Source organism: Sphaeramia orbicularis, chromosome 17 (assembly GCF_902148855.1).
Source record: "Sphaeramia orbicularis chromosome 17, fSphaOr1.1, whole genome shotgun sequence".
NCBI lineage: Eukaryota > Metazoa > Chordata > Actinopteri > Kurtiformes > Apogonidae > Sphaeramia > Sphaeramia orbicularis.
In genome coordinates this window covers 57169001-57385330 of record NC_043973.1, presented here as the reverse complement: position 1 = coordinate 57385330, position 216330 = coordinate 57169001, and the positions used below count along the sequence as shown (strand labels likewise).

Genomic DNA, 216330 nt, shown 5'->3' with positions numbered 1-216330 from the left:
AAAAAATGAAAAAAACTGAACAAAAATCAACAAAGCAAAAATGAAAAAATGAACAAAACCGAAATATGCAAATGTCGTAACTAGTTATAGACAGAACTAATTAAGAAGGAATTCAAACAGGTTGTACAAATCCACCAGATTTTTGTCCAAATGAATCTACAAATAATTTTGCAGCAGCAGCTGGAGGGTTCAAATTCAAACTGTCTGAACTATTAGAGTACAAAGACACAAGCATAAACTCCTCCAGTCCACCAGGGTTGTTTTCCAGAATGAGTCCAGTCGGTAGATGGAGGTAAAGGACACATTTGGGTTCAACACTCACCAACAGACAGACAAACTGCTGCTGCAGGGAACTCACATTCCCACAATGCACTTCACCACAACATTTCTGAAAAGGCCTGAGTGTCGTTTGGGTTTGTTCTGTAAACGAGTGATTCAGGTGCATAAGCACAGACAGACTAATGGATTAGAGATAATGAGGAAATGACTGGGGTTGGACACATTTGAACCAACATCTGGGATCAAAGTCAGATGATGAGTTAAGGTCTCATGTTGTTTTTGTTTTTTTTTTCATCTGAGTAATTACATTATGGGATAAAAGGGTGATGTAACATTATCGATAATGAACATGTACCGAGTAAAATATTACTGAAAATGGATTAGTAATGACTTACACTACTGTATTACAGCAAAAAGTAATCAGTTACTGTAATCCATTACTTTTGTAACATGTTACTCCCAAGACTGGTAATCATCATGTAAACAGTGTAATCTGATTATAATCAATCAGATCTTCATGCATGTAAACAGGTGACTTTGACTGATTTAGTTCAGTTACATCTGAACATGTGGAAAAATTATGAAATCACAGAAAACAGAAGAATGTAGACAAACGTGAGCGGAAGAAAAATATTACAAAGTTTGATTCGATTGTTACCAGACTCAAAACAAAACCAAATAAATAAAATAGAATACAATCATTTGAAAAATTACTGTTTTTACTCCTAGTTTTTTTTCTTTGGCTTTGTTAATCTTTTCTTTTCTGATTTTTTTTGTTTTGTTCATTTCTTCATTATTTTCTTACATTTTCTTTGGTTTTGTTAATTTTTTCATTAATTTCCTACATTTTTCTTTGGTTTTGTTCATTTTTTAAATTATTTGACTCAATGTGTATTTCATTTTCTTATTTTTTTCATTTTTTCCTCAGTGTTTCAATTCTTCTTTCTTTTAATTTATTTCTGTTACATGTCGCTGTACCTTATACAACTGGAAAATTAAAACAAGTAAGTCAGATTTGGGTTCTGTCTCGTCCGACTGCACACATTAGCCTCTGAAGCTGACTGATGCTGTGTTTTATTTCCCAGCAGCCCCGGCGGTGGCCCTCCCGCTGCGTCAGTCGTACTTACGCGTCCAGAGAATCGGCGGGGTTTCCGGACGCCGCGTATCTGCAGGAGCAGCCGTAATCGTCAAAGTCTCGTGGACAATGCCCTGTGGAGCAACGAAGCCTCAGCGCGAAATTCAGCAGCGCTGGGAAATTATCGAAGACCGAGTGGAGCCATGTGAAGCGGTGGCCAAGACAATCTGTAGGAAAGGAAAGGAAAGGAAAAGAAAGGGTTAGAGTGTTTTGTTGGAGCTCCATGTCCGGCGTCCTGCAGGAGGCAGCGCTCTGATTTAATCATAGATAATCCAGGCCGGGTCGCTCCTCTATCTGCGGTTCAGAGACACATGCAGGGCGGAAAATGATTTAGGCCACAGCGCTCCACATGTACATGTACCCACAGCGGCGACGAGGGCGGCGGGTGTCGGAGAACATCACAGCACGACAACCAGGCCACCTTAATGTCGTAAAATGTCACCGACGGCTTTAAAGGAGCAGGAGACGATCACATGTGGAACTGAACGCGACAAGAATAACTTGAGGACGGAAGGAAAACCAGTAGAAAATCACACTGAGCCAGTTTACAGCACCAGAAAACAGGAAAACTATGAGTAATTGGATCTGACTGGAGTAATCAGATCACTGGAGTAATCAGATCACTGTAGTAATCAGCAACAGCATAGCCTTTAATGCATTAGTATTAGTTACGCAAGATCAAAAAATTTTGTTTCAATAAAATCAATCAAGCACTTTTTCCGTGAGGATCTTGCACTGAAGAAAAACTACTGATACAATGAAATCAGCATAACTGATGCTGAACCCACATTCATATATTTAGATTTAGGTCATCATCTAACATCTGATTCATCTTCAAAGGTCAGTAAATCACAGACGACTCATCGATGAAAACGTGTAATAATGAAAACATGTGTCTGTGTTTCCAAACAGAACCCGACAGTTTCCTCAGTTTGAGTGATTCTCACCGATCATGTCGTTGGCGTCAGGGTCGGGACAGAAGAGATGGAGCTGGAACCGAGCGCTGAGGACAAAAAGTAAGGAATAATACAGATGGTAATGTGATCAATGGATAATTAACCTGTCAATCAAACAATCAAATGTCTTCACAGACGATCACAGACTTTATATGAGCAGTGACAGAGGAACCATGACCATATATGGACAAAGGACGAGCTAATGCTAAAAGCTAGTTTACTGACTCACTGCAAATGTGCATTGTTTGTACATTTTAAAACTACTAAGGGGGTTAAATGACACGTACTAAAAAACCCCACCATATCCATTATCAACATCATAATGAACCCCGCCAACATCTACTAACGGTGTCATTATAAACCCCGCCCACATCTACTAACAGTGTCATAATAAACCTCGCCCACATCCACTAAGAGCATTACAACAAAGCCTGCCCACATTCACTAACAGTGTCATAATAAACCTCGCCCACATTCAGTAACAGTGTCATAATAAACCTCGCCCACATCCACTGACAGTGTCATAATAAACCCCGCCCACATCCACTAACAGTGTCATAATAAATCCCACCCACATCCAAACAGTGTTAGGCTAAACCCCGCCCACATTCACTAACAGTGTCATAATAAACCCCACCCACATCCACTAACAGTGTTAGGCTAACCCCGCCCACATTCACTAACAGTCATAATAAACCCCGCCCACATTCACTAACAGTGTCATGATAAACCCCACCCACATTCACTAAGAGCATATAACAAACCCCACCCACATCCACTAACAGTGTCATAATAAACCCCGCCCACATCAACTAACTGTGTCAGAGTAAACCCTGCCCACATCCACTAACAGTGTCAGAGCAAACCCCGCCCACATTTACCAACAGTGTCAGAGTAAACCCCGCCCACATTCCCCAACAGCATTATAACAAACCCTGCCCGTATCCACCAGCAGCGTCAGAGTTAATCCCACCCACATCTACACACAGTGTCATAATAAACCTCGCCCACATCCACTAACAGCATCATAATACACCCCGCCCACTTATTAGTATGAGGTCTACTGTTGTCTTGTCTGGCTGATTTTTTTTTTTTTTGACATTATGCTACATTACATTATGAACTTTTAAGAGCAAGAATATTTTACACTTGTACAACTTTACCAAACATAATTGTACAGGTTGTAAATGTAAGTAATGTAATTATAGTAATAATAATAAACCTTTTATTAGCTCAGTTTATAACCTGGCCAGTCTGGTATTAAAGTAAATGCATTAGAATGTGTTTAATTCATTACTTGACATGTTTGTTCTTATTTATTCAGTTGTTTTCTTAGTATTAGATGTAATGTGGGTCTAGAACTAAAATAATGTGAAAATCTGCTGTTTTACACTAGATTAAATGTTATCAAGACAAATAAACTCATTCTGGTTCAGCTGTAAATCCCTCAAATCGACAACATCCATTTAATCTAAACCTGGACATGTTATCATTTAGATGTTATATTTGTTTCATATACTCACCATTAGGAACAGCTGATATCACGAAAACCAACGTCAGAATCATGACTTTTACCTACATAGAAAACAAAGAAAAGCTTTGGTTTCATAAAGAACAAACATCACTTCTAATGGAAGGGATGGAGACAAAAACAACAAACTAATTCAGATTTTAGTTCCAGTTTCATTAACATTTACATTCATGTGACAAACTCAACAAATACAACTTGGTTTAGGTTTTTTTGGTTGTAAATGTCCTATTTTTCCTACTTAAAAAAAAACCAAACAAAAAAAAACACTGCCTTCAGCTGTTGATTTACATCTTTTTCACTCCGTTGTCAAATGTTGGTTAAATTATTTTATAGATTTCAACTTCAGCTCCAATTGAATAATAAAACAAAAACTGCATAATTTTTCTCATTATAACTGGATGAAAGAGGCTTCCTTTGAGGTCATTTCTGATTGGTCATGGTTTGAATTTGCTCTCATCTGTCAATCAAATCACTGACTATAAAAATAATAAAATGTAAAGAGTTCAAGTATTTTGATCAAGTAAAAGATACATTCATTAAATTTTAACAAATAACGACCAATCCTTTATCTTTTACTTTCAATTTTTATTCTTTCATCATTTTTAATATTTTTTCTTTAATTTTGTCTGTTTTCTTCAGTCTTTCATCTTTCGTTTATTTTTTCAATCTTTACTTTTAATCTGCATTTTCTTGTTAATGTGTTTTTTTCTGCTTTTAAACTAGTTTCTGTTTGATCTTTGGGTATTTTCTATTTTTCATATTTTTATTTGAATCTGCATCATCTTTTTGTTTCAAATTTCTTTTCTTTTAATTTTATCTTTTTATTGTTTATTCTTTCCGTCTTTAAACCTTTGTTTTTCATGTTTATTCTTTTCATTTTTAATCTGTTTTCCTTTGAAATCTCTTGGTTCACTGTTTTATCCTTTAGTCTTTTCTGCTTTACTCTGTATCATTTTAATTATTGTCCTTGTTCTTTTTCATCTATATCATCTGTTTCTTTTCTTTTGTTTTTCCATCTTTATTCTTTTTCTTAATCTTTCTTTTTCATTTCTATTCTGTTCATTTCAATCTTTATTTTGTTTGAGCCTTCTCTCTTTTTTAACCTGTGTTTTTTTAAACTGGTTTTTATTTGAATCTCGTCGTCTTTCTTTTAATCTTTAATTTCTGTTTCTTTCATTTCAAGGACAAAAACAGTTTTTCCTTATTTTTCATCTTTGTTTTTTCTTTTTCATCAGTTTTGTTTCACCTTTTGTTTTTAATCTTGTCTTTTCCACTCTTAATCTGTACTGGTTTATTATTGCTTTTCTTTTTAGCCTGTATCATCTTTGTTTTCTTTTCATCTCTATTTTTCTTTCCATCATGATCTTATAATCTCTCTATTTCTGTCACTGATGTAACAGTTAAATGTACAAATTTACTGCCTTTGCTTCAAAATTTTGATCTAAAACAACCTGATTTGTTTACCATTTGTCATTTCTGCTTGTTTCAACCCTGTTAAATCTTTCCTGATGCTCCACTTCCTGCTAAACTGATCGTTTGGTCTGTTAGAAAACGGGGTTCTTACCTTACTGGTGGCTTCTTTGCGGTTGCAGACGTGATTTCCTCATTGAGTAAAACTTTGTGCGAACCATGTGTCACTGAACTGAACTGATGGGTTTTAACAGCATCGACAAACAGCCAATAAATGGACCCCTTGGTCTCTTTAATGCTTTTGTAATTGTGTTTTTCATTCAGTCCTCCTTATCAGTTCTACCTGAGCAAGGGAGTAGTGTTAGGGTGGGGGGGTCTTATGGCCTATCAGGTGACACTTGAGCGGGAGCTTATCGTGGTTCGGTTCCTGTGCAGGTATTGGACGGGGGGTCCTGACAGTGTGGTCTTTGTCCGACAGAGGGCTGGATCTGTGACCTGGGGCTTGACCCGGTCTTATCTGATCCTCCTCGGGGTTCAGATCAGTGACTACCGGTGTCGGGGGGGGGGGGGGGGGGTGATAGAGGGGCTTTGTATGGGACAGGTGCATCTGGTGGGGTGCACGATTTATGACTTATAACAGGTTCAGGACACAAGGGGGGGAATTAAAGTGATTTTATTGAACTAAAGACAGATAAGACATTTTAGTCACTATCAGATAACGATAATCAATGTGATGACTCACATAAATATACTTAATTGGTGTTATCTGTACACATTATAAGCTCTCTGCGTGTATTAGGGATGGGAATCGAGAACTGGTTCTTTTTGAGAACTGGATCCCAGTAGCTCGATTCCTTGGAATCGTTTGCCTGCCTGCTTTAGGGGTGTAAGAAAATATCGGTTCTGCAATATATCACGAAATTTCATTTCACAATACTGTATCAATATTAAGAAGTACTGTATCGATATTTTTAGGTATTTATTGAAATGCAGATATTGTGGAGGTTCATTTTTGTTTTTTGTTTATATTTATTTATTATTATTTCACACTTTTATTCAATGTTAGTTCCTTTGTTGGGATTGAACTAAAATACTGTTCTGATGTTAGTTCTGAACTAATAGAATATAAATATTCGAACAGGATCTTAAACTGTAATGTCTGTAAAACAGAATTTCAGTTTGAATACAGGATATAACATTAGATCCTGTTGGGATCAAAGAAAAATGTTTAGTATTTGTGCAGATTTCTGCTGTAATTCAATTCTTCAAGGAAATAATCATTTAAAAAAAGAAACAAACAAAAAAATTGCCTTTTTAACAGTATCATGGTATATCATGATATATGGTATCGTCATCCTAGTATTGTGATTTTTATCATATCGCCAGATTCTTGCCAATACACACCCCTAGCCTGCTTAACGATTCTGCTCATTGATTCCACCTTCGTTGTGCATGCACAATGATGTCACGCGTATGCTGCATTGTTTTGGTCAGAACGTAGCCAACATGGCATTGAGGCAGAAGCGGTCCAAACAGACAACACCAGGTCCACTGGAACACTGTCAAAGTTTCCATTTCTTCTAAAGGGTGGAATCCCTCCAATCTGCTCAAACATTTGTCCACAGCATGTGATTCATTTGATTCGATACTTAGCGGCTCTTGTGAATCTAGCAGCAGAGTGAACACCAGGCCGTCGTTCGGGCCCAGTTCTGGTTCCGGTGCAGGGAACAAACATCGTACCCCCTCAAATACAAGTTTCCGAAGGTAGGGGAAAGGAAATGAGGTGCACAACAACGGGGGACGAGCAGAGTCGAACCGGTTCCACATAGTAAAAATGAGGCGATAGAGGAATTAGTAAAGAGTCTGTAGCTTCACTTTCACTTTCACTGCACGCACGCACCCCCACCCCCACCCCCACCCCCCGAACCAGGCCTGGCGTCATCTGTTATTATTTGTACATACTGTATATGTTATATTTTCAGTGCAAATGGAAATATAAAAGACAGTTAATGCAAACACACCTGTTTGTACTCTTTCATTCCCTCACCAAGTGAGAATTGATAAGAGAATCGATAAGGAATCAGATCGATAAGCAAAACCGATAATGGAAATGGAATTGTTAAATTCTTCTCGATTCCCATCCCTAGTTACGGTAAAGGAGCGTACAGACTCTGCTGTTACAGACTTTCATGGATTCAGGAATGAGTTTTACAGTAACACAACGTCAGACTGAACTGGATTCATGTGGACAGGGTTTGAGGGTTTGCTGTCGCTTCCCCAAGAAAATTATGTTTCTGAATTCAAAACTATGAAATAATAAACCATCTCTCAATTATCTGAAGCAACTTGATTATATACAAATTTGTGATAATCTCCTCAAAGAAATAATGAATTTATCATTATTTCCGCATCGTTTTCATCACTTAAGCGCAGCATTTTCAGCATCATATATTCTTACACATTCAATGAAGAACAAGTATAGCAAGTTTTTTTGTCCATGATACCTTGGTCCAATTGTTCAGTAATGGGTTTCAAAAATTAAGGTCATATTATATGTGTTCAAACTACTTTTTTAACTGCGACCTTCTGAGTTCAATATTTATGTTCTAAACCCAACCAAGTAATAATGACATGACATTTATTTCTTTATAAAGTAAGGTTAAAATAGAAAATCTAGGATAAAAGATTGATTTTTTTTCTCTGTGGTTATGGGACAGCTGGGAAATTCACTACATTTTTTAAAATTTATTGAAACCAATAAAAAAAAGGCTAAATCAAGACTTGAGAATGAACAGTTTTAGTGGATTTGGTGAAAAATAATTAACAGTCCAGGAGTTTCTACACAGTCCCAGATTGCTCAGAGCCTCCGTTCTTTCTAAAAACTATTATCACGATGTAGATTATTTAGCTTCATACAGCGATAAATATTAAAATTAAAAGTGTGGAGTCCTTTGATTGCTTTCGGTCGCTGTGTGTAATCCAGATATTCAGACGTTGCTCAGCTGCAGTTTGTGCATCAGTCGGTGAAATCCTGCAACGATGAAGAGCTCTTTGTATCTGTGATGTCTCTGTGCTTCCTGTCTGGTCACAGTTTATCGCACATCTTTGACAGGCATCTCTGTTTGAGATCTGCAGAGGAGGAGGGGGGGTTGGGGGGAGTAGGAAAAGGTAAATGACACCTGAGAAATTCTCAGCACGGGGGTACGTTTAATCCTGCAATTACTCCGAGTAAGGCGGGTCACTTGGGTCAGATTCAGTGTTTGGGAGGCGGCTCTGCTCTGGAATGAGTCCTGAGGTCTAAAAAGTCCAATCACCATGTTGGTCTTTTACTTCCACTCTTTGAATCTAGTTTACTATACAATAATGCAAATAATGTATAAAGCCAAATTAAAGGTACTCCCTGTCTGTGTACAAAGGTTCTTCTCAACACATGAGTCTAAATATGATTTGCGAGATGTTTGTAAATTTGTTGAACAAAAAGCTAGAAAAGAGACTAAAAGCAGATATAAGGATCTGTTGTTGGAGTTAAACTATGGAATGACGCCAGCATGGATTTAAGAACGTGGAGCTCATTTTTGATATTTTAAAAAATGGTACATAGGACAATTTTTGAAGGATATGATTAAGATCTAATAAGTAATAAGTAAATAATTTATTTTCGACTCTACATTAAATTACCATTAATTTGGATGGTTAAGTTTTCTTTTTTTCTGGTTTAGTTTCACTTTTTTATGTTTGTGCTTGTTTGTTTGGTTGTATGCATTGTTTTTTTTTCTTTTTCCTATATTGAATGCTGGGTAACTGAATTTGTTCTGTAGGACAGGCATTAATAGAAGCACTCTGCTTCTGCCTGGGCCTTTTCAGTCACTAACCTGTTGGTAATGTTTGGAGTGTTGACATTGGTTGGATTATGTGATGACTGAATAAAGAATTTCATCATCACCATCATAGTTCATCCATGTCCTCATAACATCCACAAACACCCCCCGCAATAGCATCATCCTAAATGAACTCCAGTGTCCAGACTGATTTTACTGGGGAAATCAGCTATCAGGTTTTCTGCAGGTGTCGGCAAATCTAATTTAATGCTTTTTAATGCCCTTTTTAATGGCACTTTAAACAAATTTAATGCCCATGACCGACTGCAGATACAGTTTTATATATGGTTTTATGTCTGTTTACCATCCACAGGCTTTGACCAGGTTCTCAATAGTTCCTCCTCCAACCACTTCCGCCGAAACTTGCATTTTCCCATTTTTCCGACATTTGCTAATATTCCCTCCGCTCTTTCGCCACAGCATGAGCACACTCACAGCACATTGCATTCCAAGCATCTGGTGTTGGGACTTTGTATACTGGACATAAACAACAGCCAATTACAGGGTTCCACCTGTCAATCATCACCCTATACTTCCGATCAAAATTATTACATGTTTATAGAATCGAAATAAATCATGAATAACGGTGTTTTTTTTGTCCATCAAGTGTATTTAATTTTTAATGTGTCTAGACCAGGGGTGTCAAACTCATTGTAGTTCAGTTCCACATTCAGCTAAATTTGATCTGAAATGAGCCGAACCAGTAAAATAATAACATAATAATAATGTCAACTCCAAACTTTCCTCTATGTTTTAGAGCGAAAAAAGTAAAATTACATTATGAAAATGTTTACATCTACAAACTAACCTTTCAAACAATGTGAATGACATTAACAAACTAAGAAAAAGTGTAATTTATGCTTTAGTTTATCATTTCCACATGTATATTTATAACTTCCAGATCACAGTGGATTTACAGATACACAAAATATTTAGTAGCAGGTGGAATATTATTAAAATTGCATTCTCTTAAGATACTTCAGGTTGTTCATATTTGTTCAAGTTATTCAGATATTTTGCAGAATTATACTTTGTTTTAGTCTAAATACATGAAAACATTTACATTTACAAAGAGAAAAATTTGGAGTTGTGAGTATTTATAGGTTATTATGAGATTGAATTGGTCTGAATGTGGAACCTGAACTAAAAGGATTGTTAATATGTTGAGTGTAATTTTTGCATTTCACAAATTCATCCCAGAGGCCGGACTGAACCCTTTGGCGCGCTGGATTTGGCCCCGGGCCACATGTTTGACACCTGTGCTCTAGACATTGAATTTAATGCTTTTTAATGCCATTTAAGGCTTTAATTTTCACCAAATCTATTTAATGACTTTTAAAGCTTTTTAATGGCCCGCAGAAACCCTGGCTATGTTCTCCAGAACCTCCAATGGCGCCACATTCACCAACAAATCCATTTCAAAGCCCCACCAAAGACATGAGCCAGAGCCACCACCCTCTGCGCCCACATCCTCCAATGCCAATGTCAACCTCAAAGACCGAGCACCGAATCCAGGGCTCGTCAACACATCCATGAACCGATGATCTAAGAATGGAAGTAGTTCAGCTAGCTGACCTTAAAGTGGAAATATGTCAGCGTGTACATATAGACCAAGGCTCACCAACACGGTGCCCACGGGCACCAGGTCGCCCGCAGGGCCCACGCGAGTCGCCCGCAGGCCTGCTCTAAAAATAGAACTAGTTCAGGGTTCTCCAACACGTTGCTCACGATCTACCGGTGGTTCGCCAAGGGTCACTAATATAAGAACACAAAGTTGATTCGTCATTTGGTAGAACAGGTCTAAATTTCCACCCAATCAAAATTACAAGTGTACCCCCTCCCGATGATGAAACGGTCAACTAGCTGTCAATCAAACGTTTAGCGCTGGTGGTTTGCTGCCTGTGCATTGGAAGAGGGGTGGAGCCCAGGATGAGCCAGATGCCAGGGCAGGTAGTTGGTTCAGCCCCGCAACATGTGCGGCCAGATATAGTCAGGGAGTTATTTTCCACCCACGATGAGCACGGACTTCTGTTTGACAAATGTGAAAGACAAGTGTGTGTGTGTGTGTTTGTGTGTGTGTCTGATCTGTGGCGCGTTCTGGAGTCAGTAAAAGATGCAACGTGGAGCGGAATTTCACCAAAGTTCACAGCAACTGTTCTGGAGATTCTCCAGTGGGAATCAGCCTCCGTGAAGAGAAGGAAAAAAGAGCTGAAAACTAAAGTCCAAAAACAACAGTCCATGTTCACTAAACTGACCAAGGCCAGAGCTTCCACAGAGGCATCAGTTAAAGTGGTTCACATCCTGGACAAGTGCAAACATATGTGCACTATCTGCGCATGCGCTCAGACAGCTGGAGTCGGACCTGAACAGGTGCCTCTGTGTTTGACCTCCAGTGTGATGACTGTAGAAGTGACGGGGATGGTGGATTTATGTGCACAAAGTTCTGGTTTTAATTAATATGTTTTGATAGCATATGTGAATTTAGAAAAGGTCAAATCCTTCAGAAAAACAGCAGCACATGCTGGTGAACTTTTATTGTGTGAGTGACAACGTTCCTTTACACAATTTCAAAGTATTAAAAATGCACATACAGGTGTGTATTATTTGTTTTTAGTAATTCTATAAACATATGCAGGATTGTTCCATTTCATAATTTTTGACATAGTATTAAAATATTTAGGAATACAGCATGCAAATGCTTATATTTGTTTTTTTCTACTTTGGTTTTCTTAATTAAAGTAAATAATAGTTTCATATTAACACTTTTTTAAGTATTGTAAATGTTAAAACAAAGATATACAAAATAAATAAAATAAATGAAGAGCACAATGTTACAAACGTATGACACAAAATATGTGTATGTATGAAAAATAGCTATGTAAATAAATTTTGCTAATTAGAATAGCCCTCCGGCAACTTCACTAGGTAAAGTAGCTCACAAGAAGAGAAAAGGTTGGTGACCCCTGATATAGACTAACATTCACAGCATTAACCCAAGAAACTGACTGATTAAAGGTCTACCTTTAACTCACCTTATTATCCCAAAAGGGAAATTCAGCCTCTGTATTTTACCCATAATACACACAGTACCTAGCATTAGCATTTAGTGCATTAGTACCAGTGAGCTGCCACCGAGGGCACTCGAGGACCAACTCCAGATCTTCATCAGCACCACGGTCCAAGTGAGCTATTTTTGATGGTAGGGAGAACCAGAAAATCTAGAGAGAACAGGGTAAAGCCAACAAAGACCCAAGTCCAGATGGGAATCGAACACAGAACCTTGTATCTTTGACGTGGAAGTGCCTAAAACAAAACAACATATCAGACGGAAAACGGCAACGAAATGCCCACATGTATGAAGCACTGTAGAAACAAATTTTTTCAACTGCTGGACTCTGAAAACAGTATCATATAACTGACATACTGCAATTCTACCTCTCCTATAAATATGTAAATAGTCCAGAGTTTTAGTACTTAGTATATGTTTGTATTACTCTTTGTTTGTTTAACCTTATGCTGCCCATCTTCTTGCCCTTTATCCTGTTGCTGCTTTGACCGGTGAATTTCTTCATTGTGGACATCAATAAGTTTCATCTCTCCATCCATCCATGATCCAGATCGATCTAGAACAGAGTTCAGACTAAAACTAAACCCAACATTAGGTTTTGGACTGAATTCATCTTACATGTACCAACTCCAAACACTACATAAAACTATTAATCATGATGACGAAGTGACAGGCTTAATGCAGAATAAACCCACACTTGCGAGGACATAATTAAAGGTCTTTAACGATTGTGAGGAATGTTAACCCGTGTGTCTCTTTCAAAGCCCGTTCAGCCACAGTGGGGGTGTGAGATTTCTGAATGATATCTCCTTCCTTTTGCTTTCACTCGCGGTGAATGAAAACCCTAATAATTGGGTCTAAAATACACATTCGGGTCTAATTAGTGCAGAGTGGAGGATTGGGGTGCCACAGGGCGCTCTGTGAGGCCCGTCGCTGGATTCAGAAGCTGTGAGGAAGGTGTTCTCTTCTGCGACCTCTTCAGCCCCATTATCCAGACGATTCATGCAGCTCCTGCAGAGCGTCTGCTCTAATGAGATCCGATACGACTCTGCGAACACCGACATACCGGCGTCCGCGGTCGACTCAAGGATGAAGACCACTCCCCAATTATCTCTGATCACATCCTGCGCCGGACCAGACTCTTTCAGAACATCGCTTCTGTGTTCAGCTGGACTGAGCTGTTGATTTTTGACCAATATTTGGAAGTCAACGAGGAATATCTCTCTTTAAAAGGCTGTTTGTGTTTAAAAGTATCCATAAAAGATGCTTCATAGTCATTTGGTGTCATTTGGTCTGGATTAGCAGTATTCTAATTCAACCTCTACGGACATCACAAAGTAACTATGATCATATCCTAATGTTTTAAGGGTATCTGCAGGTTTGATGAAGCTGAATTTATGACTTTCTGAGATGTTTTTCCTTGGCGTCTTTGGTCAAATTTAAGACATTACATATACTTTATAGAAACTGTTAGAGGAAGCAAAATTTTACCAGCAAGTTGAAAAAAACAGTAGTGTCTCTGAGTTCTAAGTCTTAATGTAAACCGTTACTATTTTAAAACAAACAACATTCAGTCAAATCCATTTGGACACCATATGGTCAACCACAGTCCAGTAGAAAGTCCTGGTCCAACATTCTGTTTGTTGGTTTAGTAACATTCTAATGTGCACACATATGTATTGTTTATCTGTATTTGGATCCAATCTGATTGATTGTGAAGGATGAACAGCAGATTAAAACTAGTTTAATGGATTAATCAAACAGCTTTAATAAACCACAGTGGTCGTTTTAGTGTGACCCTCTTGTTTGACCTTAACATGTCTTATAACCCTTTTGCTCAGAAAATATGAGGTTTATGGATTAACCTGTTAGGGTCATGGCTTGTTCACAGTCAATGTTAAGAAAGGAAGGGTTGGGAAAATTTGTGAAAACTTTATAAATACCAGACTCCTGTGACATTATCCTCACAATCAGCAGCCATGAGTTCTCTAAGCAGTGCCTAGCACTGAAGATGAAAACGACTGATGCCCACTAAGAAGGAGAGGGTCATAAGAAGATAGCAAAGCATTGTCGGTACCAATTTCCTCAGATTCAAAATGGCATTTAACAGGACAGGTGGAGGTCAAGATAAGGTCTGGAAGACTAAGGAACATTTCAGGGTGAACTTCCTCGTTAGACTGCTATCTACAATTTACATAAACACGTGTAACAACTCTGAAGGAAACCATAAAACACTGGTCTCCAAATGCCAACTTGTAATCAGATGGACTCAGATGCTGATACTCTGTTTACCCTGTATGCCAAAGAAACCCTCCCTCTTTGAGACGACCCCATCTCTCTCTGTTTCTGCGAACAAACGACGACAAAAGCAAGTCAGAACCCCCACTGGACTGCAAAAGACCTCCGAAAGACCTGGCAGACTGGAGTTGTGGTACACTGTTCAATTGTTGGCCCTTGGGAAGAGTCATCAGAAGAACCTCCTCTGTGGTCCTCAATGAACTTTTGTTTTAACAACAAAGGTTTCAGTGAAAAAACAACAGCTTCTATAAAACCAATTAGGTCATATTTCATGTGACCTTCCTTTTACACATAACATGTCTTAATCCTTTTGTTCATTTTCTGATGTTTGATTCCAGGTCTCATTCAAACACATGCCAGATGTTTCTAATAGTTTTTGCTGCTTATTGTCATGGGGTCAGGAGTCACACTACATACTGACTTAACCTGTTACAACCCATTTAGTTCAGTTTTTTGTGTGTCTTTTCAGGCTGTGGACATATTTCCTATATTTTCTTACTGTATCTGGAGAAAGAGATAAGAAATAAATATGCATGTCCATTTCAACGCTACAAAAACAACTAATCTGAAGGACGCCCAAGAACTTTTGCACAAGTATCTGCATATGCACAGCCTTAAAAGCACAAAAAAACCTGAACTAACTGTGTTGTAAGGTTAAAGTCACTATTTAGGTTGATCTCTGACCTCATGAAAAGAAGCAGCACAAAAAATTAGAAACATTTGGACATGTGTTGATTGCACCGGGATATTCTGTTCATTGTTGTTCAATTTACTTGATTCTTTTTTGTTCTTTTTTCATTTTGGTGATTTTGTTCATTTTAACTTATTTTGCTTATTTTATTCCCTTTAGTTGGTTATTTAGTTGATTTGTTTTTTGTCTGTTAATTTTTGCTTCATGTTGATTATTTTCTTCAATTTGTGGCTCATTTATATTATTTTTTCAGTTTGTTACTGATACCAAAACATCAGTAAATTAATTAAGGTCTGATACCTGGTCAAAGGTAACTGAGAGCTTAAGTCTCCCAGGGTTCCCATTCTTTTGCTGCAACTTTCAACTTTTCACTCTAATTTGTAGAAAACAAAAGAAACAGTTCCACAACTCCTACAAATAAAGTCGTCTAGTGTTTCAGTGGATGGAAACCACTCACGTCTTAAAGGGGCTTTTATGGTTTGACGTGAACTTCCTGTGATGTGTGTAAGTTTCTACAAAGGACAGTTTTTCTGTTCAGCTGAACGTTCACTACACACACTCTGTCGTAACAAACACAGGAGCTCCACTCTGTCCTTACATGACCGTGACTCCTCCCTTGTAGATCTGACAGTTTACAGGTGGGCAGAGCCAACAGGAGGTGGATCCAGACAGCAGACAGGAACACCGCACAGGTTTGAACAGATCAGAGCTCAAACTGCTTTCACTCAAAGTGAAACTTATCAGTCGTTGAGACACGAAGCAGAAATGGAGCAGAAAGGAGTTCAGCTGGATCAGGAAACATTTCCTGCTCGATCTGTTTGGATCTACTGAAGGATCCAGTGACTATTCCCTGTGGACACAGTTACTGTATGAGCTGTATTCAACCCACTGGGATGAAGAGAACGGGGAAGAACCATCCACAGCTGCCTTCAGTGCAGACAGACCTTCACACCAGGCCTGTCCTGAGTCAAAAACACCATGTTGGCAGTTTTAGTGGAACAGCTGAAGAAGACCGGACTTGAACCTGCTGCAGCTGATCACTGCTACGCTGGAGCTGAAGATTGGTCTGTGATGTGTGCACTGGGAGGAAACTGAAAGCTGTCAAGTCCTGTCTGGTGTGTTTGGTCTCCTACTGCCACAAAACACCTTCAGCCTCATTATGAATCTGCTGCCTTTAAGAAACACAAGCTGGTGGATCCGTCGGAGAAGCTCCAGGAGAACGTCTGCTCTCTTTCATGATGAGGTGATGAAGATGTTCTGCCGCACTGATCGTCAGTGTATCTGTTATCTGTGCTCTGTGGATGAACATAAAGGCCACGACACAGTCTCAGCTGCAGCAGAGAGGACTGAGAGCAGAAGGAGCTGGAGGTGAGTCGACGGAAAATCCAGCAGAGAATCAAAGACAACAGAAAGATGTGAAGGTGCTTCAAAAGGAGGTGGAGGACATCAGTCTATGTGCTGATGAAGCAGTGGAGAAGACCACAAGATCCCTGACTGAGCTGATCCAACTGATGGAGGAAAGAAGGAGTGATGTGGAGCGGCAGATCAGATCCAAGAAGGAAACTGAAGTGAGTCGAGTCAAAGAGCTGGAGTCGAAGCTGGAGCAGGAGATCATTGAGCTGAGGAGGAAGACGCTGAGATGGACAAACTGTCACCACACACATGACCACAACCAGTTTTTACTCCAGTATCCATCAGTGTCCCAACTCAGAGAAGATCCAGACTCATCCCACATCCACATCCGTCCGGAGTTACTTGAAGATGTTGACGACAGCTGTGTCAGAGCTCCGAGATAAACTACAGCTCAGTCTGACAGAGGAACGGACCAACATCTCACTGAGCATCACTCAAACACAGGTTCTACTAGAACCAGAAACACAGACCAGAGCAGGACTCTTAAAATATTCACATGAATCACACTGGATCCAAAACACAGTGTATGAACTTCTGTCACTGTCTAAGAAGAAAAAAACAGTAACAGTCTGAGTCAAACACAGAACTATTGTGATCATCCGACAGATCAGTTGGTGGTCAGGTCCTGAGCAGAGAGAGTCTGACTGGTCGATGTTACTGGGAGGTGGAGTGGAGTGGGAGGGGTCATTTATGTCGCCATCGCATATAAGGATATTAAGAGAAAAGGATCCTTTGAATGTAGATTTGGAAACAATGACAAATCTTGGGCTTTATGGTGTGGCAGTGATTCCTTTTGTATTTTATCATAATGGTCTCCAGTCTCCTGTCCCAGGTCCAGTTTCCCTCCAGAATTGGAGTGTACCTGGTCACACAGCAGGTATTCTGTCCTTCTACAGCGTCTCTAAAACCATAATTCTGATCCACAGAGTCCAGACCACATTCACTGAACCTCTGTACGCTGGAGTTGGGTTTGCGCTTCTTTTTCGGGGAGTTGGAGACACCGCCCTCTTTCCTAAACTCCATTAAACTCATCGTTGACTTTGATCCAGTCGATCAGATCAATCTTTTGTATCTGTCCCTAAACCACACGACACCAAAAACACATCAACTTTTTATCTTCCTGAACTCACAATCCTGATTTGGTCCCATTCAGACTTTTTTGTGAGGATTCTAATAGTCCCTACCATGTGACTGTCAACCAGTCAATAGTCTGTTTGTAAAAGCATCTTCAATGTCCACAGAGCTGTCATTACTGAGGAGCACACAACAAGACTTTCATGGTGTCTGTGCTTTGGAGGAAGTCAAAGAAAGTGGAGCTGTTTTTCTACTACGGAGGAGTTGAGTTCAAATCTACTGTTCATATCTTGTTTCCTACAGAAGAAGCGTGGACTGACCAGGCTCAGTCATGTGACTGAATGGGTTTCAGATAATAGTGGAACCTGATTGGTTCAGTTCCAAATACATGGACTTGGATTTGGGAGACAACAACAGAAGTGGAGATAATGAACCAACTCAGACTGAGGCTCATTTCATTAATCTGTAACATTTCTGTGTAAAAGCGACCGGAAATGGCATCTGATTTGCTGGGACGCTGCTTTCAGACCCATTTATCGAACCTTTACTTACTTCTGGAGAAGGACAGTCTCCTGACCCGCCGACACACCTCCAACGTGTGCTTTTCATACCAGACGTGGCTGTCGTCGCAATATCTGTAGGATAGAAAATTACTCTTTTAGCTTCTAAGTCATGAGTTATAATGATCTCGTTAAATGGATTATTTTCAGTACGTTTAATATTTTTTTCTGTTATTTGATTCATTATGTAGGCTGGCCGAGTTTAAATCTTTGATAGGTTGATAACTACATTTTTGGGTGCTTCATCTACATCATCTATTTGTTGATTTCATGTCGCCCATTGGTTTCATCTGTGAAAATGTGCTGTATTTAACTGGTTTGTTGTTTTTTTTTTGCTTCAGTTTAAATGAAACTAAAGCTGTCAGAGTGTCGTGAAAAATAGCAGGGTAGGGAGGTTAAGACGTTGAAAAAACTGGAAAAACTTAAGTTAAGGATCTGAAGTACTTAAATTACATTCCATCACTGGTAGATTTTAACTTCATCATTTGTACATTTCAGTGTAAATCTTCAACTGTTTAAGAGTTGGGGAGTGTTTTTTCCTGCTCAGGTTTTACTAAAAGCCCTTCCTTCCCTCAAAGTCAAACCCCGTCAGTCTATTTTACATCCAGCGTGTTCTCTGTAAACTCTTGGATTTAAGGCGTGTTCTAACCTGCAGAAATCTGTGACAGGCTGAACACCACCTGAAGAAATTATAAAACTAACTGGTAAAACTAGTAAAAAGATGATAAAAACTAAACTAAACGAGGTAGATAAAATGACCTAAGAGATCATAAAACCAGACCAAAAGATGCTAAACCCAACGAAAGGATGGTTTAAACTAAAGTACAGTAAAACCAAACTAACAGATGGTTTGAACAGACAAAAAGTTGTTACAGCAAGTATAAAAGAGAGTAAAACTAAACTTAAAGGTGAATTAAATAAACTGAAATAGTTTCCATCTGTTTTATGGTTTCATCAAGTTTTCATCTTCAAACTCAAACATTTATTTAACAGTGGATAAAATAACACTGTCACAATGTTGACGTACTACATCAGCTGTTAGCTCTGTTAGCTTAGTTCTGTTAGCTAAACTCTGTTTTAGACTCAAACAGCCACAGTAAAACCACTAATCCTCTGTTTTCTGTTCAGTTGTGTTGTCAATAACTGAACTAAAGATCTGTTTGAATCCAGCAAACAAGGTCAGAACTGTCATAGTTTAGCAGTGAACCACGGATCAACAAACGGAAACTTAGCAACAAACAAGAACATACCATAATAAACTGTATACCTTCACCAGCCCCAGAATTCAACTCTATTCTGTCCATTTCCAGTTGAGTCCAGTGGTGGAGACAACTACTGACTTTGTGTATCGGCCATAAACAATAGCCAATTAAAGGGTTTGGCCTGTCAATCATCACACTATACTTCTGCTCAAATGTATCAAATGTTTACATAATCAAAATAAATCATGAATAACAATGTTTTTTTTCATGAAGTATATTTAATTTTTTAATGTCTCTGGACATCAAATTTAATGCTTTTTAATGACATTTGAGGCCTTAATTTTTGCAGAATCTAATGACTTTTAATGCTGTTTAATGACCTGCACAAACCCTGTGAATAAGTCAAACTGTGTGTGATTTGTGATTTGTCTGTTCAGTCATTGCTGCAGTGTTACCAAAAAAAAATAGAGGGACATTGTTTAAAATGGTCGTATTTCCTAAATGGTTAATATTTTGGTTAAATCCATTAAATTAACACTGAAACTCTTCAATCACATCTGGACTGTTTCTTTTCAGATCCACTGTGGTGGTGAATAGTGGAGGAACTGCGGAATATTTGTCACCGTCCGAATACTGACAAGCGTAATTCCACTCAACTCATGTTTTTATTGTCCCCTGTGAGTGGGAAACCTTTGCATCAGGAGGCAACAATCAAACTCCTAACACTGGTAGAACAACAATGACAAAATGATCCACTATAAAAGATTTCAGTGGAGTCACGTTATCTAGCATTCAAGTACAGTGTACAAAGAACAGCCAAAGGGTAACCGAAGGGTTGGCGGTTCGAATCCCGCTCTGTCCCAGTCAGTCCGTTGTGTCCTTGGGCAAGACACTTCACCCTCCTTGCCTCCAGTGCCACCCACACTGGTGTATGAATGTTTGGTGGTGGTCAGAGGGGCCGTAGGCGCAAAATGGCAGCCATGCTTCTGTCAGTCTGCCCCAGGGCAGCTGTGGATACAGATGTAGTTTACCACCACCAGAGGGAGAATGTGAGAGCGAATGAATAATGGGTCAATAATGTAAAGCGCTTTGGGTGTCTAGAAAGGCGCTGTATAAATCCAATCCATTATTATTATTATTATTATCATCAACAGATAATAGTAGATAAAACACCACTAAACTGCTTTAGTGTCTTCTGTCTACTGTTGTTCTTTGCACTTTGAACTTGAATGTAAAACTAATTAGATGTAAAACTACATGTCACCATATTTTGTGCTGACAGAATAGACCTTGTTCTTTCCATAGACATCTGAGCATGCTCAGTTCACCCCCACCGCCAGTGGAATGGGGGGTAAAACACAGAGCAGTGAGACTGACTCACTATAAAATAGACAGTTTGGCCTCTTTTTTACACGTTTTCCTTGCTCTTTGTTTTTACTGAGTTTTGACCGTGGAACTGCTTTATGGAGTTAAAAAGGTGTCGAAAAGCAGCCTGACTGATTTAGAGAAAAAGAGACCAAACTAAAACTACAGGAGCCAAATTCAAATACTGGTTGCTTATTTGATTCTCTTTTTTTCTTTTTTTTTCTTCATTTTACTCCTTTTTTGCATGGTTTTTCATGTTATTTATTATTTTGTAAATATTTTATTTGGTTTTGTTCATTTAACTGCTTACTTTGTTCATGTTACTTATTATTTTGTTGGTTTATTTATAATTTTTGTTCATTTCATTGATCACTTTGGCTGTTTTTGTTCATTTTATTCTTTTTTTTTTTTTTTTTTTTTAAATCAAGGTCAATGAATTTACCATATTTGGTTAGTTCAGTTCTGATGCCAATACAGATGCTGGGACCTTGCGTATCGCTTGATACCGATCTGATATCATTGCTGATTTAGAGCAGAGGTTCCAGGGGACGCAAGCACATCATTGGGGGGTCATGAGTGACATTCGTGTGTGCTGTTGTACATCCCAACAGTGTAAATTCAATCGGCGGCCCCCACCCACCCACCCCCCGACTCCGGTCATAAATTTGTTTTTGGGGGGCAGCAGGTAGTCAAGCTTTATCTACAGAGCTATAAACCACCACGTCCTCCACATACAAGTCCGTCGTGTTCTTTTACATTCAGTATGCATGATCTAGCCCACGTTGCAAAATTTAAGAGGAAGGATCGGTCGCTTTACAGATCCCTTTTCCAGCTAAATTGTTGATGTCGGGCTGATATCAGATCGGTGCAACTTTCCCACTAACGTCTACTCCGGTTTTCTGGGAGTGTAGTTCCCTTCCTCGTACACAGACGTTTACGTTCATTTTCCGTGTCATTTCCAGGCGTACTCACCTCTTCATGCGAGTCTTGACGCTGAAGGGTCTGCACCGACACTGGGAGAAGAACTTGCAGAGCTCGAGGACGCACGGCTGCAGCTTATGGGCGCTGACAGTCGTCGTGACGCCAGAGACCTCCGCCATCTCTGACCGCCTCCAAGGACAACCTCTCAACGGACGGAGAGAGACGGCACATCAGTCACAAACCACAAAAAAATAACCACTCCACAGTGACATTCACAGACAATACTGTCATCACAGCCACGTCCGGCGTATCATATAGAGCACAGGTGTCAAACATGTGGCCCGGGGGCCAAAACCGGCCCACCAAAGGTTTCCATCTGGATGAATTTACAAAGTGCAGAAGATAATAACAGTCAAGGGCGTTGAACTCCAAAATAACAGCATAATAACCTGGAAATAATGACTCCAATGTTCTTCTTGGTTTAATGTGAAAAAAATAATATGACATCATGCTATAAATAATGTCAACTCCAGTTTTTTTCTCTTTGGTTTACCACAAAGAGCATTAAATTCTGATTTCCTTTAATAATAAAGCGACAATAACCTGAACAAATATGAATAACCCAAAATGTCTAAAGAAAAATAAGTGCAATTTTAACAATATTCTGCCTGTTTGTGTCTTGGTAGATCTGATCTGTAATGCACATGTGTAAATCATTAGTTGAGGCATAATATTGATCAAATTTTTCTTATTATTACTTCCTCTTATTTTTCTTCAGACATATCATTTTTTTCAGGTTGTTCACATCTTTTTGATAGTTTGTAAAATGTAAATGTTTTCATAATTTAATGTTATTTTTTGCATACAAAAAATTTGGAATTGTCATTACTTATAGGCTATTATGATATTATTTTACTGGTCCGGTCCACTGGAAATCAAATTGGGCTGATTGTGGAACCTGAAAGAAAATGAGTTTGAGAGCCCTGATATAGAGTTTATGCAACTGTTTCACATAGAGGTGTGCGATATGACCATATTAGACTGAAGAATTTGAACATATTGACGATCTGGCAAAGCAGAGAGATGGTGTAATGGTCTATAATCTGATGTATTCAGAGCCATAGAGGACACGACCGCTCTGGATGGAGTTGTATGAGACGCGCAGACGCATCCCGTCAGTTCACGTCCACGTCATGTGGATTTCACAAACGCTGTGTAGGGGGAGTCATGGCTGACTAGCCTGTCCATCCATCCGGTTTTCTCAGTGTATTGGATATAGAGAAAAAAGTCTGGAATTGGGCCAACCGCTGTGATATACTCTATGCTCGATCTATTCTATACAAACAAATCACAAGTCTGGGGGGTGGGTGTTTCACAATGTGTCATACACACCAACTTCTTTTTGTTGAGAGTCAAAGTCAGTTCCAGTCTTGTAAATCTCTTTACCACTGTTGTCAGTCGTTTACTTGATTCAAAAATAAGGGTTGAATTCCAGATTATGCCCTGTATTCTCAAGTTTCTCGGACAAAAGCGACAGTAATCATTCACCGAAGTTTCTACTCGATCACCACCACTGCACGCCATGATGGAAACGTGCTGAGGTTTGCTGACGTTAGGAATCTGCTCGTCACATAATTACATCAAATCCATCTTATCTGTCATCGTTTTACTCGGTGTCTGTTGGTCCCGCCTTCATTTCTGGATTCAAGCCCCGTGATTCCAGACGGATGGCTGGACAGGCTAGTGGCTGATGGCCGAATGGGCGAGTTGCTTCCGAAAAAGAACTCCACTTCCATCGTATGGAATTGGTTTGGCTTTACCCCAAACGACAAAGCACAAACAACGGTTTGTTTGTGCTTTGTGCAACAGTTTTTTTGGGGTTTTTTTTTTTTCAGTATTTGTCTCTGTATTTGTTCCTCGATCACCATTTAGTATTAACTTCATATCTGTTTACCCGTTTGATGTATGTTTGTCCCTTGGTTGTTTATTGTAAAGCATCTTTGAGTACTTAGAAAAGCGCTATAAAAAAAAAAACGATTTATTATTACTATTATTTACCATACCAACTTTATTTATAAAGCACTTTAAGAACTTTACAGCTGGCCAAAGTGCCGTACACCAAACATAAAACAAGGAATTAAATAAGTAAATAAAACTAGTGAAAACACAGGGTGTTAAGTGGGCTAAGAACACACAATACAAACATAAAAACAAAGACAAGTTCAAATCTGTTAAAAACAGCATTAACAAAAAAAACAGTAACAGTAATTTACTAATTTACTATCCACCTGTTCTGTAAATTGGAAATGGGCATTTCCTCAGTAACATTTTTTTCTGTATTTTTTTTTTTTTAACTTTTCATCTTTATTGAACGGTACCTCGAAAACCAAGAGCAGTTTAGTTTTTGTGTTGCAAGAGTGCACCTAATCCGAGTGTTTTTTACATTTTACTACGTTCATGTTCTTGGCACATGTTGACACTATTTACATTAAAAATGTTCTACAAGGTTCTTTGGGTTAAATTGTCTGTTTTATTTTTTCTTTTAGGGCTATGCTTTTTTTGTTTGGTTGCACTATTCTGAAACTTTCAAATTAGTCTCAAAAATCAATGTAAAGAATCGTGATAAAATCGAGATCGTGATTTTATACATTTAAAAAATTGTGATATGATATTTTTGCCATATTGCCCACCTCTAGTTTCACATAAAATCAGATACATGTTCTGAAGTGAATCTTCACATTTACAGTCCTGCTGATATTTGTTTACACTCTCATTCGTAGCCTCTTGAGCCCAGTTGCCCCCGGTACTGAGGGCGCTCACAGTTGCCATGGTGATGCAACGTGATGCTTGTTGCTCCACACATGCTGTACATCCACGCAACCAGAGGAACATCAGCTATAACAAATTGTCATACAACAGAAAACGATCCAAGCAAATGTAAACCAGTCTAACAGTCTGAGGCCAGTGTATGTCAGGAAGAATTAAAAAAAAAAAAAAACAAAAAAAAAAAAAAAACAGACCAAGGAGACAAACTGCAGTGCTAAGCTAACAGCGCTAAGCTAACACTAAGCACATCCAACAGCACAAGGATTATTTCTACTGAAAATCTCACTGGACGACACAGATAAAAGTCACAACATGAAGAGATATTTTATTCATGTTTTGCTCATTTTATCGATAATTTTATTCATTTTCTTGATGGTTTAGTTCATTTTTTTTCCTTTCTTTTTCTTTGTCATATTAATTTTGTTATACATTTCCCATTGTAAGTTTAATTAATTTTTTTTTTATCAGTGTTCTTGATTAGTCTGTCCATTTTAATTTTTTTTCTTGGTGATGTTCATTTTGTTAATTTTCTTTATTATTTTGCTAATTTTGTCAGTGGATTTTATTCATTTATTTTCTTCATTATCATTTATTATTTTCATCTTCTTGTTTATTTTCCATGCTCTAAGCTCAGGGTCCTGCACTGCGCAAAAACTACTAATGCAATGAAATCAGCGTTAATTAAAGAAATATAAAACAATGCCACATCCTTCCACCATGTATTTGATGGAAAATACCTCATATGTTTAAAATGCTGTGTTCAAACAACAGCATTTCAAGGGTTAAAATGCTGAAAATGACTGAACATTTGGTAGTTTTGAGCAGAGCTGAAGTGGATTAAGAGATTTATGCAGGAAAAAAGCAGAAATAAATACTGATATGATGATTTTACAGCAAATCGCTAAGCAAATCAATTTAAAAACTGACATAAATGGCCTGAGGGGGTCACTAAGGGTTAAATACCAGAGACTGATATAAAACTGTTTTAAATATAAGTTGCAAGACATGTAGAAAAAATCCAGTTCTGATACAGATTGAGCAGTGACACAAATATCATGAGAAAATATCTCCGTATTATGTTCTAATTATGACCAATAATCTTGATTACAGATGAATAATGATGTAAAGTAAAAATAGGACCAATGGTCCTGTAGCTCACTGGCCAAATTAAAAGCTTTGGGAAATGTATCCAGATGCCATTTATTATCACCCAGTTCTGTGTATTTATTATATTACAGAAGTAGCCTTTGTTTTGGTCATATTCCAATCAGATCTGTAAAAAAAATTCAAATTCCAACTTGATATCATCGATACTTACTGATTCAATCCACTTCCTATCTCTTACAATGGGAACATTTGTCAAAGTCGCACCAAATTCAGAATCAGATCCAGATCGAAATAATTTCAATACCTTGTGTTGACATCATCATACAGAAGCTGTATACCAAGTTTGAAGTCAATCAGAACTGGAGTTTCAGAGAAGAAAACGATTGAAATTTTTTCCCCATAACAGCCCATGTTAAATTTTCCGTAAGTTACCGGATCCAGAAGAAGATCCTGATCAGCATGTGGCCATTATGTTTTGGTCATCTCCCCATCAGGGCTGGACTGTAGAAATTTACACTGGATATCGTTTATATTTACTGAGTTATTGCATCGATCCACTTCCTATCTCTTATAATGGGGAAATTTTTCAAAGTCGCACCACATCCAGAATCAGATCCGGATCCAGATAATTTCACTAACTTTTGTTGACATCATCATAAATAAGCTGTATACCAAGTTTGAAGTCAATCGGAATTGTAGTTTCGGAGAAGAAGGCGATTGAAATTTTTTTAACGGACGATGGACGCCAGACGACACCAACGGATGCTGCATGATGACAATAGCTTACGGCCTGTCAGCCGGTAAGCTAAAAACACAGATAAATGTAACGATTTCTGACATGTGTGGGATGTACTAATGTGTTGGGCTTTTTTATTTTAGGACATATTTACTTTCTTTGCACCTTGAAGACTTCCCCCTCACTGTTCAATGTACAATGACAATAAAGATTTTTTCTAAATAATTAAAGTCAGAGTGGAAGCTGAACTGTAACTATGTAAAATATTTAATGAGGAAAAGGAGGTTTCACATACAAAGGTGGAAAACCAAAAAAAAAAAACAAAAACTAAATAATCAACAATTACTGTTAAAATAAACATTCTGCATAACCTACAGGGACATTATTGTTAGATTTTTGTATCATCTACTTTTTGAACGTTGACTTTATTATTTTTGACTGTATTTTTTGCTTTTTCTGTTTCTTTTTTTGAACTCCTCGCCTGATTCTTTCACATACAATAATGTTTTTAACCCAGTGAAGCGTAAACTCCTGGTGTTTTTACTTCTGCAATAAAGGGGTTTTTGACTGGAAGAGAAAAGTGGACAAACCAGGACTTTTCAAGGGCTTCCAGAACAGCTTAAAGAGATAGTTTTTGTTTTGGGAAAGGAAGAGGCTGGAGGATTAACGGATTAGTTTAAAGAACTGTAATAAATAATCTGGTCTTTTTGGGGTGAACTCTGGATCACAGGTTTGTTGTGACGTGAAACTGAAGATTTAGATTCTGTTTTTTTAGCTTATCGGCCGATAGGCTGTAAGCTATTGTCGTCATGCGGCCTCCGGCGGCGGCGTCTGTTACAAAAATTTCAATCGCCTTCTTCTCCAAAACTACAATTCCGATTGACTTCAAACTTGGTATACAGCTTCTTTATGATGATGTCAACAAAATTAGTGAAATTATTTGGATCCAGCTCTGATTCTGGATTTGCCGCAACTTTGAAAAATTTCCCCATTATAAGAGATAGGAAGTGCCAGTAAGCTACAGAGCCATTGGTCCTATTTTTTACTTTTTAAATCGAGGTCTTTTTATTTTCAATTTTCACATGTATCACAAAGAGCATACAACTTGCACATGAAACTTCCTTATCCAGTTCCTATCCAACTACCCCCCACTCCAAGTACTGGACCTTCACTAAATTTATATAACATACATTCAGTTACATATAAAAATATTTAAACACCCCTCAAATATATATGTGCAGACACATACATGTAAGCAAGGTTCCTACAGGTTTCTACAAGTTCAATTTAAGGCTTTTAAAGACCTTTATAAGACCATTAGAACAGAATTTAATGCCCATTTCACAGCCTGTTTCACAATCATACTGGCAAAAATTTGGGACTCCTTCAGTTTAGGAAAATGTGCTTATTTGCGCAAACACTTGGAGTCATTTCTCACCGGGGGCTGCAAAGTTAGCGATAATTGGTTCATAATTTCAATATAAATTATCGGGTTGGAACGGGTGGAACTGAGTGGACTAACGTTACTTTCCTCCCAGTCTGGACACAATTAAACACAATGCAGCAAACAAGCTTATGGAAACATAAATTTAAGACCTACCATATTAAATTTAATACCTTTTAAAGACTTTTTTAAGGTATTAAATGCAGACATCTATATTCAAGACTTGTACGACTTTTTAAGACCCTGCAGGAACCCTGCATACAAGTACACTTATATACACACATGCATATCTGTGAGTTCACCTACACGTAAGTAAATGAATAAGGGGGAAGAAAGTGAAAACTAAATAAACAAATGGTTCCTGGTAAAACAAACCCCGTCCCTTAAATGTATTGTATCTTATTTTGGCACTGATCCAGCTAATGTCACTGCATGCTGATGTCAGCATAGACAGACAGCATTTGGGGTGTAAGAAAATATCGGTTCTGGAATATATCGCGATATTTCCTTTCACAATTCTGTACCAATATTAAAATGTATTGTGCCGATATTTTAAAGTATTTATTGAAATGCAGATATTGTAGAGGTTCATTTTTGCTTTTTAGGTTTTCTTTATTGTTTATATTTTATTTAATATTATTTAACACTTTTTATATAATAATGTTTGTTCTTTTGTTGGGATTGAACTAAAATAATGTTCTGATGTTAGTTCTGAACTAACAGAATATGAACATTTGAACAGGTTCTTAAACTGAAATGTCTGTAAAACAGAATTTAAGTTTGAAGCACAGGAAAATTTTGTGATATAGCATTAAATCCTGTTATGATCAAATTAACATTTGTTTAGTATTTGTGCATATTTCTGTTGTAATTCAATTCTTCAAGTAAATACTCATTTTAAAAATCGAAACAAACAAAAAATTGCCTTTTTAACAGCATCATGATATATTGTGACACATTGTATCGCGATCCTAGTATTGTGATTTGTATTGTATCGCCAGATTCTTGCCAATACACACCCCTAGACAGCGTAGACAAATTTCGCCCATTATAAGTGAATGGGGAAGAAAAAAAGATTTTAAAAATTCATCGAAAATTTTAACTTTGACCCACTTTTCAAAAAAAAAATATAACCACATCTATTCTGGGTCACTGGCAGTCTATAAACCCAATTTGGTATGAATTCAACCAATAGTTTTGCTGCTGAAGTATTAACAAACAAACAAAGAAACAAACCAAATCAAAAATAATAACCCTTGCCTCCCCTTGGGGGGGCGGGGCAATAAAAAAATTAACAAATAAATGAATGACTGAATGAAAGACAAAATAGGTAAGATTCAGGTTTTAACATCATATTACACATCATAACTTGTGTCCGAATTCTTGAGTTGTGGATAAAATGTGTTTTGCGAGGCCACAGTGACCATTCGTGCCATGTCGAACCCGTGTCCAGATGTTTCGGAGATGTCGCTTTCAGCAGAATTGAACCTGCAACCTGTAACCCTGATGCCTCTAGTCACTGTGGCCACCAGATGATAAAGCCCAGACAGGACGAGCAATCCCGACACAAACCTCAGCACAGAAGAGTCATGAGCTGCTGAGTGCAGGAGAACCTGTCGTATGTTCCCTAACGTTGCGTCTAAAACCCTGGGTTCTGTCTCAGACCTTGCCGTTCATGTACGAGCGTCCACACGTGATGCACAGACGACACCCGTTACTGCGCTAATGACATGGTGACAGATTGAACAGGATGCTCAGCCTTCTGCTTGTTGCTAGGCAGAACCCAGCAGGGAGGGGGCAGCTGGTCCTACAGTAGTGACTCACTGCCATCTAGTGACTCTACTGGGAAGTGCAGGAAGAATTACAGTCACTTTTCTCATTTCTTTTTTGTGTTATTTTCTCTTTATTTAATTCTATTATTATTATGATATAATGCTATTGTTGGTTTTCTGTTTTATTGCCCTGGCTGTGTATAGTGCAAAGTGTTAGCTGTTAGCTGTGAGGGTATTTTTAGGACTCCAAAGGACTTTTGTTTTGTTTGGTTTTGTCTTTAGTTTTTTGTCTATTGTATGTTTATTTTTGGGGGGTTTTCTGTCTATTGTCTTCTAACATATATATGTATGTGTGTGTGTGTGTGTGTGTGTGTGTGTGTGTGTGTGTGTGTATACACGTATATGTATATTTTTATATTTTGTCTATAGTCTTTTCGTTTCTCACATGATTTTTGTCTATTGTCTTAGTTTTTGTCAATTGTCATCTATTAGTTTTTGGGTTTTTTGGTTTTCCATCATGGCTATTGTGTTTACTTTTGTTTTAGTTTTTGCTTGGGTTTTTTTTTTGTTTTTTTGTTTTTTTTTGGATGACTTTCTTAGTTTCTTGTTGTGATTTTGTAAGTTGAAAAAAAATGTTAGCTGTTAAATGATATGCATGTTATGCGCTTCTTATCAAAAACAAAAATTTATCAAACTTTTGATTATTAAATAATTTACAATTTTAAAAAATTATAAATAATTTAAGAGGAGGCGAAAATGTAACTGTGTTTAATATTTTCTCTCATTATAAGCTTTAAAATAATTACTTTAATTACTAATAAATCTTTGTGGAGTCATTAGGAATAAACCTTCATAAAAACAGAATTCCGCATCTCCTCATTTACCGGCTGTAGAACTTCTAATCAGGCTGAGGTTTACCTGGTCTCTCCTCCGTCGGCACAGCCTTGGTGGGAGTTGTCGTTCTGCTCGGAGGTGTTGTAGTCCTTGGGGCAGGTGGAGAGTCGTGGATGAGCTGTAGGAGTCGTGGGATGATGAGGAGCTGCAGGCAGTCGGCTCAGACTAACCGCTGGAGTGAGCGTTGTGCGTCTCGGTGTCGCTGTGGCTGGAGGGTTTGTACGAGCTGCGACAGACACAGCCGTGGAAGGTTTGTTGTAACGGCGTAACTGGCTGTGAAGTGGTCGTTGCTGCCTGCCGTCGTCCTGCGGTCTGAGCGCTGCATGCGGGCTCTCTGGGATGAAGGTCGTAGGTCGTGAAGTTGTTGGTCGTACAGTTGTCGTTCGTACAGTTGTCAGTTGTACAGTTGTGGGTCGTTCAGTTGTCTGTCGTACAGTTGTGGGTCGTTCAGTTGTTTGTCGTACAGTTGTGGGTCGTACACTTGTGGGTCGTACAGTTGTGGGTTGCAGAGTCGTCGGTCGTACAGTTGTGGGTTGCAGAGTTGTCGGTCGTACAGTTGTTTGTTGTACAGTTGTGGGTCGTACAGTTGTTTGTCGTTCAGTTGTTTGTCGTTCAGTTGTGGGCTGTACTGTTTGTCGTACAGTTGTTGTCGTTCAGTTGTTGGTTGTACAGTTGTAGGTCGTTCAGTGGTAGGGTCGTACAGTTGTTGTTCGTACAGTTGTTGGTCGTTCAGTTGTTGGTCGTGCAGTGTGGGTCGTGCAGTTGTTTGTCGCGCAGTTGTTTGTCGCACAGTTGTTTGTCGCACAGTTGTGGGGCGTACAGTTGTGGGTCGTACAGTTGTTTGTCGTACAGTTGTGGGTTGTACAGTTGTGGGGTTGTACAGTTGTTTGTCGTACAGTTGTGGGTTGTACAGTCGTCGGTCGCCGTGTTGTTGTTGGTAACTGAGCTGCCGTTATCCTCGCCGCTGATGTTTCCACCATGGCTGGAGGTGAAACTGATCAAACATTTGGACAGAAATTAGGATTCATCGCAATCACAGCTTGAATTCAGTCACTAAAGTATTTCAACTCAAAGACATTTATTCACGTAAAAGCATAATACCACTGACGGCTTCTAGATGCGGCTGCTGGTCTCATTTACTTGGACCCTCTAATAAGTGTTCTGGCCCGTTAATCTGATCTCAGGTCAAGTAGAAGCATCAGCATCTGCTAAATCAGGTTTTGACTGACACATGCGGTTCAGCCTTTGAGAGTTTATGTTCATTTAATTAAACTACTTTTTCTAACAAATGGCTCAGCTGTAGTCGGGGTTAATGGGTTCCTCTATCAACGCTGTGAAACAACAACCGCATGTTACTTAGCTAGCATTTAGCATTAGCTCAACCACATCAACTCACACCCCTGCAGCTCCACCCCTTTCATCCAAATATGGTCACTTCCATGGTTTCTAAATACTCTGATAGCCTACACAAATTACTAACATTGTCTTTAAATACAGTCTTGCTTCAATAAAGAATAGACTTTCTGTTGACATCACTGGAAATTTAACATCTCTGAATTCAGGCAGATGCAAAACTTAATACAGAGCATCGTTCATCAAAGTATACATCAACCAATTGCACTTTTAATAATACACTTTATTTAAAGACACCTTTCTGGGCATAAAAATACATTGCAAAGGAAGAAATGTGAATAATAGAACAGAATAATTAAATATAATAAAAATGAAAAGTGATTGAATGGAATATGTTAAGTCGGTATAATGATGAACTGGGCTTTTTTACCGTTTGAAACTTTAAGTACTAATGAAAATAGTCATTTCCTGCTGTTTTCATCATAAGCATTATGTGAATGAAACAAAAGCGATTCAAAATTAGAAATATTTATAATAAATCAGCAGATATTGAAAATATTTCTCCAAAATACATTTACTTCGCAATTTCTCATTTAATTACGCCTGTGTTTTCTCATCCTCATCCTCAAAACTACGTAAAACTCACTGTGGATAGCAGGTAATAACCATCGATCTGCTTTAGATTCAACAGAAAACATCCTCACCGTGTGCAGTTGAATGCACTCGACCGGTCAACACAGAACTGGTCCAGACAGAGGGATGTGACTCCGGTTTGTGGGCAGCTGATGCCATTCTGAGGTTGGAAATAGGAGTTAAAGAGGACCCTAACTGTGTTGAAGACGACGACAGGGGGGTGAACTTACTTTTTCAAAGGGGCAGGGATACTCACCGAAAGGGAGTCTGAAGGTGGAGACATTACCGACTGGAAAAAGAAGAACATTATTAGTCTGAAGTTTATTTACATTAACAATATATGAATGTGCGTCTTAAACTGTGGCTGAAATAAAACCAGGGTTAGTCCAACTTCTTTATAAGACATCAGGAGGATGCAGGTGAATTAAGAAGGAACCATTTAGTGGTATTTTATTCAAATTTAAGCTCCATACAGGCTTATATTGGATCTGAGAGGCAGAATACTGTATGTATGAACATGTGTATCTGTTGTTTTATGGCACTATTTACAAATTTAAGAAATGAATCTCAGCATAAGGGCACCCAGCACTTTTACACCTTTATTAACTGATCATTTTGATGGTAAACAGGTTTACCGAATTACCTGAATGAAGATTTTGATTTATCGTGTTATTCAAAAGTAGAACTGTAGTATTATTTTATTTCATTAATTTTGTTTTATTGTATTTTTTATATGTTTATTTTACTTTATGTTATTATTATTTGATGTTTTTCAATCTTTGTAATTATTTTAATTTTTTAAATTTATTTTCCTTTTTTTTATTATTATTATCTTTATTTTATTATTTTTTCTCTCTCATTTCTACATATTCTATCCTCTAATTACAAGAGTGGTTCCTTCCTCCCACTTAGTGCCTGAGAACAATTTTGCTGTTGTCTCACTGGCTGCCACACCTGCAGTCCATGAGGACAAATTAGTGTCTTCCGCTTTCTTTGTAACACCCTGAAGGAGACTTATGCCGACACGCATTTGTGTGTTTTTATCTCCAACCCCAAAGAATTAATCTACAGGCCCTCATGAAATAAAGGCTTTCTATAATTTCTAATTTTTTCCAACCAAATGAGTGCCTGGATTTTTGTCTTTTTTTTCTAAGGTTTATTTTTATGCCCTGAGTGGAAAACTGTCAGAAACATAACAGTATAACTGAACCATAAAGGGAAAAATTAAAAAGCTGCACAAATTTGACCAAAATACATATTTTTATGTCATGAAATTGCTTTGAGTGACAGAAAAAAAACAAAACGGATGTGAATGAATCGCATTATCTGAAATGATAAGGGGACCTAAGCTAGGTTAGCTTAATGCTATATAGCCTGAGTCATACAGGAAAGTCACTCCTGTCAAAAAAAAAAAAAGTCAAATAAAGCTAGTGACAAGGCAGAAATTTGTTAATAATCTAAAAAATCTATACTCCAGGATAACAGCAGCACATGTGAGGGAAAATTATTGTTCAGAAAATTAAAAAAAAAAAAAAAAAAAAAAAAAAAAAAAAAAAAACGCCATCTCATTGTTAGCTAATTAAGCTAGCGGTGAAGGCTAACCATGAAATGTTACGCATTAAAGAAAATTCACCTCAGTTTGATGAAATATCTCGAATTAAAAGGTTCATGGATACGTTACCAGCCTGTATGTGAGGATAAGCTTCTTCTGTAGCGTCTGGGAAAAATATATTCCATTTGTTTGATTGAAAATGATGTTGAAGTCCGTTAAAATAGTGTCGCGTCAATGTATGCTGATACCGTCATGTGACCCCGTATCAGCATTCTGATTGGCTGTTGGGAGAACCTAGCTGTACAAGGCCTGTGTTTGGCAGAAGTTCCAGGTGCAGCAGAGGGGATGTAACTCATACTGAAAGACTGAAAAGACTTTAGAAACACTATGAAGATGATGTGTTTCAGGTCACAGCAGAGAATGGAAACTTTAAGTCACAGATTTACTTTAACTATCGTTTTTTGTCTTTTTGTTTGGTGTTTTTGAGTGAATTTAAGCTTCATCTCCACAGAAAAGACAGAATGGTGTTAGATGCTGTCAATAAAATTCAGAGGTTCATCAAAAAACTGGATTGTGTTGTTGTACATCTTATCAAAACAGAGAAAACTGAAGAAAAAGGGACTTTTTCTGCAAAATGTATTAGATTAAATGATTAAGTTAACAAAAAAACAAGTATCTGCAACTGTATTTTCTTCATTTTATTCTTAATTTGACATTTTTTTTTGTTTCTGATTATTTTGCTGCCAATTTTATATACTTTTTTCTTAAGTTTAGTTCTGTTTGTGGCTTAATTTGTTCTTGCTTATTATTTTTTCAGTTTCCATTCATTTTTCCATTCATTGTACTGATTTCTTTGCCAGTTTTGGTTCAGTTTCTTGGTTATTTCATTTTCTTTTTTGTTATTTTTGTTAATTTTGTTGCTTATTTGTTTTTGGTTTTTTTTTTACATTCTACATATTTCAATGATGTACAACATTATATTGTTCATTTTTTAAATAATTTTGTTCATTAATATTCATTTCATTTGTACCCCGCAACCCTAAGAGGAGGCAAGGGGTATTGTTTTTGGTTCTGTTTGTTTGTTTGTTTGTTTGTTTGTTTGTTTGTTTGTTTGTTTGCTTACACTTTAGCAGCAAAACTATTGGTTGAATTCAGACTAAATTGGGTTTGTAGATTGCCAATGACCCAGAATAGATGTGGTTATATTTTTGGGAAAATTAGTTCAAAGTTACATTTGAAGTTACAAACATTTGAATGTTTAAAATCTTTTTTCTCCTCCCATTTACTTATGATGGGTGAAATTTCACATGTCAACAAAAACAGCAATTTTGTTTCAATTTACTTCAAACTTGGCACATATATAGAGACAACTGATATGACATCATGATATGACATTTGGGGCAGCCATGGCTCAGATGGTAGAGCGGGTCGTCCAATAACCGAAGGGTTGGCGGTTCGAATCCTGCCCTGTCCATGTGCTGTTGTGTCCTTGGGCAAGACACTTCACCCTCCTTGCCTCCAGTGCTGCTACTCACACTGGTGTATGAATGTTCGGTGGTGGTTGGAGGGGCCGTAGGTGCAGATTGGCAGCCATGCTTCCATCAGTCTGCCCCAGGGCAGCTGTGGATACAAATGTAGTTTACCACCACCAGAGGGGGAATGTGAGAGCCAATGAATAATGGATCTTCTGTAAGTGCCTTGAGTATGCGTTCATAGAAAAGCGCTATATAAATCTAATCCATTATTATTATTACATCAGCACACGCATAGACATGATGACATCAGCTGGATCCATGACCAAATAAGATACACTTTGTGCGAGGGGCGGGGCTTGTTGTGCCTGGAACTACTTGTTTTGGTTTTTTTTTTTTTACACATGTTCAGACATAAAAGAATTAAATAAATCAGATTAACCTGTATACATGTGTGAAGACATCGGACTATTTGGGAGAAATCTAGGTGTTCTGCCTGTTTACATGATCACTGGAATAATCGGATAACAGCAGAAATTGGATAATGATCGGTGTAGTGTGCATGTAAACAGGCTCAATGTGCTGATTTTAGTGGATGGGTCAGAATTTTAAAAATCAAGCAAAAATGAACAACTTTTGAATTGAACTAAAACAAATTGTGTAAAATAATTTGACCTTTTAACCCTGTAAAGCCTGAACCATTAAATCATTGACAGAAAATTCCAGTTCTTTGAAACTGGAGCCTTTATTGGTCCTTCTGAACAAATATCAATTTCCTTGTATGAGTTTCAATTTTGTATCATATTTAATCCATTGGGTCTCAGTGCTCAAATATTATCATTTTTGAACAAACAAAAACATAATATAACACAAACATGTCTAATAAATTGTTAATTCCTTTTCTAAATGGCCTCAGTTCTTCCTCATTAATGACAGTCTTGTAGTGTCACTAAAGGCCTCTGGTGAATGAACTCCTCCCCCTGGTGGATTATCTGTGTATTGTGTAGATCTAATTGTTTACCTCAGGTTTCACAGGGAAAAAAAATATCACACTGATCATGTAGAGAGCTTCAAAACTCATGGATCAAATATGACACGTTCAGCCTTATAGGGTTGAAACATGCAGTGTAATGAGTGTGTCATACACTCACCTGGACACCAGAGGGTTACAGTCTGTGTGTTAGAATGCGTGTATTATTTATTGAAATGAAGGTGTTTGATATGTTTCTCTGGGTTCAGATACACATGATACCTCGGGTTAACCTTGGACCCAACATTAACATTTAAACAACACATAGAGCAACTGAAGAAGACAGTAAATTTTAATGTGCAAAATTTTAAAGAACTCAGACCTTTTTTGACCCTATATGCTGCTAAGATGTTTTTACACTATATGAGTTTCTCTCACATTGAATACTGTAGAACTTCCTGGTCAGTTACTGCTGGCACAACACTCAAACCCATAGAATCACTTTTTTAAAAAGCCATAAAAATATTTAACAAAAAAAAATTTAATTTCCACCACTGCATTGCTTTAGATAATTTTAAATTTCTTAATTTGACCAATTTTGTGAATTTTAAAAATGTGTGCCTGATACTTAAAGTCTTGCATGGGTTAGGGTTAGGGCAGATTTGACCAAATCCTGCTCTGTCAGTGGGAGGGGCCACCAGGGCCACAGCTCCAGGAGACTGTGAGGGGCCACGCAGGTGCACTACTGTTGGACAAACCACACTTTCAGTCAATGGAACTGAATATTGGAACAGTTTACCGCTCAACATGAGAGACTCACAATTATATGCCTCCTTCAAATCACAACTTAAACATTGGATGAAGGAAAACCAAACCTGTGACCATCAGTAGATTGTTCTCACTGTGGTGTTCTGTGTGTTTTTATGATGTTTGGCCTTTTTGTCAACTGTCTTTCCTGTTACCTGCCTAAGGACTACAGATGGAAATTAGCACTGTTGCTATAATCTGGCATATTTACAGCTGCAATTGTTGTAGATGTTCATTAATATGCACTGTCCCTAATAAATAAATCAATAAATAAATAAAAAAGATTTCCACTGGTGTTTTCACTGTGGACTCAGATCATCGTCTGTGTTTTATTCTTTGAGGCAGAATCTGTCATAATGCGTGTAATTTGTGCTCATTTTCAAATGCCTTTCATTCATTTGTTAGATTGGTTTTTGAACCCAGAGTCCAAATATTTTAATTAGTTCTATTTTCTGACCCAGATTCCGGGTCCTGCTGCGCCATCCCATCCTGTTAATTAGTGTAATTACTTGGGTCAGCGGGTCGAATCGACACCGGCGGTGTTTCCATGGTGATGAAGGTAAAGAGCCCAACCTGTGTGCGGTCCTTCCATGATGGTCTGGTTGAAGAGCGGCGTGATGGACTGGACGTCCCATAGCTCTGGCCCCGCCCCACCTGGACCAGGACACACCCACACACTCTTCATCCTCCTCATCAACAGCCAGGATGGTCACCATCATTGTCATCACCATCACCATCATCATTATCATCACCACCATCATTTTCATCATCACTACAATCATCATCATCATCATCTTCATCACTTACCCATCTTTCCTGCCATCACACAGATGTAAATACAGTTGGAGTTGTTCCTCTGAGTCACTGACATAAATACACAAACATTTACACTTAAGTCAATTTTTAAGACTCATTTTTACTTAAAACATGGTGCCTTAGGGTTAGGGTTAGAGTTAAAGTTAGGGTTAGGGCTAGGGCTAGGGCTAGGGTTAGGGTAAGGACTACGGCTAGGGCTAAGGTTAGGGTTAGGGCCTAGGGTTAGGGTTAGGGCCCAAGATTAGGGTTAGGGTTAGAGCCTATGGCCTAGGGTTAGGGTTAGGGTTGGGGGTTAGGACTAGGGTTAGGGTTAGGGTTAGAGCCTACAGCCTAGGGTTAGGGTCATGGTTTAGGTTAGGGCCCAGGGTTAGGGTTAGGGTTAGGGCCCAGTGTTAGGGTTAGGGCTAGGGTTAGGGCTAGGTTAGGGTTAGGGTTATGGTTAGAGTTAGAGTGAGGGTTAGAGTTAGGGTTAGGTTTAGGGTTAGAGTTAGGGTTAATGTTAGGGTTAGGGCTAGGGTTATGGTTAGAGTTAGGGTGAGGGTTAGAGTTAGGGTTAGGGTTAGGGTTAGAGTTAGGGTTAGAGTTAGAGATAGGGTTAGGGTTAGAGTTAGGGTGAGGGTTAGAGTTAGGGTTAGGGTTAGGGTTAGAGTTAGGGTTAGAGTTAGAGATAGGGTTAGGGTTAGAGTTAGGGTTAGGGCTAGGGTTAGGGTTAAGGCCCAGGGTTAGGGTTAGGGTTAGAGTTAGAGTTAGAGTTAGGATTAGGGTTAGAGTTAGAGTTAGGGTTAGGATTAGGGTTAGAGTTAGGGTTAGGGTTAGAGTTAGACTTAGGGTTAGTGTTAGGGTTAGGGTTAGAGTTAGAGTTAGGGTTAGAGTTAGGGTTAGTGTTAGGGTTAGAGTTAGGGTTAGGGTTAGAGTTAGGGTTAGGGTTAGGATTAGGGTTAGAGTTAGGGTTAGGGTTAGAGTTAGACTTAGACTTAGGGTTAGTGTTAGGGTTAGGGTTAGAGTTAGAGTTAGGGTTAGAGTTAGGGTTAGGGTTAGAGTTAGGGTTAGGGTTAGGGTTACGGTTAGGGTTAGAGTTAGGGTTAGAGTTAGGGTTAGAGTTAGGGTTAGGATTAGAGTTAGGGTTAGAGTTAGGGTTAGAGTTAGAGTTAGGGTTAGGGTTAGAGTTAGGTTAGAGTTAGGGTTAGGGTTAGAGTTAGGGTTAGTGTTAGGGTTAGAGTTAGGGTTAGAGGTAGGGTTAGGGTTAGTGTTAGGGTTAGCGTTAGGGTTAGAGTTAGGGTCCGGGTTAGGATTAGAGTTAGAGTTAGGTTAAGAGTTAGGGTTAGAGTTAGGGTTAGGGTTAGAGTTAGGGTTAGGGTTAAGGTTAAGGTTAGGGTCAGGGTTAGGATTAGAGTTAGAGTTAGGTTAAGAGTTAGGTTAAGAGTTAGGGTTAGAGTTAGGGTTAGGGTTAGGGTTAGAGTTAGGGTTAGAGGTAGGGTTAGGGTTACGGTTAGGGTTAGAGTTAGGGTTACGGTTAGGGTTAGAGTTAGGGTTAGGGTTAGAGTTAGGGTTACGGTTAGGGTTAGGGTTAGAGTTAGAGTTAGGGTTAGGGTTAGAGTTAGGGTTAGGGTTAGAGTTAGGGTTACGGTTAGGGTTAGAGTTAGAGTTAGGGTTAGGGTTAGGGTTAGGTTAGGGTTAGGGTTAGGGTTAGGGTTAGAGTTAGGGTTACGGTTAGGGTTAGAGTTAGGGTTAGGGTTAGAGTTAGGGTTAGAGGTAGGGTTAGGGTTACGGTTAGGGTTAGAGTTAGGGTTACGGTTAGGGTTAGAGTTAGGGTTACGGTTAGGGTTAGAGTTAGGGTTAGGGTTAGAGTTATCGGTGTCTAAAAACAAGATAAAAATACTAAATCTGAGGAAAAATTAATTAAAACCAGTGAAATATCTGTGCAGTAAATGTCACTGGACAACAGTTCTTGTATTCAGATTGTTAAATGTAAAAATAAACATGTCTGCGATTTATGCTTGAGTTAAAGTTATAGTGTAACGCTGAACACTTAAAATAAGAAATTAACTCTTAAAACAAGATAAATCATCCAACACTTGTGACTCTAAGTTGTTTTATCTCTTCATTTCTCTGTATTTTAGTTTTGTTGTTGCATCACTTTCATGTTAATGTTGTTTCCATCTTTTCTTTTCGCTTCATTGATGTTTTGTTGCATGTTTTCTCTCATTTTTATCCTTTTTTTTCTTATTGTCTCATATTAGTTTTATATCTTACACTTTCCATCTTGTGTTTCTTATTTTTTTCTTTTTTTTATCATTTGTGTCTGTTGTTTTGTTTTGTTTTTTGTCGTCCTGCTTGTGCATCTTGTTCAATATCATTCTTATCTTGTTGCATTTTTTACTCTTATTTCATTTGTCTTTAAGTCGTTTTTGTCGTATTTTGTTACTGATGTGTGTGTTTTTCTTGTTTCACTGTGTTTTTCGCTCATTTTTGTCTTTTGTTGCCTTTTTATTGCCTCGTTTGCTGATGTTTCCCTCTGTTCTTGCATCTTTTTGGTCTTTTCGCCCTTTCATTTTCATGTTACTGCATCTTCTGTGTCATTTTTTCATCTCATCCTCATCCTCCATCTTCATCTCTCTACGATAATTTAACTCTATTTTAATCTCGTATATTCTACTTGGATATTTGGCGACCGGATAAAAACAGCATTTGGAGGAAAAACAGTGTTGTGTAGTTGATGGAACTGGTATTTCATTGGTGTCGGTCGTGTATTTCCAGGTCATACCTGATAAAATGGAGGCCGATTTAAACAGCTCATGGAGGTAACTGGTGGAGTTTCCCATCACGTCCAACAGAACGGCTGTAAAGTCTGAAAAAGCACCGTTTATAAAACCTAAAACACAGGCGTTTATTGATCCTGTGTGATTTTTTTGTACCTGTTAAATCATTGGTTTCGTTGGTGACGCAGTAGCAGAATCTTCTCCTGAACAAACTGGTTTCAACGCCTCGAATACTGGAAACTGGACGACAGACACATTTAACATCGGATTACACATAAGAAGTATAAATACTGCATTACAATAATACTCTGCTACAGTAAAAGTACAAATACTACACTTAAAAATACTCTGATACTTTAAAAATAAAAGAGCTATCATTTCTTATCATTACAACAATAGAAATAATGAGCAAAAAAAAGGACGGAATACTGCACTAATAGGTTAAAATAAACGTAATAAAACTGTTAAAAAAAAATTTTAAATGAAAAAAAATATATTGTCCCGTAAAAATACTCTGAAATTATAAAAATATGAGATCTATCTTATTATATTGTTATTATAAAATCAAATAAAAAGGCATAAATATACTGAATACTGCACTAAAGTTAAAATAAAAGTAATAAAACAATAAAAAAAAAAAAAAATTCTCCTTAACTGTAAAACAAAAAAGAACACATATCCTTAAAAATACTCCAATACTGCTAAAATACAAGGTCTATTCTTTATTATGGTTAAAAATTCCTATATAAAGGTATAAACATACTGAATACTGCACTAATATGTAAAAATAAAAGTAATAAAATGATAAAACAATATTCCTGAAATGCAAAAAAAAAAAAAAAAAATTACTCTGCCTCAACAATACTCTGATCCTGTAAAAATAGAAGATCAATGCAAGATTATGGAGAAAAAAAATAATGAGGCATGAAATGACTGAATCCTGCACTAGCATGTTAAAATAAAAATAATACAACAGTAAAAATGCTCTGTAAAGGGAAAAAAAAAAACTGTATTATAAAAATATGACATCTGTCCTATATTCTTCTTATAAAATCTAATTTGTAAAGATAAAAGTAATAAAACAATAAAAAATACTCTTTAAATAAAAAAAATACTCTGAAACTATAAAAATATGACATTTATCCTATATTCTTCTTATAAAATCAAATAAAGAGGCATAAAAATAATGAATACTGCACTAATATGGAAAGATAAAAGTAATAAAACAATAAAAATATTCCTAAAATGAAAATAAATACTACTACTACTACTACTACTACTACTACTACTACTACTACTACTACTAATAATAATAATAATAATAATAATAATAATAATATTGTACCTCAACAACACTGACACTGTAAAAATAAGAGATCTATCCTTAATTATGGAGGGGGAAAAAAAAAACTAATAATGAGGCATAAAATGACTGAATACTGCACTAATATGTAAAAATGTAAGTAATAAAGCAGTAAAATATAACATAGAATTAATACCATGTTTTAAAAATACAATTTATTAATTAATTTTGTCTTTAAAAATGTAAAACAAAAAAAATATTATCAGCAAAAGTCAAAACATATGATTTTATCCAGTTATAGATGATTTTACTTATGTTAAATATTTTAATCTGTAAGAAAAAAAAGGGTTAATCAGATTTTTCATGTAATTGTTAATATTTAGAGTAAAAAATCATGTCTATATGAATCAGAGACTTACATTTTGTGCATTTTTCTTTCATTTAATTCGTCCTCCCTTATTCCTTAAAAGTGTATATTTTGGAACAATCTGAGTTTTAGGTCTAAATGTTAAACTTCAAAGACAGAATTAGGTTAAACTGTGGGAAAATAAATGAATCACATCAAATTTGAGGTTATTTAATAAATTCTCACACTTTTTCAGACTCTTCAATGAGCTGAAAAAAGAAAAAAGAAAAAAAAAACATATTAAAAATATTCACTTAGTGTCAAATGTGAGGGAAAGAACAGCTGATAAATGGATGAGTTTAAACGAAGATGTACAATATAAACAGAAGAAAAATGAGTGTCCTTTAAATAGGACAGTAAATGGAGTGTGTGTGTGTGTGTGTGTGTGCGTGTGTGTGTGTGTTGTGTGATTGTGAATGCAGCCCTAGATGGAGCCAAAGGTCCAGTTAAGGAGAACACTAACTGTTATAGTAAAGGTCCAGTTAAAGGAGACACTTAACTGTATAGTAAAGGTCCAGTTAAAGGAGACACTTAACTGTTATAGTAAAGGTTCCAGTTAAAGGAGACAACTTAACTGTTTATAGTAAAGGTCCAGTTAAGGAGACACTTAACTGTTTATAGTAAAGGTCCAGTTAAAGGAGACACTTAACTGTTATAGTAAAGGTCCAGTTAAAGGCGACACTTAACTGTTATAGTAAAGGTCCTATAGTAAAGGTCCAGTTAAAGGAGACACTTAACCGTTATAGTAAAGGTCCAGTTAAAGGAGACACTTAACTGTTATAGTAAAGGTCCAGTTAAAGGACACACTTAACTGTTATAGTAAAGGTCCAGTTAAAGGACACACTTAACTGTTATAGTAAAGTCCAGTTAAAGGAGACACTTAACCGTTATAGTAAGGTCCAGTTAAAGGACACACTTAACCGTTATAGTAAAGGTCCAGTTAAAGGACACACTTAACTGTTATAGTAAAGGTCCAGTTAAAGGACACACTTAACCGTTATAGTAAAGGTCCAGTTAAAGGACACACTTAACCGTTATAGTAAAGGTCCAGTTAAAGGACACACTTAACTGTTATAGTAAAGGTCCAGTTAAAGGAGACACTTAACTGTTATAGTAAAGGTCCAGTTAAAGGACACACTTAACTGTTATAGTAAAGGTCCAGTTAAAGGACACACTTAACTGTTATAGTAAAGGTCCAGTTAAAGGACACACTTAACCGTTATAGTAAAGGTCCAGTTAAAGGAGACACTTAACCGTTATAGTAAAGGTCCAGTTAAAGGACACACTTAACTGTTATAGTAAAGGTCCAGTTAAAGGACACACTTAACCGTTATAGTAAAGGTCCAGTTAAAGGACACACTTAACCGTTATAGTAAAGGTCCAGTTAAAGGACACACTTAACTGTTATAGTAAAGGTCCAGTTAAAGGAGACACTTAACCGTTATAGTAAAGGTCCAGTTAAAGGACACACTTAACCGTTATAGTAAAGGTCCAGTTAAAGGAGACACTTAACCGTTATAGTAAAGGTCCAGTTAAAGGAGACACTTAACCGTTATAGTAAAGGTCCAGTTAAAGGAGACACTTAACCGTTATAGTAAAGGTCCAGTTAAAGGACACACTTAACTGTTATAGTAAAGGTCCAGTTAAAGGACACACTTAACTGTTATAGTAAAGGTCCAGTTAAAGGACACACTTAACTGTTATAGTAAAGGTCCAGTTAAAGGACACACTTAACCGTTATAGTAAAGGTCCAGTTAAAGGACACACTTAACTGTTATAGTAAAGGTCCAGTTAAAGGACACACTTAACTGTTATAGTAAAGGTCCAGTTAAAGGACACACTTAACCGTTATAGTAAAGGTCCAGTTAAAGGACACACTTAACTGTTATAGTAAAGGTCCAGTTAAAGGAGACACTTAACTGTTATAGACCAGCAGAGTGAGTTTATGAAGAGCCAAGGAGCTGTATGACGTCACACTGAGGAGGGAGAAGAGCTGACGAGAGCCTGGACAAACAAACAAACAAACAAACAAACAAACAAACAAACAAACAAACAAACAAACAAACAAACAAACAGACAGACAGACAGATATTAAACCAAAACAAACAAGCAAAAACAAACAAATATAACCCAAAACAAACACATTAACCCAAAACAAACACACAAACAAACAAATAGAAAAACAAACAAACAAACACACACACATTAACCCAAAACAAATGAACATTAAACCAAAACAAACAAACAATAAACCAAATCAAACAATAAACCAAAACAAACAAACCCAATAAACAAAGATACAAACAGAAACAAACAGAAAAACAAACACACATTAACCCAAAACAAACAAACAGAGACAGACAAACAAACACACATTAAACCAAAACAAACAAAAACAAACAAACAACCATTAACCCGAAACAAACAAACAAACAAACAAACAAACAAACAAACAAACACTAACCAAAAACAGACAAACAAACAAACACACACACACCACAAACACACACACATTAACCCAAAATAAAAAAAACCACATAAGCAATAACCCAAAACAAACAAACAAACAACACACACACTCACATTAACTCATGTTGTCGTTATTTTAATATTTTTTTTAATATAGTTTTGTTTTTTTTGTTTTTTCTTTTTCTTTCTTTCTTTCTTTCTTTCTTTCTTTCTTTCTTTCTTTCTTTCTTTTTTCTTTCTTTCTTTTTTTCCCCCTTAATTTTATGGATCACTTTATTGGTTTATGTTTTTTTATTGATTATTTTGTTATATTATATTTTATTTTAGTAATTTTTTCTGTTAATTTTTTAGAAATTATTTGTTAATTTTTTAAAATTCAATTTGTTCATTTTGTTGATGATTTTGTCAGTTTTTATTCATGTTGGGGTATTTTTTAGTCTTTTATTACTTGGTCAATGTAAAATAAAAGCCTAGTTTTTCATACAATTTATATTGCTTTTTTTTTTTTTTTTTTTTTTTTTAACAATTATGTTATTTATCATTTGTAATTTTTTAAAGCAATTTTTGTTAATTTTATTAATCACTTTGGCTGTTTTTGTTAATTTCATTGTTTATCTTCTATCTTAAATCTTTTATATTTCTTTTTTTTTAATTATTTGTTAATTTGTTTATTTTTTAAAAATCAATTTAGTCATTTTATTCATAATTTTAGCTGTTTTTATTCATGTTGTTGCATATTTAAATTTTTTATTTTTTAATTTAATTTTGGGACTTTTTTGCTTATTTATTTTCATTTTATTTATTATTTTGTAATTTTGTGGTAATTTTTTGTTAATTTTATTAATCACTTTGGCTGTTTTTATTAATGTTGTTGCTTATTTTATTCTTTTAAACTTCTATTCTTACTCTATTACTTGCCTCTTTTTTCACATTATTTATTGTTTTTTATTTAAATTTTTTAAATTATTATTATTTAGTGTGTCCATCTACTCGCATCGTTATCATATTCATTCACAGTTGCCTAACAATTTAGCAGAAAACTTGCGTTTCCTTTGGTGAACATTCACGATTTGATGTAACTTCTTCAACAATAAAACTAACTCTACAGAATAATTATGCACAGTTTATTTATTAAAACCAAACTCCAGTAAATTAAAGTTCACGTGTCGGTGAACGGAGCCTGTCGTCCCGTTAACGGTGACATTCTACCTCTGCAGCTTTAATCACATCAAACATTTACAGCCCCATCGACCCACACATGACGGATATTATGAGCTCGTACCTGATTGGCTTGAATTTATTAAGGTATTGACGAGGGGTGTGAGGTCGATGGCGGCCGGGTCGATGTGCTCCGCCGGGGATTCTGGGAAATAAAAGTAGAGGGTGGGGTTTAATCTCCGTGATGGAATGGGCAGCATCAGCAGAGTTCAGAAAATGACAAACTGAAGGCGGAGCCTCCAGTCCCACGGGCCTTCGAACACACGACGTCCACAGATCTGATCAGCGCCGTCCTCTGACGACGGGACGAGTCCTCACATTAAACCTTTAACCATGAAATCACTGACAGAAAACTCCAGTTCTTTGAAACTGGAGCCTTTATTGGTCCTTCTGAAGAAAAGAACATGTTGGAGTTTCAATTTTGTATCATATTTGATCCGTCAGGTCTCAGTGTTCAAATATTATTACTTTTTAACAAACAAAAACGTAATCTAACAAAAACATGTCTAACACATAGTTAATTCCTTTTCTAAATGGCCCCAGTTCTTCCTCATTAATGACAGTCTGGTAGTGTCACTAAAGGCCTCTGGTGGAGGAACTCCTCCCCCTGGTGGATTATCTGTGTATTACATGTATCTAATTGTATACATAAGTTTTTTTTTAAAAATATAAATCAACCTGAAAAACCCTTAGGGAGTCTTTATTTATGGCTTTGGAACATCCTAAATCACAATTAAAAAATGTTTTGAATCATGTCCAAAATGTCCATTTTTGGTGGTCTTACTATAGTCTTACTAAAAAATCATTTTTGGAACATGTTAATGACCATCAAAAAAAAAGGTTTAAATCAACCTGAAAACCCTTAGGGAGTCTTTATTTTGGGCTTTGGAATGTCCTAAATCACAATTAAAAAATGTTTTGAATCATGTCCAAAATGTCCATTTTTGGAAGTCTTACTATAGTCTTTCTAAAAAAACATTTAAAACATTTTTGGAACATGTTAATGACCATATATGTATGTATATATATATATATATATATATATATATATATATAATGTAGAACTTCAGAACTCATGTATCATATTTGATACATTTGCTGTTAAAGGGTTTCTTCGTCTAAAACAGGGGAATCCAACTCATGTTAGTTCAGGTTCCACATTCAGACCAATATGATCAAAACTGGATCAGAACCAGTCAAATAAGAACAGTGAAAATATTAAAATGACATCATGACGCTAGTCTCTTTTCCATTGACCTTCAAATTAATAATAATGGTTAATGGTTATTATTTTCAGATTTGCATTGTTAATTATGTGAATTGTGTTCATGCATATCATGTATGGTTCTGTTCTGTTTTGTGTTCTCCTTCTGTGTTGGACCCCATGAAGATTAACTTGTCTTTTTGGTGGCAGCTAATGAGGAACCTTTTAAACATTAAACATTAAATACATTTGTTTGACCTTTGAATACTTTAATCCTGTGTTCTGTGTTTTTTTTCCTCTTGTATATATTTTTTTATGTATAAACTGTGTAAACATGAACACAGATGACGATCGTTTACCTGTGGATTCGACGTCGTCTCTCCTGAACCTCTGTTCGCCCTCATGTCTGAATCCTGCACAAAAACCATATTTTAAACACGAACACCTCTGTTTTTTTGTACACATTCACTTTTCCTTCAGCCTCACAGATATGATCAGCTATCACGGGTCATTATTTACACGTTTCCTTCATTAATACATGTAGAGAATGTCCAGAAATCCCTCTGTTCACCATCAAACACAACAAAGAAAAACACTAAATATTCACATGTGAGAAGCTGTAACCTACGACGGCGTATTAGGCTACATCGGAAAAATAAAAACACTCTTTACTATGAGAATAAAGTCGTAACATTATGAAAATAAAGTCATAGTTTAAAAAAAAAACTCGTAATATATCAAAAATAATGTTGTATTTTTATTAGATTAAAGTTGTGATATTTTGAAAATAAATTTGCAATAATACGATAAAAAGTCATATTTTCTAAATTGTAAGCCTTAAGTCTTGTTGTTGACGTAGTTTCCGGTTCCAGCGCTAGCCCTTCAGTCAAACACTTCAGTCAGTTCCTCCTCCATAAAAGAGGCATTTTGTTCCAAATCTGTTCAGTTCTTACGACTAAACAAACCCAAACATGTGCGATCTGTCTTCAAAGTTCTTCGACTAATGCTAATAATGTTGATGGTGGGCGGGGCTAATAGGATCAGTATTTGGCCTTTGTGCGTAAACCCTAAATGACAGTAGAACCTCACAGAATGTTCCAGTTCTAGATTATGAGACCAGTGGGTATGACTGTATTCTGGAAAATTATTATATTTTTCCACCTCTTTTTAAATTACAACGTTATTCTTGGATTATTATGCTTTTATTCTCAAATATGAGAATAAAATTGATAACAAAAACAGTCATAATTTTACGAGAATAAAGTCGTAAAATATGAAGATTAAAGTCGTAATTTTATGAGAATAAAGGTGTAAAATTGTGACTCTTTTTCTGTTTGACTTTATTCTCATAAAATTCTGGGTTTTTTCCTTGATATTTTATGCCTTTATTCTCGGAAAATTATGACTCTTTGCATTTGACTTTATTCTTGTAAAATTACCTGTTTTATCTCAATATTTTACAATATTTTGTGAATCTTTTTGTATTCAACTTGATTCTCATAAATTTACAGGTTTTATTTAGATATTTATGCCTTTATTCTCATAAAATTATGACTCTTTTTGTATTTCACTTTATTCTCGTACAATTACAGGTTTCATCTAAATATTTTACGCCTTTATTCTCATAAAATTATGACTCTTTTTGTATTTCACTTTATTCTTGTAAAATTAGGTGTTTTATCTCGATATTTTACACCTTTTTTTTTTTTTTTAATTATGAGTCTTTTTGTATTTGACTTTATTCTCATAAAATTACGTGTTTTATCTCAATATTTTACGTCTTCATTCTCATAAAATGATGAATCTTTTTGTATTCGTCTTGATTCTTGTAAAGTTACAGATTTCATCTTAATATTTTACTATTTTACTCTCGTAAAATTATGAATCTTTTTGTATTCGACTTTATTCTCAAAATTACAGGTTTAATCTCCATATTTTACGCCTTTATTCTCGTAGTGACGTCAGTAAATGTATTCTCGGTGCATCCACATCGTCTCCAATAATTGCCTTTAGATGTTTGAATTCATCAAACAGCTGCTGCCGCTGCGTTCATGTCTGTTCGTTACGTTCATGGATCAGGTTGAGGCCAAAACACATCATTCATCTTCCTTTATGAGAAACATCTGGATGTAACAGGAGTCAAATGCAGATGTGTAGTCCTCAGATCTCACCTCTGCTGCAGAAAAGGACGAGGAAAACAGTGGAAGCAGAGACGACGAAGCACAAACGTCCCGATGTCCTTAAACCTGCCATCGTCCTGCCGAGGCCAAGAAGAAAAACACACTTTATGATGATTATTAGGAACTGAAACTGTTCTCATTTAACCCTTAAACATCCACCTTTAACCTAAACCATCTACTAATCCTATCAAATTGGTGTAAAATACAGTTCTTCATTTTTTCATGGTCATCAGTTTAAAAAAAATTTGACAAAAATGACAAAAATTATTAAATAATCAAGGAAGCCAAAAAATAATGCAACAAAAAAAGTGAGAACAATTAACATGAACAAAATTTATGTAAATAATCAAGGAAATTCAACAAAATAACAAACTGACCAAAAATGAACAAAATAATCAAGAAAATAAACAATAATGGAACAAAAAAAATGGAAACATTAACAAAAATGCACATGAAATAAAGTAAATACTGACAAATAAACAAAATAACCAAGAAAATAACAAAAAATTAACAAAGAAACCAACAAACTGACTAAAAATCAACTAAACCATCTGCTGATATTAACTGTTTAATACCTGTTGATCCACTAAACCTATCAATACATGTCAATAACTGAGGTCAAATACAGTTTGTCGTCTTTTCATGGTCATCAGATATGACCATATTTGGACGTTCAGCGGCTCCGTAGTTACCATGGAAACACCGTCATCTTCTACAACATTGATTCTCCAGTCCAACCCATAGAGTTGGATCAGTGACAATGGATGGACACCGGGTTTATGTTCAGTTAATGAATTAAATGTACAAAAATGAATACAATAAATATTCACAAATATTCACAAAAATAATAAACAAGCAAAAAAATAACATGAAATTAAAATTAAAAAAAGAAGGGAAAATTAACCAAATTCAAGCTAAAAAATTGACAAAAATGAACAACAAATCAACAAAATAATAAGTAACATGAACAAAATAAGACACAAATTGAACAAAATTGAAGAAAAACTAATGAAATAGATGAGAAAATAAACAAAAAAGCAACAAATTGAACAAAAATGACGGAAAAATAATGAAATTGCCAACAAAATTAAACAAAACAGCCAAAGTTATCAATAAAATGAACAAAATGAAAAATAAAAAATGACAAAATAATCATCAACAACAACAAAATAAGGCACAAAAAAAAAAAAAAAAAAAAAAAAAAAAAAAAAAAAAAAAATATATATATATATATATATATATATATATATATATATATATATATATATATATATATATATATATATATATAATGGGCAAGAAAAAAAACAAACAAACATTAATTATAAAATGAAGAAAATAAGGTTGTAGAGGTTTGTCTTTATGTTCAGATTATGATACATTTGACTGAAAAAGTCTGTTTTTCTTCAGTTTTCTGTGTTTTAATAATAATAACCTTTGAATTTAATGAACATCTACATGATCAGTGAATTAAATATAAGAAAATATCGGATTTATATTGAAAAATGTCAAATACAGAGTAATAATATTAGAATAAATGGAGATAAATTATTTAGGAAAAGATTAAATGTAGAGAAAAATTAATTTGAAAGTTTCTACAAAAATATTTCTGGGTCTTTAAAAGATTAAAAGCATTTTATTTCACACTGTTGCATAAAATGTGACTTAAATAAATAAATGCAAATGAATCGTGACACATCATATATTTCTATATTTATACATGTGTTAGTGGATTCAAGGATCATCTTTTCATTTCATGTTCATATTTAGTCATTTCTGTATGGAAGTAAATCTGTCTCAAAAGATTTTGAATTATAAAAACCCACTGAATTTCAAGCACTGAATTTTTTTGCACTGAAATTAAGAATCTGAAATTTTTATCTCTCAATTTAACTATGTTCCTAAATTTACAATAAAAAAATTTCAGGAGCAAAAAATTGAGTTATGTTAGGTTAGTCATGTGACGCAGATGCAGGAAGACGCAGATGTTTGATCTGAAGTTTTTGCTTCAGATTTTTTTGCATCTGATTTTTTAAAATTCTTAATTTATGAACACAGTTGAATTCAGAGACAAAAATATTCAGATACTTAATTTCAGTGCAAAAAAATATTCAATGCTAAAAATTCAATGGTTTTTATCATTTAAAAGCTGATGAGGCAGATTTACTTCTATATTTCTGCTCCTAAAATAATCCTTTCAGTGTCTTTGACTTCATTATTTAAATGTATTTTCGTCATAATCGTGTTCATTTTCCTTCTTTAATCTTAAACACAGTGGGTTCTCTTCAGTTCTTTATAAATCTGCTGGGTTTTTTTTGCATCATTTATCGTCTATAGTTGTTTTTTCTGCAGAATCACAGCCCAGCATTCATATTGATCGACTGATTGTTTAATTAATTGATTGTCTGGCTGGGTTAGTGATCCTTACATCGGTCCTGTTTACAGTCGGGTTGAAAACCTGCAGTATCGGGGGGGGGGGGGGGGGGGGTGGACCTACATTCAGACTAATTCTATTTTTACAACAGGTTTGCATCATTTTCCAAATTATTCCATGAAATAAATGTCATAGACTGGAGTCAGAGTCTACCCCCTCTAGCCCCCTTTAACGTCAGGACCTGAAGGAACCTGAACCTGAACCTGAACCTGAACCTGAACCTGAAGGATCTGCACACGGACTCACCTGGTCCTCCTGAAATCCTCCTGTAAAGCGGGTCCAGGTGATCCAGATCAGCATCGGCCGTGGATCACACAGCGACGCCGGGATAAGAATGAAACAACCAGGAGGACCCCCCCCCCCACCCACACACACACACACACACACACCACACACGCACACACACACACACACACACACACCTCTGAAAAGCTGCCAGCAGAGCTCTGAATAAAGCCCAGGTCCTGAGTCCTCACCAGTCCACTGTAAGAAATATCCACCTGGAGGCCCCGCCCACTCACACTACAGCTGGACACCTGTTTACAAACTAAGTGCACCTTAGATTAGGGTTAAAGGTTTAGTCTGAGTTTTTAAGGGTTTAGTCTGAGTTTTTAAAGGTTGAGTCTGGATTTAAGAGTTTAGTCTCTGCTTTTAAGGCTTATTCTGTGCTTTTAAGGGTTTAGTCTGCGCTTTTAAGGGTTTAGTCTGAGCTTTCAAGGGTTTAGTCTGGGCTTTTAAGAGTTTAGTCTTAGCTTTTAAGGGTTTAGTCTGTGCTTTTAAGGGTTTAGTTTGAGCTTTCAAGGGTTTAGTCTGTGCTTTTAAGGGTTTAGTCTGAGCTTTTAAAGGTTGAGTCTGGATTTAAGAGTTTAGTCTCTGCTTTTAAGGCTTATTCTGTGCTTTTAAGGGTTTAGTCTGTGCTTTTAAGGGTTTAGTCTGTGCCAGTAAGGGTTTAGTCTGTGCTTTTAAGGGTTTAGTCTGAGCTTTCAAGGGTTTAGTCTGGGCTTTTAAGGGTTTAGTCTGAGCTTTCAAGGGTTTAGTCTGGGCTTTTAAGGGTTTAGTCTGAGCTTTCAAGGGTTTAGTCTGGGCTTTTAAGAGTTTAGTCTTAGCTTTTAAGGGTTTTGTCTGCATTAAATCGTTTAGTCTCTGATTTTAAGGCTTATGCTGTCCTTTTAAGGGTTTAGACTGGTTTTAAGGGCTTAGTCTCTGCTTTTAAGGGTTTAGTTTCTGCTTTTAAGGGTTTAGTCTCCAGTTTTAAGCCTTCAGTCTCTGCTTTTAAGAGTTTAGTTTCTGCTTTTAAGGGTTTAGTCTCCAGTTTTAAGTCTTCAGTCTCTGCTTTTAAGGGTAAAGTCTTCAGTTTTAAGGCTTTAGTCTCTGCTTTTCAGACTTTAGTCTCTGCTTTTACGGGTTTAGTCTGGTTTTAGGGGCACAGTCTCTGCTTTTAAGGGTTTAGTTTCTGCTGTTAAGGGTTTAGTCTCTGCTTTTAAGGTTTTTTTTTGTCCATTTTTTACTGTTTAGTCTATACTTTTAAGGCTTTAGTCTCAACTTTTAAGGGTTCAGTCTGCTCTTTTAATTCTAATTCTCCCTTTTGCCTTTGACACCTGACTGAGCTCCGTTCTTGCGTTTGAATGTAGACTGGACACTTTTTGCAGCGTTGGAAGCGTCTGTAAAAGGCGCTGCAGCGACATTCGAGCCGTGGGGAAGATCAGTGAATAAGACGAGTGTTTAAAGACGCCGATGGGCAGAGGAGTTAACGGAGCTGGTCCAGGTCCCGGTTTGACCCGGGTCCAGGTCTGATACAGATGGGTCCAGGTCTGATCTGGGTCCAGGTTTAATCTGGGTCCAGGTCTGATCCGGGTCCAGGTCTGATCCAGATGGGTCCAGGCCCTCAGAGTCACAACAACACATTTGACGTCACACGTTGGCTTTGACTGGAAACTGAGTACACAGTAGATGACGTACTCAGACTGTTTAAAGTACTAATACACACTGAAAATACTCCTGTATGAGTAAAGGTACTGCATTCACAACCGACTAGTATGAACAAGTCCAAGTTTCATGAAGTAAATGTATGTGTCAGGTTTTTACTGTCTTATCTTCTATTTCTGATGCTTTTTAATGCTTCGTTCATGTGTGCGCCGCTCTTAAACACACAAACCTGTTTATTTCACTCAAACATGAACTTAATCCAAATCTAATTATTCAGTTTTTAATATAAGAACAGCCAATTTTGTCATTTGAGCAGCAAAATATGAGCACTGTGATGTGAGAAATCATGAAATAACGACAAATCCATTATCCACCCTGCTGCAGATTGATTCTTTTCTAATGAACTAATTGTGTTTTCTCTTATAATATTCCATTTCAGCTGAAAGTATAAAGAAAGAAAAAAAACAACAACAAAAAGCCAGAAATGATCCCAACAGCGTTAAATAAAACATGGCTTATTGTCGTCACTAAACAGCGACACTTTACACATTACAGTTGTCAGTTCAATACTTTATTAATAACTGGTGCAATTAAAAAGACAAAAAATAAAAAAATCAAGTAAGAATACATTTGCATATTATATCATCAAAACAAATCATATTTAAAATAATCAAATACAGAATAGAAATGGGATTTTTTTTTTTTTTTTTCAAACTGGAATGAGTAAAATGATGCACAGCTCCGAAGGCCACTAGTGTAAAGTTGTCCAAACTTCCCATAAAAAAAGAAAGAAAAAAACCCAAACCATCGTGTTCTGACCTGAAGAAGCTGCTGTCGGTTCATGAACACAAGGCTGCGAATAAAACCTGGACCCACAACGACTGCACGTACAAACAAACACCGACAAACACCAGATCTGTGCTGTTTTTTTTATTTTGTGCTCGTTGTCTCGTTGTCTTTGTACTTACAGACAGGAAGTGTTGAAAAGGTACGTTTATTTTACTGAAATGACAAACAGTTTTATATTACTAACATTTTTTTAATGAAGTAATAGAGTGACCGTGGATTATTAGCATTAGCATTTTGTGATAAACTGGGATTAACAGCATGTTGTCGAGTTAGCATCTGCATATCTTCATCATCTTCAGATATCGTCTTGTTAGTCTCATTGGTTTTTAAAAAATATATATATTTTAAGCAATCTAAAAAAAAGGACATACACTAATGTCTGACAAATTCAAACCAGTGAGTATTAGCATGTTAATATCAATAGGGTTTTGCTAAATAAACCTGTTAGCTAGCTACAATAGCTAGCAAGTATAGTACTTAGCGCAAATGTATTCTGTCTTTAGTAACGTGATTCGATAAAGCTATTGTTAGCGCAAAGATTTGTAGTTTTTAGTCATGGTTAGCTAATGCTGTAGTTAGCTAACATTAATGTTAGTTCAAAGAATAGGATAAAATTGACTTTATTATCATTGTGGTAGGAAAATAACATAATAATAAGATGAATAAAATAATAAAATATACTCTGTTTTCAGTCAGAATACGTTTGATTGAGCTAACCACAACATTTACTAACTAAAGCGTTAGCTAAAAGTATTTGGTCTAATTCTGTTAGCTAACATTAATGTTAGTTCAAAGAATAGAATAGAAAAGACTGATAAAAAAAGTAACAATAAAATGAATAAAATAATAAAATATAGACTGTTTTCAGTCAGAATACCTTTGATTAGCTAATGCTGCAGTTAGCTAATGTTGTGGTTAGCTCAAAGGTATTCGGTCTTTAGTAAAATTATGGTTAGCTAACACTGTGGTCATCTAATGTTGTGGGTAATTCAAACATACTCTGGCATTAATCAGAATAGCTTTGATTAGCTAATGTTGCAGTTAGCTAACATCATGGTTAGCTAACATTAAAATTAGTTCAAAGAATAGAATAGACTTCATTGTCCTTGTGGTGAGAAAACAACATAAGATATATTGTTTCAGTCAGAATACCTTTGATTAGCTAATGTTGTGGTTAGCTAATGTTGCCATTAGCTCAAATGTCAGTCGTCTTCTGAACTGCTTTCCCCTTACTAGGGTCTGGAGGTGGGTGGGTGGGGGGGTGCTGGAGCCAATCCCAGCTACCTATGTGCGAAGGCGGGGTTAGCTCAAAAGTAAGACTGCAGTTAGCTAACACTGTGATCAGCTACTGATGTGGCTAAAATTGTTTTTATCTGTAGCGTGAGTGATTAGTTTTGTTTGTTCTGCTGTTTTTAAGCAAAACTGGATGTCGTTTCTGCTAAATGTGACATTGTACGACTTTCTAGATAACATAATCATCCAGACCGATAATAGAATGAATAAATAATAAAGAAACAAACATTCTATTCACTTTGTCAATAACCTGGATCTGGATCAGTTTCATCTGTTCGTTTGGAGCCTAAAGCCTCAGAATAGTTCCATTAAAATACGGAAAATATGTGAATATAAGAAGCTATTGGGATACGATGTCCTAACAAACTACACGGTACTTTATCTTTGTCATTTTAATTAAATTAAGGAAAAGGATGAAGATTATAGAAGAAATCTGCATAATGGGAAAGTTGACTCACCATCGGAGATGACAAGAGGCACAGTTTGAAGAAAAATGAGGAAAATGGACTTTATTCAGAATCCGAAAACAAAACAACGGAAGAACTGAAAAAGTAAAGAATAGATGAGGAGACTATTATGGGATTCCCAAACACTGTCGTTAATAAATGTTGAAAATATCAATAAAAATGTAAGTATTTTTAAAAAAGTAAGTATGCCAAAAGTGGAATGTGTCAGATGTTGTAAATGCAGTCGTCGTTTACGCAGATTTTACCGACAGCTTTGTGGTTCGTTTCCGTAGCCACGGCAACAAAAGCATGACTTTATTAAAAAGAGAAAATATCACATTAAAAAAAATCTGTAAAACTGTAAAAGGCCAAGGCACAAATAATCTGTAGCGATCAAAATGTCCATGAAATGTGTTTTTATGCAGAATGTGTGGATCAGTGCATCACTCGGTTTGAAGTTACAGTGAATACGAAAAAAAAATAAAGACAGAAATCACAGCGAACACTAGCGCCCCCTTTGACTACACGATGCCATAAAGTGCTCGATGTACATACAGTCGACAAGGCATGAAACAAACAACACACAAACAAACACAGAAGAGGGCGGGAAAGTGTTGGAAAAGTTTGGTGAATGTTGCGATTATGGCTTTGTTTGATCCAGATTTGGGGCGAGGCTGGTTTTAACCAAAACAAACCAGGACTGACTCCAAACTTTAGGTTGACGCTAAATTCATTTAAATTGTGACTTTTTGCTGAAGGCTGCTCCTGTTTCAACACATTAGCTCTGTTTTGGGGCACCACTAACCCGCATTTCCACCATTTTGTATCTGAACCATCTTAACAACAAAATCTGTGGTTGTTTTTTACTTTTTCGTCCGATGGTTCGATGGATGTTTGGTACCAGTGTCGACCATCTGCCATCTGTTAACAATTATTAAAGAATCTTCTTCTCAAAACCGTCGGTCAGAATGACTTGATATTTCTTGTGGACCATCTTTGGGGTCAGGTCAACCAAGTTTGTTCAAAGAATTGAGAAATATTGATTTTTGAATTTTATATGAATGTTTAAATTTTTAAAAATCCCCATTGGTTTATAATGGGACACATTTCAAAGTGCTACAACTTCGAAACAGTTGAAAATATTGATATAATTACTATTGACAATAGATAGGAAGTCACGTATGGGCTTTCATTTGGTGCTATGACCTTTGACCTTGAGTGACCCTGAAAGGTCAAACCCAAGGTCATCTATGTCCAGATTTCTAGAAACCTCTTCTCAAAAACCATCAGCCACAATCAATTGAAATTCACAGCAGAGGTTCAATGGGGTAAGGTCCACCAGGTTTGATCAAAGAATTGAGAAATATTGATTTTTTTTAAGAAAAAAATTTAATTAGTTTTTGAAATGGTAAAAATCCCTGTTGGACTACAGGAGCCTTGGTCCTTTGTTTCTGGTTTAGGACAAATAGAAATGACTGGACTTTTTTTTTTTTTTTATCTCTACCATAGAATTAAATCCAATTCTACAAACTGTCACCTTAATGATAATCATTTCATTTTGCTCAACAGCGCCGGTTTTCCCTGCTTCAAACCAACGTTTGAGCTTTAGATTCCAATTATTTTCATCCAAATACTTTGGTTTCAGATCTGAGTTCAGTTTAAGAACCAGAACAAACCTGGTTCTGTCATTGGTGGAAATGCGGTTCTGGTGTTTTAGAGCTTATCGTCAGAAAAGAATCTCAGGATGAGGTTGATAAAAGGTGAAAATACAATAAGGACAAAGAAGAAGAAACCAGTAGAAACCTTAAATTAACCAATGACTCTAGCGAATGTCCTTTAAATTCACTAAAAATAAAGATGGAACAGGTTTAAAATCACACTTAATTAGTGTAAAGGTCAGAAAACGCATTCGTGATCTAGTTAAAACCAAATCCTTTTGAACGTTTCCCAAACTCACACCACTGCAACTAAAAAGTTCACATCATTCAACTCACCTCATTCTTTGTTAATTTGACGTTTACTTGATGAATCTTTTAGATGTTTAGTCGTTTTTAGCATCAGATGTGTTTTTGTCCCAAGAGCCAAGCATTTTGGAGCTTTTCAGAAAAATCACTTTGAACAAAGAACAAAATCAATGCCAACAAACATCCAAAGGCCAAAGTTGTGTTTCAGTTGTGCATTAAACAATATCTGCATGAGTCGGCCTTTTCCTAACACTTGTTTAGTGAAATTCTCACCTTTTTACTTCAGACGAGAGTTTTTGACATAATTTGAGTACTTCCCTTTAAACAACAACTTTGAAAATTAAAAGTCACGATAGAAAGTTGATAACGTGGAACAAGATGATGCCACAAACAGCACAAAGCCTTCACAGAGAAACCAAACATGAAAGTATCAGGTGTCGAACAGTGACAAAACCCACAAAAAAACAACACAACATGTCATTTAAGAGACACACCCCCACATGGATGGGAAATCAAAGGAATCCAAACCAGGTTGACACTGTTCAAAGTAATGCTAGCTCTTTGTTCGACATCTAATTTGTCTCAAAAATTGGCGTCTTTATCAGATGACTTGCTTTAAGTGAAATGAGATGATGGCTACTTACACATTGTGTTATTTTAATAAAAAGTAAGGTTAAAAACCACTCAATGATTTAAAAATAGATGTCAGAACAGACGTATGCATCCTTATTGTGCTAAGAATATTTGTTTCAGGTTTACATTTTCAGTGAATTTATCAGTTTTTTGCTGAAAAATATAATGTTATTATAGATAAAATTATAAATATTATTGTGTCTGCTAGCATCACTTTATTCCAGTGTAATTTTTGTGTCTTGGAAGACAATTTATTCTCTATAAATAGTAAGTTTTAACAGTAATTTGCTGCGTAAATATAAACATACCAATACTTTTATAATGTATTAGCAGTGATTTTTCTAAATTGATACATGCCTGCTAATTTAGAAGGAAGCAATACAGGTTTTAATCATTAAAAATGGAAGTAACTGTAGCTGTTAGTGACAGAAACAAGTGTACGGTCATTTCTGTCAATGTGACATGGCAACACGTGACATAAACGGACGCTTTAATGAAGCGAAAATCTTTAAAATGTGAGCAGTGAGATAAAAAAACAGGTGGAAAATAAGACGAGAAGTGCAACGTTACAACTTTTGCATTCCTGTGCAGCTGAAGTCTGAATGAGCTGAAACCATCACAAAGCTATAAAACAGTATTTGATATAAAAAGCTGAACTGGACGAGTTCCAGAAAAGACAAAAGATAAGATCAGAGTTCACATTCAGAAATCCAGCGAGTGACATGAAGTGACACTGAAACACTAAATACAGAATGAGTGGAGGCATTCTGCGCTTCAGAGGCACCATGAACCAATGACTGCAGGGATAGAGCATCAGGTACGTCCGCAAATGTCTGACAATGTGGATCTGCATTGCAACAGAAGTCACCATAATAATAATAATAATAATAATAATAATAATCAGGAGATAAATATTGAGTTGAATAGAATACATTAGATAATATGAAGAATAGATGTTTGGTTCATTTTGTGCGTTTCACAGGTTAGATGTTTCCACACCAGGCTTTAGTCCGAGCTGCAGAAAGCACAAATTGCTTCTATTAATTGTACTTTTGTGAAGTCTTGGGTTTTCATTGCGATCTTCAGTAAAGCATGTCCATGAGAGGCTAGCGAGCTAATGTTAACTTAAACATCACTATTATGGATTTAAAGCCACCAAGTTATTTCTGCTATTTGATAAATGTTCACATAGAGTTTGTTGGAAAACAATAAAGTCGTATTTGCATAATACCTAAACACCCTAATTAGCGCTAGCTGGGCTACTTACCTGGTTAACTGACAGACCATATAATTCAATACAAGTTATCTCATTTTAGCTATTAACAAGGCCGGTGTACATAGTTGAAATTTACATTAAACGCAACCAACTCAGACTGTTATGCTACAGCCCATCCAGTAATCTCTGCTATTTGATAAATGTTCACATAGTTTGTAGGTCAACAGTAATTCAAAATTCTTTCCAAAGGATTGTGAATTTCCTGCTAGTTCTAACAAAGTATTTGTCTAATCTAATTAGTGCTAGCTGAGCTAATTTGACAGCTCACTAACAGGCTATAAAATCCAATACGAGTAAGCTCATGTTAGCTGCTAACAAGGCCAGTGTACATTGTTTGAGTCTTGAAATTTAAATTGAACACCACCAACTCAGACTGTTAAGATACAGTCCATCCAGTAATTTCTGCTATTTGATAAATGTTCACATAGAATTGGTTGAAAAACAATAATGTTATCTTTGCATTATATCTAAACACCCTAATTAGCGCTAGCTGGGCTAATTATCTGGCAGTCCTTATAATTCAATACAAATTAGCTCACGTCACTGCTAAAATGAGCTAATGTGGGTAGATTTCACTAACACACTCAACGTTAGGAACTTAGCATCAGTGCATAATAGTTTTTTGACGTCACTGTACAAAATATTACAAAGCACTGATTTACCTCATACCACGGACTAGTAACAGTATTAATAGTCACATACAGACAATGTCAAATCATCTGTGACAAGAATTTAAAGTTTTGTTAGAACTTCCGAGTTTGTTGTGAAATCTAAGCCTGAATCTGCTGTGAAAGGCTGGTGTTCATGAAACTTCTGTTAAACACCACTAAGACTGTTACGCCAAAGTCCACCAGGTAAATTCAGTATTTGATAGTAACGATAACCTGGGGTAATGTAGAAACCCTCTAATTAGCATTAGCTGGGTAAGGCTAGCAGGAACCTCTGCAGAATCACTGCAGAGGTTAGCTAATGTGGCTAACATTAGCAAACATTCTGGGTGTTTTAACTGAACTTTAGTTTTAGTTATAAGACCATGTACAGATGTTTAATTGCATTAAATTAAAATAGTTTTTGCTTGTTTTATTTTCTTGTTTTGCAGCCCATTGCATGTGGACAGTGTTTCATTTGCTGCTCACAGTAAATGATATTAAGCCACAGATTGTAATGTCTGTGTTTTGGTTGTTTAGGAGGTTTAAAACACATAAAACCTTCATGCAATAAAAACCTAGAATCAGTTCCTGACTTTTTTTAGGTGCAGCTGTCCTGTCAGCAGCATGATGCCACAGTTTGGCTTCATTTTCACTCAGACCAAAAGTTCGGTCACTTTTTGTTCCGTGATATCGGCGTTAATGAATTATTTCTGCATCTTAATGAGAAAAATCATGCATATTATGTGTATTTACACCTGAGTGTATCAGACTATAAGGGGTGAAATTAGATTATTACATTATTTTAGATGATACACATTCAATTTAGGTTGTTTTTTATTTCTGTTTTTTAACTTCATACTGAGTAGTTTTTCTTCAGACTTTTTCACTTGGATGCCAGTTGAATTGTGTTTAGTCCAAACCAAACATATAACACACTACTCGCTTTTCCATTGACCCTCAAACTGCGCAAAATTCACCTAATGGAAATATGACAATTTTGCTAAAAGTCTCATTTTTCGATTAAAAGTTTTTGTGCTGGCAAGAGGTGGTTTTTTGGGTGTAGTGCAATTTGGAATATCACGCAAAACTGTAATGGAAAGACCTTTTTTCGCAACTAGAGCCAGGTGAATTAAAAAAACGGATGCTGCCGGACATTACAACAAGAGAAGAAGAAGAAGAAACGTGTGTTGTATGTGTGAACACTATGGAAGCGTATTGCATTTACATAAAAAAAAACAAATTTGGCTCTGTTTTTTTCAAATTAACGAGATACTGTTTTCTAAAAAAAAATAAAAATTCGGCTCTGTTTTTACGAGATAATTATCTCATTAATTCAGAAAAACAGCTGAATTTAAATTTTTTCAGAAAAAAGCATCTCGTTAATGTGGAAAAACAGCCAAATTTTTATTTTTTTGTGTGAATGTAATATGCTTCTGTAGGACACACCAGGAAACCCAATAATTTTTAATTTAGTAGGACATAGAGTGGTAATATATAATAATAATGAATATATCTGTAAATCAACACCATATTTACATTTGTCGACATGTTTATGGAATGACTTCTTGTGTCATCTCACGATAATAAATAAACAAATCATCGCATTTGTGATATAATGGAAAAACCGACATTACGCACTTCTGTTTTTTCGACATTTAGTAAATATGGGTAAAGTTTTGTGCAGATGTCTGATGGAAAAGCGACTACTGATGGTGTTGATGTGCTGCAGTCGGCTGAAGCCCGGTGTGGAAGCTCTTCTGTAAAACGTGTTCATCATGCTGAATAACTGTGTGTAGATATAGGAGCTCAGGGCGTACATTCAGTATCAGTGTCATCCTAAATCTAAAGTAGTAAATGCTGTTCAAGCTGTTGGGGGGTGTGGTGCGTTTACATGTGCAGAAACAGTTGGGTAAACCTCTGCAGCCAATCAGATGAATCCTAGACGTGTTTGTGTTCAGATGTGGACATTCCAGCGTGAAAATGGACTCGGAAATATAAAATATATTGAGTTTTCTTTCCATGTTTGAGGAAATGTGTACATGTGTATTTACAAGTCGGATTATTTTTTAACTAAACCCTAGAATTGGACCAGATTTCAGACACACTAGATGGGGTTGGATGTGCAGGTGATCAACCAGTGATCACGTTGATAGGTGGTGAATTCATTGCATGTAAATCAGAGACTGTAGATAAAAATTACAACAACGTCCTTAAGTGAAGCCAAAATATCTCTGTCGCCCCCTGGTGGATGGATGTGGTCAGAAGAAGACTTTAATAGAGGGTCTGCACATACGTCACTTCCCCCCCAGGCCACGCCCCTCTCAGTCAGACTGAGTGTCTTAAACCAACCTGCTCAACATGACGGAGTATAGCAGTAAACACAGCCAGAGAAAAGGAACATGTGAAATCTGAAATTAAATGAAGGACAGTTGGACTGGACATGGATCTGTACCAGCTACCAAAGAACAAGTGGTCCATGAACACTGACATGTGGACACAAATGGAGGATCCAGACCTGATCCAGGGGGGAGGGGATCAGCGCTATTTGGACCTGAAACTAATATACATGGTTTCATCAGGACTGACAACCAGGGTCCAAAACTAGGGCCCAGAACCAGCTGATCCAAAGGGTCCAAAACTAGGGCCCAGAACCAGCTGATCCAAAGGCTCCAAAACTAGGGCCCAGAACCAGCTGATCCAAAGGATCCAAAACTAGGGCCCAGAACCAGCTGATCCAAAGGGTCCAAAACTAGGGCCCAGAACCAGCTGATCCAAAGGATCCAAAACTAGGGCCCAGAACCAGCTGATCCAAAGTGCATTTCCAGTAGACCGTGGACTGACCCCAGTGAATATATGCAGGATCTACTGGGACTGAGCAGATTTACTGAGTCTAGTTCAGATCCAGTCCTTTATCCAACACAGATACTACTGCTGTGGACCAGCAGGGCACCACTGCATTCTGGGAAATTAGGAGATTTTTACCACCTGTTTTTAAATTAACACATTATTCTGGTAATATTATGGCTTTATTGTCGGAATATGATGACTTTAATCTCATAAACGAATGAAATTTTTGTTAAATTATGAGGTTTTTTTTATAACTACGACTTTATTCTCATAAAATTACAGGTTTTATATCGATATTTTATGACTTTATTCTCGTAGTGCCCAGTGTTTTTCTTTTCTCATGTGGCCCTAATACTCCATCGTAGCTTTATTCTCCAGTTCCCCTGTATTTGTAAAACTAGGTTAGCCTCAGTTTCAGTTAGTTTACTAATCATGTAGGAGCACAAGGTTCACAATCACAAAATGAAGACAAAAACCAGGAAAGATCTGATCATGAAACCAAGAGCTGCACTAAGAAGTAACGTTAGCCAAAACAATAGGTCATTTCAGGTCTGATTGGACCCAAAAATTCAGCATAAATGAATGTTAGCTGACACCAAACAGGATCCACAGATCTAGGTTTGGTTTCCTGGATTTGTGGATCCATCTCCTTCTCTTTTCTTTGTCTTTCGGTGTCTGTAAAACGATAGCTCCCACTGCTTTAAGAACCTGTTCATACAGTCAATCTCACAACAGCTCTGCCCCATTTTTTATAAAATATTGTTCTTCAGTTTAGACGGTATTGAAGCCAACGCTGTCACTCATCTCCCTCTTTCTGCCACTCAGTGGGCAGAACCGCTGTGACTTCTGCTAGCAGTGACGTCACGTGCAGACCCTCTATAAAGGAACTGTTTTATATTTCTGGTGAAACTTTCCTTGTTGAGTGGATAAATAACAAAAAAAACCCCAAAATGCAGGAACAGAAAGCAACGGACGTTATTAAAAGGTCGACCCAGTGGTGAATCCTTGATGAGGATTCTTTGCTTTATTTCTACTTTTCTACTAAAAACAGCCACATTCTGCCGTGTTTTGATACTCAGCCTGAGTAAAGACATGTGTTTGTCTGTAATGTAGGTCAGAAGCCACGCCCCCTTCTTCAAAACTAATTAACAGTTATCGTGTCTGGTTATTCAGTTCTGTTCTATCAGTCTGTTTTTAATGAGGCTTAGATGTAAACAGATAAAAGAGCATCGTGTTCCTGCTTTACTTCTCCAGTTGAACATTGAAACTCCGTTAACTGTGATATTTTAGCTTCACTTTTCCAGAGTCGCAGTTTTTGTTCTAATACAGTCTCTGGTTTTAATATTATAACGTTGGGGCTTTTATTTGCTCAGCTGATCAATTGATAAAAACTCATAAACAACTAAAAATTCAAGCGACCGGATGCTACTTTTTTTTATCGTTTTTATGTAGAATTCCAGTGGGTGTTGCATGTGTTCAGACCAAAAATAAAGCAAATTTTGGGCCCGACGCTGTTAAATATAAGGTGAGAAACAGCCAGTCAGCTGGAGGTTCTGCCGATGTCACAGAAATGAATATTAAACTTCGGAAGAAGAAAGAAGAATCAACACACCGCTCACGTGGGCGTGGTCAGATGAGATTGTAAAAGTTTGAGAATGGGACGGAGAAACCAAACGACTGCGTCAGATACTGTCAATCAAAGCTCAAAATGGAAGATGTCCAAACTACCAAACCCCACAGGTTAAAAAAAAACGATTCGTGCATCAGTAGCGGACCTTAAAGTGAAAGCGAAACCTATAGACGTTTTACTAATTCGTCTAAGCCTCCCACTGATGTGCAGCTAATTTTCCTTTTCCCTAACTTCAGAAACTTTAATTTGACGGGGCAGGATGTTTCTTCACCCCCACAGAACCAGGTCCGGATCGACCCGATCTCGTGACTAAATCCAATTTCATCTTCTAAAAAATGCCAGATCAGCAGCCGACACCAATCTGTAGCTTGGATCGGAACATCCCTACATGTGTCAACCCTTTTTTTCCTTTCTCTTTTCTTTTTAATATGGCTCTGTTCCTGTTCCTTGCCTTTAGTATTTTATTGTTCATTTTCACTGTTTGATGCTGGCACAAAATCCATAAAAAATGTTCTGGAAAACAAGTAATGGGTCAATAATTTAAAGACGGACCAGATCAGTTTATAGATCCACATAAACTGGATGAGACTAGAATGAGTCCTGGAGAAAAATGACTGGCTTAGTATTTTTTACAGAGAAATACAGTGTAAATCTGTGGGAGCCCGGATTTTATGCAGCAGCATCTCGTGGCCATCTGTGGTATTACACTTAACCTCTGAACCGTTACATTCTTGGTATAAAACAAATTTGCTTCATCATCGCTGTAGGGAAATTCAGTCTCTGCATTTTACCCATAATACACACAATATCTAGCATTAGCATTAGCACACAGCTAACGCACTATGTAAACACTATTCCACAGGTGTCAAACATGCGGCCCAGGGGCCAAATCCGGCTCGCCAAAGGGTCCAGTCCGGCCCCTGGGATGAATTTGTGAAATGCAAAAATTACACTGAAGATATTAACAATCCTTTTAGTTCAGGTTCCACATTCAGACCAATTCAATCTCATAATAACCTATAAATACTCACAACTCAATTTTTTCTCTTTGTAAATGTAAATACAACCTGAAATGTTTTAAGAGAAGTAGAATTTTAATAATATTACACCTTTTACTAAATATTTTGTGTATCTGTAGATCCACTGTGATCTGGAAGTTACTATGTACGTGTGGAAACGATAAACTAAAGCAGAATAATGTTAAAATTACAATTTTTTTTTGTTTGTTCATGTTATTCACATTGTTTGAAAGGATAGTTTATAGACGTAAACATTTTCATTATGTAATTGTACTTTTTTCACTGTAAAACACTGAGAAATGTTTGGAGTTGACATTATTAACATATTATTCTGTTATTATTTTACTGGTTCGGCCCACTGCAGATCAAATTTAGCTGAATGTGGAACTGAACTAAAATGAGTTTGACAGCCCTGGTCTATGCCATAATTTATAAAATTACTGATGTTGAGGAGTAGTTTCAACAACCAGCAAAATGTCTTCCAGGCACGAACAGATGAGATGGTAAAAGTTACAGAAAATGACACAGATCGTAAAGGAGAAGGATGGAGAAACCCAACTGTTGCACCAGATACTGTTAGACTTCCCTACGAACCGCAGTGGTGATTATTCTCAGGTTACAAAATACACCACAAATACACCTGAGGCAAAAGATGGCTTCAAGTTTGGTCTGAACACAACATTCGGCTCCATAATTTGTTATTTTCTGACTGATTGATAAAGTTGAGGGTTTTAAGTCCAAGCGGTTTTATATCCCTGAATTCATGTGCCAACAAAGCAGCTGAGATTTAGTGTTTCAAATTCTGAGTGTCTTTGTTCAAGTGGAAAGTTTGTGCATAAAGTGGTGACGTACGACTGGAGAGCACGAAACGACTGAGCGTTGGACAAAAAAATAAAACAGCGTAAAAAAAAAAAAAAAACAGTGTAAAAGTGAAGAAACACAGCTTCCTGCGTTACCAGAGTCCCACGACAAACACACAAACAAATACACACACACATACACACACACACACATACACACGGATCAGACAGACAGGAGACTTTTGGTTCCAGTTCGCCCCTCCCCCTCCTCTATGATGGTGCATCATCATGCAGACCATGCAAAAAACAATGAGAATGTATTCATATAAAAAAATACGTGTTAGAAAATGGCATAGCAGGTAAATGTATCCATTCGACCTCTTTTTCTGTTTCCTGAAATCCTGAACTTCGCAGTGTCTACACTAAAAATCGCATGCGTCACATGCAGTGCGTTGGCTTTGCAGCGATAAAGCTTTGGGTGTATATAGTATGTTGATTAATGTTCTGTACAGGGTTCTACTTTACAAACGCTCCGCTTTCCCGTCTTTTCTCCACGCCGTGGCTCTGACTGGACGGCGCCGGCCTCGCAGCATCAAGGCGGACTTCACACCCCCGTTCCCTCCACGTGGTTCGGTCCAGGGGCGTGGCTTTGACCCAGACTGACGTGGGTCTATAGAGGCATGGGTTGGCTTAAGGTCAGATCGCTTCAGGAGGAGGGTTGACAGACAAAGCCCCTCCCCCTCAGGGCGGCGTGCTCCACACGGCGTCGCCGAAGCCCTCCCCCGTGGTCGACAGCGGCAGAGGCCCCCCCCCGCTGGGCGTGAACGGGTCCGTGTCTGTGTCCGTCTCCCCCTCCGCCAGGTAGCTGGGTCTGGGTCGCGTCCAGCTGGCGTCTCCGGTCGCCGGCCCTGCCCCCGTTGTCAGCTCCACCCCTTCCTCCGCCTCCTTCTCTCCAGAGATACTGAAGCCGCTGGGCGAGCGCTCCAGCTCCTCGTGGTTCACCGACAGCATAGACAGCGGTGAGTCGCCCCCCCGCCCCCCCCCCTGTGGTCCTGCCCAGCCCCGCCGACAAGTCCTGCAAGGAGCTGATGGGCAACACGGTGGGCCGCTCCGTGTAGGTGGGAATGGCGGCGGGGGCGTGGCGTGGGTGTGACGGCGGCGGGGGCCGGTGGTCCGGAGGCCCGCTACCCCCCCCCTGCCGTTCACCTTGCTCACAGGCACCTGGTACGTCATGTGCGGGAACGCCTCGGCGTAGTTAAAGAAAAGCCGCCGGATCTCGCCGCCGCCCGTCGGGTCGCAGGTCTCTAAGGTCATGTGGGCGGCGCCGGCGGAGTCCACCTGCAGGTGCTCGGTGTGCTGGATGTGCATGTCCACCAGGAAGTCCAGCTTCTTCTCCATGTCCTCCACCTGAACAGAGACACGAGAAACCAGCTGAGGCATTTAGGACACTGTACAAACCGGGACGAATGCCGGGTCCGAAACGCCGGGTCCGTAACACTGCCAACGCCTACGCTGATGTTTCCGTATGGACTGGGAATGACTACTGAACAGAACCATGGCCACGCCCCCCTTCGGTTCTGAACCCTCATTCTGAAGCCATGAGTTTATGTTCTGGGCTGTCGCCGTGTTGGCTTTTTGACCAAAAGGGGGCGGAGCTGTGTGAATACGAGGGATCATGAGTGAACGAATGCTCAGGAAATCAAAGTCAGCCACACCTGTCAGTCAAAGGCCAACAGGACAGATGTCAAAGTTTTATTTTCTGTAAAATCTTAGTAATGGATCCATAATTTACAGATGGACCAGATCAGTTTTTAGATCCAAATAAAGCGGATGAGACCAGAATGAGTCCTGGAGAAAAAAGACTGGTTTAGTATTTTTACAGAGAATTTCCATGAAAATCTATGGGCCTTTATAGAGCAGACTCTAGTGGCCATCAGAGGTATTACACTTTACCTCTGGACCGTTAAACTCTTGGTTTATAACTAACTTTCTTTATTTTCCCTGTTGGGAAATTCAGTCTCCGCATTTTACCCATAATACACACGGTACCTAGCATTAGCATTAGCATTAGGCTCACACAGTGTGTAAACAGTATCCCATAATTTAAAGACTTACTGATGTAATGAAGTAGATTCAACAACATCACAAAGCCAATCCATGTTTGTAAAGATACTGATGTTCATTTAACAATCTTTAAATTGAGCCGAGGTTCTAAAACCTGTAGTCGGTCCGCGGTGGAGCAGATCTCATGGCTGCAAACTTTACCTGCATCCTCCAAAAGGCTTTGGTTTCCTCTCCTTAAAGGGGCTTCACAGGTCAGATAAAAGCTAAAGGGACGTTTACAGATGATGCTTTTCACTGAAAAATTCACTGGATACTGTAAATCCAGAGAGACATCGAACCAAGTTAAAAACAAAAACCAATAAAACCACATCTGTGAAAGTGTTTGACGAGAGCTAATGTTAGCATCTGTCACCTTTACAAAAGACAGAAGGAAAAGAGTAAAGCAATTCTGAAATACCAAACTATCCTGTTGTTGTTTTTTTTCTTCAAATGAAGTGGATCAAACACACTTTTGTGTTGGACACATCTGTCTGAACATTACACACAAAGTGTGTGGAAGTGAATCAGGGTATCTGTGGGTTTGATGAGGCCAAATTTATGACTTTTTAAAACATTTTTCTTTGGTCAAATTTTGGACCTTACATTCACATAAATAACAGACCTCATAGTTATTATACACCAATGCACAACATTACACAGAAGAATATACTAAAATACACAAAAAATACACTAAAGTGCACAGAAAATATACTACAATACACTAAAAATATGCTAAACTACACTAACAATATGATAGGATACACTAAAATACAGTAAAAATATAAAGATTTCTTTTTCTTTTTTTGTCAGACAGATAGAAAAAAGTTCATTCTTTTACCTTGACATGTTTCAGCTACAACCTGTAGCCTTCCTCACAAGGGTCACTTAATATTATTGTGGAGCATCATTGTCACACTAAAAATATACTAAAATACACTAAAAATATACTAAAATAAACTAAAAAAATGACAGAATACACTAAAATACACTAAAAAATATGCTAAAATACACAAAAAATATGATAGAATATACTAAAATACACAAAAAAATATACTAAAATACATTAAAAATATACAAAAATAAACTAAAAAAACAACAGAATACACTAAAATACACTAAAAAATATGCAAAAATACACAAAAAATATGCAAAAATACACTAAAAATATGATAGAATATACTAAAATACACTAAAAAATATGCTAAAATACACTAAAAATATGCTAGGATACAATAAAATGCACTATAAATATGCTAAAATACACAAAAAATATGCTAGGATACACTAAAATACACTAAAAAATATGCTAAAATAGACTAAAAATATGGTAAAATACATTAAAATATGCTAGAATACACTAAAATACACTAAAATATGCTAGGATACACCAAAATACACAATAAATAAATAAATAAATAAAAATACACCAAAATTATGCTAGGATACACTAAAATACACTAAAAATATGGCAAAATACACAAAAAAACCCACTATAAATATGTTAAAATACACTATAAATATGCTAAAATACACTAAAATAACTAAACCTATGCTAAATATGTAAACAGTGTTTACATTCAGGTTTGCTGAAGGTGACATTTCTGACTCTTTAAGACGTTTTTCTCTTTGGTCAGATTTCAGAGTTTCCGTCCACATTAGTAACAGTCTGACATGGTCTCATCGTTTTTTTTAGTAAACTGTGTGTTTCAGTGGTGCTGTTGGAGTCCTCACCTGTCTCTCCACCCTGACAAATCTACCCATCATGCTTTGGTCTTCAGCGTCGGGCATGGAGGCGGCTTTGGCCAGGTAGGACTCGTGCCTGGAACAGACGGTGGGTGGACACTCAGTGGACGTGGACTGAACACAGCAGGACTTAAACGTCAGAAAGCAGCCGTACGGTACCTGGGCGACTGATTGGGCGGGTAGCTAAAGGGAGTTTTCGTGGTTTTCTTGTTTTTGGGGGTGAGGGGGGGTCCGGGGGCCAGAATCATGTCGATCCTTGAGGGAAGACAAACAGGATTAGATAAGGTCTGTGGAAGAACGTGGGCTGTGGACTGAGGTGGACTCACCTGGTCTGCAGATATTTAATCCTACAGAGCATGTCCAGGTGTCCGGCAGAGTACTGCTCGATCACGTCTTTGACATCGTAAGGCCTCAGAGTTTCCTTAAACCGCTTCTTATTGAGGAGGAACTGCATGATCCTGAGGAGTTAAAGCAGGAAAAGGCCAATTTAGAGGACTGTTAACTCCATCTGTCCAAGAAGAAATGAATTATAACACGGAAATAAACAAATATGCTAAAATAAACAAAAGATATCCTAAAATACACTAAAAATATCCTAGAATACACTAAAATATGCTAGAATACACAAAAATTATCCTAGAATACACTACAAATATCCTAGAATACACTAAAATACACAAAAAAATCCTAGAATACACCACAAATATGATAGAATACACTAAAATACACAAAAAAAATCCTAGAATACACCACAAAAATCCTAGAATACACTCAAATATCCTAGAATAGACTAAAATACACAAAAATATCCTACAATACACAAAAAAAATGCTAGAATACACTAAAATACACAAAAATATCCTATAATACACTCAAATATCCTTGAATACACCACAAATATGATAGAATATACTAAAATACACAAAAAATATCCGAGATTACACTAAAATATACTAAAAATATGTTTTATTTAACACTTTAAATTGATGTTCTAGAGCCTGCCACTGGAGCTGATCTGTGATGGACCAGCTCCCATGGCTACAAGTATTAGCATTAGCATTAGCATGTTGCACATGTGAGCTGCCACTGAAGACACTGATGGGACCAACTCCAGATGTTCATTTGTACATTAACAGGAGAATTAACCTAAATATTCTTAGGTTTTAATTTTCATTTATTTTTTTATTTTTTCTTGTGGGTGCTCACATCCTTCTGGTTTTCGTTGTCAGACTGTGCGGTTGGTTTTATAATCCTGATAATCTGTCAGTCAGTTTGATAAATGATGAACCGAGTCTCCTTCAGACCGTAGATCATGTGACCTTTGACACATTCAGAATAAACCCATGTTGTTTTGTGTGACCCCTGCTGCCTCTGCCCCGCCCCCGCCACCCACCGAGCCCTTCTTTTTGTCCCACATGACCCTGGCTCTTCCCCACCGAAGCGTCCGCCTTTGGCACAGAGTCTTGGGTCCTGAAACCGGAACCCTGCAGGTCTCAGCGTCCCATTCAGAACCCATTCAAGGCCAAAATAATGCAGCTCTGTCACAGGCTCGTCACTCATCTCACAGGCGTCTCACGCTAGATTGAATTCCTGCGTTATGTCAGCTGATGGCCTATAGGTTTACACCGCACCGCGCCCGTTTACCGACCACTGCACACATCACCATCTGCACATCAGAACGGTACCAACACGACCCACTTCCCCATTAGGGATGGGAATTAGAAAGAATTAAATGATTCCAATTAGGGCTGTAAGAAAATATCAGTTCTGCAATATATCGTAATAAAATACATTTTATTTTTTTCTTTATATTTTCTTTCTTTATTTTTTTTCAACACTCTTTAATTAAATAATGTTCGTTCCTTTGTTGGTATTGCAGAAAAATACTGTTCTGATGTTAGTTGTGAACTAATAGAATCTGAACATTTGAACAGGATCTGAAACTGTAATGTCTGTAAAACAGAATTTCAGTTTGAACACAGGAACATTTTGTGATATAGCATTAGATCCTGTTGGGATCAAATAAAAACGTGTTTAGTATTTGTGAATATTTCTACAAACACATAAAAGATTTAATAACAGGCAGAATATTTGGAAAATTATACTTATTTCTCTGAAGACATTTCATGTTGTTCATATTTGTTCAGGTTATTTATATTTTTGGTGAAATTGTAAATGTAAACATTTTCATTTAGGCTAATTCTACTTTTTTTTTAACATTAAAAGACAAAAATTTGTCGTTCTCATTATTTATAGGTTATTTTGATAGTATTTTCCTGTTCTGACCCACTTCAGATCAAATTGGTCTAAATGTGGAACCTGAACTAAAATGATTTTAACACCATTGATTGTTAAAATCTTCAGTGTATGCTTTGCATTTCAGGGGCTGGATTTGTCAAAACTCTGAATAAACTTTATAGACATTGTCCCAAGGAAGATACAGACCTCTGCCACAAAAGATCAGTCCCCCCCCCCATCACCGCCAAAATTTTATCATTTGTTCCTTGTATCAGTATCGACATTTCCTGAAATTTTCATCAAAATCTGTCTGTAACTTTTTGAGTTATCTTGCTAATAGTCAAACAAACCCCGATGAAAACATTAAACATTACATAGGTAACTAATCCAGTCTGTAGTTTTATTAGTAGGATCAGCAAGAATCTGGTGATACGATACAAATCACAATACTAGGATCACTATATGATATAACATGATGCTGTTAAAAAGGCAATTTTTTGTTTGTTTCTTTTTTTTTCAAAGATTATTTCCTGGAGGAATTGAATTACAGCAGAAATATGTACAAATACTAAACACATTTTTATTTGATCCCAACAGGATCTAATGTTATATCACGAAATGTTTCTAATTCTCCTAGTTTCCAAAGGAACTACCATCTGCTTCTCAGACAGTAAAATGTGCTTTTAGGATGATTCAAAGAACCATTATTTAATAAAACAGTGTTAAATAATAAAAAAATAAAATATAAACAATAAAGAAAAAAAAAAAAAAGAACCTCCACAATATCTGCATTTGAATAAATACCTAAAAATATCGATACAGTACTTTTTAATGTCGATACAGGATTGTGAAATGAAATATTGTGATATATTGCAGAACCCATATGTTCTAACGGCCCTGTTTATTAGTAACTTCTTATGGCAGATGCCAGTGAAGATGCCTTCACAGCAGCTCATGGCCGTTGGTCTGATCAGATCAAAGCGTCAGTAGAAGGTTGGTGTCCAGACCTGACGGCCCTGATGACGAGCTTCAGGGTGGGGATCATCTCCTCCATGAGGATGTCTGGGGGGAAGCCCCGGTCCTCTAAGGCTGGATCTGCCAAGGCCCCGGCATCTGGAAAAAACACAAACAACACCTGAACCAACACAGCACTCTGAAAGGAACTACACTTTATTTATACGTTTCACAGATAAAATCACAAAGTGCTTTACGGTTTACAATAAAATATTAATAAAAGATGAAAATAAAATAAATAAAATGTAACACATGCACCAGGATAAACACTAAACAAAAAGACAATGAAACAATCTGTGTGGTAACACCTAAACATGTGTGGGCGTTGGACGCTTCACCTTCGGAGCTCTGGCGGAGGGTGTAGGCCTTCATGCGGAAGGCGGTGCGGAAACGTTCTCGGTTGCTGAAGCCGGCGGGTTTGGGCTCCTTCGAGGGGCTTTCTTCGATGGAGTCGGCCGTCAGCTTCTTCCCCGTCCCGACCGACGGCCTGGTGTTCGGGAGGCGGACACGCTCCAGTAAACTCAGCTTCTGACTGAAACAGAAACGAGACGGAAGAGTTAACGTCCAAATGGGTTCATACTGTGTGGTGACAGAAACCAGTATTTGAACCAAAAGTATTCAGTTTGTATTCAACAGTATTTAACCTGTTCACTGTAAGACCAGATAAGTTGAGTTTACTTTAAAAACCTGAGTAAACCGGTTGCCTTAAAAAAATTTCAGTAATGAGTAATGACAACTTGAGTGTATTAAACGGAAATGCTTGATTTGAATGGAATTGCTATTTTAAGTACAACACACTAAATGCCAAGTTAATTTAACTTAAAATGTGTTGCAGTGTCAGTATCTTCATATAATCATTAGACTTAATATCATCAGTTCATTGGACTCAGTTCCAAGTGGATTTAAATTTAAATCTTTTGCAATATAACCTGCTTTGTATAATTATTCAACTTAATATATTCTGGCATGAATGGAAGTTAAACAGGAAGTTAACTCAGTGTAATTAGTCAGTACAGGAAGTACTTTTAATTTGGCAAAACAAAGATTTCCATTGAACACAAATATTTATAGATGAACAGTGAATCCATAGTTCTTCCTCTGGCTGTGACTCATGGTGCAGCTCTACAAAAGTACAAAAACAAACACAAAAAGGCCAATAAACACTGACACACACACATTCAGTCCAAATGAACACTAACAGCACAACCCCGCTGAACCCCTGCACAGAAAAAGAACACATTTACAACAACAGGCCCAATACCCACAATGCAATGCACAGATAAAAAGGTCTGGTCAGGACTAAAACTGAGTGATTTAAATCCATTCAACTTAAACTTTTTCATACTTTCAACTATGTCTACAAATTAGTAGAATATACTGAACATTTTATAGTAATGGAATAAAACTGAAATTGTTCAAGTACATTGTAATTCAAGCATTTTAGTAAATACAAAGTCCAGGCTTACAGTGCATTCATTTGCATGGCAGGACTTATTCATAGTGTCATGTGTAGACTGTACCAGAGGAGCTGACCTTTTTTCTTGGGAGAACTGCTACAAAAAGACACATGCGCCAGTGGAAAGTTTTCAAAGTGTGGTGGACAAAAAGTACACGTGAGTGAAAATTTTGGACATTCTGAGAAATAATTTACCATACTTTCCAGACTATAAGCCACACCCACCCCGTCTCCAACGTTTCACCATCGATTCATTGACACCAAGCTTACGTGCAGCAGCTCTATTTCCTTCTTCGACAGCCGGATCGATCGTTAGCCCAGAAAACATAAATTAGCCACATCATTTTAGAGCCGCAGGTTCACAGCATGTGGAAAAAAGTAGCGGCTTATAGACTGGAAAGTACAGTACACATTCTAGGGAAAAGTTACATATTCATATGTGATAAGTTAATACTAGGAAAGAGTTGCATATGTATAAACACTGTCCAATCTAGATAGAGACCAGTAAAATTTGACCCTATCATGGACAAAGCCAAAAAGGCGGGCTCTAACGTGACTAGAATAATGTTCCTAATATGGTAAAAGGGGTGTGGTCTATAATTAAAACCCAACCGATTTTTGGGCAAATAAAAATGGTCTCCCAGAGTGAAAAAGTTAGTTGTTTCTGCAGATTTCAACTCAGTGTTTATTTAGTTTATAAATAAACACTTTATGCAGCTCCAAATCGGCTCGATCTGCGACTTTGACTTGACTCTTTGCATTTACTTGACGAAGTTCCACTACATAGATTAAGGAGTACAGAGACATAAATTTAACACTCCAGAGTACAGAGACATAAATTTAACACTCCAGAGTACAGAGACATAAATTTAACACTCCAGAGGACAGAGACATAAATTTAACACTCCAGAGTACAGAGACATAAATTTAACACTCCAGAGGACAGAGACATAAATTTAACACTCCAGAGGACAGAGACATAAATTTAACACTCCAGAGGACAGAGTGGAAGAGTGTCAAAGGGACCACAGATGTCTCCCACCTGCAGCAGTAAACTTTACGCAACAACTGTCTACTAGAAATTTACAGATTTCCTTTTATTCTTTGTCAGACAGATGGAAAAAGAGTTAATTCTTTTACCTTGACATGTTTCGGCTACAACCTGTAGCCTTCCCCAGAAGGGTCACTTAATGATACTGTGGCGTGTCATTGTCACGCCAATAATACGCTAAAATACACTAAAAATATACTAAAAATATGCTAAAATACAGTAAAAATATGCTAGGATACAGTAAAATATACTATAAATATGCTAAAATACACCAAAAATATGCTAAAATACAGTAAAAATATGCTAGGATACACCAGAATACACTATAAATATGCTAAAATACACTAAAAATATGCTAGGATACAGTAAAATATACTATAAATATGCTAAAATACACCAAAAATATGCTAAAATACAGTAAATAACAAATAAGAAAAGGAAATGTGTATGATTTAATGTCCTGACATGACCTCCAGCCGTTCCAGCGGTCTGCTCTGAAGGCCTGGACAGTCCACAGGCTGAAGCTGAAGCTGATTCTTTCTGAAGCTGTCGAAGGTAAAGGCTGACTGGACCTCCATCATATCACACTGCACCTCCTACACGTCACACCTCAGCTCTGCCAAAGCCTCCAAATTTAGTCCATGAGGAGGAAAAGTGGAGCTCCCACTCATTAAGGTGGAGCGTGACCCAAATGTTTCTACTTTAGTCGGTCCTCCTACGCAGCGGTCATCCAGCCCGAGTTAAAGCAGAGCAGAGACATGAAGATGAAAGAGGAGGATGTGCTGTTCGGTGGAATCATCTGTCACTGTATCTGTGGAACAAACGGGATCATTCTGGGCTTCTGATGGTTCATGGACCACCTGAATGAAAGAAGGGACGTCTGTAGACTGGTCAAACATCTGTCCTGGACTCGTAACGGAAGCAAAACAGTTCTGACACTAATGAAAACACACCGATCATCTTTTCATTAATATAATTCACTTTCTATTAATCAGATCCATTCAACTCCTTCACTTCAAAAGACATTTCAGTGACGGAGATGAAAGATAGTAGTCGCTTTTCCATTGGACATCTACACAAAACTTTACCCATATTTACTAAATGTCGAAAAAACAGAAGTGCGTGATGTCGGTTTTTCCATTAAATCACAAATGCAATGATTTGTTTGCTTATTTGTTTATTTATGTGACTAATAACATACTAACCAGTCAATAAGACTGGTTATTGTGTTATTGGCCTGGTAAAAAAATTCTTTGCAAATAATGAAAAATGAGCCAATAACGTAATAAGTTCTAACGTTACTGGCCAAAAGCTATTACGTTATCGGTTCAGGACTTTTATTAAATTGTTAAATTAAATTATTATTATTATTAAATTACATTTTAAAAACGGCAAATTTATTCCGTTATCGGCCGTTATTACATAATTGGCTTCTACAAGGATCTGAAACTGTAATGTCTGTGAAACAGAATTTCAGTTTGAACACAGGAACATTTTGTGATATAGCATTAAATCCTGTTGAGATCAAATAAAAATGTGTTTAGTATGTGTGCAGATTTCTGCTGTAATTTAATTCTACAAGGAAAGAATTTCTGCAGCAGCTCCTAAACTATGGATCGATCTGCCTCTCCATATCACGCAGACCTCCTCTGTCTGTTTTCAATTCCCTTCTTCAGCCCATCTTTTCTCCTTGGCTTTTGAAACCATGTGAGATGTTTGAATGTACTATATTTATTTTATTGTTTTTATTTGGTAGTGGTTTATTGTTCTTATTTATCTATTTCATTTATTTTGTTGTTTTTAATTGTATGGCTTTTTAATCTATCTTGTATTTTATTCTTTTATTTGGGTTTTATTTATTCTTCTGTATAGCACTTTTTTCTTTTTTGTACAGTTTCAGTGTCTTTTAATCTATTCTGTATTTTATGTTTCTATTTTGGTTTTAATTATTCTTCTGTACAACACTTTGGTCCACCGCAGTTGTTTTAAAGTGCTTTACAAATAAAGTTGGATTGGATAATTATTTTTTAAAAAAAGAAAGAAACAAAAAATTGCCTTTTTAACAGTATCATGATATATCGTGATATATCGTATCGTGATCCTAGTGTTGTGATTTGTATCGTATCACCAGATTCTTGCCGATACACAGCCCTACCTGGCACACTACATCTGTCCTGTTTAAGGTTAATGTATACTGTGCGTTGTCTCTGTCTAAATAAAGAAATAAATAAATGAAATGAAAATGAAAAACTGGTGTCTCCGGAGCCGTGACCAGTTCGCTCTCCTTCATTGTCCGACGGCTGACAGTATTTGGCAGCACAAAGACAGGAGCTCCCCGGGTAAAATAAGACTCCTGAGTGCCTTGAAGAGGCAGAGGGGGGGGTAACCGGAGCCGGCGGCGGCGGCCCCGACCGGGCCTGTGAAATGTGGAGCGTTCTCAGCGACTTTTCTCCCACACGGACACACAATATGAGCCTCTATGTTGGGAATAAGGACGGCAGATTACGGTGCTGAGAGGCTGCAGAAAAGGACGACACAAACGCTTTGGGACCGCTTCTGCGACGGATAAAGAGCGGAAAATTAGACGCGATTATCCCCAGGATCTGTGTAAACCAGGCAACAAAACAGGAAAAAATAATGCTCTTATCTCCTGTAACACACACACACACACACACACACGCACACTTCTACACAACTTGCTCTGACAATGTGACAAAGGATGAGTTCAATGTTTGGTTTTTGCTCTGTTCGTTTTCCGTCTGTTGTGTTTTCTTTGCATTAAACCACAGGTGTTAAACATGCGGCCCGGAGGCCAAATCCGGCCCACTAAAGGGTCCGATCCGGCCCACCAAAGGGTCCGATCCGGCCCACTAAAGGGTCAGATCCGGCCCACCAAAGGGTCTGATCCGGCCCACCAAAGGGTCCGATCCGGCCCACTAAAGGGTCCGATCCGGCCCACTAAAGGGTCTGATCGGGATGAGTTTTTGAAATGCAAAAATTACACTGAAGATATTAACGATCAATGGTGTCAAAATCATTTTAATTCAGGTTCCACATACACACACATACAGTCCAGTTAGATTTAAAGTGGGTCAGAACCAGTAAAATATTATCACAATAACCTAGTTTTTTGGTGTAAAGATGTAGAATTACATGAAAATATTTACATTACCAAACTATACTTTTACAAAAATGAAAAACCTGAACAAATATGAATAAACGGAAATGTCTTAAGAAAAGTAAATGCAGTTTGACCAATATTCTGCCTGTTACTAAATGTTTTGTGTGATTGTAACGCACATGTGTAAATGATAAACTGAGACAGAATTTTGTTAAAATTGCACTTGTTTTTCTTAAGATAATTCAAGTTGTTCATGTTATTCAGATTTTTAAGGAAACTTTGTAGATGTAAACCTGATCATAATAGAATTTGACTTTTTTCACTGTTATTATTTCACTGGTTCGGCCCACTGCAGATCATACTGGGCTGAATGTGGAACTGAACTAACAGGAGTTTGACAGCCCTGCATTAAACCATTACATTTCCTTTTCTTTGCATCAGTGCAGATTCAATTGTCCATACTTTTGGACCAAAAGCAAGAGTCTGATTCCTTTTTCTGAAAGTGGAACTAGTGTCTGTTCTGGTGGTTGTGTTTAGTGATGCCTTCAGGGGTCTTCATGAGCCCCTGAACGCACCGCTGCTTATCGGCCTGTGGCGGACACCGACGTTCTGTTGGACCGCTGGCCCCCGTCCACCTGTTCGCTCACAGCAACAAGATAATGTCACAGAGTGAAGTTCCCAGCCTTTGAAGCACCGCCGCCGCCGCCGGGCCTGGGTGTCCTGCCCCGCCTCCACCCTGCCCCGCCTCCACCCTCAGTTTGGGGTTCATTTTGTTCATATTACTTATTATTTTGTTGGTTTACTATTCATTTTTGTTCATTTTATTGATCACTTTGGGTGTTTTTGTTCATTTTGTTGCCTATTTTATTCTTTTTTACTTCGTTTTAGTTAACTTTTTTACTTATTTTTTCATGTTATGTATTATTTTGTAATTTAAAAAATATATGTATATTATTTTTTATTATGTAACACAAACCCAGTGTGTCCATCTACTGTCATTGATCCAACTCCATGGGTTTATTATTTTATATTCAATATGGGGTTTATTTTGTTCATGTTACATTAAATTAAATCACTATGGGTGTTTTTGTTCATTTTGTTGCTTATTTTATTGTTTTTACTTCATTTTAGTCAACTTTTGCTTATTTTTTCATGTTATTTATTATTTTGTAGATTTTTTTTATTATTTTTTGTTCATTTTATTTACTATTTAAAATAAAAACGAGCGTCTACACTCAAACTCCATGGGTTTTACTGGTGAAGATGGTGTTTCCACAGTAACTACAGAGCCTCTGAATGTCCAAATACGGTCATATCTGATGACCATGAAAAGATGAAGAACTGTATTTGACACCAATTATTGACATGGATTGATAGGATAAGTGGATCGGCAGGTATTAGACAGTTTAGATCAGTAGATGGTTTTGGTTTTTCGAGGGTTATTCCAGGTTTTTCTGCCTCTTCTTCTACATCAGAGCTCCTGTTGTTGTTGCTCACCAGCCTTTAGCGGCAGTAACTCGATCCCGCCTGTCGAACACGGCGAGGAGGCGTCGGAGCAGAACGCGGCGCTGTAATGAACCTCTGTCAGGACTGGGGGGGGCACCGACACACCTGACCCTGGTCCTGTTTCCTAAAGGCCATCTAATGATCATTTAATAATTTAAATAATTACAAATTCACCTTAAGGACTTTCTAAAGATGGAAAACAGGACTGAAGCTGATACAAACGTATATGTCTTTATTTAGAAATCTGTAAAATATGAATATGTAAAAAAAAAAACTACAGTCAAACTACAAAACCTTAAAACAACTAAGAAAATATTTCTGGACCTGTTATTTATTTATTTGATCTGCCGGTCGTGTTATTTTTATTATTTTTACATAAGTTTTTGTACGTGTCTTTATCAGTTCTAGTATATTTTTTATATATTATGTACTTCATTCATACCTTTGTACAACTCATGTTAATAAACTTGACCCTGAGTGTGTGTTATGTAGATAATATTAGTGCATTTAATGCCTTTGGTTCAGACAGAAAACTGGATGAAACTTATGTTGTATGTTTACAGAGTTTCTGTCCAATAACGTCAGCTACGAGTTTATATGTTATGAGCGTTTATTTATTTATTTATTAATGGAATGACCTTTGTAATGGACAGCATTTTTTAGTAAAATTGTGAAACTTTTGTCCACTACAGAGGACAAAAATGCATTGCCGGGTCTCAGGAGGATATATATATATATATATATATATATATATATATATATATATACACACACACACACACACACACACACACACATATATACAGTGGTGCTGCTACCAGTTATGAGCCCCATGAAAGCATTGTGGACCCTACAGAAATTGACTATCTTATCGATTTGTAGGACTGGGGAGGGGGTGGGGGGGTATGTACGTGGGGGGTGTGGTCCATGAATAACGTCACTTATGCTAGTGTGAAAACCAAACCAAACCTTAACATCCTTTCACTGTTCACACCTCTGGTCTACAGCAGATCTTACACAAAATTTGAACAACTTCTATATCCACTGCCCCCCCCCCACACACTGCTCGATGGGCCCCCCACAAACACTGCCCCCCCCAACTGCTCTATGCCCCTCCCACTCACACAAGCACTGGGCCCCATGAATCTGTCATGTTTACCCCCCTTATCGGCGCCCCAGTACATATACACACTACAGCGCTGACCCGTGTGGATCCTCAGGTTCTACATGTGGTGGTTTTTATGCTGTTGAGTATTTGTACATGTTGTACCACATTTGTCCAGCAGTCACCGCCAGAGTGTTCTGGACAGCAACGGGATTATAAGGGTATTGTATTAAAAATGACTAATATCTGACAAAATATTGGTCTGATCAACTTGCCGTATTCATTAGTCTGCTAATAAGTTCTTTTTCATAACTTGTGAAGTTATTCTGTGCCTGTTGTACTGACCCGGCCCATCTGAGGTCAGATTGGGCTGAATGTGGAACCTGAACCAACATGTGTTTGACCTCCATCCTTTACAGGTTTACTGTGTGGGTGAACGCAGCAGGACCTACCTGGCCATCACCTCCAGGTTCTCCTTCCTGCGGACGAACAGAGGAAAAGGACAAAGTTAACAAACCTCCAGACCGACCATGAACCTGCACATAGAACCGCAACACAATGGAACCACGTCTGGAAAAGACCCAGAACAAGACAAAAGCTCCAAACACAAACTGTTTCTGACGGAGATTCACAAAAATTTAATTTTACATCTCATTATGTCGAACTGGAGAAATGTTCGTCAGAAGTCTGGACCTTATATGTGCAAATGTCGGAGAAATGTTTGTCCTTTCACCGTACATGTGTTTTTCTTGCCTTTTTTTGCCACTTATGGGCAAGGAACCAAATATGATAACTTCATTGACCTTGATTTTTTACATTACAATAAACATTTAGAAAATTTTCACAAAAGTAAAAAAGTCTTGTTCTGTCCTCCAATAACACACTAAGGCTGACATTTTGAATTTCAGAGTATTTCTATGAGTGAACTATAAAGGGTTAATGTGGAATATGAATGAGCACACAAAAAAATCGCATTTCACCCAAAAACTCCGAATAGTGCATTCAGACCTGCTGTGTGAACGGAGCCTTAGTTTGATTTTCCTGCAGTAGAAATAACTTCATCCAGATGAAATAATAAATAAAGGTCTTCTCACACCAGGGGCTGGTTTAAATCCTCCTTCACCAACTGGAAAAAAGTCACATTTTTTAACTTGAGCGAATGAAAACACACTCAGCCAATCAGGACGCAGCTCGTTCTGGCGTGGCCGTGCTCTGATTGGCCCAGTTTGACCCAGGTTTTAAAGTGTGTTTCTGTCATCTGAAGCTTTCGTCACGTTGTCAAAGTGTGAGATTTATTTACAGACGAATGTTTCAGGTGTCAGATAAGGAGACGCAGCAGGTTTTCTGGTTCGGTTCACTCTGTATTTTTGACTTTTAGCGTTGTCGTGGAATCTGGGTTTGGATTCGGATTCTGTACATGAATGAAAATATTAAAGGGTTCCAGATTCAGTTGGGTTATTCATGACTTACACGTGGATTTATCTGGACCGTCCTCTCGGTGTGATACGACGTTAATGCTAAAAAAAGTCAGCTCGGTGAGTTTACCCCGTCCGTCGTCCAGGTTGCCATGGAAACCACAGGCCTCGGTCCGAGGTTAATGAGAAACATGCAAACTGAAGAAAACAGGTGGAAACGCAACGGAAAAAACCATGACGGATTTCAAGCAAAGAACAAACATAAAATAAGATGGTGTGGATGTGACAGAAGGTGGAGGTGTGGAGGTTTACGTTACTGACCGGAAACAGGGAAGAGAGATGATGGTTTCATAAAACCTCCACGTGGCAATAAGGTCTTCCCTGATTGGATTAGTGGAATAATATCGCCAGGCGGACTGTAAAGGAAGACAAAAGGACAAGATGAAGTCAGGAGAAGTGGACGTGGTGGTGATGGTGGAGGTGGTGTTAGTGGTGTTATTGGTGTTGGTGGTGATGGTGCAGGTGTTGTTGGTGGTGTAGGTAGTGTTGGTGGTGCAGTTGGTGGTGTAGATGGTGTTCCTGTGGGTGGTGTTGTTGGTGCTGGTGGTGTTGCTGAGGGTGGTGTTAGTGTTGTTGGTGATGTTTGAGCTGGTAATGGTGTTTTTGGTGCTGGTGGTGCAGTTGGTGGTGTAGGTGTTGTTGTTGGTGTTGTTGCTGATGGTGTAGGTGGTGTAGGTGGTGTTGGGGGTGCAGTTGTTGGTGTAGGTGTTGTTGTTGGTGTAGGTGGTGTGTGTGTTGTTGGTGGTGCAGGTATTGTTGGTGGTGTAGGTGGTGTTGGTGGTGTTATTGGTGTTGGTGATGGTGTAGGTGGTGTAGGTGGTGTAGGTGTTGTTGGTGGTGTAGGTAGTGTTGGTGGTGCAGGTCGTGTTGGTGGTGCAGCTGGTGGTGTAGGTGGTGGTGGTGGTGTTCCTGTGGGTGGTGTTGTTGGCGCTGGTGGTGTTGCTGAAGGTGGTGTTAGTGTTGTTGGTGATGTTTTTGCTGGTAATGGTGTTTTGGGGGGTTGTTGGTGCTGGTGGTGCAGTTGGTGGTGTTGGTAGTGTAGGTGCAGTTGCTGGTGTTGTTGCTGATGGTGTAGGTGGTGTAGGTGGTATAGGTGGTGTTGGTGGTGCAGTTGTTGGTGTAGGTGTTGTTGATGGTGTAGGTGGTGTATGTGTTGTTGGTGGTACAGGTGTTGTTTGTGGTGTAGGTGGTGTATGTGTTGTTGGTGGTACAGGTGTTGTTTGTGGTGTAGGTGGTGTATGTGTTGTTGGTGGTGCAGGTGTTGTTTGTGGTGTAGGTGGTGTATGTGTTGTTGGTGGTGCAGGTGTTGTTTGTGGTGTAGGTGGTGTATGTGTTGTTGGTGGTGCAGGTGTTGTTTGTGGTGTAGGTGGTGTATGTGTTGTTGGTGGTACAGGTGTTGTTGATGGTGTAGGTGGTGTATGTGTTGTTGGTGGTGCAGGTGTTGTTTGTGGTGTAGGTGGTGTATGTGTTGTTGGTGGTGCAGGTGTTGTTGGTGGTGTAGGTGGTGTATGTGTTGTTGGTGGTACAGGTGTTGTTGGTGGTGTAGGTGTTGGTGGTGTAGGTGGTGCAGGTGTTGTTGGTGGTGTATGTGTTGTTGGTGGTGTAGGTGGTGTTGGTGGTGTATGTGTTGTTGGTGGTGTAGGTGGTGTTGGTGGTGGTGTTCCTGTGGGTGGTGTTGTTGGTGCTAGTGGTGTTGCTGAAGGTGGTGTTAGTGTTGTTGGTGATGTTTATGATGGTAATGGTGTTTTTGGGGTTGTTGGTGCTGGTGGTGTTGGTAGTGTAGGTGGTGGTGCAGTTGGTGGTGTAGGTGGTGGTGTAGGTGGTGGTGCAGTTGGTGGTGTAGGTGGTGGTGCAGTTGGTGTAGGTGTTGTTGGTGGTGTAGGTGGTGCAGTTGGTGTAGGTGGTGTTGGTGGCTGTGTAGGTGGTGCAGGTGTTGTTGCTGGTGGTGTAGGTGGCTGTGGTCTGACCTGGATCAGTCCGGCGGCCGGATGGCGGCGCTTCTCAAAGTGCTTCTGTCTGTGCTGCTCCTGGACCTTCAGAGCCAGACCTGAACCCAGAATCCCCTGGAGATGGAAACACAGCGTCACTGACTGAAGGTGGAGGAGCTCCTGGTGGTGGTGGGGGGTGGAGGAGGGGGGTGGGGGGTAGGTGGGGTCTGTAAGGATTATTATGGGTGTGTGTGTGGGTTTTAATGAGGACCATCAGAACAGTTTCCATGGGTCTGACTCAGTGGTTCCGTTCTGTTCATATTATTATTTGAGAGGATCCGGCAGGTGTTTGTGTTTAAACTGTGTGTTGGTTTCGTCCAAACCAAAGCCAAACCCACTGCAGGCAACGCGAAGAACGACACGCCAATCAGGGCGAAGGTTCCGGCCAACAGTCTCCCCGCCCACGTCTTTGGGGTTTTGTCTCCGTATCCGATGGTGGTCAGGGTGATCTGGAAAACACGCACATGGACACACACGTTACCATGGTACCGGTGACTCTGAGGGGGTCGGACGTCTGAGGACGAACTGGTCCAGGTCTGGTCCAGGTCTGGTCCAGGTCCAGGTCCAGTTTCTACAGGTTCAACTGTCAGATATCTATAATCAGTCTAAATGGTGTTTCCAGTTTGTCTTTAATGGTTTTGTTCTGATTCTTTTCAGACTCTTATTCATTGAACCATCTGCTGCTGAGGTCGTATGTTGGGACCCGTCTATTACCTGGAATAAGACTAAGAGAGGAGGAGAAGGAGGAGGGTTATTCTCTGGAAGGAGAATCTCCTGTTTCTGAATTCTGGTATTTTCTGTCTTTCTTCACTTAATGTGGGCGTTGTCAATTCACTTTAAATGATTGCGACGTTGCCACAACAAGTTGAACACATTAACTGAGCGAGCGGAGGCTGCTCCACTGAGCATGTGCGAGCCCAGTGCTCATTAGCAGCGGCGAGTATGACGCTCAGACGTACTGTGGATGTACACGTATTTAAGACTAACTACTCGAGAGCCACGGTGAGCTGATACTGGTACTAATACTGGTACTGGTACTAATACTGGTACTGGTACTAATACTGGTACTGGTACTGGGATCGAAACTGGTACTGATACTGACATTAGTACTGATACTGTTAGTAATACTGATACTGATACTAGTACTGGTACTGATACTGGTACTGGTACCGGTACTGCCAGATTCTACTGTCCTGGGATCCTATGATGTTCTGTTTGTGTCCATGGGAACCTTTCATGAACAGTCACATGACCCTAGTTACAGACCGTCCCAGTCACATGACCTGAGCCCCAGCGTCCTCCAGCGCCTCCCCCCTCAGATCTGGACCCGGGTTCATTCAGGTGCTGGTTAAAGGGGCGTGGCCTTGGACGTACCAGCCCCCACCACAGGGCGTCGGCGTAGGTGTCGAAGTCCTGCGCTTTGGGCTGAGCCGTGGGGTTTTCATCGGCCGCCGCGTCCATGGAGACGTCGTCCTTCTCCACCAGGTAGACCAGGAAGGAGGCCAGGATCAGGGACAGGAAGCCGATGTACCAGGCCGTGATCAGCTCCTGGAAAAAACACACAGACCCGGACCGGGCGTCACACGGCGGCGGCCTTTGCTGCGGTCCCGGCCCGGTTCGCGCGGCTGAACACGGTCCGGTCCTACCTTACTGTGGGCGTAGATGGCCGAGCCCAGCAGCTTCCAGGTTCCGCCTCGTCGGTCCATACGCAGCATCCGCAGGATCTGCAGGAAGCGCAGGCTGCGCAGGGACGTGGCCAGAACATTCCCCTGGTTCCGGACCGCCACCACCGGCACCGAGGCGATCAGCACGAAGATGTCTGAGCCCAGAACAGACAGAACACACATGACCCTGACCCAGAACCAGACCCTGACCCAGACCCAGACCCTGACCCAGACCCAGGCCCAGACCCAGACCAGACCCTGACCCAGAACCAGACCCAGAACCAGACCCAGACCCTGACCCTGACCCAGACCCAGGCCCAGACCAGACCCTAGACCCAGGCCCAGACTCAGACCCAGACCCAGGCCCAGACCAGACCCAGACCCAGGCCCAGACCAGACCCAGGCTCAGACCCAGGCCCAGACCCAGACCCAGGCCCAGACCCAGGCCCAGACCCAGACCAGACCCTGACCCAGAACCAGACCCAGAACCAGACCAGACCAGACCCCAGACCCAGGCCCAGACCAGACCCAGGCCCAGACCAGAGCCAGGCGCAGACCAGGTCCCTAACCAGACCCAGACCCAGGCCCAGACCAGACCCAGACCCAGGCCCCAGACTCCAGACCCAGGCCCAGACCACAGACTCAGACCCAGGCCCAGGCCCAGACCAGACCCAGACCAGACCCAGACCCAGGCCCAGACCAGACCCAGACGCAGACCCGGCTTCGGACCCAGACCCAGGCCCAGCGGCCCAGGGGGCGTTTAATGGTCCAGACCTGAGTCAGTTCCTAAAGGAACATTATTCTATGGTTTAACTGTCCTGAAGTGGTTTATCACCATTTATTAAAAGAATAAACTCTGTATTTTGCATTTCTTCAATAAAAATCAGGTGTTGTCTGACCCCCCCCACCCCCCCCTTACCTAAAATCACAGGGTTTGCGTGCGAACTTCAGCCTCCCCCTCCATCCTTTGTAGCGACAGCAGCATCCGGCCGCCCAGATCCTCAGCGCAAACTCGGCTCCAAAGATGAAGATGGCGAAGGTTTCCTGAGGAACAAGAACAGAACAGCTGATGTTTGGGTTTGGAACTTCAGGTGGAACTTGGATTAAATCACATGGAAAAGTGCAGAAGAACGAGTGAAAAGACGGAAGAAAACCAGGGAAAAGGAAAACCTGAGGAGCAAAACAACAACATCCCTTTGACCAAAATATAAGAGTCACAAAACCAGTCCAGTTCAGATCTTCTTCATCAGTCTGTCATATTTATATGCACCTGCTTTTACATTTATACCGGGTTTGTGCAAGTAAATCTGAATTTAATCTAATTTAATGCTTTTTAACGACACGTTAAACACATTTGATGCCCATGTCCGACTGCAGATACACTTTTATATATAGTTTATATATACATTCACCGTCCACACCAGGGCTCTCAAACTCACGTTCTTTCAGGTTCCACATTCAGCCTCATTTGATCTCCAGTAGATCAGACCAGTAAAATAATGACAGAATAACCTATAAATAATGACAACTGCACATTTTTGTCTTTGTTTTAGTGCGCAGGTGTCAAACATGTGGCCTGGGGTCCAGTCCAGCCCCTGGGATGAATTTATGAAATGCAGAAATTACACTGAAGATATTAACAATCAAGGATGTTCAAATCATTTTAGGTCAATTCAATCTAAAGTGGGTCAGGGCAGTAAAATACTATCATAATAACCTATAAATAACGACAACTGCACATTTTTCTCGTTGCTGTAGTGTAAAAAAAGGTCAATTACACAAAAATGTTTACATTTTTACAGACTAGACTTTTACAAAAAATGTGAATGACCTGAAATTTGTAAAGAGAAGTCTGCAGAATTGTACCAATATTCTGCCTCTTATTAAATGTTGTGTGTATTTGTTGATCCACTGTGATCTGTAAGTTGTGATGCATATGTGTAAATGATAAACTGAGACATAATATTAAAATTGCACTTATTTTTCTTCAGAATTCCCATGTTCATATTTGTTCATGTTATGTTCAAGTACAGTTCATAGATGTAAACATTTTCATTACAGAATTTGACTTTTTTCACTCAAAAACAGAGAGAAAAACTTTGGAGTTGACATTATTTATCAGTTCTTATCCTATTATTCATATCATTGTACTGCTCTGGCCCACTTTAGATCATATTAGGCTGAATGTGGAACTGAACTGAAAGGAGTTTGACACCCCTGTTTTAGTGCAATAATAAATAAAAAATAATAAAATAAATAAATAAAATGGAATAAATAAAATAAAATGAAATGAACTAATGTGCGGTGTGCCGTTGGATGGAAGCGTTGCGGTACCAGTATAACCAGCCAGTGAGCGGACGTCTTCTCGTGTTCCTTGAACGTGGTCAAAATGGCCAAAATCAAACATCCCAGAACGATCAGAAACCTGCACAAACACAAGAAGAAGAAGAAGAGCCATGAGTGAAATGTGCTTTTACTGATGGAGCAGATAAAAAACAGATGAACAATAAGGAGGATGAAGGCCAGTTACAGGCTGTGACCAGTGGAGGGCGCTGCTCCTCTACCGTCAACATTTACACACATGGTCATTTACTCAAACTGATGTTGAGTGGAACTACAGTCCTGACCAAACCTGGAACTGTGTGTGCTTTTATAATCTGTTTGACATCAAAACTAAACTAAACTATTTATTGAAGTCTGTAACTGATATTAGTTTCATTATTATTAAATTATCTCTGGGATATTTTACTTTAATTTTACTTTATTTCAGCAATACTTTCATACATTTTTATTCTACTTTTATATTTAATTTATTTTTTTACAGTATATTTCTAATTTGTGCGTATTTTGATTGCGCACTATTTTATATATTTTTAAACATATGTCTGTATTTTACTGTGTTGTTATTAGTTATACAGTATGATGGCGTATTAGGGCCACGTCGGAAATAATAAAAACAGTCACTATGAGAATAAAGATGTAATATCTCGAGAATAAAGTCATAGTTTAAAAAAAACCCTCACAATTTAACAAAAATAATGTTGTAGTTTTATGAGATTAAAGTCCTAATATTTTGAAAATATATTCTCAATAATGCGATAAAAAGTCATACTTTTTAAATCTTCAGCCTTAATCCGTGTTGATGGCACTTTCCAGTTACAGCCAACGCAAGAAATGAAGCATCAACTTTCACTTCTGTTGGAGCCGATGACTAATGCTAATGTGTTGATGGTGGGCGGGGCTAATAGGCTCAGTAATAAATAAATAAATAAATAAATAATAATAATAAGAATGATAATAGTAACAACAACAACAACAACAATAATAATAATAATAATAATAATAATAATAATAATAATAATAATAATAATAATAGGTATCTCATTCTGTTCCATTATATTATTCTAATGTTGGTATTACTGCTGTACTGCACAGATAATGGGCTGAAGGTGATCAGAAGGACGTCCATATTTGGACACCAGAGGGTTAACATGAGTATAGACACATAAACAGGAAATGATCCATATTCTTAACAGTGGTCTGATGTTTGTCCTTGGTCTGTTGATCTGATCTAAACCGTCCTGTTTCTGCTTTTCATCCTTTTCCTCAGTCATTCCTGTCCTGTTGTCTTCCCTTCAGTCCCAGACCGGAGCAGGTTCTGATCATCCACCATCATGAATAATTTATGGTCCAACAGTTGGGGTTTGACATCATCCACCTGGAGGAAACCATAGTCCCTGTCGCCCTGGTAACCTCCCACTTCCTGTCCAGTTCAGCGGTGGCGTTTTGGGCTCAAAGTTATCCAGAGGACGAGATAATCCTGGAGCCGATCGATGTTAACGCGATATGATCCAACAGATACCGATCTACGGTGGAGGGACGTCGATGGACATGAGAAGAACCGAGCCAACTCTGAGCCATCTCTACAAATATGAACACCATGCAAACGCTACGTCTCAGATGGTAGAACATCAAACCCGTCAACGGTCCGTTAGGTTAAATAACGAACAAAAGGAGTAAAAATGACTAAAATAATCCACGAAAAGGACAAAATAATCAACAAAACCAATTAAGAAACAAAACAAATACTCCCCCATCCCCCCATCACCCCCAAAATTTAATCATTTGTTCCTTGTGCCAGTATCAACATTTCCTGAAAATTCCATGAAAATCCGTCCATAACTTTTTGAGTTATCTTGCTAACAAACAAACAAACACACACACTCCGATGAAAACATAACCTCTTCACTTGGCGAGGTAAAAATTGACAAAATTGAACTAAACTGTTGATGCGACTTTAGTCAAATCCCACCTTGTCTCCACAGCTGTACCTTCACTCCTGGTTCTTCTGATCGTTCAGTGTTTATCAGTTATGGTTGAACCTTCTAACAGGTTCTTTACTGCCCCCTAGTGGACTGGAGTCACTACACTCATGGGCTTTGGTCTCACTTCTTCTCTGGTGCTTCATGACACATGACATTAATCACTGACCCTTAAATTGCTCAAATATAACTTGTGCATAAAAATTTACCTACTGGAAAAAGGACAATTTCGCAAAAAGTCTCAATTTTCGACTAAAAGTTTTTGCGCTGGCAAGAAGTGGTTTTTCGGGCGTAGTTAAATTAGTGTATCACATAAAACTGTAATGGAAAAACTTTTTTCCGCAACTAGAGTCACATGAATATAAAAAAAAAACATGGATGGACCATTAGAAGGAAAGGAACATTTAGAATATTTAAAAAATTTCTGATAAATTTCAAAATTGAAACATCTCAAAACTGTGAACAAACTTTGTTGACATTGTCCCAAAGAAGAAACAGACAAAATATGAAATGAATCCGACAGTTTCAGAGAAGAAAATGTTTGAAGACATAATGATGAAGACGACGATGATGATGACGAAGATGATGAAGACGAAGATGACGAAGACAATGATGACGAAGACAAAGGCGAGGAAGATGACGGCAACGAAGACAGTAATGAAGACGATGACGATGGAGACGACTAAGACAAAGATGATGGAGACAACGGTGACGAAGATGACAACGACAAAGACGATGGAGATGACGACAACAAAGATGACAACGACAAAGACGGCGACGATGGAGACGACGAAGACGATGGCGACGAAGATGATGGAGATTACGAAGACGACTGCAATGAAGATGACGGCGACGAAGACGATGACGATGGAGACGGCGACGACAAAGACAATGACGATGGAGATGACAATGACGAAGACAACAATGAAGAAGACGATGATGAAGAAGACGATGATGATGATGACAAAGATGACAACTATGACGAAGACGATGAAGGAGGCAGTGACAAAGACGACAATGACAAAGACAATAAAGATGATGAAGACAATGAAGACGACAATGATGACGAAGATGACAAAGATGATGAAGGAGGCGATGACGAAGACAATGATGAAGACGTCAGTGACGGTGTCCTCACAGTAGTCGGTCGTTGCGATAAAAGCCTGTGTGTTGCGATCTTCTGGACGCTGCAGGTGGGTGTGTTTCCTTCTGTTCTCAAAGGTCAGGGGGTGGAGCTAATGCCTGAAGCCCACCTGGACGCTCCTCTCTCTCTACTTCAAACCCCACCACCACCACCACCACCACCACCACCACCAGTGCTGATCCCCCCCCCCCCCCCCCCAGGATTCCTAACAACCAATTTGCCGCTGAGATTCAATAACGGGAGTGCAGAGGGTGCAGTTCTGACCGTTAATTTGCTGTGCGATATGCAAACAGCGGTGGGAAAGGACGGCGTTAATGACTACAGTCACAAGGACGAGATGAGACGGAGCAGGAGTTCCACCGCCGGAGAGGAACCACGCTGAGAACGTCAAATAATGAGTCCACGGCAGAGTTTATAAAAGCAAGGAGAGGGAACGATCCGACAGACGCATACATCCACTTTCAAAGGGTGTGTACGGAGGACGAACACTGCCAAATGAACAAAACATGGCTCTGTTCAAAAAAGAGGACTTTATTCACTACTGGTTTTCTTTCGAAATATTATTAGAACAAAAAGAAAAACATCTATCTTGTACAAAAATGTTTGTTTTAGTTCAGATAGACAGCAATGAAAGTAGGCAAAGATAAGTCTAAACGACCCAAATGAAGAACAAACACAATGAAATGAATGGTAATAAACAGAACTAAGCAAGAATGGAACAAACTACGGGAACACAACACACAAGAAAAGTGTAAAAGGAAATTCAAGAAATCACTCAAGACGCATCTATTGACTATAAATGATTGATACTTGGGTTAACTGAATATATGTGCTGTATATACTGTAGCGCTGCTGACCTAAAGGAGCTGTCACGTCTGTATTTTGTCTGTTATTTAAACAAAACTTCACAACAAAATTTACAACAAAACAAAATTTAAAAACTGTTATTTAAACGGCCAAAACACGGTATCCAAAATCTCTCTGACAGGAAATTTTAGAGACAATTTGACAGATTAGTGTTGCTAAATGACCCACATTTTTACTTTTAAATTCATTTTTGCTTTAGTTGGACCATAAGGGATTATCCAAAACCAGGAGCTACTTTATATTGAAATAAATGTTGGAATGAAAATCAATTAAAGTCGTCTCTCTGATGGGACATTACTGTGTTTGGACCCAAATGTAGTTTGTGAAAAATTATTTTCACTTAAGAAGGGTTAAATAGAGAGAAGAATCCATCTGGCCATTGTCACAAAAGTAGCGCTGGGTCTTTGTGGGTTAATACTGACATCTGGGACTGAAGTTAGTGAATGGGTCCTTCCTGTTTTTAACTTTGTGTACCTGCTGCACTGAACTGCGAATGTCACGCTGCCACAAAGTGGTATCGGTGTAGTTGTATCAGAGTATTTTTACAAGTACAAGTACAAGTATCGGACCCGATACCCAATACTGGTATTGGTACTGGTGCATCCCTAATAAAACCCAATAAAATCAGGATGAAAACCATGGATTTTATTGTGAATATTTTAGTGTTAAATACAAATCTACCCACAGACAAACTGGATGTGTTACCCCTGCATTCAGACAGCGGTCAACCCCCCACCCCCCCATCAGGAATATGGACTAATTCTCCCTGAGGCGACCCCCCCACCCCCCCCCCCCACGCCCCCCCCCCCCCCCCCTTCACCCTTCAGCTGACAGCAGGTCACATTTTCCAGTGTTTCCACCAATCCCAGCAGGAAACTGTGTTTGCACTGATGCCCCCCCCCCCCCCCCCCCCCCCCCCCCCCCCCCGGAGGCTCAGTGGGTGGGGAGAGGACAGGAGGATTTCCAGCCTCTGATTTAGGAAAAGCTGATGCTGCAGAAACCATGTTTGACCTGATGTGGAGGAGGTGGAAAGACTTCAGCTCTGAAACACATTCACTGTTTCACATTTACAATCTGAATATTTAACGTTTTCTTCGTTTTTTCACTTTAAAACACAGATGGATGGTGGATTATGGGATGCCTCGGAGCTGAGCAGACGTGCCCGAACTGAGCGCTCTGATTTATCCTATAATTTAACATAAATTAAACCGTGGAGGGGGTAAATATAACGGAAAAAAATGGATGCTTGACTTTGAAACAAAGACCGAAAGAAAGATAAAAGATAAGAAAGATGAAAAAATGTCACTGATGATTGGTCTGGTATCAAAAAATAAAACTCAATATCATGGATGTGTGGAGTTTTTTCAGCTCAGAATGAATGTGAAGCTGTGTAGTCAACTTCTGTCTTTCATATTTGTGTTATTTTTTCGTTCACATACATTAAAATTAATAAAATGAATAATCATCTACAAAATCTGTTAAACCAGGGGTGTCAAACATGCGTCCCGGGGGCAAAATGTCCCCCCCCAAAGGTTCCAATCCGGCCCCTGGGATGAATTTACAAAGTGTAAAAATTCCACAGTCCAGACTGTGGAACTCATTTTAGTTCAGGTTCCACATACAGACCAATCTGATCTACAGTCAAATAATAACAGCAGAAGAACCCACAAAAACCTAAATATTTTCTTCTGGGTTTGATGTGAAAAAAATATTACATTATGCTGATAAATAATGACAACTTCAATTTTTTTTTTCTTTGTTTTAGTGCAAAAAATAACATTAAATTATTAAAATATTTAAATTTACAAACTATCCTGAAACAATAAAATGTGAATAACCTGAACAAACATGAACAACCTGAAATGTCTAAAGAAAATTCAGTCCAGTTTGAACTCTTTTCTTCCTGTTCCTCAGTGTTTAGTGTCTTTGTAGATCTGATCCAGAATACACATGGACTAATGAGAAGTTACGGTAGAATATTGTTAAAACTGAACTTATTTTTCTTCAGAAAATTCCGTTTTTTCAGGTTATTCACATCGTTTTTGTTTGGATAGTTTATAAAAGTAAGTATTTTCATAATTTAATGGGGTGTTTTTGCACTAAAACCACGACAAAAATTTGTAGTTGTCATTATTTATAGGTTATTCTGTTATTATTTTACTGGTCCGACCCACTGGAGATCAGATCAGGCTGAATGTGGAACCTGAAAGAACCTGAGTTTGAGAGCCCTGGTATAGACGTTAAATGTTCCAGTAAAATACAGAAGTTCAGTCAGATCATATTTCATCTAAAACAACAACTTTAATTAGAGCCTTTTCAGCTTCTAAAAACACTCACAAAATCTGAAAAAGTGACTAAAATGGAAGAAAAGTTCAGCCGGTATCAGACGTAAAAGTCATAAAAACTACAAATGCACTGGAAAAACTGAATAAACATAAAATAAAACTGTATCATCCAGATTGAATCCACTGGTGATATCATTAATCGAACTTTAAACACAAATGAAATCCAACTGCAGGTAAAATCTGCTTTATTTGGGTTTTTCCTTTAGTGTTGATGCTTTATTTTAAAGTTAATGTTTTTCGAGGTCATAGTTCATTCTTTTTTTTTCTTCTATAAATCCTCATAAAACCTGAAAAAGTGACTGAAACTAAAGATAAATTAATGCGACTAACACTAAAACACAACCTGTCATCCTGGCGTTTCCTGTATCGTCTGTTTCTTCTGCTGGTGTTTGATATAAACAGTCGTGTTCTGGTGTAAACACTCGTTTATTTACTCTGTGTTTAACACAACAGACGAGCTAATGAGTGGAACTAATCACATTCATTACATTCATTTAAACGTCTGTTAATTGACTGATAGAACTAGAAGCAGACCTCCGTATGTACGAGCGGCGTCTGAGCTTTAACGGCGGCTTTGGCGAGCGCCCGGCGTCCTTGGAACCAGCCAATGAGAGACGCCCCCCCACCCCCACCGCCTCATGGGATCACAGCGAGCGGCTGAAACAGATCAATGAAGCGGTGTTTGAATCCCTCCTTCTGAGTCTGTTCGATTATGGGAGTTCAGTGCAGAGGACGCCAGCCTCTGATTGGTCCATTTGATCAGCTGACGACCCAGGTTCACCCTGAAGCCGCCGCTTCAGTCGAAGGAAGGGTACACACTTAAGGATTTTCTAAACCCTTACAGACCCAAACGTCCACCTTTAACCCTTAAACACTCAAACGTCCACCTTTAACCCTTAAACACTCAAACGTCCACCTTTAACCCTTAAACACTCAAACGTCCACCTTTAACCCTTAAACACTCAAACGTCCACCTTTAACCCTTAAAGACCCAAACGTCCACCTTTAACCCTTAAAGATCCAAACGTCCACCTTTAACCCTTAAACACTCAAACGTCCACCTTTAACCCTTAAACACTCAAACGTCCACCTTTAACCCTTACAGACCCAAACGTCCACCTTTAACCCTTAAACACTCAAACGTCCACCTTTAACCCTTAAACACTCAAACGTCCACCTTTAACCCTTAAAGACCCAAACGTCCACCTTTAACCCTTAAAGACCCAAACGTCCACCTTTAACCCTTAAAGACCCAAACGTCCACCTTTAACCCTTAAAGATCCAAACGTCCACCTTTAACCCTTAAACACTCAAACGTCCACCTTTAACCCTTAAACACTCAAACGTCCACCTTTAACCCTTAAAGACCCAAACGTCCACCTTTAACCCTTAAAGACCCAAACGTCCACCTTTAACCCTTAAAGACCCAAAAGTCCACCTTTAACCCTTAAACACTCAAACGTCCACCTTTAACCCTTAAAGACCCAAACGTCCAAGTTGTTGTTGAGTGTGGGGGGGTACCTACATACAATAGGTAGCGCCCCCTTCATAACAGGGGGGTGATACACATTACCACCAAAGACCGGGAAGGGAGGGGGGTGTAGCTCAATAACTGGTGCAACGTACATTATTGTGGAGGACCAATAAGTTACTGAGGCAATGAGTGGGGGGGGGGGGGGCTCAGAGATTTTTCACTGATATAACATGCTGCTTGATATTGATACTTACACAGACTTATTTCAGTGCCCCCCCTCAGCTGTCTCATTCCAAACGCCCCCCAACGGTGGCCCGATGATACCGCCCCCACTGAGAAACACTGATCTAGAACCTAGAATGCACTGTAAAAAAACAGAATGCACTGTAAAAAAAAAAAGGAAAAAAAATAATGCGCTGTAAAAAAAAAAAGTACAAAAAATAGAATGCACTGTAAAAAAAAAGGAAAAAAAAAGAAGAATGCACTGTAAAAAAAAAAAAGGAAAAAAGAATGCACAGTAAAAAAAAAAAAAAAAAGGAAAAAAAAGGAAAAAAACGAATGCACTGTAAAAAAAAAAAAAAAAAAAAAAGAAAAAAAAAACCTGTTCTCATTATTGGGTTAAAATGTCTTAAATCTGCCAGTGGAGGAAGAAAATTAACCTTATCAAGTTAAAATTAAAATAATAAAATATATACAAAACTGAGACAAAAATGGGATTAAAACAGGGAAAAATTATATAAAAACGAAAAACAAAAAAACACTGTCCGATTTTCGTATTGTTTTCATCCCATTTTCGTCTCGTTTTGTGTCATTACCTCCACCAGGAGGTATTGTGATCGCTTTGCTTTGTGTGGGTGTGTGTTTGTTTGTTAGCAAGATAACTAAAAAAGTTATGGACGGATTTTCATGAAATTTTCAGGAAGTGTTGATACTGGCACAAGGAAGAAATGATTAAATTTTGGTGGTGATCGGGGGAGGGGGCACGGGGGGCCATTGATCTGCCTTGGCAGAGGTCTGCACTCTCCGAGCGCTTTACTTGTTTTGTGTCTTGTTTTCACTTTTTTCCTTTTTTTTTTAGTTAAATCATGTTGAAAATCTTGACATTTCTGTTTTTCTATGGTTTACTTCATTGATACAAACTGGATTGAATTAAGACAAAAGGAAAGACACGAAGGAATGAAGGACACGAGGAAGGAAAGGAGACGTCAGATGAAGTCCGACGGACCACAGTCCCACTCATCAGTCACCTCCGTCTGACGCCCGATCGCCCATCAATCACCCGCTGTCCGGTTCTGAAGTTATTAAGGCCACGAACCGACGCAGGATGAAAAATCACACTATTAAGCGTCCAGGAGGGAAAAGGCGTTTTAATGAGCGGCCGTTTGGGTTTGTTTACCGACCCCATGAAACCGGCATTATTGACCCCATTCCACAGCCATCAATCATCACCATCATCACCATCATCCTCCTCTTCCTCAGGGAGGGGGCATCACTACGACCACTAGGACAAATGAAAACACATGCCATCGGGTTCGTCCTCAAACATTAACAACGACGATAAATGAACAAATGGAAGCAAAAAAAAGAGGCTTCAGAAAAACTCAGACATATGAAGGATCGATTTGTGTTCGAATGTTGACGAATAAATGTCAAATATGAATAAAATGAATGAAATCACCTATTTTAGCCTAAAACAGGCGGTAACACCCCCTCGGTGGAGTCAAGGGGGTTCCACTTGTTTGTTTGTTTGTTTGTTTACACTTTAGCAGCAAATTTATTGGTTGAATTCAGACCAAACTGGCTTCATAGATTCCCACTGAGCCAGAACAGATGTGATTCTATTTGGGGAAAAGTAGGTCAAAGTTCACTTTTTTAATGATTTTTTTAAAAAAAATCTTCCCATTTACTTATAGTGGGCGAATACGTGCAAGGGGCGGGGTTTGTTGTGCTCAGCACCACTTCTTTCATTTTCTTGGTGATTTTGTTCTTTTTTGTTCATTTCATTGATTACTTTGTGAATATTTTTGCTGTTTTGTTGATAATGTTCGTTTGAAGGACATTTTGTTCATTTTCTTGATTATTTTGTTCATTTTTGTTAATTTTTTTTTTATAATTTTGTTCATTTTTGTTCAGTTTCTTAATAATTTTGTTCATTTTTGTTCATTTTCTTGATTATTTTTGTTCATTTTTGTTCATTTTCTTGATAATTTTAATTTTTATTCATTTTCTTGATAATTTTGTTCATTTTTGTTCATTTTCTTGATTATTTTGTTCATTTTTTAGACTAATTTTGTTCATTTTTTGATTATTTTGTTCATTTTTGGTCATTTTCTTGATAATTTTGTTCACTTTCTTGATAATTTTGTTCATTTTTGTTCACTGTCTACACTAATTTGCTCCTTGTCTTTTGTTTCTGTTTTTCCTCGATTATTTCCTTTATTTCCCCAAATGTTTTTGTTTACTTTTTTGTTTATTTTTGTGTTTATTTGTCTTGATCATTTTGTTCATTTTTTTGTTCCTTTTGATAATGATAATTTTCTTCACTTTTGGTTGGGGTCATTCATGAACCCAGAAGCCGAGACCAGGTCCGGTTCAGTTCAGGAAGGTGGACCGGGCTCGGAGGAAATGACCAGACATATTAAAAAAGCGTCCGGAAGCTTTCTGCGCTGCCGTGTGTGCTCAGACAGAAGCAAAGTGATAAAAACCAAATCTAATAAGAGCAGCTCGGCCTTAACCTCCTGCTGCTGCAGCTTCCTATTATGTTTGACACTAAAAATAAGAATCTAAAACAGCACATTATTACACAGACGGGCTTTAAACGTGCACATTTATAACAGACGGTCACTCCAGAAATAAAAGAAATATAAGCATAAGGTGTTAATATTATGTCTATTCATATTTTATGTCTGTTTTTATTTTATTCTACTTGAGTTCTATTAATATTTTACTGTAAAATGAAGGAAAATGAGAAAAAAATTAACTACAATTGTTATTAAAAAGTAAAATAAGCAACAAAATAAACAAAAACAGCCAAAGTGAAAAAAAAAAAAAAAAAAAAAAATCAACAAAAAAGAATAATATAATAAATAATAAGTAACATGAACAAAATAAGACACAAACTGAACAAATTGAAGAAAAAAAATAATGAAATAGGTAAATAAGGTTGGAGACACATGGTTTATGTTCAGGTAATGACATATTTTGCGTAAAAAAAAGTCAATTTTTCTTCAGTTTTCATCTGTTTTAATATAATAACTATTACATATAGAAAATACACAATTTTCAGTTAAAAATGCAAAACACACCACAACACCTCATTCCAGCATACAACGAGGTTATGTCCTTTTTAAAAGTATAGACAATTAAATATTAAAAAAAGGAGAACTTGGACAAATTCTATAATAAATGGAAACTGTTAATGGATTTTTTTTTTTTTGCGACAGTGTAAAATTAAGTTAAAAATTGAGAAAATGTCATTTGGGAACCAACACAAAAGTAGAACTGGGTCTTTATGGGTTAAATGAAGACAAGATGGACGTAGGTTCACCATTAAATCTGTTCAGTTTGCACTGAAAATTACAGTAGAAAAGAAAAACTATATAAGAAATTAAATATAATATCATAAATCAGAGCTGGAGTCAGCCCCCTTTAGTCTGTTGGTCCAAAGGTTCAACGGGAATAAAGTATGAAAATAAAAACACCTGACACTACGAGAATAAATTCGTAAAATATCAAGACAAAATCCGTAATTTTACGAGAATAAAGTCGAATACAGAAAGAGTCATAATTTTACACCTTTATTCTTATAAAATTACAAGTTTTATCTTGATATTTTTTGCATTTAATTCTTCTTAAATTATGACTTTTTGTATTCAATTTTATTCTCATATTTCAAAAATAAAGCCATGATAATCCGAGAATAATGTAATTTAAAAACAGGTGGAAAAATATCCTAATTTACAGAATACAGTCGTACCCACTCATTGTATAATGTAGAACTGGAACATTCTGTGAGGTTCTACTGTCAAAGGCCAAATACTGAGACTATTAGCCCCGCCCACCATCAACACATTAGCATTAGTCATCCGCTCCAACAGAAGTGAAAGTTGATGCTTTGTTTGTTGCGTTCGCTGTAACTGGAAACTGTCATCAACAAGGATTAAGGTTTAGGATGTATAAAATATGACTTTTTACCACACTATTGCGAATTTATTCTAATGTTACAACTTTAATCTCATAGAAGTGCGACATTATTTTTGTTAAATCATGAGGTTTTTTTTTTAAACTTCGACTTTATTCTCAAAATATGACTTAAATCCCGTAAAATTATGACTCTTTTTATATTCGAATTATGTCTTTTATCTGGATATTTTGCGACTTTATTCTTGCAGTGACAGTGGTTTTATTTTTGTACGTGGTCCTAACACGCCGTCGTAGTGAATCTGTTTGTGTTTATGTGGAGACACAGGATTGAAGACGTGATGACTTCCGTGTGGTTTCGATCCAACATCTGGACACGTTCCGGCCCAATCGGATCGTCTGCGTCTTAACGTCAACTCATCTCATGGATTTCTGTTCCTTCCTGCGTCTCCAGGCATGTTTTTTTTCTTCCTCTCCTAACCTAATAATGCAGCAGATACCGAGGTGCTGTATCACTGCACCCCCGTCCGCGCGCCCAACATCAGATGACATGCATTGTACGTCTCCATGGCAACAGCTGCTCATTCTGGAGTATCCCTCTGTCTCCCAATCACCATGGTGACACCTGCTCGCTTCCACCCCCCTCACCCCCCCTTTGTCAGGGATCACCAGCCAAACCTCGTCTGAGTGCGTTTCCATGGCGATGCTCGACAGCAGCCGCGGCGGGTGAGCGGGTTCACGGCGCGATGCTCAGTTTGGCGTGATGCGATGGGCGGGTTTGGCGGCGTTTCCTCTGAGGATCAGAACAGACGGTTTGAGCGTAAACACATACCTTTAACGGACTGACGTTTAGAACCACGGCATCTGGAACTGGACCGGAACACCATGTTTACCCCCAAAAATAAAAACAGAACCTGTGTCCCTGTCTGTCAGCAACTGTTCTATGTGGATCAGAACCAGCTGAATGTGTTCTATGTTCCAGTCCTGGTTCTGCTCTGTTCCAGTCCTGGTTCTGTTCTGTTCCAGTTCTGGTTCTGTTCTATGTTCCAGTCCTGGTTCTGTTCTATGTTCCAGTCCTGGTTCTGTTCTGTTCCAGTCCTGGTTCTGTTCTGTTCCAGTTCTGGTTCTGTTCTTCATTCCAGTACTGGTTCTGTTCTATGTTCCAGTCCTGGTTCTGTTCTGTTCCAGTTCTGGTTCTGTTCTTCATTCCAGTACTGGTTCTGTTCTATGTTCCAGTCCTGGTTCTGTTCTGTTCCAGTCCTGGTTCTGTTCTGTTCCAGTTCTGGTTCTGTTCTTCATTCCAGTACTGGTTCTGTTCTATGTTCCAGTCCTGGTTCTGTTCTGTTCCAGTTCTGGTTCTGTTCTTCATTCCAGTCCTGGTTCTGTTCTGTTCCAGTCCTGGTTCTGTTCTGTTCCAGTTCTGGTTCTGTTGTATGTTCCAGTCCTGGTTCTGTTGTATGTTCCAGTCCTGGTTCTGTTCTGTTCCAGTCCTGGTTCTGTTCTGTTCCAGTCCTGGTTCTGTTCTATGTTCCAGTCCTGGTTCTGTTCTATGTTCCAGTCCTGGTTCTGTTCTGTTCCAGTCCTGGTTCTGTTCTGTTCCAGTTCTGGTTCTGTTCTTCATTCCAGTACTGGTTCTGTTCTATGTTCCAGTCCTGGTTCTGTTCTGTTCCAGTTCTGGTTCTGTTCTTCATTCCAGTACTGGTTCTGTTCTATGTTCCAGTCCTGGTTCTGTTCTGTTCCAGTCCTGGTTCTGTTCTGTTCCAGTTCTGGTTCTCTTCTTCATTCCAGTACTGGTTCTGTTCTATGTTCCAGTCCTGGTTCTGTTCTGTTCCAGTTCTGGTTCTGTTCTTCATTCCAGTCCTGGTTCTGTTCTGTTCCAGTCCTGGTTCTGTTGTATGTTCCAGTCCTGGTTCTGTTCTGTTCCAGTCCTGGTTCTGTTCTGTTCCAGTCCTGGTTCTGTTCTATGTTCCAGTCCTGGTTCTGTTCTATGTTCCAGTCCTGTGGTCCGGATGCACATCAATCTAACTATAGAAGTGGGCGGGACTTTCACTGGAGGAGAACTCGGCTCATCCAATCACAGTCCAGATATGACTTCTATCAGAACTAGACTGATATCTGGAACCACTGACATGTTCTAAAGCATCAACAGATGGACCAGTAGAAGGAAAGGAATGGGTAGAATATTTAAAACGTGTCAAAAAAAAATCTAAATTTCTATAAACCTTTGTAGACATTGTCCCAAAGAAGAAACAAATAGAATTAGAAATGAATCCGACAGTTTCAGAGACGAAAACGACGAAGACGACAATGAAGACAATGACGAAGATGATGACGAAGATGACAACAAACACGACAATGAAGACGACAACGAAGAAAATGACAAAGACGACGACGACGAAGACGACAATGAAGATGACGACGAAGACGACGGCGACAACAAAGACAATGATGAAGACGACAACGACGAAGACGACAATGAAGACAATGACGAAGATGATGACGAAGATGACAACAAACACGACAATGAAGACGACAACGAAGAAAATGACAAAGACGACGACGACGAAGACGACAATGAAGATGACGACGAAGACGACGGCGACAACAAAGACAATGATGAAGACAACAACGACGAAGACGACAATGAAGAAGACAACAACAAAGATGACAATGAAGACGACAATGAAGACGACAACAAAGATGGCGATGAAGACAACGACGAAGACGACAACAAAGACAATGACAAAGACGACAATGAAGATGACAGCGAAGACAATGATGAAGACAATGACGAGCATGACAACTTAGACGACAATGAAGACAATGACGAAGATCAAGACAATGACGAAGACGACAATGACGAGAAAAAAATCTTGTTTCACCCAAAAATCTGAATTGTACATTAAGACCTGCTGTGGGCGGAGCCTAAGCCTCCAGCTGTTGTGCTGCTAATTTTCTTTGTCTCTACCTTTGAAAACTTTAATTTGAGGGGAAGGACACGTGTTTACCCGCCCCAGAACCGGGTCCGGATTGGCCCGATCTTGTGACTAAATCCGATCTAATCTTCTAAAACATGTCAGATCGATGACGACAAAGACGACAACGAAGACAATGACAAAAATGAAGACAAAAATGAAGACACACAAACACATTTTGCCAAATTTTTCAATAAAAACATTGAAACAGAGTTAGGGGTACTTGGATAAAATACATGTATTTCCGGGGGTACTCCACTGTAAAAAGTTGGAGAACCACTGCATTAATTCCGTGGACTAACTCGTGGCCTAAACTGGATTTGCTCCCAGTTAATGCCCAGATAAAAGACTCCCTGTGTACGTTTCAGCATCTCCAGTCGACCTCCATTACAGCGATCGATGCTCGTCCCGTTTCTATAATGAAAGCATCGATATCAATAACACTATCAGCCGGCAGCGGTCGTATTTCCTGATAGACTTCCACAGAGACGCTTTTTTTTTCTATATGATGTGTTGTTGATGGAGCGGCAGAACTCACAATCCATTAATCTGGAATAAATAGGACAGATGGAAGCAGGGTTGGGTCGTAAACAGGAAATTTCACACAACAAGAGGAAAACGATCAGTGATTCAACATGAAAGTTGATGAATTTAGGTGTTTATTAGCGTATGTAAACATTGTGCATTTCCGACATTTTCGACCATTTCACTCACTATTGATCAACATCTACTCATGTCATAAAATAATCTTTGTTCATATTTTTATTATTTCTTGTAAAACTCACATGAACGTCATCTTAACACTGTTTTATTTCTAAATTATGAGATCAATACTGTTGTTTTTTTTTTTTGGAGCGTCATAAATAGGGCTGTGTATCGGCAAGAATCTGCCGGTGCGATACAAATCACAATACTAGGATCACAATACGATATATCACAATATATCATGATACTGTTAAAAAGGCAATTTTTTGTTTGTTCTGTTCTGTTTTACAGACATTACAGTTTCAGATCCTGTTCAAATGTTCATATTCTATAAGTTCAGAACTAACATCAGAACAGTATTTTAGTTCAATCCAAACAAAGGAACGAACATTATTTAATAAAAGAGTGTTAAAGAATAATAAATAAAATATAAACAAAAAAGAAAAAAAAACAAAAATGAACCTCCACAACATCTGCATTTGAATAAATACCTAAAAATATCAATACAGTACTTTTTAATATTGAGACAGTATTGTGAAAAGAAATATTGCGATATATTGCAGAGCCGATATTTTCTTACAGCCCTTGTCATAAACATATTGGACATAACAAACAATTAGTTCTTAATATGTATCTGCATTTATTTATATTTGCAGGTATTTAACACTATGAATCACAGCTTAAGTTCAGTATTTATTTTTTTCCCCTTATTTTAAAGGTGTGGAGGTCATGGGACAGTAGCTTTTTATTTCTTATTATTTTGTTGAGCTGTAAAATTCAATTATTGTTCAACCTTTAAAGAGTCAATCTGTTGTATTTCTACATTAAAATGACCTGAATTCTCGTTTGTGTTTCTACTATAGATCTGTGAAGTGGTTCCAAAGATGCTGATGTATTAGACTGAACAGATATGAAGCGAATTTATTTACATCGACAGGTTTAAGGGGATTTCTGTGACCACTAGAAGGAGCAGTGAGTCACTCTGTTGATGAGAACCATAAAGACACAACTGTCAGAGTCCTAGAACAGAAGTGATCAAACTACAGTGGGTGTTTCCTCCACTGGACTGAGCTGGAAAAGGAAAGAAGCTGATGAGGGTAGACAGTTATTATGGGATGTTCTTATCATTGCTAAGTTTCCATTTGTTGATCCGTGGTTCAGACTAAACTGTGACAGTTCTGACCTTGTTTGTTGGATTCAAACAGATCTTTAGTTCAGTTATTGACGACTCAAACCAACAGAAAACAGAGGATTAGTGGTTGTACTGTGGCTGTTTTAGCCTAAGAACAGAGCTAAACTAGCAGAGCTAAGCTAACAGAGGGGATTAATGGTTTTATTGTGAATTTGAAGTTGTCATTATTTATAGGCATAGTGTAATATTATTTTCACATCAAACCGAGACAAAAATATGTCAGTTCTTCTGCTGTTATTTGACTGTAGATCAGATTGGTCTGTATGTGGAACCTGAACTACAATGAGTTCCACAGCCTTGACTGTGGAATTGTTGCACTTTGTAAATTCATCCCAGGGGCCAGATTGGAACCTTTGGGGGGACGCATTTGGCCCCCGGGCCGCATGTTTGACACCCCTGACTCTAAAGTCAAGCAGATGTTTAACCCTGTACTTACAGTGTGTTTCCATCTTATCTCCTATGGTTTATGATCCTATGTGGGCGTTGTGTATTTAAAAGTGTGCCTAATGTAAAACTTAAGTCCTGATCCTGAAGTTGACCAAGATGTGACCCAAACTATCCTAAGAACTAGACCACTAATAAGTTAAACAAAGGCATCGTATCTTCAAATATAAACTACTACTGACTAAGATGTGATTAAACTTTAAGACTTCAACTTTCTAAATTTAAATAATATTTTACAATGTAAGATAAACTGTATAAATATTCGCATATGTACAAAAAACACTAAACAGCAGGAATTCACTGATCGGTGTGTGTTTGATTTGTGGCTATAAGAGCTGAAAACCAACAGAAAACAGATCTAACATATAAAACAAGGACGGGCCAGTGTGGAAGGACACAGATAATACAGCAGATCATCCATCAGTTGTGTCATGTGACCTTTGTGTGCTTCCCTTCTTCTATCTCTTGTGTTTTGTCCTTCAGGTCGAATCAGTGTTTTTCTTTCTACAAACAGCTCAGTCAAACTTTAAACAGGACGCTAACAGGTAAACATTTACCTGCTTCGTCCGACCTCCGACAGATCGCAGGTTTTCCAGTTTGCGTCAGATACAAACTGCCGATATGTCGCGTACGATGCAGGTGAAAATGATCAATGTGTCGATAAAAAGCCACGAATGCGTCTGCGGAGCATCGATTGTTTACTGGAGGAGGTGCTGAGGTTGGGTTTGTTGGCCTCAAACTGTCATATTTCAGACTCACCGTGTCATTCACAGGCCCTGGGGAGAATTAAATATGCAAAAAGACACGTCTGTTCACCGATACAAACTAAACCTGGCCTTAAACCAGCGAACCGGAGATGAGCCACTGAACAGACCTGAGATACAACGACAGTAACAAGAGCGGAGGTCAAACGGACCTGGTGTCGGGACCATCAACACAAGAAGGACATGATTACAAGACAAATGGGTAAATGTGCTCAATGTTACAGATTTTAATCAGATTAACTGGAAAACAAATGACACAAGTGCTGGTTTAGCTCATCTTTTAATATATATGATGGTGTGTTCCTCCACATATATGTTGGTTTAAATCCATTTATCCAACACAAGTCTCTGTCTCAGTCATGACCACATTAGAACTGATCCAATGAGACTTTAAAGCATCCAAGCACCTCATGTAGTTGGACTAAACCTACTGCTCAAACCACCACAGATCACTTAAATCACCGTTCCACTTAAATAACTGTTACACTTTATATCACTGCCCCGAAATGTGTAAATACAATCAGAAGTCATTATTTACAATATTGTAGCTGTAGCTCTTTTAGAGGTAGTTCGTTAGCAGGTGTCTTTTACAGTAAATATACGAACCTTAATGTTAACCTGGTACTAACCCACTGTTTGGTTTGGGTCTGTCTGTTTTCTGTCTTCTTGTGCTGTATGTAAAGCTGCTGAATACTGGAATTTCCCTCAGGATTAATAAAGTATCTATCTATCTATCTATCTATCTATCTATCTATCTATCTATCTATCTATCTATCTATCTATCTATCTATCTATCTAATCTATCTATCTATCTATCTATCTATCTATCTATCTATCTATCTATCTATCTATCTATCTATCTATCTATCTATCTATCTATCTATCTATCCATGTTCATGAATGTTCCACTGATAGAACCTGTCCAGTCCATGTATTGTCATGTGCAGACAGTGTTTTGCAGTAGCTCTGGTAGATCTGACACTAATAGTCATTTGGACTTACTGGCTTCATATACTTTATGAAGTTTCCCTTGGCAAAGCAAATTTCTTCAGCACCAAAAGGCAGCCAGACTACCATTCTGCTGTTATAATGTTGGACAAGACAAGTTAAACAGAATAATAAAAAAAAAAGTGTGTATGTGTGTGTGTGTGTGTGTGTGTGTGTGTGTGTGTGGGGGGGGTGTACAGTGTGTAGGACTGGGGGTATAGGGGTGTATTTCATAAGTGCCGTAACAACCACAACTGACGTGAAACCGAAACTGAATTTTGGACGTCTGACTCTCAACACCTCTCTACACCTCTCTTTTACTCCGGAGTTTACACGAAACTTCCACAACTTCTAACCTATATCCACTGGACCCATGGAAATACTGGGCCCCATGAATTTATGTTTACCACCACCCCCACCCCCCTTTAATGGCGCCTCAGTCTGGGAAACTTCAGCCAACCAGCCTTTAGGACTGGATTTGTCTTTATCTGTGACTCAAATCTGGTCAAATGTCACTCCTTTTATTGTAGAAGTATTTGACTGGCAGACCAGTGGAACTGGTGTAACATACAGTTTGTTGCTGATGATCTGCAGTGATTCTGTAACAGCAGCTCAGACCCATAAACGCCTCCATGTCCTTCAAACCCCTGGACTCCACGGTCTGTTTCGTCCAGTGTGTTGAAGACCTCAGTTGCAGGTTTTCAGCTTCCATTGATCAACACCTCAGCTGCACTTCACTCCGGTAAAACTGGGTTAAACGGATGCAGCTTTAAAACATGCACCGTCTGCAAACACCATGGAAGAAAAAAAAACAACAGGACGGAGGAGGAAATCAATGAATGTGCAGAGAGCCGACGTCTACAGGTGTGTGTGTGCACGCAAAGGGAAGGATGTGAGGACGGCGTCGTCGAAAACACTTCAAAGAGAATATTTAAGAGCAATGACGGCGGCAGAGCGCGGCGGCAGAGCGCGGCGGCAGAGCGCGGCGGCAGAGCGCGGCGTCGACTCCACCTCCAACAACAACGACAACAGCAATGCACACGTCGTCAACTAACGCCGAGGGTTCCCAAATCAGGTCAGTGCTGCAAGTGAGCAATAATCACATTAGAGTGTGTTCATGGTGACAAAGGAAACCAGGAATTACAGGCCTCGCACTGAACCCTGCTGTAGAAAACCACCAAAACACCTGAAAAAACCACCAAACACACGGAAAAACCACCAAACACAAAGAAAAACCACCAAACACACGGAAAAACCACCAAACACCAAGAAAAACCACCAAACACCCTCTTCTGATCCATTAATCCTATCAATCCATGTCAGTAATTGGTGTAAAATACAGTTCTTCATCTTTTCATGGTCATCAGATATGACCATATTTGGACGTTCAGAGGCTCCATAGTTACCGTGGAAACACCATCATCTTCTCCAACATTGATTCACCAGTCAAACCCATGCAGTTGGATCAGTGCCAGTGGATGGACGCACTGGGATTATGTTCAATTAATGACAAATTGGACTGAAAAAGACACTGTTTATTCAGTTTTCTCTATTTTTGATACAATAACAATTTTTTTCTTAGTTTTTAATAAAAATCTACATGATCAGTGAATTAAATATAAGAAAAGACATGATTTTCACTGAGAAAACACAAAATACAGAGGATAATATTAGAATAAATGTTGATAAATCACTTAAAAAAGGTGAAATAGAGGAAAAAATGCATTTGTGAAGTACCACTAAAGGAGCTCTGGGTCTTCATGTGTTCAACGGTTCAGATCAGCAGATGTTTGTAGGAGCTCAGAATCCACATCTCAGTCATAAAAATAAAGGATGACAGTCTTGGCCCCATGGGATCGCAGCACAGATGAAGTGTTTGGTCGATAATATTCGTTATTTTGACCTAAAACTGTGATAAAGTGTTTGCATCACATTTAATTTGCACCAATCAGAGCCCAAACATCTGCTCAGAGGCGCTCCGTTATTCATGAATGTTCTTGGCTCTTCAATGTCCACGTGTGTTCTAAAGTTCTGTGGTGTTGGACCGGGTCTGGGGGGTCATACGAGGACCTGCTGACCCGTGTGTGTGTTCATAGTTTTAAGGCAGAGTTACTCCAGTATTTGTGCAGAAATCTGAACTCACTCCCATAATGCACTGCTGTGGATCTGTTCTGGTCTCCTTCTGCTGACGTGTTGGACTCTGAGTGACAAGGAGGAGGGAGGGGGGAGGACCCCCCCGGGGCCCACGGCATCCCCGCTGGACTCGGCGACGCTGCCGTTTCATTGAAGCGATTCGTCAGCGTCACCTCAGAGGTGAAAATGGAAGACGGACACAAATGCTATCGGGACGTCTCAGGGACGGGGTACCACGGATAAGGCCGACGACGGAGATAAATTCAGCCTGCAGCGGCGATAAGGCCGACGGCAGCGAGGTGAGTCCAGGTCAGAGTCTGATCTGGATTCATCAGATAATCCACGACAGTCTGAACCAGAGGCAAAAAACACTGAAGCACAACAAAGTTTACAGACAGACACAGACTGGGATGGAACTGGAGGATTTAGATTAGACTGAGATTAGATTAGACTGAGATTAGATTAGACTGAGATTAGACTGAGATTAGACTGAGATTAAATTAGACCGAGATTAGACTGAGATTAGATTAGATTAGATTAGATTAGATTAGATTAGATTAGATTAGATTAGATTTAGATTAGATGGGTATCAGTGTATGATTTGTCGGGCTTGATGAGATGAAAATTTTAGCTTTTGTTTCATGGTTGTACAACATTCCTACTGGCCACTGGGGCTGTTTTTGTGTATCTAGGGGGCGCTAGAGAGCTCATTTTGGTACTTATGGAGTTAATTTTTCCATTTTATCAAATTTTTCACTGGACCTGACATGCATGTCAAATTTGGTGAGTTTTTCAGCATGTTAAGGGGGTCAAGTTCCAGTTTATTGCGTCTCAGTTTAATAACAAAAAACGAACGAAATACAAAGGCCCTCTCCCTGTGGGCTCGGGCCCTAATAAACAAGAAGTTAATGAAAAGAAATAAATAAAAAGAAGGAAATAAGCAACAAAACAAACAAAAATACAGAAAATATCATTAATTAGGCTGAAATCTGAGCTGATGAGGAGAGAAAACTCTACTACACTTGGACTGGAATAGAGGAAATGGATTTGTGCAGTGGTTACTGAGCATGTGCAGTGGTTACTGAGCATGTGCAGTGGTTACTGAGCATGTGCAGTGGTTACTGAGCATGTGCAGTGTCCATGGACAGTGGACGTGGATGCTCCAAACTCTGAGTCTTTACATAATAACTGCGCAGCGTCATCCAGTCTCAGGACGACCACTGCAAACACTCACATCCAACACAAAGTGACGTGAAGGTCGTCCCGGCGGCCTGGTCAACCCGAAGGCGGTGGCGTAGGCGGCGGCGGTCCCGGGTCGGACTGCGGCCTCACTGCAGAGGGAGTCGGTGACAGCGGGGTGGGGGGCTCTTCAACCTGTCACAGGCTGAGTCACTCTTTTATTTCCACTGCAGTTTTCTGCCTCCGCTGCAGCTCGTATTTCATTGATCGGTTTATACGCGGCGCTGCCACTGAACGCCGCGTCGCTTCAGACGGAAAACACACTGGACAACACGGCCGTAAAACCAGCAGCTCTGACGTGCACTGTCCTCTGACACCACTAAGAACCACTGCTCTGATTTGTGTTCATTACAGCTCTGCTGTAAAACCTGCTGTTGGTTCTGATGTGATGAACGCTCTGGTGTCCAGACGAGATGATCACACACCAGGGGGATTCAAAGCCGGTCGTCTACGGCCGCTATCCTGCAGGTTTTAGATCTGCGCTCTCAAACTCATCTTAGTTCAGTTCCACATTCAGCCAAATTTGATCTGCAGTGGGCCGAACCAGTAAAATAATGACAGAATAATATATAAATAATGTCAACTCCAAACTTTCTTCTATGTTTTAGAGCAAAGAAAGTTAAATTATGTGATGAAAATGTTTACATTTACCAACTATCCTTCAAAACGATGTGAATAACATGAACACACTGAAATTTCTTAAGAAAACTAAGTGCAATTTTAACAATATTCTGTCTCAGTTTATCACTTAAACATGGAAATTACAATGTACCGATCACAGTGGATCTGTAAATACACAAAACATTTAATAACAGGCAGAATATTGTTAAAATTACACTTCAGACATTTTAAAATGTTCATATTTGTTCAGGTTATTTGTGTTTTTGTGAAATGTTACTTTGTTTTACTGTAAATACAGTAAAATTGCATGAAAATGTTTACATTTACAAAGAGAAAAATGTAGAGTTGTGAGTATTTATATGTTATTTTAATAGTATTTTACTGATCCGACCCACTTGAGATGAAATTGGTCTGTATGTGGAACCTTCAGTGTAATTTTTGGACTGGACCCTTTGGTGGGCCAGATTTGGCCCCCGGGCCGCATGTTTGACACCTGTGTTTTAGATGATTCCCTCTGTCATCACACCTGAAAGCCTTTACATCGTTATCATTCTTCTGCAGAGTTTGATGACGACTGGATCATTAATGGAACCAGGTGTGTTTGAAGGGAAACATCTGGAACATGCAGGATCAGCCCTCCAGGACTGGCTCTGAACACCCCTGTTCTACACACTTTACAACTCATGTTAGGGCTGCTCGATTATAGAAAAAAAAAAAATCACGATTATTTTAGCAATAATTGAAATCACGATTATTAAAAACGATTATTTGATAACCTTAAAGTTGTTTATTTTTTTCTTGCAAAACAATGTAAAATATACTCTTTAAACATAAATAAGGCTTTTAACCACTAAAACAAAGTATGTTCACTTTTGTATGAAACAAAAAAATCTTTGAATGCAAATAAGTGTACTGTAAATTCAAGTCTGTTTCCTTTTGTAAATAAATAGTGCACTGGAATTAAACTGCTATAGACTTGCCATAGAACTGTAGCAATTAAAAAAAAAAAAAAAAAAAAAAAAAAGCTCACGTAAAGTGCAAATTATAAATTCCAGTATGTTCAATGTAGTATGAAACAGTAAATTCAGTGGCGTGCCGTGAGGTTTCAGTTCAGGCCTTCTGTATACATCAGCCATGTAGAACACGTACGTTAGGGTTATACGGGTTAGGGTTAGGTTAATACGGGAGTTGCAGCGTAAAGAGATTCGGAAACTGAAGATTGCATTGCGAACGAAGTTGTAGACGGAGTTGTTTTTATGTGTTTTAGTTTTTCATAAGATTATGATAAAGGTGGCGGTGGTTAAACTTCAGATGGTTACAAAGGTTTGTTGTGTTAGCGGTCGGTGCGGACACAACTACGAAACACTTTTTGCACGTGATGTGTTTTTGCTCTTCGTCTTCTTCATCAAACCCAAAGTGATTCCATACAATTGAATCTGACTTGCCTTTTTGTTTACCAAGCACTTCTGCTGGGATTCTCCTGCCGTTTTTTCAGACCGCTAGGTCCAACTGTCCTCTTGGGGTGGACCTGCCGGCTGGCTGGCAGCAGTAGCTTAGAGGGGGGCGGGGCAGAGCAGCTCATGGGAGCTTGCGTGCGCGTGAATTAAAACGACTCAAAATGAATAATCGTTTTTTCTCCATTACATAATTTTTGTAATCGTTGCGTGTAATAATCGAAATCGTAATTGAATTTCGATTAATTGCACAGCCCTAACTCATGTTCTTAAAGGTCAGATTATTTTTCAGAATTTGTTTTAGGTCAGAACTGAACAGATGTTCATTTTTGTGTTTCAGGCATAAAAGTAAGACAATACATCCCAAAAATTTTAGAGAGATGATAACAACAAGCAAAAAACTCTCAGAATTTAAGAGAAAAGATAAAAACAAGCAAACATTTTACAAACTCTAAAAAAGTGAACAAGCTAAATTTTTTTACAGACACTAAAAACAAACTAAAAGTTTTACAGATGTCAAGACAAAGTAAAAGCTAAAAATGATATAAAAATTTCACAAATTTTGAGAGAGAAGCTAAAACTTTTTTTTTTTTTTAAAGCACAAAAATTCCACAAATACTTATAAGATGCTGAAAGCAAGCAAAACATTCCAAAAAGTTTAAGAGAAGCAAAAAAAAAAAAAAAAAAAAAAAGGAAGGATCAACTTAAGGGAAATAATACCTCAGATAAAAATCACTCACGTCTTCATGTTTTTTGTTTTTTGTTTTTTTTTTTACAGATGATGTTTCATTCCACATTTACTCATCAGTTTTGGTTTTTATTTTTTAGATATTGATTTTTTTGACTCTGATGTTTCTGTGCTTTCTTCATTTGCTGTAAATTAACCTGTTTTTTTTCCAAACTTTAACTCATCTGTTAAAAATCCACCTTAAATCAACATCTAATGTGGAGACGACATGAACATGTCCTGATTTTACACAAACTCCTGGAGGTTAAAGTGGAGTCAATGAATAGGCCTGTGTATCAACAAGAATCTGGAGATACGACACAGATCACAATACTAGGATCACGATACGATGTATCACGATATATCATGATACTGTTAAAAAGGCTTTTTTTTTGTAATGATTATTTCCTTAAAGAATGGAATTACACCAGAAATACTAAACACATTTTTATTTGATCCCAACAGGATCTAATGCTATATCACAAAATGTTCCTGTGTTCAAACTGAAATTCTGTTTCACAGACATTACAGTTTAAGATCCTGTTCAAATGTTCAGATTCTATTAGTTGACAACTAACATCACAACAGTATTTTAGTTCAATCTCAACAAAGGAACAAACATTATTGAATAAAAGAGAGTTAAATAATAATAAATAAAATAGAAACAAAAAACCAATAATGAACCTCCACAATATCTACATTTGAATAAATACCTAAAAATATCGATACAGTATTGTGAAATGAAATATCGCGATATATTGCAGAACCAATATTTTCTACCACTCCTATAAATGAACACTGAAACATTCACGCTACAGACATCCCATGATGCAACGCTCTGTAAGACGCTGTAGTTACACTTATACTAAAGAAACACAGGACAGATATTTCTTCATTAATGATGGAATGTGTGTTTAACTGGAAAACCAGGGAACAGCTCTGTGCTCCTGAGATGATTCCACAGAATGGAACCGACGTTTAGAAGTCATCAATCTGAGGTCGCTGCTCGTTCACTAATTACCTGAACAGCTGACGCTGAGAAATTAAACGGGCCTAGACTTAAATCTGTTTACGACACTTCAGGAAACTCCGTAAAATGGAGTTCTTGTCCTACTTCTGAGCAGACGGAGACATTTTAATAAGGAGTCGGAACAGGACGGATCAAAGGTTCGACTCCAGAAAAACAAAATGTCCTGCAGTCGAATGATGAGCAGCCACACACTCGCCGCTCCTGAGGCACTCTGGGAAATAAACCAAATCCCACTCACACACCGACGGCGTCAGAGACGGAGCAGATTATAGAGTCCACGAGGTGGGGTTTGGATGAACGGAACGCAGGAGGCGGGCCTCCGTGGTCTGGGTTTAATGACGGACAGACCCGGGGGGCGTTCAGGGGCCACATGTTAAAACGAATGCCGCCGCAGACACAGCTGGGTTCAAGACGTTTACTACACAACCGGGTTCAGCGGAAATAAAACGGAAGATCAGAGAAATGATCAGAGACAGAAAACAGGAAAAAAACAGGAAAAGGCAAAATAAACAGCCTAGAGAGGAGACAGTGAAGGCAGCGCAGGCTCATCACAGAGGGTTAAAGGACAGTGAAGGCAGCACAGGCTCATCACAGATGGTTAAAGGACAGTGAAGGCAGCACAAGCTCATCACAGAGGGTTAAAGGACAGTGAAGGCAGCACAGGCTCATCACAGAGGGTTAAAGGACAGTGAAGGCAGCACAAGCTCATCACAGATGGTTAAAGGACAGTGAAGGCAGCACAGGCTCATCACAGATGGTTAAAGGACAATGAAGGCAGCACAAGCTCATCACAGAGGGTTAAAGGACAGTGAAGGCAGCACAGGCTCATCACAGAGGGTTAAAGGACAGTGAAGGCAGCACAAGCTCATCACAAAGGGTTAAAGGACAGTGAAGGCAGCACAGGCTCATCACAGAGGGTTAAAGGACAGTGAAGGCAGCACAGGCTCATCACAGATGGTTAAAGGACAGTGAAGGCAACGCAGGCTCATCACAGAGGGTTAAAGGACAGTGAAGGCAGCGCAGGCTCATCACAGATGGTTAAAGGACAGTGAAGGCAGCACAAGCTCATCACAGAGGGTTAAAGGACAGTGAAGGCAACGCAGGCTCATCACAGAGGGTTAAAGGACAGTGAAGGCAGCGCAGGCTCATCACAGAGGGTTAAAAGACAGTGAAGGCAGCGCAGGCTCATCACAGAGGGTTAAAAGACAGTGAAGGCAGCGCAGGCTCATCACAGAGGGTTAAAGGACAGTGAAGGCAGCGCAAGCTCATCACAGAGGGTTAAAGGACAGTGAAGGCAGCGCAGGCTCATCACAGATGGTTAAAGGACAGTGAAGGCAGCGCAGGCTCATCACAGATGGTTAAAGGACAGTGAAGGCAGCGCAAGCTCATCACAGAGGGTTAAAGGACAGTGAAGGCAGCGCAGGCTCATCACAGAGGGTTAAAGGACAGTGAAGGCAACGCAGGCTCATCACAGAGGGTTAAAGGACAGTGAAGGCAGCGCAGGCTCATCACAGAGGGTTAAAGGACAGTGAAGGCAGCGCAGGCTCATCACAGATGGTTAAAGGACAGTGAAGGCAGCACAAGCTCATCACAGAGGGTTAAAGGACAGTGAAGGCAGCGCAGGCTCATCACAGAGGGTTAAAGGACAGTGAAGGCAGCGCAGGCTCATCACAGAGGGTTAAAGGACAGTGAAGGCAGCGCAGGCTCATCACAGATGGTTAAAGGACAGTGAAGGCAGCGCAGGCTCATCACAGATGGTTAAAGGACAGTGAAGGCAGCGCAGGCTCATCACAGAGGGTTAAAGGACAGTGAAGGCAGCACAAGCTCATCACAGAGGGTTAAAGGACAGTGAAGGCAGCGCAGGCTCATCACAGAGGGTTAAAGGACAGTGAAGGCAGCGCAGGCTCATCACAGAGGGTTAAAGGACAGTGAAGGCAGCACAGGCTCATCACAGAGGGTTAAAGGACAGTGAAGGCAGCACAAGCTCATCACAGAGGGTTAAAGGACAGTGAAGGCAGCGCAGGCTCATCACAGATGGTTAAAGGACAGTGAAGGCAGCGCAGGCTCATCACAGAAGTTTAAAAGACAGTGAAGGCAGCGCAGGCTCATCACAGAAGTTTAAAAGACAGTGAAGGCAGCGCAGGCTCATCTCAGAGGGTTAAAGGACAGTGAAGGCAGCACAAACTCAGCGCAGTCAGTTGAACACCATGAGATTTTGTCTTTTTTTTCTCGTTGCATCATTTTCATCATTTTTTTGTTGTGACTGCAGATGAAATGTTGCTTTTCTACTTCTTGTACATTTCATTTATGTTGTTGTTGGCAGAGGTAAAATATGATGGTGTAAATTCACATTCTGATTCATGTTCAACTGATTACTCAGTGAGATTTTGCCGAGTTTCTTTCGTCTTGTTTTGTTGCATCTTTTGCTGTGTATCTTCTACACCATTTTCCTCTGTCATGTCTTGCTGAGTCGCCATTTTCGCCTACATTTCATGCTTTGTGCCAAACATCTTGCCTGTACGCAGACTGCATTAATGTTTCGGATTCAAACACATGCTGTGGTTCTGTCTGATCAAGACATAGCAAATAAAACGCTCCTCTTCTATGTTTTATTGGTGTTATCATCAGCTTCAGTAAAACAGACCTGCACTTCCTCGTGGGTCAGTGAATGCACCACAGCCTCGTACGTTTGTCTGTTTCTCTTTGTGTGTTTTCGTCCTCAGCTGAACATGCAGAGGACAGAGGACACGACTTCTAGACCGAGAACTGTTATTGAGCTCAGGTCTGAGAAAAGAGACTCTGAAGGGTCACAGCAGCTCTGTTTTCGAACATGAGCAGAGGTCCTCAAAGGGGTCCTCATGGGGGTCTCCTACAGAGGACGAGTCCTTCCTCTCACCTGAGGCGATGGGCTGAAGCTCCACCTCTAAACCGGTCCATGGAGGACCACGAGACCACTATGGCCTCACAGGACTGAAGCTGACGGTGCGTTCAGGGGCTCAGAGGTTCAGCATTATCTACCATATGCAGGAGTTTATGCTGCAGCTTTCAGACCTAGAACTACTCCTGGGGCGACTTTCAAATACGTTTTTCTCTACATTTAACCTTCCATAAGGGATGTATCACCATTTATCATAACATCATTGTCTTAAAAACTGAAGAAAAAGTGAGTTTTTCAGCAAAATCCATCATTAAATGAAGACAAAAATAGAAACTGTGTAATGGACCAAAGAGGACAAAGACAGATGAATCATCATAGTGTGAAAAGTAATTTTACTTCCTTCACTCACGAAATGAGTCAAGAATCCACACAGAACACATTTAAAAGAGGGGACTTTAGCTGAATTAACTGTTAGAGCAGTTTCTTGGCAGAAAAAAATGTTTTAGATATTTTTCCACAAGAACAATTATATGTATTTATCAGCAAATAAATCTAATTTATGGAAAGTTTTATCCCTCAAAGACCCTGTAAATAAAGGTTCTCCACATTTAACTGTTCCTTAGTCGTTTGTCACCATTATTATATCAGCTGAATTTGACATTTTTCTGTGTAACTCGTATTTTTCTTTATTTAATTCACTGATTATGTAGATGTTTATTAAAACTCAAAGTAAATAAAAGATTATTATATCAAAACGGAACAAACTGAAGAAAAAGTGAAAAACCATCTGGGTTTTACTGGTGAATCAATGTTGTAGAAGATGACGGTGTTTCCACAGTTTTGCTTCTTTTTCACATTATTTATTATTTTGTAGAAGTTTCTATTTTATTCAATATATATAAGACCAGTGTGTCCATCCTCTGTCATTGATCCAACTCCATGGGTTTTACCAGTGAATCGATGTTGTAGAAGATGACGGTGTTTCCACGGTAACTATGACGCCTCTGAACGTCCAAATATGGTCATATCTGATGACCATGAAAAGACGAAGAACTGTATTTTACACCAATTATTGACATGGATTGATAGGATTAGTGGATCAACAGGTATTAAACAGTTTAGATCAGTAGATGGTTTAGGTTAAAGGAGGACGTTTGGGTCTGTAAGGGTTAAAGGTGGACACTGTGACAAAATCAACCTAAAAATACATGAATCTAAAGCTGGTTCTCTTCAGGTCCTGGTTGAACTCTGTATGGAGGATGCACACTCAGTTTCCCAGAATGCACTGGAACCCTGAGCGCCTCTTTACAGCTGACACACAGCGGTAAACACAGCTGCAGCTCATTTAATTAATTACAGGTTAGAAGGTTGACGAAGGTGTTCCAATAAACAGCCCCCCTATAATAATAATAATAATAATAATAATAATAATAATAATAATAATAATAATAATTTAACAACTGCACATAAACACATAAACCACAGCCTCTAAAAATGAACATGAAAGACCATTAACCCTGTGATATCCAGGTGAGTATATAATGAACACTTTACACTTTAGGTTATTAAAGGTCAGATTATTTTAACTCAGAATTTAATGGCTTTCATTAAATTTCCTATAATTTTTAAAAATTCTGACGCATCCATTAAAATCATCACATTGTGAACATTGTTGAATTACAATCATTACTGTTGTTTACACAATTCTGGATCTGTGTGGGGTGGGGGTGGACCTGGGGGGTGGAGGTGGACCAGAGGGTGGAAGAAGTGGACTGGGGGGTGGAGGTGGATGGGGGGTGGAGGTGGACCAGGGGGTGGAAGAAGTGGACTGGGGGGTGGAGGTGGATGGGGGGTGGAGGTGGACCAGGGAGTGGAAGAAGTGGACCGGGAGGTGGAGGTGGATGGAAGGTGGAGGTGAATGGGGGGTGGAGGTGAACCTTTGGGTGGAAGTGGACTGGGGGGTTGAGGTGAATGGGGGGGGTGGACCGGGGGGTGGAGGTTGTTCTGGGGGGTGGAGGTGGACTGGGGGGGTGAAGTGCTGGGACACGCCCCCGTCCTGGTTCTTATGAAACTGTGCGTCTCCGACTCAGGACTGACAGATGGACTGACAGCCCTGCGTGGGTTTGAGACACTGCTGAAGTCCAGACCTCGGGAGAGTCCCTGAACGCACCGTCTGCTCCAGGCGCCACCAAAAATAGCAGCTACAAGGCATTCTGGGCCGTTTGTCAGAGCCCAGTGACGTCTGCAGTGACGGGGGAGAGAGAGTGGAACTGAAACGACGGCAGAGTTCAGGTTCAGGAAAGAAAGTTGGTCTGTGTTTAGGACGATGTTCAGACCTGCGATAAACCACAAACTGTTCATATCTGCGATAAACCACAAACTGTTCATATCTGCGATAAACCACAAACTGTTCATATCTGCGATAAACCACAAACTGTTCAGATCTGCGATAAACCACAAACTGTTCATATCTGCGATAAACCACAAACTGTTCATATCTGCGATAAACCACAAACTGTTCATATCTGCGATAAACCACACAAACAGGACCTTTTGTGTACATATGGTTTGTTTTCTGTTCCATCCACTGACATAACTCTTTAATTCCTGTTGATCCACTCATTCTACTAAAACATGTCAATAATTGGTGTAAAATAGTTTTTCATCTTTTTTTGGTCATCAGATATGACCATATTTGGTAATCGATTACCAAAACAATCAATAGCTGCAGCTCTAGATGTCACAGATCTACACTGGAGGAGGAAGAATCCAGATTTACGTCCATAAATTCAGTTTGACATCACTTCAGGACCAGAGTCTGTGTCAGTAGAACGTGAACAAGCGCCAAAAAATGCAAATTCAGCCAAAAATCAGTGTTGAGCGTTAAGAAGTGCAGTGAACTGTGGAGGTAGAGGATCTGTTCACAGAGCCACTGTGTGACTTAGACAAAAATCGGACCAATGGCCCTGTAGCTTACCGGCCAAATTAAAAGCTTTGGGAAATGTATCCAGATGCCTTTTATTCTCCCCCAGTTCTGTGTATTTATTCTATTACAGAAATAGTCCATGTTTTGGTCATATTCTAATCAGATCTGTAAAAAATTCAAATTCCTACTTGATATCATTGATACTGATTTATTGGATCAATCCACTTCCTATCTGTTATAATGGGGAAATATGTCAAAGTGGCACCAAATCCAGAATCAGATCTGGATCGAAATAATTTCAATCCCTTGTGTTGACATCATCATACAGAAGCTGTATACCAAGTTTGAAGTCAATCAGAACTGGAGTTTGGGAGAAAAAGACGATTGAAATGTTTTCCCCATAAGAGCCCATGTTAAATTTTGCGTCAGTTCCAGATCCAGAAGAAGATCCTGATCAGCATGTGGACATTATGTTTGGGTCATCTCCCCATCAGGGCTGAACTGGAAACATTTACACTGGAGATCATTTATATTTACTGAGTTATTGCATCCATCCACTTCCTATCTCTTATAATGGGGACATTTTTTAAATTTGCACCAAATCCAGAATCAGATCTGGATCCAAATAATTTCACTAACTTTTGTTGACATCATCATAAAGAAGCTGTATACCAAGTTTGAAGCCAATTGGAATTGTAGTTTCAGAGAAGAAGACGATTGAAATTTTTGTAACGGACGACAGACGATGACGCCGGACGCCGCATGACGACAGTAGTTTACAGCCGGTCGGCCGGTGAGCTAAAAACTACTGACACATTTAGGACAACTACCCTCAGAAATATCCACATTAGTATCACATTAGTGTTACCTCTGTTGTTTCCATGTTTGTTATGACTGACTTTCTTTTTCTCATAAAACTGTCCTCTTCTTCGTGGTATTTGTCCAGTATGGTTAATTCAGAGCGGCGCCCCCTGGTGGATTAACTGACAAACACTCATTCCAACACATTAAATGTCAGTAGCAGCACTTTGTTCCAGTCAGACTAATGACAACGACAATAAAGCACATTTACAAAAGGAACTAAGAACTGGAATGGGATTATTAAGGACAAGTATCAGTACTCGGTATTGGCAAATACTCAAATGGAAGTACTTGTACTTGTACTTGGTCTTGAAAAAAGTGGTATCAGTGCATCCCTATTCAAAACTATTCTAACCTCACTCAGAACCTGCTGCTGCTGCACACACCAGATTTTGGTTAGTGAGCGTTTTTAGATGGTGTTGCCTAGCAACTGAAACTCTTTGTTGTACATGGCTGTGTCATCGCACTGTAGCGAACACACACACACACACACACACACACACACCCACCACCACTCTAAATATAGTTGCCATTGATGGAGTCAGCATACTCGTGTTGTCTCAGGGGAAGCGGAGGGTTACAGTGGCGTGTTTTATGTATGATGAACACGACGCCGTTCCAACGGACGCAGCACCGATGTAAGCGCACGCCGACGCCGTTAACGGTGCCGAGCCTCGGCCTCCAATCAAAGCCGCGGAACAACAGAGAGACTCAAACACTGGGACTGAACTGAACCCAAGGGCCCCCCGCGTGCATGCCCGTCGCCCGGGAGGTTACCGTGGCAACGGGTCATGTGGTTACCCCAGTAACCGGTGCAACTGGTCCAGATGCCGGTGGGGAGCAGACGAGAGAATGGCAGCGACCATTACTCTGCATCAGAAATATTGGATTATACTTTAAAATACACGAAAAATACACAAGGTGAAGAGGAGATCAGACCGATGGACGACATCAAAAAAGAACAAACAGAAATAATATGAATTAAATTTAAACCTAAGTTTATATCTCATCTTATCTCATCTTAATTATCTTACCTTACCTTTATTATCTTATCTTTATTATCTTACCTTTTCTTATCTTAATTATCTTATCTTATCTTTATTATCTTATCTTATCTTCATTATTGTGCCTCCATTAGAATATTTATCTCATACTGACACTTGGATTTTGAACAGAATTGTGCAAATAAACCTGTTAAATGTGAAAAACTGAAGGAGTTGACCTCTTTAAATAAATGAAAAGTCTTTTTTAAAACAAAGGGAAAAGGATCCATCCGGATGTAAATGTTTGTTTTTGTAACTGACTGAGTCATTCTGCTTTCAGATACTTTTCAATTATAGGTGGTGTTTTGACTTTGGTGTTTTATTATATGGTGTTATTTCTGTTTTATGTCTGATTTATGATTTAAATTTCTACTTTCTGTAACTTCTGCTGCTGCTGTTTTAGCCGACACACTGGAAAAGAGATGTTTAGTCTCAACCGGTCTTTTTTTTCGTTTGGTTAAATAAAGGTTAATAATGATAAAAAATAATGAAATTAAAAAAACAGAATGAGTCCAATCGTAGAGTTCTAATTGTAAGTTTCAAATTGTTTTTTTTTCAGCAACAGGAGGAGAAAATACCATGTGATATGAAGTTGATATGAGGGCAAAAAATGTACTTTTTTGTGTTTTTTTCTCCACATTATATTGTTGATGTCACTTTGTATTTTGATACGCTCCTATGTGTCAATTGTCATTTTACAAACCAAACAACCTATTGATTAAGTATGAAAATGGTGGACAGTAACCCTGGTTTAGTTTAGGTCCAAAAAGCACCTGGTCACCATAGAAAAAGGTCCTCAGACCCGTCCATAAAGAGCTCCTCCTAAGGTCCGTCCACTCATGTCTGAACATTCTGTCGACCTTCTGAGCATGGACACGAGTAGAAGATGGCAAAAGTTCAACCTGAGCCAAAGAAAAGTCCAAGGAAGGATTGAGTTCAGCTCCGACGGGAAAACGATAAGAAAAGCCGACAGACGTGAAGGAAGCAACGCCACCAGAGAAATAAGACGGATAAACAAACAGAGGTGGAAATGAAAGGCGGGAAGAGAAAGACAGACGAGTGACAGCTGACGACGACGCAGAAGCAGCAGATGGAGGAAATCTGAATGAACGAACAAAGAAATCCACCAGGACGGAGTCAAGGATGGAGACTGAGACCGAACAGAAGGACAGAACAGACCAGGGGCTGGAGTGGATCTGTGAGGAACAGGACTGACCGAGGTAACGGGACTGACCAAGGTAACAGGACTGACCGAGGTAACAGGACTGACCAAGGTAACGGGACTGACCGAGGTAACAGGACTGACCAAGGTAACAGGACTGACTGAGGTAACGGGACTGACCAAGGTAACAGGACTGACTGAGGTAACAGGACTGACCAAGGTAACAGGACTGACCAAGGTAACAGGACTGACCGAGGTAACGGGACTGACTGAGGTAACAGGACTGACCGAGGTAACAGGACTGACCAAGGTAACAGGACTGACCGAGGTAACGGGACTGACCGAGGTAACGGGACTGACCGAGGTAACAGGACTGACCGAGGTAACGGGACTGACCGAGGTAACGGGACTGACCGAGGTAACGGGACTGACTGAGGTAACAGGACTGACCGAGGTAACAGGACTGACCAAGGTAACAGGACTGACAGAGGTAACAGGACTGAAGGAGGTAACAGGACTGAAGGAGGTAACAGGACTGACCAAAGTAACAAGACTGAGGGCAGTAACAGGGCAGTACCAGGGGTGAGGGCAGTAACAGGACTGAACTGGACGGGTGGACAAATGGACGGATGAGCCAGAGTTGAGCAGATTCACAGGTGAAGCCTGTGATCAATTATTCAGGATCCCAGGCGGGCTGGGAAATGTCAGTGAGCTCCGCACATGCTCAGAGCGCTCGGTGGGGCGCAGCGGCGGGCTGATGGACAGACATTAGCAGCGTCACGGCGGTTTGACGGAGCCTGTAATCCACTGTCAATCACACTGGATATGGATTAAAGCGAGTGTCGATGGGAGGACGAGGTTTACACAGTCTGACGTTCAACACTTTGATGGGAGGGGGTTTTTTTTTAGGGGGATTTTTCCATTTGTTCAATGAAAACACATGATTGTTTTAAAGTAGACCTGCAGCTGTTGATTGTTATTGTAACTGATCATTCTATTGATGACTATCTTTGGTTCCATTCGATGCTGGTGTTTCAGTGCCAGCTGAGACTGTCGCTGTGTAGTTCAATCCTCATTTTCTGCACAAATCACACGTCTTCCTGTCAAAGGGTCCCGTTGGCCTGTTTCTCCATCTTTAACCCGAATCGTTGCAGAAATCCTTCGGTTTTATTTACTGGTGTTGGCTTTTCAGCGTCTGCCGCTGAATAATGCATTCCATGCTTATTTGGGAGTGTTTTGGCTGAGGTAAAGGCAGAAGCTCCGCTCAGACTCATGACCAATTCTCTTTCAAATATGTGTAATCATTTCACCTGAGAGAGGAAACCAGATTATCTGTGAAAGATGAGAGGAACCACCTGATCTGATTATTCCATCACCTGCTCTAATGACTTTACGTCGTCAGCTTGAAGACACCCTGACGTTCTCCACCGTCCACCAGCTCATCCTTTGTGGTCCTCGTGCTTCAGCCACGTTTCTCTGCCGTCTTCATGAATTTCAAGTATCTGCTGAGACACTGGATGAAGGTTCAGATGGATGGGTTTTACTGGAGGGGCGTGGCCTCCTCGTGGCTAAACACTCGCTGCCATCTGTCGTGCAGATTCCATTATGCAAGTAAGAAAAAGGGGATCTGCAAATCCCAGAGCCCGAATGTTCTCCAGATTTAATTAAGCCTTAAATGATCTACTAAAGGCTACAGAGTGGGAGGAGTCCACAGTCCTCATCCATCATCCACCAGAAAACATCTACAAGAGGAGGAAGAGGAGGAGAAGAAGAAGAGGAGGAGGAGGAAGAGGAGGAATAAGAAGAGAAAGAAGAGGACGATGATGAGGAGGAGAAGAAAGGAGGATGAGGATGAAGAAGAGGAGGAGGAAGAGGAGGAGGAGAAGGAGGAGAAAGAAGAGGAGAAAGAAGAGGAAGACGATGATGAGGAGAAGAAAGGAGGATGAGGAGCTGATGAAGGCTGTGCTGTTCAGATGCTGTTGTATGCAGATGATGCCTTTGTCTACGTGATGGTTTAAAGGTGAAGGTTTTACTTCAAAACCACGTCTACTTAGGCCAAAAACATCCAATTATTTTTATTCCAATGCACATCATGTACCTTCAGTTTCAGCTCTGATGATTCAGTCCATTGTGTTGAGATAATTTATGACCGAACCTGCAAATAATTAAACGAGGTCATTATTTGGATGTTTAAGTTTTTTGGGTTTTTTTTGTAAGTTGTTTGCAAGTTTTTGCGCTTGCAAGAGGTGGTTTTTCAGGACTCACAAAATTGGTATGCCATACAAAACTGTAATGGAAAGACCTTGGAGTCCAACTAGAGTCACATGACCAAAACAAACAGATGTGGATGGATGTTAGAACAAAAGAAGTAGAAGAGTTGAACCCAAACATGTGTATATATGTGTGGACACACCAGGAAACCACGTCAGTTTAGAATCTAGTAGGAGATAGAGGAGGAACCAGCATTCTAGATTCAAAACAACACACCTGTTTATGGAAGGACTGACACTGACATCTACCAGAAGAAAGAAACTCAGCAGCACAGCAGGGACTGAATGGAAGAACCGACATTACACACTTGTGTTTGGAACACATTTATAGAAATATGGGGACAGTTTAGGACAGATGGACCATGGACCAAAGAGACTAATCCATGTTGAACAGAGCTGCTGTCCTTTACAGTCCTCCCCACCCCCACCCCCCGTCCCCCCTGCTGTGTCCTCCTGTGCCCTTCAAACACCACCGTGGGTTCGCATCTCCACCAGTTATTTGCCTTCAACAGCCCTGGATGAAGCCTCCACGTATCTGAGCCGGTTCTGACCCGCCCGGTAATGCCACACCTCTAGCGGCTCGACTGCCATAAAACACGTACACCGACTCCGGACTGTCCCAGGTGGAAGAGATCCTGATGTGGATTATCAGGCTGGACTTGTAGACCCAGTCTAGGTCCAGCTGTAGACTAACCCTGGTCCTGCCTAAGCCTCCACTCCTCACTCTTTTATCCTCGGAGTCTATTCTTTGAAAACTTCCTAAGTATTCAACTCTTCTTCTGGGAAAACGCAGAGTCACATGACCACCTGGAGTCCGGTCCAGTTGAGTCCAGACCGATTTATTCTTCAGTACGGAACACAGAACATCACCTTTTATAATGGTAGATGTAGGCGTGTATACGGTCATGGACCACGCCCCTTTTTCCATATTTGAGTGTTATTTTTAATGGTGTCACATGGTAATGCAGCGTTAAAAAAACAGCTTTGTTCCTGTCGTCGTCACTGAGCTCAATAAGAAATAGTGACATTGCACTTTATTAACTTATTTTAGTTATTTATTCTATTTCTTTGCTCTATCTATTATTATTGTGACTTCAGATTTTTTAATTTTATGTTCTTATCCTGGTTTTTATCTCAGACTGTTTTTATTTTCTCTGGGTTTTTACTGTGTCTTATTGCATCTTGTTTTTATTGAGTTGATCTTATTTATCTATTTTATTCTTTTCCTTATCCATGCTGCTGTACTGATGAATGGTGGAACACTGAGCACTTTTTGTCCTGTCTTTTTGTCCTGTCTGGAAGCTCCATCAAGTACGTGTCTAACAGGTTCAATGTATGTCTTGTTCTAATGCCAAAAGCAATCACCTCTTCTGCAAAACAAATCTACCCACGGGTACAAATAAAGTAACCCTGAACCTTGTCTGAATTACCTTCCCCTACGACCGTTTCTAATGGTGTCCGTCCACACACTGATCTCAATAAACAGCGTTGCATGTCACATCAGTTCTTATGGCGTTTGGCGTGCTATACGTACACATTTTCATCCTTTTGTGTGTTATTCAAAGCCATTTGATCATGTGTCAATTTACGCCAAGATCTCCGGTTCACATATCCATAACTGCTAACCCTAACGCTAACCCTAACTGCTAACCGCGTGGTAGTTGGAACGCTTATAATAAGTACAGATAACACACCAATTAAAAGTGGTGTGTATTGCATGTATATTTATGCAATTCATGATATCACGTTGCCGTCCAGATGAGGCAGTTCTCGGTGGTCAGCTGTCGTAGATAAGACCACTTTAAATAGTATGCTAATTACCCCCTGGGGTCCCTGAAGTCCCCATTTGCTCATATATGGTACGGTTCATATGTGCTGTATCCAATGGAGTCAAATGTCCTGCTGATTACTTTTTTTTAAATTACCCTCAGCTGCTCCCGTTGACACTCCTGTGTGAACATCGTCACCTTACAGCTGCTCTGGTACTTTGGTTTGAAGAACTGTCTTCTACCGTTAACACAGACTGATATATCGTAATGTAACGTGGCCAATGGAGCGCCGATAGAAACTGTGGGCCCCTTGAAAGCTAAATGTTGTGGACCCTTCATAAAATACAATGTCCTATTTATTTGTAGGAGCTGGGGGTGGGGTGGGGGGTATACAAGTGGAATAGGGGCAGCAGTTGTATATGTGGGTGTGCAGTCCATAACTAACGTAACTAACGCCAGCGTGAAGTGAAAGTTAACATGCTTTCAACGTCTGACTCCCAGCTTCTCTATATATTTATATTTTTATTTATTTATTTTGAATATTTGCAATAAAATCAAACAACAGTTATATAACAAAAGAAACTAAACCATTCGAAAAAGGAGCGAGATGTAGTTTAACTTATAAGCCCCCCCACCTTTACTCCATCCTTCACCGACCCTTCAACTCCTGTCAGATTCCATAAGTAACTCAAACATCCTCACACATCAGACATAAAACACTAAACTGCTGAACACATTAAGGACAGACTGTCTATTTTTCAGCAGCATTTCACATTAAAATAAACTCTGTCCTTTCCATAACAGTAATAGTGCACAAACCAAAACAAAAATAAACTCTGTCCATTCAGACTGAGCTCAGGAAATTGCGTTGTATGTGACGCCAGTTTATTGCATTTGGCATGCTATACGTACGCATTTTCATCCTTTCGCGTGCTATTTAATGCCATTTCATGGCGTGTCAATGCACTAGCTGCTAATTGCACTAGCCGCTAATCGCGCTAATGGTGTGCTATTTTACGCAGCGTAAATATATATGCTGAAAACTTATAATGTGTACAGACAACACACCAATTAAAGGTGGCATGTACACAATTCATGATACCACATTGGTCCATTTCATAACAAAAATACACATATTAAAAACCCAAAATAAACTCTGTCCTTTTTATAACAATAACACACATATCAGAAACAAAAGTACACTCTCCGTTCCACAACAATAATGCACAAAAATAAACTGTCATTCCTTAGCAGTAATATACTTATCAAAAATAAACTGTGTCCAATTCCAAACCATACCCGTACAAAAAACAAAAACATATACTCTGTCCATTTCCTGTCAATAATACCCATATAAAAAATAACTATTATTCAGCTGATCTTCTGCCAAAGTTTCACATCTTCTAACCTGTATCCACTGGACCCCCTCCACTGCTCTATGACCCCCCACAAATGCTGGGACCCTTGAATCTGCCCCCCCCCCCCTTACAGGATCCCAGTGTGACCTGGTATCGCAGCTTTACAAAAATAACACTTCACATTTAAGAGAATGAGAGACAATCCGACACCACAGTCCGACTGATGAATAGGGCTGTGTACCGGCAAGAATCTGGCAATACAATACAAATCACAATACTAGGATCATGATACGATGTATTGTGATCTATCACGATACTGTTAACAAGGCAATATTATTTTTCTTTCTTTCTTTTTTTGAAGATTATTTCCTGGAAAAACTTAAAGTGCAGCATTTGAATAAATAAAGTTTTAACAGGCGAGTTTACCAGTGCAAAAAACACACACAAATAAATAAATAATGTTTTACAGACACCAAGATTTTGCTTAAAAAACTACATGTATGAGCTGCAATATCGCAATACTACTTTTGTAGAATACAAACAACATGTGAATATAGAAATAAAAGTGCATGATAAACAAAAAAGAAAAACAAAAATGAATCTCCACCATGTCTGCATGTGAATAAATACCTAAAAATATCGATACAGTATTGTGAAATGAAATATCGCAATATATTGCAGAACTGATATTTCCTTACACCCCTACTGATGAAAGCTTCAGAACGGTCCAGAAGACGTCCCAGATCCAACCCCCACCACCACCACCACCACCACCACCACCCTCCCACTGCCACAAACCTCCATTAGTCTGGATGCCGATTAGCAGCATTTGGCGGCTAATTAAAGCACTGTGGTCAGAGTTAATGCGTTCCTAATGAAGAGACGGTTTTTCATATTACTGCCAAGACACACATTACAGGACGGGAAAGGAGACCAGTGGGAAAACTGGCATTTATTCCCTTTTTCAACAGTGGAGGTTGGACTGGAGCATCTGTTTTCAGAGTCACTGGAAAATTAGAGACCAACTGATCATTTTGACACAGTTTACCCCTTATGGCCCTTAGATCCAGTCCTCCAGAGCAAATCTGTACATATGTACGGCTGGATTTTTTTTCCAGAAACACAAGAAAAACTAGTGGTTAATTGATTTTAGTTTTAAAATAGAATTAAAATTGAATTTCAAGGTGTTTTTCTTTGTCAGTGTCAAAACAGATAAACCAAAAAAACCCAAAAATGATTGATTTTCATTTTCTCTTTCTAATAACAAAAAAGAAAGTTACTACCTGACAGAAGTGGAAAAATGGACCAAAAACACCTGTTATTTTTATTTTTTCATTTTCTGAGACCAGATGTTGTCATTTTCAAGGAAACAGCGCTAATGCCTCGGTATTGTGCTAGCAACTGTGGGTCCCATGAAAGGTAAATATTGTGAGCCCTTCATAAAATTCAGTATCTTGCTGATCCGTTGTAGTGTGTGTGTGTGGGGGGTTATACATACATACATACATACATATATATATATATATATATATATATATAGATATAGATATAGATATAGATATAGATATAGATATAGATATATACATACATATATAAACATTTTAACAGGATCTTAAACTGTAATGTCTGTAAAACAGAATTTCAGTTTGAACACAGGAACATTTTGTGATAGAACATTAGATCCTGTTGGGATTAAATAAAAATGTGTTTAGTATTTGTGCAGATTTCTGCTGTAATTCAATTCTTCCAGGAAATAATCATTTTAAAAAAAGAAACAAACAAAAAATTACCTTTTTAATAGTATCTTGATATATTGTGATATATCGTGATATATTGTATCGTGACCCTAGTATTGTGATTTGTATCGTATCACCAGATTCTTGCCGATACACAGCCCTAATAGACGTACATCTGAAAATACAGGAATGTAAACATAAACAGGATGGGGTCTAAGACGGTGCCCTGAGGGATCCCATTCTCCATTTAATGAAACTTAGACTGATGATTGCTAATAATTTAATAACTCCACGACTCCGTTCATGATGGCAGTATCAATGTGGATGGAAACGGGCTCACAGTTTTATTTTTAATACATGACGACGTTCAGCCAGAAAACGGCATGAACCCGACGCCCTCCCCAGCCCTGTTTTATTTGGATTCCAGCATAGACACAGATCCCTGCTGCTCTTCTGTTTTCTTTTCCACTCTCACAGAACGTCCCTCTGTTGACTCCACTCGTCTCCAAAGCCTCACAGAAAAACAACACAACTCCTCTGCAAACACACACACGTAGCTCCTTCCACCGAATCTGATCCAAAATTTCGGTGAGGAGCTCAGTCGATCAGTCCACACTTTAATCGCCGGCGTCGGTGGAAGCAGGAAGCATTACGGGTGGAGAGTCGTATCTGAGGACGAGCCTCGGAGGGATTAGAAACGACGCTCCATTACTGCCCGGAGAGGGTGGGGGTGGGGTCAAAAAGGCTCCAACAAATGGTTCCTGGTGCAAACTAAAGCATGAATAAATGATGAGAGGGTAGTTCACACTGGAGCTAAGTGCCCTGTCAGCTGCACACAGACCAGGCCTGATATCTGAGGCTCCCATCACACAGTGGCAGACGGCGTCCTCCTGCTGCCAGGCCATCATGACAGAGGAAACACTCGATAAATGAGAAGCCCGAGCAACAGCGCACACGACAAACCCTGCAAAAAAACACAGCACGTGCATCGGTCCGGCAAAAAAAAAAAAAAAAAAGGGACCATTCGCACCAACTATGGCGATAAAAGCAACATTTTCAGTCCCGATAACGGTCCGAAGTCCACTTGTGTCACAAGGTTTAACCTGAACTAGACCAGGACTGGAACCTGGACCAGAATCAGAACTAGGCTAAGACTGGAACCTGGACCAGAATCAGAACTAGGCTAAGACTGGAAAAACAGAATAGAATAGAATAGAATAGAATAGAATAGAAGAGAATAGAATGTGTTTATTGTCACTGTAACAAGTACACCTAATTAAAAGTACCATCCAATCTGTGCATCGTATATAAAACCTAGTATAAAAATACAAATAATAACTAACATAAATAAGCACATCACGTCTTTTTTTTGAGTGGTGACTGCAGCTCATATTAAACCACTTCAATAAATAAAAAAAAACTACAAACTTAAATCTGTCTAAATCAGCAATTTTATGGTAAATTATCAACACAAAAGCAGGAAATACTCAGCTGTAAACATCAAAACTGGCAACGATGTCAGTGTGTGATCGTAGAAATAATAGAAATAATGGATTCAGGAACATATCGTATAAAGAACACAGTCATTAAAGAGGAAACACTGGGTAAATAAGAACCGATCCAAAGCACAAGCAGAACCCGGTTCTCAGTCAGAGGAAGACTACCACTTCCCACTAATGTTAAATTTTTAACGTACGAGTCGTTCATTATGCAGGAAACCACAGCAGCTCCATCTGAGTTTGATCCACAGCAGCAGCAGCTTCGCTCAACTCATCCATTAGAAACACAAACACTGTGCAATAAACATGTTCATGAGTTTAAAATAATAATAATAATAATAATAATAATAATAATAATAATAATAATAATAAAAAAACATGTTCATGTGTAAAAAAATCTATAATAATAAAAAATTTAAAAAAACATGTTCATGCATAAAAAAAAAAGAAAAAACATGTTCATGTGTAAATAATTATTATTAAAAATGTTCATGTGTAAAAAAATGAAAAAAACATGTTCATGAGTAAAAAAAATAAAAAAAATTAAAAAAACATGTTTATGTGTAAAAAAAAAAACAAAAAACAAAAATGGAAAAAAAATGTTTGTGACTATAATAATAATAATAATAATAATAATAATAATAATAATAATAATAATAATAATAATAATAATAATAAAATGAAAAAAAAAAGGAGTGTTCAAATGAAGACCTATGGGTTGAAGTTGAGTCCAAAACATTCACAACCTCAGATCTGTGTTTATGAATGTTTCAGAATCAGATTTGGATTTGGTGAATTATATTAAAACCTATGTTTTTAGGATTTGATGTACTGCTGTCACCATTATTTATATAAAATAATACTTAAATACTTAAAAACTGCATTTATTTTAAGTAAAACAGAAAAATAAAAACAGGAAACCACCAGAATTAACCAACTGATGATGACAGACGTGAAGAAATGTAAGAATAAAATAGTAACTGGAATCAAATCAGCTGTTCAACCATCAGAGGTGGGAAAAGACAGGATTTATTGACGTGTGTCTTGAATTTCTTACAGTGTAAAACACTTTCATGTAGTATTTTTACTTCTTGAAGTGTGGTGAATAGTTGTGGTTTGTAAAAACTGCTGAATAAATAAAGGATTAATTACTTATCCCTCCGTAGCCCCGCCCACAGACGTCCTTGAACCGCCTACAGCCCATAATCTGCACTGTGTCGAACTAATGTCACAATGTTTTTATACGGTTGGTTTTCAACTTTTTCTAATTTTTTTGTGTCTCATCAGCTCGAGCCATAAAACACAGTTTTGATCCCAGGGCCATAACTACACTGAACTCTGCTGGACGTTAATTAATTGTGTGGAATGCCGAATGTTGTCCAGAGTATATGATGATGTTTGATGTGTCTTTTATACTTCTAATAACACTTTTTTTTTTTTAAGATATTTATGCCGTCAGGGTTTTTCTTTTATATTTTAGTTTTTCTACTCTTTTATATACATTATATATACTTTTTTATGGCACCTAGGACAATGGCACTTTTTAAAATTTTGTTGTACCTGTACAATGACAATAAAGACATTCTATTTTATTCTATTCTAATACCAAATACTCAATAACTGTCATATTTTAACTCTTTAAATGTCATATTTGTAACAGAAACAAACCATATGTTTTGATACAAAAAACTTCTTAGTTTTTTCAATATTCTACATGTAAATTACATTAACTATATTAGTTATTTGCTCCTCCTGTCATCTGTCAGTGATTAACACCAACGTTAGTTCATATCCATTATTTTTGGTTCTAGGTCAAATGTTAAATTTTTGGATTTTTTTGATTTTTCAAATTTGATTTGAAATGTTAAACTTTTCATTGACTCGCAGCTTCTCTACCGATGCACTCAGATCCAAGGTTATTATCGTTAATGAAAACTAACAAAATGACAAAAACTAGAATTAAAAAAACATTTCATTAACTGAAATAAATAAAAACTATAATTAAAAGAAAAAAATGATAACTAACTGAAACTGTATTGTGTGCTTACAAAACTAACTAAAATGGATGAAAACTATGGATAAAATTCCTTTCTTTTTCGTCTTTGTCAATGTCGGATTGATACGAAAGTGATTTATTTCGCTCAAGCAATTTTAGCTAGCGGAACCATATGGTACTTCATGGTCCGTCACTTGTGGTTTCCAGTCGTCTTCTGGTCCCCACTCAACCTGGAAACATGGAGACTAAAGTTGGGAGAAAGCAGCAGAGTCCTGTCTGGGATTTATTTGAATACGACGACAGAGAAGAAGAGAAAAGATACGACTAAACTAAAACTAAACTAAAACTAACTAAAGCTAAGCATTTAGAAAAAAACAAAAACTAGTGAAAACTATCAAACCTGCTGTAAAAATGAATTAAAACTAACTGAATTAAAGAAAAAAAAGGTCAAAACTAAATAAAACTAAACTAGAATGAAAAATCCAAAAACTATTAGAACCTTGCTCAGATCGTGCACGCACGTTTCGGCACATCGATATGTATCCGATAATCTTCCCATCCTTAGTTTACACAGTTTACATGTTTCTTTTCTGTTCGGTTTAAACAGTTGGTTGACTTTCAGAGTTACTTTGAGTCACTACAGAACTGGATGGACATGCAGAATCAAACAAAGAACATGTCAAACAGTCTCATCTCCTCTAATAACCCTCATTATCCATCTCTATTATCGTTATCTTCAGCTCATCTGAACACTTTGAGGAAAACGTGACTGAAGGACAAAACAACAGGACAGAGTCTGAAACTTACTGACCAAAGTCCAGACAAATCTACATGTGATGCTCTGGGCCTTTGGTGCGTTTACTTTCCAGACAGATGCTGTCACTTGTAAATTTGTTTCATCACTTGTAAATGTCTTTTTCTGAAATGCTAATTGGTTTTGTCCTCGGTAAAAAAGTGTCGGGCTTATATAACTTTTGTTCGTAAAATGCAGAAAAGTCCTCCAGAATGTACAGAACTGCTGAGATTTCATCTGATACGACTAGTGTTCACGACGAGGACCGATTCCATTGATAAATACACACTTATGTAGAGTTAAATGGAGCTGAATGAGGCTGTAAAAATGGAAACATTCTAACATGAGGCTTAAATAATGAAATACTGAAAAATGAGAATAGTGGGCGGGACTTTGACTGGAGATAAACTCAACTCAGTCAGTCCAAATATGAGTTCAAAACCAAAATTAATACTAAAACTAAGCATTTAGAAAAAAACAAAAACTAATAAAAACTAGCAAACCTGCTGTAAAAACTAATTCCAACTAAATTAGAGAGAGAAAAAAAGTCAAAACTAAATAAAACTAAACTAGAATGAAAAATCCAAAACTGTTAGAACCTTGGAAGGAACCCTGCTGAAGGTATTAATAACCCAGACACTGTCCAAAAGAAGATATGTGTGAAATCTGAAATGGATCCGACCAGTACTTTCAAATCGCTAACGAAGACAACAACAAAGATGACAAAGACAAACTGCACGTGGAAATAATCTGATACTGAGATCAGCTCCAGATCTACTAAATAAGGTCTGGTTTTGGAGTCTCTGCTGGACCTGGTGAGTTTGTGATGTTTAGGGGTGTGAGCAAACATCGGTTCTGCAATGTATCGCAATATTTCATTTCACAATACTGTATCAATATTAAAAAGTACTGTATGGATATTTTTAGGTATTTATTCAAATGCAGATACTGTGGAGGTTCATTTTAGTTTTATTGTTTCTATTTTATTTATTCTTATTTAACACTCTTATTCAATAATGTTCGTTCCTTTGTTGGGATTGAACTAAAATACTGTTCTGATGTTAGTTCTGAACTAATCGAATATGAACATTTGAACAGGATCTGAAACTGTAATGTCTGTAAAACAGAATTCAGTTTGAACACAGGAACATTTGGTGATAGAACAGATCCTGTTGGGATCAAACAAAAATGTGTTTAGTATTTGTGCAGATTTCTGCTGTAATTCAATTCTTCAAAGAAATAATCCTTTAAATAAAAGAAACAAACAAAAAATTGTCTTTTTAACAGCATCATGATATATTGTGATATATCGTATTGTGATCCTAGTATTGGGATTTGTATCGTATCACCAGATTCTTGCCGATACACAGGCCTAATGATGTTTGTTTTTTCACCAGACGTTGATCACCTGCAGCATCTGTCGAAGGTTTCAGGGATTCAGCCTGAAGACGCTGGTGGATTTTGACATAAAAATGTCCAAACGCAGCCTTTAAATGTGACAAACGTGTGTTTCGGCGGTCGTCGTTTACCACACAGACGGGGAAAGGTGGTGGTGTTGAGCACAGGAAGCTTTTAAGCGGAGCCACAGCCTGGTTAAACACCGGCTGCTTCAGACCGCAGGCAGTCACTTTCCAAAATGGAACCCAGGGAGGGGACGGCGGCGACGGGGGGGGCGGAGTAACAGCATGCAACACACAACAACACACACAAAAACCCACACCAACAGGAAGCTGAACAGGGGAGAGTGTGTGTGTGTGTGTGTGTGTGTGTGTGTGTGTGCGTGTGTGTGTACGTGTGTGTACGTGTGTGCGTGCACGCACAGTGAGGTGGTAATGGTGGCTAATGTAGCGGCTAATGGAGCCGAGCTGCAGCTGGAAGGACGCCGGCGCCTCCAGGTAAAGGAGCATTCCACTGATCTGACGACGGTTTAGACAAAGACTGGAATCTAAGGCTCCGCCCACAGCAGGTCTGAACGCACAGTCCGGATTTTTGGGTGAAATCCAATTTTTTTCTGTGTTGGTTCATATTCCACATTAAATGCAACTTCTATCAGTTTTGAGTCTGAACTGAATGTGACCCTGCAGTGACCCACATGCACTAAAGAGGTCCTGAAGTGACCCACATGCACTAAAGAAGTCCTGATGAAATACGAGACCACACAGACACACACTGTTTACAGAAGGAAATATGGTTTTCCTCCGCTCCGACCAACAACTGGGACGTTTGCCGCATTTCAATGACATAAAGGTCGGATAAATGCAACCTGGACGTTCAAACTGAAGTCACACTGGAAAAGATCAGATCTGGATCAGATTTAGGACCACATATGACAGTGGTCTGGGTCAGATTAGTGCTGTTCAGACTGCCTTTAACAGATCAGATCAGATCAGATCCAGGTCACATATGGACAAAAAACATCAGATTTGGGCCACATTTACCTGCAGTGTGAACGGAGCCAAACAGATGAAAATCTGAAGGAGGGTCAACATGGGGTCACAGGGGTCAGCTCATTCACACATACACTTTTGTTTTTCATCCATGGAAGTCGGACACAGACCAGAAACATCCGGGTAGAAAGTGAACATTTTTAATTTCTAATTTCATTTGTAAATCCTCTTATAACATTTTTCTTCTTTGGTTTTTAATCCATTCATCACCACATTCCCACTCTCGTCCTCACTGTCACTGTGTGGTTTCAGCTGCTGCAGGTGTGTGTGTGTGTGTGTGTGTGTGTGTGTGTGTGTGTGAGTGTGTGTGTGTGTGTGAGTGTGTGTGTGTGTGTGTGAGTGTGTGTGTGTGTGTCCGTCACCTTTATCTGCACCTCATGCCTTTGGTTCAACATCTAAAACTCACGCAGCCACTGCTTAAAAACACACACACACGTCTGATAAACCGTGGAAATGATTTCATCTGTACGAGCTGGAGACAATTACCCGCGCTCTCCCACACCCCTCGACTACCCATAATGCCGAGCGATGACTCAGAGTCTCAGCGGAGCAGATTTGCGGCTCCGTGTGTGGTTGGATGACAGATTTATCCTGCGGAGCCCAGTCATCGAGCAGCGCCGAGTGTAGCGCGTTAACACTGACAAATGAACACCGTGTTAACGCCGCCGTCACGCTTCTACTGTAAACACACGACGCTGCCGGACGCCAGGGCTCAGAGCCACAGCCGGGGGGGGGGCTACATGACCCCGAGAACACAACTGCAGAAGCAGGATGAAGGTGGAGCAGGGAGGCGACAAGTTCCACCTGGAAACTGAAGAGAACGCACCAGTGTCTGTATGTGTAATACCACCGACGGCCACTAGGCGCTAGGAGTTAGCCATAGCATTAGCCTAGGACACGTCACCTGTTTATGGACGTACCATGACAACAGGATTCACCTAAATGATATTTGTGGAAAAACCAAAAAACGTGGGATTTCCATGTTTCGCCTTCATGTCCATCTCAGATTACTGATGAACTCAGTTTACTTCAGGTTCCACATCCTGCCAGTATGATCTGACGTAAAATAATAACATAATATACAAACTAAAAAAGCACTCACAGAGTGCAGACCTCCGCCAAGGCAGATCTGTCGTCCCCCCCGATCACCACCAAAATTTAATAATTTGTTCCTTGTGCTAGTATCAACATTTCCTGAAAATTTCATGAAAATCCATCCATAAGTTTTTGAGTTATCTTGCGAACAAACAAACAAACAAACAAACAAACCCTGGCAAAAACATAAGCTCCTTGGCAGAGGTAATAATGTCAACTCCAAACTTTTCAACTTTTCTCTATGTTTTACAGTGAAAAAACTAACACTACATTATGACAAAACACTTACATCTATAAATTATCCTTTAAAAAGTGTGAGTAACATGAACAACAATGAAAAAAATTATTAAGAAGAATAAGTGCACTTTTAGCTACAGATAACACTGGATCTACAAACACACACATTTAATAACAGGGAAAATATTGGTCAAATTGCACTGATTTATATGAAGAGATTTCAGGTTGTTCATATTTTTTGATAAAGGGTAGTTTGTAAATGTAAACATTTTCATGTAATTTAACTTTTTTACACTAAAAGAAAGAGAAACATTTGGTGTTGTCATTAATAAAATAAAAAAATTAACAATATTCTGCCTGTTACTAAATATTTGTGTAACATTATGTTACATAAATGATAAGTTGAGGCATAATATTGTTAAAATTGCTTGTATTTTCTTAAGACATTTTTTATTTTTTCAGGTTATTCACATCATCTTCTGTTCAGATAGTTTATAAATGTAAATATTTTCATAATTTAATGTTTTTTTATTGCAATAAAACAAAGAGAAGAACTTGGTGTTGTCATTATTTATAGGTTATTCTGTTATTTTTGTACTGACCCAGCCCACTGGAGATCCAACTGGACTGAAAGTGGAACCTGAACTAACATGAGTGACCATACCACCACCACCACCACCACCACAGACAGGAAGTGAACACAAAACCACACAAACAGGAGCCAGAGTGTGGGTCATGGTCAAGTATTAACACTGATCCGAGTCCAGTTCACATGAATACATTAGAAAGAACGAAAGAATGAATGAAAGAACGAACAATAGAACGAACAATAGAACGATAGAACAATAGACAGAACAATAGAACGATAGATAGAACGATAGATAGAACGATCGATAGATCGATAGATCGATAGATAGATAGATAGATACTTTATTTGGCTCTGACATCAGTAAAAACACACTGACCCATCGACAACCAACATTAGAGACACAAGGAAAGAAGTGATAAAAAAGAATAGAAGATATAAATATATCATGTGTTCAGTAAAAGTAAAGTCAAATAATAGGATCAAACCCCTGTAAATATACACAGAACACATTACTTTAGTGCTCAGCAGTATATATTATAGAATATATAATAATTAGGCCATGGCAGAAGCTGATGCCCAGGCTGCGCTGTCTGACATTTATGGAGTTTCCTGAATCCAAACAGGGTTAGAAAATCAGGTTAAAGCAGATCCAGGTCCTGGTTCAAAGGTCCAAAGGCCACCGAAGGTCTGCGTGGTCTCCTCTGTAACGCACTGAGCTTCACATTCACTTTAGTCCAGATTCAATCTGTGACGTCATGTTCCTGTGTTCTGATAAAAGTGTATTTTATGAGCGGGTTCAGCTCAGCCGGTGCGTTAGCGCCTCAGATCGGACTCTTCTGTCGGAGCGTCCTCTTCATTAGCGGCTGATGTACGAGCGGCTGCTCCAATCAGAGCGCCTGTAGCAATTAAAGCCAGGCCCGGGCTATTTCCAGACATTAGACCGAGCCGCTCCATGCTAACCATGTTAGCATCTTCCTCTGTCCTGCCTGATCAACCGGCCCAGGCAGAAGATGGACAGATTACAGCCCATGGAAGCTCCTGGAACACACACAGCACAGCGAGTGTGTGTTTGTGTTTGTGTGTTGGACCTGCTTTCACACAGTTTCTGTTAACAATGAATGTGCAGTTAATTAGTGAGTGCAGATGGTTTTTCTGGCAGTGATTTCAGAACGGCAAAATGGGGATTCATTAAACGGAGCCCACCTTCAGATCAGGGTCATTACACAGAACGGAAAATAAGACTCAATCTGCCTCAGACGATGTTCTTTTATTCAATTAAATTCAAATATAAGCAGTTCTTTAAAAACTGACAGTTAAATATAAGCTACAACACAGACTAAAAGCAAGAAGAACTGCAGTACAACCAGCCTGAGTCTGAGTTTAGACTCCAACACCAGTCTAAAGAAACATTTAACAAACATATATATATATACATACACACACACACACACACACACACACACACAGGGTGGGGAAGCAAAATTTACAATGAACACTTAGTTGTTTTTTCTCAGCAGGCACTTCGTCAGTTGTTTTGAACCCAAACATATACTGATGTCATAATCATACCTAACACTATTATCCATACCTTTTCAGAAACTTTTGCCCATATGAGTAATCAGGAAAGCAAACGTCAAAGAGTGTGTGATTTGCTGAATGCACTCGTCACACCAAAGGAGATTTCAAAAATAGTTGGAGTGTCCATAAAGACTGTTTATAATGGAAAGAAGAGAATGACTATGAGCAAAACTATTACCAGAAAGTCTGGAAGTGGAGGAAGCAACAAAAAACGTACCAAAGCTTTTATTAAAGCTCTCAAATCCAAAATCCTAAAGGATCCAATCAAATCCATGAGAAAAATGGCAATTGAACTTGAGGTAGACAACAAGACCGTTAGAAATGCAGTAAAATATGATTTGAAGTTAAAATCTTACACAAGAACACCAAAACACTTGTTGACAACAGCAACAAATCCAACTTTAGCAATTTTTGGGAATCATGTTTATGGGCGCCTTCCAGCCCAGATCTAAACCCTCTAGATTCTGCTGTTTGGGGCGTTTTAGAACATGCACCAATAGAACATCACACAGCAATGTGGACTTTCTTAAAGATACTATTAAAGAAGAATGGGAGAAGTTGTCACCCCAATATTTGAGGAACACTTGTGCAAGTTTCAGGAAGCGTGTGAAGGCAGTTATTGAGAAAGAAGGAGGACACATAGAATAAAAACATTTTCTATTATGGACATTTTCTTGTGGCAAATAAATTCTCATGACTTTCAATAAACTAATTGGTCATACACTGTCTTTCAATCCCTGCCTCAAAATATTGTACATTTTGCTTCCCCACCCTGTACATATATATATATATATATATATATATATATATATATATATATATATATATATATGTGTGTGTGTGTGTGTGTGTGTGTGTGTGTACGTACCAGTACTGGGGTCTGTGTACCAGTACTAGGGTACTCGTTTTGTTGATTATTTACTAATTTTATGGATTATTTTACTAATTTTATGGATTATTTATTAATTTCCTTGATTATTCATTAATTTTGTTGATCATTTCACCATTTGTTTCCAGCTCCTCTTCAGACTTAACACATTTAATCTACCAGGTAGAAAAGGCGATGGGAGGTAAAGTGTGGGTTTAGTTGCTGGGACTCTGGCGTCTTCGGACAGACTAATGTGGAGGTTTGAGACCAGACTGAGCATGTGCACCACCTCGTTCTTCTTCAGGTTATTTTTACTGTTATTTTACAGGAAGTAGATGCAGTGTGTACAAATCACTGACGCAGCAGATTCAGACGGGACTGAAATTACAGACAGTAATGATCCCGCCCCCCTCCCCTCCCTCGCCGCCGACCCCTCCCTGACACACACAGGATCACACACCAAGGCCGGGCATTCAGCAGCGGTGCAGGAGAAAGGCATTGTGGGATTGGACAGGGGGTTTCCCTTTACAAAGGCCAGATCTGCTTTCCCTCCCCTCAGTAAGATCATCCTCCTCAGGGTCCGACCGGTTCCACCTGCAGCCATCGACCGCTGCCCGTGTGCACGTGGCGTTGTGTTTGTGTGTCACGGATCACATTAAACTGTGTGTGTGTGTGTGTACTTGGCATATCGGGTTAAACCATCAGCAGCTGCATTCATGACAAGGAAATGTGTTTGTTTGAGAAATCATACTACAGCTACAACAGTCTGAACATCCACCGCCACGACTCATCTGCACTAAAGAGTTAAATGAAACACGTCTGAACAAAACAAACAGGGACTGGAGGAGATAAAACATGTCCAACACCAACATTTACATCCAAAATCAGAGACGAGAATGATGTCACATCAGATCTACAGAAACTAAACGGGAAGTGGAAATGAAAACCACACAAATATTAGACAAAGCCAGAAATCAATGACTCCCAAGTAACACAAATTATTCACACACTAGTGCGTCGACCTGTGGGGAACCATGGGTTTTAGATGTGGTGGTTCTGATGCTTTAGGGAAAAGATGCAAGTCAATATTTTATAAGTACGGACATAAAAAATGTTTGGTAAATTATTCTTTCAAATTTAAACAACAATTAATATACTAATACTGATATCTAGGGACTGAAGTTCATAAATGCATCGTTCCTGTTTTTAACTTTATTTCCCATCATGCAGTGTGATACTGCACTTCCTATCAACCGTTCTGGACATAGCGACGTGATTACAAGGATATTATGTTCAAAATGACTAATATCTGACAAAATACTGGTCTGATCAACTGACTGTTTTCACTAGTCTGTTCACTGAGTAAAAATACAGAAGTATGACAAACTACAGCAGTCAGCTGTGTACGGACACACACACACACACGCAAACACAGGCTCGGGACCAAAACAGGTCACAGAACCGAAAAGAAAAAGTAAAAATATGAAGTAATACTGACATGTGAGTTAATTTTCCCTAATACATACATATATATATATATATATATATGAATTGTGTTGGATCAACATAATTCTTTGTGATGCTGATCAGTACAGATTAGGGATGGGAAGATTATCTGATACGCATCGATACACCGACATGCGCGTGCTCGATCCCAGTGCATCGGTAGAGAAGCTGCGAGTGAATGAAAAGTTTGGAATGATATCACAATGCATTGGTTATTGAATGTTTGTAAAGATAAAATCCGATCTGTCCAATAAAATATATTTTTACTAGCATTTAAAAGTGTGACTATTTATTTGGGTTAAGTTCTTCTTTCCTTCAGACCCACAGATTCGCAGATGTGTCCACTGTACACTCACAGTCTGAGCTCTGTGGATGGACTGTGGCACTGGCCCCGCCCATGAACGCTGTACTGTGTGTGTGTGAATGTGACAGACAGAAGGAAGGTGAACACACGTGGTTTATGAACAGGTACTTCTACTAGATCAGCTGTGTTAAATACTGCAGTACACACCACAGATACTTCCTTAAACAGTGTCATACAGATCCAACAGCACATCCCAGAACACCTTGCGCAGGTGTCTCTTAAAGTGACAGAACCTTTTTCTGTTTTACCTACATTACAAATACATTACATTACAAATTGCTTCGGTGAGGGAGCAAGAAGTTGAGTGAAACAGAGAAACGACTTTGGAAACAAAGTCCTAACTTTTTCACCTGACTGAATGTGAGGCACGTGTTCTGAAACTGAACTAAAGACACTTTGTAAAAAGTCATGGTCTTATTTAATGAATAAATAATCAGCTCATTGAATTGCACTGCACATATTTTATTTTTACCAGAATGAATGTGTTCAATCACAATGTGCTTAATCGCTCTGTATCATGATTTGGGTGTGAATCGTATCGCATTGCATCATGAGATGCCATACACGTATCTTTAATATATCGGAGCAGAGATGCTGTATTGAGATGCCTATCGTATCAACCTGACAACTAAGATTCCCAACCCTAGTACAGATGTTTGTTTGTCATTTCTTTGTCACTGTATCTTTGAATGTAGAATAAATGCTTTTCTCTTGAATTAACACAGATTATTGCTTAAATAAGGTGAAAACATTGGTTCCATATGTGGTAAAGCATTGGTTGCTGGTGTTGCACATTATTAGAGCTCATTTCTAGATCATTTTGACTAAAAATAAGCAAATTCTGACAGAGAAAAGGGAAGATACATGTTCGAAAAACAAGGTGGACATTCTTGCACTGCCAAGATATTTTTCTTTCAGCACTTAAAACTATATTAAAAAAACAGATTCATAACCCCAAAATATGGAAATTTCCCTTTCTTGAATATCACTTTTTGCAGAGTATATATAAATATACACGTATATATTAATATATACATCGTCCTGGTCGTTCGTCCTTTAACTGTGTCTTTTCCACTGGTGACCATCTGCTGCCTCCTGATGCTCCTAAACACAATCACTTATTCGCTCCACGACGGCGTTAAAATGATTTGTAGAGCGCAGAGTTTGGACTGGACCGGGGCCAACACACACGTATCCCATCATGCATCTCTGACGCGGCGTTAACGACCACAGAAGAATCTAAACGGCCTCTGCAGTCAACGAACGAACGCAGGTGGGATCAGAACCGTAAAAGCAGGTCGACGCTTCATGCTCAGATCACTCATTTCAGGTTCCATCATCGTTAACCACCTGCTACTGCGAGTCATTAAAACGGGACCCTGAACGCAGCACGATGCATTCACGTCAACACAGATTTATTTCTGGTTTCCACACGGCGACTTTAGCATCTTTGGTCCCTGTCCTTCTACGTTCCAGTCCTGGTTCTGTTCTGTGTTCTAGTCCTGGTTCTGTTGTGTTCCAGTCCTGGTTCTGTTCTACGTTCCAGTCCTGGTTCTGTTGTGTTCCAGTCCTGGTTCTGTTGTGTTCCAGTCCTGGTTCTGTTCTACGTTCCAGTCCTGGTTCTGTTCTATGTTCCAGTCCTGGTTCTGTTGTGTTCCAGTCCTGGTTCTGTTCTACGTTCCAGTCCTGGTTCTGTTCTATGTTCCAGTCCTGGTTCTGTTGTGTTCCAGTCCTGGTTCTGTTCTATGTTCCAGTCCTGGTTCTGTTGTGTTCCAGTCCTGGTTCTGTTCTACGTTCCAGTCCTGGTTCTATTGTGTTCGAGTCCTGGTTCTGTTCTACGTTCCAGTCCTGGTTCTGTTCTGTGTTCTAGTCCTGGTTCTGTTGTGTTCCAGTCCTGGTTCTGTTGTATTCCAGTCCTGGTTCTGTTCTACGTTCCAGTCCTGGTTCTGTTCTATGTTCCAGTCCTGGTTCTGTTGTGTTCCAGTCCTGGTTCTGTTGTGTTCCAGTCCTGGTTCTGTTGTGTTCCAGTCCTGGTTCTGTTCTACGTTCCAGTCCTGGTTCTGTTCTATGTTCCAGTCCTGTGGTCTGGATGTACATCAATGTAACTCTAGAAGTGGGCGGGACTTTCACTGGAGGAGAACCTAGCTCAACCAATCACAGTCCAGATATGACTTCTATCAGTGATCCACAATAACCATCAGCAGCGATATATAGTTATGGGTCTGATATTGAAATAAATTATGTCATTCAGATAATTCCAATAATTAACGTTTTCACAGATAAATACAGACCATAATAATAATAACAAACCTAAATTGCTTAGATCTGGTGCATTTCACCAGTACACAGTGCACATTGTTGCCTTGGCAACCACCATAAAAACCAAGAAGCAGAAGAGGAAGCAGCAGAGGTGTGGATCAGACCAGTGTTTGTCAAAGGGTTTTCAGTTCCTTCAGATCAAGAAGATCCTGAGCTGCATTACCCCCCCCCCCCCCCCCCCCCCCCATGGCCTTCCCATGATCCCCATCAGGACAGGCGTCCATCTCACAGATAAGTGCTCTTTGACAGATGCTCATATCCAGTCCACTCATCAGGTGAGACGTTAACGACCAACTCGTAAAACACAGCCAATCACAGCCATCGACCCCCCCCCCCCCAACCATGTGATCAGGGCGGAGTGCGTCTAAATGACCGTCATTAGTTTTATCATGACCTGCAGCGTTGGTTTAGTTCACACACATTTGGTCGTTTGACTTTAGTTTGAAATAAAAACACACATTTTATGACAGACTTGTTTGAAGCGTGTGTTTGTCAGATGTTCTGCTGTTTGATCATAAAAACACAGATAACCATGTTTTTAATCATCACTGTTGAATACAGACTCACACTGAACTCATTTAGACTCATTTAACCCTTCGTTATCCACCCGTACAGGCCCTGTAATCTGCAAAGTACAGCACTAATAGAAGGGTGTTAATGTAGGAATTTAACACTGTTTATTATGGGATGGTTTTTACGGAGTCCCTTTGGTGATGTAAGGAAAACAAAATGAAAATATTCATGTTTTACTAATGTGTTACTAATACTAGTTACTGGGGGTGTTAGAAAATATCGGCTCTGCAATATATTGCAATATTTCATTTCACAATACTGTATCGATATTAAAAAGTACAGTATGGATATTTATAGGTATTTATTCAAATGCAGATATTGTGGAGGTTCACTTTAGTTTTTTGTTTATATTGTCTTTATTATTATTTAACATTCTTTTATTCAATAATGTTCGTTCCTTTGTTGGGATTGAACTAAAATACTGTTCTGATGTTAGTTGTGAACGAATAGAATCTGAACATTTGAACAGGATCTGAAACTGTAATGTCTGTAAAACAGAATTTCAGTTTGAACACAGGAACATTTTGTGATAGAACATTAGATCCTGTTGGGATCAAATAAAAATGTGTTTAGTATTTGTGCAGATTTCTGCTGTAATTCAATTCTTCAAGGAAATAATAAAAAAAAAAAGAAACAAACAAAAAAATTACGTTTTTAACAGTATCATGATATATGGTGATATATTGTATCATGATCATAGTATTATGATGTGTATTGTATTGCCAGATTCTTGCCGATACACAGCCCTAGTAGTTACTATTGTGTGGCCACGAGTTACTTAGTGTATTTTTTTTTTCTCACACGTCACCAAAGGGACTCCGTAGATTTAAGTGGATGGGTCAGAATTTTAAAAATCATACGTAAATGAACAACTTTTGAATTCCAACCTAAAACAAATTGCGTAAAATAATCTGACCATCCACAGTCTTCTATTATTACGCTTCCCTCTGATTGGCTGTCCACAGTCTTCATTGTTGCCTGTGCTGTGGGATCGCTGCTGGATTTTGCACAAACGACTGCAGTGATTTTCATGGAACTCAGTGGAAGCAAAGGACACGGACCAAGGACGAACGGTGGATGTTCTGGAGCAGATTCATCAGAAAAGTCTGGAACAGCGCCGGCATAAGCGTCGACAGCGAACAGAAGCACATCTGTGACCGACTGAAGTCAAAGCAGGAGGTTTTCCACCAACAGTCAGCTTCTGTATGGTGTTCTTCATCCTGTGACAAACGTCCACCTTTAACCCTTAAAGACCCAAACGTCCACCTTTAACCCTTACAGACCCAAACGTCCACCTTTAACCCTTACAGACCCAAACGTCCACCTTTAACCCTTAAAGACCCAAACGTCCACCTTTAACCCTTAAAGACCCAAACGTCCACCTTTAACCCTTACAGACCCAAACATCCACCTTTAACCCTTAAAGACCCAAACGTCCACCTTTAACCCTTACAGACCCAAACGTCCACCTTTAACCCTTAAAGACCCAAACATCCACCTTTAACCCTTAAAGACCCAAACGTCCACCTTTAACCCTTAAAGACCCAAACGTCCACCTTTAACCCTTACAGACCCAAACATCCACCTTTAACCCTTACAGACCCAAACGTCCACCTTTAACCCTTACAGACCCAAACGTCCACCTTTAACCCTTACAGACCCAAACGTCCACCTTTAACCCTTAAAGACCCAAACGTCCACCTTTAACCCTTACAGACCCAAACATCCACCTTTAACCCTTACAGACCCAAACGTCCACCTTTAACCCTTAAAGACCCAAACATCCACCTTTAACCCTTAAAGACCCAAACATCCACCTTTAACCCTTACAGACCCAAACGTCCACCTTTAACCCTTAAAGACCCAAACGTCCACCTTTAACCCTTAAAGACCCAAACGTCCACCTTTAACCCTTACAGACCCAAACATCCACCTTTAACCCTTACAGACCCAAACGTCCACCTTTAACCCTTACAGACCCAAACGTCCACCTTTAACCCTTACAGACCCAAACATCCACCTTTAACCCTTACAGACCCAAACGTCCACCTTTAACCCTTAAAGACCCAAACGTCCACCTTTAACCCTTAAAGACCCAAACGTCCACCTTTAACCCTTACAGACCCAAACGTCCACCTTTAACCCTTACAGACCCAAACATCCACCTTTAACCCTTACAGACCCAAACGTCCACCTTTAACCCTTACAGACCCAAACGTCCACCTTTAACCCTTACAGACCCAAACGTCCACCTTTAACCCTTAAAGACCCAAACGTCCACCTTTAACCCTTAAAGACCCAAACGTCCACCTTTAACCTAAACCATCTACTGATCCAAACTGTTTAATTCCTGTTGATCCACTAATCCTATCAATACATGTCAATAATTTGTGTCAAATACAGTTCTTCATCTTTTCATGGTCATCAGATATGACCATATTTGGAGATTCAGAGGCTCCGTAGTTACCATGGAAACACAGTCATCTTCTAAACACTGATTCACTAGTAAAACCCATGGAGTTGGATTAATGACAGTGGATGGACACACTGGATTTATGATCAATTAATGAAAAGTAACTTTTTCTTCATTTTTCTGTTTTGATATAATCCACTTTGAATTTACATGATCAGTGAATTAAATATCGGAAATACAGAATTTACACCAAAAAAATACTAATTACAGAGAATAATGTTATAAATAATGTTAAAAAAAACTGGTGATAAATCGGTAAAGAAAAGTAGAAATGGAGTTCTGCCACTGCCACTAAAGTAACACTGGGTCTTTAAGGGTTAAAGTCACAAACCTGGTTGATCTACATGTTAGGTGCGTTTTCTTTCACACTTTGGGAAACAAAAGGAGGTGAGAGTTCACGTGAACCCATGTCCTTCCCTTCAGCCAATGACTCCAAAACCATGTGGAGCAGATAAATGTCATTACACTAAATGACCACAACCGCAGAGTCCATTAGGGCTGAACTGGATCCAGCATCGGTAAACAACCCCCCCCCCCCCCACACACACACACACACACACACACACACACAAAATAAAAAAAGATGTATTTCTGTTAGAGGGGTTCATCTGTGGAATGTCCTGGAAGATCAATTCAAACAGTCTAAAACAATTAAAACTTTAAAAACATGTACAAATGAACTATTATTCAAAAATACAGAGCTGAGGATTGACTAAAGAAAAGACTTGTTTTAAAGACTATGATCAGTATTGGTAGTTTTAGAAAGACAGGATTTAGCTGAATTAAATTAAATATGTTTTCTCTTCTGTTGGATATTTAGCAATGATTACATTGAACATTTGTTTGTTTGTTTGTTTTCATGTGGAAACACTGTGTTAATTGTAAATAGGGTGAAGCAAAATAAGTGTGTACTTCAGCCTAAACCCTTTGGGTCACATTGTATATGAAACAATGGATATGTTAGCTTGGTTTGGTTTTTAAAGTAATTAATGACTGAATAAAACTACTACTTCATTAAATAAGTATGTAAAATAATAATAATAATAATAATAATAATAATAATAATAATAATAATAATAATAATAATAATAATACAAACAAGTTTGTACCAAGGTACACACGTTAACGAAAACTAATGAAATAATGAAAACTACAATTGTAAAAAACATTTTCAGTAACTGAAATAAATAAAAACTATAATTAAAAGAAAAAAATGATAACTAACTGAAACTGTATTGTGTTCACAAAACTAATAAAAATGGATAAAAATTATGGATAAAATTGCCTTTGTTTTTGTCTTTGTCGATGTCAGATTGATATGAAATCGATTTATTTCGCTCTAGCAATTTTAGCTAGCGGCACCACACGACACTTGTGGTTTCCAGTCGTCTTCTGGTCCCCACTCTACCTGGAAACATGGAGACTAAAGTTGGGAGAAAGCAGCAGAGTCCTGTCTGGGATTTATTTGAATAAGTCAGAAAGAAGAGAAAAGAGATGAAAACACTAAAACTAAAACTAAGCATTTAGAAAAGAATGAAAACTAATAAAAACTAGCAAACCTGCTCTAAAAACGAATTCAAACAAACTGAATTAGAGAAAAAAAAAAGTCAAAACTAAATAAAACTAAACTAGAATGAAAAATCCAACACTATTAGAACCTTGGTTCGTACACATAGCCAACCACCTTCTAGGAAATAAGACAAAGAAAATTCTGCATAAATACAAATAAATGTACACACATAGTAGTATTAATAATCAAAAACAGGTTAAACTTTAATGTCTTTCAGGTTTTTTTTCTCAGATTCTGGAAGGTTCCGGCTTCAAATATCTGCACATTTACTCCGGTCAGCGTCGAACTGCTGTAAAATGACAGATAATGACTAAACCAGAAGGGCTTTTTGGGTTCTGATGCAGGTCATGTGACCGTCAAAGCGCCTCTGTTACAGCTCAGTGAACTCCACCAGTGACTGAAGGCCGCCGTTTTCCCAGGATCTAAAGCGCCTCGCGGAATCTGCCACTAATTGCTAATGAGCGTTTGCCGCCGCTAATGAGCTACACGCATCACTTCCACTCTGGGTTTCCCGCCTCCGCATCCCACCGCCGATGAACCCGTCACGCTGCGCCGCTCGCTGTTTTCTGAAGTTCAGCGTCAGGTCGTGGAAGCTTCCTGTCAGACTGGCGACTGATGGCGCCTTCCTTCAGCCGCGCCTCTGAATTCATCAAACGCATTCACGGCCTGTTTTCTTCTGCAGATAAAACTATTCAGACCAAGGACGAAACAAGGCCATGAGGCAGAGGAGCAGCGCCAACGCCGACAGACGCTGCCCGAACGCGTAAAAGGCGGGGATTGGACGACGGCAATGGAAGCGACGTTGGAATGTGACATGAATGTGGTGGAGGCTGGATTCCCACGGTCGTTGGCTGAGGTTTGAGGTAATTAGCGGATGTGTGCTGGGACAGAAATAGCTTCAGCCGCCTCAGCAGAATCAAAGCTGAAACGGAAAAGTCGGCGTAAAGCATCAGCTGGGTTTGGTTTGAAGTCTGACAGGAGTTAGAAAACAGTCCTGAGCTCAGCAGCAGACGGACGGAACAAACCCAGCTGTTCAACACACTGGGCCCGTTCACACCCACACCATTAAGGCAGTGTATCGGCAAGAATCTAGCAATACGATACGAATCACAATATTAGGACCATGACACGATATATCGCGATATATCACAATACTGTTAACAAGGTAATATTTTTTGTTTGTTTTGTTTCTTCTTCTAAGATATTATTTCCTGGAAAAATGTAATAATACCAGAAATCTGCACAAATACTAAACACATTTTTATTTGATCAGAACAGGATTTAATACTGTATCACCAAACTTTCCTCTGTAAAAACGGAAATTTGTTATAAATAATAATAATAATAATAATAATAACAAAAATAAATAGATAGATAGACAGATAAAATGATGTTTACAGACATTACAGTTTCAGATCCTGCTCAAATGTTCATATTCTATTAGTTGTGAAATGAATGTATAGTGTTCAGTCCCTGAATCATCCAACATCAGATCATCATTTTTGTGCGATCCCAACAAAGGAACTACCATCTGCCTCTTTCAGACAGTAAAAAGTGCTTTTAGGATGATTGAAATAATCATTATTTAATAAAACAGTGTTACCCATTAAAAAAAAAAAAAAACTACATGCATGACCTGCAATATCACAATACTACCTTTTTAGTATACAAACAGCAAAATAGCCATTTAAATAAATACCTAAAAATATCGATATAGTACTTTTTAATATTGATACAGTATCATGAAATGAAATATCACGATATATTGCGGAACTGATATTTTCTTACACCCCGAATCATTATCTGTTCGTTATTGATCATGTAAACAGGATAAACGGATCAGTTTTATCTGATAACGGCAGGAATCTGATTAGAAGAAATCAGATGAACATGCCTAGATTTGTCCCAAATACTCCGATGTCTTCACACATGTACACAGGGTCAGAGTTGGATTTTCTTTTCAGAAACAAAAGAAAAACTTGATTTTTGTTTTAAAATGGAAGAATTAAAATTGAATTTCAAGGCATTTGTTTTTTTTCAGTGTCAAAACAGATAAACCAAAATTAAAAAACAGATTGATTTTTGTTTTCTCTAATAACAGAAAATAAAGTTACTACCTGACAGAAATGGAAAAACATCCCATAAACGCCTGTTTTTTTCATTTTCTGAGACTGGATGTTGTCATTTTCAAGGAAACAGCGCTAATGCCATCGAGGTCACAAAGATCGTTATGAACAATGGGTTTGAACGAAATCTGGAGTTTGTAGACATTCGTGGAGGGAGCATATCTACGATGTCCAGATTTCGTACAAACCCATCGTTCATAAGGATCTTTGTGACCTCGATGGCATTAGCGCTCTCTCCGTAAAAATGACATCCAGTCTGAGAAAATGAAAAAAAAAACAAAAAAACAGGCGTTTTTGGTCTGTTTAATATTAAAGAATGTGCAAACTGTGAGGTATATAAAACTGTCTGAAGTTAAATCTTTTTTTTTGTATTTATTTGTTTAGTTCCAGGACAGTGTGCATTGGCTTTAGTTACATAGAACCAGATGCACCAGATTCAGCAGAGAAGCTCACTTCCATCTGTTGTCCTGAACAAACCAACACAACAAACATCACTCAGTTTAAAAAGTCCTAATATACTGGAGGAAAACCGTTAAACATGACAGATACAGGAAAGTCTGCTCAGATTGAACGGCTTCAGCCAAATACAGGAAACAGGGCTGACGTTCTAAAAATACACAACACACAAAATACAGAACAATAAAAACAGATGCTGCTGAAAACCACATCACCCGCTGCTGGGGATGCAGTTTTAGGCACAACAGCAGCAACATGTGACCTACTTTCTCCTCTTATTAGCTCCTCCCACATTAGGACAGCCAACGCTGAAACCGTACGCGTTGCCATGGTAACGAGACAAGACCGGATGTTTTGAAAATGACAGGAAGCGTACGTCTGATGTCAAAACGTATACATACGAAATCAAATAATGGACTGAAACATGTAAACCAGGGTTTTTAATTATCGCATTTCTGAAGTGCATGGAAACGTGTCGCATCTGATTCCAACAATTATCGGATTAGTGCCAGCTATCGGATTTTTCTGGTCATGGAAACAGGCTCATGGATCATATTCCATGGGTTTTACCGGTGAATCAATGTTTCCAATGTTTTTTTTAATCCATTTATTGATTACTTTGGCTGTTTTTACCTCCGCCAAGGAGGTTCTGTTTTTGCCAGGGTTTGTTTGTCTGTCTGTTTGTCTGTCTGTTAGTGTGCAACATAACTCAAAAAGTTATGGACAGATTTTGATGAAATTTTCAGGGTTTGTTGGAAATGGGATAAGGAAGAAATGATTAAATTTTGGTGGTGATCGGGGGTGGGGGGGCCCACGGGGGGGGCACAGACCAGAAAATTTCATCAAAATCTGTCCATTACTTTTTGAGTTATGTTGCACACTAACGGACAGACAAACAGACAGACAGACAAACAAACCCTGGCAAAAACATAACCTCCTTGGCGTGGGGGGGCCCACGGGGGGGGCCCATGGGGGGGGGGGGGGGGGCACTGATCAGCCTTGGCGGAGGTCTGCGCTCTCCGAGTGCTTCTAGTTGTTCATTTTGTTGCTTATTTTTAAGTTATTATTTTGTAGATTGTCTTTCTTTATTAATTTTATTCATTGTTTTAGTTGTTTTTGTTCATTTGTTGTCTTTCTTTCATTTCATTTGAGGCTTATTTTCTTCATGTTACTTATTTTGTTGACTTTTTATCCCTTTTATCCAATACTTTGGCTGTTTTTTTTTAACTCCCTTTTAGTCTACGTTTTGCTTCTTTTTCACATTATTTATTATTTTGTAGATGTTTCTATTTTATTTAATATATATAAGACCAGTGTGTCCATCCTCTGTCACTGATCCAACTCCATGGGTTTTACCGGTGAATCGATGTTGTAGAAGATGACGGTGTTTCCGCGGTAACTATGACGCCTCTGAATGTCCACATATGGTCATATCTGATGACCATGAAAAGATGAAGAACTGTATTTTACACCAATTATTAACATAGATTGATAGGATTAGTGGATCAACAGGAATTAAACAGTTTAGATCAGTAGATGGTTTAGGTTAAAGGTGGACGTTTGGGTCCTTAAGGGTTAAAAACAGAAAAAGGAGGCGGAGTGTCAGATTTATACTGAATTATACAGCCATGCATTGTGGGAAACAGCGCTCCTGTCAGGACGAGGCCAAGGTTCAGCGCTGATCTGACACCCAAACTGCTGAGGACGCCAAACATCTCCTCTCTCCTGCCTCTCTCTCTCTCCCTGCTTTCACACATGCTCGCTCGCCCCGACTGTCAGCCTCCGCCGCAGATCGGGTTTCACTCTCTCTGCACCGTTGTTATGGTAACCAGCTTTTTGGTAGTACGGATTCAACCGGATTCAACCTGACACCTGTACAACATGAACACACCCCCACCCACCCCTGGCAGCGACCTCTAGGGGTCGCACACGAGGTCCGGGATCCATATGCAACAGGAGGAATAATGGGAAACCCTGATCTGGAAGCAGGACTACGAAAACCACATCGGTCCAGCTTCCTCTCACATTGAAACTTTTAGATCAGGCCCAGTCCAGTTCAGTCCAGTTCAGTCTGGTCCAGTCCAGTTCAATAGATTAGATTTAGACCAGATATAAACCTGATGTAGACCAGAATTAGACCAGATATAGATATTAAAAGTCCCGTGTGGGCGTTAAAGGGTTAATGTGTCTGATTCACTTCCTGTCTGACTCCATGTTTTCACGGTTGGTTCCATCTCGTTCGCGTTGACGCTGCTCTTTACTGTGTCACTTTATTCTGCATTGGCGGCGGCGCATACGGAGCGGCCATATTGGAACGTGCATATGTCATGTGTCACGCTGTCAGTCACACATGAAACCCGGCGAGCTGGCGGATGAGCCAGTCCGATCAGGAGGTGTCTCCTCACTCGTCTGAGTCAAGGAAAAAAAACAACAACAACAACAACAACACAAACAACGGCGGCGGCAGGAAGCAGAGCAGCCTGGGTTTTCCTGGCCCTGAGTTCTGTCTCTCAGGCAGCGAATCCCTGTGAGACTTTTTCAGAAGTAAACCTACTTTACCAAGTCGCAGCCATCTGTTCGGACAAAAATAACCAGTGACACTTTCCAGGAAACACTGGTTTCATCATTTTTGGAAACAATGAACTAAAAAATAAAGTAAAAAACTGAAAAAGCACAGTTTTAGTGTTTTATCAGGTTTGAATTCTTCTACGTTCATACGCTACAAATTTAGAAATATTCAAGAGGTTAAATGTATCCAGTCTGGTGTCTGCATGTTATTAACCCTTAAAGACCCAAACGCCCACCTTTAACCCTTAAAGACCCAAACGTCCACCTTTAACCCTTAAAGACCCAAACGTCCACCTTTAACCCTTAAAGACCCTTAATGTTCGTTCCTTTGTTGGGATTGAACTCAAATCCTGTTCTGATGTTAGTTGTGAACCAATAGAATCTGAACATTTGAACAGGATCTGAAACTGGAATGTCTGTAAAACAGAATTTCAGTTTGAACACAGGAACATTTTGTGATATAGAATTAGATCCTGCTGGGATCAAATAAAAATGTGTTTAGTATTTGTGCAGATTTCTGCTGTAATTCAATTCTTCAAGGAAATAATCATTTAAAAAAAAGAAATGAACCAAAAATTGTCTTTTTAACAGTATCATGATATATTGTGATGTATCGTATCGTAATCCTAATATTGTGATTTGTATCGTATGTCCAGATTCTTGTCGAAACACAGCCCTACTGGTCAGATTAACTGCTCACCCCTGAATTAGTCTGTACCACTATCCACACTGGTTTAGGTTCTCATGGACAAGATGAAGTGTCCAAATATGATGCAGATCAGATGACATGTTCTATTTCTGCTGATGTAGGTCCCGGTAATGCCACTGCATGAAACCTCAGTCAAATCAGTGTTTAAAGGGTTAAAGATGCCGAGGTGGCTCTGACTAATAACTGGAAAAACCTGCGGTGATTCATCCGACTAAACAGCCCTTTTCTCATTTAGCTCATTACACTGACACAAAAGCATTTCCTGTGTTGTGGATCTGACACAGAACGGTTCCTCATCGGGGCGGGAAGGGGCGTGTTTGGGGGGGTGGGGGGTGGGAGTGGGAGTGGGCGTGGCTCAATGCTTGCAGACGGAGAGTGGGCGTTGACAAAACACTGAACTCTGAGACGCACAACAGCAGCGAAACAAACATCAACAGAACGGTGTTTTCCAGCCGAGTCGGCGGTGTCGACTGTCGCTTTGGCAGGACGACAAGACGCACGCGAGGAGGATGGGGACACGCAGCACCGACCAATCAGCTGGCAGGACAGCGGAGGAGACGGGGAGGTAAAGGTGGCGGTGTTAATGAGCTCATGATTAATCATGTACAGAGATGGAGGTCTGTTCGAACTGCAGCCCCAGGGAATCATGGGACGTCAGATTTAAAAACCTGCTAAAACGAGGACAGAAACTCAAAGGAGTGGTCCCATCAGCCCCTTTTCCACCAACATTACCAGGAATTTTCATTACCAGGCATTTATGTTTTTTAATTTATTTATTTTGAACATACAAAGAAACTAAATAAAACAAAACAAAGCAAATTAAGACAAAAATAAAATAACACTGAAATAAACTGAACTGATCTTCAAGTACCTGCATGTCTGAATTTTGCAAGAAAAGGAGTAAGAAGAAGAAGAAGAAACTGATTTAATCCAACCCCTCAAGTACTTTTACACCTTTATCACCAACTTTAAACAACAATCAAACTACACATCTGTGATGTCCCTGCTTAAACCCAGTCATGTGACCTGTTCACTTCAGTTTCAGCCTCAAAGTCCCTGGAAACGTGTTCACAGCCGAGGTTCTTTTGAGCAAATTCAGCAAATACGTCTAACAAAGTCCAGGCTATTTTGTACGATGTTGAATTAGGACCACATAAGAAAATAAAAAAACACCCGTCACTATGAGAATAAAGGCGTAAAATACCAGATAAAGCCCATTATTTTATGTGAATAAAGTTGAATAAAAAGAGTCTGAATTTTCTGAGGAAACATGAATGAAGGAATCAGTGATAATGAAACTCATACGTCTCCGTCAACCCCATCCACACTTCGATTAACTTACAATTATTTGTACTATTTGTATTATTTGTACTATTGCTTCCCTGATCCAGCCCTACAGCTCGACTCGTAGCCTGAGGTCTTCAGAACAACACCTGCTGATGGTTCCACACACCTGCTGATGGTTCCACACACCTGCTGATGGTTCCACACACCTGCTGATGGTTCCACACACCTGTTTTAGCACACGCAGTGACAGGTCTGTTAAAGCTGTGGACCACGTCTATGGAATGACCTGCCTCTACACCTACGGTCCATGGACTCTGTAGAGAGCTTTAAGAAACACCTGAAAACCCTCCTGTTCAAAAAGGCTTTTTAGTCTCCCACCTGACCCAGGACCACCACAGACTGATTACACTCTATGTACTCATCATAAAGTACTCCATGTGCCCCCCCCCCCCCAAGTCTCTCTATATCTCTATCGCTCTCCCTTTTCTCCTCCTTTACTCTCTCTCTCTCTCTCTTTAACCCCACCTGGTCCAGGCAGACGTCCATCCTTCAGGAGTCTGGGTCTGCTCCAGGTTTCTGCTGTTAAAGGGAAGTTTTTCCTTCCACTGTCACCAATCACAAGTGTTTGCTCCTGAACGATTCTGTTGGGTCTGTAAACTGGATTTGACTCTGATTTGAATTGGTAAAGCACTTTGTGACTCTGTCTGTGAAAAGTGCTCTATAAATAAAATGTACTTACTTACTTACTTGAGGAAAACGGTGGAATTCAGGACGAATAATGAGTTCAAATTATATATATATATATATATATATATATATATATATATATATATATATATATATATATATATTGTGGTGGAAAAATTTACTTTTTATATTTTATACTCTTTATATTTTATACTTTTAATAGTTTATACTGTTAGTACATCTTCTTTTAATGCTGAGTCATTCTTCATGCATATGCTTATGTGTGATGGTTACCACTCTGTAACACCCCCAACTCAGGAACGGCGTTCTTACCTTGAGTTAAAACCCAAACACCTAAATGTTTGGATATGTGATGGCGCCTGCATGCTAGATATTATTTAAACAAGGTACCGGAACCGGAAGGACTGGTATGGAGTGGTATGATTAACATATGGGGTTGTCATTTGGGTGTCACCATTGGGGAGTTGGATTTTTGGTCTATATAATCTTTAATATTTTCATGGTTAATCAGACTTCACTTACAGAGTTTCTCTGTGATTGACTTCTCAATAAATGCCTTTATTTATTTTAACTCTAACTTTCTCTCCTCCTCTTTGTGTGTGGGTTATCAGTTGAACATTTCCACAACAATATATACTATCTTTTTTGTTGTTTTCATCAAATTTTCAACCTGTTTTGTCTTGTTTTAATTTTTTTTCAAGATTCTCAATTAAAAATTACAACGGTGTATCAGGGCCCCATAAGAAGATAAAAACACACGTCATTAGGAGAGTAAAGTCGTAAAATATCCAGATAAAACCCGTAATTTTATGAGAATAAAGTTGAATAAAAAGAGTCTGAAAAGTCCAGCAGTACCAGGTCCAGGTCTCCTTCCTAGTCCACTAGTACCAGGTCCAGGTCTCCTTCCTAGTCCAGCAGTACCAGGTCCAGGTCTCCTTCCTAGTCCACTAGTACCAGGTCCAGGTCTCCTTCCTGGTCCAGCAGTACCAGGTCCAGGTCTCCTTCCTAGTCCAGCAGTACCAGGTCCAGGTCTCCTTCCTAGTCCAACAGTACCAGGTCCCGGTGTCCTTCCTAGTCCACCAGTACCAGGTCCAGGTCTCCTTCCTAGTCCAACAGTACCAGGTCCAGGTCACCTTCCTAGTCCACCAGTACCAGGTCCAGGTCCCCTTCCTAGTCCATAGTCCTAGTCCTAGACATGACCACAGTGGAACTGAACCTACTGCAGTAGATGTTCCACCAGAATGACCTGGAAAATCGAGTCTGAAAGCTGAAAAACCTCCATGGTGCAGCTTTAAATCCATGTGCAGACCCACCTCCACCACCTTCTGCTCTGGATGGTGCTTTGATCACCTACTTCAGCTCCTATTTTCAGCCTGGGCTGCAGAGCGCAGAGGGTTTGAGTGGATGAAACGTTCCAGAAACAAAATAACTCGCATCACAACGTGTCAGAGCAACAACAGTGAGGAGGAAAAAAATCAATCTGAGCCTCGAATTACACTGAAAACAAGTGAAAACTGGAGGAAACGCCATCACAGACCAACATGTCCACAGCTTCACCACAGAGCGGCGTTCAGGCTGGAATGGTCAGCTCAAAGGTTTAGTTTCCGAACAAATACAGTTGTTCTGTTAATGCAAAAAAGTGGCTTGTTGGTGCAACTTTTGGATCAGTATTGAATCATGGAGATGTTTCATACATGAGTGCATCTGCTCAGTGTCTTCAGATGGTGGACTCAGTTTCCCATGATGCTCCTCTGAGGTTTACGACCAACTGGAAAGTATGGACCTGGTCCGTCCACCAAGGATATTATCGTTAACGAAAACGAACGAAATGACGAAAACTAGAATTGTAAAAACCATTTTCGTTCACTGAAATAAATAAAAAGTCGAATAAAAAGAAAAAAATGATAACTAACTGAAACTGTATTGTGTATTTACAAAACTAACTAAAATGGATAAAAGTGATATATATAAAATTCCCTTAGTTTTCGTCTTTGTCAATGTTGATATAGGACAGAATATGTGAACATCTCCTCTAAGATCAGCTGTATAACAGAGGTACAGAAGTCAGGAGGCCAACGACGAAAGTATGGAAAGTGTCAGTTTCATTTTCACGTAAGTGATGTGTATGGACCACACCCCCACCTATATTACCCCCCCCCCCCCCCCCCGCCCACACACACACACACACCTGCCATAGGGAATGTATCCATGGTACTGTACATACCGTATGTTTGTGTCTGTGCTCAGTCGATGAGCTGCCCTAACCCCACCTCCAAATAAAGTGTCCAGGGTTACCCGCTGATCCGCACCTCACTAATTTCTTTGAATAGGATGGCGAGGAAGTCAAATATATGAAATAACTGAAACTAATACTAAAACTAAACTAAACTAAAACTAAGCATTCAGAAAAAATGACAACTAATAAAAACTAGCAAACCTGCTCTAAAAACTAATTAAAACTAACTGAATTAGAGAAAAAAAGTCAAAACTAAATAAAACTAAACTAGAATGAAAAATCCAAAACTATTAGAACCTTGCTGCCCACCAGGAGGATCAGCCCCTGGTCCGCCCACCAGGAGGATCAGCCCCTGGTCCGCCCACCAGGAGGATCAGCCCCTGGTCCGCCCACCAGGAGGATCAGCCCCTGGTCCATGTTTTCAAGGTAGTACTTGGCCTCAAGTAACAAAGTACAATTACTTCATTACCTTACTTCAGTAGATATTTTGGATCTCTGTACTTTATCTCCACTACAATTACAGACTGTATTCCTGTACATATCCACTCACTGTATAATAAATACTTCAATTTGCATTTTCTGTACATGTTACAATTTAAAACCCACTGTAGATAATATAAACATAAACATATATTTTTAATAGAGCAGATCCACACAGCCACTCACTGTGGGTGTGTGGGAATACTGGGAATACTGTGGACACCTGTGAGTGGGAATACTGTGGAGACTTGTGAGTGGGAATACTGTGGACACCTGTGAGTGGGAATACTGTGGAGACTTGTGAGTGGGAATACTGTGGAGACTTGTGAGTGGGAATACTGTGGACACTTGTGAGTGGGAATACTGTGGACACCTGTGAGTGGGAATACTGTGGACACTTGTGAGTGGGAATACTGTGGACACCTGTGAGTGGGAATACTGTGGAGATTTGTGAGTGGGAATACTGTGGAGACCTGTGAGTGGGAATACTGTGGACACCTGTGAGTGGGAATACTGTGGACACTTGTGAGTGGGAATACTGTGGACACCTGTGAGTGGGAATACTGTGGACACTTGTGAACACCGTTTCCATTCGTACGTTCATTGAGAAGAACAGTTGTGTGCTGTGTGTTCTATGGGTGTCATCTGTCACTGTGGTTGGATTTACTGCTGCGTGTCTTGGTCAGGACTCCCGTCTATTTCCTCGTTAAATAAATGTTAAAGAAAAATGAAATAAAACTTTAGTGGAAAACTGACCCACGGACCCACTCATGACGGGGCTCCGTGGGTCACCCCAGCATTGGTCTGAGCCACAGTCACATGTATTTCACTGGACGCCTGGAGGTCCGTGTGCTGACACCCTGAGTCCACGTCCACAGCATCTGAAGCTCCAAATTAGACAAACACGCGTGGAATGCGCAGGAAAAACACTATCCACGCGCGGGGGGGAAGTGTTGCGTAACGCATGCAGCGGACCCGTCCTGTGGAACTGTGGGTCCACATGGATCCACGAACGGACCGGACATGACTGAGCAGACCCCACAGGCACCCCCCTTCCCCCTCACCCCCCATCATGTACTCACACGAAGGCGTGGTAGAGCAGCGCCCACCCCCGGGGCCTCTCCAGGGCGTCGTAGATCAGGTTCTGGATCCTCCTCTTGCGGATGTTATTCCTCTTGGTGGGCCGGGTGTAGTTCAGGGGGGTCTTGGCCAGCAGCCCGATGCCGATGCCCTGAGAGCCCCGTTTGAAGTCGTCCCGGCCGCCGGCCGCCACCAGCAGCAGTGCGCCATCCTTCTCCGCGCCCCCGGTGCCCTGGTCCAGCAGCTCCGCGCCCGAAGGCTTCTGCTTCTGCTCCTCCGAGCCGCTAGCGACGGTTCTGGACCGGAGCCCCATGGTCAGTGCAGGACGGCCGGTGTGAGCAGCGTGCCATGATCCGGCGATACCCCCACCACCACCACCACCACCCCCCCTCTCTCAGCCGCGGGTCATTTAAGGATGTGGTCCCCGGCGCAGAGGGAGGCGCTCAGCAGACGGACTGGAGACAGAAGGGGGGGGTGGTGTTAGAGAGGGGCTCAATGTGCAAACAACAAACACATCTGGACGTGGATCCCACACAGGGATCCGAACCCCCACCCCACATCCACGCCCCGACACGGACAAAGTGGACAAACTCCCCACGGTCACGGAAGCAGCCGCGGCTCCAGGTGGTGCTGATGCTGAGCCCTGTCAATCAACCCACCGGACCCACCCACCCGTCAATCAGTCCGTGATCAGCAGCACCTGAGCACCAGGCGGAGTGGAGACAAAGAACCGGAGCACACACACACACACACACACACACCACACACACACACACACACACACACACACACACACACACACACACACACACACCGCTCATCCGCACCAACACCTACCAGCCGCGCGTCCCGGCCATGGCGCGGGTCTCCGGGGCTTCCAGTCTCCATCCACCTGCAGAGGAAGCGGCGACGGCGGAGGAAGAAGAGGAAGATGAGGAGGAGGAGGAGGAGGAGGAGGGTGGAGACAGAGATGCTGCGTGGAGGAGCTCGAGACTGGAACTGAGGAGGAACACGAGAGAGAGAGAGAGAGAGAGAGAGAGAGAGAGAGAGAGAGAGAGAGAGAGAGAGAGAGAGAGAGACTCATCAGCGGTGGCGACGTGCGCGCACACACACACACAGACTGACCTGCGTGCACGCGTACGGAGAGGCAGCACACCCAGGAAGAGGAACATCTGGACGAGCACGAGCCTTCGCTGACACCAGGCGCGTGCACAGGCATACAGTCTAATGGTTTTCACATTACGGATCCGCCGATTGTTTTCTTGTTTAATCGATTACTGATCGAGTTTAAACATCCGGCCACGCCCCTTGTCCCCCTGACACACGTCACATTTTAAAGCCGTTTGTTTAAAGCAGTGATCGATCAGACTGCCAGAGCCACAGAAGTGGAGAGGTTTGAGGGAAAATAACCCAAAGTAATGCGAAGAACCACCAGAACAGTGACGTCAGAACAGCGTTACTTGTGTTTTTGAGCATTAAAATCTAAATTTGTGAAAAAAAAAATAAATAAATAAATAATAATAAATTGGTCAATGAAAACATTAAATCTTTTTCTTTGTATTTTTAAATGTCCAAACTCTTCTCAAAATGGGGTTTGTTGTATTTTCATATTTTAACACTAGTTTCCTTGTTCCTCTGGGGTGTTGAGCCCGTGGCCCAAACCCGACCGCTGACGAGTTCAAACCTGCCCAAAATGCAAAAACTACACTGAAGATATTAATGATCAGTGATGTTCAAATCAATGTAGTTCAGGTTCCACATTCAGACCAAAAGGATCAAACCAGTAAAATACTATTATAATAAAAACAACTTTATGAAACTACCCTTAAAAATGCAAATAACATGAATAACCCTAACCTTCTTAGACAAATAAGTGTAATTTTAAGAATATTCTGCCTCCGTTTACCATTTAGGGATTTGCTGCTTTATGAGAATAAAGTCAAATACAAAAAGAGTCAAAACATTACCAGAAGAACGTCGTAATTTAAAAACAGGTGGAAGGGTTAAGGGTGAACTAACAAACACCTGAGGTCACACAGTGCTGACCTCACGTGACCCCCACAATGGGTTTAATGAACCCGTCAGCTCGTCTGCAGGTCTGGACCAGAAGAATGAAGACAGACGTGGACAGAACGAGGTCCATTGGCTGTAACAGGACTGAACCAGAACCAGAAGCAGCTGATCTTAAAATAGATTGATTGTGTGTCTCGTGGCCTTTCGTGTTTCTGCTAAATCGTTGCCGGTCGAGGGATTTGACTAATTATCCGGATGAAAAAACGGCGGAAAGACGGTGTAATTGAAAAAGCAATCATTTGTCGGAACAGCGGCAGAACAGCGCTTTGATAAAAGACGTGTTATTTCAGCGTTCGACAGGGTTCAGAACCAGTGGGTCCGTTCAGGACCTGCTCCATGATGGGTTCTGTAGTCCTGTTCTTCAGTTCTGGACCTTTTTACCTTCTGTTCAGCTCCATCTGAACAGACTGTGATCCTGTGTTTAGGTTTAGAGAAGATCAGAGGAACAGTTGAAGACCAGGAGGCTGGATCTAAGACCCACCAGGTTCAAATAGTTTTGGATTTTTCATTCTAGTTTAGTTTATTTAGTTTTGACTTTTTTCTCTCTAATTCAGTTAGTTTTAATTAGTTTTTAGAGCAGGTTTGCTAGTTTTATTAGTTTCGTTATTTTCTAAATGCTTAGTTTTAGTTTAATTTTAGTTTAGTCGTCTCTTTTCTCTTCTTCTGTCGTCATATTCAAATAAATCCCAGACAGGACTCTGCTGCTTTCTCCCAACTTTAGTCTCCACGTTTCCAGGTAGAGTGGGGACCAGAAGACGACTGGAACCACAAGTGAACACAAGTGACGGACCAAAAAGTGTCGTATGGTGCCGCTAGAAAAATAGCTCGAGCAAAATAAATCGATTTCGTATCAATCCGACATTGACAAAGATGAAAACGAAGGGAATTTTATCCATAATTTTTATCCGTTTTAGTTAGTTTTGTAAACACACAATACAGTTTCAGTTAGTTATAATTTTTTTCTTTTAATTATAGTTTTTAATTATTTGAGTTAACGAAACTGTTTTTACAATTGTAGTTTTCCTTATTTCGTTAGTTTTCATTAATGATAATAACCTTGGGACCCACGTCACAGATAAAAGTTCTCCTTTTCAGAAACAGAATTACAACTGATTAGAACAGTAGTTTCACTTTTCCACCTTTGAAGGACATTCTTCTGTCTGTTCTTGGACTAAATGTGATGATCATATTGGTGTGAACTGTCTTTTTATTGTGTAACATTAATCCGCCTTTAGTTGGACTTTCAACACCATCGACTTCACAGTTTTACTTTAACATCTGAAGACTCATTGTCTGGTGGTCCGTAGTTGTTAGTGGTCATCCATGGTCATCCATGGTCATCTGTGGTCATCTCTGGTCATCTTCCATGGTCATCCGTGGTCATCCATGGTTGTCTGTGGTCATCCTCTGTGGTCATCCATGGTCATTCGTGGTCAACTGTGGTCATCCATGGCCATCCTCTGTGGTTGTCTACGGTCATCCTCTGTGGTCATCTGTGGTCGTTCATGGTTATCTGTGGTCATTCATGGTGGTCAGTGGTCATCTGTGGTCATCCTCTGTAGTCATCCTCCATGGTCATCTGTGGTCATCTGTGGTCATCTGTGGTCATGTGGTCAAACCCCAGGTGTTCTGCTGCAGATCGCTGGAGCTCAACTCTTCACTCCAGAACGCCGCAGTCGGTCCATGGTCGTAAACTGACCGCTGGTGGACGAGGCTGCGGTCGATGTGTGTCCACATTTGTCACCTGTGTAATTTTACAGCCTCTGAGGGACACGCCGTCCATCCTGATGCCGCTGTGCCCTGGAGCCAGGCACCACCCCTCCACCTCTTCCATATGATCCATGGGCTCTGTTCTGTATCTGGGGTTTGACGTCACCACTTCCGTTTGGTTTTTTGGTGTTTCGTCTCTGCTCTGGAAATACGACAAAATATTAAAACCTATAGAACAACGACAAAACGCAATAAACCATCGATCAGCTCCAAAACCTGCTGGAAAAGTCTGATACGTTCGACTGAATCAACTGAATTTTCATCAGTTCAGCTTCAGGATCCCGAAATCTGCCTAGCAACAGCTCACTAAGCCCCGCCCCCTTCATCTACCAGTTCTGAAAACAAACAGTAGAAGAAGAACATGGTTTCATTTTCTGGTTCTTTGTGTGAAATGTAAACTTTGAATAAAACGTTGGAGACTTTGAGTCTGATCCGGATCATCAGGTGGAACCGAGACCTTCAGCACGGCGTATCTGATTGGTCGGAATTTAACTCTTCACCTGCTTATTGGTGGATTTAGACTTGAATTTGTCTTAGAAACAAAAACACTCGCATGCGATGACTGTTCATGGACGCTACAATAAAACAGAAAATAAGTTAAATGAAACAGATTTTAAGGATGTTCAGTGAATACTTAAGGGTCCAAGGAGAAGGAGGCGTTCAATGTCAGTCTGTTGTTTGTGATTTCTGGTAAAACTGCAACAACAACAAAACAAAACAGAAAAGAAAAGAAAAAGCAGATATTTAGTTTCATCCAAACCGCCAGACGAGCAGAAAAACAATCCCAGATTCAGCACTAAGTGTCTTCGTGGTGGTTTGTGTTACACGACGACTCCTCCACGTTTCCATAAACATGACACCGAACATACGATCTGACGGATTCAGGAGCAGCGACGATGCCTTCAGGTCCGACGTCTTCCAGTTTGACCTGTGGCGTGATGGAACTGGGAGGAAAAAGGCCTTAAATAACACGACGGATATGAGGGTTCAATGTCCGATTTTCATTATATTTTGGTAGAAAGTCAAGAAAACCTGCAGGTAAATACGGGCAGACTGGATCATCATGAAACCAGGATGTAGACAACACCAGGACAAAATTATAAACAGTACCATAACCAGGACATAGACAGGACCAGAAAACCAGTATGTAAACAGCACCAAGGGTAGACAACAGAGCTAAAACCAGGATGGAAATGGTGCTTAAACAGGATAGCGAAACCAAAACCAGGACATAGACACATCCAGACACCAAGACATAAACAGTACCATAACCAGGACCAAAACCCAGGATATAAACAACACCACAACAAAGTTATAATCAATACCAAAACTAGGACACAGACAGAGCTAAAACCAAGATGGAAATGATGCTAAAACCAGAAATTGAAACCAAAACCAGGACATAGACATATCCAGACCCAAGATATAAACAGTACCATAACTAGGACATTGACAGGGCTGAAAACCAGGATGTAAATAGCACCAAAAATAGACACCGAGATAAAACCAGCATGTAAATGATGCTAAAACCACACAATGAAACCAAAACCAGGACATAGACATATCCAGACCCAAGATATAAACAGCACCATAACTAGAACATAGACAGGACCAAAAACCAGGACGTAAACAGGACAAAACTAAACAGAACAAAACCAGGACATAGACAGTACCAAATAAATATCATGATATGGACATAGGTGAAATGAAAACCGAGACATAACCAGTAACAAATCCCAGATAATAGACAGGACCAGAACCAGATGAAGTCAGTGAAATATCGGTGGTAAAACTGCCCCTGCAGCATAAATCCAAGTGTCATCAGTGGAATGAAATGGTTTTAAGTAGAAGAATGAACGCTGACACATGGTCTTTCTGTGGATATCACCGTATGTTACTGGTTTTATCTCATATTTACAACTAGAAAATCTATTTTTGGTTGGAAAGAAAAAAAAACACTGTCCAGAGTCAGAGAAAATATCCTGAATTACAGCCCCAGTGTAAAAAAAACAAACAAACAAAAAAACAGATGAAAGAAGGAATCAGTGATCATGAAACTCTGTCACCATCAACTCCATCCACACTTCTATTAACCTACATTTGTTTGTAATACTTGAGAAAAATGGTGGAATTTAGGATGAATAAAGAGTTGAAATAATGTGAACAGGTGATGGAGGAGCAGAGGCGGGCCGAGGGCCGTCTTGTTTGTTAGTTATATTTTATTCCTTTTTCTGTTTCTTTTCTTTCTATTTATCGTATTTGTCTTGTTTTTGCCTCTTGTTTTCTTTCTTTTTTTTGTCGTTTTCATCAAATTTCGTCTCGTTTTAAATTTTTTCTTTTCTAGATTCTCAATTAAAAATTACAAAGGCATATTAGGGCCACATAAGAAAATAAAAACACCTGTCACTACAAGAATAAAGTCGTAAAATATCGAGATAAAATCTATAATTTATGAGAATAAAGTTGAATACAAAAAGAGTCATAATTTTACAAGAATAAAGCCATAATATTATGAGAATAAAATCATAGTTAAAAAAAAAAAACAACTCAAATTTAACCAAAATAATGTTGTACTTTAATGAGAATAATGTCGTCATATTCTGAGACTAAAACCAGAAGATTATGAGAATAATGTCGCAATTTAAAAATAGGCAGGAAAAATATCATAATTTACGAGGATAAAGTCGTACCCACTGGTCATATAATAAAGAAATGGAACATTCTGTGAGGTTCTACTTTCATTTGGGGTGTACGCACAAAGTCCAAATACTGAGCCTATTAGCCCCACCCACCAAATACTGAGCCTATTAGGCCCACCCACCAAATACTGAGCCTATTAGCCCCACCCACCAAATACTGAGCCTATTAGCCCCACCCACCAAATACTGAGCCTATCAGGCCCACCCACCAAATACTGAGCCTATTAGCCCCACCCACCAAATACTGAGCCTATTAGCCCCAAATACTGAGCCTATTAGCCCCACCCACCAAATACTGAGCCTATTAGCCCCATCTACCATCAACACATTAGCGTTAGTCGTCCGCTCCAACAGAAGTGAAAGTTGATGCTTCGTTTGTCGCGTTCACTGTAACTGGAAACTCTGTCATCAACAAGGATTAAGGCATGATTTTGAAAATCTGACTTTTTTAGCGCACTATTGCAAATTTACTCTCAAACAGGGGGAGACCAGTCACAGCCCTATTATTGATGACTTTGTCCAGTGGTGTGAGGAGTCCTACCTTCACGTGAACACATCTAAAACAAAAGATATAATTATCGATTTTAGGAAAAAACAGGACAGGCACGGAGTCACTTTAATTAAAGGTCAGACTACAGAGCAAGTGCAATCAGACAAATACCTTGGGATGATAATTGATGAAAAACTGAGTTTTAATGAAAACTGCAGATCTGTGTGTAAAAAGGACCATCAGCGCCTCCACTGCCTTAGGAAACTGGCACACTTCCACACTGACCGAACCATTTTAACTTTGTTTTATCGTTCCTTTATTGAGTCTGTTTTATCTTTTGTCAGGTGGCGTGGTTCGGTCAGACCTCAGTTGCACAGAAACTCACTAAATCGAATAGTGAGATGGTCCAGTCGCCTGATTGGTGAATCCCAGTCTTGTCCCGCCTCCCTGTCCACTAAACAGGTCCAGAGGATGGATGCATCAGTTCTTAACAATGACTCCATCCTTTACCAGGTGAATTTCAGCTCCTTTCCTCTGGACGGAGGTTCTTAGTCCCAAGGTGCAGGACGCAGCGTTTATAAAAACAGCTTTGTTCCTGTCGCCGTCACTGAGCTCAATAAGGAACAGTGACATTGCACTTTACTAACTTTTTTAGTTATTTATTCCATTTCTTTGCTCAATTTATTATTATTGTGACTTCACATTTTAAATTTTTTTAATGTTATGTTCTTATCCTGGTTTTTATCCCAGATTGTTTTTTTATTTTATCTTTTCTGGTTTTTATTGTGTTTTATTGCATCTTGTTTTTATTTATTTGATCTTATTTATTTTATTCTTTTCCTTATCCATGCTGCTGTACTGATGAATGGTGGAACACTGAGCACTTTTTGTCCTGTCTGTAGGTGTGATCAAGTGCCTGTCTTGCATGTTCACTGTATGTGTTGTTGTAATGCCAAGGCAATCACCTAGACTGCAAAACAAATCTACCTACGGGTATAAATAAAATAACCTTGACCTTGAAAATATTACAACTTTAATCTCATAGAAGTACAACATAATTTCCATTAAATTATGAGGAGATTTTTTAACCATGACTTTATTCTCAAAATGTTATGACTTTAATCCAGTAAAATTATGACTCTTTTTGTATTCAACTTTATTCTTAGAAAATTACGGGTTTTATCTCGATATTTTATAACTATATTCTCTTAGTGACAGTGGTTTTATTTTCATATGTGGCCCTAATACACTGTCATAGTGAATAAATTTGTTTGTGTTTGTGACAATTTATCGCACTATTGCAAATTTATTGTTAAAATATTATAATTTTAATGTCATAAAAATACGACATTTTTGTTAAATTGTGCTTTTCTTTTTTTTAAACTACGACTTTATTCTCAAAATATTACGACTTTATTCTCGTAGTGACAGTGTTGTTATTTTCTTATGCGGACCTAATACACCGTCATAAAAAAATCTTACAAATAAATGCGATATCTAGTTACATTAAATGCCACAATATGCAATAAATGTATTAGACAACATAGTAAATGTCTTAGTTTATTACAAATGTGTTTAAATGAAATGAAGTGACGTTTTGTCCCGTTTCTGTTTGTGAATGTGCTGCTTTTCTTTTGTCAGATTAAGTGCGACTGGTCTTCAGGTGTCGTTAACCTTCATCAGATGATCACATGACTTGGCCTCTGGAGACGATCACTGACTTAAAGGCGTCATGAATCAAACTGCTGCGTGAAAGATGAGTCCAGCTGTCGGCTCCCAGAGGGCCGAGCGGCTGCCCAACATGGGCCACGACGATTCAGCATAAATGTAAAAGAAACGTATCAATCACACGCATTGGCATAAATCAACACGTGACCTCGCTGAGCAGCACGGCATGACGCATGGCGGACCGGATCATCATGAAACCAGGATGTAGACAGGACCAAATCTAAGACATATACAGTACCATAAGCAGGACATAGACAAGACCGAAAAGCAGGGTGTAAACAGCAGCATAACTAGACAACAGAGCTAAAACCAGGACATATACAGTACCGTAACCAGAGCATAGACAGGACCAAAAACCTGGACATAAACAGTGCCAGAACTAAGTATCATAATTAGGACATAGGCCTAATGAAAACGAAGACCTCACCGGTACAAAAACAAGACCACAGACTGCACCTAAAACAGGACATAGACAGGTCCAGAACAAGGTCATAAACAGTACCAGAACCAGGACATAAACAGGACAAAACCTGAACAGTACCATTATCAGATAAGTGGAACAAACCAGGACAATTTCAGGACCAGAGCAGATGAGAGTCAGGACATAGACCGCACCAAAACTAAACAACAGAGTCAAAACCACAACATATACAGTACCAGAACTACACACAGAGCTAACCACCATGACATATACAGTACCCTCAACTAAGTGCCTTAACTAGTTCATAGGCAAAATGAAAACCAAGACATAACCAGTGCCAAAACCAGATCACAGATGTACCAAACCCAGGACATAGACAGGACCAGAACCAGTTGAAAGTCAGGATCTAAACAGAACCAGAACTAAGACAAAACCACTAACATATATGGGACATAGGACAGAAAATCAGTAAATAATTCAGATCCAAATCCGGATGACGGAACCAAAACAAGGATTTAACTGGCACCAGAACACAAGATATGAACAGTCCAATAAGCATGACAGAAACAGTACCAAACCCAGATAAATGAACTGAAACAGGACATAGACATGACCTAAACCAAGGCGTAAAGTTAAAAAAAAAAAAAAAAAAAAAAAAAAAACAGACGACAGAACCAAAACAAGGATGCATAAAACTAAACACAAATAATGAAACCAAAACCATGGCATAGACATATCCAGAACCAAGATATAAATAATACCATAGTGAGGACATAGACAGAACTGAAAACCAGGAGGGAAAAAGTTCCAAAACCAGGACATAAAAGGTACCACAACGCTAAAAGACAAGACCAAAACTGGGATGTAACCAGTACCAAAAGCAGGACCTAAATGGTACTAAAACAGGAGCGAAACCAACATAAAAATATGAAAACTAGGATGTAAACACTGTCAAAAAAAGGGCCCAAATCCAGGAAGTAGACAGGAACAAAACAGAACATAACCTGCATCAGTTGACACCCAAATCCAGGACATAGACGGCACCAAAACACCAGTCTACAGCTGTTCACGTCATTCTCTGAATTCTCCGATAATGTCAGACGTCTTCACTGGTTTTATGCAGATGCAGTGGAAACGTCGGCAGCTGCGGTATTGATTATTGATTTGTTGAACAGCTTTACTTCATCTCACTCAGTTTTAAAGGATTCAGCTCCATGAGGTCAAAGGAAAAGGTGTCGGAGGCGTCGTCGTCCGTGAACGATCAGGAAAACACACAAACTTTGGACGTTACTGTTGGATTCAGTGCGTTCGGACACATTTATTGATCGGGTTTGACTGATCGGAGATGGTTTGTATGACTGACCACCAGTTATGACGGAGTTCTGGGGTCGGATTGAATTATTTCCATGTTTCAGGTTAACGTTCAACATTAGTGAGTTTCACCAGAATTGTTGTGTTCAGGTTGGAAGCGAATAATTTCCAACATTTTGAAGAGAAACTACAACATATTTACAACAACTAACGTTATCAATATCAACATTATTAAAACCTCCTCTGTTGAATAGAACAGCTTCATTTTCATTGTAACAAGTACAATAAAAGAGTTATCCTCATCAGCGTAATTACCAAAGTCATTCGAGTACGTGTCCAAAAGGTATGTGGACATGTTGAATTCAGTCATAAAATAACATCTTTGATTTTATTTTTTATATAAATCTTCCATCTCTCTCTCACCGACTGCACTCTGCTGCTCTAAGCTCCGACCACTTCCATCCCTCCCCCTCAACCAATGCCGACCTCTACTCTAATGTGTTCTAGACCAACAGAAAAAATCCAACCTCAGATAGAAGATGATGTTTAATCGGTACCGTAAACCAAGGTTATTATCGTTAACGAAAACTAATGAATAACGAAAACTAGGATTGTAAAAACATTTTCGTTAACTGAAATAAATAAAAAAACTATAATCAAAAGAAAAAACATAACTAATCTGAAACTGTATGTGTGTTTACATAAATAACTAAAATAGATAAAAAATTATGGATAACATTCCCTTCATTTTCATTTTTGTCAAAGTCAGATTGATTCGAAATCGATTTATTTCGCTCGTGAAATTTTAGCTAGTGGCACCCATACGACATGACAGTCCATCCCTTGGTCACTTGTTGTTCCAGTCGTCTTCTGGTCCCCACTCTACCTGGAAACATGCAGACTAAAGTTGGGAGAAAGCAGCAGAGTCCTGTCTGGGATTTATGTGAATACGACGACAGAGAAGAAAAGAGACGACTGAACTAAAACTAATACTAAAACTAAACTAAAACTAAGCATTTAGAAAAAAAACGAAATCTAATAAAAACTAGCAAACCTGCTCTAAAAATGAATTAAAACTGAATTAGAGAAAAAAAAAGTCCAAACTAAATAAGACTAAACTAGAATGAAAAATCCCAAACTATTAGAACCTTGCCGTAAACAGTTCCAGAGTTACGCTCATCTGAATGACGGTGAGTTCAAGGACACGTCTGCGTCCAAACTCTGTTTCAGACCTTCTCTGCGGGTCTTCTGGCCTGGATCTTCCTGCTGATGACCGGTTTCCTATTGGCTGGCGCTGCTGCATCCGTCCGACCCTATGGACATGACCGTCGGCGCTCTCGGAGGACGCCACCCGCTGGTCGGCGTTAATTAATCTGAGCAGGAGCCGCCTCACGCCGAAGCATGTGAGCGAGCGGCGCAATGCGAGCTGACACCGAGATCTCCCATCAGCCCCTGGGGCAGAGTCACACAGCCTGGACTCACAGAGAGTCAAAGGTCACCCAACCAGCAGAGGCTCTGAGTCCAGGTCCAAAGGTCAGGGCTATTATTGGTGATGAAATGAACAAAGTAATGGAAACTAGGAGGAAACGACATCAACTGAAACAAACTGAAATGAGGCTGAAACCAAAACTGGTGTGTGTGTTTAAAGGAATGAATAAAATATGTTAAAATTTACTTTATCATTTAAAAAAAGAAAACCGGGACATAGACAGCACCTGAACCAAGACATAACTAGGAAATAGACAGCACCTGAACTGAGACATAACCAGGATATAGACAGTACCTGAACCAAGACATAACTAGGAAATAGACAGCACCTGAACCGAGACATAACCAGAATATAGACAGCACCTGAACTGAGACATAACCAGGATATAGACAGCACCCAAACTGAGACATAACCAGGATATAGACAGCACCCAAACTGAGACATAACCAGAATATAGACTGCACCCGAACTGAGACGTAACCAAAATATAGACACCACCTGAACCGAGACATAACCAGGACATAGACAGCACCTGAACCTAAACATAACCAGGACATAGACAGCACCTGAACCGAGACATAACCAGAATATAGACAGCACCCGAACCGAGACATTACCAAGACATCCACCCACATACATACGTCTATAATTCTAAATCTACTCCATGTATGTGGGGGACATGGTTGGTTAAAACTGTAGATAGAACTGAGAAAGTGAAAGTGAAAGTGAGCCTCCCTCCCCTTGTCACTGACCACCTGCTGCAGAGTGATTCATACTGCTGTGATGTACAACAGTCCGGCAGGGTCCCAGCATCGGTGCCTCCCTGTTAGAGTACACACAGTACTGCAGACAGTACGTACAATAAGTATACCGCCCTTTAAAGTACACGTGTACTGGGTTCTTACAGCAGTGACATCAGCAGAGGTGGAAGACAGGAAATGTACTTTCAGCCCACACACTGACACAGCATAAAAAAATACTGTAAAGCAGGGCTGTCAAACTCATGTTAGTTCAGTTCCACATTCACCCCAATCTGATCTGCAGTGGGCCGGACCAGTCAAATAATACCAGTGAAAAAAGTAAAATTACATTATGATAATGTTTCCATCTACATCATTTCCTTAAAAATCTGAATAACATGAACAACTTGAAATGTCTTAAGAAAAACAAGTGCAGTTTTAACAATATTCTGCATCAGTTTATCAGTTTAACATTTACACATGTGCATTACAACTTACATTACTATTACAAATACACAAAACATTTAATAACAGGCAGAATATTGGTAAAATGGCATTTACTTTACTGAAGACATTTTATGTTGTTCATATTTCTTCAGGTTTTTCACATTTTTGTAAAAGGATAGTTTGTTAATGTAAATATTTTATGTAATTTCACTTTTTTACACTAAAAAAAAAGATAAAATCTGCAGTTGTCATTATTACAGGTTATTATGACAGTGTTTTTCTGGTCTGACCGAATTGAGATCTAACTGGTTTATATGTGTCTGTATGGAACCTGAATTAAAATGATTTTAACACTACTGATTGTTAATATCTTCAGTTTAATTTTTGCATTTCACAAATTCATCCCACAGACCAGATTGGACCCTTTGGCGGGCCGGATTTGGCCCCCGGGCCACATGTTTGACACCTGTGCTCTAAAGTAAATTTAAAAGGAAGTGCTAAGTACTTTTACTTAAGTACGACTGCTGATGTAGTACTTCTACTTTTGCTCAAGTCTATATTTTGCAGGATGTTTGTACTTTTACGTCAGTACTTTCCTGCAGCAGAAAACAGCGGCTGTATATGATGACAGTAAGTATCAGGTGTCATAACATGTGGGACCTATTGGCTGTTGTATTGATACTTTAGGAATCGATCTGTCCCTCCAAACCTGACTCATCAGTTGTAAAAGTGTAGAAAGTAAATAATACGGTGTGAAATACAATCAATCATGGAGTTCTAAAGCAGAGAGAGAGGACGATAGGAAGGAAACATGTGGACGTCATCCATCAGAATGTGCTGCGGTCCAAATATAGACGCCAAAAAGATCTGTGAGCGCCGACGAAAAGGGGAGGAGTCAGAGCCGGAGCCGTGACCTCCAGAGAAGAAGAAGAAGAAGTAAAGAGCAAAAAGTAAAGAGAGTTCCAAGGAGATCCGAGGAGGCTTCAGAGCCGGGTGGGTCCTCTGTGTCCTCTGGGCCCCGATCAAAGTCTGGCAGGATCGCACTCAGCGCTTTGAGGACGTCGCAAAGGGAGGAAAAACACCAGCAGGCGAAGGACGAGGTCTTCAGAAACACAAAAAAAACAACAACAGCATTGATTTTACCTCCAAGCAAACAGGGAAAAATACCAGAGAAGAAGAAGAAAAAGAAGAAAAACAAAAAGAGAAGAAAAACAAAAAGAAAAAGAAGAAATAGAAGAAAATATAAAGAAGAAAAACAAAAACACAAAGAAGCAAAAGAAGAAAACCAAAAAGAAGAAAAAGAAGAAAAACAAAGACAAGAAAAAGAAGAAAAAGAAGGGGTGTGTTCATCTGGACTGGAGTGCCGGGGTATCCAACAGGTCATTGAACGCACCGTCCTTATGTCAAACAATTTCACACAGATCGTTTTGAACTTTTTTTTTTTATATTTCAGTAACTTGAGCCATAAATAAAAATACCAAATATTCAATAACTGTCATTTTAACCCTTTAAATGTCATGTTTGTAACAGAAACAAACTATATTTTTGATGCAAAAAAATGGCCAGAGGATCTAGAACCCGGGTTCTTCATGGGTCAGCGCGCTAGTTTATTAAAAGACATTTAATTAGTTTCAGTGTATTTTATTTATTTATAATATCACCCTCCATATTTGACATTTTTCAGTGTAATTAACATATTTTCTATATTTAATTCACAGATCATGTAGACATTCATTAAAGTTCAGAGTAAATTCAGAGGTTACACTGGAAAAAAGTCTAAATCTGACCAAGTGTTTTTTTTCTCATTTCTAGTCCAAATATCTGATCACACTTAAAATCTGACAGAATTACCTAAAGAAGAACTGTACACTGAGATAGAAGAAAAGATTTAGAGACAATAGATCTGGAAAATCTGATTTCATCTAATCTGAACAAGATGATTTCCACTTGTTCCAGTGGCAGATTTTTTTTAGCTTAATTCAATATATATATATATATATATATATATATATATATATTATATATATATATATAATATATATATATTTTTATTTTTTTTTTTCCTTAATTCAAGATTTTTTTTTTTGCTCAATTCAAGATTTTTTTTGCTTAATTCCAGATTTTTTTTTTGCTTAATTCCAGATTTTTTTTGCTTAATTCAAGCACAAAATCTACCAATGGAACAAATGAAAATTACCTTAGTAAAATTTCTTAACTCAAGATTTTCCAGCTCTATTGTCTCTAAATCAGTTCTTCTATCTCAGTGTACAGTTCCTCTGTAGGTGATTCTGTCTGATTTTAAGTGTGATCGGATATTTGGACTAGAAATGAGACAAATACACTTAGACAGATTCAGATTTCTTCCAGTGTATTATATCAAAATAGAAAAAAACTGTAGAAAAAGTGACTCTTCAATTCAAATCTATCATTAACTGCAGGTGAAACCATGCGTGTCCATCCAGTGTCACTGATCTGACTCCAGATCTGATGCCACTGGGCGGACTGAGTGGTTCTACCGGGTCACCCTCCAGCTGGAAACGTTGGTCCATGTGAGTTTCATATGAGTGGGGGGACGTCGGGGTCGTCCTCGAACCCTCCACAGACGCCGCTCAGACTCGTCTGGCTCTGGGTTTCCAGCGGTCCTGCGTTGGCGACCCGTCGGGGTACGATGTTGGCGAGGTCGACGGAGGTGCGTCGGCTGGGATCCACCTCCAGCTTCTCAGGACCAGCTGTTCTCCTGAAACGTACCAGACAAACGGCACACAACTGATCACACATTGACCAGGACGACCCACGGCTTCAAAGTGCTGATGCGCTGGACGGACTCCGCCTCCGGAAACCGGTTCTGCTGGGCTATCGGTCACAGCGAGGCCGATGGTAGGCACGGGCAGGGCTGGGCTCAGCCCACCCAATCAAAAGTTAAGGGAAACCGTTTATCCAATAGAAAAACATCGCAGACTACACTACTATTAGCTCTTATTTGCGATTGGATGGGCTGCCTACAGCCCGCCCTATTCCGTCAGTGATTGGTTGTCGTTATTGTTTTGCATTTCCTGAGCGCTTCCTTTGCTCGTACAGCAGCTTCACAGTCTGTTTCTGGGCTGCGTCCTATCCTTGGTCTGTGCTGCACCTGTCGGAGTTTCTGTTTAATACCACGATTCTCTCTATGGACTTTCACTGTATCTGTGGCTTGTTGACGTGCTCTTGGGCTGAGCATCGTCTCTGGGCTCCTGCAGAGCAACCGCCCCAGTTTGGCGGCCACTCACATCACGTTATGTACGCACACACTGACTAAAGCAGCACCAAAAAAACACACATTAGGCAACACAACACCAGGAAAACCAAAAAACATACACAACACCAGTAAAACACACACACACACCACACACACATACCTACACACCTACACACACACACACACACACATACCTACACACGCACACACACACCACACACACACACACACAAACACACACACGGTCTCTCAACCGTCGCCAAAGGAAGGGACAAAAACTGAGTGAGGGGCAAATGATCTGTCACTAAATTATATGAATATTCTCATAATTTCGTCATGATGGTTTATATGTTAATAGTTCTACTGACATTTGAGTCTAAATTTCAGGGTTTTAGATGAAAAAGAAAGATTTGTTGTTCTCTTTGTCATATGTCACTTTTCAGATTGAATTAAATCAGACTTTTTTGGTTTGTGAAATATGAACAAAATAATTCAGTTTTTTAGATTTTTACTTCTGGCCCAGTTTCAGTTGTTTGTGCAGTCCGTTCTATCTGTGCCACTTTTCAGTCTGAGTTGAACTACAGTAGACTGCCCTCTGTTTGTATAAATTCTGGCCACAGTGAGATTAATTTTTTTTTTTTTATCAGTATTTAGTTTTCATTCATTTTTATTTTCCAAGTTCATCCAATGAAAACAAATGTGCACGAAGGTACTTTAAAATCATTTTTATTTTATATTAAAGAGTAACTGAACACAGATGAGCTGCCTGACAACTGAATTTCTCTTTGGTGATCAATAAAGTGATTCTTATTCTTAAATAATCCACCAAACACTTCTTTTCCGTGCCGTCAGGACTGCAGTTCAAAATTGTCAGCCTTCAGGACACGATTGCTATGGTCTGTACTCACCAACCCAGCTGCCCACCTGTTATTTCAACCAGTCCACCCTAATGTGAACTGGCTAGAACCGGCCCTGGGTCACAGTCAGACTTGTCTCTTGGGGTCGTTTGTTTTGTCGCCGTTGAGATTGAAGGTGTCGTTTCGGTTCCGGCTTGTCTATAAATCCCCGCCCGGCGTCTCCTGCTTTACATGTTCTATTCCGTTACAGCCTGTGTGACGATAAAACACACTCTGAAGGGTTATGAACCATAAAACACCGGCTCACATGCACTGTTTTAATATGAAGCAGGAAATAAAACGGTCTGAATATCTGACCACGTACACTGAGAAAAGAGGCCGATTTATCAAGTCCATTTAGTTTAGGTTGTAGATAGGGGATTTTTTTTCTATAAATTTGAGTGTTTTTTATTTACAAATTGAAGAGAAATTTAAAATTGTTGGGCGCCTTGGATTACATAAAGTATATAACCTTAGCAAACCTGACTTTGACTGAACATAGAGATGATACGACTCTCTCCCCCTCAAGTTTTATGTAGGTATGTATGTATGTATGTATTATGTATGTATGTAGTTATGTATGTATGTATGTATGTATGTATGAATATGTGTGTATGTATGTAGGTATGTATTTATGTATGTATGTATGTATTATGTATGGTATGTACGTATGTATGTATGTATGTATGTATGTATGTATGTATTAATGTATGTATGTATGTATGTATGTATGTATGAGTATGTTCTTTATGTATGTATTATGTATGTATATCTATGTATGTTTTTATGTATTTATGTATATATGTATGTATGTGTGTGTGTATGTATTTATGTATTATGTATGTATGTATGTATGTATGTTCGTATGTATGTATGTATGTATGTATGTATGTATGTATGTATTAATGTATGTATGTATGTATATTTATGTATGTATGTATGTATGTATCTAATATCTATGTATGTATGAATGTATTTCTTTATGTATGTATGTATGTATGTATGAATGTATTTATGTATGTATGTATGTATGTATGTATGTATGTATGTATTATTGTTTATGTGTTTCCTTTTCGGTGCTACTCGTATGTTCATGGTTTGTACTTGAATATCCTAATATAAATGTAAATGTGCACTGTTAGGCTCTTTTTTTCCCTATGTATTATGACTATGAATGCTGCCTTGTGTGTTTACATATAAATGTATTTATGCATCCCCCCCTTCTTTCTTTTTTTCCTTGTCTTGTTTCCTGAAAGTGTGGTTGGCTAAATGTACAGGCTTGTTAATATCATTTTTACTATCCATTTTTTACATACTTATTTAATTTACTTACACTACCCTTTCTATTTTCTTTCTTTCTCCCTCTATCTCCTCCTTTTAATGATCATTATTGATACCCTTTTTTTCTTCTTTAAAAAAAGAGAACAGTGTACTTTGTATAATTGATGTCATGTATAATATCTTAAAAGACTGTTCGGAATAAACATTTTGAATAAAAAAAGAAAAGAAAATGACAATAAAATATAAAGAACAGTCAAAAAAAAAAAAAGGAGTGTTTTTCATTGTCTGCAGTTTTATTCTTTTACTGCACCACGTCTCAGATCTAAACCATGGCCGTTTGTCATATCAAGAACGCAGAGTACGGTTTTGGTCAGAACATAAGTCTGTCTGTACTTGAACGGCTGGTACTTGTGGACTTTCCTCCCTGTCTCTGCTGTATTTACACCATCTGCTCTTTAATATTTTTCCCTCAAATCACCACAGTGTCACTGGATTTGATTCAGTCATTTGTACTAGTATTTACATGTCCTTTATACAGTTTGTATATTTCTAAACTGTCATACATTTCGTTGAATCCCATATCATAATAATAAAGACGTATTTATTATAATAACAATAACTTCATTTCTATAGCACCTTTAAAAACTGAGTTTACAGAGTGCTTTGACAGACAAAGCAGAAGGGAACAACAGAAGGATAAAAGATGTAACAAAGACACTAAAATATAGAAAACACAATAGAAGAGATATGAACAGCAAACGCGAAAACATGACACTTGGAATAAATTGAGTAATCAGAGTACAGGGGGCAGAGATAACGTAACACGATGCTGTCAAATTAATGCAAAAAATTAAGGAGTGAGATAGAACATCATGTATGAGAATATAAATTAATAACCAACAGGGTGAAATTAAATATTCAACATTAAAATGGGACAACATCACATAAAGGCACGTGATTTAAAATTTCTGTCTATTCTGCCTTTCGCTGGTGTTCTAACATTACATCACATCATCTGGTCTCGTCTGGTCAAAATACATTTTATGAATTAAATTTTCAGAAGCTGCTGTCGCATTCGTGGTAGAACAAAGTGCATCAGCCGAGTCTACACGAGTCACTGCTGATCCACTAATCCTATCAATCCATGTCAATAATTGGTGTCAAATACAGTTCTTCATCTTTTCATGGTCATCAGATATGACCATATTTGGATGTTCAGAGGCTCTGTAGTTTACTGTGGAAACACTGTCATCTTCTCCAACATTGATTCTCCAGTCAAACCCATGCAGTTGGATCAGTGCCAGTGGATGGACACACTGGGTTTATGTTCAGTTCATGACAGATTGGACTAAAAAAGACACTGTTTATTCAGTTTGATCTGTTTCTGATAAAAGAACCATCGACTTTAATCTGAGCTTTAATGAACATCTACAGATCAGGAAAATAAATATGGGAAAAAACATGATTTACACTGAAAAAACACAAAATACGAAAATAACATATAATAAGTGGTGACAAATCGCTTAGAAAAGTTTAATATAGAGAAAAATGTTTCTGGGACCCATAAAAGGATCTGATATATTTAAAGTGTTAAATTGTGCTTCATGTTGACTCATTTTATAAGACTTGTATCTGGAGTCGTTCTCTATAGAATAAAAGTATATTTAAATTAACCTAAAATTCCCTTTTTCATGGTGTAAATCAGGGCTCTCAAACTCAGGTTCTTTCAGGTTCCACATTCAGCCTGATTTGATCTGCAGTGAAACCAGTAAAATAATACAGAATAACCTATAAATAATGACAACTGCAATTTTTTTCTTTATTTTAGTGCAAAAAACCCCCAATTAATTTCTGAAAATACTTACTAGTAGAAACTATCCAAAAAAATTGTGAATAACCTGAAAAAACTGAAATTTCTTAAGAAAAATCAGTGCAATTTAACAATATTCTGCCTCCACTTCTCATTAGTCCATGTGCATTATGGATCAGATCTACAAAGACACTAAACACTGAGGAACAGACAGAAAACAGTTCAAATTGGGCTGAATTTTCTTAGACATTTCAGGTTGTTCATATTTGTTCATGTTGTTCACATTTTATGTTTCAGGATAGTTTGTAAATGTCAATATTTTCATAATTTAATGTTATTTTTTTGTACTAAAACACAGACAAAAAATTGAAGTTGTCATTATTCATAGACATAATAATATTATTTTTTTCACATCAAACCCAGAAGAAAACTCTGCGGTCATTCTTTTTTGTCGAGTTCTTCTGCTGTTATTATTTGACTGTAGATCAGATTGGTCTGTATGTGGAACCTGAACTAAAATGAGTTCCACAGCCTGGACTGTGGAATTTTTACACTTTTGTAAATTCATCCCAGGGGCTGATAGGAACCTTTGGGGGGGAACGCATTTTGGGCCCCGGGACACATGTTTTGACACCCCCTGGTGTAAATGACTTTAGTTTGTTCCATGTTCTGTTAAAATAACGACATTGCTGCCTGCCTTGACATAATTAAGTATCACCGCTGACAAACCAAGTACCAGAAATAACATACAACGTCCAAAGAGCCATTCCTCTGTTTCTCTGTCTTTAAATCAGTCTATTTGTCGGATGGAAATGATCCAATGATCCTGGAGAGGCACCGCTCAAACCCTCTGTCCACGTCAATCGGACCATCTGCGTGTTCAGTCGTCATAAAACTATCTGAAGTGTTCTGATTCCAGAGCGCAGGGGTGTCTTCTGGAGGGAGATGGCGGCCGCCGTTAGCGTCGATCTGTAACCATTAACCGCCGATTGATCCCACAAAGCCGGCCATTACGGATGAACACACTTAGGACGCGTTAACCGCTTTAACCGCACGGGACCGTGTGGTGGAAAATGATGCTAATCTAACGTCATCTGGGGGATGTTCTGATTACAGGGATGAAGGAGGATGTTTGGTGTCGCCGTCGGAGAAGATAATAAACAGAGCGAATGTTACCGCCCGACGCCAAAAGTACGTAGAAGAAAACACCCAAATGTGAGCGTGAATCCCCTCAAAGTTCTACCAACATGTGTAAAGAATGAACAGGATGTATTTACACCTGGAACAGTCCAACAGTTCCACATTCAGCCAATATGAGCTCAAATAAGGACAGAAGAACCCTGGAAATAATCACCTCATTTGTTCTCTTTGTTTTAGTGTGAAAGTTTATATGATCTTGATAGTTCAGTCATAGAAATACTCTGAAATTCAACATTTCAACCTTAAAAAAAGAGGATTAGGGCCACTGAAAAAAGGTCCAATATATATATATATTTTTATAATTATTCCGAAAAAGTCAGAATTCTGAGATAAAAAGTCCAAAGTCTGAGAAAAAGTTGGAATTATGAAGAAAAAAGTCAGAACTATGAGATAAAAGTCAGAATTCTGAGAAACAAGTCAGAAGTATGAGATAAAAGTCAGAATTCTGAGATAAAAGTCAGAATTATGAAGAAAAAAGTCAGACCTATGAGATAAAAGTCAGAATTCTGAGAAAAAAGTCAGAACTATGAGATAAAAGTCAGAATTCTGAGAAAAAAAAAGTCAGAAGTATGAGATAAAAGTCAGAATTCTGAGATAAAAGTCAGAACTCTGAAGAAAAAAGTCAGACCTATGAGATAAAAGTCAGAATTCTGAGAAAAAAAGTCAGAAGTATGAGATAAAAGTCAGAATCTGAGATAAAAGTCCAAATTCTGAGAAAAAAGTTGGAATTATGAAGAAAAAGTCAAACTATGAGATAAAAGTCAGAATTCTGAGAAACAAGTCAGAAGTATGAGATAAAAGTCAGAATTCTGAGATAAAAGTCAGAATTATGAAGAAAAAAGTCAGACCTATGAGATAAAAGTCAGAATTCTGAGAAAAAAGTCAGAACTATGAGATAAAAGTCAGAATTCTGAGAAAAAAAAGTCAGAAGTATGAGATAAAAGTCAGAATTCTGAGATAAAAGTCAGAACTCTGAAGAAAAAAGTCAGACCTATGAGATAAAAGTCAGAATTCTGAGAAAAAAAAGTCAGAAGTATGAGATAAAAGTCAGAATTCTGAGATAAAAGTCAGAAGTCTGAGATGAAAGTCAGAATTCTGAGAAAAAAGTCAAAAGTATGAGATAAAAGTCAGAATTACAAAGAAAAAAAGTCAGAATTCTGAGAAAAAAGTCAAAAGTATGAAATAAAAGTCAGAAATATGAGAAGAAAGTCAGAATTATGAAGAAAAAAAAAAGTCAGAATTCTGAGAAAAAAGTCAGAATTCTGCATTTAATCTCACAATAATAAAAAATATATATATTGGATTTTTTTTTTTTTTCCAGTGGTCCTAATCCTTGTCCCTGGTTATTGGAGGACAGAACAAGACTTTAGTATTTCTGTGAAATTTTCAATTTTTCAACCCATACATTGCATTTTTCTCTGAGTAATAGTAGTTCATATTTTATGCTCATTCATCCAAGTTCAGTTATTCTGTTTCTGTTTCTATGCATATTAAATCCTCTTCATTCAGTGTGGATGGTAAAGTTTTTCATTGCACAGGGAAACTTGTTTCTACTGAACACATGACATCAAAATGCTTTGAATCTTTGACTGAGGCCCCTGAACATCCTTAACCCCTAACTATGAATATTTTCAGTATAATTTTCTCAGATTGGACCCTTTGGCGGACCGTCTTAGGTCCACGGGCCGTATGTTTGACACCCCTGATCTACCTGATCCCATTCTACCACTAGGGCTGTGTATTGGCAAGAATCTGGAGATACAATACAAATTACAATACTAAGATCACGATATGATATATCAGGATCATCATGATACTGTTAAAAAGGCAATTCTTTGTTTGTTTCTTTTTTTTAATGATTATTTCCTTGAAGAATTGAATTACACCAGAAATCTGCACAAATACTAAACACATTTCGATTTGATCCCAACAGGATCTAATTCTATATCACAAAATGTTCCTGTGTTCAAACTGAAATTCTGTTTTACAAACATTACAGTTTCAGATCCTGTTCAAATGTTCAGATTCTATTAGTTCAGAACTAACATCAGAACAGGATTTTAGTTCAGTCCCAACTAGAGCTGCAACCGATTAATTGATTAGGGGCTTGAAGCGAATGCAAAAATTCACAATTCGATTAATCGACTTGAATTGATTGAAGGGAAATATTCTATTGCAGTTTTCCTGAATTGAAGCTTCTTTGTGCGTCACAATAAGTGTCCGTGTGAAACACAACAGTGGAACCGATGTTTAACAGCAGACAAATGAAGGAAACAAAGCTTTGGTTCAGGAGAATTGTGGTTGAATGATTTTTTTGGACCACTTTGAGTCGATTAATCGGTTACAGCTCTAATCCTAACAAAGGAACTACCATCTGCCTCTCAGACAGTAAAAAGTGCTTTTAGGATGATTCAAAGAACCATTATTTAATAAAACAGTGTTAAATAATAATAAATAACATATAAACTATACAGAAAAACAAAAAACAAAAATCAGCCTCTGCAATATCTGCATTTGAATAAATACCTAAAAATATCAATACAGTCTGTTTTTAATATCAATACAGTATTGTAATATGACATATTGTGATATATTGCAGAACCGATATGTTCTAACACCCCGTTCTACCAGCTCATTCTATGTTTGCAGCGTGGCCGTCCTCTGAGTCTAAAAGCTCTGTCCATGAGCTCATAAAACCAGCCTCTGTGTGCATCTGAACTGTTAAAACACGCTGTATTTCCCTCATTTCATTAATCAGTGCTGAGGCGCCGACGGGGCTCTACCTTTGGCCTTTTCCATGGTCGTAAGCGGCTGCGGAGGTGACAGAACGTCGGTGAAATGTGCTGATATTGCTGCAGGAGTGTGAGCAGGATAATGTAATCTCCTGCACAGCAGCTGACAGTTCGCAGCAGCGGGAAGCAGGAGGAGCGGCCTGATTACTTTGTGCTTTCTGACACTTGTTTATTGAGACGGGAATAGCGGTGCTGCCAGAGGACGCGCTCGCCGCCGTTTCAGTCACGTTGTCGTCCGATGCGCTCGCTTCAAGTGGCTGAAACTGGAAAGGTGATTTACACACTGACCTGCAGCTGCATCGATTTGAACAGGGGCCGTGTTTAATGTGTGTCTGCTGGTGTAGTAACTGCTCCATAAAGCACTATTTACTGCACTTCCCAGAATCCCACAGTAAATAAAAGATCACATTTTATGATGAAACTAATGCTTTATATGTGTATGTGCAGTACATGTGTCTTTAACTATTACACTCAGTTAATCCACAGCCAGCTAATTCTGAAACAGGATCAGATCTGATCATCTTTATCTCAGAAGTTTCATCTAAACCCGACCTGGAAAAACTCAATACAAGTCCTCTGCTCCTCCTCCTGGGACGAACAACTGTGACCTTTGTCGCATTTTAATGACGTAAAGGTCGGATAAATGCAACCTAGACATTCAGACTGAAGTCACATTGGAAAATATCAGATCTGGATCAGATTTAGGACCACATATGAAAGTGGTCTGGGTCAGATTTAGGACCACATATGAAAGTGGTCTGGGTCAGATGTAGGACCACATATGAAAGTGGTCTGGGTCAGATGTAGGACCACATATGAAAGTGGTCTGGGTCAGATGTAGGACCACATATGAAAGTGGTCTGGGTCAGATTTAGGACCACATATGAAGTGTTCTGGGTCAGATTAGTGCTGTTCAAACTGTCTTTAACAGATCAGATCCAGGTCACATATGGGTGAAAAAGTCAGATTTGGGCCACAGTTACCTGCAGTCTGAACGTAGCCTATGTTCTAGTTGTGGTTCTGTTCTATGTTCCAGTCCTGGTTTGTTCTATGTTCCAATCCTGTGGTCTGGATGCACATCAATCTAACTATAGAAGTGGGCGGGACTTTCACTGGAGGAGAGCTAAACTCATCCAGTCACAGTCCAGATATGACTTCTATCAGTGATCAGGAAGAACTAGACTGATATCTGGAACCATTTACATGTTCTAAACCACCAGTCTTATGAAGGTAGACAGTTATTATGGGATGTTTTTATTGTTGCTAAGTTTCCATTTGTTGATCCATGGTTCAGACTAAACTGTGACAGTTCTGACCTTGTTTGTTGGATTCAAACAGATCTTTAGTTCAGTTATTGACGACTCAAACCATCAGAAAACAGAGGATTAATGGTTTTACTGTGGCTGTTTGAGTCTAAAAACAGAGCTAACAGAGCTAAGCTAACACAGCTAAGGTAACAGAGCTAAGCTAATAGGGGATTAGTGGTTTTACTGGGGCTGTTTTAGTCTAAAAACAGAGCTAAGCTAACAGAGCTAAGCTAACAGAGCTTAGGTAACAGAGCTTTTCTTTGTGTTTTATTTTTTTTATGTCTGTTCACATCACTTTGGCCAGCTGCATTGTTTTTAAAGTGCATTACTGATAAAGTTGAGTTGAGAGTTGAGCCAAGCTAACAGAGCTACGCTAACAGAGCTATAATGTAAACTATCAGTTCTCGTCCCCTGAAGCGTTCACCAGTGAATCTCCTTAAAGACCTGCCAGTGTTTCTGCTTTCGTTCCTCTGATGCTATGACCTCACTGCTCTTCCTGCAGTAATGACAGATTCCAACTGAAGATAACTAGGGCTAATGTTTGCTAATGCTATGGGACCAGGAGGTAATGCAGCTGTAACCACATCAGCGGCTTGTGTTGAGCGTATGCAGCCGCTGCATGTGATGTAACGTCATAGGTCTGATCGCAGCCGCTGAACTGAGATAAAAAAAATAGAGTCAAATGGAAAAGGATGGAGAGAACAAACCAATCAGCTGAGTGGGTTCAGTGGTTGTGGATGATCAAACCTCACCACGGTGGTCTGTCGGATGTAGACAGGAGATAAAAGGCTCAAGTACAGGTCATCAGCAACTGAATGGAACGACAAAGCGACAAAATGTTTGATCAGATGTGCCTTTTGTTTAGACGGTAATGGCATTTTTGGGGGTTGAAAAAAAAAAAAAACACCTTCCAGAGTGGAAATCTGAAAAATGCTCCACTCTGGCATCACCGTCTAAATCACAGGTGTCAAACATGTGGTGCGGGGGCCAAATCCGGCCCGCTAAAGGATCCAATTTGGCCCGTAGGATGGATTTGTGAAATGCAAAAATTACACTGAAGATATTAACAATCAGTAATTTAAAAATCAATTCAAAGTGACAATGTAACGCCACTTTTGTGTTTTCGGTTCAGAACGTTACCGTCTAAACCAGTGTTTTTCAGCCTTAGGGTCGGGACCCCATGTGGGGTCGCCTGGAGTTCAAATGGGGTCACCTGAAATTTCTAGTAATTGATAAAAATAAAAATAAAATTAGTAATAAAAAACAGTTGACAGAAACAATCACAAAACTGTGAAGCTGAAACTGCAGCACTGTGGTTCTGTTTATCTGTCAAATGTTCATTGTGGTCAGTTTCAGATGCTGCAGCTCTTTCATAATTCATAGTTTGAGTTCTTGTTTGTTCAGTATTAATTGTCAGCCTTGTAAATCCAAGCTGGACTGACTGTACATATTCTGACCAAGGAAAATAAAATTCTCCCTTTGTGCAGTAATCTACACCTGGATTTACTGCCTCCATCCACAATAATATACATAATATAGACCAGGAGTGTCAAACTTATTTTCTTCTGGGAGCCACATTCAGCCCAATTTAATCTGAAGTGGGCCAGACCAGTACAATAATAGCATAATAGCCAATAAATAATGACAACTCCAAATTATTTTTATGCAAAGAATAACATTCAGTTATGCCAGTATTAACATTTATAAACTATCCAAACTAAAAGGATGTGAATAACCTGAAAAAAAAGAATTTTTTAAAGAAATGTAAGTTCAATCTTATCAATATTATGCCTCGACTTATCCTTTAGACATGTCCACTACAGATCAGGTCTGCAGAGGCACAAAACATTTAGTAACAGGCAAAATATTGTTAAAATTGCACTTAATTTTCTTTAGACATTTCAGGTTGTTCATATTTGTTCAGGTTATTCACATTTTATTGTTAAAGGATAGTTTGTAAATGTAAATACTTTCATAATTTAATGTTTTTTGCACTAAATCAAAGAGAGAAAAAAAATTGGTGTTGTCATTATTTATAGGTTATTATGATATTATTTTGAGTCTGATGCCCTAACTTGCATTTTGCAAATTCCTCCGGTGGGCCGGATTGGAAACTTTGGTGGGCCGGTTTTGGCCCCAGGGCCGCATGTTGACACCTGTGATACAGACTAAATGTCCTCTAAAATTAACCTTTATTTGATACATAGTTTAGAAAACTATTGTATGATCAAAAACAAATTAATTTTAGAAAAAAAAAAGTTTCCGTTTTGAATGTCTGGGGTTGATGTTAAAATGGGGTCAGGAGTAAAAAAAGGTTGGAACCAGTGGTGTAAACATAGCCTCAGTCTGGTGTCGGTGTAAATGACTTCAGATTGTGATTGGGGGTGTGCTGATGTGTTTCCAGTGGGATGGAGGGGGTGAATCTACTGAATGTTAATAAAAGAAGGGAAGTGCATAGAACAGATTTATGGCATGTGAGGCCTGGGCTAAGTTTGGCCCTCACACTCGTCTTATGGGTAAACCTAATCGTCAGCACTTCCCTATGAGAGATGGATGTCATTAGTCCAGGCCCCGGTCCTGACACACCCCCACCCCCCAGTTAGGAAGTCCAAATGACTCCCTGTAATAGGTCACCTCAGGCGGAGGGAGGCCGGCGCTGGTCATTACATCTCCCAGGTAATGAGCTCTGCCCGCCGTCGACACAAGGACGGAGCTCGGAGACGCTCAGGCCTGATTATGAGCCTTCGCCTAATGAGAGATAAAGACTGATAACTGCACACGCTGCAATATTGATCAAATGATCGGTGGGAAAGAGGCGGAGTCGGGCCCGTGTGGAGGTCAGGGGGCGGGGCCGGCCACAGTGTGACGTGAATGGTCGGTCCAGAGCGATGGGACGTCGGTTTCCCATGAGTCATTCTGTTCTCTATTAATTAGTTTAGCGATGAACAGGTTGTTCCTTTAGTAAATAATGACTTGATTAATTCATTTAGGATCTGCTCTTTGGGTTTGATTGACAGTTCCTCAACGATATTAATTAAAGCCAATGTTAAAAAAAGAGAAAGCAACATGATACATAACAGCAGGGGTGTCAAACTCCCTTTAGTTCAGTTCCACATTCAGCCTAATCTGATCTAAAGTGGGTCGGACCATTAAAATAATATAAATAATACAATAAGAACTTATAAATAATGTTAACTCTAACATTTTCTCTATGTTTTGAGTGAAAAAAGTCAAATTCTGTAATGAAAATGTTTTACATCTACAAACCGTACCTGTACATAACACAAACAAATATGAACAACCTGAAAATTATCTTAAAAAATAAGTGCAATTTTAATAATATTGTGCCTAGTTTGTCATTTACACATCACAATTTACAGATCACAGTTGATCTACAAATACACAAAACATTTAATAACAGGCAGAATATTTTGTAAAATTAGACATACTTCTCTTAAGACATTTCAGACTGTTCATATTTGTTCAGGTTATTCACACTTTTTATAAAAGACTAGTCTGTTAATGTAAACATTTTTGTGTAATTTTCCTATTTTTTTAAACTAAAACAAAGAGAAAAATTTGCCATTTTCATTATTTATAAGTTATGATAGTATTTAACTGGTCTGACCCACTTGAATTGACCTAAATTGATTTTAACATCCTTGATTGTTCATGTCTTCAGTGTAATTTTTGCATTTCACAAATTCATTCTAGGGGCCGGATTGGACCCATTAGTGGGCCAGTTTTGGCCCCCGGGCCGCATGTTTGACACCTGTGCATTACAGGGAACACCTCACTATGTATTATGTAATAGATTTATTTGTGTTCTGATATGGATTATTACACCCTATCTGTATATAAAATAATGGATCACTGATGGACTGCTGTTGTGTCCATAAGTATTTGGACAGTGACACTAGTGTTGAAATGTGTCCTCAGTTGATCTGAAACGAACGGATCCATATGTGGGTGAACTATGGACTTTCAGCTTTTACTCAAATAGTACATTAACCCTTTAAATAAAACAATCATTTTAAACTGTGGTGACAATAAAGACTAATTACATGTCAAACCTCTTCAGGACGTAAAAATTGGTTGAGGTAACAGTTGACGTTAGGGATGGGAATCGAGAACCGGTTCTTCTAAAGAAACGGTTCTTGAAGGGATACCAGTTCTTGATTCCCAGTAACTCAGTTCCATGGAATCATTAATCTGTTTCATCATCATCATCATTATATTCACCATCATCATCATCACCATCGTCATCACCATCATTATCATCATCTTCATCACCGTCATCATCATCATCGTCATCATCATTATATTCACCATCATCATCACCATCATCATCTTCATCACCGTCATCATCATCATCATCATCATCATTATATTCACCATCATCATCATCACCATCATTATCATCTTCATCTCATCATCTTCATCACCATCATCATCATCACCATCATCATCCCCATCATCATCATCACCATCATCATCATCCCCATCATCGTCACCATCTTCATCATCATCATCATCATTATCATCATCATCTTCATCTTTGATCTCATTTCTGTATAAATCAGACACACATCGTTATCACCACTGTTGACGTGTTCTATTTTGATTCAGAAACATGTTGGAGGGTTGTGTGTGATGGCAAATAAACCATCTGATAAATCCAGTGAGTGACGTCTGCAGGTCGTCTGTCCCTGACCTCTGACCTCTGACACCTGCTTGTCATACTGTGGGAGTCAGAGTGAACTGAGAGCTTTATTTAATGTTTATATTCCATTTCAGGATACACTCGTCACTCTGCCCTGCCTTATGTCACACACACTGGATCTATTCCAGCCCTGGCCTTCACATCCATGTCCACCGCTGCCCGAGGCTCAGTGTGGGGTCTGCGGATATGCCCGGGGGTCAGAGGTCGCCCCTAATCATGTCCCAATGATGCAGTAAGTCAGCGGCCAGCGGCGCCGTCCGCCCGTCACCTTGCCGCGGTGCAGGGTTTAGCATTTTTATGGAATGTTTAATCTGACGGAGCAGGATTACAGCGGGATCTTTGATGGGAGCAGCTGAAGGACGGGAAGGCAGCGGCTCCAGGTCGTAAAACAGTAATGATGATAGCGAGGTGACGAAAACGCTGTGGTCATTAAGAGGTAAAGTCGCTCCGAGATAAACTGGACGACGCTCAGGGAGAGATGAAGAGACGGTGGGAGGATTCATGGAAGAGTTGAACCTGAAAACACTGAGAGAGGAGGGAATCCTGTTCTATTCTATTCTATTCTGTTCTATTCTATTCTATTCAATTCTATTCTATTCTATTCTGTTCTGGTTGGATTTTTATGTTCTCATTTTTACTGTTGATTTGTTTCTATTTTCCTGCCACTCTATTGTTCTACTAAACTGCTCCATGTCAGGTGACTTGAATGCAACACCCACTTGAACCATATTCATGGAACGGAAACGTGTCCCTATAAGGTGAAGGAAACAGTGAATCAGAGTAATGAGACGTTCCTCCGTCATCTGGAGCTGATCTCAGGATGTGTCACGAACACCGAACGGCCCAGAGTCATGACTAAACCTCCAGCGTACAGATACGAGTCTCTGGTCAAGGTTATCTGAGCGCGGCGCTACCGTCAACACGGAGGATAAAGCCAGCCATGCAGAGCGTTTAATATACAACAGACAAGTGTAATTAGGACAACAGGGACCGATAAGCCCCTGGCATTAGAAGATCTGCATCTTCAACTGAACACACCAACACTAACACCTGACTCTGATCGCTTTTTAAGACCTGTTTGTATTAAAGACTCATTACTTCTTTCTGTTTCAGAGCCTGTTCCTGTCAGAAGTGTGGGGAAACGGTTACCAACGCACCATTAATCCATCCGTCATATTACAGAAACGAGCAGTATGGATCATACATAAGGTTGGATTTCTAGAACACACTCATAATCTCTTTATTCTGTCAAAACTATTAAAAATCCATGATCTTGTAAAATATTACACAGAATTAATCTTATTTAAAGCATTCAACAAATTACTACCAAGTAATATAGAAAAAAAACTTCACAATTTGGGAGAATATTCACAATTTGAGAGGCTTTGGAGATTTCGCATTACCCAAATTTCGAACCACCCGTAAACGTTTTTGTTTGTCTGTATGTGGAGTGAAACTTTGGAACAGTCTGGAATCCAACACAAGCAACGCCAAAATATCCACCGATTTAAGCTGTTCTATAAACATATGATCTGGTCCCAGTATAAAGATGGAGGGTCTGAATACTGATGTTCCATCTATATTCTGTCTTATATGTTAATGTGTGCTTGTTGTTCCTCATCTAGTTGGTATGTATTGTCCATTACCATCTGCTATTGTTCTTACCATTGCTGGGATGTGCTGCCCTTTACCATTAGTGCTATTGTAGTTTTTGTGTTTACTATTGTTGGTCTGTAATTATTGCTGTTCTTTACCACTTGTGGTACTGTAGTTTTCTGTTTTAACCATTGTTGGTATGTAATTATTATCATGTAAGCTGACGGTTAACTGTTACCATGGTAACACCACCAGGAATGAACTTTGTTTCTATTTTTCACACACTTTGGTTATACAATGTAATACTGTCAAATGAGTTTATTCTAATTTGGTATAGACCTATTTGTTCATTTTTCTGGCTTGAAGTCAAAGGACAGGAGTGAGTATTTAAAATGTTATTATGTTAAGTTATTTAATGATGAGAATGGGGGTGGGATTAAATAAGTTTTTCTTCTTCCCACTCCTTTTCAAGTATAGATGAGTGATTTTTGGAATTTTGAATTTGCATGTATTCTGTAAATGCTCGAAATAAACAAACAAATCAAATCAAATCAAGGTTCTGGACCAGAACAGGTTCTGGCTTTAGGCCCAAGTCCTGATTCTAGTTCTGGTTTCTACTTCCAGTCCAAGTGTGGATAAATGGAGAGAGGTGCATCAGGAGGGACATCCGGTGGAAAACATCTGACCATGCAAATCACTCAACAGCTAACAGTTGCAAAAAACAACCCAGTAACTGTGGCCCCTCCCCCTCCGAGTTCAGACAGAACCTAAACCCTGTATCTCTACAGCCTTCAGGACACGCCATCACTGTTTAGGACAATGTGTTTCAACCTTGTGGTCAGGACCCCACGTGGGGTCGCCTGGAATTCAAATGGGGTCGCCTGAAATTTCTAGTAATTGCTAAAAAAAACAAAAAACAAAAAACAATACTGACAAAAAAATATATGGTGAGTTGAGAGAGACAATCAAAATACATAAAAGACATGACAAACTGAAGCTAAAACTGAAGCACTGTGGTTCTGTTCTCTGTGGTTCTGTTCATCTGTGGTTCTGTTTATCTTTTAAATGTTCATTGTGGTCACTTTCAGATGCTGCAGCTCTTTCATAATTCATAGTTTGAGTTCTTGTTTGTTCAGTATTAATTGTCAGCCTTGTAATCCAAGCTGGACTGACTGTACATATCCTGACCAAGGAAAATACAATTCTCCCTTTGCGCAGTAATCTACATCTGTATAGCAACACAGTATAGCAAACTATACATGATCAAAAATGAGTTAATTTGAGCAAAAAAAAGTCTCCATTTTGAATGTCTGGGGTCGCCAGAAATTTGTGATGTTAAAATGGGGTTACGAGCCAAAAAAGGTTGGAACCACTGGTTTAAGATAAGTTAGCAAATCAAAATTAGTGGAATCAGCCTCGTTTTACGCGTCTCAACACCAGTCTGTCTTTCTGTCTCACGTGCGGAGTTCCTCAAGGCTCCATACTTGACCCTCTTCTCTTCTCCCTTTATTGACTTTTCTAGGATCGATTCTCCGTAAACATGGCATTAGATTCCATTTTTATGCAGACGATAGTCAAATTTATGCATTAGTGCATCCTGGGTGAAACAACTGCTGCAGTGCAGATGCCTTTGAACATCAGGAAGGTCGACTAATTTTCTGTTTTTTAAGTCCTCTCAGAACATACTTTTTTCTTTTGTCTCTTCTAACTCAGTTTGAGGGGTTGGTTTTTATTGTTTAATGTTTAATCAGTCATTGTTTTTATTCATTCTTTATGCCTTTTATTGTTCCTATGTCTGCGTACAGCACTTTGGCCGGTTGTGTTGTTTTTAAAGTGCTTTATAAATAAAGTTGAGTTGAGTTTCTCATTCCTGTCGGTTTTATGCTGCCGCTGCAGTTGAAAATCAAACATCTCTGCTTTGTTTGATGGACTACGACCCTCCGTCTTCCTCGGACCACATTCAGAGGTGTCCAACAGGGTCCTGCTCAGGTATTTTCGTGTTTTTAATTTGTGTGTTGTCTGATTTGAAACTTCTATAGAATGCATCTATTTAGTGGTTCTGAGGATGAGCTGGTGATATTAAGCCGCACATGTAAAGACGTCTGTATCGTCATGTCTGCAGCTGTGGTGGGCGTGTTCAAGCCTTTACCTTTTATCGTCCTCTGGTGAGTCACTGTGCTGCGGGTTGGTTTTGTGGCATTCTCAACGGACGTGGGACGGCCTTTGTCCTCGTTGTCACATTGATTTCACCTTCAGCCTGAAAAAACACATCAGAAGAAGAAGAAGTAGAAGAAGAAGATGAAGAAGAAGAATCAGAAGAAGGAGGAGGAGGAGAAGAAGAAGAAGAAGCAGAAGAAGCAGAAGGAGGAGAGAAGGAGAAGAAGAGAAGAAGAGAAGAGAAGAAGAAGAGAAGAAGAAGAAGAGAAGAAGAAGAGAAGAAGAAGAGAAGAAAAGGAAGGCATTTACTGGTGGTGTTTTCCTTGTGCACAGTTTACTGGTGCTCAGGTGCTGGATGTATCCGGCTCCATATGGGGTTTAATGGTGTCAGCTCTGACTCTGCAGTATCAGCATCTGCGACGCTTTATGGACGCCGTAAAGAGCTCCGTCATTAAATCTGAGAGGAGGAGGTGTCTGACAGGAGCCAAGAGGGACCACAAAACAACGGTGACCAGGGAGTCACACTTTGGTTTGTTTCTTTGAAATAAACTCTAAACTTTTACCATTGGGTTAAACTCTATGTGATGTCACCCCCTACAGGTTATAAGTCCACTTTGTAAACGACAAACAGCTGTGAAACACCTTCAAAATAAAACACTAGAAAAACTTTAACTGGAATATCATTTCTGCTGTTTTCACCAACAGCTACTGAAACATTTTGATTAATGGGATGGTACAAAACAGTTATTAAGTAAAAATAATATCCTGTTTCCATGTATTTTTACTGAAATACTTGTGGTACTTGTACTTTATGAACATATTTACATTTTTAACTGGATGAATTTATTGCTTTACTTTAGTATTTTTATTCATCTGTTGATAAGTGTTTTATTTTCAGCCGATGGAAAATGTAACCTTTAGTTCAGTATAAAACTGAGGTACTTTTACTTTATCTTGCTATTTCCATTCCCATGAACCGAAAAGACAAAAATACCTTACAGACGTCAAAATGAAAAATAAATGTATACAACAGGATGTACTTCTAAAAACATCCTGACTAAGACACGCTGTACAAATACATGCCCTTGATCCCGGTGGCTGTGCAGACACTGTAGTATCTGCTCAGCACCTGCAGTACCTGTAATATCTGTAGACCTGTAGTATCTCCTCAGTACCTGCAGTACCTGTCGTACCTGTCTTGCCTGTAGTATCTGCTCAGTACCTGCAGTACCTGCTCAGTACCTGTAGTACCTGTCGTACCTGTCTTGCCTGTAGTATCTGCTCAGTACCTGCAGTACCTGTAATATCGTAGTACCTGTAGTATCTGCTCAGTACCTGCAGTACCTGTAATATCTGTAGTACCTGTAGTATGTGCTCAGTACCTGCAGTACTGCTCAGTACCTGCAGTACCTGTAGTACCTGTCTTGCCTGTAGTATCTGCTCAGTACCTGCAGTACCTGCTCAGTACCTGCTGTACCTGTCTTGCCTGTAGTATCTGCTCAGTACTGCAGTACCTGTAATATCTGTAGTACCTGCAGTACTGCTCAGTACCTGCAGTACCTGCTCAGTATCTGCTCAGTACCTGCTCAGGGTTGGGTACATACCCGGGGCATGGTGAGGACCAGGTGTCCGGTGGTTTGGGACCTCTGTGCCGTGGAACTGTCGGGCTTCACTTCAGCAGGAAGAACCACCTGAAATATCTGCAGGAGTAAATTATTCATAGGTTTAATTAATGAGATGAAGGCGCTGATGTGGCAGTGCTGCTGTCCCAGTGTGTCAGATGACTTTAATCATTAGAGGGCCTTTTTATAGGTACACATCCCAGAAAAGACGGACCAGAATAGCTCTGACTGAGAGCGGCGGGGTGCAGTCAGCCCAGTGAAACCCACAGGAAACCGAAAGGATCCACCAGGGATCCAGGAAACGGCTTTAATAAAACCTTCTTCCTATTTCTCGGTGTGTCACAATGAGGGGGATTTAGGAGAACACGGTGAGGAAAAGGTGAGTCCTGCGCCGCCGTCACACTGATATACGGCCCACCCCCAAACGACTTCATTAAGGAGGAAGTTTAAAGGCCCGCTGTGATGGATGACTGCATAAATCAGAGCCGCTGTCTAATCAGGCTGACCCTCGGCATCAAACCACCGTCCATAAACATGCTAACGGCTACAGTGGCAGGACCTGACGTTCAGGAGGCGAAGCCTGACCACAGACTGCAAAACTTTTAGGACCAAATTTATTTGTTAGAGACTGAAAAGTAAAGCTCTCATGATGTCTGACACTGTTTAGACCAGGGCTCTCAAACTCAGGTTCTTTCAGGTTCCACATTCAGCCTGATTTGATCTGCAGTGAAAACCAGTAAAATATAACAGAATAACCTATAAATAATGACAACTGCAATTTTTTCTTTATTTTAGTGCAAAAAAACCCCCAATTAATTTCTGAAAATACTTACTAGTAGAAACTATCCAAAAAATGTGAATAACCTGAAAAAAACTGAAATTTCTTAAGAAAAATCAGTGCAATTTTAACAATATTCTGCCTCCACTTCTCATTTGTCCATGTGCATTATGGATCAGATCTACAAAGACACTAAACACTGAGGAACAGACAGAAAACAGTTCAAATTGGGCTGAATTTTCTTTAGACATTTCAGGTTGTTCATATTGTTCAGGTTATTCACATTTTATTGTCACAGGATAGTTTGTAAATGTAAATATTTCATAATTAATGTTATTTTTTTGTACTAAAACAAAGACAAAAATTGAAGTTGTCATTATTTATAGACATAATGTAAATACTTTTTTCACATCAAACCCAGAAGAAAATCTGGAGTCATTCTTTTTTGTGGGTCTTCTGCTGTTATTATTTGACTGTAGATCAGATTGGTCTGTATGTGGAACCTGAACTAAAATGAGTTCCACAGCCTGGACTGTGGAATTTACACTTTATAAATTCATCCCAGGGGCTGGATTGGAACCTTTGGGGGGGACGATTTGGGCCCCGGGATGCATGTTTGACACCCCTGGTTTACATGAAAAAATAGATGAGTGTTCAGACTTTAAGTCCTCAGTTTTTGATGGTTGACTTTGGTTTGTGTTTAATGATGAAGTTAAAATTCAGCTTTGATTAAAGTGTCTGTGTGTAGTATTTCTACATTTAGGTATTTATAAATGACCTAAATGAATATTAGTGTTTATAAGATCTGTAATGTTCTGCCAAAGACTCCAGTTTATTGCATTGTATAGATATGAAGTGAATTTACTGATTTATTGATTTATTGACAGGTCGGGGGATTTATGTGACCACTAGAGGGGAGTAGTGAGTAGGGGTGTAAGAAAATATCAATTCTGCAATATATCGTGATATTTCATTTCACATACTGTATCTATATCAAAAAGTACTGTATCGATATTTTTAGGTATTTATTCAAATGCAGATATTGTGGAGGTTCAATTTTGTTTTTTTGTTTATATTTTATTTGTTATTATGTAACACTCTTTATTCAATAATGTTCGTTCCTTTGTTGGGATTGAACTAAAATACTGTTCTGATGTTAGTTCTGAACTAATAGAATATGAACATTTGAACAGGATCTGAAACTGTAATGTCTGTGAAACAGAATTTCAGTTTGAACACAGGAACATTTGTGATATAGCATTAGATCCTGTTGGGATCAAATAAAAATGTGTTTAGCATTTGTGCAGATTTCTGGTGTAATTCAATTCTTCAAGGAAATAATCATTTAAAAAAAAAGAAACAAACAAAAAAATTCCCTTTTAACAGTATCATGATATATCATGATATCATATCGTGATAGTATTGTGATTTGTATCGAATTGCCAGATTCTTGCCAATACACAACCCTAGTAGTGAGTCAGTATGCGGGATGAGAACAGAAAGAAACAACTGTCAGAGTCAAAGAAATTAAATGCTAATTTTTTCGCCACTGGACACAGCTGCAAATGAAAAAATGCCAATGCAGAGGATGATGATATAATAAATGGTGATAAATGGTACAGGAGTTAAAGGGTTTAAAATGACCCTGAAATGGACCAAATTTTATTCCTTTAAGCTTTGGAGTTAAACCATGCTCGTAAAGACACATAAAACACTGTTCGACTCCAGCTGACGTCACGCTGAGCAGGAAATGAACACCTGGCTCTAAATAAATGTGCACTGACGTCCGTCGCTGAACCCGGGTCGTATCTGATTCACGGAGGTTTATTAATGAAAGCTGGTGTCGTGTCCTGTATCGCTCACGTTCTGTCAAACCAAGCCGGAGTTGGGGTTGTGGAAACGACTTCTCAGCAGGTGTAATAGCCGAGTGTCAGAGTTGCAAACGGGTCGGATGATTCAGCACTTTCTGACCGACTTTTATTTGCTGTGAGTTTGACTGTTCATTCATCACCTTCTGCTCCGCACGCCGCAGCAGCAGCATTGGCCGCCGTCCCATGAATCACAGCCTTCTGTCCACAAATGGTGCCTTAACAGGCCGTTACCGCGACAAGCGAACGGGACCGAGGACGAAGCAGCGGTGGTCAAAAGGACTGTTTAAATATTTACAACGAGGATGAGCATCAGGCCTGAAGGTGTTTAACAGGTGATCACACCAGAACAAGATCAGCAAAGATACACCATGGGAACCAAGGTTCTAATAGTTTGGGATTTTTCATTCTTTTTTAGTTTTATTTAGTTTGGCCTTCTTTTTCTCTATTTCAGTTAGTTTTAATTAGTTTTTAGACCAGGTTTGCTATTTTTTATTAGTTTTTGTTATTTTCTAAATGCCTAGTTTTAGTTTAGTTTTAGGTTGTTGTTTTTTTTAATATCTTTTATCTTCCTCGCCATCATATTCAAAGAAATCCCATGCAGAACTTTTTCCCAACTTTAGTCTCCATGTTTCCAGGTAGAGTGGGGACCACAAGATGAGTGTAAACCACAAGTGAACACAAGTGATGAACCGTCAAGTGTCGTATGGTGCCAGCAGATAAATTGCTAGAGCGAAATAAATCAATTTTGTATCAGTCTGACATTAACAAAGATGAAAACGAAGGGAATTTTCCATAACTTTTATCTGTTTTAGTTAGTTTTGTGAGCACACAATACAGTTTCAGTGAGTTATGTTTTTGTCTTTTAATTATAGTTTTTGTGTATTTCAGTTAATGAAAATGTTTTTACAATTCTAGTTTTCGTCCTTTCATTAGTTTTCGTTAACAATAATAACCTTGATGGTAACTTAGGAAAATGAGAGGAGCTTTTCCATCAGATATCTGCGCTAAACTTTAACGATATTTACTAAATGATCAAAAAAATAGTAGTGGGTAAAAGGGATGTAATGATTACCAGTATAACGATAAACCGCGGTAAAATTCCTGACACAAGGGTTTTTCTTAACCGTGGAACAGGGGTGCTGCGCCCTCATACTTTCGGCTAGCGCCCCCTTATCAAAATTCCAATTGTTTTTTTTTTCCGATTGGTTGCTTTTAGGGGTGAAATGATTCCTCAAGTAATTCGAGTACCTCGATTACAAAAATGATCGAGGAATTTTCTCTGCCTCGAGGAATTGCTTATTTAGTTGTAAAGTTCAAAGCACGGCATTTTGCATTAACTATTTAATGTGTCACAATGCACTTACGTTACTCAGGCAAAGGAACATGACAGAGGACGCAGAAGTGTTTGGATGAAGCAGCGGGAAGATGGAGGAGGCGAGTGAAAACAGCAATGATGCCGAAAGACAAAAAAAAAAAAAACAGTAAAAAGACATAAAATGTCATTAGTGTGGAAGCATTTCAGACTGAACAGCAGGTAAACCCATGGCATGTATCCATTGTAACATGGCCCTTCCACACAACTGCACATCTATGATGTAGCATCTTCTCTGAAGACACCCAGAATGGAACAGAGGACCCCAGATAAAAGAATTAACGTAGGGAAAATCCATGAGATTAACGTTAATGTACCTTACTAATATAATGTTAGCCCTGCGGAGGGATAGGTTTGGCTAATTATGGAACTGTCGAATGTGTGGGTAGTTTATTATGATTGTGACGAACACAGATTTGCATCCATGCACCCGTGATTTGAATGGTTAATTTCCCAAAAGTACGGACGAAATGGTGCACGGGTTGGTGAAAGTTTTCTCTTACCTTGTCACGGCCGAATTTTGGCAAAATCCAACTACTTTTGCTAAAATGAAGTGGCGGGGGAGGGGTGGGGTGGGGTTATAGGTTATGAGACAGACAGATAAGGTGGGGTGGCCATTGCCTTGATTCTCCTGAATATAGCAGAAATGTGTAAAGCTGTTCATGCATGGACTCGTTCCAAGTTCCCGTTCAAATGTTCTTGCCTCTTTTATGCCACAACACATTCCCGTTAAGTCTAAATTGAAAATTCCGAAACTTACAGCTGCCAAAGTTCAGTTGCACATCAAAAAGGCAATGTTTATGCCTTTTTTTAAATTATTAATGCATTATAGTTTTGATACTTACAAGAAATACTAAGTTGAAAGTAATAAAATTTTATTTATTTTTATTTGTATTTGCAATTGCCTCTCTGGAAATGTTTCTAGTCAAGAAAATACATTTTGTTGCGTATGCCAAAAAAAGGTCTTTCCATTGCAGTTTTGCATGATATACCATTTGTGCTACGCCCAAAAAACCACCTCTTGCCAGTGCAAAACAGAGTTTTGGCAAAATTGTTGTTTTTTTCCATTAGGCAAAGTTTTTTTGCAATTATACTCAATTCAAGGGTCAGTGGAACAGAGACTAGTGAGACCGAATGGACGTGGACGGTGGTTGAACTGAGGCTTCTCTGGTCCATATGAGGAGTTAGATCCAAAATAAATGTTATTAACCTTCCGATATCTGGGTGAGCATATACACACACTTTGCATTTCATGTCATAAAAGGTCATATTCTGTTTCCATGACACTTAAAGGTTAGTGTGATTCAAACTGGGCTTTAACGCACATGTGAACATGTTTGTAGATGAACAGAAGGTAAAGAACAAACCTTTCCTTTGACGCTGACTCTGGCGTATGTCGGCTGAACGTCCACTTCAATCAGAGACGTGTCCATGTGTCTGTGGAGGACCAGGTGAGACCAGGTGGGTCCAGGTGGGTCCAGGTGAGTCCAAATGAGTCCAAATGAGTCCAGGTGAGTCCAGGTGAATGTAGGTGAGTCCAGGTGAGCCCAGGTGAGACCAGGTGAGTCCAGGTGAATCATGGGTACAGATAGAGTGAACCAGGTAAGCATCCTGACTGAACCAGGACACACTGACTCCAGATCAGATGAACAGATGACCAGACGTCCGTATATGGACAGTATGTGCTGCTCTCACCTGAACACTGCCAGGTCTAAGATGATGCTGTTGTTGTCGTCGTCCTCAGTCAGAAGGAAATCCAGTCTGTGGATGTGAACAGAGAAACCGTTCAACTACAAGAACCAACCGGCCTCAGTTTCTATTCACATTTATCAACTGACACTGAAGGAATTTAAAAAGTACAGACTCAGAATGCATTAACCCTTTGTCATCTGCCCACAGGCCCTTGAACCTGCACAGAACCGGACTAATGTCACAATGGTTTTATACAGCTGGTTTGGAAATTTTTACACTTTTTGTTTTATCAACTTGAGCCATAAACAGTAACACCAAATACTCAGTAACTGTCACATTTTTAACCCTTTGAATGCCATGTTTGTATTGGAAGGAAACCATATTTTTTAATGCAAAAAAGTTTCTTTTTTCAATATTCTACAAAAAAAAATGTATTATAATTTTTTTATTGTTTCCATCCACCATCTGTCAGTGATTAACCCAACACTGGTTCATATTCTTATTATTTTTGTTTCTAGGTCAAATGTGTCAGTGTGTATTTTGTACTCACTTGGTCAAAGGGTGGCAGTGTAAGAATTTAACACTGTTTTTATGGGATGGATTTAGTGGATGGATCAGAATTTAAACAATCAGACACAAATGCCTAAGTTTTGAATTCTGACCTAAAACAAATAGTGTAAAATAATCTGACTTTTAATAGCATGAAGTGTAAAGTGTGTATAATACGCTCATCCAAGAAGGTTAAAGCTATCAGACTTGAATCAATATTAAATATGTGATACAGTGTAGAACAGTGGAGTTTCGTGCCCCCTTTTTGGTCGTATCTTTCATAATTTGGACATCTGACGTAAAGTTTATTTTTAAGACCTTAGACGCTTGTTTTTATGTGTTTTAATAAAGTGAGGAAAAAGTAGAAAAATGAGCAGTAAACAACAAATTGAAACTACTACCGAATACAAATGAACAAAAAAGGATGTAGATGCTTGTTTCATGTTCAGTTAATGATAATTTTACTGAAAAATTCACTTTTTCTCCAGTTTTTTCTGTTTTTTATATATCCCTTAACTTTAATCTGAGCTTCAATGAACATCTACACGATCAGTGAATTAAATACAGGAAAAGACAGGATTTACACTGAAAAATGTAAGATACAGAGGATAATATTAGAATAGATGCTGATAAATTACTTCAGAAAGGTTAAATATAGAGAAATAATCATTTTGAAGTCACCACAAATATAGTTCTATGTCTTAAAAGGGTTAAAAGACAGAAATGGGTGAATTAAAAGGGCTGAATCCATCTTCCAGATGTGGGTGTGATGTGGTCCTACCTGTGCGAATCCAGAATCATATTTGTTTTTACCATAAATGTGATGTTGTCGAACAGAGCGCGGCTTTACGAGCTGCTCTGACAGGACGCTAACGTGTTAGCGGCGCTGATGTGACGGCTGTGGCGCTGATGGACAGCCCGGCGTCGTGTAAAGGACACACTGGTGACCTGAGTGTGTCCTCAGCCCAGATTACCTCCAGACCTCCACCCCACGGCCTTGGACTGGATATAAACCTCTGGGTAGTGCGGGGGGGTTCTGGCGGGTCTACATCTATCAGCCTGGACCCCCTCCCTTCGATCCCCCATATCAAACAGCGGCTGCAGGAGATCTGACCCGGTTCCTTTATTATGTCCTGGTGGCCGTGGAGTCCACCTGCGGCTGATTGGCCGAGGCTGTTGCTGCAGCGCCTGAACGTGACTGAAACAGATGAGGGTCCCCTGGGCCGCTGACGGCCAGTGTTGGGGTCCATTTCCTTCTCAGTCCATCACCACCACAGCGTCGCAGAGCTGCTGATTAGAACAGACCTGGAACATGTTCCCCTGGTGAACTGGACAGACCCTCTGCATCGGGGGGGGGGGCAAACAGAAGGCTCCCAGGCCAAAACCACATGCCAAGGGTTCCAGTCCGGCCTCTATAAGGAAATCAGCAACTCTGGGGTCATGTCTCTTCTGTCTCCTCTGTTTCTTCTGTTTCTTTTGTTCTTACTGCACAGCACCTCAGTCGTCACTAGGGCTGCACAATATTGGAAAAAACTGAAATTGCGAATTTTTTTAACCCTGCGATATATATTGCGATATGAAAGAATACTGAGTATGTACCAGCTGTGTGGTGCCGATGTAAATGGTCAAACAAATGAGTTGTGTTTCCTCTGGTTGTGTCGACAGGTGGAAGACACTGTCGACACAGAACAGGTGTTTCAGTTTCATCCTTCTGTAGCTGAAATAATTCCAGATAACTGATGTTGCTTTTCTTTTTGGCACCAAGTCTTCGTTCATGATGATTTTCTCTTGATCTTTGCTCATTTTTCAATGTTGTTACCAGTGACGCACTCCAAACTGATGAAGAATGATTGTGATTGGTGGATGGCTGTGTGCAGTGTGTGTCAGGTACCCTTGAAATTACATGAGAACACATTGAGTTCATTTACCTCCTACATTCCAGGACCTGCGATGTGACTATTGTGCACACGTACATCACGGTGATGATGCTCAAACTATATTGTGCAGCTCTAGTCGTCGCTTTTCCTTTGACCCTCAAATTACATGAATATAACTTGCGCATAAAAATTTGCCTGATGGAAAAACGTCAATTTCGCCAAAACCGTAGTTTTTCAATGAAAAGTTTTTGCACTTGTAAGAGGTGGTTTTTTGTACCATTGCAAAACTGCTATGGAAAGACCTTTTAGTGCAACTAGAGTCACATGATCCAAACAAAAAAAAAACATATGTTGATGGATGTTAGAACAAGAAGCAGAAGAGTTGAACCCAAACGCGTGTGTGTATGTGTGGACACACCAGGAAACCACATCAGTATAGAATTCAGTAGGAGACAGAGGGGGAACCAGCATTCTAGATTCAAACCAACACAGATTTATGTTCCTGTTTATGGAAGGACTTCTGACATCTTGCAGTAATAAATAACATCGCATTTGTGATTTAATGGAAAAAACCAACATTACGCACTTGTGTTTTTTGGACATTTAGTAAATATTGGTAAAGTTTTGTGCAGATGGAAAAGCCACTAGTGTTTATTAGTTGACCGGTCGATAGGACATGAGGTACTGTGAAGGAGCTGTGTCCGATGTTGTCTCCGTCATTGTCGTCTCCATCATAGTCGTCTTCGTCGTTCTTGTCTCTGTTCTATTCTCAGTCAAACTTACAACTGTTTTGACTCGTGACACTATCATTTCTCTGGCATGGAGTCCATCAGAAGAACCTGCAGCTGTTATTAATGGGGACTTATCATTTAATACACACATTAAACAAATGTCCAGGACAGCCTTCATCCATCTACGTTCCGTCCCTTAATTAGGAACATCCTGTCCTGAAGCGATGCAGAGAAGTTAGTCCATACATTTATCACTTCTAGGTCGGACTGCTGTAACTCCTATCAGGACATCCACACAAGTCCCTAAAAGCCTGCAGTTAATCCAAAATACTGCAGTAGGAAGTTTACCAGAGTCCCAAACAGACGTCACAGCGCCTCAGTATGAGCTTCATGTAAAATCAGGCAGGAGAAACAAAACCCTCCTCCTCCATCTTTGAGGTGAATCTGTTCATCAAACCACTTCATTTCTTTTGCATTGTCTTTTATTATGTTTCTATTATATTGTTATCTGCTTCCTAACTGCATTTTTTCTGTTTTAAAAACCCTTAAAATGGATTTCTGGCTGGTTTTTAGGTGTTTTATTGGGTGGATTTTTTGGTGTTTTTAGGTGGATTTTTGGTGTTTTTGGGTGTTTTTTGTTTGGTGTTTTCAGGGTCTTTTCATGTGGGTTTTTGGGTGGTTTTAGCGTGGTGTTTGGGTAGTTTCTGGGTGTTTGTTAGATGGGGGGGCTGTGTGTGGTTTTTGTGTCGTGTTTGGGTGGTTTTAGCGTGATTTTTGGGTGTTTTTGGGTCGCGTTTGGGTGTGGTTTTTTAGTGGTTTTTTTGGATGGATTTTTTTTGTGTGTGTGGTGTTTGGGTGGTTTTTGTTTTTTGGGTGTTTTTTATGTGGTGTTTGGGGGGTTTTAGGGTGATTTTTGGGTGGTGTTGGTGAATTTTTGGGTGTGTTCTTTGGTAGTTTTTTGATGGATGGTTTTTTTTGTGGTTTTTTGGTGGTTTTTGGGTGGGTTTTCGAGTGTTTTTTAATGGATGTTTTGTTTTGTGGTGTTTAGGTGTTTTATTTTTTGGGTGTTTTTATGTGGTATTTGGGTGGGTTTAGGGTGTTTTGTGGGTAGTGTTTGGGTGGGTTTAGGGTGTTTGTGGGTGATGTTTGGGTGGGTTTAGGGTGTTTTGGGGTAGTGTTTGGGTGGGTTTAGGGTGTTTTGTGGGTAGTGTTTGGGTGGGTTTAGGGTGTTTAGTGGGTGATGTTTGGGTGGGTTTAGGAGGTTTTGTGGGTGGTGTTTGGGTGGGTTTTTTGGTGTTTTTTGAGGTGGTTTTTTGTGTTTTTAGGGTGTTTTTATGTGGTGTTTGGGTAGTTTTAGAGTGTTTTGTGGGTGGTGTTTGGGTGGGTTTAGGTTGTTTTTGGGTGGTGTTTGGGTGGTTTTTTTTGGTGTTTTCTGATGGGGTTTTTTGTGTTTTTTAGGGTGTTTTTTGTGCGATGTTTGGGTGGTTTTAGGGTGTTTTTTTGGGTGGTGTTTGGGTGGGTTAAGGGTATTTTGTGGGTGGTGTTTGGGTGGGTTTAGGGTGTTTTTTGATGGGGGTTTTTTTGTGTTTTTTAGGGTGTTTTTTGTGCAATGTTTGGATGGTTTTAGGATGTTTTTTTGTTTTTTCATGTTTCTTGGGGGTTGTTGTTTTTTTTTCAATGAGGAAAACAAATTTGTACAGCAAGTAAATCACAACATGATCTCAGTCATGGAAGGACTTAAATGTGTACTGTGAGGTTGTACTGTGCAGAGCACAAAGTGAATGGGGCTCTTATGCTGATCACTTTTTTCACTTTTTTTTGTGTGTGGGACTGGGCTCGTACTTGGGCTGGTTGACGTTCAGAACTCGTCCATCAGCGGTGATCAGGGTCCTTGGAGTCTTCGGCGTCTTCTCTCCGTCCCTATGGGGAAACAACGCATCGCCAGATTTACTGCGGGTTGTGTGTTATGGGTGGACTGACAGACGATGGCAGCAGAGTTATGGGGTCAGAGTGGTGAAGGACCCCCCCATCCCTCTGGAAACATCCATAAAGACTGAGACAACAGATGAGCTGATGTGGAGGGGCATGGAAAACACCACAATGTGAAGAGTCCGACGTTAAAGACAGAAACACAGAAGAAAATAATCCCGTCATTTCACTACATACACCCCAGACGCTGTAAAACCTGAAAATGAAACACAGTGTCATCTAAGAGCGTAGAAGCAGATGTATTTATGTCTGTATGCTGAGGATTCCACCAGTTTTAGCTGAGTATGTGTCTAGTTTTAGTGTCAGTTGGAACTGATTCTGATTTTACCTGCAGCTTTATTTGGTTTTAGTTCACATTCCATTATTCAACAGTTTTGTGTCGACTTGGTCGGTGCTTCTGTTGTTTCTTCTGCTGGGGTTTACCTTTATTATTTATAACAGAATTGTTATTATTATTATTGCTTCAATGTGGCATTGGAGCTACACATCCTCCAAGTAACCCTCTATTTCAAAACCATAATTACGTCAGGATTTTTCTTGTGTAATCTTGTAAATATATAATTAATCAATTAATCAATCAGTCAAATTCTATTTAGTTTAGTTTATCTCATCTTAGTTCAGTTTACCTTACTTTTTTAATAGCCTTTTTATTGAAGATTTACAAAGCATTACAAAACACTATAATGCACTACTAAATTCTATATATCTTTTTTACAAACATTCCTATTTATACCTCTATCTTTTATTTTCCCTAATGTAAATAATTGTGCCTTCTACTGTCTTTTGTCGTGCCTTGTAATTTCTTGCACTAAGTTGGTGAGCTCTACCTCAATTTCATTGTACTTCTCCAATGACAATAAAGAGATTCTGATTCTGAAAAAACAAAAACATACCCATCTATACTTCATAAGCGTATACATATTTCCCTACTCGTATATACACTCTCTCATAAAAATATACACTTGCCCACGCTCACAATGGTGAATAAAAATAAAATATCTGTACATACACTCACATATAAATATACACCAACACATATGTTTATAGTAACAAATGCATATGCGCTTAGACTAATACACATACATGTCTACACACATACACATACATATACAAACTTACACCCTACACACACTTTTTCCCCCTCTTTCTTTTATAAGAAACAGGCTTCAAAGTCTATAATATTCCATGGGAGTGTCTGTAATCTGTCCAGCATTCTTCCTCTTCATCACAGGTGTCAAACATGTGGCCCGGGGGCCAAATCTGGCCCGCCAAAGGGTCCAGTCCAGCCCCTGGGATGAATTTGTGAAATGCAAAAATTGCACTAAGATACTAACAATCCTTTTAGTTCAGGTTCTACATTCAGACCAATTCAGTCTCAGGTAGGTCATAATAACATATAAATACTCACAACTCCAAGTTATTCTCTTTGCAAATATAAATGTTTTCATGTATTTACACTAAAACAAATATAATATTGCAAAAATATCTGAATAACCTGAACAAATATGAACAAGCTGAAATGTCTTAAGAGAAGTACATACAATTTTAATAATCCACCTGTTACAAAATATTTGTGTTTTAGATCCACTGTGATCTGTAAGTAGTAATATACATGTAAATGATAAACTGAGGCAGAATATTGTAAAAATTACACATTTTTTCCCGTTTGTTCATATTATTCACATTGTTTGAGAGGATAGTTTGTAGATGCAAAATCTTCATAATGTAATTTTACTTTTTTCACTCTAAAACACAGAGAAAAGTTTGGAGCTGAAATTATTCATATATTATTTTTTACTGGTTCGGCCCACTGCAGATCTAATTTAGCTAAATGTGGAACTGAACTAAAATGAGTTTGACAGCCCTGTTCTGTAGTTTGTTCAGAATGTGTTTGACCACTGTGTCACTATCTTTAAGGTTCTGATTAATGATCTTTATACATGCAAAGTTTGACCGAAACAATGCAAATTATTAACTGGAAGAGTCTTTGTTGATTTGGTGGCATTTTTTCTCCTAGGAGTCCATACATGACAGAACGGTAGTTGATTGAGAAGCCCAAGCCAGTGTTTTGCCATTCAAGCCACTTTACCTTCCCTTCCCTCATCTTATGTTTGTTCTGATTCCTATTTTTCTGTACATATATGTCTCTTCTTACTTTCTTTCGTTCATGAACTAACATCTTGCTACTTTTCTTAGGGTTCTGTTATGCCCTAGCCTTTGAACAGACAATGACCACCTGACATTTCCTATAAAACCTGAATATAGATGTTGTGAAACCACGCTGTGAGCTCCTCATCCTTCAGACGTCCCTCTGAGTCGGAGGGTTAACTGTCAGATTATCGTTACCATCTGCTGTACAGCTGGAATCGCTTTGTTGACCACATGTAACCGGGCTGAAGGTATACACTCCTCCATCCATTAAACCCACTGAGCAGCAGATGAACAGCCGGTCGGCGGCGGAGGCGAAGTGAGCATTTAGCGCTCTGCAGAGGGTCAGCCGGGCCTTCAATCTGCTCCAGTTCAGTTTGATTCAGAGCACAAACCTGGGATGAGTTCAGGAGGAGACGAGGATTGAAGAGCTCAGGGTTCATGCATCCATCACAGACTGTCAAATGGGGGGGGGGGGGGGGGGGGGGGGGAAGTGTACCACAAGGTATCACTACAAGAGGGTCCAGGAACACAATTATTCAGTCCCTCCAGAAAAACGCGATTATGAGATCACGTACTTCGATGCATAATCAAGGAAATAGATAGTGTTTATTATGCGGGGTCCAAATTTTTTCAAAAAGGGCACATATTCACCGCAATATTAGCATATTTCTGCGCAAAATATGCAAAATATGCTGGGCTGGCATGATTTCAAATCCCTGCATTTTTCCAAATAAGTTAAAAAAAATATTGCCTCGTAACTTGACACTGGTAGTGATGTAATATGAGACAGGTAGTGATGTAATACCTGTCATCAACGTCATCGGCTCACACGTCCACAGAAGGTGAACGAACCACCAACCTCTGAAAAAATCCTGCAAGATGATGAAAAATGCAGCTTATTTACCGACAAAAATATCTGCAAAAGACAGATCAGACCAGTCCCCCATGTCGTACAGTAAAGACAGACCAAACCAGTGTAATTAACACCCATCAGCATAGCCACAGTCTCTACAATAGAAGTTTATGGAGTTTTTTCAGTAGGTTCGATGAAGGCTTGCAAGAGTAAACTTCAGTTAAACTTTGATGAAGGTTCTTATTCACCAAATTTCTGATTTGGTTCATACTTTCAGAAAATAATGTCATTATTCCTAAAAAAAAAAAAAAAAAAAAAAAAAAAAAAAAAAAACAGAAATCAGGAGTTGTTCCAGTAGAGAGTCTCAAAAATGTGAACAAACTTTGTAGATATTGTCCTGAGGAAGATGAATTCGACCAGTAGTTTGAAAGAAGATGGTTTTTGAAGAAATTGCTAAGGATGACGACAATGACAACGAAGACAAAACAAAGACACAGACAAAAACAAAGACTACCCCAGACACAGCGCCTTCACAACAGCTCATGGCCTATTGACCTGCTTTGGGTCACGCAAAACAAGCATTTTATCCGATTACTTCATTTAACATACACCCAGGATCATGATTCCAAAGGTGCATTCCTGCCAAACTGTCCAATCACAGAGCTTCGAATTCAGTTATTGAGCGTCTCGTTTCGGTGCCCAACTGATAAAAAACCTAATTTTCTTCACTTTCTTGTTATCGGTCACGTTTTATTTAAAGCTAAACACATTCCCATGTTATCTCCTGTATGCTAATAGCCACCCGTCCATTCACGGACCTTCAGAGGACATGGGAGTGGTTCTGAGTCCTGCAGGTTGGTTCTGCAGAAGAACAGAGCAGCCATTAAGCACTGAAGCGTTTCCACGTTGACCTTATCATGCAATCCACCTCAGAAGCAAGAAATTCATCTTTCCTGACAATCCGGTGACGGCACGACTACATGCATCAAGTCAGCGCCGCTCTGACAGCCGCAGTGCGCAGGGAGACGATAAAAACACCAACACCGTATCACCCCGATGTTCTGCTTGGACGGCGTTCAGGCCCGGATTCCTCTGTGATCCGGATCAGCCAGAGGAGAGCTGTCACCCAAAGGGGGTTCCCTCCAAACGGGTCTATTTCAGGGATTTCTTATCAACAGAAAGAGTTTGATGGTGCTTCTCAGTGAGTCGTAACCTCCTTCAAGTAAGAATTCACAAAGTGCTTCACAGTAAAATCAGGAAAAAGTGAGCTATGTGGTATAACACTGACACACAGCTACATACACAGGCAACAAAATGAACAAAATAATCAATAAAATGAATATAACTGAACAAAATAATCTAAAAACAGGTAAAAATGAAGAAAATCAAGAAAATGAGGAAAGTAGTGTAATAAAAAGACAAAAATTAACAAAATAATTGATAAGAGGCAAAATGTCCAAAGTAATCAAGAAAATGAAAAATAAATAAATAAAATTCACAACAAAATAAACAAAAACAACCAAAATGATCAACAAAATGAATAAAAATGAACAAAATAATCTAGAAAACTGGTAAAAATAAAAAATAAGAAAATGAAGAAAATAGTATGGAAAGAAAATGAACAACATAATCAACGAAATTTTAAAAAAAGGAACAAAATAATCTAGAAAATAGGTAAAAGTGCAAAAAATAATGAAGAAAATAGTCTAGAAAAAAACAAAAATCAACAAAATAATCAACAAAATTAACAAAAATTAACAAAATAATCGAGAAAATTGGTAAAAATGAAAAAAAAAATCAAGAAAATGAAGAAAATAATCTAGAAAACAGACAAAAACACAAATATTCGATAAAACAGACAAAACATCCAGACTAATCAAGAAAATGAAAAAGAATAAAACAATCACCAAAATGAACAAAAATGACCAAAACAATAAAGCAAATGAAGAAAATGGTATAAAAAAAAGGACAAAAATGAACAAAATAACCATCAAAATGAACAAAAATTAACAAAAACAATCTAGAAAATTGGTAAAAATGAAGAAAATAATCAAGAAAATGAAGCAAGTAGTCTAGTAAAATGACAAAAATGAACAAAATAATCAACAAAATGAACAAAAATGAACAAAATAATCTAGAAAATTGGCAAAATTAAGAAAATAATCAAAAAAATTAAGAAAATAGTCTAGAAAAAGGACAAAAATTAACAAAATAATCAATAAAACAGACAAACTATCCCAAGTAATCAAGAAAATGGGAAAAAAATAAACAAAACAATCAACAAAATGAAGAAAATAAACTAGAAAATGAATGAAATAGTCTAGAAAAGGGCATCCCTGAAGTGGATGTTAAAAAGCGAGGCCATGGGTTGTGAAGGTGACTGTGCTGTTATGGGATGGCAGAATGGGACTGTGAATGGAGTGCTCTCAGATCAGTGGGTCTGAAGGTGTGCTCCATATGGATGAGGGTTCCTCCTGTGTTTTCTGCTGAGCATCGTCTCTGCCGTTGTCTTGTCATGTGCTCTTTACCGTTGTTGTTGTTTAGTTTTTTTTCCCGCCGTAATGATCTGCTGTGTCCTCTCATCGACCTCCCCGTTACGTTGCCTACGGTAATATATGCTCAGAC

The 216330-nt window shown here is 39.0% G+C and overlaps 1 protein-coding gene and 1 long non-coding RNA gene across 2 annotated transcripts; both read right to left on the bottom strand.

Moving 5' to 3' along the window:
• Positions 1-55240: 55240 nt before the first annotated feature.
• Positions 55241-57751, bottom strand: LOC115437775 (uncharacterized). Its single transcript, XR_003937980.1, has 2 exons — positions 56063-57751; positions 55241-55929 (listed from the first exon to the last, which is right to left on the bottom strand). It is a non-coding gene; the product is annotated as an uncharacterized LOC115437775 (long non-coding RNA).
• A 9346-nt stretch (positions 57752-67097) lies between these two features.
• LOC115437774 (potassium voltage-gated channel subfamily KQT member 3-like) lies at positions 67098-164368 on the bottom strand. The gene is given in 18 exon segments (XM_030161110.1): positions 67098-68507; positions 68509-68621; positions 68624-68875; positions 71303-71390; positions 71474-71569; positions 71641-71772; positions 74560-74665; positions 74905-75098; positions 83258-83284; positions 84542-84636; positions 86248-86343; positions 86607-86717; positions 87643-87816; positions 87915-88087; positions 88562-88573; positions 88862-88976; positions 90267-90357; positions 164058-164368. Coding segments are annotated over 18 exon segments (2484 nt in total). The 3' UTR covers positions 67098-68209.
• Between the last annotated feature and the right edge of the window lie 51962 nt (positions 164369-216330).